At 43.3% G+C, this 270,678-nt stretch overlaps 2 protein-coding genes, 1 long non-coding RNA gene and 2 other non-coding genes across 11 annotated transcripts; 3 read left to right on the top strand and 2 right to left on the bottom strand.

The window, feature by feature from the left end:
• Positions 1 to 27,363: 27,363 nt before the first annotated feature.
• Positions 27,364 to 149,598, top strand: Mta3 (metastasis associated 1 family member 3). Of its 7 annotated transcripts, none has more exons than XM_090337057.1 (17): positions 27,364 to 27,454; positions 29,782 to 29,849; positions 34,027 to 34,120; positions 61,614 to 61,740; positions 68,120 to 68,183; positions 72,818 to 72,935; positions 76,592 to 76,694; positions 78,830 to 78,929; positions 99,695 to 99,883; positions 102,698 to 102,772; positions 105,054 to 105,112; positions 109,778 to 109,902; positions 114,929 to 115,080; positions 115,828 to 116,050; positions 126,520 to 126,606; positions 130,847 to 130,993; positions 149,130 to 149,598. In XM_090337057.1, exons 1-17 carry the CDS (start codon positions 27,427 to 27,429, stop codon positions 149,153 to 149,155), a joined length of 1,785 nt encoding a protein of 594 aa, XP_090193183.1. In that variant the 5' UTR covers positions 27,364 to 27,426; the 3' UTR covers positions 149,156 to 149,598. The 7 variants fall into 7 exon arrangements, with proteins under 7 accessions (XP_090193183.1, XP_090193176.1, XP_090193180.1 ...); XM_090337050.1 differs by having other exon boundaries at positions 27,365 to 27,454; positions 109,781 to 109,902; XM_090337052.1 differs by lacking the exon at positions 27,364 to 27,454 and adding an exon at positions 27,731 to 28,098.
• Positions 119,110 to 119,216, bottom strand: LOC150060825 (U6 spliceosomal RNA). Its single transcript, XR_016536316.1, has one exon. It is a non-coding gene; the product is annotated as a U6 spliceosomal RNA (small nuclear RNA).
• An 8,038-nt stretch (positions 149,599 to 157,636) lies between the features above and the next one.
• Positions 157,637 to 170,063, bottom strand: Haao (3-hydroxyanthranilate 3,4-dioxygenase). The gene is made up of 10 exons (XM_090337049.1): positions 169,981 to 170,063; positions 167,836 to 167,914; positions 164,267 to 164,350; positions 163,899 to 164,005; positions 160,186 to 160,275; positions 159,865 to 159,908; positions 159,467 to 159,612; positions 158,292 to 158,360; positions 158,060 to 158,142; positions 157,637 to 157,956 (listed from the first exon to the last, which is right to left on the bottom strand). Exons 1-10 carry the CDS (start codon positions 170,058 to 170,060, stop codon positions 157,878 to 157,880), a joined length of 861 nt encoding a protein of 286 aa, XP_090193175.1. The 5' UTR covers positions 170,061 to 170,063; the 3' UTR covers positions 157,637 to 157,877.
• Positions 170,064 to 183,509: 13,446 nt separating this feature from the next.
• LOC150060821 (uncharacterized) lies at positions 183,510 to 206,526 on the top strand. Its single transcript, XR_016536166.1, has 3 exons — positions 183,510 to 183,846; positions 187,769 to 187,950; positions 206,204 to 206,526. It is a non-coding gene; the product is annotated as an uncharacterized LOC150060821 (long non-coding RNA).
• On the top strand, positions 183,537 to 183,629 carry Trnai-uau (transfer RNA isoleucine (anticodon UAU)). Its single transcript is given in 2 exon segments — positions 183,537 to 183,574; positions 183,594 to 183,629. It is a non-coding gene; the product is annotated as a tRNA-Ile (tRNA).
• Positions 206,527 to 270,678: the final 64,152 nt, after the last annotated feature.

Here is a 270,678-nt window from a genome sequence, read left to right as displayed (position 1 = left end):
TGGCCCCTTTCTCTTTCTGGCCCCGCTCGCTCCGGCCCCGCCCGCTCCGGCCTGGCTAGGCCCCCTTTCTAGCTCAGGCCCCGCTCGCTCCGGCCGGGCTAGGCCCTCTTTCTAGCTCAGGCCCCGCTCGCTCTGGCCCCGCTTGCTCCGGCCCGGCCAGCTCTCGCTTGCTCCTGGCTCTGCTCGCTCTGGCCCCGCTCGCTCCGGCCACCACTCGGTTGGGCTCCGCTTGCTTGCTTTCGCTCTCTGTCGCTTGTTGCAGTCTCGTCTCTGCCACTTCCGGCTTGGTTGTGTCTCGTCTCTGCCACTTCCGGCTTGGTTGTGTATGTGGGATACCGAGGAATCGAACCCGGGTCTTTGTGAATGCTAGGCAAGCACTTTAACCGCTAGGCCAAACTCCCGGACCCCAGACCTGTAATTTTATTTACTGAAGAGGCTAAGATCTGAGGATTTCAGTTCAAAGCCAGCCTGGGCAGCCAAAAGCCAGGAGTGGAGGTATGATCCAAATGATAGAGTGCCAACCATGAGAGAAAAAGCTAAAAGAAAAGACAAGACCCTGAGTTCAAGCCCAATACTGACACCAAACCGAAAACTCAGAAACTGAAAAGAATATCCCTGATTCGTGATTGCCTACCATCTAATCAGATGCTGCCTTGTTTGCAGTATACATACTTCTAGAAGGATTAAAGTGCTAAATGCTTAAAACAGTGGAGGGAGGGGATATTGGGTCAGCAAATGGCCTGTAATGGCCAGTCCCCCCCCAGTTATCGAAGCTTGGACCTCATACAAAGTACATATTCTACAAGTGAATCTTTTGTTTTCCGACCTATTTTTATGATTGATTTCTTCTTTTGTTTTTGTTTAATTACTACAGGTTCTCTCTCACTAGGCAGTTCAGGCCAACTGTGTAGCCCAGGTTGGCCTCAAACTCAAACTCCTCCTGCCTCAGCCTCTGAAATACTGGGATTCTATGTATATACCACCACATCCAGCTATATTAATGGGTTTTTTGGGGGGGTTTGTTTGGTTATGGGGTGTGTGTGTGTGTGTGTGTTGGCACTTCAACTCAGGGCCTGGGCACTATCTGTTAAATTTTCTTCTAAAACTGGTGTTCTACTACTAGCTACCTTGAGCTACATTCCACTTCAGGCATCCTGGTTAATTGAAGATAAGAGTTTTACATTCTGCCCAGGCTGGCTTTAACTGTGATTCTCCTGTCTCAACCTCTTGGGTTGCTAGGCTTACAGATATGAGCCACCAGCCAGCACCCAGCTACAAATGAGGTTTTATGAATAAAGTTTTATTAGTATGTAGCTATGCCTATTCCTTTACAATTATCTAGGATGATGCACACTAAAAAAGCAAAAATGAATAGTTGCACCAGAAGCCATGATGGCCTTCAAATTCTAAGTCCTCTATGTATGGACAAAGGGAGGAGAGGTTGATCCCACCTCTGGAAGAAAACAAGGATGTACATAATTCAAAGATATTCCTGACAGAGGGGGAAAACATAGAGAAAGCACTTTCCTGAGAGGGCCACCAGGAGGCATAAGAAAAGCAATGACCACACCAGGAAGTTAAGACAGTGACTCCACAGAGGCCACCTGGCCAATGGCAAAGATACACCTAAACCTAGCCAGAAACCCAGTCCCCAGGAAGTGAATAGACAAGCTTATCAGGACCCTCAGATATATGCTTTTTACAGCCACATAGGACAAATGAGAGGGCAAGACTTTCAGAACAGAGAATGAAAACCTGTAGGAAAAATATTTGAGAAACTGGCCAATTTGAAGTCCAATTGATATGAGTGGAAGTGAAGACAAACTCAGGAGAACTCTGGAAGCTTCAAGTCTTCCGAACATTCAGGGCTCATCTGAGGGAGCAGATGGAGGTTCTAGGAAGGTCCCAGAAGGATCAGACTCCTAAGACACCTCACATGCTGTCTCTCTTTCACTTTAGGCTGAGAGACTGAAGTGAGAACTTAAGAAATCTCAGGCTTTGCTGAATGCTGGTGGCTTGTGCCTGTAATCCTAGCTAATGAGATCTGAGGATCATGCTTCAAACAGATTAGGCAGGAATGTCCGTATGAGACTCTTATCTCCAACAAAGTACTCAAAAAAGCCAGAAGTAGGGTTGTGGTAGAGTGCTAGCCTTGAGCACAAAGAGGCTCAAGGAGGCTCTGGGATGGTGCAAAGGTCCTGCAAGCCCCAGGGGGAAGGGGGAAACAACGAGAAGAAAGAAATCTCAGGTCTTGTCTAAGTCTTTCCGCTGGTTCCTTAATTAGAGGGTATTTAGCATTTATACCAGATTCATACTATATATCAATTACATACTATATATCAATTACATGATAAAGATGCTTAAGTTTGGGCCGGGAGTTTGGCCTAGTGGTTAAAGTGCTTGCCTAGCATGCATGAAGACCCGGGTTCGATTCCTCGGTACCACATACATAGAAAAAAGCCGGAAGTGGTGCTGAGGCTCAAGTGGTAGAGCTCTGGCCTTGAGAAAGTCCAAGGACAGTGCTCAGGCCCTGAGCTCAAGCCCAGGACTGGCAAAAAAAAAAAAAAGATGCTTAAGTTTGCAGTAAGAAAAAAATTTTAAGCTCAGGTCTGCAAAGTAGAAACTAGGCAAATCAAGGTTATCAGCTCCATTAACTCTCCATATATATGCTGTTTATTAAAAAATAAAATCTATACATTTACATTTTCCTTTGTTGTATGCATGTCTTTATGTTTAGTTTTTGCTCTACTAAGGGTGAAACCTAGGGCCTTTACACATGCTAAGCAAGCACTCTGCCACAGAGCTAAATGTCTGGCCCTCAAACCTTGCTTAGTTTAAAATCTCCTGGCCAGGCATCATTGGCTCAGTTTTGTATTCCTAGCTAGCCAGGAGGCTGAGACCTGAGGATTGAAGTTAGAAGCCAGCAGAGGCAGGAAAGTCCATGAGACTCTTAGTTCCAGCTAACCACCAAAAAACCAGGAGTAGAAGTATGGCCCAAGTGGTAGAGTGCCAGCCTTGTGTGAAAAGGGGAAAGGACAGCACCTAGAGTTCAAGTCTCAGTACTGGGACAAAACAACAACAAAAATCTCCTAGTAAAAGCTCAGCCTGTGTTTGTTAAACTAAAGAGAGAGGAATTTTTGGCCATACCTAGGTTTTAGGGTGGCAGCAGGAGATTATAAAAGGCATAAAAAATATTGCTGCTTTTTCATTTGATCTAGACCTTTATAAAACATAGAAAATGGGCTGAGAGTGTGGCCTAGAGGTATAGTGCTTGCCTAGCATTCATGAAGCCTTGAGTTTGATTCCTTAGTACCACATACTCAGAAAAAGCCAGAAGAGATGCTGTGGCTTAAGTGGTAGAATGCTAGCCTTGAGTACAAAGAGGCTCACGGACAGTGCCCAGGCCGAGAGTTCAAGCCTCAGGACTAGAAAAAAGTGCGAGGGGGGGGCAGGTGAAGGGAGGGAAGCCAGTGGCTCACACTTAACAACTCAGGAGGTTGAGATCTGAAGATTGGCCAGCTCAGGTAGGAAAGTCCATGAGACTTTTACTTCCAATTAATCACAGAAAAAGCTGAAAGTGGTGCTCAAGTGGTAGAGTGCTAGTCTTGAGCAAAAGGAGCCCAGGGACAGCACCCAGACCCAGAGTTCAAGCCCCAGGACTTACAGAGAGAAAAAGAGAAGGGGGAGGGAGGAGGGAAAAATCAAAGAAAGCAAAAGTTGTTAGAATCAAAATTGAGTTGTTTATGTCAACCAAACAAAAGCCAGAGAAACATGGGAGATTATGAAGGAGTTTTCATACAACATTTCTATTATAAATAGGACTGTCAGAGCCAGGCACTAATCTGAAAATTGCTGTTCTGAGCCACCTGGGCAGGAAAGTCACCATGGCTTGAGTTGTAGAGGACTATTACGTTTGAGCATAATATCGAGGGGACATCTGATTAAGTGGCAGCTTTCTCAAAATCCTTTTCAGTCCTATGGACATACTCTGCATCTTGATAGCATTAACATGTTGCCTGAGTCTTGTCAGTAAACCCATTTAAACTGCTTCTTCTCTTAATACATCACCCAAAAGGCTACTGTCCATCAGTGAGGTGCCTTGGCTACTAGGACCAGCTTAGGCAGAAACAAATATAGAATCCATAGGTTCAAATACAAGCCTTGGAAGAAATTGAAATCTAGAAATGGAGGTCTTTGAGGAGCTAAGGGAACCATTTGCTCAGTATTTCAGTGTGTGCTCTCTTTCTCTCTCTGGTTCTCTGACTTGCTCTTCTCTCTGTAGATGTGTTTAGACAATTGTTTTAGAGAAGTGCTTATTTTCCTGAAGGTCAAGTACAGGCTGGTAAGTACCTATCCCAAACTTTCTTCCTCCCCTCCATCTGTTCCTCCTCTTCTTTTGATGCTGGGATCAAACTGAGGGCCTTATGCATGCTAAGCATGCAACTACCACTAAGCTACATGTTCAGCCCCTGAAATAAAGATTGTTTTTGTTTTGTTTTGTTATTAGTTGTACTAGGGTTTGGACTCACAGCCTTGATCTTATTTGAGCCATGTCCCCAGCCCCTTTGACTTTAGTTACTTTCAGATAATTTCTTGATTTTTCCTATAAACCAGCCTGGATTACCATCCTTCTACCTAAACTTCCAGCAAAGCTGGAATCACTTCTTTTTTTTTTTTTTTCTTTTCTGGTTGAGATGGGGCCTCCCATCACAGTTACCTCCTGATCTGCCTCTGGAATACTTGGGAGTGCAAGTGTGTACCACAATGCTTGGCTTATTTGTTTTTGTTTTGTTTGTTTTGGTCCTGTAGCTTGAATTCATGGCCTATGTGCTGTCACTGAGCTTTTTTTGCTACAGACTAGCATTCTATCCTTTGAGTTACAGGTCCACTTCTGGCTTTTTGATGGTTAATTGGAGGTAAATGTCTTACAGACTTTCCTGTCTGGACCGGACTTTCCTGTCTGGACCCGACTTTCTTGGCTTGGCTTTTGGTTTTGTTTGTTTTTATTTTTTTAAGACAAGGTCTCATTTTATATCCCTGGCTAGTCTCAAAACTCACAACCTGGGGGGGAGGATAATGGGTACCAAGACATGTGAAAGGGTATCAATGTATGTGAATTAATGCACCTTCTATCTGGCAAATATCATGTAACCCTTTTATTAATTACAATTAAAAAAATAAAGACAAAAATATTCTTTAAAAAAAAACCCTCACAATCTGTCTGAGAGCTGAAATACACTTGAGTGAGTTGTGATTCTTTCTGAACACTGCTGTCTCATGACGATAATCTGAGCTAGTCAAGAAGCCAAGGTCTGAGAATACCAGTTTAAAACCAGCCCAGGAAGAAAGTCTGGAAAAGTCCCCCCTTCCCCCAATCCTGGGGCTTGAACTCTGAGCCTGGGCACAATCCTTGAGCTTCCTTATGCGCAAAGCTATCACTCTACCACTTGAGCCACAGAGCCACTTTCCAGCTTTTTCTATGTATGTGGTACTAAGGAATTGAACCCAGGGCTGCATGCATGCTAGGCAAGCACTCTACCACTAAGCAACATTTCCAGTCCTGTAAGACTTTTATCTTCAATTAACCAGGGGGAAAAATGGTGGACGTAGAGGTGTGGCTTAAGGGATAGAGAACCAGCCTTGAGGGAAGAAGCCCTGAATTCAAGCCTGGGTTACCAAAATAAATATATAATTAAAAATATATAAAAGGAGGGGCCGGGAGTTTGGCCTAGTGGCAGAGTGCTTGCCTAGCATGCACGAAAACCCGGGTTCAATTCCTCAGTACCACATACATAGAAAAAAGCCGGAAGTGGTGCTGAGGCTCAAGTGGTAGAGCTCTAGCCTTGAAAAAGTCCAAGGACAGTGCTCAGGCCCTGAGCTCAAGCCCAGGACTGGCAAAAAAAAAAAAAATTAAAAAAATATATAAAAGGGTTAGAAATTAGTGAGTAAATGACCTTCTTGAGTCAGGTGTTGTCCCCTATTCCACTTAGAGGAGCAGGGTCCTGAACAGTAGCCCCAGGGCCTACTCTGTATAGGAGCTGGGTGTGTAGGTAAGTTCTCAGTATAACTTCTGGGCTTTATGCTATATTCCTTGCTTTCAGAGACCATCCTGTATAATGGTCAAATGCCAAAAGTACAATGGGAAGGAACACAAAGAAATACTCTGTTACTTGCCTGATAAACAAGACAAGAGCTGTCAGTTAACCACCAACTATCTGACCTTAAATAAGCCCATGCTTTGACCAAGGGAATGGTTTAAGTCTCCCAGAGAGGTTGCACCTGGAAGATTCCATATCCTGCAGCAAACAGCTCAGTCCTGAGGCTAAGAGAAAAAAAAGAAGAGAGAAAAAAAAAAGAAAACAACAGCAAAATAAGAATTAAGAATGTTAAAAAAAAGTAAATGAAAATATGATGTAAAATCAATGTTAATAAATTCTTTAATTAAAAAATTTTAACCTTCAAAAACAAAAAAAGTAAATGAGGCTGTCAAGATTTTGAATCCCAAAAAAATCCCATCCTCAATTGAATTCTCAAGTGGATTCACTGAGGCCTCCTCATTTTTGAATTTGTAATGTTATTATAAGAAAAGAAAGAGATGGAAAAAGCCAGGGTCTTAACCCATTCATCTTTCCCTTCTGGGAGGTCTCCATGACTGTGATTTGAATTGTCATCACCATTAGCAAGACTCATAAATCTACATCCTTAGCCTTCCCCTGCATCCCCAACCACACTGGAATCACCACACCCCGAACTTATTAGGATGAAAATGAAACTCACCATCTTCCCCAGAAACTTGTTCTTTCCAGTTCCATACACAGGTGTTCCTATGATGACTACCAAACCTTCCTACATCCTGACTTCCTGTCTTTCATCTGTCTTCTTCCCCAGTCATGAAGCTCCACTTCCCTGAAGCACAGACTGTCCTGCCTTGACAATTACTGTAGCTTCCTCACTGAGTTTTTCTCTTTCCTCTCTCCTGGGCAAGACAACCATTTTTCATGCTCAGGCTAAACAACCTTATTAAAATCAGAAGCCCAAAAGGCATGTGGCATGCACACTATCATTTGCACTGTATATAATCTTAGTACTTGGTGGAAGTTGGAAGAGGAAGATTGAAGTTTGATGCCAGTCTGGCTACATAGTGAGTCCTGTCTGGGAGGAAGGAATGGGGAGAAAGGAGAGGAAGAAAAGGAGGCGGGAGGAAAGGAAGAAGAGGAGAAGGAGGAGGAAGAGGAGAGACAGAGATGTGCAGACAGAAAGAGAAAGACAGGGAAGAGAAAAGAAAAAGGAAGCCTAGTATTCTTTGTCCTGGCTAGTCATTTCCAGAGTAAAACCCAAAGCTTCTTAGCAATTAAGGCTCTTAAGATTTTCCAGCATTTGCTTGTCTGGCCTCATCTCATTTTGTGCCAAGCATTATACCTCACCTTCTCCTTACACCCTGTTAATGTCAATTTGTGAAGTATTTTCCTACCTACATATGAGAATTTACATTCCAGAACCATAACAAAAAGGTAATGTGCCATAATGGAGGTATACTATGGAGGCCAGAGGCAGGCGGGGTGCCCGTGTCCTTAGGGAAGAAATGCTATAAGCCCCCACTAAGAATTATCAGGTAGATAAAAAAATTGAAGACTAGTAGGCTTGAAGGCTGAAAGCCCAAGGATGGGTTGCTTTCAGGGTGTTTGGCAACCAGGAACTGGGGAAGATAAAAGGGAGAAAGGAGGCTTGGAACAGGCAGATATAGTAGGGACACCAGATAAACTAAAGAGGAGGCAGTGAAGCAGATTGGAGGAGTGGCCTCAGGAGATTTGTAGGACAAAGAGATCCTTCAGGAGTGCAAAGAGAATCCAAGAATATGCAGGCTATATCAGTAGTTACAGTGAGAAAGACTCTGAGCTTTTATTAAAATAATGCCAGACACGTTCCAAGTTCCAAGGACAGTGTAGGAAGCTCCCAGATAGAATCAATGAATTGCAGTTTGTAAAAAGTATCTGTGTGTGTGTGTGTGTGTGTGTGTGTGTGTGTGTGTGTGTGTGTGTGTGTTTCAGGAAAGGGAGGGTGTGTCAAGGAGGAGTGGGTTGTCTGAAGTATAAAATGGCTACCTCATTACATAAAATGTATAATGTTTCCTCTTTAATGCCTAGAACATACAAGTTGACAGTTGACACATCATTTTCAATAGATTGCATGGCATGGACTCCAGAAGTTTAAATTTGGATAGCTTACAATTGACCCCAGTTACCTGGGAGAATTGAGATTAAGGGTACAAGGCCAGCCCATCCTCTACCCACCATAAAAAAAGGAAAAGGGGGAGGGGAAGGAGGAAGTGGTGGTGGAGGAGGAGAAGCTGATGCAGGTCCAAGGGTTGAGATTAAGAGTCCAAGCCTGTGACCTCCATTTCTTCTATTATACTATGTTAAAACTAGAAGAAATCCCAAGTGGAAATTCTGGTTATTGAATCTGTAGGTGAAGTGGGATTGTTGGAGTCTGAACCCAGGGCCTCCTGAATGCTAAGCATATCAGCAACCAGTGGGCTACACTCACAACCCAACCCACTTACTTTATTTTTTGTTAACTTTGGTTATTGAATGATAATTACTATTTTGTTACTGGAGACTGAACCCAAAACCTCCTGCTTGGTGCCAATACTGAGGTTTGAAATCAAGGCTTCTCCTTTTTTTTTTTTTTGCCAGTCCTGGAGCTTGAAATCAGGGCCTGGGCACTGTCCCTGAGCTTCTGCCACTTGACCCATAGCACCACTTATGGCTTTTTCTGTTTATGTGCTACTGAGGACTTGATACTCCAGGGCTTCATGCATGTTAGGCAAGCAGTCTACCACTAAACCACATTCCCAGCCCAGTCCTGATATTCTTGTATGTCTTTTTTTTGCTGAAAGCTGGAGATCTACTGGTTGAGACATAGCTTCACTTTCTGCTTTTTCAATTTGAAATCAAGTCTCATGGACTTTCTTTCCTGGGCTGGCCTTAAAAAAAACAAACAAACTCAAATCTTGAATCTTGATCTTTAGCTCACAGCCTCCTGAACTGTTAGGTCACAGGCATGAGCCACAGAAGCCTGGCTCTTGAATCCTATTTATTTATTTATTGTCAGTTGTAGGGCTTGAACGCTGGGCCTGGGCACTGTCCTTGAGCTTTTTAGCTCAAGTCTAGTGCTATGTCACTTGAGCCACAGTGCCACTTCTGGTTTTCTGACAGCTAATTGGAGATAAGAGTCTCACACACTTTCGTGCTTGGGCTGGCTTTCCACCGCGATTCTCGGATCTCAGCTTCCTGAGTAGTTAGGATTGTAGGCATGAGTCTCTGGTGCCCAGCTCTTGAATCCTTTTAATGTGAGTATTTGAACTTGCTTTCCCAGAAAGAAGCTACGAAATGAAAGAACTCAAAATAACATGATCACAGTGATAATGGTGCTTCTTAAAAGGAGAATCTCAGAGTCACTCTGGAAAGGACTATTGGCTGGCTGATTCAGAATTTGCGTGGTGGGGAGAAAGGGAAGGAGGAGGACCTTTGGAGTTTTAATAAAACCATTAACTTGAACTAATAGCAAGAAGAATGGAATGCCTGGTGATGCCAACGCTTAAATTGTAAATGGGAAACAGGAGGGCACCTTGGATTTCTTTATTGTTACTTGCTAATTAAGTTGCTGTACTCAAACAAAAGCCACAGGGGAAATTAGCCCAGGACACAGATGAGGCCCATACTAGGTGAGAAGGGGGTATGGCATACAGATAGCCTTGGGCCCATAATTAAGATGTTCTCCTCTGCCCTACTTGGCTTTGTGGTTCTGCTTTTCCTTGGATCTGCTTTGCTATGTGCTTAAACAAGACCCGGGGTGCCACCCCAACCAGGTTTTTCTTTGAAACCAAAGAGAACTGAAAAAATAGTGTTGCTTCTCCCACATGCAGTATTTAGAGGCCTCCTGGTTTTGCTCTTTCAGTTGTGACAAGTCTTATCAAGGCTCTACATGCATGGGATCCATATCCAAACCTGATGAGATCTCTGCCGTCAATGGCTGGCACTAAGTAGGAGATAGGGCATGTGGGTGGACAAGTGTCAGTGTGATTAGACAAATAACTTTACAGCAAGGCGAAACCAGACACATTCTCATTGCAAGAGGTGGGACACAGGTGGGACAGAGCAAAGGGGCTTCACAAAGATGCGGTCCTCCTTCACAAAGATGCCAAGATCCTCCTCTGAAACCCTATTAATTGCTACAGTGAACGGAAGTAACTTTAGCAGGAGGTCTGGGATAATGGGCTAGGCTTCTAGTGAGAAAATCAGTAAGAAAACAGACTGCCGTGTGGTTCTGATGGTCTTTTAGCTTTGGAGCCCACCAGTACAGGGGAAGGACAGCCTGAATTACCTTTGATATATAATGTGGACGTATGATGGGGGTGACAGTACTCTGGGGAAGAGGTATATAAGCTGAAGGGTTCAAGCAGAAGAAGCAGAAGAGAAAGCTAAGTTCTTGAAATGAGGATGTAGAGACTCAGGACCAGGAAAGCCCAGGGCCTGCTCACATGTGGTAAAGAACATTGGAAAGAGAACAGGAGAAGCGGGGTGCTAGTGGCTCACACCTGTAATCTTAGCTATTCAGGAGGTTGAGATCTGAGGACCAATGTTCAAAGCAGCTTGGCAGGAAAGTCCATGAAATTCTTGTCTCCAGTTAACCCTCAGAAAACCAGAAATAATGTTGTACCTTCAAGTGGTAGAGTACTAACCTTAATTAGAAAAATATCACTCAGGGACAGTGCCTAGCTCAAGTGCCATGATGGGGGCACATATTCACTGCCCCCCCCCAAAAAAAAGGACAAGAGGAGATTGAGAGAGAGACAGGGACAGATTGTAAAAACCTAGTCTTGAATATTATGCTAAGGCATCTGAAATATCAGAAGCACTGATACAATAATGAAAGTTGTTTTGTTGGTTTTTTTTGGGGGGGGGTAGTGCAGGGATGTGGTTGCTTGTTTGTTTTAGCCAAGATGGGGAAGAAATTCAAAGTCTCTTGTATGCTAATATATACTGTACCACTAAGCTATGTTCCCAGCTCCAAGCATTTCTTAGGTAATTTCTACCAATCAGCTGCTGTCTTAGGCCTTGAGGGCACAGCCGTAAATTAAGCAGACGAGCATACTAATCCTTAAAGGGCTTATAGATAATAAGTTAGTGAAATATGTAGCATCACAGAATGATAAGGAGTTCTAGACCATTGAAACAAAGTTACAACTCTCCAGATTTGTAGGAAAGGCAGACTGGAGAGGTGATAGTTGACCTGTTAAGGAAGTGAGTGAGTGAGTTTGGGGCCCAAGACGAATTCAAAGGCTCCAGGTATGTGTCTATTCAGAGAAGAATCTAAGCTGGGGGCAGTGAGTCACACCTATAATCTAAGCTCTGAAAAGACTGAGGCCTGGTGGACCATGATTTGAAGCCAGCTTGGGCAGAAAAGTTTGAGAGACTCTATCTCCAAAATATCAGCAAAAACCTGACCTGGAGCCATAGCTCAAATGCTAAAGCTCTAGGATAAGCCCGAGTACCAAGAGAGGAGGTGAGGAGCGGGGAAGTATAAGGCTCTGAGTTCAAATTAGCAAAAATAAATAAATTGGGGCCGGGAGGTTGGCCTAGTGATAGAGTGCTTGCCTAGCATGCACGAAGACCTGGGTTCAATTCCTCGGTACCACATACATAGAAAAAAGCCGGAAGTGGTGCTGAGGCTCAAGTGGTAGAGCTCTAGCCTTGAGAAAGTCCAAGGACAGGGTTCATGCCCTGAGCTCAAGCCCAGGGCTGGCAAATAAATAAATAAATAAATAAAATAAAATAAAATAAATAAATAAGTAAATTGGCCTCTTTGCATCCATTTTCTTTGTTGCATTTGAGAGAGAGAGAGAGTGTGTGTGTGTGTGTGTGTGTGTGTGTCTTGAAATCAGGCTTCCGGGCATTGTCTTGGAGCTCTTTTGCTCAGGGCTAGCACTCTACCACTTTATTTTTTATTTTTTATTTTTTTTGGCCAGTCCTGGGCTTGAGGATTACAGGTGTAAGCCACCCTCACCTGGCTGATAATTATTTATAAAATGCTTGTCACCTACTTACTTAAAATCCTTCACTAATTCCCTGTGGTTTCTACGCAATAAAGTTGCATTTCAACACAGCACACACTGGCATTTTAGTTATATTAGTTAGGGATCTTTTTTGTTTATGTGAACTAACTTAAGCAAAAAAAGAAAAATTTATTATAAAGGAGAGAAGAGTGCCTCATGTGCCCAGGGGCAGAGTCAGGGCACACTAAAAGAATGTGAAAGCTTTCTGCCTTCCCTGCTGCTCAGCATCTTCTATTGCTTTCTGTTGCAAAGCAGACTTGTTGGCTCCTTTGCAGACAGGGTTATATAAGGGAAAAAAAGGTGCAGGCGCCTGAAAAACATGACAATCTCCAGGCTGACCAACTTGGCCTCAGAAAGTTCTACTAATCTTGGGTTTATGTTGTTGGTTTTTAAAGTGTTTTCCTAATTAAAAAATAAGTATAATACATTTTCTAAAAAATTCACTTAATAAGAATTTCAGGACTGGGATGTTGCTCAATGGAGGATGACAGTTTCCTTAGCATGCCCAAGGGTCTTGGATTAATCCCTAGCACCACACACACCCACTCCCCCCCCATGCACATACTATGTCAGTTCTTTCTTACCCAGTATTCCTTTTCTATTAATGTTATGTATTGAGTTGATTAATTTCTCAGCTGAAACATCAGCTGCCAAATATTGGATATGAAGCTGATTAAACAGCTCTAATTCTCATTTTCTCTCTTCTTCCTCTCTCTCTTCTTCAAATTGTTATAATTTGCCATCTGTATTTCTTCAATTAATTTTTCAAAGACTTGGGCAATCTCCTTCCTTAGATTTCTCAAGTTAATGAATTCCAGGTTTCAATTTCTTAGCTGGACAGAGTGACACACACCTGTGATCTTAGCACTAAGGAGGCCAAGCTGGAGGATCCCTGATCCAGGCCAGCTTGGGCTACATAAGGAGACTCTTATCTAAAAAGACTTCAAGCCCTCATAATTTAAAAATCTCTCAGGCTTGAATAACTATATTTCTCAAGTTTTTTTTCTACTAAATAATTGCTTCTTTAAATCTCTTAGGAGTCCCAAAGCTTTCCTCTACTTCATCCTGATTAGAATTCTCCAGGGGTTAAGTGACCTCATCTTCTGGGTAGCACTGATGAAATTTCTGGAGTACCATCTCCCCTGGTGGTGGTCACCACACAAGAGGCGTCTTAAGGCCATAACACTGCCCCTCCTTGGAATTGGCTTCCCAAACTAAAAGAACTCTAATTTACCCATCTGTTGATCTTTCTTTCCTTCCCTCTTTCTCTCCCTCCTTCCTCCTCCTTCCCTTCTATCCTTCCTTCCTTCCTTCCTTCCTTCCTTCCTTCCTTCCTTCCTTCCTTCTTCCATCCTTCCCTCTGTCCTTCCCTTTGTGCATGCAGGAGTGTGTGTGTGTGTGTGTGTGTGTGTGTGTGTGTGTGTGTGTGTGTGTGATGCTAGGGACTGAACCCAGGGCCTTGTTCTTGGTAGGCATGCTGTAACATTGAGTTGAACCCCCAGGCAATTCTGTGTTGAATTTAAATGCAATTCTAGAGCTGGAGATGTAACTTGAGGTATAATACTTGCCTAGCATGAGCTTGGAGGCCAGGGTTCCTTCCTTAACACCTCTGAAAAATAAAGATAAGCCTTGTACACAGTGTCTAACTTCTAAGTAGAGGGGTGAGCAGCATTTTATCCCATGTTCTGTTGTTAAGTTTGCAGGTCCAGAAGCCTGATATGTCTGATATGTTATGATAATCTAACGCACAGGTTGGTACATAAATCAAAACTGCCAGGAGCCAATCCTAGCACATGGGAGGCTAAAACAGAAGGATGGAAGTCAAAGGCCAACCTGGACTACATAATGGGTCTTAAGTCTAGCCTGGGCTGCAAAGTGAGACATAGACAAAAAAAAAAAAAAAGCCAACTTACAAATTATTAAAAACCTTTACTTTTCCTCTTTTTTTTTTTTTTTTTTTTTTTTTGCCAGTCCTGGGTTTGAGCTCAGGGCCTGAGCACTGTGCTTGGGCTTTCTCAAGGCTAGAGTTCTACCACTTGAACCTCAACACCACTTCTGGCTTTTTTTCTATATATGTGGTACCAAGGAATTGAACACAGGACTTTGTGCATGCTAGGCAAGCACTATCCCACTAGGCCAAACTCCCGGCCCCTCCTCTTTTTTTTTTTTAATAAGCATATATATTAGTTGTACAAGGGGGGAGGGATCACTGTGACATTTCTGCACTTGCAAATTATATATTCCAATCAGACTTACCCCATCTGTCATGCTCCTGTGTCCCACTCTTTTTTTTTTTTTCTTTTACTGTGTTCCACTCCTGCTTTTTTTTTTTTTGGCAGGGGGGGCTAGGGTTTGAACTCTGGACCTGGGCTCTATCCCTGGGCTCTACCACATGAGCCACAGAGCCTCTTCCAGCTTTTTCTGAGTAGTTTATTGGAGATAAGAGTCTCATGGACTTTCCCACCTGGGCTGGCTTCAAACCATGATCGTCAGATCTCAGCCATCTGAGTACCCTGGATTATAGGAATGAACCATTGGCGCCTTGCTCACCATGAGACTTTTTTTTTAGTGGGGGAGGGATACAATCCTGGGGCTCTAACTCAGGGCCCAAGCACTGTCCTTGGGCTTTTTCAAAGCTAGAGCTCTACCACTTGGGCCACAGCACCACTTCTGGCTTTCTACATATGTGGTACTGAGGATTCAAACCCAGGGCTTCATGCATGCTAGGCAAGCACTGTATGACTAGGCCACACTCCTGGCCCTCATTCTTAATTCTTCCTCTTTCTTTCTTCCTTTTTTTTTAAAAACCTTATTGTAAAGGTAATATACATAATGAAGTAATCAGTACATTTCTTGCTATTGTATTCTAGAATTTAATATATTGTCTGCCTGCTTGCCTGCCTGCCTTCCTTCCTGCCTGCCTGCCTGCCTGCCTGCCTGCCTGCCAGCCTGCCTGCCTTCCTTCTTTCCTTTTCTTTCTTTTTCCAGTCTTGGGACTTGAACTCAGGGCCTGGGCACTGTCCCTGAGCTTTTTTTGCTCAAGGCTAGCACTCTACCACTTGAGCCACAGCATCACTTCTGACTTTTTCTGTTTATGAGATACTGAGGAATAGAACCCAGGGCTTAATGCATGCTAGGCAACCAGTCTACCACTAAGCCATATTCCCAGCCCCTATATTATATTTCTTTCTTTCTTTCTTTCTCTTCTTCTTCTTCTTCTTCTTCTTCTTCTTCTTCTTCTTCTTCTCCTCCTCCTCCTCCTCCTCCTCCTCCTCCTCCTTCTCCTCCTCCTCCTCCTCTTCCTCCTCCTATTTTTTTAAAATAATGAAACCAACATTCATTTATTTGCATTTATTTTATGCTGAATTTATTCTCATGCCATAAGTTTTTGCTTTTTCAATTTCTTTTGGGATACCTTTTTCTTCTGTGCAACTTCCTCTTCTGGTTTAGGAACAATTTGCTCCTTCTCAGTAAGGATCATCTCAGTGTGGCACGGGGAGCTCATGTGTGGGTTAATCCTACCATGGGCTCTGTAGGTTCGGTGGCACATCTTGGGTGCTTTGTTCACCTGGATGTGTGTAATGATCAGGGAGTCTACATCTAAACCCTTCAGCTCAGCATTACTCTCTGCATTCTTAAGCATGTGCAGCAGAAACAGCCCTCTTTTTGGGCCACCAGCCCTGTGTCCAACCCCACTGTTTGGCCTGGGCACATCTGCCAACTCCACCATTGTGATGCTGAAATGGCTCAGATTGCTTCTTTAAAGTTACATCTTTCAGATACTTTGTAGCTTTTCAGATATGCATATCCTTGATGGCCTGGGCTGTTTCTCTGGTGTTCTTAAAGTGAACTCGAAGATTTGAGCCTCTTGACTTGCATGATTTTGTGGGGTTTTCTGGGTCTAGAGAGTAGCGAACCATTTTCACAGGTCACCTCAAGCCGCTTACAGGAAGAGCTCTCCTTCTATTTTTTATTTTTGGTTGGTTATGGGGCTTGAACTTTGGGTCTGGGCACGATCCCTGAGCTCTTCAGCTCAAGACTACTGCCCTACCTCTGGAGCCACAGTACCACTTCCAGTTTTCTAGTGGTTAACTGGAGATAAGAGTGTCACGGACTTTGAACTGCAGTCATTAGATCTCAGCCTCCTGAGTAGCCAGGATTATAGATGTAAGCCACCATGCCTGGCTATGTTTCTTAAATACTTATACAATCATGTTGCTTCTCCATTTCCTTTAGACCCTGTAGGATTAGGTCAAGGCTCCTTAGTCTGGCTGTAGGAAAACACTATTTTGTTGCACCATACTCTCACAACACAGATTCTCTATCACTTTTTTTTTTTCAAGCCCTTTCTGACCACCCTGGTCTCACTTCCCTGCACCATATTAAAGGTTGGTGTTGGGTTCCCTGAGTCTGGGAACTCTATTCTATCACAGTAATTTAGAGTGTGGCACTGAACACAAGAGTCTCCATAAACGTTGGACTGAATTGAACTTATGCACTTGTATTTTTCTGCAATTATTTCCTCTTCTTCCCTAAGTTCTTACAAAAGTTAATTTGGAAAATGTCAGCCTGTCTCAGCTGTCCTTAGAGGAATGGAAGAAAAGGGCACTTTGTTCACACAGGGACTGAGAAACAGGGCTGAGGAGAATGACTGTGGGGGAAATCCAAGTGAGAGATCATAAAAGAGGAAAACCAGACTCAGTAACATCTTGTCATCTCAGCCTGGAACTTTCCTTCTAAGATCTTGTATTTTTTTCACATTTGGAGAGCCTTTGACTTTCTGGATAGAGCATCTGGCTTCCAGGCATTTGGGCTCCCTGTGTAGTGTCTCATCTGGCTTGTGGACAGTGAGTAGAGGTCAGCTTCCTGGTTGAGACTTGGATCAGGTGGGGCAGGAAAAATTAAGACAAGGAAGTGGGTAAGTAGTTGTCCAGCATCCCATGATTCTACAATGACAAGTTTGACAACATGGGCAAATATAGTAGAACTCTGTGTGTGTGTGTGTGTGTGTGTGTGTGTGTGTGTGTGTGTGTGTGTGTGTGTGTGTGTATGTGTAGACTTGAACTCAAGTCACTGTGCTTTAGCTTTTATTGCTGAAGGTTGGTGTTCTATCAGTTTAGCCATCTCTACTTCCAGCTTTTTTTTTTTTTTTTTGCCAATCCTGGGCTTGAGCTCAGGGCCTGAGCACTGTCCTTGGACTTTCTCAAGGCTAGAGCTCTACCACGTGAGCCTCACCACCACTTCCGGCTTTTTTCTATGTATGTGGTTCCAAGGAATTGAACCCGGGTTTTCGTGCATGCTAGGCAAGCACTTGGAAATCAGACTTTCCTACCCGAGCTGGCCTCAAACTGTAGTCCTCAGATCTCAGCCTCCTGAGTAGCTTGGATTACAGGACACTGATGCCCGGGTAGAACTTGACCCTCCCGTCCCCTTCCCAGAACAGCTTTTGAGGAAAGGAAATGGAATTCCCTGAAGAATAGAGGAATAGGGGTTGAGTGGGGGAGATGACGGCCAGAGGAATGACAGGAGCCTACATTTGTTCTGATTTTTTTTAAAAAATCTCATTCCCATAGTGTCTCTCAAGCCTTTTCTTTGCCCCCTGAAGATCCCCCAACTCTGCTCACAGAGTCACTGGGAACTGACTGTGGAGGAGAGCTGGGGACCAGAAGCCCCCAGACTTAACATCAGATCTGAGTGATGTTTACCAGGTCGCCAGCCTTAAAGTCATTTGTGGCACTCTCTGTCTCACTGAAGAAAAATGGATTTTGCTTCAATTCGTGATTCCTGTTTAAATATTTAGTTTAATCAGCACAGGCCCAAGTGCCTTTTCCATTTCCTCTGGTGCCGGGGAGCCATGCTGACACCAGCATCATAAATAATGCATTGGATCCTACAACATGCCACTGGCTGCAAGTTTCTCCATCCCTCACTTTCTCTGGGCCTGCCCTCTGCTACAGACAATTCAGGGAAGCTGAGATATCATAGAAAAGTCACTTGAATCTGAAAGTTTGGTCCTTTAAGCTCCTCCTGGAAGGAATCAACTGTGGAACGATGCAGTGGAGACTGGCTGGAGAGCCAGATTTTTTTTGTGTGTGTGGGAGTGGGATGGGTGGGGGTGGGGGGGGAGGGGGAGGAGGCCCTGAGGTTTGAACCTTGAACTCAGGGCCTGGGCCTTGTCCCTAAGCTTTTTTGTAGAGGCTAGTGTGCTAGTACTTGAAGCACGGTTCCACTTTCAGCTTGTTGGAGGTAGGGGTCTCCGGCGGCTGGGCACTGATGGCTCATGCCTGTAATCCTAACTTCTCAGAAGGATCAGATCTAAGGATCACGATTCAAAAAGCCAGTCCTGTCAGGAAAGTCTCCTGAAACTCTTATCTCCAGTTAATCCCAGAAAACTGGAAGAGGTGCTGTGGCTCAAAGTGACAGAACACTAGCCTGGGCTGGGGGGGGGGGGGGGGGAGATGGCAGGTGAGAAAACAAACAAACAAAAAGCAGCTTAAGGACAGAGCTTTCAGTCTCTGAGTTCCAGCCCTCAGATAGCTTCGAACCCCAGTCCTCAGATCTCAGCCTCCTGAATAGCTAGGATTATAGGTGTGAGGTATTGGTACCAATTTCAGCCCAGATTTGAGGAGTGTGTGGGAAAATGAGGTGAGATGGGTATCATTGGTTGGAAAAGCTGCAAACACTAAGGCCCATAGAATGCTCAAAACTGATGGGAGATTTGAGGGCCACTTAGAAAAAGCCCTCCTGAGTAGCTAGAATATGGGAGAAGAGGACAAGGACAACATAATCAAAGGCAACAAAGTTCAAGGTCTATGGAATGTGAGAGTTTCTCTCTCCCTGACTTTAGAAATTGTAGCTACTGGGCTAGAGGCATGGCTCAAGTAGCAGAGTACCAGCCTAGTAAGCAGGAAGCCATGAGTTTAAAACCCAGCTCTCAGCCAAGTGCCAGTGGCTCAAGCCTGTAATCCTGCCTACTCTGGATTAAGATCGGAGGGTCAGTGCTCCAAGACAGACAGCTTGGGCAGAGAAAGTCCCTTCAGATTTCATTTCCAATTACCTGCCCAAAAAACTGGAAGTGTATGTATGGCTTGAGTGTAGAGCACTAGCTTTGAGGGAAAGCTCTCACTCAGTCTCTGAATTCAAATTTCAGTACTTGTACACACACACATACCCTAGCACTGCCAAAAAAAACCAAAGCAACAACCTCAGAATTCTAGCACTATCCTTTATTCTGAGATCCTAGTTCAGATTCATCCTATCATCCTGTAAGCTTCATAGGGTTAGTTGCAATGGATAGACATTTTGTCTCTTTCTCCACCCCTCCCCCACCCCATCCCCATCAGTCTTGAGCATGGGTGCTATCCCTGAGTTCTTTTGTTCAAATGTAGCTCTGTACAACTGAGCCACAGCCCCACTTCTGGTTTTTGAGTAGCTAATTGGAGATAAAAGTCTCATGAGGACTTTCCTCTCCCAGCTGGCTTTGAACCTCAGTCCTCAGATCTCAGCCGCCTGAGTAGCTAGGATTACAGGTATGAATGAGCCACTGGCTCATTTTGTCTCCTTCTAAAGGAAGGAACTGATGACAGAGATTTGGCTGGACAGATGCTAGGTACCTTCTTTGTCAAGACCTCAAAAAGGTTAAAGTTCCTCCAAGATCCCCATGTTTGGAGTTATTCTCTGATCTGGGCAATTAAATGTGAAATGTCCTGTTAGTTGCCACTAATGATATGATCCTGGCCTGGCTTTGTAAAAGCAACTTCTCAGGGCAGCCCTTTAATACTCTTTCTCTAAAACTTTGCAGAGATAAAAGGGAACTTAAACAATCATTTATTTACCCGTGAGTTCAAAGTTTAGCTTTGAGCTCTTCCACAATTTTGGTTCTTTTTGAAATAAAGAATAAAAATAAACTTCCCTCTTTCTTGTATACAAAGGGCAGTTACTACAAACCTACAGATAAATAAAACAAGACTTAATGAAAAGTAAAAATTCACCTCTTTCTCTCTTTGACAGAGGGTGAGGAATTGTGAGTCCCCCTCTTTTTCACTGGATTCAGGGCTAGAACCTGCCAGCTCAATTTGAGATGCTTAGGACCAGAAGTATAAGAACACAAAAGAAGAGATGGCATGAGGGGTGGAGAAGGCAGTTGGGGGGATAGGAGAGGGGTTGAGTCTCTGGAGACACTGCCTTGCCAAACCAGTGGTTGATTGATTAGCTGCAGTGGCATCCCTCCTTTCTTCACTTAGCTGCTGGGTCTTAGACATTGATTAATTGAGTGATTGATTGATTGATTGATTGCCAGTCCTGGGCACTCTCCCTATGCTTTTGTGCCAAAGGTTAGCACTTTTGCTTTTTTTTTTTTTTTTTTAACTTTTTGGCGGCTAATTGGAGATAAGAATCTCACAGACTTTCCTGCCTGGCCTGGCTTTCAACTCCAGTCCTCAAATCTCAGCCTCCTGAGCAGCTAGGATTACATTTCCTATCTCACTTCCCTGGCCCTGTTGTTTCTTCAGTCCTGGGTTGTTCTCCTGTCCTGATTATTGTATAAATAGTTCTTAATCTTGTCTGCACATTATAATCACCTGAGGATTCTTGCATTTTCACTGAAAACTAAGGGATACTTCAAACTAATTAAACCAGAACCCTTGGGGATGGAGGTTGGAATTTTCATGATGTTCTTCCTGGTGCAGCTGAAGAATAAGAACCAGGCTCTGCTCTCATTGTTGGCTTTTTTCCAGGCTCAGCTTTCTGCCCTTCTCTCCATGTACATTCCCTTTCAGGAGACCTCACAAGTCCCCAGCTTCAGAAAGTACCTTGTAGACAGAGATGACGCTCCCACAGAAAACAAAATCTCCATCATTTCTTATTTCTCATTATGCTTAGAATAAAATCCAAACTCCTTTTAAAAGTCACTAGGCCCTATGTGACCCAGGGCTTAGTCACCTACCTTATCTTACCTCCTACCTACCCACAATGGCTTTCCTGTCATGGTCAAGTCTAGCTGCTTATAGACTTTGGGATTTTGGAGGTTTGTTTTTTGTTTTTCTGCTTAGAATGCTGGGTCACTTACTCCAAGCCCTTACTTTGGTATCTTTTTTTACTTTTGCAATCACCAAGAGACCTTCCCTGATCTCCATTGGTTAATGTTTTCTTTCTTTCTTTTTTTTTTTTTTTTTGCCAGTCCTGGGCTTGAGCTCAGGGCCTGAGCACTATCCTTGGGCTTTCTCAAGGCTAGAGCCCTACCACTTGAACCACAGCACCATTTCTGGCTTTTTTTTCTATGTATGTGGTACCGAGGAATTGAACCTGGGTCTTCGTGCATGCTAGGCAAGCACTCTACCACTAGGCTAAACTTCCGGCCCTGGTTAATGTTTTCTAATCCTGATGTACTCTCTGTAACGTATATCATTCTATACTGATGCATATATTTATATGCTTACAGCCTGTCCTCCCCTCTGGAATGCCTCAGAAGGGCATTACTTAGTTTATCTTGTTCTTTAGTGAATCCCGGGTGCCTTTGAGCAATAGTCAATGCATATTTGTTGAGTAAATGGGCATTTTTTTGGTCAGGAGTTTATATTTTTAGTAGTCTCCATCTCACACAATGGACAGATGGATTGTCAACCAGTTAACAACAATAACAACAAAATCAAAATGCAGTTAAGATATCAATTGGATGAATGCCACATTGGTAAACCACTGTTTTTCATGGGAATGTGTGATGTAACTCAGCTATACTTTCAGAAAAATATTGAACTTCTGGTGGCCTTTAGCTGAGATGTATAGCACACAGGTTGTTTTCTGTTTGTGCTAAGCCAACTATGCCAACAAGAAGGACAGACGCTCAGGAAAGAGACAAATTGAGCTATTTCAACAGTTTGAGCAGGAGTTAGATGAAGTCCTCCCTCCCCATTTTGTGGTACTAGGACCTCAAGCATGCTGGGTAAGTACTCTATCCCTAGGGTACTTCCTGCTAGCTTCTCTCATTTGTTTTTATGTCCCTTAGTCTCTGTAGAGTGCTCTTAGTATTTTCTGGCTGAATCTGTTTACTTAGAAGGGTGGGCACCATCTGTATTTGTTCCCTTGGGCTGCCATAACAAATTTACATAGCTATTGGGTTCTTTCAAACAACTGACATTTATTATCTCTCAGTTCTGGAGGCTGGAAGCTTGAAATCAAGAGATCAGTAAGGTTGGTTCCTACTGCAAAGTAGGAACCTTTCCTCAATATCTGGTGCTGATTGTCAATCTGTGGCATTCCTTGGCTGTGGCTGCATAGAGTTAATCCTTACCACTCCCTTCACCCAACCTTCTTATCTATGTCTTCTCTTTTCTGTATTCTCTACAGGTACTTGTCTTTGAATCCAGTATAATCTCATCTGCAAAGACCTTTTTAACAAATGAAGTCAGTCATATTTAGTTCCCCCTCCCCATAGATATTTTTTCTTTGCCAGAGGTTATCAAAGGCTCATTCCTTTATACCATTTTGGAAGGGGGTGAGGTAGAAATTCATCAGATTTGCTTTTTCAAGCCTGTTCCTTCTCTCCTTCTGTACACTTGCTGTCCATAGGGATTGAGGATGGGGATCGAACTGTCAGTGTGTGCTAGAACTTTGCTCACTGGCCCTAGGGTGGTCAGCCCTGGATATTCCTTTTTGGTTTTACTATCTGCTGTGGGCAGTGGCTTGTGTGGCTCTGCCCATACCCTGCCTATTTGCACATTTGGACCTGGACTGTGATCCTTGGAATCCAACCTGTTTAACCTGTTTCTACTCCAAACTGGAGAGCTCAGGGAACTGGCTTTTTCCCCTAGGGCCAACGTTTGGCTTACTCAGACCAGGTAGGCTGGGCTTGTAGACTGATGGTGACAGAGAAGATGTTTCCAACGAAGATCTCACCCCTCAACTCCAGGCTTGTTCAGTCCTAAAGAGGAAAGAAATATCTACCTGATGTTTCAAAGCACAGCCTCACACTGAATGTGCTCATTATATTCCCTGTTCTTACCCACTTATCGCTGCTTACCTCTCCACACAGGACATACAAGCCTGTCACTTCAGGCTTCCCCAGTCACTAGATCCTACAACTCCCTCCTCCAAACTCCCAAGTAGTCTACGTGTACTTCTCTCGCTGCCTCTGCTCTTAGCCAGGCTCCCACTGCCTTTCACCAACCTACCATATGACCTCCTAGCCTGGACTCTCCTCCCCACCCTGACTCACCCTATGCTGCATCTGACTCATCCCTGCAAACATTCCCAGGTATGCTCCCTCAATACTTCCTACTGGGATTTTTTTTTCTCCTGACCTATAACCTGTACTTGTATAACCTTCCCTCATTCAAATCCACTGTGGGCTAAATAGGGAAGAATGGGGGACAATTAAATTAACCATCTGAGTACTCACCCCTGTCCCCATTCAATCCCTTTACTACAATATAGAGGCAGTCTTACAGGAGACCAAATGGCTGAGTGTGTTCCCCTCTGTGGGCTTGGGGAACTCTGGGATCTCAGAAGACATGTGTCCAAAAAACAAGGACCTTCTGGAATTGGTCTGTATATTGATAGCATAGAACCTGCATAACTAGAGAAAGGTTAAACTCCTTACTCTGGTTTCCTTTCCCTTAGGGGCTTTCTTGTTTTGATTGTTGCTGTCACATGTCTTCTTTTCTTCTGGGATTCATTTGTCCACCTTGAAAACCCAGGACCTCCCTAGAATATCTAAGATAGCACGGCTTGTTCTAAGAGAAATATTACTAAATACCAAAGTATGTTGATAAAAGAGGAAAGGAAAAAGGGAGAGGGAGGGAGGGAGGAAAGGAGACAGAGAGAGAGAGAGAGAGAGAGAGGTCGAGCATACAAACAACAAGATATGATGCTTTATCCAAAGGCTGGTTTCTGACTTCACATTAATTACATTCTAGACCCCCAGGCTCCTTTGCTAGATTCAATATCGCAAGCTCTGAGACTGTGGCTAGCACACTCTTATTTCTTTGCATGTGTAAAAATTCCATCCCTAAATTGAGATTGAAAAGAATACAAACAGCTGGGCCTGGTGGCTCATGACTGTAATCCTAGTTACTCAGGAGGCTGAGATTTGAGGATCATGGTTCAAAGCCAGCACGGACACTAAAGTCAGTGAGATTCTTATCTTCAATTAACCACCAGAAAGCTGGAAGAGGGGCTGTGGCTCAAGGGGCAGGGTGGTAGCCTTGAGCTGAAGAGCTCAGGGACAACCCCCAGGCCTCAGAGTTCAAGTCCTACGACTGACAAAAAAATAAACCCAAACAAAAAAACAGAAAACTCTAGAGCATTTTTGAAGCATCTACCTCCTTTCAGCTAACAAGCAGACTATCTGTAAAGTCATCCAGATGACTCTCTGGGCCCTCAGGAGATCTCTACCACATGCATGCTTTTATTTTAAGCATGCTCAGAAATGTTACCTATGGGATGGCTGAATTTGTCTTGGGATTTATTTATTTTGAATTTATTTTGAATTTTTTCGTATTTTTATTGTAGTTAGTAGAAGGATTATAGTTATATTCACCCAATAGAAGGTGCATTACTTCATACACACATTGTGATACCCCTTCTGGGACTGGTTTGTTTTTCTTTCTTTCTTTCCTTTTTTTTTTTTTGCCAGTTCTGGGGCTTGAACGCAGGGCCTGAACACTGTCCCTGAACCTCTTGGTGCTCAAGGCTGGGACTCTGCCACTTGAGCCACAGAACCACTTCCAGCTCTTTCTGTTTGTGTGGTACTGAATAATCAAACCCAGGACTTCATGCATGCAAGGCAAGCACTCTACCACTAAACCACATTCCTAGCCCTTGCCTTGGATTTCTTGACATTGAGAAGCAGAATAGCTCAAGAAAGAAGGGAACAAATTATGAAATTTTCGACATGTGGCAGAGACTTTACACGTTTAAAGTTTACCAAAAGCTTTGAGTATGATAGGTATCCATCACTAGTCATGTTTTGTACATTTGGGACTCAATATTAAGATATTGAGCAGACATCTAAGCAAAGGACAATGGCCTGATAGCTGTTAAGTGGAAGAGGCTAAATACAAAGGATTTAGGTGGGTATTGTGGTGGGTTGCTCACACCTAGAATCCCAGCTACTCAAGAGGCTGAGATCTGAGGACCCTGGTTTGAAATCAGCTGGGTAGACAAATCTGATTCTTACCTACAATTAAACAACAAAAAGCTGGAAGTGGAGTACCAGCTTTGAGTGAAAAAGCTAACTGAAAGCAAGTTCAAACCCAAGCATGGGGATAAAACAAAAACAAAAATAAATGAACAAATAAATAGCAATGGAGTCTGGTTCTGGCATGGACATTATTTCTTGCTAGTTGCCCCTGGCTCAAGACTCTGAAGCTGGTAATAAAGCCTTTTTGATTAAGCTGATCCCAAGGGGAGAAGGTGTGGGGGAACATGGGATATATGTATTCTTGACACCTTTTACACATTTGTGATGGCTAGTGTGGCGATCATAAACATCTGCACTGTAAAATTGAGGAAATGAGACAGGCAGATGAGGAGCTAACAAAAATATTTTGAAAGAGAAATTGTTTTATTAAATATGAAAGAAAACATTGGGAAACGGTGCTCCATTTCCTTGTAGTTTCTGGACAGCCCTTTTTTTTTTGCTAGGGAAAAGACTTAGGTTCATAGTATTCTAGGCCAGAAAAAAAGGCTGAATTATAATTCCACTACCATTGGCAGTGCTATAACTCTAGGTGACTTATTCAGCCTATTTGTGTGTCATCTCAGAAATGGAAGTGATGTTAGATATGTCATAATACATTTTTTGGTGGGATCTCCAGAAAGAGTTATGATAAACAACAGCTATGAAATATGTATCACAGGACATTTTTTTCTTTTTCTTTCTCTGGGCCAGGAGATCTGAGGCTCACAAAGCTTTCTGAAGTTAAAAAAAGAAAGCAACAGGCACCTGTTATTTGCATAGTGTTTTATGTAGTCTGGTCTACACAGCACTTTCAGATATCATAACTGATCCTTAGTGCATCTGTAAAGTATAATTACTGTCCCTATTACAGATGAGAAATCATGTCACAGAGTCAATCAGCTTAATTAATTAATTATTTTGGAGACACCTGCTACTCTGGCACAGACCTCAAACTCCTACTAGCACATAATTCTATTACCAGACACGCCCAACAACCCACAATAGTCAAGGATTATCTTCATTTTTATTATGCAACCATGTCTGGGTATAGTTTGTAAAGTTATTTGTGTTCATTTGTGGATTAATCAGACCAGTCATGGATTCAATTTTTCTCTTTCTTTTTTTGAATGGCTCACTATGTCGTCCAGGCTGGTCTTGAACTGGAGATCTTCCTCCATTCAGGACTACAGACGTGTTCTGCCACACAGAGTTCTAATCAACAACCCTCTGTGAAAACAGAGGTTTGTCTAGAGAATTAGCATGGGAGAAATTAACCATTTAAAAATTTTAACCACAATCAGCTGTTGATCAACAGGAAGCGGATTGGAATCTCTCTTTTTTGTTTCTTTTGGTGGTGGTGATGGATTGTAGAGGCCATATTCCCCTTTAGACCAAAGAACCTTGCTCTTACCAAAGTTCTCTCTTCCATTTTCAGCACTCTGCATCCAGGGCCTGTCCAGAGGCAGGGCCTCAGGGTGTCAGGCCCAGGTGTGGGTGAACTGCCATATGCACAGACCTGCCAAGGCGGTTAGGGTGGACTTGGGAGGGAGCCAGTTTTTCTCCTCTGGCCCCAGCTGGGTCTCTGCACTGGGGAAGCTGGGAAGCACGTGTGGTCTTCTTGGCCTCAGGGCCTGCAGGCCTTAAGCCTCCTCCTGGGTAACCTTGGCTCCCAGCTTCCCCAGTTCGGAGACCTTAGCACCGAGATGGGTGCTGGGGGGTAACTCGAGGTCACTGATCCTGAGGCTCCCCGGAGGTGGAAGCAGGTGGCGGTGGGGGGGTTCACCGAGTGGGTCGGGTCCGTGTGTGTCTGGGGGTGTCGGCCCCCGGGCCCTCCCCCGTGCTCCCCTCCCCCGCCCCGCCCCGCACTTCCCGCCCGCGGCCCCCGCGCGGCCCGCTCTCCGGCTCTCCGCCGGCGCTGGGGGCGGGCACAGCCCCCACCCTCGGCGTCCCCTCCCCCTCCCTGTCCCCTCCCCCCCTCTCCCCGTGGCGGCGGCGGCGGCGGCGGAGGCGGAGGCTGAGGCAGCTGAGGCGGCTGAGGCGACCCAAGCAGCGGCGGCGGCGGCGGCGGCGGCGGCGGCGGCGGCGGCGGCGGCGGGCGGGGCTCGGCTCGGGCTCCGCGGGCGGGCGGGCGGACATGGCGGCCAACATGTACCGGGTCGGAGGTAGGAAGGCTCGGCCCGACCCGGCTCGTCTCCGAGCGAGGCTGTGGGAGTCGGGGGTTCGGGCGAGCGCATGCCAACTGCCGGGAGCGTCGGGCGCCGGGCGGAGCGCGCCGGGAGGGCACGGGGCCCACGGGGGAGGGGGCCGGGGAGGGGGCTCCCCCCCACGGCGGCCCACCCGCCGCCCCTCTCCCCGCCCGGACCCTGGGGCCGGGCCTCTCCCCTGGGGGTGTGAATGACAGATGCCCCCTTCCTGAGCCCCCGTCAGAGTCGGGCCCGTCGAGGCCCCTGGCCGGGCGGCCTTTTCCTGGCGTGGCCTCTGGGGGAGCACGGAGGGGAAGAGCCCCCCCTCCTCTACGCGCCCCCCGTCAGCGGCGGTGTGGGGCGGGGGCGGGGACGTTGGGCCCAGCCTGGGACACAGCTGGACAAGGCCTGTTCCCGGGCCAGGGCCTTGCACCTTCCCTTCTTGGTCTCCCCCTTCGCCCCCTTGGGTTTCTTGCCCACCTCCTACCTTCCCCACCCCCCCTCCAAGAATGGGGTTGCCAGGGCTCAGGGAGCCCCGCAGCCGAAGGAGGGGGAGTTGAGCTTAGCCTGGACGTCGGCTCTGCTGTCTACCTTCCCTATCTTCTGCAGAAGAGAGAAATAAGGTCAAACAAACTTTCTCCCTGCTCACGACGCCCTCCCTCCCTCATTGCTGGTAAAATAATAATTCAGATGAGTGGCGTGTTGGTGAGTGAGACTTGCTCTTCCTCTGCCCATTAGCTGAGCTCCTGATGGATGACCATGGAAATGGCCTGGCTAAATGAGGCCACTCGGCAGAGCCACCAAGGTGGACATTAAGCAATGTAGTCCAGACTCACACACGGAGTGGGAAGTTTCCAGTAAATCTATGAGGGTAGAATATTTCCACCCTTTTGGTTGAAAGCTTGCAATGAATTTTTTTGGTAGCACAAATTTAGATGGATCTAAATTATATGTACTAAATGAGTGAAAATAGTCCAACATCATTCCTAAGAGCTCTGTCTATCTGCAAGTGACCCCATTCTCCCCACTTGTTCCTTCTTTTCTCAGGTAGAGCTTTAGAAAAGTTGGTCACTGAGCTTTTTCTTTTCCTACTCTGCTCACCTCATCTTTTAAAAGTTTTATTCAGTGATTGAAATATAAGTTGGGTTGCTGAAACTTCCTTGCTCTGAATTCTTAGATCAACAGTTTTACATAAGCAGGGCAAATTGGATTAGTGGGAAAGGATATGGAAGACCCCTAAAGGATGAGTGGAGGGAGCCCTAATCACTCAGAGATAAAAAGATCTCTGCCTGTTTACTTAAAGAAACGACACTCATCCTAGTTATGCCAGGCACCACTAATCCCTGCACTTGCAGAGGATAGCAAGTTCAAAGCCAGCTTAAACTCCATAGGAACAGCCTATTTAAAAAAAAAAAAAAAGCCAGGCACAGAGGCTTACACCTGCAATGCTAGTCATTCAAGAGGCTGAGAACAGTTCAAAGCCAGCCCATGCACTAAAGTCCTTGAGACTCTTATCTCCAATTAACTACCAGACAACCAGAGGCGGTGCTGTGGCTCAAGGGGTAGGGTGTAGCCTTGAGCTGAAGAGCTCAAGCACAATGCCCAGGCCCAGAGTCCCATGACTGAAAAAAAAAAAAAAAAGACAGAAAATATAGGTGCCTCTGGCTCAAGGCTGTAGTTCCAGCTAATAAGAAGGCTGAGATCTGAGGATCAAGGTTGGAAGCCTGTGAGGGGAAAGAAAGTCCATGAGACTCTTATTTCCAGTTAAATAGAGCTGTGGCTCAAGCAGTAGAGTGACACAGCCTTGAGTGGAAGAAACTTCAGGTCAGTGCCCAGGCTCTGAATTCAAGTCATAATATTTGCACAAAACAACAAAAAAGGGGCCAGGAGTTTGGCCTAGTGGTAGAGTGCTTGCCTAGCATGCATGAAGACCCGGGTTCGATTCCTCAGTACCACATACATAGAAAAAAGCCGGAAGTGGTGCTGAGGCTCAAGTGGTAGAGCTCTAGCCTTGAGAAAGTCCAAGGACAGTGCTCAGACCCTGAGCTTTAGCCCAGGACTGGAAACCAACAAAACAAAACAAAAAACAACAAAAAAACCCAAAAAATGTAGAACATTAATTGAAATGAACATACTGGAAAAAAGAAAGGTTTGTGAATAATAGGTACATGTGACACTATATTAAGGTTGCATTACCAACAAAAATTTGCTTACTAACTTGAATTGCCAAATATAGAAAATTATGGATTACCATATGTGAGCTTCCTGCTGAAAAGATTAAATTTTATAACTTCCTTTGATTACAGATTATGTGTACTTTGAGAATTCTTCCAGCAACCCATACCTAATCAGAAGAATAGAAGAACTTAACAAGGTATACATTAAGTGTTATTAAGTGTTATTCATCCTTATATTGAAAACTACATTCCATTTAATGTAATTGGGTAAAAAGTATAAGAAGTTTTGTGTATTATGCTGTTCTTGGCGTTTGAACCCAGGACCTGGGTGCTGTCTTTGAGCTTTTTTTACTCAAAGCTACTTGAACCACCACTCCACTTCTAGTATTTGGTGGTTAGAGATAAGAGGATCATAGACTTCGCTGCCCAATCTGGCTTTGAACTTGTTCCTCAGATCTCAGCCTCCTCAACAGTAAAGATTACAGGAGTACGTCACCTTGCCCAGCAATAAGTATTTTTTCTTTTAGTTCCATACTTTGAAAACAGTCCCCCCCACCCCCTGAGTCCTGGGGCTTGAACTCAGGGCCTGGACACTGTCTCTGAGCTTCTTCTGCTCAAGGCTAGCACTCTACCATATAAGCTACAGCACCACTTCCAGCCTTTTTTTTTTTTTTTTTTTTTTTTTTTTTTTTACCACTTCCAGCTTTTTCTGTTTATGTGGTACTGAGGAATTGAACCCAGGGCTTCATGCATGCTAGGCAAACTCTCTGCCACTAACCCACATTCCCAGTCCATGTTTAAGCAATGTATTTCTACCATAGTTTCTTCCTTCTCCCCCCTCTTTTCCCCCTCCCCCTCCTTTCCCCTCCTCCTCCTCCTCATCTTCCTCCTTCCCCCCTTCACTTTTAGATTTTTTTTTTGTAGTTTATTGGAGATATATTTTGGTGTCTCATAGATCTTCTAGAAGGGGTAGCTTCAAACCATGATCCTCATATCTCATCTCTGCCTCTTGAGTAGCTGGGATTACAGGCACAAGCCCCCACTGCCTAGTATTTTTTTTTTTTTGCTTCTTTTTATTGTAATTAGTAAAAGGGTTACATGATATTTGCCAGATAGAAGGTGCATTAATTCACGTACATTGATACCCTTTCACATGTCTTGGTACCCATTTCCCTCCCGTATTTTTTTTTTTTTAAAGAAAATGTCTCACTCTGAATGAGGTCTTAACTGCATTCAAATGCATCCTTCTGCTGGAATTATACCACTATATTCAGCTGAAAATTAACTTTTGTGTGTGTGTGTGTGTGTGTATGCCCATTATTGGACCTTGAACTTGTAGCACACTTGGAGCCACAGAACCACTTCTGGTTTTCTGGTAGTTAATGGGAAATAAGGAGTCTCAAGGACTTCCCTGCCCTGGCTGGCTATGGATCTTCATCCTCTGTCAGCCTCCTGAGTGGCTAGGTTTACAGGCTTGAGCCACTGGCACTCAGCTAACTCTTACTTTTAAATAATACACTCACCTATTCCTGTATACATTAAAAAAAATTATATCATGAACAGTTGTGGATTGGCAAACCAGGCAGGGTAATAATTTTGAATAGTTAAATTTTAGAAGAGGCCTCTGGCATAAATGTGTGCATTTTCTTTCTTTTTTTTTTTTTTTGCTGGTCATGGGGCTTGAACTCGGCCTGGGCACTGTCCCTGAGCTCTTAGCTCAAGGCTACTGCCCTACCCCTCGGCTCTTTAGCTCAAGGCCACCACCCTAGTCTTGAGCCAAGCCCCCCTTCCAGGGGTTAATTGGAGATAAGAATTTCAGGTCCTTTTGTGCCGGGGCTGGCTTTAAACCTTAATCTTTAGATCTTAGTCTCCTCAGTAGCTAGGATTACAGGCATGAGCCACGTGCCTGGCTAAATGTGTGTATTTTCTATACAAAAAAAAAGATAGTATTATAGTTGCAACAACTGTCCAATTGCCCTTGTATATATGGTCTAAATGTGTGTATTTTCTATACAAAAAAAAAGATAGTATTATAGTTGCAACAACTGTCCAATTGCCCTTGTATACATGGTCTAGAAGGTAATTTTTTTTAGTGTTGGGAATTGAATCCAAGGCCTCATGCATGCCAAGCATGCACTCCTTCACAGAAATTTATTTCGAAACATGTCTCCATCTCTCAAGCAAGCTTAAATCAGAATTTAAGAAAGCAATCTCCAAATTTTAAAAGCTACATACCCCTGTTTGGGGAACTACTAATAATGAGATAAAGTGATAAAATCTTTGTAGTTGGTCATAGAATTTATCTACCTAGAAATAATTGGCCTGTTCATTTAGCATATGACTGGATTGTTACTTATGAAGATCAGTATGATTAGCATATTATGAAGAATAGCAACATTTTCGTTAGAAACTTAATATGATTTCAGTTTTAAGGGAGCAGTGTTTCACGGTGCCATTTCTTACTCTGAAATACTGCTGCTGAACTTCATAAAATTGACAACTTTATTGCAGCACAGATACTTTTATTTCTTTTTGCTTTAATACACCTGTAAGCCTAGAGAAATTCTGAAAATGTACATTCAGGTTTGTTAGAAATTGAAAATTACAGTAGCATGTTATTGTCATCTATGTGTTTTTTTGAAGAATTTTGTAATAAATGATTGACCTTTTTGAAAGCTCGCAGAATTCATAGAGAATAGAATAAGAGGCTAAGACTCAGCTGCAGTAAATTATAACCTAACTGAATATCAATTGTATTCTAGATTATATTCAACAATGAATAATAGCTTTAGTATTAATAACTCAGCATTTTTAATACTTTCATATGAGAAGATACAGCAAGTATTACTAAGAATATTTTCTGTGTGCTCTCATATCTCCCTGTGTGCTCTCAATATCTCCCTGGGGTACAGGATAGGTGCCTTTTCAGGTCATCTGCTCCATTTTTTATGAAGGCTTTTTTTTTTTTTTTTTTGGCCAATTCTGGACTTGAGCTCAGGGCCTGAGCTCTGTCCTTGGACTGTCTCAAGGCTAGAGCTCTACCACTTGAGCCTCAGCACCACTTTCGGCTTTTTTCTGTGTATGGGGTACTAAGGAATCAAACTGGGTCTCCATGTGGGGCTAGGCAAGCACTCTACCACTAGGCCAAACTCCCGGCCTGAAGGCTTTTTTGAATGAGGTCTACCTTAAGTTGAATGTGGATGTTTAGGGGAGGGTCTGGATGATTTTGTAGTTATCTTTGGTTTTCTGGGGATTGATTTGGAAAAGGTAGGTTCAAATGTCATAAACAAATTATATGTGGCTTTTAATTTTTTTTTTTTTTTTTTTTTTTTGCCAGTCGTGGGTTTGAGCTTAGGGCCTGAGCACTGTCCGTGGACTTTCTCAAGGCTAGAGCTCTGCCACTTGAGCCTCAGAACCACTTCCAGCTTTTTTCTAAGTATGTGATACCAAGAAATTGAACCTGGGTCTTTGTGCACGCTAAGCAAGCACTCTACCACTAGGCCAAACTCCCGGCCCGGCTTTTAAAATTTTAAGACTGATCACAACTATCTCTGGCCTTAGTCATTGATGTGATCACATCACAGTGATAAAATTGATGCCAGTAAGTTTTTGTATATTTGACCTTGTAGTTTCTTGCTCAGAACCTATACAAATACTCCTCATACTTCTTTGAATATTTTAGCTCTCTGGTTATTTTGTAGTTGTGGTTGGAACAGTATTGAAACTGATCTTAAACATGGCACTGGTGACTCACATTTGGAAGCCTAACTAGCTAATCAGGAGGCTGAGAGCCATCCTGGGCAGGAAAGTCCATGAAACTCTTGTTTCCAGTTAACCACCAGAAAACTGGAAGTGACTCTGTGGCTCAAAAATGGTAGAATGCTAGCCTTGAGCAAAAAAGCTCAGGGACTTTGGGCCCAGGCATTTAGTTCAAGCCCCATAACTCCCCGTTCCCTCCCCCCCCCCAAAAAAAAAGAAAAGAAAGAAAACAGAAACCCTGAACTTCTGTAGTTCAATACACTATTTGAAGCCAGGTGAGGTGTCTCACACCTGTAATCCTAGCTACTCAGGAGGCTGATTGCTGAAGGTTGCGGTTCAAAGCCAGTCTGGGTATTAAAATCTGCGAGATTCTTATTTCCAATTAACTACTAGAAAACCAGAAGTGGTGATGTGGTTCAAGGGGTAGGGTGGTAACCTTGAGCTGAAGAACTCAGCGACAATGCCCAGGCCCAGAGTTCAAGTCCGACAAAAAATAAATAATTTGATTCTTTATATGAAGAATTGAACCCCATGGGTCTTATGAATGCTAAGGATATGCTTTGTCTTAGAGCCACACTTCCCAGCTCCTACATAACTTATTTTCTTATCTCTTAGACTGCAAGTGGCAACGTGGAAGCAAAAGTAGTATGCTTTTATAGACGGCGAGATATTTCCAACACGCTTATAATGCTTGCGGACAAGCATGCTAGTAAGTAAAAATCTTTCTCTTAGATCAAAATAATGTTTAAATATTGTATTTCTGATGTGAAAATTTTTAATATGAAATATTTTCCTTTTAAGTAAGTGTAATATTTGCTTTTAATTTTTTCTCTCTCTGAGTGTGTGTACATTGTGCCAGTAGTACTAGGGCATATACTCCATTTGGGCCTTGAGCTCTTACATTGTGTTTCCAGTGAACTCAGTACTCTACTTGAGCCATGGCTCCAGTTTTGGCTTTCTGATGGTTAATTGAAGATAAGAGTCTTGAAGATTTGGCCTGGAGCATGGCCTGGGATAGTGTGCTTGCTTAGCATGCATGAACACCTGAGTTCGATTCTTCAGTACCACCTACATAGAAAAAGCTGAAAGTGGTGCTGTGGCTCAAGTGGTAGAGCCTTGAAAAAGTCCAAGGATAATGCCCGGGCCCTGAGTTCAAGACCTAGGACTGATAAAAATAAAAAAAGTCTGGAAGATTTGTCTATTTGGGCTGACTCTTTGAACTGTAATCTTCAGAATTCCGCCTCCTGAGGATTAGAGGTCCTATGATTAGAGGTACCTGATTTCTTTCTGTAGAAACAATTTTTGGGGTGACATTAGGATATTTATTAGAGGTTGCTCAAGGCCTTTTGCCTGCTAGTCAAATGCTGTATCACTCAGCTACTACACTCCTAGCTTAAAGTGGTAGAGTGCTGCTCTTGAGCAAAAGAGTTCGGGGTTAGCACCTAGTCCCTGAATTCAAGCCCATGAACGATTGAAAAACAAAAAAAGCTGAAATACAAGTCTTTGTAAGAACACTTACAATCAGGATAGTGTCCTGTTCTCAGTGGTTTTCTGAGGATACAAATATGAGGAAATTTATACTTCATTGATATTTTGGAGGCATTTTCTTCCAACAACTGGGTATAAAATTCACTTTTTTGAAAAATTTCAATAAAGAGTTTTAAAAAGGAGGCAAGAGAGAACTGGGAGTGCTTGCCTAGTTCTTGATTCCCTCAGTACCGCATAGAAGAAGAACCTGTAAGTGAAGCTGTGGCTCAAATAGTAGTGCTAGCCTTAAGAAAGTTCAAGGGCAGTGCCCAGGCCCCGAGTTCAAGCCCCAGGACTAGCCAAAATATAAAAAAAGGAGGTAAGAGAATAGAGCTGGTGTATGGCTCAAGATCCTGCCTAGTAAACACGAGGTCTTAAGTTTAAACCTTACTACTGTAAAATATATAAATATTTGTGGTATTAGGTGTGACGGCACACTGCTAAGTTCCTAGTACTTTGGAATCTGAGGCAGGAAGATCATGAATTGAGGCTACCTATTTTGAGACACTATCTCAAAAAAAGAAAAAAAAATCCCCAAAATCCAAGAGAATAGCGGGAATGAATATGGCCAAAGTACCTAATATTCATGTAGTATAGAAATACTGCAATGAAATTCCTGATATTATACAGTTAATATGTACTAATAAAGATGTGGGAAAAAAGAACATAACTGGATAATGTTTTGATTTGTATTCCAAGTATTAATTATGATATATTTATAGTATTAGGTATATGTGCAAATAAATACCAGAAAATACAAAGTGGTATTTAGATACGAGAACTCTTTTTGTTGTTGTTGATTGTGAGGCTTGAACTCAGGGCTTGGGCACTGTCCCTGAGCTCTTGCTCAAGGCTAGTACTCTACTACTTTGGGCCACATTGCTACTTCTGCTTCTGGTTTTCTAGTGGTTAATAAGAGTCTCACCCGGGTGTGTGGGGGGACCCGGGTGTGTGTGGGTGGTGGGGGAATGTAGGGATGGGAGAAAATGAGGGACGGACTAACACTGAAAGAAATGTTCTTGGTACCTAACTTAAGTAACTATAACCTCTCTGTGCATAACCTCTACAATAAAACAAGGTTAAAGAAAGTCTCATGATAGCGCACAGTGGATCATGCCTGTAATCCTAGCTACTCTGGAGGCTGAGATCTGAGGATCGTGGTTCAAAGACAGCCCAGGCACTAAAGAATGTGTGACTCGTATCTCCAGTTAACCATTAAAAAAAAGGAAGTGGGACTGTGGTTCAAGAGGTAGGGCGGTAACCTTGAGTTGAAGAGCTCAGGGGCAGCATTCAGGCTCAGAGTTCAAGCCCCATGATTCACAAAAAGAAAAGGAAATCTCATGAACTTTAATGCCAGGGAGCTTTGAACCATTTCTCAGATCTCATTCTCTTGAGTAGTTAGGATTACAGGCATGAGCCACCAGCACCTGGCCTAGAATTCTTTTTTTTTTTTTTTGCCAGTTCTGAGGCTTGAACTCAGGGCCTGAGTATTGTCCTTGGCTTCTAGCTTTATTATGTATGAGTGGTACCTAGGAATCAAACCTGGGTCTTCCTGCATGGTAGGCAAGCACTTTACCTCTAGGCTTAACTTGTGGTTCCTAGAATTTTTTTTTTGGTGGGTCATGGTGCTGCTTGAACTTGGCCACTGTCCCTGAGCGCTTCAGCTCAAGGCTACTGCCCTACCCTTGAGCCAAGCCCCACTTCCCATTTTCAAGAGGTTAATTGGAGATAAGAGTCTCAGGTCCTTTTGTGCGTAGGATGGCTTTGAATCTTGATCCTCAGATCTTAGTCTCCTGAGTAGCTAGGATTATAGGTGTGAGCTACCACGTCGGTCCTAGAATCTTTATAGTTAAAACTAAGTGTTTTTTTTTCTTCTGCAGTTTGATTATAATTGTGTATTTCCTAGTCAATATTGATAAATTTTTAGCTCTTTGATTTTTCAAAAGAGCAATACACTGGAAAAAAAAGAGCTTTAGAGGCTGAATGTATAGCTTGCTGGTTGAATATGTGCCTAACTAGTGTCTAGGATTAATCCCCAGCACCAAAGTGAAAAAAGTGATGTTAATTTTAAGAAGCCAGGCATGATAGTGTATTTCTATAATTCCAGCTGTAGGGAAGCTGAGGCAGGAGGGTGGTTAGTTCCAATACCCAATGAGCTACATTGTGAGACCCTGTCTAGAATGTTTTCCTGCAGTGTTTCATTTGAAGGAAAACAAATGTATAATATTAGTATTATGTATGGTTTCTTTCTTTTCCTTTCTATTTTTTCTTTCTCTTTCCTTGCTCTTTCCCTCCCTCCCTCCCTTCCTGCTTTCTTTCCTTCCTTTCTTTCTTTTTTTCCCTTCTCTCTTCCTTCCTCCCCACCTCTCTCTTTTCCTTTCCTTTCTTGGGCTTGAAGTCAGGGCTAGGGCACTATCCCTGAACATTTGTGTTCAGGGTTAGCACTCTGCCATTTGAGCTACAGTTCCACTTCTGGCTTTTTTGGGTGGTTAATTAGAGATAAAAGAGTATCAGGTACTGTCTTGCCCTGTCTGTGATCCTCAGATCTCAGCTACCTCAGTAGTATTATAGATGTGAGGGATTATAGGTATGAGGTATCCTGCCTAGCTGGTGGCTTTTTCCCCCCAGCTCTTGGGATAGAACCTATGCTAGGTAAGCACTCTACTTCTTAGCTACATCTCCTAAAATACTTGAAATAATTTGAAAACCAGTTTCTTCCTATAGAATATATAATGAGACTATAGTATGTCATGTAAGTGTGCTTTTGCCGTTTGATTCTGTGATCTGTAGTACTATGATTGGGTAATGGAGTAAGCCAGGCTATTGTTTGAGATGTTGGCAGTTTAAGCACCCATATGGCTTGTTTGATAATTCATGCTGTACACTCTGCTATCATAGTGTTTGTTTTTAATTTTTTAAAATTTTAATTTATTTTATTTTTATTTTGCCAGGTCTGGGTCTTAAACTCAAGCCCTGAGTGCTGTCCTTGAGCTTCTTTATGCTCAAGGTAGGCGATTTACTACTTGAGGTACAGTGCCACTTCTGGCCTTTTTTGAGTAGTTTATTGGAGATAAGAGTTTCATGCCTGGGGCCAGGAGTTTGGCCTAGTGGTTAAAGTGCTTGCCTAGCATTCACGAAGACCCGGGTTCGATTCCTTGGTGCCACATACATAGAAAAAAGCTGGAAGTAGTGCTGAGGCTCAAGTGGTAGAGCTCTAGCCTTGAGAAAGTCCAAGGACAGTGCTCAGGCCCTGAGCTCAAGCCCAGGACTGGCAAAAAAAAAAAAAAAAAGAGTTTCATGCCTGAATTGGCTTCAGACCATGATCCTCATATTCTAGTCTCCTGAGTAGTCAGAATTACAGGCAGGAGTCACCAGTGCCAGGCTTATTTTCTTCTCCCCCCCCCCTTCCTTTTTTTTCTTTCTTTCTTTTTTTTTTTTTTTTGCCAATCCTGGGGCTTGAACTCAGGCCTTGCACACTGTTTTTGGGCTTTCTCAAGGTTAGCACTCTACCACTTGCACCACAGCTCCACTTCCAGCTTTTTCTGTGTATGTGGTACCAAGGAATCGAACCCAAGGCTTCATGCATGCTAGGTGAGCATTCTGCCACTAGACCATACTTCAGCCCTCCCCCATTTTTTGTTTTACCAGGCTTATTTTCTATTTTTTATACAAAGTACAATGTGTGTGTGTGTGTGCGTGCGTGCATGTGTGTTTGTGCACGTGCAGCAGTCCTAGAACTTGAACACAGGTCCTGGGCACTGTGCTCAAGTTTTTTTGCCCAGGGCTAGTGACCTGCCATTTGAGTCACAGCTTCACTTTTACTTTTTTCATGCTTAATTGAAGATAAGAGTCTCATGGACTTTCTTGCTCAGGCTCTGATCCTCAGATATCAGCCTCTTGAGTTAGAATTACAGACATTAGGGGCTGGGAGTTTGGCCTACTGGTAGAATGCTTGCCTTGCCTAGCGTGCATGAAGACCCACGTTCATTCATAGAAAAAGCCAGAAGAGCCGGGTGTATGGCCTCTAGTGGTAGAATGCTTTCCTAGCATGCACAAAACCTTGGGTTTGATTCCTCGATAACACATATACAGAAAAAGCCAGCAGTGGTGCTGTGGCTCAAGTGGTAGAATACCAGCCTTGAGAATGCCCAAGTTCAAGCCCCAAGAATGGCAAAAAGAAAGGAAAAGAAAAAGCCAAAAGTGTTAGTGTTGCTCAAGTGGTAGAGCTCTATCCTTGGGAAAACCCATGGACAGTGTTCAGACCCTGAGTTCAAACCCCAGGACTGGCAAAAAGAAAAAGCTGTAAGTGGTGGTGTGGCTCAAGTGGTAGAACTCTAGCCTTGAACTCATGCCCAAGGGCAGTGCTCAGGCCCTGTCAAGCCCCCTAGGACTAGCCAAAAAGATTGCTAACATGAGCCATGGACGCCTGACTCTGTGGCTTTTTTTTTTTTTTTTGCCAGTTGTGGGGCTTGAACTCAGGGCCTGAGAACTGCCCTTGGACTTTTCTCAGGTTTTTTTCTATGTATGTGATGCTGAGGAATCAAACTTGGGTCTTTGTGCATGCTAGGCAAGCACTCTACCACTAGGCCAAACTCCCAGCCCCTGACTCTTTTATATACAAAGGACTGTAATGCGAGTTGAATGATATTTTTAGATTATATATTGAAAAATGCAGACGGCTTAGGGTGTGGCTTAAGTGCTAGAATACTTGGCTCTGTGTTTATACCCCTGGACCAGCAATAAAAGAAAAATCCAGAGCATTCATTTTCCACTCACAAATGAGACCATGAAATGTTATGTATATTATTTATGAATTATTTATACTCTAGGATGCTCTGGGACTTGCTGCTCAGCCCAAGCTGACCCAGGGTCTGTTTGTCCTATGCGTATGTTCCATACTGAGCTATATCTCCATCACCCAAATCTCTATAAACACCCTATCAATATTTCTAAAGCTGGGCAGGTAGCACATACCTACAGTCCCATCACTTGGGAGGCTGGTGGACTATCACTCCAGTGATAGTGAGACCCTGTCTCAAAACAAACACAACATGCACACACGCGTGTACACACACACACATACACACACACACATGCATGCACATGCACATACATACACAGAGAACAAATGGGAGAAAAGGAGAAATTGCTGAAACAAAGAACATTTCCTAATAGATGAAGACTGAGAAACCTTATGGAATTAAAAAGACATAGCTGCATTGTTTCAGAGCACCAGAGGGAAAACAGGATCCTATAAAATTTTCAGCAAGAAAATTACCATTATGTTTATAGGAATAAGATCTTTTAAAATTAAAAGAGCAAGCTGAGATTTGAGGATCTCAATTCAAAGCCCGCATGGGCAAAAAGTCCTCCTGTGAGACTCTTTGTTTCTTTTTTTGCCAGTCCTGGTGCTTGAACTCGGCCTGAGAGCTGTCCTTGCCCTTTTCAAGGCTAGAACTCTACCATTTGAGTGATAGTTCCCTTTTCGGCTTTTTCTATGTATATGTAATATTGAGGAGTCGAACCTGGGTCTTCGGGTGAGCTAGACAAACATTCTACCACTAGTCCAAACTCCTGGCCACTCCCTTGAGACTTTTATCTTTTTTTTTTTTTGCCAGTCCTGGGCTTAAGCTCAGGGCTGGAGGACTGTCCTTGGATTTTTCCCAAGGCTGGAACTCTACCACTTGAGCCTCAGCACCACTTCTGGCTTTTTCTAAGTATGTGGTACCAAGGAATCAAACCCGGGTCTTCGTGCATGCTAGGTAAGCACTCTACCACTAGGCCAAACTCCCGGCCCGAAACTTTTATCTTCAATAAAAACTACTCAGAAAAAGTGAGCAATGGTGCTGTGGCTCAACTAGTAGAGTGCTAGCCTTTTACGCAGAGAGGCTTGTTCACCAAGCCTCAGGACCAGAAAAAACAAAAACCAGTACTATGTAATTCAATAATTAGGAATGAAGTTCCAAGTTATTGTAACAGAATATTAGATATAGGATGAGGAAGCAACAGATTTGCAAATGTTGGGGAAAGTTTAGGTTAGAGATACTGTTTTGTACCTGTAGCAAGAATTATATATTCTTGCTGTGTAGTTCATAGTATTCCTGCCTCAGCCTCCCTAGTATTGGAATTTGGGGCATGAGCTACCACATCTGGTTGTGGTTATATCTCCTAATAATTTAAGATTAACCAATGATGCAATAATTTAATACAATAATTTAAAATTAACCAAGTATACAAGTAAGTCATTTATATTCTAGGTCTCAATTTATTTCAATATTCTGGGTTACTAAATTAATAATAGATTAAAATGGATCCATATAATCCCCAATTCAACAAAAGGAAAATGGATAATAAATTATGATGTATTTAAGATGATGAAAAAGAATACAGACATCACTGACAAAAAATGTGGCTGACTACATTCTTTTGTTCATATATTTGCCTGTAAACAAGACCCAAACAAAGCCTTAACAAATATGAAAAAGCAGTAACTGCAGAGATAGCTTTCAGTTCACAAAATAGTAATAATAACAAAAGGAGGGTTGGGGATAAAGAGCATGGGATACTATCAGAAAAATAACCAAAGCAAAAAAAAAAAATGCCTAGCTAGATTGAACCCTGAGCCAACACTGGTGGTTCTTGCCTATAATTCTAGCTCCTCAGGTGCCTAAGATCTGAAGATGACAATTTAAAGTTAGCCTGGGCAGGAAAGTCCATAAGAACTCTTAATGTCCAGTTAGCTACCAAAAGTGGAACTGTGGCTCAAAAATGGTAGAGTGCTAGCTTTGAGGAAACACAATAAAACAAAACAAAACATCTCTTGAGTTCAAGCCCCAAGACCAACATACATATAAAAGACTGAACCTTGAGTTTATTCCTCTGTATTACCTAAGTACTGCCAAAAATAAATAAAAGGAAATCAACAGTATTACTATGCAATTTGAAATTTAAGAAATGCCTATAAAAGAAAAAACCAAAATGCTAAAGAAAAAAGTCCATGTGAATTATTCTAAAATAGATAATAATGAGAATACTGTCTTTTATCATGTGTATGATGTAGCATATTGACAGTTGTAAGAAAATACTCTCAAAATAAATCAGAAAAGATGAGTGGCTGGTATGTTGTTTAGTGGTAGAGGGCTTGCCTAGCATGCTTGAAACCCTGCTTCTATTCATCAGTATCACATAAACAAGAAGTGGCTCAAGTAGTAGAGCTTTAGCCTTGAACAAAAGCAGCTCAGGGACAGTGCCCAGACCCTGTGTTCAAGCCCCAGGACTGGGGGTGGAGGGGAAGATGAAAAATACAATTTTCTGGGATGTGGTTCTGTGGTAGAACACTTGCCTTAAGGCCCTAGATTTAATCCTGGCATGATACATGTGTATATGTGTACATATGTATAGTGAGTGTTAGAGTGCATATTCAGCATACATGAGCCTTTTGGTTCTCCTCACTCCCACCAATAAATAAATAAATAAAAAGTAAATGTCAGAAAACAAAACCAAAAAAATCTAGAAGCTGGTCCTTGAAAATATTACTCAGTTGATGTTCTAGATTGTCACTGAGTTATTCCCAAATTAGCCTGCAAGCTTAATGAAATGTCAATAAAAATCTATTGGGGTTTTATATGGATTTTGATAAAACAATTCTATAATTCACTAGGATGGAAAAATAAGGTAGATTTTTCTGGTTTTTACAGTAATTTCCTTGAGAGTATTTTAGCATGTGTAATAGTATAGCAATATAATGCTTTGCCATTCATCTAAGAATATTTTAAGTAGTCATAAAATTATATGCAGTATTTATTTTGTATAACATTATGTTTTGAAGTATATATATATTGAAGTGCTTAAGTCTAGCTAATTAATATGCACATTCTCTCCTCTCCCACCTCAGCATTTTTTTTGGGCCAGTTCTGGGGCATGAACTCAGGGACTGGGTACTGTCCTTTAGCTTTCTCAAGACTAGTTCTCTAGTTTTGAATCACAGTACCACTTCCAGCTTTCTCCTTGTATGTGGTACCTAAGAATTGAACTCAGGGCTTTGTGCATGCTAGGCAAGCACTTTACCTCTATACCACACTTGTGGCCTGTTTTTTTTTTTTTTTTGTTTTTTTTTGTGGGTCATGGGACTTGTACTTGACCTGGATGCTATCCCTGAGCTCTTCAGCTTAAGGGTACCACCTTACCCTTGAGCCAAGCCCCACTTCCCATTTTCGAGAGGTTAATTGGAGATAGGAGTCTCAGGTCCTTTTGTGACTGGCTGGCCTTTGAACCTTGATCCTCAGATCTCAGTCTCCTGAGTAGCTAGGATTACAGGCATGAGCCACTGTGCCAGCTTGTTTTCTTTTCTTTCTTTTTTTTTTTTTAAATGATGGTCCTGGGGCTTAAACTTAGGGTCTGACCATTGTCCCTGAAAGTTTTATGCTCAAGGCTAACATTATAATGCTACTTGAGTCACAGCTCCACTTGGGGCTTTTGGATAGTTAATTGGAGATAACCAGGACTTGTTAGGCTGACTTCAAGCCATGATTTCAGACTCCTGAATAGCCAAGGTTATAGATGTAATTGTTGGTGGCAGTGGATTTTTTTTTTCTTTTCTTTTTTGCTAGTCTAGGGCTTGATCTCAGGGCCTGAGCACTGTCCTTGGACTTTCCTCAAGGCTAGTGCTCTGCCACTTTGAGCTACAGCTTTTCTGTGTTTGTGGTACCAAGGAGTCAAACTCCGATCTTCCTGCATGCTAGGCAATCACTCTACTACTAGGTCAAACTCCCAGCCCAAGGCAGTGGGGTTTCTAGACAGGTACTTTGTCATTGAATCACACCTAAGCATTTAAAAAAAATATAGTGTCACTGGGAGTTTGGCCTAGTGGTAAAGTTCTTGGCTAGCATGCACGAAGACCTGGGTTCAATTCCTTGGTACCACATACATAGAAAAAAGCTGGAAGTGGTGCTGTGGCTCAAGCGGTAGAACTCTAGACTTGCCAAAAAAAAAAAAAAGTTCAAGGACTGTGCTCAGGTCCTGAATTCAAGCCCCACAACTGGCAAAAAAAAAAGAAAAGAAAAAGAGAAAAATTAAAAAAATATAGTGTGTATATTGTTATTAACCACAGTCAATATGTTATATTACAGATTTCACAAGAGGTCAAACAACAGAAATGTAGAATAGCATAAAAACTCTTCATGTAACCATCCCCTGGGTTACAAATGTCAACAGAAGGCCAGCTGACTTTTTCATTTGTACTTTGTTCCTGCTTCTGCCACCTTCTACCTTTCTTCAAATCTCAGTCAATGCATACTTGCCTCTGTAAATATTCCTTTCTAATTCATTCTCAATATTTATTTACACACAAGCTTTCTTTTATGTTGATTTTGGATCTTATGTGTTGATTATATTAAGTAGCACAGTTCATTTCCCTTTCTATTGCTAGTTCTAGATTTTGGTTTGAAATTGTAAGTGTATAAAAGTTTTCTCAACAAATAATTTATACTTGGTGCAGGCAGTTTACACTGTAATCCTAACTACTCAGAAGGCTGAGATATGAGGATCTCAGTTGGGAATGTATTCATAGTGGTAGAGTGCTTACCTAGTATGCATGAAGCCCTTAGTACCACATAAACAAAAAAGCCACAAGTGGTGCTATGCTCAAGTGGTAGGGTACTAGCCTTGAGTGAAAGAAGCTTAGAGACAGTGCCCAGGCCCAGAGTTCAAGCCTCAGGGCTGGTGAGAAACAAATAAGCAAACTTTCCACTGTGTAACATCTATCCTGTAATTTATTGAGTCTCTTTGTTAAAATTTTGATAATTTGAAGAGGAATATTAAAGAGAGATTAGAAAACTATAAAACAAAAACTCAATATTTGAATTTTTTTCCTTGATTCTAATTCTAGCAGGTCAACTACAAGTTTTTGTTTTGTTTTGTTTTGTTTTTTGCCAGTCCTGGGGCTTGAATTCAGGGACTGAACACTGTCCTTGTGCTTTCCTCAAGGCTAATGCTCTACTACTTCAGCCACAGCACCACTTCCAGCTTTTTCTATCTATGTGGTACCAAGGAATTGAATTCTGGTTTTCCTGCATGCTAGGCAAGAACTCTACCTCTAGGCCAAACTCCTGGCCCCAACTACAAGTTTTCTTAAGAAGGAATTAAGCTGAACATAGTAGATTTTAAGATGCCTGTTGTATTTACTTACAAAATTTTAACTCCCTTCCCCCTCTGCCTTAAGTTCAAGTTCCAGCTAAATTTTTGTGCTGTCTCTAAACTTTTGTGTTTAAGGCTAGTGCTTTACCACTTGAGCTATAGCTCTCCTTCTGTCATTTAAAAATTTTTTAAAATTGTTTTGGAGAGTCTCATGGGTTTTCCTGCCTGGCCTGGCTTAGAACCACATTCCTCAGACATCAGCCTCCTGAGTATGTAGGATTACAGATATAAGCCACTGGCACCTGGCTAAAATCTTACACCTTAATATTTCTCATAAGCACATTCTCCCCCCCCCTCTCTCCCATGTTCCCCCCTCCTTTTCTCCTTTCCTCCCTTCCTTCCTTTTTCTCCCTCCCCACCTTTTTTATTTTTGCAACATTTTGCCATGTAGCTTAGGCTGGCCTCAACCCTCCTCTTGAATGCTTATTTATCTTTATGATTGGCTACTATAAAATCTATTTCCTGTCACAGCAAGAAAGCAATAAACTTTCATTTACAAGAACATTTTATATTGCTCATTATTATTATATTTTTCAGTCCTGGCGCTTGCACTCTGGGCCTGGGCACTATCCAGGCTTCTTTGCTCAAGGCTAGTATTCTACCATTTGAACCACAGTGCCATGTCTAGCTTTTTTCTGTTTATACAGTACTCAAGACCAGGACTTCATATTTACAAGGCAAGCACTCTACCACTAAGCCACCTTCTCAGCTCACTTCTAGCTTTTTCTGAGTAGTCTATTGAAGATAGAGTCTCATGGACTTTGTTTTGAACCTTGGTCCTCAGATCTCAGCCTCCTGAGAGGTGAGGATTACAGGCATGAGCCATTGGTGCCCAGCATAATGTGGGCTTGAGCTTAGGGCCTGAGCACTGTCCTTGGACTTTCTCAAGGTTAGAACTCTACCACTTGAGCCTCAGCACCATTTCTGGCTTTTTTCTATGTATGTGGTACCGAAGAATTGAACCCGGGTCCTCGTGCATGCTAGGCAAGCACTCTACCACTAGGCCAAACTCCCGGCCCCCCAGCATAATGCTTTTATTTTTGGGAATGATATTTTATAATTAGCTGTCATGGCAAATTTATGTTTCATTAGTCAGATTATTATCACCTGTAAATATCACAAAGGTTTATTGCTGCATTAATTATGTTTTATGGTACACATTTTCTTATTGATTAGCTCTTTTGAGTGGTAATGGCTTCTATTTTATTAAACAAATACTGTGTTAATACATTAAAGTTTATGTCATGTTGCTTATTGATAATTAAATGAGGCATTTTAATAGGTTTTATAGTATTTTTAAAGGTATTAATTTAGCTATACTTTCATAATTGTATGTTTTAATTTGTGGCTTGGAAAACTACATATTCATGTTTTATATTTTCATATGACTAGTTGAATAACAATTTTTGTAGTTAGAGAAGCTAATCTAAAACTTCCCACAAGTTGTTCTTTTTCTATTTTGCTGAAGTATATGCATTGAATTTCAATCTATTTACAGTAATATGTGTACTAGTACACTATTTCCCCCTCGTGGCCAGGCTGGAGGTTAAGTCCAGAGTTTATGCATGCTAATGCTTCATTGCTGAAGGTACACTCCTTCCCCCACCTATTTCTAATTCTGCGAGTGCTTTTACTTTTATATATTACCTTTATATAGCCTAAAACATTTTCTTGTTTCTCACTTCAGACCATATAGTTTCAGACCTTAGAAGGACCTTGTATATTATCTCTTAAAATCTCTGTCTCTCCTTTTTTTTCTCTGGTGCAGTGTGAATAGGGTTGTGCCTGTGAACGGGTTCAGCCTTGTGCTTCAAGACCAGGAGATGAACTCTCCACATCATGCTAAGCCATTGGGACAATCTTACGCAGATTCCAGACTCTCCTGCTTTGTTCCCTCTCTAGAGTACTCTGTAGCTTCCTGCTGTACTGCTACAGACTTCTTCCCAGAGCCTACTACACCCATTTATTACCCTTCACTGTGCCTTGGCTGACTGGTTTCAAGACAGTTCTGGGTAACCTCATGCTTGTAGCTTTCTATGCCTTCTGCCTGTGAGGCTTTTTTCCTTGTTTTTTCTAGGCTGCCTGTTTCTCAGTGCCCAGAACAGGCAAAAAAAAAAAAAAAAGGAATGACCAGGTGGCTCATGCCTTGTAGTCCTAGCTAGATAGGAGGCTGAGAGCTGAGGATCATGGTTTGAAGCCAGCCAGAGAGACTCTTACTCAATTGATCACACAAAAAAATAGCTGGAAGTGCATTGTGGCTGTAGTGGTAAAGCGCTAGCCTTGAACAAAAAGGAGCTCAGGGATAGCACCCAGGCCCCAGAGCCCCAGGACAGGCTATAAAACAAAGGAGAGCACGGTGGCTCACGCCTGTAATCTGAACTACACCAGGGGATGAGATCTGATGATTGAGGTTCAAAGCCAGCCCAGGCACTAAAGAATGCAAGACACTCTTCTCTCCAGTTAACCACTAGAAAAACAAAAAGTGGCACTTGGCTCAAGGGATAGGGCTGTGGCCTTGGATTGAAGAGCTCAGGGACAACTCCCAGGCCCAGGGGGTAGCTGAAGAGATCAGGAACAGTGCCCAGGCCCAGAGTTCAAGCCCCATGAACACCACCATCACCACCACCACCACCAACAACAAAAAAGAGCAGGCTGGGAATGTGGCTTAGTGGTAGAGTGCTTGTCTGGCTGGCATTCATGAAGTTCTGAGTTCCTCAGTACAACATAAGCAGAAAAAGTGGGAAATGGCACTGTGGCTCAATTGGGAGAGTGCTAGCCTCGAGCAAAAGAAGCTCAGAACAGTGCCCAGGCCCTGAAAACATGCCACAGGACTGTGGCAGGGAAGGGGAGAAGAAGAAAGGAGAGAGTTGGGATAATTGTACATACTTGTATTTCCAGCATTCAGGACGTAGTTCAAGCATTCAAGGCCAACTTGGGCTATATAGTCAATACTCTGCAAAACAAAATTCCTCAAATCTCTTCACTAAATTATTTTTTGGCGGTAGGTATCCAACACAGGGTTACTTGTATATTAAGTATATATCCATATTACTGACTTAACAACCCCTGAAAACTGAATTTTCAGTTGAAAGTTCTACAGTTAACTCATAGCTAACAAAAGCTTTTTGTATGTGTGTGCTGTGTGCCTGGGCATAAGAATCAGGACCTTGTACTCTTGCTTGGCTTTTTCCACTCACAGCTTGTACTATACAACTTGAGCCATACTTCCTGTTTAGGGTTTTTTGTTTGTTTGTTTATTTTGTTTTGGTTGGTGAATTGGTAGAGTATCTGTCCAGGATAGCTTGAACTGTAATCTTCAGATCTCAGCCTTCTTAGTAGCCAGGTGTAAGCCTCTGTTATTTGTTTCTTTGTCAGTCATGGGGCTTGAATTCTGGGCCTGGGCACCATCCCTGAGCTCTTCAGCTTAACACTAGCACTCTACCACTTGAGCCATTACCTACTGTTTTCTGGTGGTTAATAGGAGACAATAATCTCATGGACTTTCATGCCTGGGCTGGCTTTGAACCACAATCTTCAGATCTCCAATCTTCAGATTTTGTCTCCTGAGTAGCTAGTATTATAGGTGTGAGCCTAAGGGAACTGTGCCCAATACTGACACAATGTATTCGACTATGAAGAGTTCAGCTACACTGGAATGTTTCTTCTTTCTCTCTTCTCAGGATCTCAAAGTATCAAGAGGGCTTTGAACCATTGGGTTCAGGTGATCCACTGCCTTATGGCCCACAAGGTAGCTGTGACTACAGGTGCATGCCATGGGGTGACACTTGGCTCTGGACATTTTTGTATACGTATACATTGTCTTGAACTGTGTTCAGGGATACAGAGATATTTGGAAACAGCCTGATGGTTCAGTTGTTGTATACATATTGTTGAGTAGGTCCTAAGCTTAATTATATTTCCCATTATTGGGGCATGATCTTGCTGTGTACTCAATGCATGTGTACTCATAGCCTGGTATGAGTACAGGCACATTCATATGATTTCATCTTTTAGGAGGTCTCCCTATAGGCTTTTAGGTTTCTTGTCCAACTTTTTCTTCTCTGCTACTCTGTCTTCTGAACTCTGGTTGTTTTCTTTATTTTTGGTCCCTTAGTTTGCTTTGTCAAGGCAGTGAATCTGAGAGGCTCTACCTTAGTTTACACTTCTGTCTACTTTGGAAAACTCAAAGGCAGTGAACAAGGGCCAGTATCAGGCTTACCTGTTTTATTTCCTATCTCTCAGAGATCACAGTCCTTCATGGCCCAGTGTTGAAAAACACTTGTTTTCTGTGTCTTGTGTTCATTGTTTTGTATTGGGGAGGGTTCTAATATGGGTTCCTGTTTAGGTAAAAGCAGGAATTCCACTCGTATGAAAATGTTTTAATACAGTGGATGGTAAAGCATACCTTTTTTTTTTTTTTTTTGCCAGTCCTGGGCTTGAGCTCAGGGCCTGAACACTGTCCTTGGACTTTCTCAAGGCTAGAGCTCTACCACTTGAGCCTCAGCACCACTTCTGGCTTTTTTTCTATGTATGTGGTACCGAGGAATTGAACCCGGGTCTTCATGCATGCTAGGCAAGCACTTTAACCACTAGGCCAAACTCCAGGCCCCTAAAGCATACCTTTTTATTTGTTTGTTCTGGGGCTTGAACTGAGGGCTTGGGAGCTGTCTCTGAGCTTTTTTGCTCAAAGCCATTTGAAATCATAGTGCCACTTCCAGTTTCCTAGTGGTTAATTGGAGATAAAAGTCTCAGGGACTTTCTTGCCCAGGGTGGCTTCAAACCATAATCCTTAGATCTCAGCCTCCTGAGTAGCTTGGATTACTTCGCTTATCATTTTTTTTATTTTTAGATTTATTTTCACCAATATTGCTTATCATTTTTTTATGCTTTTACACATTTGTTTACTGGATAGTCCTCTAAATGAGGACTTCTAGTTTCACTCTAGTGAGGATCTCAGCTGATCTACTTACCTGGATGTGGTGATGAAAGTAGGCATTGATAGGATAAGCTCAAGTTGAGAGTAAGTACATAAGCTATCCTCAGCCAGAGATAGTATTCTCCTGTTATAGGAGATGTGCCATCCTTTAACCCCTGTCTTCTTCACATCTTAATACAAACATGTATTACCTCTATACAGGTATAGAGGTCCCTGTTCATTCCTCAAGCAGTGTTGCTTCTTGCCATTTTTTTTTTTCCCTGTCGGTCATAGGGTTAGAACTCTTGGCCTGGCTCTATCCCTCCTCTCTTCAGCTCAAGGCTACCACCCTACCCCTTGAGCCACAGCTCCACTTCTGGTTATCTAGTGGTTAATTGGAGATAAGAGCCTTATGGACTTTAGTGCCCGGGCTGGCTTTCAACCTTGACCTTCAGATCTCAGCCTCTTGAGTAGCTAGGATTGCAGGTGTGAGCCACCATGCCTGGCTTGCTTTATTTATTAATTTATTACTGACTGTACTTGCAGGTGTGTGTGTGGTCCAGAACATATTAATCTTTATCTTCTTGGTATTCCCAGAACATGTTAAGAGACAAGGGCTATAAGTAAATTTCCCTTTTTCTTTTTTTTTGGCTTGGAATTAAGTTGAAGGGAGAAAATGGCTCTTGATCTTCAGATTTAAACCATAAAGTTCAGTTTTGTTTTGTTTTTTCCTGAATAATGTTTAGATGCTTGGGAGGAGTTTTTGTTTTCAATTGAAGTGTGGAAGGCGTTCAATTGTGCTTTAGGAAGATGGTGGCTGCTGAGTTGGTAATGAATTGGGGAAAATGACATGCTGGTGGTGGTGGATAATTTGAGGACTTCTAATTCTTTATTTTGTTTTCTGAGTTTTACAGTTGATAGCAAGTGAGAAATGCATGGTGACATGTTAAGGTTGTATAAAATTCCAGATGGACTTTGCATTTATTATAAGATTGAGCAGTCTCTACCAGATGCAGTGTTCTTTGAATAAATGTAAAGCAGAAATAGCTTAAATTTCTGATGGGATCCAAACTTTTGCTGATGAGTCATAGTATCTTACAATATGAAGATAAAATTTCTGTGACAGGCTTCTTAAAGCAAGTAAAGAAAAAAACAAAAGGACTTGTTCCAGGCAGATTTTTTTTTTTCCATTTCATGTTAGTCTTTCAGTAAAAAAAAAATTTGAATGCATTCTTTCCTGACTTCCCTTTTGGAGTCTATGAGGTTATGACATATGAAAAGACATGTGATGATATCACTCTTAGATAACAGAATGTGTGCTTCTGATATTTTTTTTTTTTTTTTTGGCCAGGCCTCCTGAGGCTTGAACTCAGGCTTGGGCAGTGTCCTTGGAAACTTTTTCCTCAAGACTAGTGCTTTGTCACTTGAGCCCCTAGCACCACTTCTGGCTTTTTCTGAGTATGTGGTACTGAGGTATCAAACCCAGGCTTCAAGTATGCTAGGCAAGCACTCTGCCACCAGGCTATGCTTTCGGCCCTTGTGATGCCTTTTTTATTTTAGCATTTTTTTGTAGAATAGGCAAGAAAGTATTGCCTATTCTTAAGTTAATGAAGATTTATTATCTTTTTTTTCTGAGACGTTTACAAGTTGTTTTTTTTTAGCTCTTGTAGATTTTTTGTCTATTTGATCTATTTTTAGTTCAATTTCGTGTACGGTGTGAGGGTCAGGCATCCATCCTCATTCTTGTGCATGTGAGTATCTAGCACCATTTGCTGAAAAGATTATTTTCTATTTTCTTTCTTACCAGTGAAAAGTCTACTGACACTCTTGTTTTAAAGCCAGGCGTGATAGCTCATGCCTGTAATCCTAGCTACTCAGGAGGATGAAATCTGAGGATCCTGGTTCAAAGCCAGCCCAGGCACTAAAGTCCTTAAGACTCTTATCTCCAATTAACCACCAAAAAACTGGAAGTGGCACTGTGGCTCAAGGGATAGGACAGTAGCCTTGAACTGAAGAGCTCAGGGACAATGCCCAGGCCTAGAGTTCAAGTCCCACAATGGACCCCCCCCCCCCCGAAAAAAATCAGTTAACCAGGGGCTGGTGGGGGCTGTGGCTTAGTGGTAGAGTGCTTGCCTAGCATGCATGAAGCCCTGGGTTTGATTGCTCAAACCACATAAACAGAAAAGGCCCAAAGTAGAGCTATGGCTCAAATGGTAGAGTGCTAGCTTTGAGCAAAAGCAGCTCAGGGACAGTGCCCATGCCCCGAGTTTAAGCCCCAGGACTGCCCCCCTCAAAAAAAAAAAAAGTCAGTTTAACCAGGAAGTGGAACTGTGGCCTACCTAGTAGAATGCTAATCTTGAGAGAAAAAAAGTCAAGGATAGTGTCCACACCCTGAGTTCAAGCTCCAAGATGAACACACACACACACACACACACACACACACACACACACACACCCCAGTTAACCATTTGTGCACAGGAGTGTTTCTGTACTGTCATCTGTTTACTTGTACTCTGTAGAGCTCGCTATCTATCCTATTACCAGTATGTTGTAGTTTTAAGATGTGATTGTTGGTTTTATCTAGATCTGTGAGCTTACACTGCCACTTAGCTATTCCTGGTCCTTAAATTTGTTCTAATTCAAGATTATTTTGGCTCTGCTTGGTCCTCTATGTGTCCATATGAATTTACATGTTAATATGTTAATTCTTGTGAATGAAATAGTTGAAATATTGCCAGATGTAACATTGGTCTGTAGACCAAAATAATATCAACTCTTCCATCCTGTTAACATGGGTTGTTTTTCATCTATTTGGTCTTTACGATGTTCTGTAATTTTAAGCACAAAAGTTTTTTTTTCTTTTTAAAAACATTACTAAGTGTTTTATTCTTTTTGGAGCTACCATAGTAGAATTGTTTTCTTAATTTCTACTTATGTATGTTTATTGCTAGCAGTAAAATTGTAATTGACTTTGATATGCTGATAACTTGGTCTTAAGCTGCCAAATTGTTTTCTGCATTCATTTTAGTTCCCTGAAATCTCATTTTTTAAATTCCTTTTAGCTGTAATTAAATTGCAAACTCTATTTTTGAGGATTTCTCTCTTTCCTTACCAAGGCAAAAATGAGTTACATCATCACTGAGCTATTTTCAGTATAATAAGTCTTAAAACTTAGGTAATCGTTAAATACAAGTACGGGCGTTCTTTTTTTTTTTAACTGCCTGCTTTTCTATATAATTTTTATCAGCTCACATCTCATTGCTGTGAGCACTATTTTATTTAAATATTAACCTGAATTTACCTAAGGGTACTTTACCCCCATCTTTTTTTTCTTCACTTATTTTTATTGTTACCTTTTTTTTTCTTCACTTATTTTTATTGTTACCTTTTTTTTTTTTTTTTTTTTTTTTTGCCAGTCCTGGGCTTGAGCTCAGGGCCTGAGCACTGTCCTTGGGTTTTTCTCAAGGCTAGAGCTCTACCACTTGAGCCTTAGCAACACTTCTGGCTTTTTTCTATGTATATGGTACCGAGGAATCGAACCCAGAGGAATCGAACCCAGGCCTCCGTGCATGCTAGGCAAGCACTCTACCACTAGGCCAAACTCCTGACCCCTGCCCCTCACCTTTTTTAAAATTAAAAAAAAATTATTGTAAAGTTGATTACAGAGGGGTTACAGTTAAATTAGTCAGGTAATCAGTACATTTCCTCTAAGGTACTTTTGAATAATTTATGGAAAACTCGCTTTTTTGCCTGAATTCCCCAAGTTAACATGTAAGAATTATAATTCTTACCTATCTGGAATGAAACTCAGTTTCTGGCTAAGATCCCAGAATCAGTCAGTAGTGGCTGTCCTGAACCTTACTGCTCACTGTATGTATGCATGTCTCTGTGTGTATGTACCACACACTGGTATTAAAGCTTGAATTCAGGACTTAGGTTTTCTGCTGATGGCTGTTGCCTTACCATTTGAGCTGCCTTTATTTTTCTGGCTTTTTGGTGGTTTAATGGATATGAGTCTCATGGATTTGTCTGTTCATCTGGCTTTGAACCTTGATCCTCAAATCTGTGTCTTGAGTAGCTGGGATGCCAGGTATGAGCCACTGATACCAGGACACTTAGTTGATTTCATTCATCAGCCACTTCTGGGTTACATACCCAGTCTCTATATTTTTTGGTCAGTTGTGGGGCTTAAACTCAGGGCCTGGATGATGTCCCTGCGCATGTCTGTGCTCATGGCTAGCACTCTACCACTTGAGCCAGTGCCACCTTGCATTTTGAGTGGTTTATTAGAGATAAGACTCTCATGGGGACTTTTCTACACTGGCTGACTTCGAACCACCATCCTCAGATCTTAGACTTCTGAGTGGCTAGGATTATAGGATTGAACCACCAGTGCCCAGCTTGCTAAAAGTTTGAATGAGTCCTTGAGTGTAACCTACTGTTGAAGTCCAATTCCTGTAGTAGGGTTCTCAGGCACTCTAAATGACTCAACAAGATGGATTTCTTTTCTGAGTCTAGTTTTCTAAGCCTACATGCAGCTTTGGGGACTTTTGACTGTGTGCGTGCGTGCGCGTGCGCGCGCGCGCGCCTTGGTGGATCACACATTAATTATATGGTACATACAGTGAAAACAGATCTTATAGGTACTGTTTGTCTGCAATCCTAACTACTCAGGATATTGAAATCTGAAGATCACAGTTTGAAGCCATTACAGGCAGGAAAGTCTGTGGGATGCTTAACTCAGTTAATCATCAGAAAGCTGGAGGTTGTACTGTGGCTCAAGTGGCACCAGCCTGGAGCATAAAAGCTGAAGGACAGCACTCAAGTCTTGAGTCAAGCCCCAGTACTGGTAAGGCACAGCCTGGCAGGCACACACACACAAGATCTAAAGAAATAACATTATTTCTGTCTGTCTGTCTATTGTTGGTCCTAGGACTTGAACTCACCTGGGGGTGCTGTCCCTGTCCCTGAGCTTTTTCTTTTCTTTTTTTTCCCCCCTCAAGGCTATGGCTCTATGACTTGGAGCCACAACTCCACTTACAATTTTTTTTTTTGTGGAGATAATTGGAGATATACATCTCACAAACTTTACTTCCTGGGCTACTTTGAACTGTGATTTTCAGATCTCAGCTTCTTGATTAGCTAGAGACTACAGGTGTGAGCCACCAGTGACTGGTCTTCATTTTTCTTCAAAACTTTAAACAATTCTTTCTTTCTTTCTTTCTTTCTTTCTTTCTTTCTTTCTTTCTTTCTTTCTTTCTTTCTTTCTTGCCAGTCCTGGCTTAGTCTCAGGACCTGAGCACTGTCCTTGGGTTTTTCTCAAGGTTAAAGCTCTACCACTTGAGCCACAGCACCACTTCTGGCTTTTTTCTATGTATGTGGTACCAAGGAATTGAACCCGGGTCCTTGTGCATGCTAGGCAAGCACTCTACCACTAGGACAAACTCCCGGCTCCTAAACAACACTTTTGTATAATTTCCATATACTATCTTTCTTCTCTCTACTTCCAGTGACTTATTGCTAGTCACTGAAATGCTTCTGAAAATGTTTCCTGTAAAGGAAATATGGTAAATTATTTGATAATTCATTGTCTCTATTTCTGTAGTATTTGAGAATAAATTTAGAATTCCATCAAGCTTGGTAAAATGATTTTTAAAATGATTTATATGAATTTAATTTAAAAAATTTTATGGTGTTGGAATCCACCCTGGGGCCTCCTGCATGCTAGCATGTGCTATACAATTGAGCCATATACCCAGCCCAATGCACATGATTTTTTACTGTGATGGTTATATTAGGTCTTTTAAAATGTTCCTTGTCTAAATGCTAATTTCTGCTATTGCTCAATGTTTCTAGAATGTTGTTATAATCATTCATTCCAGATTTTGAGCTAGAACAAATTTATAGAAATATGTAAATGAAAATTAAAAGTAAGTTTAAATAAATAGAATTCTTTAGGGACATTAATATCGAAAGACTTTTGTGGTCATTTCTGTCTCTGGTTAGGTTGGACTAAAGAATTTTTAGTCCTTTTCAGCTTGCACCACAGTGTTGTGTAAGAGAATAAGATTTGGGGCTGGAGGGCAGTTCAGTGGTAGAGCATTTGGCTAGATGTGCAGGTTCTGGTTTCAAGGAAAACTAAATGACCAAAAAGAAGGGAGGGAAGGAGAGAAGGAAAGAAGGGAGGGAGGGATTGAGGGAGAAAGGGAAGGAAGAAAGATTTTGCTGTTTTTTACTATTTGTAGCGCTTGATTGTATTTTAGCTCTGTAGGGTACCCATTAGAATTCAATTAGCTTTGTCTTCGATAACAACAGTACATCAAATCTAATTATATAAAAAGTATAATTTTGAACCATGTGTTGATGGCTTACATTTGTAGTCCTAGCTACTCAGGAGTTGAGATTTGAGGATTGTGGTTTGGAGCCAACCCTCACAGGAAAGTCTGTGATAGTCTTATCTCCAATAAACGACTCAGGAAACACCAGAAGCAGCACTGTGACTCAGGTGGTAGAATGCAGGCCTTGAGCACAAAGAAACTCAGGGACAGAGCCCAGGACCTGGGTTCTAGACCCAGGACTGGCAAAATCAAAAGTAATTTTAAAAAATATATAATTTTGCAGGGTGCTGGTGGCTCATGCTTGTAATCCTAGCTACTCAGGAGGCTGAGATCTGAGGGTCAGTTCAAAGCCAGCCTGGACATGAAAGTCTATGAGACTCTCCAATTAATCACCAGAAAACCAGAACTGGTTTTGTGGCTCAAGTGGTAGAGCATTTGCCTTGAGCTGATGAGCTCAGGGACAGTGCTCAGGTCCAGAGTTCAAGCCCCATGACTGACAAAAATAATTTTGTATATATTTGATGGTACTGTACTGATAGTACCAGTGCAAATGACTTCATTGATCTCTGCTGGTGAAATGTTATTAACCTGCAAGTAAATGGTTCCTTTAGTGCTGTATTTCCCTTTTGAGTAGTTCATTAAAAAGAACATTCAAATAGTCTTAAATTGCCTTGTTCTTTCTTTGCACTAACTGAGGCTTTTAGATCAGTTTTTCAGGTTTGTTTTGAAAATTTAAAAGTAGGAAAGATCTGACAAAACCTATTTGTTAGAATATGCAGTTAAAAAGAATTGCTAGAAAGGATTGCTACTGGAGGCCGGGAGTTTGGCCTAGCGGTAAGAGTGCTTGCCTAGCATGCATGAAGACCTGGATTCGATTCCTCAGTACCATATACATAGGAAAAGCCGGAAATGGTGTTATGGCTTACGTGATAGAGCTCTAGGCTTGAGAAAGTCCAAGGACAGTGCTCAGACCCTGAGTTCAAGGCCCTGGACTGGCAAAAAAAAAAAAAAGAATTGCTAGTGGACTATTTTTGATTTTTTTTTTTTAAATCTCTTTGGGGCTGGAAGTTTGGCCTAGTGATAGAATGCTTGCCTAGCATGCAGGAAGACCTGGTTACCACATACATATTAAAAAAGGTGGAAGTGATGATATGATTCAAGTGGTAGAGTTCTAACCTTGAGAAAGGCCAAGGACACTGCTCAGGCTCTGACTTCAAGCCAGAACTGGTTAAAAAAAAAATCTCTTTTATCTTGGGTTCTAAAATAAGAATTGTGAAAACCAGATGTGTTGCTGTATATGTGCCACCCGTTGGTGTCTCAAAGTTAAGGTCTTTAGGCATGTTCAAAGCTTACCTTAGTGGTTCTGCTTCTTTGTGAAAAACCAGCCCATCCCCTCCTAATTCAGAGTAGACTCACTCTCTTGAGTCCTCAGTGCTCACTATTATATCCACATAGTATATTCCAGGTGTAGCTTAAATTAAATGAAATTGTGAGTGATATTAGTGATGCTTTTTTTCTGTAAAGAGATTATAAAATATAGTGTTAACAATAGTATGTAGCTGTGTGGAAATGTAACAACAAAATCCTCTTCAGTATAACTAATACAAGCTAATAAAAATGAAAAGAAAAATAGAAATGAACATAAGTGAACATAAAAAAGAAATGCAGCATGTACAGTAGCTAGACTTGATGAGGGCTGTTGCCTATATTCCTAGACAGTGGGAAGTAGGAGGTAGAGACAGGACAGTCTTGAATTTAGACTGCCCGAGTTTGCTATATACTGAAATACTGTCTCAGAAAAGACTCTCTCACCTCTTCCAAAAAAAAAAAAAACCCACACATACACACAACACTTTTTTTCTTGTTTTCCCATCCCTTTTTTGCTGATCCAAGTATCCTTAACACATTGAACAGTACTTGATGAAGTACTTGATAAATGCTGGTGGAATGAGTGAAAAGATGTAGTAAATTGACTGCTATACAATTCTACTTGAATATAGTTTTTTTCTTCGAATAGTGTTGTACTACCATCTTAGCATAGTGTTGTTATTCACAAGTAGATTCCATTCTGATTACAGTTTCTTTGTAGGTGAATTGTTTTTCTTACCAAAAATTTTTATGATCTTAAATTCTTAATTTTTCTTCATTAAAGAATTAAGTATGTGAGGGCTTTGTGAAGGCCAGTCTTGTTCAGAAAGGACAAGTTTCTTCCCTTTCTTCTCTCATACTACTGCAGTCTTTAAGCTTGCTGAGCAGTCACTGTCCTAACCAGCTCTCTACCCCCTTTTTTTGTTGTTTGTAGGGCTTGAAATCAGGGCCTGAGCCTCTTGGTGCTCAAGGCTAGCACCCTGCCACTTGAACCACAGTGCCACTTCCAGTTTTTGAGTGGTTACTTGGAGATAAGAGTTTCATGGGGACTTTTCTGCCTGGGGTGGCTTCAAACCACGATCCTTAGATTTCAGCCTCATGAGTAACTAGAACTACCAATGTAAGCCACTGGTGCCCAGCTTTTATTTCCTTCTTTATGAAGTTATGTTCATTGAGCCACTGGTCTTGTGCTTTTGCTCAGGTTGACATCTCTCACAAGGGATTCACTGTCTCAACTGCCTTGTTTGTGGAAGTGGGTTCTATCTAATGTTTTGTCTGGGACTGGTCACTAATCTGATTTTTCTAACATTGACATCCCCCCCCCCAAGTATCTGGAATTACAGATAGAAACCATGCTCTCTGCTGGGAAATTTTTTTGAATGACTTCTTTGTTTGCTTTCTTTTTCTGTTTTTCTCTCTGCAAAGAAAAGGCATGGTCTTTCAAAGATTTTTTTTTTTGTGTGTGTGTGTATGTGTGTATGTGGGTCATGGGGCTTGAACTCGGGCCTGGGCGCTGTCCCTGAGCTCTTCAGCTCACGGGTACCACCCTACTCCTTGAGCCACAGCCCTACTTCCCATTTTCTAGAGATTAATTGGAGATTAGAATCTCACATTCTTTAGTGCCCCAGTTGACTTTGAATGGTAATCCTCACATCTCAACCTCCTGAGTAGCTAAGATTGTAGGTATGAGCCACTAGCTCCCAGCTTTGTTTTTTGTTCTTTAACTTTTTGTTACTTAGTTTTTGTGTTGTTGCTGGTTGTGCTCCTCCTTGGCTTTTTTCATTCTGGCTAGCACTACCACTTAATCTATGCCTCCAGCTTGGCCTCTCCTCCCCCTCTCTCTCCCTTCTATTTGTTTGTTTGTTTTGTTTATTGATTTATTTATGCATGCCATAGTCCTGGGGCTTGAACTCAGGGTCTGGGCACTGTCCTCAAGCTTTTTCCAGGCTAGCACTCTACCATTTGAGCCACAGCACCACTTCTGGCTTTTTCTGTGTTATGTGGTACTGTCTTTGTGCATGCTAAGCAAGCGCTCTACCTCTAGACCACACTCCCGGCCCACCCTCCCTCCGTCTCTTCCTTCCCTCCGTCTCTTCCTTCCCTCCATCTCTTCCTTCCCTCCGTCTCTTCCTTCCCTTCCTCCGTCCCTTCCTTCCTTCCTTCCTTCCTGTTTTCCTTTCCCCTTTTTCCTCTCTTCTTTCTTTTCTTTTCTTGTTTTGTTAATTGGAGTTCAGAGTTTGTCAGACTTTTCTACTTAGGTTGGCTTTGACCTGTAGTCCTTAGATTTCAGCCTTTTGAGTAATTAGGATTATAGAATGAGCTACCAATACCCAATTTATGTTTTTGTTTGTTTGTTTGTTTTTGTGGGTCATGGGGCCGGATCCCTGTCCCTGAGCTCTTTAGCTCATGGCTACTGCCCTACCCTTGAGTCAAGCCCCACTTTCTGTTTTATAGAGGTTAATTGGAGGTCAGAGTCTCAGGTCCTTTTGTGCCCTGGCTGGCCTTGAACCTTGATCCTCAAGATCTCAGTCTCCTGAGTAGCTAGGATTACAAGCATGAGTCACCTTGCTCAGCTTATTTTTGATTTTTGGGACAGGATTTTTATAGCCCATACTGGCCTCAAACTTGTGATTCTCCTATCTTAGTCTCTAACGTGTTGGAGGCATGTATTGTAGCCTTATACTATCACTAATGGCTTAGCCCCTTTTTTGTTTTTTGTTTTTTTCCTTCTCTCTGTATTGAGGTTTGAACACAGGGTCTCATGCTTGTTAGGCAGACACTCTACCACATGAGCTATGTGTCCAATGCGTCTTGCCTTGGTTGTTTAGAGATGGGCCTCACATTTTGCCCAGGCTGGCCTGGGCTACAGTCATGTTTATACTTCCTGCTGTAGCTGGAATGATAGATGCATGCTACCAAATCTAGCTTTTTCTGTTAAGATGTAGTCTTGCAGACATTTTCCCAGTCTGGTCTTCAGCCACAATCCTCTTAAATCACTATCCTGAGTAGCTAGGATTACAGGCATAAACTACTGTGCCTGCTCAGCTATCTCCTCCCCCAATCCCCTTGCTGAAATAGTGTTTGAAGGCTTGAGGGTGACGCAGTACTGCTGAGCCTCATGTCCATCTCTCTCTTTTCAGCAGTTATTTTTAGGATAGAGTCTTGCTTTCTTCGTAGTCTAAGCTGTGATCTGCTTCCTCCTTTAGGCTTCCCATCACCACTGGGTCATTTTGTCATTTCCATCCTAGATAATCAAGACTTTTCTTTTTGGGGTAACCTCAAACTTTGAGCTCCTAGTTCTCAGCCTCCCAAGTAGCTAAGAATACACCTGGCTTTGGCTGCCTTTTTGTATGTGTTTGTTACTCCTGGGACTTGAACTCAGTGCCTGGACTCTGTTCTTGAGCTTTTTTGCTCAAGGCAAGCACTCTACTATGTGAGCAGAGTGCCACTTTCAGCATATATTCTTAGTTAACTGGAGATAAGAGTTTCACAGCACCTTGCTGGTGGCTCACACCTATAATCCACATGACTGACCAAAAAAAAAAAAAAGTCTCACAGACGGGACTGGCTTCAAATCATGATCCTCAGATCTCATCTCAGCCTCTTGAGTAACTAGGATGATAGATGTGAGCCTCTAGCCCCCAACATAAGTTGGCTGCCATTTTTAAATTGGAATTTTCTTCTTTCGGGTCCAAATGACTTAGTTTTATAGTTGTAATTAAAAAGACAAATTTAATGTATAGTTTTATAGTTGATTATTATGAAGCAAATGAAAATTTGAGCTTTTTAAAATTCTGATTCAATAACCAAATAGCCAGTATGCTTTATATTAATAAATTCTTTGCATTTCATTTGTGTAGAAGAAATTGAGGAAGAATCTGAAACAACAGTTGAGACTGACTTAACTGATAAGCAGAAACATCAGTTAAAACATAGGGAACTCTTTTTGTCACGCCAGTATGAATCTCTCCCTGCAACACATATCAGGTAAGAACTCTTTAGAAGAACTCTTTATTCTATTGTATTTGTTAATATTGTGAACAAAACCGAAAGCATGTTCAGCTTTTTTTTTTCTTCTTCTTTTTCTTTTCTTTTCTTCTTTTTTTTTTTTTCCATTACTATAACGGTGACGTACAGAGGGGAAAAGGCTATTTTTGAAGCATGTTCCAAACTCCTCTAACTCAACTTAGGATACTAATGGTATCATACTAGAATTTTATCTTGGAATTTGTAAATATTCACATATTAAAGTCTTGCAAAAGTTCTGCACATTATCATTATTATTATTATTATTATTATTATTATCATTATTTTGCCAGTCCCGGGGGTTGAACTCAGCCTGAGCACTGTCTTTGGGCTTTCTTCAAGGCTAGCACTCTTACCACTTGAGCCACAGCACCTTTTCTGACTTTTTCTGGTTACGTAGTACTAAGGAATTGAACCCAGGACTTCATGCATGCTAGGCAAGCACTCTACCACTAGACCACACTTCTAGCCCATTATTTTCACTTTTATTCCTGACTTTTACAGTTTGATTATCTTTAGTATCATGCTAGGCAAATGTCTAGCTGATACTGTGTTGGGAAATGCTGGCAATCTACTTCAGATTCCTCAATAATTATAAAGTATGAGAATGCTATGGCTGGAATTCAGGATCTGATTTACAGATACGTTACTTGTATGACATGTGACTTTTTATTGTCTGTAGGATATGTGACCTTGCAGGATATATGGCTTTAAATATTCTTTTGAAGCTGTCTGAGATGAAAACTTATATATATTTTTGTTACTCATTTACTGGCGTCAGCTCCGTGCAATCACTCATTCATTCACTCATTCATTTTTACAGGACTTGAGATTGAAACCAGATTATTTTAAAGGTGTGTGTGTACGCGCGCGCGCACGCGCGTGTGTGTGCTTGAGTGCATGTATGTGCATGTGTGCAAAAGCCATGTGCAAAAGCTGGTAGAGGAGCTGTGGCTTGAGTGGTAAAGTACTAGCCCTGTGCACAGAAGTTCAAGGTCAGTGCCCAGGCCCTGGGTTCAAGCCCGAGGTCTGGCATACACATGCAACAAAAAAAATTAAAATTAAAAAATATTAATATATATAGCTTGATATATTATAGTTTATCTTTCTATTATATATCTGTCTATATTACAGATCTCTAATAAGTATGGAATATATATAATTTTGGCTTACATATGATTTATACAATTTTATAAGAACTATATATAATTATATATTATATGTATATAATATGTATTTTTCATATATATGTTATAAATGCTAAAAACCTACATTCATTTATTATTTAATTGGAAGAAGCTAGGGTATAAAGATGCTTTTTAAGCTCAAAGAGTTATGTGGCCAGTTATAAGAATCTTAACAGAATGAAAATCTGACAAATAGTTTAAAGAACATACGCATAAAGGATATATTTTTTTATTATCCTTTCAATAGTATGGAATCTGTTTACAACAGATAATGTTGGTTTCCTTTCACAGATTGCCTGAAACAGAAAAACTAGTAATGTGAATTTGATCTGTCATAAGGCCTGAGAGAGTATATTAGAGGATATTGAGTTCTCAAGACAGTCTTCTATGGAATATAGAATGTATTGAGTGTGTGTGATCTTTCAGTCACTGCTTTCTAAGTATTTTCCATGTTAGAGAACTTGTTTAGTGCTTGATAAGTAATAAGTAAACTCGAGTCTAGTAAATTTGAAGTGTTTTCTGAGAAGGTTATGATGAAGATACAGGCTCTGGATTGAGGATACAGACATGCTTTTATTTTTTCCACTTGATAGGGAGTAGTGGAGAGTCACACTTTCTCATCTGTAGCTCTCATTTGAAACAGCTGAAGGGGGTTAGGGCGAGTCTCTGGCTAAGGCATGGGTTTGTGCTCACTAGCCTACATGCTGATGCAGAACAAGTGCACATTGGAATGGTCTTGATATTTTGCTAATGTTGAAGTCATGTACTATCTATTTCTGCTTTAAAAGGAGAAAATTACTAAAGCCCCACTGTTCTTTGGCTGCAAAGATCAGTAGTCTGGTGAATGCTAACTTTTATTTTTAGGGACATTCTTAAGTGCCAGAATTTTCTTGGTTCTATATGAAACATAGAAGCAGGTCTTACTGAGGCATTCTTGAGGTTCTTTGTAGTTTGTGAATTTTAATAGTCACTATGCTTGCTATAAGCCTCCCGCTATGACAGAGAGAGAACTTGTTCCTTCTGATTCCAGTGGAAGTGAGAGAGAAAAATCAAGACTTGGACATGTTTCTGGGTAGAGTTAGTGATTTGCCTATGTTGTTTCTGAGACCAGATCTGAACAGTGAGAATCCCTTTAGAGTATGTTTAGAGTTGAAGGAAGACGAGAGAAGCAGCATACTTTACTCAAGCACAGTAACTTAGGTAATTTAATAATAGATGATAAGCATATAATATAAAGCACTGTAAACATTATTGTTATGCCAACTGCTGTACCTATTAGCAGTCTATATTTTTGTAGTCAATCTTCTGTACATGCATGACTAATTACTAACATATTCTTAAAGCAGATACTCAGTGCTCTTTAATGTCATGGGATTCACAGATACATTTTCATCCTATAATTCATCTATCTTTTATTCTGTACTTTACCTATAAGTAGACTGAACATTTGAGAAAGGCAGCTCAGCGACTTAGAAGTGGCGAAGGTTGATGTACTGGTTAATTCAGTTGTTGCCTTTTATTTCTAAACATAGCTGTGCATTGTTTGCTCTGTGAAACTGAGATACTTTATTCAGTTTCATACATAGCTCAGGTTTATATATAGCTCATACATATTGAATTTGGCTTTAAAAAGTTGTAATGTTTATTGAGTTTTTAATGATAGGTACTATTCTAGTTGCTTTGTATGTATACTAATCCTTTCAATAACTTCTTAAGGTGATCTGTTGTTATCTCCATTTTATAAATGAGACTGAAGCACAAATGCTTAAATAACTTGTAAAGTATCCTACCTCATAAATTGTTTATTCAGAAATTATATACCTGTATATATGACTGCCCAGTTTCAGATATAATCTGTTATTTTGAGTGTATAAGAAAACCTTAATCTGGCATGGCTTATGCCTGTAACCCTAGCTACTCTGGAGGCTGAGATCTGAGGATTAAAGTTCAAAGCTTATGCCTGTAACCCTAGCTACTCAGGAGACTGAGATCTGAGAATCAAGGTTCAAAGCCAGCCTAGGCACAAAAGGACCTGAGACTCTTATCTCCAATTAACCTCTAGAAAAGGGGAAGTGGGGCTTGGCTCAAGGGTTGGGCAGTAGCCTTGAGCTGAAGAGCTCAGGGACAACACCCAGGCCCAGAGTTCAAGCCCTGTGACCCCCCCCCCCAAAAAAAGAAACCTTAGATTCTTTTAAACAGTTGTCAGTTTGGCCCCAGAATACAGTCATATAGCTGTCATCACTATCATAATCTTAAAGATTCCAGACTGCTTCTAAATTGTTCTTTTATAATGAGTTGCTTTTCTTTTTCCCTCCCTCTTTTTTCCCCCCCTTTGGTGGGTCATGGGGCTTGAACTTGGCCTGGTTGCTGTCCTTGAGCTCTTCACATCAGTTCAAAGTGGTCTAACAACAGAAAATAAATCTGAATAAAAATGTTTAAAAACCTGCAGATTTTTTTTCTGTTCCTTGTTATTTTATGATCTAAAGATCCATAAGATCATATTCTTTTGTTATTGTTGATATGGTTTGTGCTCAAGGCTAGTGTTCTATCACTTGAGCCACAGTGCCACTTTTGAATTTTGACTGGTTAATTGGAGATTAAAATTTCATGCCTGGACTGGCTTTGAACCACATCATCAGATCTCAACCTCCTGAATAGTTAGTATTATAGATGCCCAGCTATACTTGTAGTTTCTTCTGAGCTTACTAGAGATAAGACTCTCATGGTATTGAGTACTCAATATCTGACATATAATTGTAATGCCCCTATATATCACCTTTAGAATAAATTTTTTTTAAGAGTCGAATGGACTTTTCTGCCTGCACTGGCATCAAATAGAGATTCTTAAGTCTTATCTTCATGAGCAGGTAGGATTACAGGCATGAGTCTCCAGCACCCAGCTTATATTAGTTATTATAGCAGGAGATTTCATTGTTAAAATTATGTTTTTATAATTATATTTAAATGATATTAAAATAAATATTAATAAATAATATAGTTAAATAGAATTAAAACATAGTTAAGTAATACATCATACTCTTTAGTTACATATTTGTCCCTAAGCTACAGTTAAGGAAAAAGTGCTTGTCAACCTTATGTAGAATAGTGGTTGTTCCCCAAGGATGATGCATGCTTAAGCAATACCTATAGCCCTTTTTACTTTATTTTTGGATAGGGTCTCATGATTTTTGCTCAGGACTGGCTTTGGACCGTCTTCCCATTCTTCTCTTCCCATGTATGTATCACTATACTGGCTTACATCCTGTTCTAAATGCTATTATTTTTTTTTATTTTAGGCATTTCATTTCTCTTTTTTCCTGTTATTTTCATCATTTGCATAATGTTTATTTAGCTTAATACATCTTTTTGATTTATGAACATGTAAATATTCTTCCCATATTCTTTCTCCTTCCCACTTTTGTTTTTCCTTCACCTACCCCCTTTCCTCTCTTCTTCTGCCCCTCCCCCTCCCTCTGTATTACTTCAGTGGGCTAGGTGTAAGCACATGGCAACTTCTGTGAGCGCTGTGGATGTGCTTGCTGACGTGCAGTGTAGATATCTGTGCTGATGTGATTTGTTTCTGCTTCAGTAGTATGCCTGAGTAAACATAAAAACTCTTCCAGTAAACAAATCGGGGATTGGACAGAATAATATGGAAATACTGTATGTTTTCAGGGAAGTTTTTCTAAGTGGCTTTAGCCTAAGATGAATACCAAGGAAAATGTTTTTATGACAGGAACTTTCTTAAATTTAGAGAGTATGAAGTTGTAGGACTAGGGCATAGTTGTTTTAGAACATCTAACTTAGCAAATCTGAGGCTCAGAGTTCAAAATCCCAGTACCACAAACAAAAAAATAAGAAGAGGAAGAAAAAGAAAGACTTGTACACTTTTTAGAAAATAGTAATTTCTTCTTTTGGGTACCAGTACTAGGGCTTGAACTCAGCACCTGGGCACTATCCCTTATAATTTTTTGTTGTTGTTGTTCAAGGCTGGCATTCTTCCATTTGAGCCACAGCTCAATTTCTAGCTTTTATGGCTAATTGGAGATAAATGTCTCATGGACTATTCTACCTGGATTGGGGCTTAAACTTGGGACTTGGGCACAATCTTTGGGCTTTCTCAAGGCTAGTGCTTTACCCTTGAGCCATATCACCACTTCCAGCTTTTTCTATGTATATGGTACTGTGGAGTTGAACCCAGGGCTTCATGCATGCTAGGCAAGCATTCTACTAGGCCACATTCCAGGCCCTGATTCTCAGATCTTAGCCTTCTGAGTAGCTAGGATTACAGTAACTTTTGATCAATGTGTTAGTATTTGAATTTTACTATTTTATATTCCTTTCAGTTATGTTTTTTTTCTTTGAGTTGTAGTTTACTTTGGTAATCAAAGAGCATGCTCTTCTCATTTACTGTCTAATATACATATGGAGTATTTTTGCCTTTTGACATTCTTTTTTTTTTTGCCAGTCCCAGGGCTTGAACTCAGGGTCTAAGTACTGTTCAAGGCTAGAGCTCTACCACTTGAACCACAGCACCATTTCCAGCTTTTTTCTATGTATGTGGTACTGAGGAATTGAACCCAGATCTTAGTACATGTTAGGCAAGCACGCTACCACTAGGCCAAACTCCTGGCTCCACCTTTTGACATTTTTGTGATCTGTTTAGAAAAATAAAATGATACCTTCTATTTTAAAACTTATTTTGTAAGTTCCCTCCAGTACTTATAGCTTAAATAATCAATCAAAATTCTCCTGCCACATTTGGAGCTCTAGTGAAAATTTCAAGTTGGCAAGAGTAAATTTAAAAGGGCTAGTAATATGCCTTTCTGCCATAGTTTTCTCCAGTCGAGTGTTTTTAGAAATCAATTTTCCAAATAAAAATAGATTTCTAAAGTTAACTCAAAGATTTGACCAAAGGTAAAATTTAGCATATCTCAAGTCCATAGATTTGTAGATCTTTATTTTGCTTCTTCTTCCATAGAAGTTCCTTGTTTTTAAATTTTAGATAGACTTTAGAGCAGTTTCAATAGGAAGTTGTTAATCACATTCTGCAATAAATAAGTAGTATTTTTAGGTTCTCACTTGCAGTGATTGCTTTGGTGCTAAGTGATGGCTTACATTTATTCTTTTTTTTTTTTTTTGTCTTTCAACAGGGGAAAATGCAGTGTTGCTCTACTGAATGAGACAGAATCAGTACTGTCATATCTTGAAAAAGAGGTAATCATAGCCATTCATGTTTTGTGTTTTTTTCCACATATTTGAATTTCTATTTTTTTGCCTTATTTATAGCAGTGCTGTAGTAGAAGTGTAATGGGTTAGATGCATTTAGGTAACTATTCAAATGGGTGAGGTAAGAGTTACCAAAAACGATCTGTTTTTAAATGATCAGTGTAAGGCTTTATAAAATATTACACATGGGGCCAGGAGTTTGGCCTAGTGGTTAAAGTGCTTGCCTAGCATGCATGAAGACCCGGGTTCAATTCCTCGGTACCACATACATAGAAAAAAGCCAGAAGTGGTGCTGAGGCTCAAGTGGTAGAGCTCTAGCCTTGAGAAAGTCCAAGGGCAGTGCTCAGGCCCTGAGCTCAAGCCCAGGACTGGAAAAAAAAAAAAGGAAATAAAATATTACACATTACTTAGGTAAATATTTTTGTATTTTTATTTTTAATATTAAATAGCTTTTCTGTAAGGGTCATGCCAAAGAAACTTTTTTTGCCATTTTTGATTTTTATCAGTTAAAAGTAATTCTTTCACAAAATCTCAACAAAAATATATTGAGTAGCCAACCTATAATCTCATCACTCCTAAGGCAGAAGCAGTTGATTTTTGAGTTTGAGGCTAAACCAGTATTACATAGCAAGTTCCAGGCTAGCTTAGGGAATGTCTGACAAGAGCCCATCTTACAGAAACACACACACACACACACACACACACACACACACACACACACACACACACACACACACACACACACCCGTGAAAAACATATTTAACAAGAGAGTATCTCATTGGAGGGAGGTAATTCTTAAAAACAATAGGCATAATTTCAGATAACCTTAAAAATTTTGTCAAGAAGCTGGGAGTTGATGGCTCTTGCCATCTAGCAGCTGAGGAAACTGAGGTCAGAGGATTGAGGGTCAAAGCCAACTTGGGTAGAAAAGTCTGTGAGACTCTTTTATCTCCACTAAACTACCCCAAAAGACTGGAAGTAGTGCTGTGACTCAAGTGGTAGAGCAGTAACCTTGAGCAAAAGAAGCTCAGGGACAGTGCCAGGCCCTGAGTTCAAGCCCCCAGTGCTAGCCCCCCCTTAAATATATGTATATGTATATATAGAGAGACACATAAATATGTTATATATGTAAAATATACATTCAAATATATCAATCAAGAGGAAGCTATTTTACTGTCAGTGATGTTTCCATATTTAATTTTTATTGTTCTGTGGTTTTACCTCCAACTTTTTTTCCTGTTTTTGGTTCTAGAGTTTGAACTCAGGTCCTCTCCTGCTCTAGGTCACATCTACTACCACTTTGAGCCATACCTCGAGTCTGACATTTTGTTGGTTGAATCTAGACTTACAGATTTCTGAGCTGAACTGCCTTCCCACTTCTCAGACTTCTGTGTAGCTAGGGATAGGCATGAGCAACTCTTTTCAGCCCCCGTAGCCTCTTTTTTTTTTTCAAGGTGGGAGGGGTGTAGTGGTGGAGAGAATTTAAAAGTCTTGCTTTGTCGTTCAAGTTGGCCTTGAACTTGTAGAGGAGGAAGTGGAGGAGAAAGGTTTTTGTCATTATGCATAACAGAATGATGGATAATGTTAATACTTGAAATTAGCATAAGTTTTTTCCCCAGCAATACTGGGTTTTGGACTTCAACATATATGACTGCTAGACATACACTCTACCACTACACAGAAATGTGTGCATGTGGACACATATACACACGCACGCATGCACGCACGCATTCCTTTTTGCATTTTCCCCCACATATTGCATTATTACTTAGGCTAGCCTGGACTGAGATCCTCCTGTTAGGCTTCCTGTGTATCTGGGATGACAAGTGTAGGTCAGTATGTCCAGCTTTTTAAGATGGTTTTTCACAAGTTTATGTGCCTGGATTTTGATCCTCCTTTGCCTCTCAAGAAGCGAAGATTATAAGCATGAACTACCAAGCCTGGTAATTTGCAGAAACATAAACAAAGTGGCCAGATACTCAATGTATTTCATTTTATTGGTCTTTGGCAAAGAGCAATAGGTTTTGTTTTTGTTTTTGTTTTCTTTGCCAGTCCTGGGCTTGAACTCAGGGCCTGAGCACTGTCCTTGGACTTTCTCAAGGCTAGAGCTCAACCACTTGAGCCTCAGCACCTCTTCCAGCTTTTTTCTATGTATGTGGTACTGAGGAATTGAACCCGGGTCTTTGTGCATGCTAGGCAAGCACTCTACCACTAAGCCAAACTCCCGGCCCCTAAGAGCAATAGTTTTAAAAATTGATAGTATTTTCCTTCTAGCTTTGCTTAGTTCTTACAAACTTTTGAGCTAGGTTCTGACATCTGCCAGTAAATTTAAGGAATCTCATTTGTGCTCACTCTTGAGAATTTTCCTTCTCTTTAATAGGAGAAAATTAGGAAAAATAAAACTATTTGCATCATATACTTTGCTCAATTTCAGAAACATTTTTATGGTATGATTTAGATTTGCTACCCTATTTAATATTAGAACATCCTTGACACCTATCCTATCTTTTTTAATAATGTTAAAATCCAGAGATTGGCATATCTGAAATTGGTAACACAAAACAACTTTGTTTATCATCATCATTTACTTTCAATTCTGTTCATAAAATTGATTCACTTATTTACTTTTAAACCTTTTGGCATTTCTGTTGGGAACTATAAGATTTTTAATATTTTCCTATGTTAGTACACATGGATCTAAGGATTCTAAGCAACTGTATAGCCCTAAGTAATCATATTTCTTCATTTTTTTGTATAGATTATGGGAAAACCTCTTTTAAATTATAGTAGTATGTTAGTATGTCTTAAAGATAAAGTAACCCGAAAATGCGGGCCTGAGACTATCATATCTAGAAAGGAAAAAAATACAACATAGGAATCATTATCTCTAATTCTGTAAAGGAGGATGCTATCCATATTCCTAAAGTATTTTTCTTTAGATTTTTCTCATAATAGTGATCAATGCTTAAAATACAGCACAGAATTTCTCAATTGATATAGTAACCTCGTTTTCTCACGCTTTTCCATATCACAGTATGTAAGAACCCAAAAAATCTAACAGACAGCTCTTATTTGCAACTTGCTTGGCTGGTCTTGGTAACATAACCAATTATAGGACAGGCCCTTTTAGGATAAAACAACAACAGCAGCAATAACAACAACAAAAAAAAGGTGCATAAATGATCTCTGGATCCAGATGGGAAGCACCTCTGCAGAATTCAGCAGGACTAGTGTCCAGATCATTTTATCTGCTAGGCTCAGAAACTGTAGGGCATTTAAAGTATTTTTGTTCATTTTGTGCCAGTCCTGGGGCTTGAACTGAGGGCCATGGCACTACCTGAGGGGAGTGTGTATGTGCCAGTCAGTGTGTGTCAGTGTCAGTCATAGGGTTTGAACTCTGGGCCTGGGCACTGTCCCTGAGCTCTTCAGCTCAAGGCTACTTACTGCTCTACTGCATTGAACCATAGCACCGTCACTTCTGGTTTTCTGGTGGTTAATTGGAGATAAGAGTCTCATGGACTTTTTTTTTTGTCGGTCTGAGGACTTGAACTCTGTGCCTGGGTGCTGTTCCTGAGCGCTTCAGCTCAAGGCTACCACCCTACTCCTTGAACCATAGCCCCACTTCCCGTTTTCTAGTGGTTAATCAGAGATGAGAGTCTCATGCATGGTCTTTAGTGCCCAGGCTGGTTTGGAACCACAATCCTCAGATCTCAGCCTCCTGAGTAGCTGGGATTATAGGCATGAGCCACCACACCCAGCTTTCTCATGGACTTCTGTGCATGAGGCTGGCTTTGAATGCTGGTCCTCAGATCTCAGCCTCCTGAGTTAGCTAGGATTACAGGTGTGAGCCACTGGCAGTCCCAGCTGTACCTGATCTTCTTGCTCAAGGCTAGTGCTCTACCACTTGAGCCATAGCTCCACTTCTGTCTTTTTTTGGTGGTTAGTTGGAGATAAAAGGCTAGTTTTGAGCCAAGATTCTCTCCATTGTGCCTAAGAGACATTGTGGAATGTTTAATTATGCTTATTTGCCCCCCTCTTTCTGTTCCTTCCTTCCTTCCTCCCTCCCCCTCTCTGTCATATTATTATATTATGTATGAATCCCTCAAGATAGAAAGTACTGCTGAATTATAAACAGTTAACTAGTCTTCTGTAGTAATATTAACAAACCATATGTAAATTCAACTCTCATATAGTTGTCAGTGTGAGATGAATGTGCCTTTTAATACTTTGAATAAAATGTGAGTGGATAGTTCAAAAATAAGGATGGTATACATGTAGACATTCTGCTGTTTGGGATAGACTTTTGTGGTTAGAAATACTTGGTTTTAGTTGTCTTTAAGTTAGAATTTAATTTTGCTAGCTTTTCAAAACTGTTTTAGGACAATTAGTTTCCTTTTAGGCTAAAACAAATAATAAAACTATAGTTTACTTAAAGCTATTTCTTCTATTTCATTCAGTTCTCCATTGTGATACATGATGACAATAATACCACGTTCTTCTTAAAGATTATGAATTTATTTACCAAAATTAATTTTTTTCATTATTATGACATTGATTTTATTGCTTTGTGAAAAATAGAAGGAATTAAGTTTATCTGGATTTTTTTTGTCATTTGTTTCAGGATACCTTTTTCTACTCACTGGTCTATGACCCCTCAGTGAAAACATTGTTAGCTGACAAAGGTGAAATCAGAGTGGGTCCCAGATATCAAGCAGATATTCCAGAAATGCTCTTAGAAGGTATGTTTTCCAGTCCTATGAAAATAGCTATCTGATAATATTCAAGTATTATCCTCATAAAGAAGAAAGGATAGTGTTTTAAAACAGCCCTTTCAGTGTTATGATCACAGTAAGTAGAGGGTAATTAGAAGGTAATGGGCAATTATTCATTGATGACTTCACATTATATGAGTTTTACGGCTATGTTTTAAAGTATAATTTTAAGATTGTTAGTGTTGTTGAACTTGTGCTTTAATGTAATATGTTCATTTGTTGAGATTTTTGAATGCTTTTAAGTCATCTAGCCCGAGTGGCCATGGAATCTAGTAAACGGTTATATTTTGGTGGGAATTTGGCTTTGCATTTTAAAAACGGATCTTCCTCTTGAAGCTTAAGACGTCTTTCCATTTTCATGACCATACATTAAAATCTTCATTTCCTAACTTTAAAAGTAAAGCATTTTTACATTAAAAAACAAGACGGACCGGGTGCCACTGGCTCACTTCTGTAACCTTAGCTACTTAGGAGACTGAGAACTGAGGATCATGGTTCAAAGCCAGCCTCAGTATGAAAGTCTGTGAGACTCTTTTTTTTTTTTTTTTTTGCCAGTCCTGGGCTTGAGCTCAGGGCCTGAGCACTGTCCTTGGACTTTCTCAAAGCTAGAGCTCTACCACTCGAGCCTCAGCACCATTTCCAGCTTTTTTCTATGTATGTGGTATTGAGGAATCGAACCCAGGTCTTCGTGCATGCCAGGCAAGCACTCTACCACTAGGCCAAACTCCCAGCCCATGTGAGACTCTTATCTCAAGTTAACCACCAGAAAACCAGAAATGGCACTGTGGCTCAGCATGATAGATCTGTAGCCTTGAGCTGAATAGCTCAGGAACAGCACCCAGGCCCAGAGTTTAAGCCCTATTGATCAACAACAACAATAAAAAGAGGGACCAGGAGTGGGGCCTAGAGTGCTCATCTAGCATGCATAAAGCCCTGGGTTCTATTCCTTGGTACCACATACACAGAAAAAACAAGTGCCAGAAATGGTGTTGTGACTTAAGTAGAAGAGTGATAGTCTTGAGGAGGCTCAAGGACAGTGCCTAGGCCCTCAGTTCAAGCTTCAGAACTGGCAAAAAAAAAAGAGCCAGGTGCCAATGCCTGAATTCCTAGCTACTCAGAAAACGGAGACCTGAGGATTATGGTTGGAAGACAGCCCAGGCAGACCCTTATTTCTAATAAACTACTCAAAAAAAAAACACACCTGTAAGTGGCTCTGTGGCTCCGGTGGTATAGAGCCTTAAGCACAAAGGAGCTAAGGGACAGTTACCAGGCCCTGAGTTCAAGCCCCAGGAAAGGCAAAAAACAGCAACAACACCAAAACAAAAACAACAAGATCCCCCAAAACATTAGCTCAGTTATTTGGATTATGTTTGTAATCTCAGTACTGAGAAAAGGGGATTGTAAATTTTAGGCAGATTTGAGCAACGTAACAATACCCTGTCTCTTTCCTTTCCCCTTCCCTGTTTTTTAAAGTTATTTTCTTCATTTGAGACTCATTATGTATCTTAGGCTATGCTGTCATTACTAGCTATTTTCTTTTCTCAGCCCTCTGAATGCTGGGATGATAGACATATGCACCATAGTGGGGTCCAGGGTGTGCAGTGGTAAACTGTGCACGTTATTCTGCAGCTATTTAAGTAGAGTGACTCATCTCTGTTCAGTGACAGTATATATAGTTGTTATATTTACGTACATGACAGGCATGCATCACTGTTATCAACTTCCACTTGTTAAGATTCAGTCTTAAGTATTTTCTGCCCAGGCTGGCCTGGAAATGCCAGCCTTTTGTCTCTCAATCTTAGCTTTGAACTTCAGTGGCTTAGTATAAGTGTGCCATCACTGTACCCAACAATGGGCTGAGACCGACACACACACACCACCACCATCACCACCATCACCACCACCACCACCACCACCACCACCACCACCACCAACAACAACAACACAAAACCTGGTCTTTAAAAATGTTGCTACTGTGAAATATCTGGGCTTAGCATGCTAAGAATCATAAGCAAAAGCTGCGAAAAATGAAATTCTTGGGGGCCTGGAGTGTGGCTCTGTGGTAGAGTGCTTGCCTATCATGCATGAAGCCCTGTGTTCGGTTCCTCAGTATCACATACACAGAAAAAAACAGAAGTGGTGTTGTGGCTCAAGAGGTAGACCGCTAACCTTTTGAAAGCTCAAGAACAGTGCCCAGGCCCTGAGTTCAAGACTGGCAAAAAAGAAAAAATAAGAAGGAAAATTCATTTTTTGGGGGGGAGGGTCTTGGGGCTTGAATTCTGGCCTACCCTACCCATGAGCCATAGTCCCACTTCCCAAGAAGGAAAATTCTTTTGCTCACTTTAGTGAACCTTTAACTCTGCTTTGCTTGTGCTATTTTGTGTTGGGAGTGGCAGCCCTCTTGTTATGTGCCTCTGAACCAGTCTCCAAACGCCTGACTGGGCTGACTTAGAAGACTGCTGACAGAGCAGTACTTTATTGATTGATTGATTGCCGGCTGTGAGGCTCAAACTCTGGACCTGGGTGCTTTCCCTGAGCTATTCAGCTCAAGGCTAGTGCTCCACTACTTGAATGACAGCACCATTTCCAGTTTTCTGGTGGTTAATTGGAGATAGATTCTTGTAGACTTTCATGCCTGATCTGGGCCTTGAACCATGATCCTCAGATCTCAGCCTCCTGAGTAGCTAGGATTACAGGTGAAAGCCACCAGCGCCCTGCCTAGTACCTGATTCTTTTCCTATCCATTGATGTCTGTTTGTTCCTGTATTCTGAGTCTCATTGCTAGGTATCAGTTATCAGAGAATTTTTGGTTTCAGAGTATGATACCAGTAAGTATAAGGCATGCTGCCTGATATTTACAGATGCAGGGGTCAGAATCAGTCTTTGTCATCAAAAACATATTCTACATAAGGTATCCTTTTAGTGAGTCTTTGCCTTAGCCTTTACCTCCTTTTATTGCCTGCCTTCCTGCTTGCTTGCCTGCTTGCCTGCTTTCCTCCTTCCCTCCTTCCCTCCTTCCCTCCAGCTCCCTTCCTTTGTCATATATTTTCATTGCCTCTAATATAGCCTCTAGACAAAATGAGTTTTTCTCTTCAGTACTCCTTGACATTTTCATGTTATTTTTTGAATTCTCCCTTCCATTAGTATTGTACCCTTGTGTATTTGTGCCTTTCAGTTCTCAGTAGAAATACTAACTCTTCCTTGACTTTGTTTCCTAAATAGCCTGAAAAGATGCGTTTTCAGATTGTTAGAGCCATATTTATATCTCACGAATCTTTGCTTTGCTTGTAGTATAGATATTTATACATATGGTTTATCATAGTTGATGCATATTGTGGTATAGAGGTTCCTGTTTCATGGCTATATTCCTTTGTATGAAGTTTAGTGCCTCATACATGCAGGTATTCAGGAAGTAGAACTTAATGCTGATGTTGTATGGTTGGCTTGGTATAATATTCACTTTACAAGGTGTTGCATCTGTCATCTGAAATAATGTACTAAAACTGAGCAATCATTTTACATGTAAATACTCCTAACATTGTAATCTGTAGTATCATAATGGTACAGTGGGTTTTGGGTGGTTTTGGGTGTAACAGCATTCCATTTTCTTTGTTCTTGTGCAGGAGACTCAGATGAGAGGGAACAGTCAAAGTTGGAAGTTAAAGTATGGGATCCCAATAGTCCACTCACAGATCGGCAGATTGATCAGTTTTTAGTTGTCGCTCGGTGAGTATGGCATTACTGAAGCAAGAAATACTTTTTCTCCTCAAAATAATTTATAGGTCAGATACTTTCCTTCCTTGGCATTCTATACTTTTTCCTGTTATAATATTATTTTTCTAGTTATAGAAGAAAGCTTAATATATGCCACTATTTCGTTCTCTTTTTTTTTTTTTTCCCCAGTCCTGGGCTTGAGCTCAGGGCCTGAGCACTGTCCTTGGACTTTCTCAAGGCTAGAGCACTACCACTTGAGCCTCAGCACCATTTCCGGCTTTTTTCTATGTATGTGGTGCCGAGGAATCGAACCCGGGTCTTCATGCATGCTAGGCAAGCACTTTAACCACTAGGCCAAACTCCCGGCCCCTATTTCTTAAATAGTATGATTACTATCATTAGTTTCTGTATTAAATGAAAATAAACATTAATTTTCACTTGTTAAGAAAATAGTAGTGTAAAGAAGAAATCTAACAACTGAATTTCACATGTTTAATGAAAACAACCATTTTACTTTATATGGCTTTCGTCTAGACTGGATTATTCAGGTATCAGTTAGAAGTATGTCTCTCAGATTCCTCATAGAGCATCTGGGTATGAGGAGGGTCTTTGTGCACACAGGGCTTTCCTGTGAGAGCTCTCAGTCTGACTGTATCAGAGATAAGTCTCAAAGACAATGTTGAATAAAGGACATACAGTATGATCATTCATATGTATACAGTTTGATCCTTTATTAAAAGTTGTATAATGTACAAAATATTACATTTCACAAATAGTTTACATATATTCCACATTATTAGATATAAATATACCTATTGGATCTGAGGGTAGGTATAGATGACTTTAAATTCATAATATTTATTTCATTAAAGGAATCAGACATGGAAAAAGACTAGGGTCAGGTCTGCACAGTAGATAGTATAAGGGTCTTCATTATAATATTTTCTGTTGAACTTTTTTCATGATAGAAAAGAAAAACAGTCTTAACTCATCCTTTGGCAGCACTGTTCTTAGAGATAGTCATCAAGGACAGTAACACAGCATTTGGAGTCCAGAACTCTTGTGCCTTTAAGTTATTAGATTAAAGCATTTAATGTACATTATTAGGAAACAAAGTCAGTGCTAATGTTCCAGAAAATATATCTGAGAAGACACTCTACTTTCTTTATTAAAAAATTTATTAACATTGATTTTTACAACATATTTCAAATGACATGTTTAACAAACAAGTGTCTAGGAAGGGAATCTGTATATACAATCACTGGCACTTGGTTTTTAGAACATAATCAAAAGTAGGCTAAGGGTTTGTATATCATAGATACATATTAATTTATGGAATAAAACATGTCTATAGAGCCATAGGTTTTTATGTCTATGTAGTTAAGTTTATATTTTCAATACCATGTCCATACCATTGGGTATGCAAATATTGAGTCCTCTCTCTTGTACTGTTTGGATGTAATAGCCACATATTGAGGATACCATGCGCCTTTTGTTCCTTTGGTCTTGACTTGTCTCACTCAACATGATTTGCTCTAGATTCATCCACTTCCCTGCAAATGCCATTATTTTATCTTGTCTGTTGGTTTTGTAGAATTCCATTGTATATATATACATTTTCTGTATCCATTCATCTGCAGTAGGGCATCTGGATTGTTTCCATCACCTGGCTATCGACACTGCACTTTTTTATTTGATTCGCATTTTATTTTACTTCTTTCATAATTCCCATGAGCAGGACAATATTTCTTTTTCTTCAGAGTCAGAAAAAGGGTCACTAAGAAACAATCCCTACTATCTTTTTTTTTTCCTACTATCTTTTTGTGTGTGTGCCAGTCTTGGGTTTGAACTCTGGGCCTGAGCACTATCCTTGAGCTCTTGTACTCAAAGATAGCACTCTACCATTTGTGTCACAGCTCCACTTCTGGCTTTTTGTGCTTAATTGGAGATGAGAGATCTATAGACTTTTCTAAGATGACTGGCTTCAAACCATGATTCTCAGAATTCTGCTTCTTGAGTAGTAAGATTACAGATGTGAGCCACCAGCACGTGACATAAAAAGTAATCTTCTGAGTGCAAACTAAGGCTTAATTTTTTAAGACTTAAAAATGACAGACTAATTTTTTGTGTATGTTTCATTTATTCAGTGCTGTTGGGACATTTGCCCGAGCCCTTGACTGCAGCAGTTCAGTAAGACAGCCTAGCTTGCACATGAGTGCAGCTGCAGCTTCCCGAGACATCACCCTGGTAAGATGCTCCTGAAATTTTGTGCTCATTTTATAGTTTAGGAATAAGGTTTAGTAAGTTATACTATGCAATGATCAAAATTCATTATATGTAACAAAAGTCTCAACTATTTTCTGATTGGATAGAATACAGTGATATGCTTTGGTAATTTCTGATTATTTGCTAATTTGAGATGGGTTTCACAAAATATTACTATAATGACAAAATCTCATACTGAGAAACCTATCAACTTTATTTCTGACATTTTTCTGTGTATTTTCTGTGTATTACTGTATATTTTAGGTTATGATGAAAGTGCGTATTTCTGTATATTATAGCTTGTGGTGAAAGTATCAGTAGTCTATAGCCTTTATGTTTTTGTTTATTTTTTTTTACCAATCCTGGGGCTTGAACTTAGGGCTGAGTGCTGTCCTTTGGCTTTCCTCAAGGCTAGCGCTCTACCACTTGAACCACAGTGTTACTTCCGGCCTTTTCTGTGTATGTGGTACCAAGAAATTGAACCCAGGGCTTCATGCATGCTAGGCAAGCACTCTACCACTAGGTCATGCTCCCAGCCCTTAGTCTATAGCTTGTATGAAGCCTTTTTCTTTATCCCTTGTTAAAGGTTGTAATGTTTATAGAAGAAATTTTGTTCTGTCCATTGGTATGTTAATATTTTATGCAAAAGTTTAGGAGTTCCAAAAATAAGTTTGTGTTTTGGTTGTTTAGAAATTAAGAAGTATTTTTTAACACAGAAGCAAGAGTGCCGGTTATCTTGTTTTTATGAACCTTCCAAGTCACATTTTTATTAACCAGAACTACATGAAATCTTATTCCACTTACATATTTTTCCCTAATCAGAACTATTATTTGTCCAATGTTAAAATTAATGTATGCTTATTATGAAAAATTGAAAAACAGTGTAACAGCACCCAAAGTTTTATTCTCATTACCAGAGTAGAATATTCTTACATCCCCTTTTTGTGTATCATAAACAGTAATAATTGTAAATTAAAGAATAATACCGTGAATGTTTCAGTAGAATATCACACAGTGCTACCTCAAGGAGATGTTAATATTTTAGTGCTTCAGATATTAATGTAGTTAATGTTGAAGTCTCTAATACTGTGTTTGAATCCTCAGCCTTTTCCATCTGTTCCTCCTACCTTTATTACCTCTGCATCCTATCATGAGGTAGCTGCAACAACAAATCTGCTAGTTTCATTATGTGCTTATATGCCTCAAACACTTTTACACATGCTTACATTGACTCTTAATGTGTTGTTCTTTGCTTTTACAAGACCTAGCCATGCTAATAACATATGTAGTTAGTTTATTTTGGTAGATTGGTGACATTTGCATATTCCTTCATATAATTCTGTTTTATATGTATCATCATTATCACGGTCATCATGACCTTTATGATGAGATGGGACTGGCTGCATTGCCTCCAGTCAGGCTGGTCTTACATTCTTGGGTTTAATCCATTCTCCAGTCTCAGCCTCCTGTGTAGATTGATTTATAGAGGACTACTCCAATTCCTGGTCTACGTTATTTATATATCTTATACTCCTGCTGCTGCATCTGGTGCGCTTTATGTACATTTTTCTTCTACTATTACTCAATACTGTATTGAATCTTCCACCACATCCCTTTGTGTATAATTTATTCTAGTATATAACTGGAAATAGAATACTGGATCAGAGAATAATGCTCATTTAGAATTTGACCAAATCATTTGGCACACAGGGTAGAAATGTATAGTTGCAAATGCAGTTACTAGGTGATCTTCTGGGATTTTGTGTGCGCGCGCGTGCATGTAGGTGTGTGTGTCTCAGAAATGGAACCCAGGCATTTCCCATAACGGCAATGTGTTCTACCACTAAGCCCTATGTTCGGCAATCTTTGTCAGTTTCCTTATATCATCTCCAACATTTCGTTGGGTTTGCTTGTTTTTCTAGGTTTATGTTTTGTTTTGTTTTGGTGGTTGGGCTTGAACACTGGGCTTGGGCCTTGTTTCTTTTTTTAGGGGGGGGGGGGGGACGGGGCAGGCAGCAGGCTCGGCAGAGGCGCCGGGGCCTTGTTTCTTTAGTTCAACATTAGCACTCTACCACTTGAGTCACAGCACCACTTCTGGCTTTTTGATAGTTAATTGAAATAAGAGCCTGACAGTCTTTTGTGCCCAGTGCCTGGCTTGGTTCAGCTTTTTAATATTTAAAATCCCAGTGCTTTCTCATTTTTATTTCCCCAATTACTTAATGAGATATAGCTTATTTTCAGGGTTTTTCTTTGTTGTATTTTAGATTTTTCATACATTCTTTACTTGTAACATCATTCTATTTTTATAGTGTATTTTCTCAAATGCAATTGCATTGTTTCAGTTCTGGAGGCTAGCAGTCTAAATTCAGGCTATTCTTAATGAATGGGTCAAGAAGATGTGGTACTTACACACAATGGAATTCTATGCTGCCATCAGAAAGAGTGACATTTCACCATTCGTCAGGAAATGGAAGGACTTGGAAAAAAACAAGTGAAGTAAGCCAGTCCCAAAGGAGCATAGGCTCCATGGTTTCCCTCATTTGTAATAATTAATACACATCTAGTATTCTCCTAGCAGATGATCACAATAGCTCAAAAGCTATGTACATATGGCCATACACGATGAGACTAAATGAAATGAACTCTAGGTTATGGAAACAAGAGTTTTATCTTTGTGATTGTTGTTCTTAATGTACTAATTGAAGTTATTTTCTTTTCTCTTTTTTCCACTGAGGGTTGATTTCATGTGGTTACCATATCTGACTTTGTTGCCTGCTATACTGTATATACACTTATTTGTTTATTTGAAGTAGGGAAGGAAAGGGGGAAAACAGGATTATTGGGAAGGGGTAGGGAAAGGAGGACAAAAACATGAGAAGGGGTATCAAGGTTCGAGAAGTAATGTACCCACTACCTGACAAATGTAACTGTAACCCCTCTATACATTATCCCGACAATAAAATACAGTTTTAAAAAAAGAGAGAGTAGCCTTCTTGCCTCTTTCTAGTTTCTGATACTTGGCTAACAGCTGTATAACCCTATCGCTGTGGAATTCTGCTACTGTCTCATTTTAGTTATTTTTATTTTATTGTTGGGGTGATGTACAGAGGAGTTACAGTTACATTTATCAGTGGATATATTACTTCTTGAACATTGTTACTCCTTACCATGTTTTTCTCCCACTTTCCCTTCCCCCACCCCTTCTGTCTCATATATACTATTCATTTGTTAAATGTTTTTGAAGTTTATTAGTATAGTGAGGATCTAATTTTTCTCATTTGTTAAATTTATCAGCCCAACACCTTGTATTGAGTTTATCATTTTTACTCCCCTATAAAACATATTTCAAAGTCCTAGGTATTCTTAGAGCTGTTTCTAGATTCTTAATCTCTTCTACTTTATTGATCTTTTTGTCTTACATAAACACCGTATTGTAATGAGTTTTTTCTTCACTATAGAGAATATCTTATTATCAAATTTATGTAGATAAGACCTTACATAGTTAATGCAATGCATTTACCTCCTGGAAAAAATTTAAGTTCAACATTACTAGACCAATATAGCTATTAATTTCTGTACAATGCCAGTGCAACATGGGATATGTTTTCCATATTTGGCAGCACAGCTAAGATTTCCAAAAATTCAAGATATATATATATATATATATGTATGTGTGTGTGTACATATTTATATAAAAGTCTAATAATAGCACAGTATGTATCAATAACAGCAACAGCTTTTCCAAGTTCTGTAGTCATTTGAACAAAATTAGAGACATTCACATACTTCATTAATAAAAACAAAAGGTAAAAAGCAAAACCCAGAAAAAATGTGAAGTTCTGTTCCTGTTTTAGTACCTGGCAACATTTTTGAAAAATTAGCTTCTCAGTCATCTGTAAAGAAAACATTCTCATTGTGTGAATGTTTAGAGTCCTATTTAATTTGTCATGTCCATGCATCACTTTTTTTTTTTGGTGGGTCTTGGGGCTTGCACTCTGAGCCTGGGCCCTGTCCCTGAGCTCTTCAGCTCAAGGGTACCACCCTACCTCTTGAGCCACAGCACCACTTCTGGCTTTCTAGAAGTTAATTGGAGATAATAATTTTGCCTTCTTTAGTGCTTGGGATGGCTTTGAACCTCAATCCTCAGATCTCAGCCTCCTGAGTAGCTAGAATTACAGGCATGAACCACCCCGCCTGACACAAGCATCATTTTTTTTTGTCTTTTACTATCCATTGTGTTTACTTGTAGATTTATAGGCACATTCTAATGATTACAAATGAAGATAATTATGCAACCTATGCTTCTTTAGATCTACTTAACAATATAATTGTTTTCAGAACTTACATTTTCTTATGAACAGGGCAACATCATTCTTGCTGATAGAATTCCATTGTGGATATATACCGAATTTTCTTGATCTGTTCATCTCCTGAGGGGCATCTGAGTTGGCCACATCCCTACCAGAACCTGTTATTGTTAGTTTCCTTGAAAATGGCTATTCTATCTGGAGTGAAGTGGAATCTCAATATTTTGATTTGCATTCCTATTGTTGCCAAAGATGTTGAACATCTCTTCATGTGTCTTTTGGCTATTCTTATGTATTCTGAGAAGTCTTTAAGTCTTTAGCCTATTTACTAATTGGGTTGTTGGTTTTTTGAGGAATTGTTTTTGGGGGGATTAAATTTTTGAGCTTTAAGTGTATTTTAGATATGAGGCCTTTGATGTATAGTTAGTAAAGACTTTCTTCCATTCTGTGGGCTTTTTATTTATCTTGCTAGCTCCTTTGCAGTGCAATCCCAGTCTTTCTTTGATTTGTTGTGATCCTGGATCTTTACTTAGGAGGTTTCAACCTGTGTCTAAGAGCTCTAATGTTTCCTCTCTCTTGTAATATTTTCAAGGTCTTTTGAGGTCTTTGTTCCATTTGGAATTGATTCTGGTGCAGGTGATATATACAAATCTAACTTCAGTTTTCTGCGTATGTATATTCAAGTACCTTTTGTTGAAGAGGTTGTTGTCCATCCTGTTTTTTGGTTTTTGGGGGGCTTTTTTGTTTGCTTGTTTTTGGTGTTCTTATCAAATATTAGATGGCTAGAGGTCTGTGGGTTCATTTCTGGGTCTTTTATTCCATTGGTCCTCAGGAAGATATTATTAGAAGAGTATCACAGGGGCTCAATAGGTATGGGCATATGAGATCACATAAAATGATGCTTATTGAAATGAATTCCAAGAAATGGAAACAAGAGTTTTTCTATTTTACTTTTTGTGGACTTTTTTTTTTAAAACTGTTTTCTTGTTTTGTTTTTTGCCAGTCGTGGGCTTGAGCTCAGGGTCTGAGCACTGTCCTTGGATTTTCTCAAGGATAGAGCTCTTCCACTTGAGCCTCAGCACCATTTCTGGCTTTTTTCTATGTATGTGGTACCGAGGAATCGAACCCGGGTCTTCGTGCATGCTAGGCAAGTACTCTACCACTAGGCCAAACTCCCGGCCCGACTTTTTTCTTCTATTTTTTTCCCCTTTTGTCACTGTTTTTTTATTTCTGTACCCTTTATCTTATATATAAAATTTTCTGATTTGGGAAAGGTAAGGAGAAACACAAAATGGTAGGACAAAGTATGAACTAATCCAACAGTGATACTCCGTACAACTTGTGGGGGATTGGGGCTGGTAATTTTTTTTTTTTTTTTTGCCAGTCCTGAGCTTGAGCTCAGGGCCTGAGCACTGTCCTTGGACTTTCTCAAGGCTAGAGCTCTACCACTTGAGCCTCAGCACCACTTCTGGCTTTTTTCTATGTATGTGGTACTGAAGAATCGAACCCTGGTCTTTGTGCATGCTAGGCAAGCACTCTACCACTAGGCCAAACTCCTGCCCCTGGAGATCGTAATTTTAAAACAGTAGGAGAAAATGAGGGAAGAGGTGACATTATTCAAAAACAAATGTACTTAAATAACTGTAAATAACTTAAATAACTGACTTAAATAACTGTATCCTTCTATACATCACCCTTAAAATGAACTTTAAAAAAGAAAATATTCTTGAGTAATATCATTAAAAGTATAGTAAAGTTTTGATAGCAGTTAAGACAAGTCTAGTAGATTTTGTTTTTAGAACAATTGAGATCATGTAACACATGAGTTTTGTATGCCTCTTCCCCCATATTTCCCCTAACCATATTTTAGTGGGTGGGTAGGGGATTTAACTGAGGGCCTCCCGTATATTAAGCATGGGTTGTACCACACTCCAGCCAAAGAATACTTTTTCTTACCATTGTAAAAAAATAAGAAAAATTTCCCCTTGCCTTGCATATATTGTTAATTATGTAACCAGATTCATATAGTTTAATACTCGTAGAAGATAATGCTTCTCAAGTTACAACTTGTGATGTAGCACCTGTTTTAGCCCAGCCAGTTCTTATGCCCTGTGCTGTGGGAGCTGATTTGAGCCTTTGCTGGAGTTCCTGTGGCAATTCTCACTTAGGACTGATTTTCCTGATAGTTCGAGGAACACAAAGTACACTTCTAGTTCACTATTGCTAAGCTACTCTCTGCTTCCCACTGCTGGTGAGTGTGTAGGACAGCAAGCGGATTTCTGCAGTACAGGGCAATTTTGAAACTTCAATATTTGTTTCTGTCAGTGAAGGCTCTTTATGTACACACACACACACACACACACACACACACACACACGCACACACGCACGCACGCACGCATATGTATATATACATGTTCTTATACAAGCACACATACCCCTTACATATACATTTAATTCTTTGTCCTTGTTTGTGCCAGTCCCAGGGTATGAACTCAGGGCATGAATGCTGTCCCTAAGCATTTATGCTCAAGACTCTACCACTTGAGCCACAGTTCCACTTCCAGATTTTTTGGTAGTAAATTGGAGATAAGAGGTCCACAGATATTTTTTTGACCAGGCTGGACATTATATTGCCTTGGTTGCCTAGAACAATAACAACTACGACTATGACTACAACTACAACTACTACTACTATTGCTACTACTTCTTTTCCTCCTCCCCCTCCTCTTCCTTCCCTTTTTCTCCCCCTCCTCCTCCTCCTCATTTTCCTCCTTCCCTATCTCCTGCTTCTCCTCTTCCTCCTCTTTCATGCCTCTCTCCTCCTTTCTTCTTCCCTCTCCTTCAATCCTCCCCCTCCTCCACTTTCCTTCTCTTTCATCTCCCTTCCTTCCTTCCTTCCTTCCTTCCTTCCTTCCTTCCTTCCTTCCTTCCTTCCTTCCTTCTTGTTCCTCCTCTTCCTCTCTCCCACCTTCTTCCTTTTCCTCCTCTTCCTCTCTCCCTCCCTCCTTCGCCCCTTCTTTTCTTCTTTCTTGAATTCAGGGCCTGGGCACTGTCCCTGAGCACTCTAGCCCTTGAGCCACACCTGCACTTTTGGCTTTCTAGTGGTTAATTGGAGATAATAGTCTTGGGGGCTTTCCTGCCTGGGCTGGTTTCAAACTGATCATATTCAGAGTTTAACCTCCTGAATGGCTCAAGCCGTCCTTCTGGTTGAATCTCTTTAGTAATTGGAACTCTTAAGTGCCTACAATCATACCAGGTTGAAGGCTGTTTATAAAGGAAGACTTTAAAAGAGGGTACAATATAAAATACCTTAGTTAAAATTCATCTTGTATGTTTTCTTTAATACTTCCCTTTTTATGTGCCTTCTCGGAAGGTACCTTCCTATTTTTCAGTGTTATTGTTTTGTTTCTTCAGTGTTAAGTAATATGGAGATCATTTTTGTATTGTCCACATTATCATAATTATTACTTCTGTAATAGTGAAGCTGAAGAAGACATAGAGACACAAGCAGTTGTGTGATGTCACTTCCATATGCACCTATGTATATATTTTTTGAGTTGTCACTTTGAATAGCTGGTCATAGATGTGTTGGATTTGTTTTGTTTTGGAGCTTATATGTGTGTCCACAGGCATGTGCATGCCTAGGAGTGCACATAGAATGCACATGCAGTGCAGTGCAGTGCAGTGCAGTGCAGTGCAGGAGTTGAACCCAGGATGTTGCACATAATTGGCAAATAATCCATCAGTGAGCTACATCCCCATCTTGGATCCATTCTTGATTCCTGATAGGTATTGTATTTACTCCACTAGATTTCTTTTTTACACCCACATGGTGATTTACACTAAAAGGACGTGAGTTTGAATATGACCATTGTCTTTCAGTAATAGGGCAATACTAAAGAGGTGGAGTCTATTTCCTTTTGTCTGCTCCGTATGTCTTTGCTTCCTGTTTGAACTGTTCTCTGTTCAGCTTTACTTGAACTCTAAAGATCATGGGCATTTCTATAAAAACGAGTGGATGTGGTTGAAAATTGATTAAACTGTGATAATGAGTTCAGTAGATTGCTTACCAGAAAGAACTTGTGAAAGATTGAAAGGTTATTTTGTACCATTAAATGGAAATAGTTTTATCATGTAGAGAGCCAGTTTTGTTTTCTTTCTGTGCTTACAGTTCTATTCTGATGGTTTTAGCACCTATCTGGCTCTAAGGGCCTCCTGCAGCAATGGTTGAGGCACTGCTGTAAGACTTTCACTGGTGATGTTCCATTGGCTTTTACTAAAAGAACTCTAGCATCCTTTTAGCATTTTGATTCTAACATTTATTGGTCCCAAACACCTTATTGCCTTTTGTTATATCACCAATAATAATATTTTAGAAGCATGTAATTTGCATATCATTAATTCCAACTTCATTTTGAGGTCTATTATGAGTATAGCTGAGCTGCAGATGTCCAATACTACTAATATAAGATTTATAATTGTTAAAAAATATTAGCCAGGCACAATGGCTCACACCTGTAATCCTACCTACTCAGGAGGCTGAGATCTGGAGATCATGCTTCAAAGCCAGCTCGAGCATGAGCACTAAAGTCCGTGAGACTGTTATCTTCAATTAACCACCAGAAAACTGGAAGTGGTGCTGTGGCTCAAGGAATAGGGCGGTAGCCTTGAGCCACGACCTATCCCCCCCCCCAAAATATACTTTGAAAGTTTCATAGAGTTCAACCTTTTTAAATTAAAATATGAGGTATATCTGTATGAGTGCAAATAGAAAAAAACTTATTTGTTTATGCCAGTCCTGGAGCTTGAACTCAGGGCCTAAGCACTGTCCTTGTGCTTTCTCAAGGCTAGTGCTCTACCACTTGAGCCACAGCACCACTTCTGGCTTTTTTTTATGTATGTGGTACTGAGGAATCGAACCCAGGTCTTTATGTATGCTAAGCAAGCACTCTACCATTAGTCCAAACTTCCATCCCCCCCAAAATCATTTTTTTTCTTTTCTTTTCTTTTCTTTTTTTTTGCCAGTCCTGGGCCTTGAGCTCAGGGCCTGAACACTATCCTTGGGCTTTCTCAAGGCTAAAACTCTACCACTTGAACCACAGCACCACTTCTGGCTTTTTTCTATGAATGTGGTACTGAGAAATCAAACCTGGGTCTTCATGCATGGTAGGCAAGCACTCTACCAGTAGGCCAAATCCCGCCTCCCCCAAAAATCAATTTTTAATATCATATTAACTCTCTATCCTCAACCTGCAGTATCAAGATTCAAGGGAAGAGAATCCTGAAGAAATTAGTAAGTAGTACAATCATGCCTTTCTTAGTGAGAGGAATAGGACCTGGGAAATATGGTGTTGCGCCATTTTCTCATTGTGTGGACATCATTAATGGTACTTAGACAAGAAGTCTTTGATTTTATTGAGAAATACATAATCTTGGAACCACTATTATCCGTATGGCATAAGTGTACTGGCTGAAACATTGTGTTCATTGGCTGAAGCAATGTGCTGTGTCTGATTGGAGTTGGAATAGTTACTGCTGATTCCTCCCTGCTTGTGGTGTTGACTAAAACAAAGCCTGTCCCCAGTTCCCGAAGAGGTTATCAGAGTATATAATGACCTGTTGCTGCAGCAAACTCCAGGCCTGGAAAAGTAATGGTACTTTATTTTCTCTTCTGCCTGCACTCTTGAGAACTAAATCACTTAGAACAGAAATTAAGTGGGGTTTTTTTTGGGGGGTTTTGTTTTGTTTTGTTGTTTTTAGTTGTTTGGAGCCTTAGAAATCTAGGATAGAGTATTTTACAGATGTTGAGCCCAAAGCACAGAATAGTGAATAAATTGCATAAGTACCCACTTTTAATTAGTGACAGTCAGGACTAGAAATCTGGGTTTCTTAATGGCAAGTCTGGTTCTGAGAAAGGTCAGACTGTTGATTTAATATTCTGGAAATCACATCCTGGAACATCTTTAATTCCTATATTCACTATTTTTAAAATATAGCTCTAATTTTGCTGTCTCCTTACTTATGTTCTTTTAGTGGCTTTTAATTGCATTTAAGATAAAAACCCAGATCCTTACTACAGTTCACAGGTCTACAGTGGTCTCTCTCCACCCCTTGGCTCACACACTATACTCTAGACTCAAGCTAGGCTCTCTCTTGATTTCATCTGCATCATCTTAGAAGACCTTTGCATGCTTTTGAGTGATTATCTCTTAGCCCCTAATAGTAATTCTATTTTTCCAAGTCTTCATAATCCACCTGTGTATGACAGGTCATTCTGTGATGTGCTTAAGTAAAGAACCATATACTTTCCTACATGCTACCATTTTTTGTGGTTCTCTGGTCCATGTCTTTCTTTTGTTACCCACTTCTTACATAACAGCTTGTGACATCATTAGTTTAGTGACTGTATCTGCTTTATGTTATTGAAACCTTCAGTATCAAACATAGTATATGGCACATGTAAGTGTTCACTAAAATACTTAGGAATAAATTAGTTTATTTCTGAGACACAGATTCTTCTTTCTCTTTTGTTATTGTTACTGTTTTTGTTGTTGTACAAGTGGTATTTAGGCTTTGTGGCTGGGCAGGTCCTCCACTGCTAAGCCATACTTGCAGCTCCTTTAGGTACTGGTTATTTTTTTTTTTTTTGCCAGTCCTGTGCTTGAGCTCAGGGCCTGAGCACTGTCCTTGGACTTTCTCAAGGCTAGAGTTCTACCACTTGAGCCTCAGCGTCACTTCTGGCTTTTTTCTATGTATGTGATACAGAGGAATCGAACCTGGGTCTTCATGCATGCAAGGCAAGCACTTTAACCACTAGGCCAAACTCCTGGCGGTACTGGTTATTTTTGAGAGAGGGTATTACTTCTTGTCTTGGCACCAGCACAGTCTACCTATTTATGCTTCCTATCAAACAGATATGTGCCACTGTGTCACACCAATAGTCAAGAAGGAGTCTTACGAATTTTTTTTGCTGTTATTTTGGCTTAGGCTGGCCCAAAACTATAATCTTCTGATCTCATCCTTCCAAGTAGTTACTGTTTCTGTGTCCACCTCCCACCTTTCCTTAGCTGTGCACATGAATACACCATATATGAGCTAAAGAATACAGAGCCATCTAAAAACAATAAGACAAATTAAGAAATCCTTTGTTTACTTATCTTTGGGATTCTTTTCACTCTGTATATTATTTTATGTACATATGAAGAGGTGCTTGTTATTACAGTTTGGTGCTTTTCTTCTGAGACCGTCCTCTTTTGATCTCAATGTGTATAATATCTTGAGCCCTGGAGTTTTTTGTTGTTGTTGTTTTTGAACTCAGGGGCTTGAACTCAGAAGTCTTTACTATTAGGTAGATTATGTTGTTGTGTAATCATCATAGTCATTCATATCTAGAACTTCATCTTCATAAACTGAACTCTGATTAAACTTTAATTAACTGTCCCCCTTTCCCATTTCTGTTCCCAAACTCAGCAGTTGCCATTCTACTGTTTCTACAGTTTTAATGTTTTCTAGTATCTCTTTTTTGGTGTTGGGGGGGGGGGGTCATGGGGCTTGAACTCTGGGTGCTGACCCTGAACTCTTCAGCTCAAGGCTACTGCCCTACCTCTTGAGCCACAGCACCACTTTTGGTTTTTCTGGTGGTTAACTGGTGATAAGAGTCTTACATTGGCTTTGAATAGTGATCTTCAGATCTTAGCCTCCTGAGTAGCTAGGATTACAGACAGGCGTGAGCCACCATGCCTGGTTCTAGTATCTTACTTAAGTGGATCCACTTAGCATTTATCCTTCTATCATTGGCTTTGTTAAAATTCATCCCTGTCATACCATATATCAGAATTTCCTCCTTTCCTTTTTAATGCAGAATAATGGTCCATTGTATGCATGTGACATCCATCAGTGAGCAATTGCAGTTATTTCTGTCTTTGGCTATAATTTGTAATACTGCTATGAACAAAGATGTACAAATGGATATAATTTTGTGATTATATAATTTTTATTTTCCTGTATATCTGTAGCTTACAATTAATATATCCATGTGCAGTTTACTTAGTCTATGAGTGTCTAATTTCTGCATCTACTGTGGCTTAGTGGCACAGAGTTCTCAGACAATGCTGTCCAGGTCGGTTGGGAAACAACTGATTTACTTGACAATTTATACGTCTTCATTTAAGGTAGTATTCACAAACATCATCCAATAAAAAGGCTATTGAGACCTCTTAACTAAGAGGAAAAAGCAGGTAGTAACCCCAATCACTGAATAAGAAAGACCTCAGCAACCTATTTTCCAGGCTCTGTACAACGAGGCCTCTGAGTTCCTGTATGACATGAAATTGAGAATGAGATGAAATAACACTTGCAAGCATTTAGAGCAGTGCGTGGCACAGCCTCAGTCAATGAATGTAGTTGTTATTGTTAAAGTTGATAACAATGATGCACTTACCTTTTTTTAACCTAATCTATGTGGAATCTTTGTTATTGCTAGTCTAAAATGACTTTAGTTAATACCAGAATTAGTGTCTTTATATTACTAAATTTGAATACACTCATTAGGTTATGATTATGCTTTTTTTTTTTTTTTTTGCCAGTCCTGGAGCTTGAATTCGGGGCCTGGGCTGTTCTTGAGGGTCTTTTGCACAAGACTAGTACTCTATCATTTGAGTTACAGCACTACTTCCAGCATTTTCTGTTTATGTGGTACGCAGGCAGGGCTTCATGCATGCTAGGCAAGCACAGTAAGTCACATTCCCAGCTGATCATGCCTTTTAATGGTTATGAGGAAGTTACTGTAGGATTTAGGGTGATTAAATAAAGGTATTTCCTCTAAGATGATAATTTTTTCCCTTGAAATAAGCCATTTTTAGTACAAAATAATTTTTCCATTAAGAGTAAGTAACTTATGGCAGAGTGCTTATCTAAATTGTGCAAGGTCTTAAGGTTCAATTCTAAGTACTCAAAGAAAAGAGATTCCAGAAAAGTTTTTCTAAGAAATTGTTTATATCATCAATATTAGTTAGCTATGGACTCTTTGTAGAAAGTTAGCCATTAATCATGCACTCTTTATTTGTGAGTCTTGCTGAAAGTACACGTTTCATTTAAGTTCTTAGGAATACTTGGAATTTGAGGACAGCTTAGAAATTGTACCAGAAGATAGTTGTGGGGCTTGAACTCTGAGTCTGGATGCTGTTTCTGAGCTCTTCAGCTCAAGACTAGTGCTCTACCACTTGAGCCACAGTACCACTTCCTGTTTTCTGGTAGTTAATTGGAGATAAGAGTCGCATGGTCTTTAGTGCCATGGCTGGTTTGAACTGCAGTCCTCAGATCTCAGCCTCCTGAGTAGCTAGGATTACAGACGTTTGCTGCTGCACCTAGCTATAAATAAGTTTTGATTAACATTTTTCTATATATGTGGTACCAAGGAATCGAACCCGGGTCTTCGTGCATGCTAGGCAAGCACTTTAACCACTAGGCCAAACTCCCAGCCCGATAAATAGAATTCTTAAAATTTTTCTAAAACCTAAATACTAATCATGTTTCCAAATTGTAGATTAGGATTATTAGTACTAGTGGATTACTACTTGAGTAATTAATATGGAATAGGAAGTTTTTCCTCTGCTAAATGCACCTTTAAAGCAATGCTATTCTATGCTATGCACACGTCTTGTCTGCTGACCCATTACTAATGACCACTCTAGGTTTCCTAGGAGAATTGTTTGGTGTATGACAGTCTGTCCATTTTTCAGAAGAATATAAGGGAGTAACAGTGTGAAAAAAAAAATGTAGTCATCACCCTAAACCTCACCCTAACCCTAACCCTCACCCTAACCCTAACCCTCACCCTAACCCTTTCCCTAACCCTCTCCCTCACCCTCACCTTCACCCTAAATCTAACCCTAACCCTAACCCAAAACTTAACCCTCACCCTAATCCTAAACCTAATCCTAAGCCTCACTCATCCTCACCCTTACCCTAAACCTAACCCTATCCCTAACCCCACCCTAACCCTCACCCTCACCTTAACCCTCACCTTCACTCTCACCCTAAACCTAACCCTCACCCTAAAAAAAAGAGAAAAAAAAAACAATAAATAAAAAAAATGTAGTCATTACCCAATTTATATAACCGTATCCTCTCTACCCCACTATATACATCACCTTTACAATATTCTTTGGGGGGTGGTGGTGGTGGTGGTCAGTTGTGGGGCTTGAACTCTTGTCCCCGAGTTCTTCATCTCAAGGCTACTACTCTACCACTTTGAGCTACAGCGCCACTTCCAGTTTTCTGGTGGTTAATTGGAAATAAGAGTCTCACTGGCTTTTGTGCCCAGGCTGGCTTTGAACTACAATCCTCAGATCTCAGCCTCCTGAATAGGATTACAGACATGAGCCACTGGCGCCGGCCTACAATAAAATTTTTAAAAATTTAAATAACTTGAAAAAAATTAAATGTAAGTTATTATCTGTTTGGGGGCAAAAACTGCCCCTTCTTTTTTTTAATGCTACTTTTTCTTCCATGAATTCAACACTAGTATAGATAGGAATCCTTAGAAAGTCACTGTATTTGAACTTGGGAAGAATATAATGAAAATTATTTTAAAAACTTTGTCTAGAGTTCCTAAAGAGACCCCACATTAGGATATACAAATGAAAGCTGAAGAAAGCTTGTGACAAGCCAGGTGCTGGTGCTCACACCTATAATCCTAGCAACTCAGGAAGCTGACATCTGAGAATCTTAGTTTGAAGACAACTAGGGCAGGAAAGTCCACAAGACTCTTATCTCCAATTAAGCACCAAAAAAGCTGGAAATAGCTGGGCACTGGTGGCTTATACCTATAATCCTAGCTACTCAGGCTAGGATCTGGGGTTGTGGTTCAAATCCAGCCCAGGCAGGAAAGTCCATGACACTCTTATTTCCAATTAATCACAGACAAAACCAAATGTGGCACTGTGACTCAAAGTGGTAGAATATTAGCCTTGAGCAAAACGAGCTTAGGGTCAGTGCTGGGTCTAGAGTTCAAGCCCCACAACTGACCCCACACCACCCCCCAGAAAAGCTAGAAACAGAGCTATGTGATTCAAGTGGTGGTAGAGTGTTAGCCTTGAAAAAGCTCAGGAGTAGCAACCAAAGCCGAGTTAAAGTTCCAGGATTGGCACAAAAAAGAAAAGAAAAGAAATGAAGAAAGAAAAAGGAAGTTGGGGGAGGAGGAGGAAGAAAAAGGAAGAGGAAGGAAGGAAGGAAGGTAGGTTGGTTGGTTGGTTATGCCTGAGTGCCAGTGGCTCACGTCTATAATTCTACCTACTGAGGAAACTGAAATTGGAGGATTGCAATTTGAAGCCAGCTTAGGCAGCTTGTCTCCTATATATACTATTCAGGAAAAGCAAGAAGTGGTGCCCATGACTTAAGTACTGGAGTGCTAGCCTTGAGCACAAAAAGGCCCAGCAACAATGTCCAAGCCCTAAATTCAAGTTTGGGGGGGGGGAAGCTTATGATTATAATTTCTGAAAACATTAATTTTTTTATTCTGAAGTAATACAGAAATAGTACAAAGGCTTCCTGTATATCCATCAGCTAAATTCCAGTTGTTAGCTTTGTACCACATTTTGGTTTATTTTTTCCTCTATTGTTTAGGAATTAAAGAGACAAAACTGAATGTAAAGGTCAAATTGTTTTTTATTGCATTTCTAGACTCAAGTGACAAATTGTTATATAAAACAGAATCAGTGTTTAGTAGATGAGTAGAGGAAATTGTCTTTCTCAGTAGTAAAGGTAAGATGAAGAAGATTTAAGTAGGCATGAGATATTATACAGAAAGGGATTTCATTTGGTGCATTTCTATACACGTTTACAATGTATTCCAAACAATCTTCCTCTATCATTCCTCTTTCCTTCTTCCCCAAAACAATTGGAATAGGTTTCATTATTCTGTTTTCATAATACAACCTATATCAACCCTATTTAACCACTTTTATCCTCTTGTTATTCAACCCCCTTCACTAGTCCTGAGCAGCAGACTGATCCTTTTTCTCCTTCCTTACTCTCATGTACCTTGCAATTGATTTTGATATATAGTATTTTCACAATCATTTCTAAGTATCTCCTAGTTAACTCTGTATTTTTTTCTTTGAACTGTGAGTTTATTTCCAAAGCAATAAATTTCATAAATGTGAGTTGTGGGGATAGGTTGTATTTAGAGATATATATGCTCTGATTCTTTTAGTACATTACAATATCTTTTAGGACTTGAAACATGATCATTCTCAGTGTTTTGCTCTCAATGAAGCAAAAATTAAAGTAAAGGGTATATTTCTTTTTTAAATCTAAGATATTTGCTTTGATCATAGTTTGAGGTTTATTTATGATTTTATATTCACCTACTGCCTTGAAAAATGTTTACAATCAGTACTTTTAAGAGAGATTCAGTATTTCAAATGCTTTCATTTGTGCTAGAGTTACAAATATGATGTTTTTATAAAAATTGTCTTTGAGTAAATCAGTTTTGAATGTATGTATGTATTAGCTGTTAACACAGTAGTACTCTGTAAGACAAATTGGGTTCCCTGAAAAACAAATCACACAAGAATTTTAGGATGTTTCTTTGGGATCAAGGTGCTTGAAAGGAAGCCCTTAAGGTTGGAGGCATAGCTCAGGTGGTAGAGCACTATCTAGTGAGGGAAAGCCTCAGCTATCAAGTTGTAGTCCTGATCTTGGATTTCCTGCCTCCCCCTCCCCCCCAAATGCATGGTGCTAGGCTCTGGTGGCTCATACCTGTAATCCTAGCTACTCAAGAGACTGAGATTTGAGGATCATGGTTTAAAGCCAGCCCGGGCACTACAGACCATGAGACTTTTATTTCCAAAACCAGAAATGGCACTGTGGCTTAAGTGATAGAGTGCTAGCGTTGAACTGAAGAGCTCAGGACAGCGCCCAGAGTTCAAGCCCTATGACCAACAAAAAAGCTGCATGGAAGAAAAGGGGCAGGAATGGATAGCAGAGGAAGCAAATTGGGATGCAAGCTGAATAAAAACCTCAGCTGATTTCATGTATGTGCAAAGAATTGCTCAAATCCGGACCTTTACACCCCTACCACATTGAGTGTAAGCTGCTCCAGAAGTAAATATGACCTTGGGTGATGAATCTTTCTTAAATTGAGATAATTACATAGGAAACCAATAGGTGAGGGCCATCTGCTCATAGCACTTCTAGAAACTGGCTGAATACATTTTTTATTCTCAGAAGGGAAAGAAAAGCATACTTCCCCCAAGTGCAGTGGCTTATAACAATAAACGTTAATTTCACGACTCATCTGTAGCTTGTCAACAATTCAGATAAACTAGACTGGTCCAAGGTAGGTGCCAAATGGTCAGTGGGGCAGATCTGCCTCATGTATTTCTCGTCCTGGGTGGGTAAAAGTCAGCGCAGGAGAGGGCAAGGCACAAGCACATGTCAGGCTTTTGTTATGTCACATATATTAACACGCTCAAGTCCAACATGAGTGGAGCAGAAGAATAGCTCCTATAGACCTCCCAGGGGAGGGAGGGAATAGTTGCTGAGCAACAATCTAATTTATCATACTGTGATTCTAGTTAATGAACAAAAGATGAGAATTCCATTGCCAAGTTTTCCTTGTCATTCTTCCTCCTAAAATACTTTTATTTGTCATCTCCATCTGTTATGAATGAGATGAAATATGACAACACCTTCACCACTTTCTGGCAGAAAGAACAGCTTGTGCTGAGTTATGTTTTGGATTTTTTTTTGTTTTAATTTAGATTTGAATGGATCTTGCAATGTGTATATGAATCTTTATTGAAAAGATGGTATTTTTTGCTGAGTATTATCTGAAGGGTAGGCTTTGAGTTACACCTTTAAATTTATTATTGTTATTATTACTATTATTTGCTATTACTGGAGCTTGAACTCAGGGCCAGGACACAGTCCCTGAGCTTTTTCTGTTCAAGGTTAGTGCTCTACTACTTAAGCCACACTTCTACTTCTGTTTTTTTGCTGGCTAGTTGGAGATAAGAGTTACATACTTTCCAACCCCATCTGGCTTCAAACCACTGTCCTCAGATCATGAACCACTGGCACCTGATTAAAATTTATTTTCTTTTGGAGTGTTATACTTTGATGCATACTGGATAAATCTTTACATATACATTCATGTAACCATAACAAGGTTGAGCTAAAGATTCCTTTCATGCCTTTTCTAGGTAGTATTTTGACTTTGTATGAAATTACTTGTTTATTTTTTAAATTTACCTAGCTTTTTACATTTTTATTCTCTTGGTAATAAATTGTGTCATTGGTTATATGACGACCTTTATGCCCTTTCATAGCTTATTTTCTTCATTTAGCTTTATTTTCTTTATTTGCTATCTCTTCTGTATTAGAAATTGTTCAAGTTTTGCTTAAAGTTTTGAAGAATGGACTATATGTAAAAGTCTATTCACAAGAACTTCTGTGTTATCAGAAAGATAATGGTAATATGCATTTCTACCAAAACAATGTGTTTTTTTTGTGAAACTGATTTTTTAACAGTTACCCCCTAGAAATAACTGCACATGGACTGTATTGTTAATTGAAGGGAACTCTAAATGCTATTGATCTTTTCATTTGACTAGGTCAGTTATTCAGATACAGTAATTATTTAGTTTCAAAGATAATGTAAAACTTAGAGAAGTATATACTATAGCTAGACTACAGAATCTATTTAGTGAGGTTAGCTAGAGAAGCAGTTGAGTTGATCCTAAAGTTTTGTAGTATTAGCAAGGAGTCAAGATCAGTTATAATGTCTTTGCAACCCTTCTACTTAGATTAAGAAATTAATTTGAATTTACTCCTCCATGTTTTTGACACATACATCAAAATACAATATTGGGCAATGGCCATAACTGTGATTAAAACTAGAAAATTGAGGCTACTAGACTACTGAGGCATTTCAAAATTAAGAAATTAATAATGGAAGCCCTATTTGGCTTGTTTTGTGGAATCCAATACTTTAAGTGAGGTATCAATCCTTGTTAATTACTATATACCAAATAGTATTCTAAATATCATTTTCACATCTGTCAACAAATTCATTTTTATACCCTCATTCAATGTTTTGATTAATAGATAACAGCACAGATATATACTTTTAACCTGCCAGTAACTTTTTCTTATTAGATATTAGTTGATATTTGATTTTATGTTACACTCTTGTACCAAAAGAGAATTTTCCAGTCTCCTGCCATTATATGGAATGTTTTAAGAGGCTTTACTAAGTGAAGTATCCTTACCTGTGATGCTTTTTTTATAAAAGATGCAAGCCTTGGTGCTCAGATGTTAGAAAGTCAAAGTGGAGGAGAAAATGCAAGGAGAACTAGTTCTCATTTGAACAAGGTTTGAATCACCTTGCCAACCCATCTTTGTCAAGCCATTATGCTTATCCATACACATGTGGAACTGATTGTCTTTTTTTCTGCAAGCATAAATGTGTATGTATATACATGTTAAGAAAGAATCACTCTCTGGTGTAAAAAGCATTAAAAGTTATTCAAAACTTGCAAGTTTTCTATTCATCATGTGTTCTGATTAGAGAAAAGTATCCCTTTTTAGTGGTGCTGGGAATCAAACCCAAAGCCTCAAACAAGCCCAAGTCCTTTACCACTCAATCTTGAAAAATGTTTAAACTATCTCTGATGTACTAATTGTATTTTCTAATTTGTCTTTCCTCCTCAGAGACATTCTTCCTTGAAATAAATAGTAACCCACACTGGTCTAGCTGTTTGAAACAAACCTGGTCATCTGTTTTTAGTCTACCAGAATCTCAAGCATTTTAGCATTTTAACATGATTTTATCATGTTTGTTTTATCTGTTAAACACAAAGATGTTAATTTTGTTTTCTCTTAACCACCATACTCCATTCCATTGTTTTCTGTCCACACCTTGTTCTAAGTACATTATTCTCTTAATCTAATTCTAGTGTAATTTCTCCTAATTGATGTAAAATCTTATTTTTTTCTGGTTAAGGAAGCCTGTGCCAACTTGATGCAATAACTGAAGTAACTTTGGTATTTTTAATCAGATTAGTGAGATTAATTTTGTTCTCAGTTTAATACTTTTGAGTGTCATAAACTGGGTATAGTGCCTTCCATCCCAGCTATGCAGCAAGCATAAATAGGATCAGGGTGCAGATCAGTCCAAGTATAAACAAAAAGACCCTATTCCAAAAGTAAAGCGGAAAGGGCTACAGATGTGGCTTATGTATAGGATATCTCCTAGCAGGACAGGCCTTGAATTCAAACTATAGTAAATATATACAGACACAGATATGTGCATACGTACATATGTGTACTGTTAATTAAAATGTGTCTCTGCATTTTAGTGCTTTTATTCCTAATGATCTAGCATGAGCGCACATTCAGTTGATGTTTTTTTGTCTGCTTTGTTTTTCTCTAGTTTCATGCAATGGATACATTATATAAACATAGCTACGATCTGAGTCGTGCAATTAGTGTCTTAGTCCCACTTGGAGGACCGGTTTTATGCAGAGATGAAATGGAAGAATGGTCAGCCTCTGAAGCTAGTTTATTTGAAGAAGCACTGGAAAAGTATGGCAAAGACTTCAATGACATACGTCAAGACTTTGTAAGTAGAAAGTTGTAAATAAACTTAAATGTAGCAATGTACTTTACCTGTTTTAGAAATCTGATAAACCTCATAGTATACATTTAGCCAAGCCTATGACATTGTGTGTGTGTATGTGTGTGTGTGTGTGTGTGTCTTGAATATGTGCTCTACTGAGCTTTACTACCAGTATAGATATAGTAAGTTTTATCTCCTCTCAGTAGAATAGAGGCCAGTTTGTTGTTTTTGTTTTTGTTTTGATGCCAATCCTGGATCTTGAACTCAGGGCCTGAGCATTATCCCTGAGCTTTTCTGCGTGAGGCTAACACTCTGTTGTTGGATCCATAGCTCCACTTCTAGCTTTTTGGTAGTTTATTAGAGATCAGAGTCTCAGCCTGGCGGTAGCTTATGTCTGTAATCCTAGCTACTCTGTTGGTTGAAAAGAACCTGAGACTCTTATCTCCAATTAACCTCTAGAAAAACCGGGAAGTAGGACTTGGCTCAAGGGTACGGCAGTTGCCTTGAGCTAAAGAGCTCAGGGACAACACCCAGGCCAGGCCCAGAGATATGGTGATAGCCTTGAGCTGAAGAGCTCAGTGACAGTGCCCAGGCTGAGTTCAAGCCCCAAGACCTACCACACACACACATACACAAAAAAAAGAATCTCATAGGCTTTCCTGCCTAGGCAGGACTTTGAACTACAATCCACAGATCTCAGCCTCCTGAGTTAGCTAGAACTATGGCATAAGCCACTAGTGTTCAGCAGAAGGGCAGTTTCATAAAGTTAAATAACTGGCATATGCTCTGAGTAGTAATCGTAAAATCCGGTCATTCTAATCTATTTGGTCTATTACCATGTGTTATATGATATATATTCTGCCTGTACCATTTGTACTATTTTGAGCACTGGTGAATAAGAGGTGATACAAACAACTACAGATTTTGGAGACTTCACTTCTACTTTCTCTCTTTTTACCTTTCTCCTAGAATTCTGTTTAGTGTAACAGGTCTCACTCCAGCAATGAGGTCATGATGCCTAGCCTCCTGAAAGCTAGGACTTCAGACCCTTACCTGTACTTAATAGGGAGTCTAGAATATGAAGATTTCTCCCTGTGTCTCTCCCATTTTCTCTGTCCTTGCCCCTTCAGGCCCTGCAGTGCCTTCCACCTTTATTCCAGCAAAGGGGGTGTCTATTGTACCCTCCCTCTTCAGTATATCTTCTTAGTTTAGTTCTGAATTTTGGTCTTTTCCACATATATTTGATTGGCAAAAATGAGTTACAAGTGCTTTTTAGGCACTGTAGTTTAGGAAAGCGAACTAAATGTAAATGGGAAGATAGGCAGGCCATAATTTAAAACAGCAGAATACATTTAAGCTAATTTAGTAATATACCATATATTACTTCCTGTTAGATGACTAACCTCTTAGAGAGCCAGTTTCCACGATGAGATGTGCCATAGCAGAAGCAGTAAAGCCAGGGTTTTAGCCTAGCCCTGTAGTGGTACCACTATAACAGAAACCCCACCATAGCATCTGCTGCCTCTACCATCAGTGAGTTAATCAGCACCACAGACCTAGGTCTATTCATAGGGTTCTCTGCTTCTTGCCAGTTATGCATTGGCAAGTTGTACTTCTGATGATAATTGAAAGAGCTCATCTTTTTTCAACTCAAAGTAGTAAATCAGATGTTTGTCTTAATAATGTCCTACCTTCTAAAAGTATATCCTTCTTCATTAGGTTTCAGAATTGCTACTATATCATGCTGAAACACTACAGTATAATTATGGTAGATCCTAGTGTAGCAAGACCACAGCAACACTCAGATTTCCCCCAGAAAGCTGTGATAGTTGAGGCAGAAGTGGTAATGAATCAGGAGTAGACACACTGAGATACTCCAGTGTGGTAGCCTTCATCACCTACCACTTTATACTTGGGTCTATACAGCTCATGATAAGTTCAGTTTACATGGTCAGTTGGTTTGCGACTTCAGATTTTCAGGTAAATTCATACCAAGTTCTATTTCTTAAGAATAGAAGATGGTAAGAGCTCTTGGCTTGCTTAAAACACTTAATGGGCTATGCTATGATGACCCTATTATGTCTTAAGGAGTCTTTAGCAAGACTCTTTAAACACCACTTTTCAGTTAACCCCATCTGATGAACACACTGGATTAAAAAAAAAAAAAAAACAATTAGAATAGTGAAGTGTGGTAGTGCATGCTGGTACTTTCAGCTACTCTGGAGGATCAAGGGTTAGAGGCTATCCTGGGCAAGGTTAGTGAGGTACTGTCTCAAAAACAGTTTACAAACAAAAAGCCAAGTGCTAGTCTTGTAATCAGTTTCCAGTACCACTACAACAACAGCGCAACAAAAAACAAATGTATTTTCTTGATCTACTATTCAAAGCTGTTTCTGCTGATCTTGTCCTATAAGGAGATCATGTTTGTAAACACTTTTTAAATTACCACACAGCTGAGCATAAGGTAATGTCCTTGCTCTAAAGATCCATCTGTTTTTTTGTTAAATGTGGAAGTATTAACAACCATGGATTGTTGTCCAGGTGGGTCACAAGCATTCCTCAACTATAAGAGGTCTAGAAAATGCTGCATAGGGCTGAGACTGTTCCTGAGTAAACCTGAAAATGTATCAATCATAAAGTGTTGTATTTGAATCTCTTAATATAACATTTAGGACATCTTTAAGAATTTCAGTTTCTTTAAAATGTTTTTTCTAGAATGACTCTTCCTTATGAACATGTGCTTCATTATTTAGAAAGTAGCTTTGAAGGCAAACCTTTCCTACAGTAGGTTGTTTTTATTGGTGTTAATTTTTTCAGCTCCCTTGGAAGTCATTGACCAGCATCATTGAGTATTACTACATGTGGAAAACTACTGACAGATATGTACAGCAGGTAATTTTTTGTATTGCTACCAACATGATTGCATTAAAGTGTAGTTGATTTAAGTATTTTTAGAAAGGTCTTTAAATTTGCTTTATACCTTTCCTCCCTCACGTGCTCTCTCTCTCTCTTTCTCTCTCCCTCCCCTCTCTCCCCCCTCTCTTCCCTTTCTCCCCTCTCTCCCACCAGTCCTGGAGCTTGAATTCAGGGCCTGGCACTGTCCTTGGGCTTTCTCTTTTCTTTTTGCCAGTTCTGGGCTTAAGCTCAAGGCCTGAGTACTGTCCTTAGATTTTGTCAAGGCTAGAACTCTACCACTTGAGCCTCAGCACCAGTATTTGGTACTGAGGAATCAAACCTGGGTCTTCCTGTATGCTAGGCAAGCATTCTACCACTAGGCCAAGCTCCCAGCCCTGTTCTTGGGCTTTTTCAAGGCTAGAGCTTTACCACTTAAGCCACAGCACTACTTCTGGCATTGTCTGTTTACATGGTACCAAGGAATTGAACCCAGGCCTCATGCATGCTAGGCAAACACTCCACCACTCGGCCAACTCCCCACCCAAAACTAAGTGTGGTGATTCCTTCTTTCTTTTTTTTCTTTTTTTGCCAGTCCTGAGTCTTGAACTCAGGGTCTGAGCACTGGCTTAAAATGTATGTGTATTTTGTATACAATACCTGTTATAAATATATAAATTATATATAGTGTCAAGAATTGTGTATAATACACATACATTTTATGAATTACTCTAAAAAGTACCACAATAGGTAGCTAAGGTCACAAATAGCTAACATTTAATTCTGATAATGTTTTCAGTGTCAGCAACATATATAATGTAGAAAGTGCTTATTTAAAACAAGTCGGATAGGGGCTGGGAGTTTGGCCAAGTGGTTAAAGTACTTGCCTAGCATGCATGAAGTCCCGGGTTCGATTCCTCGGTACCACATATAGAAAAAAGCCGGAAGTGGTGCTGAGGCTCAAGTGGTAGAACTCTAGCCTTGAGAAAGTCCAAAGACAGTGCTCAGGCCCTGAGCTTAGCCCAGGACTGGCAAAAAAACAAAAACAAAAAACAAGTTGGATAGCAATAAAGGCCGTGTAGTATGGAAACCTGTGCTGTTGAATTCAAGAAATCATTAAAGATAATAGAGACAGTGGTATCTAACATTATTGAAAGTATTTGGATAAAATATTGCCAAAGACTTCAGCTCTGTTCTGAAAGTTTCAGCTTGTCCCCATATTATTTTTCTTTCACTTGGGAAAACAGAGGATAGCTTTATATTCTAGTTTGTCTTGTTTGATATTGACTGTGTATTATTTTCCTTCTAGTTCATTATTGTGCTGTTCCATGTCTACATTTGAGTATATAATCTACAATACTTTTCCCAGCACTTGGATACTGATTGGTTTTAGTAAATCCTAGAGTTAAGCCAAGATTTAAAGTTACTGTATGTCTTCTAATATTTCTACTTGCATGTATTTTTAAAACTAAGCACCCTGAATATTTTTCTAAAAGCAAAGATTGTGTGTTTGTATGTGATTCTCCCCAAAAGGTAAGTAAGAAATTAAGTAGAGCTAGGATGTAGTTCAGTAGTAGAATGTTTACTTGACATGCCCAGTCCCTAGATTTGGTCCTTTGCTTTCTCCCCTCCCCACCCCCCCAGGAAAGAAATAAAATAGAAATGCATTTCTAAAAGGAATAAGGGCTAATTTTTAATGTCCTTTTGGGGCTGAGAGTATACTTCATTGGTAGATTACATGCTTAGCATATGTGAGGCCCTTTTGTGGCCCTTTGGTGCTGTAATTCTAGCTACTCAGGTAAAGAGGATACGATCATGCTTCCAAACCAGCCTGGGTAGAAAAGTCCATGAGACACTATCTCCCCAGCCTCAGTCTCTAGCCCTCCCTCACGCTACCCTACCCCCTTTAAAAAAAAAAAAAAAAAAGAGCAAAAAGCTAGACTAAAGTATGTCTGAAGAAGTGAGAGTACCAACAGAGCAAGCAAGCCAAGCAAGAATATGGGGCCCCGAGTTCAAACACCAGTGCCACCAAAAAAGAAAAGAAATCTATGTTTAAATATTGTTCATACTCATATTTCTGAAGATCAGAATTGGATGACTTTTTTGCATGTTACTGCAAAAAAGAATATACATTTAAGAATACACATATAAAAGAAAAACTTTAAAATAGCAATTTTTGAGTCATGCTTTAGTATTTATTTTCTTGTGAATTTTTAAGACAATGGTGTGGTATTAATTAGTAGGCATTGTATATAAAATATTTTATCCATCTTTTGATTAGAAACGCCTAAAAGCAGCTGAAGCTGAGAGTAAGCTGAAACAAGTATATATACCAACTTAGTAAGTAATTGAAATCTTTTGAAGTATTTGTTCAGATCTTAATTTTGTTGTTATAAAATGTGTCATTTTGTTTAGTTTCAGAAAAAAAGTTAAATTCTTTGTGAATCTTGCTTTTTTTTTTCTTCTTCAAAGCACAAGACTGGGAGTGGGGGTGCTTAGAAAGAAAAAGAGTAAGAGAAACCCTAAGTAGTCTAATACAAGGATTAGAATAAAGAATGCCATGCACTTCTGTGAAAGCTACTCTATTCTATGAAAGCTGCAGGAAAAGTGTCAGAAAATTCATGACCAGCTATTATTTGAAGCTAATGTGTTTTATGGAGCTAACAACTTTTGAAATTTTGTATTACAGAATAGGTTTTAGAGGGGATTTAAACTATTGGTAAATATTCAATGGGTTCAATTTTTTTGTCTGACATTCTATTATTAGGGCTTATAAAGCCACACTATAGTGAATGCCAGTATTATTTTCATTTGCTATGTTTTAAATGGATTGTATCCTTTTGTTGAGTTCTTGGGGTTTGATCATTTGTTTAGCAAAATAAAGTTTATTGGGCAGCATTTATTTAGTACTATGCTAGATTCTTTGGGCATTAAATGAAGTATATTATAGATTTCTATGTCCCTTCAAGAGTTTTCTTATTTTTTGTACTAAGTATAATTGTTTTATATTTAGTCTTGTATTTACTGTTTTAATATATAGAGAACCTCATGGAAAGCAGTTGTCAGATTGACAATATGAATCTTGCATATTTGTCTCTGATTTTCACAGATAACTAGTTTCACTTTTAAAACATGGTTTTCAGGATCTGTAATTATAGTATATCTTTTGCAGAATGAATATGCCTTCTAAGTTATATATATTATTTAAGTCATAAAACATCACTACTTTAAAAATCCTACTGTTGTGACTCATGTATTAGATTTTCAAAAGCAAACAGCAGCTTTCTTCTGCAGAGTGGGTAGTATACTTAACTAGTTTTGACCAAGTAACCCAGATCAAGTTGTATTCTGTGTTACATTGACTTTGGTATTTTGATCGATATCAGGGATCTGCAAACTAAACTAGTCTGCGAATCAAATCTGACATATCACCTGTTTTTGTGAATTAAAAAAAATACTTATTCATTTATGTGTTGTGTAAGGCTACTCAGATAGGCTACAAGGGCAGAATCTAGTGATTGTGACCAAAAATTAGCTACAAAATACTTAACAATGCCTGGATGCTGGTTGCGCAGCTGCTCGGGAGGCTAACTGAGGATTGCACTTTGAAGCCAGCCCACGCAGGAAAGTCTATGAGACTCTTTCCTTCAATTAACCACCAGAAAACTGAAAGTGGAGCTGTGACTCAAAGCAATAGAGTGCTAGTCTTGAACAAAAACTCAGGGACAGTGCCCAGGCCCTGAGTTCAAGCTCCACAACCAGTGGGAGGAAGGGGAAGAGGTAGAGGGGAGGGGAACAACAAATAAAAAACGCAAAATAATGTGGCTGTCTACCAAAAAAGCTTTATAATCTATGATCCAAGTGAATGATCAGTCTCCTTCCTCCCCATCTCTTCCTTTTCCTTTTTCCCGTCCCCCTCTCCCCCCATTGTCTTAGGGTTTGAATTCAGGGCCATGACCTTTCCTAGACAGATACGTTGCCATGTGAGCCCAGTCCTAAGCGATTTTTGGAGATCAAGACAGTTTCTAAGGCTAGGAGTTTGGCTCAAGTAGTAGATCACTTTCCTTGCAAACCTGAGATTTAAACCCCAGTTCCACCAAAGGTAAGGGTGGAGATGCACAAAGAAACATCATTGTCAGATTTGTACTTAAAATTCACCGGCTATATATAATTTGGTTTGGAAAAGATGAGAAGCAGATTCAAGGAGACCAATTAGGAGATGTTCGGGATGATTCTCATTCCACCTACAACAGTGGCCCTGAAAATGATGTAGTATTTAGAGGTGATTGACTTTGGCCTGTCTAGTTTGAAGTGCCAATTTCTGGCTCACAGTGTTAGGGAGATTTTCTGATACCAAGCTTAGAAACAGTGCCATAGCATCAGGTTAAGTCATTTTGAGTTTGTTTTGTCAAAAAGAGGAGAAGTATTGGATCTTTGTTGTCAACAAGATATACATACATATATGTATATATATGTATATATATATTGGTTTTATACTGAGATGAAAAGTTCTCCACTTGAAATACAAAAAATATTTGAGTCAGCATACAATGGTGTGTTTCAGACTATAGGTTGAAATATTCGAGATGTAGCAACAATAAAAGGGCCTGAGTAAATCCAGTATTAGAGTATAATAGCTAATTTTGGAAAGCCAGGTAAGGGTGTCAGAAACTGAGAAGAAATTTTTAAAAAACCATTCTTGGATTTGAACTCAGGGCCTGGGTGCTGTCTCTAAGCTTTTTTTGCTCAAGGCTAGTGCTCTACTATTTGAGTCACAGCACCACTTCCACCCTTTTCTGAGTTCTTTATTGGAGATAAGACTTTGCTCCCTGGGCTGGCTTTGAATCATGATATTCAGATCTCAGCCTCTTGAGTAGCTAGGATTATAGGTATGTGCCAGCAGTACCCTGCAAGAAGAATGTGGGAAAGATAGAAATTAGCATTGTCATGTGGTAATGAAAAGTAGTCAGGGAATTTGGCAATGTAGAGGACTCTGCATGTGCACTCTACCACTAGGCCAAACTCCCAGCCCTGACACTTTATTTTTTTAGGAGATATTTTGTCTTTTTTTTTTTTTTTTTTTTTTTTTGAGGGGAGATTGTGTGGAACTGGGCTTTTAACTTGGCCTTCCTCTTGGTAGGTAGGTACTCTACCACCTGAGTCATGCCTCCAACACTAAAAAATACTTTCATTGACTCACTTGCCAGCATGTTGTCTGGGCATACTTACTTTGCATTTATGATCATTGTAAGATTATTATTGTTACAAGGTTATTATTATAAAATCAGTGGATTATTCAACTAATAGTCTAGATTCATTTGCCAAGTAAATTTGAATTTACTGTCATTTGGTTTGAGGCAGCTCACCTAAAAATTTGACTTTTTTTAAATCAACATATATATATATATATATATATTTCTATGTTAAAAATGTCAGAAATCTTTATATCTGAGAAATTTGTAGCCAGTTATTTTCCTTAAGGAAGCTGTATCATTTCTATCTTTATATGGAATTCTCTGTGAATTTTTTTAAAAATTGGAAGTACTATATATTCTTAGAAACCTTGGTTATTCCACACCATTTCTTTTTATTTTTGTACACTTGCTGCTGACCACTATAAGAAAACATCATTGGCTTAACATATGTTTTTGAAACTAGTTTATCAGTGCTTGAGATGTAGTTCAGTGGTTAAGCAGCACAAAAAACAAAAATCAATTTGCCTCTGAAGTACATTGCTGACATTAGTTAGAAGTATAAAGAATAGTGTGCTTGACAGAATAGCAACCTGACCTTGGTACAGACAGAGATGAATGTTTTCTTCTGAAGGTAGTGTGGGAGTATCAGCAAACCTTAATGATAACAATGCTGGAAAGAAAAGGAAGTTCTTTGTTCTCAGGCCAGACCAAGTTTGCCCATGAGCCAACTTGGAGGCCTCCAGGGTTTGACCTTCTTCAGCCATGGGAAGGAAGGCAGTCTCCATCTAGTCATTCCATATTCATTTCTAAATTGTCTAATTAATTTTGCTTATTTTCTGACAAGTAGACATGAAAGGACCTCTAGAATAAAAAAAATTCCTTGAAGTCCAAGAGTTTTGTGTACCAGCTACTGAATAAATATGGTTAATGAATCACTGTGCGTATTATCTGCACAGTGTCCTAGGACTTGGCGTATGAGCAAGAGAGCCTATTGTAGATAGATAACATAGAGATTATTGGTAGTCTTACTGGTAGGTATATTTGCATAGCAAGCACCAAGATATATCTTGGCCACAAGTTTGTTTTTTGTTTTTTTTTTAAAATTGTGCTTGTGTTGATCTGTCCTCTGGGAAATTTGCATGTAGATATCTGGCAGTGTCTCCTTTTTCTTCTTAAAATGCAAAATCTTAAAATTCAAAGCTACTACTTTTTCTAGTTTTAAATACTATTTTATATGCCCCATAAAAATCCAAACAATAATATTGTTATCGTGAGAATAGGACTAACTCCCAAATGCTCCTCAGCTGGAGAGCCAAATCGTGCGGAGCCCTGCATCATCTTTGCTTTGTGCCACCGCTCTACTCTCTGGAGAGCTGGTGTGAGAGTCAGCAGCTTTCACCTCAGCAGTAGGGGCAGGTAGTGGCCTTCTGATTATGCAACACTGCCTTTCGCTTAATTTTTTCAATAGTAAGCTATATTATTTTCAGACATTATTTTCTCAGGGTAATTTATGCTAAGAGCTAAAAAAGCTTAATCACATGTATCTTTCCAAAGCATCAGAGGATGATGCTCAAAGGAGTTTGCATTTGGATGGGCAAGGGAGAAATTGCTCATTCCATAGCCTTACTTTGTAGATTTAAGTAGTTTGGATTCATCTTAACACCTTGTTCTTACCAGTTCATTTTTTCTTTGCTAAATAGTTTATTTATATAATTTATATACATTATTTTATTGTTAATTTATATAAAGTAAATCTTTTTGCCTTGTTACATGAATTATTTTTATCACCTCACTTACTTTTCATTGAAAGCAGCAAACCAAATCCTAACCAAATATCTACTACCAATGGCAAATTTGGTGCTGTGAATGGAGCTGTGGGGACCACATTCCAGCCCCAGAATCCCCTCTTAGGGCGAGCCTGTGAGAGCTGCTATGGTAAGTTTGCTCCAGTGACTGTATTTTTGAAACCTGTCCTTTGTTAACTGTAGGGATGGGTCTAGATTGTGGGGTGGATTGGCTGCAAAACAGTGTCTTCTCAGGCTTTCTGCCAGACACAGGCATGTGTATATTGAAGGTGGAGACTGTGGGGGACAATTGCTAAGGATTTGCAGCACACTGCAAGGATGGGCATGGTGTTTCCTTTGATTTTCTTCTCTGAGTTCTCTGTGTATTGACTGGTTGCAGTGTTTGCTTAACTGTGGGCAGAATTGTATTAGCTTTGTCCAAACCATGGTCCTATCATACACACCAAATCCCCTTCTGGGTTCCTTGGTATCCTTTAGCAAATTAAAGGTGCCCAATAATTCTGTAGGAAAGGTCTGTGTGTTGATAAAATGCTACTTGTAATCCTCAGATAGTTTCCCCCAGGAAACAAGTTTGGGAGATACTGTTCTGTGATATTTGCTTTTGGCCCTAGATCCTACTGTATCTATCCATGCCAGCAGGATTATATGTGTCCTGTGTATTAAGTGAGGCTGGTGAGATGATCTGAACACTTCATGGATTTATTTAAACTATCAAGCCAACAGTACGATCCTTTTATAGGGCATTGGTATCATCAACTATTTTTCTTCCTATTGGAATGATGTGGGAGAGAGAAGGAAGCCAATGTTACTTGAACGTGTTCAGTGTTTGCCTCTCAACAGAAGTTTGGGGATAAGTGAACCTTCCTTACTACATTAAGGAGATGGAAGTGAGGGCCTTCATGACTTCTATGTATTCTATACCAGCCATAAGCATTGGAAAAGACATTTAAAACGAAGTCAGTATTCTCTCTTGAAATCAAGGGAGATGGAATCAGGCATATTGTTGACTTTATAGTAATATAATGTGGAAGTATGTCTAAAAGTTTTTCCGTACCAAATGAGCACAAAGGGATACAATTGGAAATTCTTGACTTTTTGAAGATTGAATATATTTAAATGAAAATATGATTCTTTTTTCAGTTAAGTGTCAGTGGCTTAATTATTTTTTAGATAGTTTCACTGGGATCCTAGACTGGCCTTAAATTCCTAGGCTCAAGTGATCTTCCTGTCTCAGTCCCTGTAGTAGCTGGGATTATAGGCATGTACCACTGTACCTGGTGTTCTGTCAATCTTTTGATTTTCAAATGCTTTTCATAAGCATACATGTGAATATATTGCTTTAAATAATTGTCATTGTAGCTGGGCGTGATGGCTCACTCCTGTAATCCTAGCTAATCAGGAAGCTGAAATCTGAGGATCTCAATTCAAAGTCAGCCCAGGCACTAGAGACTGTGAGACTCTTATCTCCAATTAATCACCAGAAAATCGGAAGTGGTGCTGTGGCTCAAAGGGTAGGGCAGTAGCCTTGAGACCTCAGGGACAATGCCCAGGCCCAGAGTTCAAGTCCCACAGTCAACCAAAAAAGAAAAACAAAACACCTGTCATTGTAATGTGTCTGATAAATAAAATGTTTAATCCCCCCTCTTAGAGCTTTGTACTCTAGCTCAACCTTTTCTGCTCACAGCTAGCACTCTACCACTTGAGCCATACCTCCACTTTCAGCTTTTTGCTAGTTAATTGTACATAATAGTCTCATAGATTTGTCTGTTTAAACTGATTCCTAAGAAGCTAAGTATGTGCTACTACTGCCCAGCTTTAATTATATTTTTTGGTCCATAGATTATTAAAGTTATCTTAGTGTACATATAAGATTTGTGTTTATACAGCCATAGACTTTTATGTTTCTGTTGCTAATCACTTATAAGTTAATTAATAAAGTGAAGTTTTATATTTGGAATGCAAAATAGATCTTATAGATCTTTGACTTGATGTTTAGAATTATTAAAATTTTGTGTCTCAACAGCTAATTTTAAATTATTATAGTAAGATGGGCTGGGAATGTAGCTTAGTGGTAGAGTGCTTACCTAGCATGCATGAAGCCCTAGGTTTGATTCTTCAGAACCACATAATTAGGAAAAGCCAAAAGTGGCACTGTGGATCAAGTGGTAGAGTGGTAGCTTTGAGCAAAAGAATTTCAGGAACAGCCAGGCATGGTGGCTCACATCTGTAATCCTAACTACTCAGGAGGCTGAGATCTAAGGCTCAAGATTCAAAGCCAGCCCAGACACAAAAGAACCTGAGACTCTTATCTCCAATTAACCTCTAGAAAAACTGGGAAGTGGGGCTTGGCTCAAGGGTAGGGCAGTAGCCTTGAGCTGAAGGGTTCAGGGACAACACCCAGGCCCAGAGGTAGGGTGGTAGCCTTGAGCCGAAAAGCTCAGGGACAACACCCAGGCCTAGAGGTAGGGTAGTAGACTTGAGCTGAAGAGCTCAGGGACACAGCACCCAGGCTGTGTTCCAACCCCATGACCCACCAAAAAAAAAAAAAAAAAAAAAAAAAACAGTGCTGAGGCCCTGAGTTCATGTCCCAGGACTGATAAATACTTTTTTTTTTTTTTTTTTTTTTTTTGCCTGTCCTGGGCTTGAGCTCAGGGCCTGAGCACTGTCCTTGGACTTTCTCAAGGCTAGAGCTCTACCACTTGAGCCTCAGTACCACTTCTGACTTTTTTCTTTTTTTTTTTTATGAATTGTATTTTATTATCAAGGTGATATATAGAGGGGTTACAGTTACATTTGTCAGGTAGTAGGTATAATACTTCTTGAACATTGATACCTCTTCCCATGTTTTTCTCCCACTTTCCCTCCCTCCACATCCCCAAATCATCTTATTTTTCCATTTCCTTACAAATTTTTTCCTTTTTTTCATATTTTTATTGTAATTAATAGAAGGGTTACATTATATTTGCCAGATAGAAGGTGCATTACTTCACATACATTGATACCCTTTCTCATGTCTTGGTCCCCATTTCCCTCCCCCCTACCTCCACCCCTCATCTTGTTTTCCCCCCTTCCCATATGCAATTTCAAATAACCAAATACGCATATATCCAGTATATCAGATAACAAAGTAAAATATTGTAACAATATGATATAACCAAGTGACAGCAAAAGAGATGAGAGATAACATAGTACATTAAGGACATCACTCATTATATGGCTTCTGCCTTTTTTCTATGAATGTAGTACTGAGGAATCAAACCTGGGTCTTCATGCATGCTAGGCAAGCACTCTACCAACTAGGCCAAACTCCCGGCCCCCGATAAATACATTTTAAAAAATTATTACAATAAGAAATCCTTCTAGTTGCAAGAAATCTTCCAAAAATAACAATTGATTAGTTCATGTGTTATTCCTGAAAAGTATAATAGTCACTTTATTCATTTATTTATTTACTTATTTTTTGGTGCCAGTCCTAGGGCTTGAACTTTGGGCCTGGGTGCTGTTCCTGAGCTTATTTGCTCAAGGCTAATGTGCTACCACTTGAGGCGCTGTACTTCTGGCTTTCTGGTAGTTACTTGGAGATAAGTGTCTCTCCAAGGTACTTTGCCAGGCTGGTTTCAAACTACCATCTTCTGATCCTAGTCTCCTCAGTAGCTAGGATTACAAATGGGAGCTCTTGGCACCCAGCTCTATAACCTCCCACAGCCACACACACACACACACACCTTAAATTTTTTTTTAATTTTTTTTTAGAGGAAGAGATGAGTTGAAACCAGCATGTGAAGCGCATCCTACTACTGAGCTATCTTCCCGCCCCAACACATAATCACACCAGCACTACTTTCTTTTTCTTATAATAGTTTATGAAGTTGTTTCAGTGTCCTATTTGGGTCTAATGAAAATAATTTAGCAATCAGACTATTGAAAGACAAAGCTACAGAGTTTTAATATTTTTCAACAATGGTTTTCTGTTTTAAGTTTGGATCCATCATGGATATGCTTTTAATGGCAGGAATTTAAATTGTAAGACAGACCTAACATAGGTATGATTGAACATGTTGTGGTATCAGCTACATATTGCTTTGTTAGTAAGGATTCATTGTATTGAAATGCATTGTGTTTCAAAGGAGAAATACTACAGTGTGTATTATGTCTATTGATAAAAATTATTGGGTGCTCGTGGTTGACATCTGTAATCCCAGGCCTCAGGAGGCTGAGATCTGAGGATCATGGTTCAAAGCCAGCTAAGGTTTAAAAAAAAAAAAGTCTGTGAGACTCTTATCTCAAATAACACTACTCAAAAAAGCCAAAAGTGCTGGGTGCCCATAGCTCACGCCTATAATCTTAGGCTGAGATCTGAGGATAATAGTGATTCAAAGCCATCCAGGGCACGAAATTTGTGAGACTCTTACCTCCAATTAACCACCAGGAAACTGGAAGTGGTGTTGCAACTCAAGTGGTAGAGCACTAGCCTTGAACTGAATTGCTCAGAGCAGCGCCCAAGCCCAGAATTCAAGCCTCACAACCGACCAAAACAAAGAAAAAAAGAAAAAAGAGAAAAAGGCAGAAATGGTTTGGTAGTAGAGCTAACCTTGAGTAAAAGAAGTTCAGGGACAGTACCTGGGCCCAAAGTTCAAGTCCCAGGACTGGAAATAAAATGAAATAAATAAAATTAAGGAATTGGCAAATAGATTTCTGTTTCTATGAGATTTCTGACTTATCAGTGGAGCACATGTTGAGTACTTTAAACAAAGCCTAGCATAGGTTTTGAATCATGAACTTGGAAACTTGGATTTCAACTTTAAACACTGACAACAGTCATAGTGCTACCTTTCTGAAGACTTACTTCCAGAAATGTACAGAAGAGCAATTTTAATTATCAAAGCAAAAATTCCCTAGCAGTAAAGTATATAATATAGAATGTTTTACCTAATCGCTTCTTTTAATATAGTTCCACAGGCACTTGGTGTGTGTAATGAATTCTAAGTACTAAAATGTATACACATATACCATACTTTTGTATTTGACTTATAAACTAGGGAAGGAAAATTACACTGAGAATTACAAGTGATTTTGGTATAACTTGGAGATACTGAATTATCTGTATTGATGTCATATTTTCTAGCACTGGTTTTCCTTTTTTTCTTCAACTTTAGCTACACAGTCTCACCAGTGGTATTCTTGGGGGCCACCTAACATGCAGTGTAGATTATGTGCATCTTGTTGGCTGTATTGGAAAAAATATGGAGGCCTGAAAATGCCCACCCAGTCAGAAGAAGAAAAGTTATCTCCTAGCCCAACTACAGAGGTACATGAACAGTAGTAGTCTAAATTTTAGTGTTGAAAATAGTTTTTTAATTGTTTCTCACTCCTTGAAAACAGAAGTACATGTAAGACTATTTAAAAGTGAATAAAGCTGTTTTCATAGTTAAACAGTTAAACGTAGCATTCTAAAACTTGAGATGGGTGTGGACTTACGACCTAGGGGCAAGCCAAACTTTTTCAGGTATTCAAAATACTAGTCTTGTTTGATTACTTAGAAGTGTGGGGGGATGGGTGGTTGTGAGTTTTAACATAAGTAGAGTTACAAATGTTCTAATTGCTTTTCAAACCATTTATAACCTATAGATTTTGTAGAAAGCACCTGTACCTTATCTTTCTCCATGGCTATTGTAGAGGGACAAGAAGAAATCAAGCTCAAACTTACTTGAAAAATAATTTTGGTAGAGTCCTTTAGATTGAGGATGTCAATTCTCTGTTTCTTCCAGAAGGAGACTGTTATGCTTTGGTACTGATGTTATCTTAGGACCCCTTAATATTATTCATTAGTTAGTTATAAAACAAATATAAGTAAGTCCTAGACAGTTTCTTACTAGTTTGGGTGTAATTGTATTATGTTCCCTTCTTCCAAAAAGGGTGTACGCTTTCTAATTCTCTTTTCAGGATAATTTCTTAAGTCACAGATATATCGGGATGATTTTAAAAGTAGATTCTTATTTAAACATGAGGCAAGTGGTAATGTATTTTGACAAAGTCTATTCTTCAATGTTCGCAGGACTCCCGTGTCAGAAGTCACCTGTCCCGGCAGGCCATGCAAGGGATGCCAGTCCGAAACACTGGGAGTCCCAAGTCTTCAGTGAAGACACGCCAGGCTTTCTTCCTTCATACTACATATTTCACAAAATTTGCTCGTCAGGTCTGCAAAAATACCCTACGGTTGAGGCAGGCAGCAAGACGGCCATTTGTTGCTATTAATTATGCTGCCATTAGGGCAGAATGTAAGACGTTTTTAAATTCTTAACCTTATATGTTGTGCTTTCCTGACCATTTTCTCTTTTCTATCTCTGTCCCTTTTTTGTTTGTTTGCAATAAACATAAGTTCTTGTGTACAGAGTTTTGGTTTTTTTGTTGTTTTGTTTTTTTTTTTTTTCATTTTTCAAAAAGGCATTGTTTTTGTCTGCTCCCATTTGTATCATATTAGCCTGAAAACAACATTGAAATCTGTAAATTTCCCTCCAAATAGTGCTCAGGAAGAGATGGCAGGAAGTGCCCCTGTCTAGTTGTTACATTACTGAAACAGTTGACAAAAGAGCCCTTATTGAAGCACTTGTACCAATTGGGTAGTTCTACACTACAACTCCCAAGGACACTGATTAGTGAGACTGCCTGAGACAGCATAGGCCATTCCTATTTGGATTAATTAGGTATAAATAAAATTTATACTAATTAGGAATTGTATGCCTTTATAAGACTCTCTTCTGCCCTAGAGCCTTTGACAACCATCATACAACATAATAGAAATTCACAGTACTTCATAACAAATGCTGTATGTATTCGAAGGTTTAGAAAATTAAAAATAAATTTAAAAATCATTTTGCGGTTAGAAGCTACTGTCTGTATTTGTTGTTGAACAGTCTATTTTTGTCCAATCTGGTTCCCATTTCATAATCATCCATTGTCATATAACATTTACTCATCCATTTCCAAAACAATCTTGCTTGTGTTTCATTTTCTTTGTTAGAATAAGGATCATACGTCAATGAATTGTGGATTTCTCTGTTTATTACTATGAATTTGAAAACGTTCATAATTTGTGTGTTAGCTCTGGAGTTATATCCTTGGCTACCATGGCCATATAACTTTTTCTCTCTAAGGGATAAAAAATTACCGCCTAATTTAACAGGAACTCTTTTAAAGACATTCAAGGGCTTTATCTGTGAGATTTTTTTAAAAAATGATTATCAGATGTTCCACTTGGATTTAAGGAAGGTATCCATAAAGAGAATGATAAAAAAAATAACTTTTCAGTTCTTAAAGATAATTTTCAGCAGAAAATTGAAAATTGAAAGACTTTAAAGCTTAAAGGTAAAAGCTCTGTAAGAACAGGAGCATTTCTGTGTAGAGAATAGAGATAGGCAGCGAGTCATTGTCCTCTGAGAGGAGTCAGCCATGTCACATCATGTGGATTTAAGAATCTGTCCTGGCATTATATTTGTCCTGGCTTTTGTGAGCTCATGGACTTAAAGCTATTACTTTCCTACTATCTTAAGGAATTAGAAAATAATATATATTCATTTGAACAGTTTAGGTAATTTAAACACACATTTACTTATATATTCTTTAAAAGAACAAAAACATTTGAAAAGTGAATGAAACACTTCTGTTAAAATTGTCTCTGATGGGCCAGGAGTTTGGCCTAGTAAGTGCTTGCCTAGCATGCACGAAGACCCGGGTTCAATTCCTCAGTACCACATACATAGAAAAAAGCTGGAAACGGTGCTGAGGCTCAAGTGGTAGAGCTCTAGCCTTGAGAAAACCCAAGGACAACGCTCAGGTCCTGAGTTAAAGCCCCAGGACTGGCTAAAAAACAGTTGTCTAGGATCCAGTGTCATCTTTGTTCCCATGAATGAAAAAGAAAGCATCACTGATTTAATTGCTGCTATGGAAGTTTTTTCCTTTGGTTCTCTGTTGATTTTTCAATTAATTTGCACCTTGTATTTATTCTGATTCTTGTGCATGAAATGTTATTATCACTTCTAATATTTTCATCATTGCTGGGCCATGCTGTTACAAAAAGGATCCAGATGCAATTACTTTATATTTTATTTTTACATGTATAAGAAAAATTGGTTGTGAAGAGATTCAGCGAGCATATAATCTATTTTCATTGGTTGGCAATGCACATTTGGAGCCAGAGTCTTAGAATGATTAAGTTTACCATAAGATTTTAAATTATAGTAATTGAGCAACTATTTTGCTGAAATTTCTTTCAGACAAGCAGCTAGTGAGCTCTTCCTACCATCTAGTTGATTATCCTTATGTCCCCTTCTAATTGGACTAACCTTGTCATAACTTCTTCAGCAGATCCTTCATCTTAGCTTTGTCATGAGATTTGGTGTTAACCTTATGTACACAGAGAACTAAGCCTCTCTTCTCCTGAAAGTGAATGGGTGGTTGTTATGGTTTGGTTTAAATCAACAACCTTTCCTTAAGGCTTTTTACCTTCAAGGATTCTTTTTTTTTTTTTTTTTTAAATCAGCCCCAGGGCTTAAACTCAGGGCTTGGGTACTGTCCCTGAATCTCTTTGTGCTTAAGGTTAGCACTCTACCACTTGAGTCATAGCTCTACTTCCAGCTTTTAATGAATAGTTTATTGGAGATAAGAGTCTTACAGACTTTTCCGCCTGGGCTGGCTTTGAACCCACAGTCCTTAGCTAGGATTACAGGCGTGAGCCAATGGCACCAGGATCCTCCAAGATTCTTAACCCTTTTCCTTTAAAAAGTATTTAATAATTACCATATACAATTTGAATATACTTTTCAGTCAGGTGGAGCTTCATAATTTAAAAAAATACTGATGAATATGGAAAAAAAATTTAATCTTTTTACATTTTTCAGACAAAAATTAACCTGGACTATGTAGCCCAGGTTGGCCTGGAACTTAAGGTTCTCCTGCCTTAGCTGCCCAAATGCTGGGATTATAAGCATTTATTACCATGCCCAGCGTAAGTATTGTATGTATTAAATTTTGATCATCATGTTGAGAGAGGAAGCTCTCTGAATTTGAGGTTCTTCATATTTTTTTTGTACATTCTCATTTTATTTGACTTTGATTTTATATGTGATACTTGCATTTAAGTGATTTGAGACATGATAGTATGGAATGAATATAGTGAAACATTGCATTAGATCTTCTTATCAGACCCCATCATAAACAATTCTTCCCATTACTTGTTTGAATAGGAATATTAACACGCAAAGGTCATGCCAAATATGATAGAAATGATCATTTATGTCTAAAACATGTGGCTTGTTCCAGAAATACCATATAGTATAAAAAAAATATGGAACGCTTCACGAATTTGCGTGTCATCCTTGCATAGGGGCCATGCTAATCTTCTCTGTATCATTCCAATTTTAGTATATGTGCTGCCAAAGCGAGCACTTGAGGTTTTTTTTAAAGCATGTAAAAACTGATCCCCTCCATGGCTTTCTGGTCTTAAAAGCAACATCTCAACCAATGTCATAGTTAAGAGTTTATGCAGCTGGCTCAAGTTGAAGTATGGAAATATGTTTTTTATTAAATAATTTGAAAACTGGAATCATCAACCTGTGAATACATATACCAAGTGATATGTATATGCAAATGTGAAAATGCTTTAAATACCAGTTTCCCCAAATACCTATTTTTCTTTAATAACATACCTTTATGTGAAAATAAATCCCTGCGAAAAGTCCTAGCAAAGTACCTAAGCCATTTCTACCACAGATAGTTCTTGACTAGGAGCCAGGTACTGGTAGTTCACACCTGTAATCCTGGGTACAGGTCAGGAGGATCATTGTGAGATGATTCAGGCATGTATTCATGAATCTGTCTTTGCCAACAGCTGAGTGTAATAATATGTACCACCCCTACATTCGAAGCTAAGATTGGGTAGATCGTGGTTCTGAGTCAGCCTGAGCAATAAAGTCCTAGGTGATGATACAAACCTATCTTCTCGGCCATGGCAGGAAGCTTAAATAGGAAAGTCCATTGTCTTAAGTCATGGGCCAATCTCAAAAGGTTAAAGACATTGCTTTGGTGGTCAGACTAGCAGGACCACCAAAAAAAAGGCGGCAGGTGTGTGTGTGTGTGTGTGTGTGTGTGTGTGTGTGTGTGTGTGTGTGTGTGTGTGTGGTTCCAGCACACAAGAAACTGAGACAGGAGGATCACAAGTTCGAGGCCATCCTGGTTTACATATATTCTCAAAAAAAATAAAGATTAGTGACTGAAGCCTAAATATAGCATAAATGGTTACATTTCAAGGGCACAGGTGAAAATGCAGTGTCAGATTTAGACATCCTGTTTCTTCCCTCTTGATCTTCCATCCCCTCCAGTGAATGGTACTTGTGCTTTGTAATTGCCATTAGACATTAGTAGAAGACTGTCCTCAATATACAGAAACCCAATGAGAATGGGATAGTCACATTGAGATTCAGGACAATCAGACTGGCTAAGTAGTAGATGTGTTAACAGCATTCCCTAGAGAGATTAAGGTTCCTGGTAGCAGGTCCAGATGATTTACCTGGCACTTGGTAGTTTATAGAATAATTAAATGGATCTGCATTAATAGCAGCTTTGCATGGCATCAGTATCCCTCCAGTGTAGTCATTTGGAGTTACCTGGAAAAAAGTTTTCTGTATGAAGATATGAACTGAACTTTGGGAATACCCTAAAATCCATTTCTTCAGAAATGGATTAGATTCAAGTTTTTCTAACCATTTTTCAGGAAGAGTTATTACTAGTAGTTGTATAAACTTTCCAGAAAATTTAAGCACTAATACACTGGGAGAAAACAGTTTGGGATTGTTTATTTTGCTATTTTGGAAAGTTGATTTTTAATAAGTATTTGGTTTTGAATTTTGAATGGGCACTTTTAGTTTGTGGCTTTTAAGGCCAGAAAGCCATGGAGGGGATCAGTTTTTACATGCTGATCCTAGGGCTTGAACTCAGGGCCTGGGCTCTGTTGCTGAGCTTTTTTGCTTAAGGCTAACAGTCTGCCACTTGAAATAGCTCCACTTCCAGTGATGGTGGTGGTAGTAGTTGTTATGTGTGTTGTAGATTGGAGGTAACAGTAGCATTGACTTTTTTTTTTTTTTTAACCTAATCTGGCTTTGAACCCTGATCCTCAGATCCTAGTCTCCCTAGTAATTTAGGGTTAAAGGCATGAGCCACCAATGCCTAGTTTTAGTACAGAAATAGTATAAACCATCATTTCTCATTCCTGATTTTCCTTTCACAGATAGCTATTGTCATCAAGAATCCACAGGTAGGGGCTGGGAGCTTGGCCTAGTGGTAAGAGTACTTGCCTAACATGCATGAAGACCCAGGTTTGATTCCTTAGTACCACATAACATAGAAAAAGCTGCAAGTGGTGCTTGTGGCTCAAGTGGTATAGCCCAAAAGAATCCACAGGTATTCTATGCATAGGTAAGAATCAAAACTTTGGTTTTATAATAAAGTTTTTTTTTTTTTGCCAGACCTGGGACTTGAACTCAGGTCATGGCACTATCTCTTAGCTTCTTTTGCTCAAGGCTAGTACTCTGCCACATGAGCCACAGCATCACTTCCAGTTTTTTCTGTGTATGTGGTACTAAGGAATTGAACCCAGAGCTTCATGCATGCTAGGCAAACACTATCACTAAGCCACATTTACACTCCAAAGCTAATATACTTAATGTTCTTCATTTTGCTTTTTTTCCCTTAATGAATCACACCAGTACATTGCATTGAGAGTAACTTCTCTTTTTTCTCTCTGATGAATATTTTATTTTGTATATTGTAATTTAATCAGTTCCTTCTTAAACTTGTTTCCTATATATTCTATTATAATATTGCAACCAGGACCTTCTACAGAAGTACCATTTCATAGTGTTATTTAAAGTGAGAGTGTATTGGGACTGAGGCTATAGCTTTGTGGTAGACATGCTCTAGGATCTCTGGGTTCAATCCACAGCATTAAAAGAAATCAATAAAAAAAAAAAGAAGAAAAAGAAGAAAAGGAAGCATTTTCAAGCCGGGAGTGTGGCCTAGTGGTAGCATGCTTGCCTAGCATGCACAAAGACCCAGGTTTGAGTCTTTGGTACCACATATATAGAAAAAAGCCAGAAGTGTTACTATGGCTCAAGTGGCAGAGCTCTAGCCTTGAGAAAGTCCAAGGACAGTGCTCAGGCCCTGAGCTCAAGCCCAGGACTGGCAAAAAAAAGAAAAAGAAAAGAAAGCATTTTCATAAGATAGTTTCCTAAATGGGAAAGCCTGGTTCATGGAACATGCAGTTTGAAATTTTGGTATTCCATATCCAGTTGCTCTCAGATGAACTGTAGTTTGTATTCCTACCTACCATGACTAGCATATGTCTGTTTCTCGAGTCTTACTACTAAAATTATCCATCTTAAACCTTTGACTACATGATGGCTGAGACATAACAATTTAGAATAAATTTACAATAAAGTAGAAATAAATGCATATATTTGAAAACAATTGGTATTTCATTTATGTTTTTCTAAACCACTAGATATAAACCAGTTTTGGTTGGATGTTTAATCTAGTCTTCCTGTCCTGTGGAAATTTTTTTTTTTTTTTTTTTTTTTTTTTTTGCCAGTCCTGTTCTTGAGCTCAGGGCCTGAGCACTGTCCTTGGACTTTCTCAAGGCTAGAGCTCTACTACTTGAGCCTCAGCACCATTTCCGGCTTTTTTCTATGTATGTGGTACCGAGGAATCGAGCCCGGGTCTTGGGGTGCATGCTAGGCAAGCACGCTACCGAGGAATCGAGCCCGGGTCTTCGTGCATGCTAGGCAAGCACGCTACCACTAGGCCAAACTCCCGGCCCCGAATTTTTTTTTTTTAACACCAGTTATGAGTCTTGAATGTGTATATGGTACCGAGGAATTGAACCTAGGACTTCATGCATGCTAAGCGAGCACTCTACCACATGACCAAACTTGGCCCTGTGGAAACTCCTTCCCCCCCCCTCCCCCCCCCCCCGCCCCGTGGAAACTGTTTATGGCTAAACAAAGTTATCTTTTGATCTATGCTGTGTAATATAAGTATTTTCCCCATTCTTGTCTTTTGACTATAACACTTTATGAAATTAATTTGTTTTAAAAATTCAGCTAGTACCTAGGGGTTTTGTTTTCAAATGCCTTTATAATTCTATATGCAGTTTTTGCTGATGGTTTTATTTTATTTAATTTTTTATTTTTTTTTTGCCAGTCCTGGGCTTGAGGTCAGGGCCTGAGCACTGTCCTTGGACTTTCTCAAGGCTAGAGCTCTACCACTTGAGCCTCAGCACCACTTCTGGCTTTTTTCTATGTATGTGGTACCGAGGAATCGAACCTGGGTCTTCATGCATGCTAGGCAAGCACTTTAACCACTAGGCCAAACTCCCGGCCTGCTGATGGTTTTATTTTGACAGAAATCTTGAAAGTCAATGTGTATATTTTGCAGATTTTTCTATCTCATAACATAGCCTCCAACATTTCCAAAACATTGCAGAAAAATAGTTTGTGATAAAAGTGACAGCATTCTTTGACAGTTACCTCTAGGAAATGCAGATCATTGTATAGGAAGCTAAAGGAATGTGCTTATGCTCAGTGACTTGAGTGAGATGCAGCTGCTTTCCCTCTCTCTGGGTATATTTTGGTTCTGTCTGGGGTCTTCTCAGGTTGCCTTCTGTATCTGTACACTTGTGTTTTATTTTGTTTTTCCCAGTCCTGGGGCTTAAACTCAGGGCCAGGATACTCTCCCTGAGCTTCTTTACACTCTACCACTTGAGCCATAGCACTACTTCTGGCTTTTTCTAAGTAGTTTATTGGAGATAAGAGTCTCATGGGCATTTTTGCTTGTGCTGGCTTCAAACTGTAATCCTCAGATCTCAGCCTCCAGAGTAGCTAGGATTACAGGAGTGAGCCACTAGCTCCTGACTTTCTATACATTTGTAGGAAAGTTTTTGGGGGGAATAAGTACTAACTGATAAACAGTGGTAAGTCTGGCCTGGATATTAACATGGGCCAGGACATACCAGTTTGAACTAGATAACCCAGTTTGGAGATATTTCTTTCAAGTAGAATGGATTTTCTTATTTTTTCTTACTATGAAATAATGGCTAGGTCTTCTTAGCACTTTCCTTCTGATTTTTTCATAATTGGTGCTAATTGTTAGCACCAACTTCCTATAAGATAAAATGAAGATTAATGAAATATCTAATCTCATTTTAAAGAGCTTTGATTACTGTATCAGGGGTGCCCTATAATGTAAGTTGTCACTGAGAATCTCACATAATAATAGTAATAAGGAGAAATTAGAAGCACACTAGTATAGTATAAAATGAAGTATTTGCATACGTTGATTAATCTTTTGGTGGATTTGTTGATTCTTGTCAAAGTGATGATGGTATCCTAGCATCCATTAGTTGTAACCATGTTAGAAATTTTTTCTTAGATCTTATGGATTGGAATAAATAACAAAATTAATGTGTTGGGGAATTTTATTTGGTAGTACAGAAGATCGAACTCATTAGGCCTTGTGCTTGCTAGGCAAGAGCTCTGTGATTTGAGGCACATCTCTATAGTTATTTTTCCCCTAGTGTATTTTTCAGATTATGTTTCAGGTCCCCCGCCCCTTCAACGGCCAACTGTTCTTGTTCCCGGTCCCAGTAGCTGGGACCATAATTGTACATCACCACACCTGGCTTATTTCTGAAAGAGGTTCTCACTGTTACCCTGGCTGGCTCCAAAGTGCAGTCCTATATCCTCCGCCCTAGAAGATGGGAAATTACAGGCATGTGCCACCATAACCAGGCCACAAAGTTAATCTTGCCTTTGCCTAAGATATGGAGGAAATAGGTTGAATTACTCAAGCTTTTAAAATTACTTTTTTATGTAATTGGGGGGGGTGTTTGGTTTGGTTTGGTTAGTCCTGAGGCTTCAACTCTGGGCCTGGGTGCTGTCCCTGAGCTCCTATTGCTCAAAGGTAACACTTGAGCCACAGCACGACTTCTGGCTTTTTATATGATTTAATTGGAGACAAGAGTCTTTCTACAGAATGTCTTACCCAGGCTGGCTTTGAACCACATTCCTCAGATCTCAACCTCCTGAGTAGCTAGCATTACAGGTGTGGGCCACTGACACCAGCTTTAGAATTGCTTTTAAAAGGAAAGAAAGGACATTTTCTCTTGGCTTTTTGTCAAACATGACTTTAATTTTAGAGCAAGTAGTGAACTACTTGTGAACACCCTTTAACAAGTAATGATGTTAAGTGTGATGTTCATACTCTGATTTGACAGGTCTTTGGTCCTTTTAGTCACTTGGGGTCACTTCTTGATTTTTATTTAGATTACATTTCCATGTGTACTTATTGTATTCAACAACAAATGAAAAGCTCCAGATCATGATCATTTTTATCCATTTTTTTACAAAGGAAATCAATTTAATAGAAGGAAAAGGATCATTTATTTCCAGGGGTTGCATAATAATTAACCATATGGAGTACACTACGTATTCAAATTTCTGGTGTTTGAGGCTCTCTGCTTTGTCTATCACAATGCTACTTCTCACCTTCTCTTTAACCAGTTTTCCAAAAGCATTTCCTTAGTGAACCAGAGCTCATGACAAAGTCATTATTTGTTTTTAATTATTAGAGGCTCCAGGTTGAATTATACACTTTTAACAGTAATAGTGGAAAGAATTCCTGTGGATAACAAAAGATACTTCCTGTATTATTCCTAGAAAAGTGGTCTTGGCTTGCAAAAGAAAAGATTCTCTAGTAGAATCAGAAAACCATGAGAACAGTTTTGTCAAATATTTGAAGATAGGGAAAGGGATAAACATAGTAGATCAATACCGGCTGAAGCAAACATTTTCAGCTTTATGACATCTGTGTATATGAAAAAGTTTCAATACAAATTTTGTTTTGTCCCTTCGAACTATTGCATATCAACTCTTCAATATGAGTTTTTCCACATCTATACTTCTGTCACAATGACAGCTGATTAAAAGCATAGAGATTGTCTTATATGCCTTATTTTTCTCTGAAATGTGTTATGGTAGGACATTGGTGAAAACTTACAAGCTAATATCACATCTACACAGTATATTACTATGTGCTTTTGCATGAAATATTGTCTACATACAGGTAACTTTAAAAATCTTAGCACACATAAAATAGGTTATGAAGAACAGAAACTGAGTAATAAAATAGCTTATTTAATGGACTTAGGCTTTCATCTAAAGGACTTCAGTTTTGTCAAGACAAAAGACTTCTCCAGGAAGATCCATCTAAATCAAGAATAGTTCAGTATGTTCTTTTGGCAGCTATAATTATCCAAAGTCAGATTGATCTTATATCAGGATTGGTTCTACCTTGTGCTATGGGTACTTTTCTGATATAACTACGAAGTACATAGCTAGAAATGCAGCAGATTTCCATCACTTTTCAGGTGGTAACATGATATGGAAGCAGGTGTGTATGTAAGATATATTAGCTCCACTCAACTTACATGGGCTGTAAAGGGAATGTTCTCCAGTAAATCCCTCATTAATTATTGGGATTCAGAGCTAGAACTTTTTTTGTCAAACCCACAAGGAAATTGTTCAGGATCTGGTGGATATTTTGCATTATGTTCCATTTGTACCTTTTATTTCTGCGGTATGTGTGGCAGAGGAATCTACCACATTGGTTGTCTCCATGTGGTTTTCTTTTCTCTCCTCAGATGCAGACAGGCATGCTGAACTATCTGGAAGCCCACTGAGAAGCAAGAGCACCAGGAAACCATTGGCATGTATCATTGGGTATTTAGGTGGGTATTTTATAACCTAGGAGACACTCAGAAAACAATTTTTGTATGCTGCAGACATCGGATTGTTCTTAATGTGTTCTTAAACTAAATTCAAGTCCTGAAAATAAATGAAATAACATATAGTTAATTTTTGTTTAGGAATTTATTATTACCAATACATTCAAACAGGGATATATGTTTACTTAAAAAACATTTGAATAAAAATATTCCTGACACAGGCCGGGAGTTTGGCCTAGTGGTTAAAGTGCTTGCCTAGCATGCATGAAGACCCGGGTTCGATTCCTCGGTGCCACATACATAGAAAAAAGCCAGAAGTGGTGCTGAGGCTCAAGTGGTAGAGCTCTAGCCTTGAGAAAGTCCAAGGTCAGGGCTCAGGCCCTGAGCTCAAGCCCAGGACTGGCAAAAAAATAAATAAATAAAAATAAAAATAAAAATATTCCTGACAGGCCGGGAGTTTGGCCTAGTGGTAGAGCGCTTGCCTAGCATGCACGAAGACCCTAGTTCGATTCTCGGCACCACATACATAGAAAAAAGCTGAAAGTGGTACTGTGGGTCAAGGGTAGAGCTCTAGCCTTGAGAAAAGTCCAAGGACAGTGCTCAGGCCCTGAGTTCAAGCCCCACAACTGGCAAAAAAAAAAAAATATATATATATATATATATATATTCCTGAAATGAAGCACAGATTAAACAAAAAGAAGAAAATTAAAAATTCAGTAATAACTAAGGATGATTATTTTTGAGATTTTTATTTACATCCTTACACTATCTCTAATTCACCTTAAGCTTCTCTTTAAGGAGAGGGGGATTAGTTTGTATGTTTTGGTTTTTTTGTTTGTTTGTTTGGTTGGTTGGTTTTGCCAATCAGGGGGCATGAACTCAGGGCCTGAGCACTGTCCTGGGGTTTTTTCAGAGCTAGCACTCTACCACTTGAGCCACAGTACCACTTCCAGCTTTTTCTATATGCGGTACCAAGGAATTGAACTCTGGTCTTCATTCATGCATACTAGGCAAGCACTCTACCTCTAGGCCAAACACCCGGCCCAGTTTGTGGGGTTTTTTTTTTTCTTTTCTTTTTTTTTTTTTTTTTTTTTTTTTTTGCCAGTCCTGGGCTTGAGCTCAGGGCCTGAGCACTGTCCTTGGACTTTCTCAAGGCTAGAGCTCTACCACTTGAGCCTCAGCACCACTTCCAGCTTTTTTTTCTATGCATGTGGTACTAAGGAATTGAACCCGGGTCTTCGTGCATGCTAGGCAAGCACTCTACCACTAGGCCAAACTCCCGGCCCCACCCAGTTTGTGGTTTTTACAAATTTAATTTTTTTTTGTCTGTCGTAGGGCTTGATCTCTAGGCCTAGACACTGTCCCTGAGCTCTTGAAGTCAAGGCTACTGCTCTACCACTTGATCCACAGTGACACTTCCTGTTTTCTGGTGATTAATTGGAGATAAGTGTCTCACATACTTTAGTGCCCCGGGCTGGTTTTGACCCAAGATCCTCAGATGTCAGCCTCCTGAGTAGCTGGGATTACAGGCATGAGCCACCAAGCCTGGCTAAAAAATTAATTTTTATCCCACATTAAAAAAAATTCTTAGTTCAGGTGTCAGTGGCTCAGGTCTGTAATCCTAGCTACTCAAAGGGCTAAGATCTGAGGATCAAAGTTCAAAGCCAGCCTGGGCACAAGAGTCCTTGAGACTATTATCACAACCACAAAAAAACCAGAAGTGATGCTGTGGCTCAGTGGTAGAGCACTAGCCTTGAGTTGAACTCAGGGGCAGTGCCCAGGCCCAGTGTTCAAGCCCCACAAATGACAAAGGCGAAAGAAAGAAACAAAGAAAAGAAAAAGACTGGGGCCGGGAGTTTGGCCTAGTGGTTAAAGTGCTTGCCTAGCATGCATGAAGACCCAGGTTCGATTCCTTGGTACCACATATAGGAAAAAGCCGGAAGTGGTGCTGAGGCTCAAGTGGTAGAGCTCTAGCCTTAAGAAAGTCCAAGGACAGTACTCAGGCCCTGAGCTCAAGCCCAGGACTGGCAAAAAAAGAAAAAGACTTAGCCAAGTATAGTGGCACATATCTAATCTTAGTACTCCATTAGAGAAACTCCATAGAGAAACTCCATTAGAGGATGGCAACTTCCAGGCCAGTCCGTGCTACATAGTAAGACTGTCAAAAACAAAAATCTCGAACTCACTGGCCTGGTAGACATGCATAAGGCCCTCCAGTACCACCAGAACACACACACACACACACACACACACACACACACACACACACACACACAGAGTTATAGCTTATATGCCAAGTCAGGTTACTTTGAAAGGAAAGCATTTTTAAAAGCATGCCTTCTAACTCAGAAATATCCAAAGATGAAGGCTCTAGCTACATACTACATTATCATAATTGAGATTACTAAGAAATACTTTTCTTTGCAAATTTAGAAAAAATGGATTCTCATATACCTGGAAGAAAAGAATGTTTTTGTACTGCTTTTTCATGTTCTCAGTAAAGCTGAAATGTATACTCAGAGTGCATTAAACCTTCTTGCTCTACTTGGAGATTTATACTTATGAAACGTTCAGACTTGAGCTGTCCAATTTTTTCAGAATCAAAGTGCGTCCTTGAACTTGGTATATTATCTTGTCCTCACCAGGTATATTATCTTGTCCTCACCAGTATCCCTTGGTTCAGAAGACTACAGCTTTGATGCCAGTTTGTCTCACTGCTTCTTATTTTGAAAGAGTAAAGTTACTTTCACAGCATCACATAGTTGCTATGGACATGACCTGATACTGATGATAATGCTCTGGAAAATGGCTGGTGCCTGTTATCGTGCAGGAGAAAGTTTCTGATCATGAAAAAGAAAAGAAATAATATAGCATTGCCTAGTAGTCAACCTTTTTGGGTATAACTATGTATTTCACAAATTGATCTCTAGCCCTACCACAAAAGCCAAAGCTATTTTGTTCTTACTTGGTAAACTTAGAGTGATTTGGAAAATACCTACCTAACATGTTGCTGATATGTTACCTTGAAGACAGAAGTACATGCTTCAGAGAACACCAAAGTAAGAAGAATGTTGCCCTCAAAACTTAGGTAAAAACCAATAATGGCTGACCCCAGCCTTTAGGATTTGAATGGATAGAAAAATAAGAAAAGAATACTCTCTTTTTTCATTCTGTATTCAAGAGAACAGTTGGACAAAGGCTTCAGTGAGTCCAAGAACCTGAAATGTTCAGGGAAATAATTATGTGAATGGATCACAGGGTATGGGATTGTAATGAAAAATGAAGTTAGCAAACCTTCAATGTTATGTTGAAAAGAATATATTTAATAGTACTTAAGCTATAGCTAAATTTGGACAAATGTAAGATTTTGATCAGACCATGATGCAGTCATTTTAACAGCCTGAATGGCTTTTCCTAAATTTCACTAAATTGCGCTATGTGGACCTTCTCCTCACATTGAGTTGAGATCAAGTTATTTACCCATAGTTCAGTGAGGGTCCGTGAGCAGAGTAGGATTTGGAGCAAAAATATTAGCATGAGTAATAGACAGATGTTCTTAAATTCAAATCCTAGAGCATTGCAATGTTTGTCTATCTACAGAAAGTAAATGTAGTTCTGGACTTTAGCTCACAGCAATATATACTTCACCTAAAGTGCATGTGCCACATTTACATGTTAGTTTTGTGATATGTCCTTTGTCAGTGTTGATTATTGTATCTGGACTTTGTTTTCCTACTTCACCTATTATCAAAATGTTTTGGGCTGGAAGTGGTTGACTCTAGTAGTGTACCCTGACTGCACAGCCAGAGCAGGAATCTGGTTTTTCAGAAACCTCACACTCAAGGCATGCTGTATGCTCCTTATTGCAGCATAGAAGTGTTGCTTCTCTGAAGTGACCTCTACAGATAATCTTTTGATTTCTAATATCTTGAAGAGTCAGATGCTTTATTCTCTTAGTAAATCTCATGTTGTAAGTGACCTTCTGAAGTGGCTTTTTGGGTACGTGTTTGTATTCACCACCTGAGGCTCAGAGCTCAGGGGTAGAACTGGCTCACTTGATAAGCAAAGCCATGGCAACAACACTTGAAGCTACTTCATTATGCATGTCAGTGACTGGCTCATAAGGAACTGACTCTCAGCTCATTAAGAAATAAGATGCGTGGCTCTTAACTGGTATAAATGTACCCAGGGATTTTTTAAACTCACATTCTGGGTTGACAAACTTTTTTTTTCTTCCTGCCAGAAATTCATCCTGCAAAGAAGCCTAATATAATTCGATCTACACCAAGCCTGCAAGCCCCAGCTACCAAAAGGATGCTAACCACTCCAAATCACACATCCTTGAGCATTCTTGGGAAAAGAAACTACAGTCATCACAATGGCCTGGATGGTATGTAAGCCCAGGAATTCTGGAGACTGCAATGGTTGTCCAGGGCCCCACTCCCTTGCCTGCCTGGGTATATCTTCTGATAAGTTAAAGAACATATTACAAATAGAATCTGCCCCATTATATTGATCTGAAGGAGAGGGCTCAGAGGATAGACTGCTAGATGTCACAAAGAAGGATTATGTTAAGTGAAATTTCTCCATTTCATTAGGAGATACCTTTAGCTTACATTTCCTCAAGGAGCCATGTTTTGAGATGAAATTTGTATTTAGTAGTTGTTTCTGCAGGATAATAATGTTCTTGCTGTGCTGCACACTCACTGCTCATTTTAACTTTTCTTGAGCAGAAGGGATTGTTTGCCTTCCATCTAAGACAGCAGTGCTCTCTAGGGGGCTGTTCAGTAGTCTGCAGATCATTTTGAATTTGGCATTTATTCCTGACTTCTTTTACCTCATAATTTTTTTAATTGCTTAAGAGTGCTACAAGTCATGAAAGGAATTGCCTGGATGATGTCCTAAATACAGAAATAATAATTTGTCTGAGATGGAATAACTGTGAAATGTCGCTTCTTTTCTAAACTGCTTCTCTTAGTCTTGGACGTATAATGACTCTTGAGTGGAATTGAAATATCTCACATTTAGACTATAAACATCAATGTAATAAATCATCCAGACAGTATATTTTTGTTCATCAGTAATCCTGGAGTTTGAAGCTGTCTTTATTGTTTAAGGGTTGACATTTATTTATGAATAAAACTTTCTCCAGGCTCTTCATGCCTTATGGAACTCTAAATTTCTTCAGTGAATTTCTTCTTATAACAAGGACCTAAGCAAGGATGTAGAATAGACCTTCTAATAATGTTTCCTTCAGTATGATTTTTTATGGCCATAATTATGCCAAAAATTATTTTTTAAAACCTGAGGGTGTGAGGCAGGGTGGGAGTGGTCGAGTCCTTAGGAAATATATTCAGGCACAGTGAAAGCTGGTCTTCTGAGGAGATGTGCATGCATCTGCTCTCACCATGGCTAGAGCTGGCGTCTGGTGGTGTTGTGGGGGACTTTTGCTTGAGACTTTTCTAGTCAGGTGGAACTGAAACTGTACTTTGATTCAATTGGCTATCACTTTCAGACTGGCATTTCAAAAACCAAATCCTCCTCAACAATCAACAAAAACAGGACCTTAATGCCTGTGAATCACTCGACCTCCAGATTTACCTTGATGTCATTAGGGTCCAACAAGGAGTTCCTGATAAACCTAAGGTCAGGAAAAATTAAGTCCTTCTAGTAAGGTGGCATCGGAAAATTAGGTGCCTCCTAATATTATTATAGCATAAAAAAGGGGGATATATGTCCTAATTAGGGAGACAAACGTTATACATTTATCCTCAAAATTCAGCCTCAGATGGAACCATCAACTGAAAATTCAGAGGTAAATGGTTCCCTTGCTATGGCCGGGAGTGTTGCCTTCTACTCTTATGTCCCTCGTTGTTGTACTTGGGACAGTGGGTTTAATTGGATGTTGTAGGATGAGTTCATATGGAGACTAATGTTAAAAGAGTTTGAAGAAAAGAATAGAAACTAAAGGAGAGGGGAATCATTGGGGAAAAATTGAGGGTAAAGAGTTTAGTTTGCATTTATAAGGCATCAATGTGTTGCATATGTAACTTTCAATAATTAGGCCACACAGCAGTTTTACAGAAACACTTTCATTTTATTTTATTTTATTTATTTATTTTTTGCCAGTCCTGGGCTTGAGCTCAGGGCCTGAGCACTGTCCTTGGACTTTCTCAAGGCTAGAGCTCTACCACTTGAGCCTCAGCACCACTTCCGGCTTTTTTCTATGTACATGGTACCGAGGAATCGAACCCGGGTCTTCATGCATGCTAGGCAAGCACTTTGACCACTAGGCCAAACTCTCGGCCCAACACTTTCATTTTAATGAGAACATTGGCCTTCCTTGCCCTAAGATTTCTGATGTCTAGACAATAGAAGACCAAGGGACAATAATGTCAAAATATGGAGAATGTATTTCCAGCTTTTCCTTGACTGTTGCCTAGGACCTTTGCATTCATGCTTAAATAGAATCCGGAATCTTTCTTTTTTATCTTATCGCCTCTTTGGCTTCTCTAAGTATACTGCCATAAGGGTAAAGTATGTTGTGATTCATTTGATATATATACTAGGGTTTGAAATCAGGGTCTTGTTCTTGCTTGCTTGCTTGCTTGCTTGCTTGCTTTCTTGTGGGTCGTGGGGCTTAACTCTGGGCCTGAGTTCTTCAGCTCAAGGCTATCGCTCTACCACTTGAGCCACAATGTCACTTCCAGTTTTCTAATGGTTAATTGAAGCTAAGTCTCATGGACTTTTGTGCCCAGGCTGGCTTTGAACCTTGATCCTCAGATCTCAGCCTCCTGAGTAGCTAGGATTACAGGCATGAGCCACGAGCGAGGGTCTTATACTTTCTAAGCAAGTGCTCTCTATCATTTGAGCCATGCCTCTAATCCTTGTTGCTTTGGTTTTGTTTTGGTTTGTGTCTTTTAGATAGAGTCACATATTTTTGCCTGGGGCTGACCTGGACCACAGCCCTCCTTTCCTATGGCCCCTATGTAGTTAGCATCACAGGAACCCAGCCAGCTAATTTGTTTAGATAGGACTTTGCTAATATTTTTTCCAGAATGGCTCAAACTTCTATCCTCCTCCTTCCCCATTTCTGGAATTAGAGACATGAGCCACTATACTTGACGTGCATGTGATATGCTTGGGCTTGAACTTAGGACCTGGGCACTGTCCTTGGACACTTTCTGTTCAAGGCTAGCATCCTGCCACTTGTGCCACAGTGCTACTTTCAGCTTTTTCTGTGTATGTGGTACTGAGGAATTGAACTCAGGGCTTCGTGCATGCTAGGCAAACACTCTACCACTAGGCCAAACTCCAGGCTCATGTGACTGATGGAAAATAGCTTCCTAGTACCCACTCCCACCCCATGGCCTTTCTATGGCCTTTCAACACCTGAGGCTCCATTTGGTGATTATCTATCTACATGGAATTTCTTCAAAATGCCACTCTATTAGTTAGCTTTCCTGTTGCTGTGACCACAGTATCCGAGGAAACAACTTAAAGCAGGATTTATTTTGGCTAACAGTTTCAGAGGGTTCAGTTGGTTGGCCTTGTGCACTGGGGCAGAACATCATGGCAGTGGGAGTGTGTGAAGGAGGCTGTATATCTCATGGCAGACAAGCAGAAAGAGTGGAGAAGACTACAGAGCAGCTCAATCTTTAAAGGCATACTCCAAGTGAATTACTTCCTTTACACTGTACCTAAATAGCATCACCAGCAGGAGACTATGCATTGAAATAGAATCTGTGGAGGGCATTTTGAATACAACCTCTATAGTATTTCCTTTGTAGTGTCAGTTTGTCCCATGTACATCTGGATGAGCGCTACTGCGAGGTCATTGCTTCTCTGTTCAGACAAGAACAATAGACGGAACACAACCAGTCCCTGATCTTATTAATTCAGGTCTTTACCCTTGTTGGAGAGACACCTGTCTCGTTTTCCAAAGAAACTTGGATGTTGTTTCTTCAAGACCTATATGTCTGTGCTTTGCTGTCTGGTATGGAGTTCACTCTGCAGTGTGCTAACTTTCTCACCTGTGTTTTAATTCATATAACAACAAAATCTGAAACTTGAAATGTGACTTAATGATAGAGTGCTTGCCTAGCATGCATGAAGCTCTGGGTTTGATTCCTCAGTAGCACATAAACAGCAAAAATTAGAAGTGGTGCTGTCGCTCAAGTGGTAGAGTGCTAGCCTCGAGCAAAAAGAAGCTTAGGGACAGTGCCTAGGCCCAGAGTTCAGGCCCCAGGACTGGCAAAAAAAAAAAAGAGGGAGGAGGAGAAGGAAGAAGAGAAAGAGGAGAAGGAGAAGAAGGAGGAGAAGGAAGAGGAAGTGGAGAAGGGGGAGGGGAGGGCTGGGAGTTTGGCCTAGTGGTAGAACGCTTGCCTAGCTTGCACAAAGACCAGGGTTCGATTCATCGGTACCACATACATAGAAAAAAGCTGGAAGTGGTGCCTAGAGAAAGCCCAAGGACAATACTCAGGCCCTGAGTTCAAGCCCCAGGACTAGCAGAAGAAGAAGTAGGAGGAAGAAGAGGAGGAGGAGGAGGAGGAGGTCTAGAACTATATACAAACATATATATACATGTATACTACATACGTATTTATATACACAGAGAGAGATTGGGATTCTAGCTTAGATGGGACTAATTGTTATCATTAGATGAGCACTCAAGAAGATTTTCTTAGTTTCTGCAACAAAGTAGAAGCCACATACATTACTTAACAGGTAATTAAATATAAGAAATTAATGTGGCTAACTAAATAAACAGCACCAGGATGTGTGAGTTATTATAATCTAGAAGTTTAAGGAAGCGGCCCAGGGGAGCTGGAGCCCAATCCCTAAGAAGACATGCAGCCTCAACTCATGTAGGCATCTCTTGGGAGATGCAATAAGTCTGGTTCTGAAACACACTGCTAGTGCTACATGGAGTGTCATTGACAGGAACTGGAAAGAGCAGGTCCTCTGCTTCTCCAGCCTTCCAGGTTCTCTGTACCTCCTTTTGGGATAACAGAGATCCAGGCCTCAGAGGAAAATTGGAATTTCAAAGTCCTAACGACAGCAGCATGAGGCTGGTTAAAATGGATGATATAGAGTTGAAAGATCAGAATACAATAAAAAAAAAAGTACATTCAGAGAGTTCCTACATTTGTGTGTCCCCAATGAACCTTTTTTTGGGGAGGGGGGGTCATGGGGCTTGAACTCGGCCTGGCTGCTGTCCCTGAGCGCTTCAGCTCAAGGCTACTGCCCTACCCTTGAGCCAAGCCCCACTTCCCTTTATTTAGAGGTTACTTGGAGATAAGAGCCTCAGGTCCTTTTGTGTCTGGGCTGGCTTTGAACCTTGATCCTCATATCTCAGCCTCCTGAGTAGTTAGGATTACAGGCGTGAGCCATTTGCCTGTTTAGGACCCTTAAGATAATCTTTCCCCCTCCAGATATAGGATTCTGAGCAGCCTGAATTTCCTATGTCAATTTAAAGTGCTGGAAAAAAAACATTTGGCTAGTAGTGAGCTTTCATGAGGTAGTTTATACCATGAAATACTGAAATAAGATACAGGCTTAGGGAAAAGCTTTCCCTGTGAGGTACAATAATGAAAGCAATTAGCACCGCTACTTAATTATCAGCATGTCTGACAGATGGGCATGCAAACAGGATGTGTACAGGCAGACTAATTTAGCTGAACATCAAAATTGCTTCTTCTAAAACATTCAGCTCACTTAGCATTAGAGCTTCCTGCTTCCTCCCCAGTGGCTTGTCTTCTCCACTGGCCTTCTACCTTAACATTTCACATTCTTTTTGTTTGTTTATTTTTTTTTGCCAGTCCTGGGCTTGAACTCAGGGCCTGAGCACTGTCCTTGGACTTTCTCAAGGCTAGAGCTCTACTACTTGAGCCTCAGCACCACTTCCAGCTTTTTTTCTATGTATATGGTACTAAGGAATTGAACCCAGGTCTTCATGCATGCTAGGCAAGCACTCTACCACTAGGGCAAACTCCTGGCCATTTCAGATTCTTGATGGTCGAGTTTTTTTAAGTTCAGCCTTTAAAAATGATTTTCCCAGGCATTTTTTTAAATGGTGGGAAATTTCTAATTTCCTCCTATTACACGGTCCTGGTGTTGACTGGAAGTTGTGAGTCTATGCTCCATCAGCTACGTAATGTCACTGAATCCCACCCTTGTGGGATTTTAACCTTGAAGGTGAAGACCCACACACATAAGAAACTCAGTGCAAGGAATTAGTAATCATAGAATGGATTTCAAAATTAAAGAGCTGCAGGGTGCCTTAACAGTACATTTTTCCTTCAGACTGTTGATCTAGTGCTATACCTATACCACCAAGTGAATTTCTAAATCCTTTGCACCCATTCTTCTGTTCAGGTGCTTTAATGCCATTTGTGTTGCCAGCAAACTGAGACCCTACTCATTGAATTCAAGTGGCTGTGGGTAGTCATCAGGGATTGGCAGGCACCATTAGAGAAAGGTTTACCTGGCTGAGAGCATGAAAGGGAAGAAAGAAGAGGAGATAGAATTCATGTGTGTGGAGCTGGGAGTTTGGCCTAGTGGTAGAGTGCTCGCCCAGCATGCACGAAGATCCAGGTTTGATTCCTTGGTATTATATACGTAGAAAAAGTCAGAAGTGATACTATGGCTCAAGTGGTAGAACTCTAGCCTTGAGAAAGCCCAAGGACAGTGGCTCAGGCCCTGAGCTCAAGCCCAGGACTGGCAAAGAAGATGAAGAAGTTGTGTGTGTGTGTGTGTGTGTGTGTGTGTGTGTGTGTGTGTGTGTGTGTGTGTGTGTGTCAGGGAGGGGGAAGCATCTTCATGTTTGGAGTCAGATGGGACTAATTAGACTTCTTTTGATTATTTTTGTGTGTATCACTTGGTTTTGTTGCACCTGTTCTCTCTTCTGTAACTCTGTGAAGTGCAGCTGATAGAAGTATTCTTCTGATGGAAGTTTTGTGTGCTTTATACTACTTCATCTTCCTAACACTTTATGAAGCAGGTATTAAAACCTGTATCTTAGTAATAAGGAAAATGAAAAATCAGAGACGTTAAGGAATTTGTCCAGAGTCATGCTTCTAACAAGTAGCAACAATACAATTCCACTTTAAATCAAGGGCTTTTCCACCACGTGAAGAAGCATATATGTGAAAGATAGGCATATATTTTCAAATGAATAAAAACATAGTAGATATCTCCCTTTGCTCATGTTACATAGTATAAGCTAGCAGTGCCTTCACAAAAGCTGTTTTTCTGAGCGCTGTCCCTGAGTTCTTCAGCTCAAGGCTACTGCTCTACCCCTGGGCCTGGGTGATGTCCCTGAGCTCTTCAGTTCAAGGCTACTACCGTACCCCTTGAGCCACAGCACCACTTCCAGTGTCTCATGGAATTTGGTCCCATTTCATGAACAAAATTAAGCAAAAAGATTTGTGTATTTGATTGAAGGTAAATGAATATGTCCCAGTGTATGTTTATACATTAGAAAGGCCCAATGTGGGCCTGGGAGTTTGGCCTAGTGGTAGAATGCTTGCCTAGAATGCACGAAGACCTGGGTTTCATTCCTTGATACCACATACATAGAAAAAGCTGGAAGCGGTGCTGAGACTGAAGTGGTAGAGTCCTGTCCTTGAGAAAGCCCAAGGACAGTGCCCAGGTCCTAAGTTCAAGCCCCAGAACTGGCAAAAGAAAAGCCCAATGTCTATAAAGAGAAATGTCCCTTGATTAAGTAATTCTGAGGAGCATTTGAGCGGAAATTTGGTTTATAGAGAAGGATTACTCAGTTACCTGTACACTCTTGTAGCTAGAAACCCTACTGTGGGAGGATTGAATATCATCATTTTGATACCAGAATATTTATTTTTCATAGAGAAGGCTTTATCAGAAAATTTTACTGAGAGAAAATGTAGGCTGAGAAGACCACCCATCCTCCCCTGACCTACAAAGAAGACACTGTTGCCTCCTACTCCAGTATCTGCTGTTTAAGCCTTGTTCCATCCATGGGCCTTTTGTTCTACGCACAGGCACCAGGTGATTGTCTGCAATAGCTCAGGTTTTATCTGCTTCTGGAGTGATACAGAGCAGTGATAAAGACCACAGGAGTAGCTAGAGGTGTTCTTAACCTTGTCCAGGATGGCATAGCTTTTATCCCAGGGGACAAATGAATTGAGACTCAGTGTGTTAGGACAAACAAAACAACAGCCCTAGAAAAGAAAAAGAGTTTTCAATGGACTAGAGTCAGGATTTGTGGGCCAGAACTGTTGACTAATTATATAATAAACTCCTTTTTTAATCTACTGTCCTCTGGTTTATTTCCCCTGAGACACATGAGTACACTGTAGATTTTTCTTCTTCATCTTCTGCATCGAGTAATATCATTTCTGTAACTCCCCATGAAGAGGGTATCTACTGTGGATACCTCTGTAAGTACAATATTATGATCTGGGGTGTGAAGATTTTCCTTTTGATGACTTGTTTCTGAAATCAGTGATTCAACAATCCCAACTGTTGGCCTCCCAATCCCGGAACATGGGTAGTGATGAGGGCCATTGTACTAGTGAACAAGCTCTGGGAATGCATCTGCTGCCTTCACAGATCCCAATAAAAATAGATTGCCAGGGACAGCTGATGGCACTTCCAGGCTTACTTGGGCCCAGGCTGCCTTCTGTTAAAAATTGCATGCCATTTTCAAGAGACCAGGTTTTTTGAATGTTCTAAAATACTATGTATAGAAGAATATTGTGTGACCTTCTTGGCTCCTTGACTCCATTGTAGTATAATAGTTAGAATAATTTTTTAAATATTCTTTAAAAATATTTAAAAGCCAGGCATAGTGGCTCACGCCTGTAATCCTAGCTATTCAGGAGGCTGAGATCTGAGGATTGAGGTTCAAAGCCAGCCTGGGCACTAAAGACCATGAGACTCTTTATCTCCAATTAATCACTAGGAAATGGGAAGCAGGGCTGTGGCTAAGGAGTAGGGATGTAACCTTGAGCTGAAGAGCTCAGGGACAGTGCCCAGGTCCAAAGTTCAAGCCCCACTATCCCCCCCCAAAAATAAATAAATAAATAAAATATTTTAGGAGTGGGGGCAGACAAGGAGATAGGGAGGGTGAGTAGATACAATCATTATATTCTATGTATATTATATGAAAGTAGAACTTTGTAATTTAAGAGTATGGATGGATTAGAAAAGATGAGGGGAAAGGATGGAAAAGGTAGCATTGATTATGATTCATTGTATTAATCATCTGTCTTCTTTGTACAACTACTTAAAAAATAAATTATTTTAGAGGCTGAATTTGTAACTCAGTGATACATACTTGCCTAGCATTCCAAGGCTCTGGGTCCCATCCCATCCTACTCTGGGTCCCATCCCACTTCCAGCTTTTTCTGAGTAGTTTATTGGAAATAGTCTCATGGACTTTCTTGCCCAGGCTAGCTTTGAACTGGGATCCTCAGATATCAGCATTCTGAGTAAGCTAAGATTAAAGGTGTGAGCCCTCAGTGTCTGGTAAATATTTTTTATCAGCAACTATTTACATGCAGTTTTTACAAAGAGTTAATGTAAAACCGAGGTGCAAACCAGAAGATGGCTGTTAGTTGGAGGGTCCCAAAGAAGATACCTGAGCAAACCCTGTTTGTATAAGTCAACTGAGACAGGAAGTTCACAGAAGAAGAACGGACAGGACATTTGGACTGTCAGGCCTTGGGACTGGCCCTCTGGTTATCTTCTTGTTCCTCTCAAGTTTTCTGACGCACGTGTGTGTGTTTGTGTGTGTGTGTGTGTGTGTGTGTGTGTGTGTGTGTGTGTGTGTTCTGTTCACTAGGGAGCTTTGATCATTTTTTTGGTGGTTAGTTGACGATAAAGAGTCCATGATCCACTCATCAACTGAGGGACATCTAGGTTGGTTCCATATCTTTGCTATGGTGAATAGTGCTGCAATGAACATTGTTGTGCTAGTGGGTTTAGTATGTCCTTGTTTCTGGGTGGTTGGGTAAATGCCAAGTAGTGGAATTGCTGGGTCATAGGGGAGTTCTATGTTTAGCCTTTTGAGGCACTGCCACACTGCTTTCCATAGTGGTTGAACGAGTTTGCACTCCCACCAACAGTGTAGTAGTGATCCCTCCTGGCCACATCCCCTCCAGCATCTGTTGTCATTCATTTTCCTGATCCTGGCCATTCTAGCTGGAGTGAGGTGGAATCTTAGAGTTGTTTTGATTTGCATTTCTTTTATGACCAGAGATGTTGAGCATTTCTTCATGTGTCTATAGGCCACATAAGTCTTTGGCCCATTTTTTAATGGGATGGTTGTTACTTTGGAGGTTAGTTTTGGAGTGATTCAATTTTTTGAGTTGTTGATATATTTTAGATATGAGGCCTTTGTCCGTTGTTTGGTTGGTGAAGATCTTCTCCCACTCTATAGGCTTCCTGATTAGTTTACTAGCTATGTCCTTTGCCATACAAAAGCTCTGCAGTTTAATGCAGTCCCACTTATCCAGCCTTTCTCTGATTTGTTGTGATTCTTGGTCCTTATTAAGAAAGTTTCGACCTGAGAGGTGTTAAAAAATACCATGTTTCTATTTACCATGCAAACTTGGAAATAACTTGTTATAAAAGATAATTCAGACGAGATTGGGCGTGTTCAGGGTTGTATGGCCGTAGAAACAAAAGCCATATGTTCCTTTGAGTCTGGCTTACTTCACTTACTCATATAATGAGTGATTGTTGTCCTTAATGTACTATGATATCTCTCATCTCTTTTGCTGTCCCTTGGTTATCTCATATTGTTACAGCATTTCACTTTGTTATCTGATATATTGGATATATGCATATTTGGTTATTTGAAATTGGATAGGGAAGAGGGGAAAACAAGATGAGGGGTGGGGGTGAGGGGGAGGAAAATGGAGACCAAGACATGAGAAAGGGTATCAATGTATGTAAAGTAATGCACCTTCTATCTGGTGAATATAATGTAACCCTTCTATTAATTACAATAAAAATATATGAAAAAAAGATTAAAAAAAAGAGTCCATGAACTTTTCTGCCCAGGTTGGTTTCAATCTCAGCCTCCTGAATAGCTAGGACTACAGGCTATCGTTTAACTCTGCTTTCACTTCAGTTTCCAACTAGATTTGTATGTTCCTGGAGTCTAAAACCTCTATTTTCATATATACACTAAATAACATAATTAAAATTACAGAAAGAACTTGAAGGGAGCAGAAACAAGCCAGCCATTGTTGCCTGATGGGCATCCTTGCTGTCCTGAGAGCTCTTGGCTGTTTTCCTTTGGGGGAGGTTATTTTTTTCCTTTTTCCACAGGATCATAAGAAGATATTACCTATCTGAGGGTCAGTTTGCTTTGTGTCACAACATGCTTATTGGTAAATCCTGTCCTTTCTAGACTCCAAGATGATTGCAAAGTAAATATAGGGAGAAGGTCTCAGACCTAAGGACACGGATACAAAAGTTGGGAGCCGGGTACCTAGCAGATAGATAGATCTCTATATATAGTTAACCTTCTCAGTATGAAGTAGCCATCTTTATCTCTGTTAATACTCTATCTGGAAGTCTACTTTGATGTTAGTATGGCCATATCAATTGTGCGCTCTCTCTCTCTCTCTCTCTCTCTCTCTCTCTCTCTCTCTCTCTCTCTCTCTCTCTCTCTCTCTCTTCTCTCTCTCCCTCTCTCTCTCACATACACACACACACACACACACACACACACAGAGGATCAAACTCAGGGGCCTCACACATGCTAGGCAAGTTGGCTACCACTAAACTTCACCCACAGCCTATTTTTAGGTTTTGTTTTGTTTATTGGTTAGTTTGGTTTGATTTGGGCAATATAGTAGGACTTGTGCCTGCTATACAAGCATTTTTTCCTCTTCCTCCTCCTCTTTCTCCTCCTCCTCATCCTCTTCCTCCTCCTCCTCTTCCTCCTCTTCCTCCTTCTCCTCTTCCTCCTCCTCCTTTTCCTCTTCCTCCTCTTCCTCCTCCTCTTCCTCCTCCTCCTCCTTTTTTTCCTTCTTTTTGACAGAATTTTGCTATGTATCCTAGGCTGGTCTGATGATTGTCCTTGCTCAGCTTCCTGAGCACTGAAATTACAGTTATAAATGAGCATACCTGGCTTAGGTTTTCTTGGGAACAGAAAGTAATATTGGTATTTGAACTTAGAACTGTGTATTTTCTAAGCAGGCTCTCTTCTGCTGAGCCATTCCTCATTTCTTTTCTGTACTGGTTCTTTTTTCTTTTTTCTTTTTCTTTTTTTTTTTTTTTTGCCAGTCGTGGGCTTGAGCTCAGGGCCTGAGCACTGTCCTTGGACTTTCTCAAGGTTAGAGCTCTACCACTTGAGCCTCAGCACCACTTCTGGCTTTTTTTCTATGTATGTGGTACCGAGGAATCGAACCTGGGTCTTCGTGCATGCTAGGCAAGCACTCAACCACTAGGCCAAACTCCTGGCCCACTGGTTCTTTTTTTTTTTTTGGCCAGTCCTAGGGTTGAGCTCAGGGCTTCAGCACCGTCCTTGGACCTTCTCAAAACTAGAGCTCTACCACTTGAGCCTCAGCACCACTTCTGGCTTTTTCTGTGTATGTGGTACTGAGGAATTGAACCCAGGTCTTTGTGCATGCTAGGTAAGCACTCTACCACTAGGCCAAACTCCTGGCCTTACACAACTATTTAATATGGATGGGAGGGAAAAACTGAGATTGAGGGAAGAAATGATATTGTTCAAAAATAAATGCCTGACTTATGTAAGTGTAACATCTCTGTATATAACCTTTATAATAACAATTAATTTTTTAAACCCAAGAACTAATTGGAGACCACACACTAGAAGCTCACATTTGTAATCCCAGCTACCCAGGAGGCTGAGCTCTAGAGGATCACTGAAACCAGCCCAGGCAGTAAAGTCGTTAGAATCCATCTATAATTAACCAGCAAAAAGTCAAGCTGGAGATGTGACACAAGTGGTACAGAGTGACAGACAGTTGTGAGGAAGGGAGCCAAGTACGTACAAGGTCTTGGGCTCAAACCCTTGTACCAGAAAAAGGGAAAATTCGGTTGACTCCTTATCTCTCTTGAAACCTGCACCTTGAACTCGTGCTTCTTCTACTGAGATGTATACCCTTGACAACACCTTCAATGAAATTAAAGACTGAACCCAGGATGCAGATATTCAAATCTCTTCCTATTACAGTATGACATGTATCTGTCATTCCAGCTTCACTGGGAAATGCAAAATGAGAAAGCCCAAGGACAGTGCTCAGCCCCTGAGTTCAAGCCCAGGACTGGCAAAAAAAAAAAGAAAAAACAAGTTGTGTAGTTCATTTTCAATGGTCCAGTGAGTAACATTGCTTCATTTTTTGTTGTTGTTGTTGTTTTTAAATTCATTTTATCATCAGGATAATATATAGAGGGGTTACAGCTATATTCATCAGGTAGTAGGTGCATTACTTCTCATACATTGATATTCCTTCTCATGTTTTTGTCTCCGTGTCCCCCCCTTATTGCTTCATTTGTTTACCCTTTGTCCTTCCATTTCTGTACCTCTCCTTTGACTCCCAAAGACATATAAATGAACAAACAGAACAAAAAGAAAACAAAACAGAAAAAAAATGTTGGAAGCCCCTCTTGTTTTCACTTCCTGGAGTTCATTTTAATAAATACTATCTTGTATGATCAGGTACACATAGGCATTGTGTCTTTCTCTTCCTCTCCTAAGAGTGTCCTCCTTTGGCCTGTGTGTGATTTAGTTCTTTTAAAGTCCTAAATTTGTACCCATTTTAGTTACCTTCAAAAAATTTTTTGCACCCCTAACACTTGAAGTCAGAGTTTCCCTGTTACTAGGCAGATCCTCTACCTCTTGCTGTACTCCTCCAGTCTTTCTTGCTTGCTTTGATTGGTTAGTTGATTGAGTGGGTCTTGACTTTTTGTTTAAGGTCAGCCTCCAATCTTGATTCGCTTACTTGTCATCGATGGGATTACAGGGCTGAACCACCATCTGTCTTTCTATCTTGTCTTGCTGTACATTTTTCAACCAACTTAAAGGAAATACTTTAATTCCATGTCTGCTAATTCTAGAACATGAATCAATCCATTTATCTCCTTCTGACTTATTATAGGTTCTAGTTTCTTGATTCTCATGTGGAATATTTTGTAAATAAATATTGGTTATTATGAACTGTAGATTCTATTTTCTTCTGTAGTGTTTTGTTCTTACATAGACAGATTATTTTGATTCTATGGAGGTTTGGTTTAAGATTTTATTGAGAGTTATCTCCTTCAAACTAGATGTTACTATCATGGAATTTCAATGGAAAGATTAACTTAATCTAAGTCCCTCTAACTTTGGCAGAACTTAACCTCTGTTAACTCTGTTTTGCCAGCACAATATAACTACTAAAATCACTACTTGGCTATTTGAGCCCCGTCCCTAATATTTCCTACTGGTCTTATAACCTCATACTCACCAAGATCAAAAATCAGCCAATGAAGCTGGGCGTGGTGACTCACACCTGTAATCCTAGCTACTCAGGAGGCTCATATCTGAGGATCAAGGTTCAAAGGAGCCCAGGCATACAAAGCTGTGAGACTCTTATCTCCAATTAATCACTAGAAAATGGGAAGTGGGGTTGTGGCTCAAGGGTTGTGAAATACCCCTGAGCTTAAGAGCTCACGGATAGCACTCAGGCCCAGGGGAAGGGTGGTAGCCTTGAGCTGAAGAGCTCAGGGACAGTGCCCAGGCCAAGCCCCAGGACAATATATATATATATATATATATATATATATATATATATATATATATATATATATAATCAGCCAATGATTTGAGAGAGTTTATGTAGAATTCAGGGTTCCTCCTTTTCCACTACAGACCTACTTCATCAATTTCCACATGCATTGAAATCCTACCTCTGATTTCTTCAGCCTAGTTAGGCAACCACTTTTTTACCTGAGTGATATTTTTATGCTACATGAAACTACTCAAAGGGAAAGCCAGGTTACAGCATATCTAATGTTTGCCTGGTTTTAGTTGTTTCCTACTATCTTGAGGTAGGTTTACATTTTGTCCAGCCTTTACTAGCTAGAAGGTTACTTCAGTATAAATTAGCTTACCATTGTATAAAGTAGAACTCAATCATTCTATGAGCTTTTCCTTTTTTAGTTTTAGTTTTGTTTTTTTGGTTTATTTTTCTTATTTTGTTTTGTTTTGCTTTGTGCTTTTTTGCCAGGCTTGAACTCAGGACCTGAGCACTGCCCTTGGGCTTTTTCAAGGCTAGAGCTCTACCACTTGACCCACAGCACTACCTCTGGCTTTTTCTATGTATGTGGTACTGAGGAATCAAACCCAGATCTTTGTGCATACTAGGCAAGCACTCTACTACTAGGTCAAACTTATGGCGCCTTACTTTTATTAACTAAGTCTTATGTATTTATTTGTTTAGATACATACACTGGTTATGTTTCATGGAAACTATCTTTTTCTCACTTCTCTAACTCTTGTTTTTGAAATTTTCTCCATGTATAGTCCAGTTTATATCCTATTTTTTTGCTTTGGTCTCTAACATTTGTGTTGTTTGCTTTTCCTGGTGACTTTCATTATATAACAATGTTTATATAGACTGAAAATGAGATTGAAGGCTCCAGGCTGGAGCCTGTATTACACTTCAGAGTATTGGTGTGGGCTAGTTGTTGGGTAACCCCAAATGCCTTTGCCTCTTCTCATGAGCTGCACAATTCCCCTGAGTAGCTTCTTCCTGTTTCTTCCTAAGGGTAGAGGTTTGTCGACCTGCCTTCTGGGAACTTGATGAGAAGAAAGCTGGAGGCTTAGCATTTGATAGACATACTCTCACTTGATCTCTCTTGTGGGAACTGGGGACTCTGCCAGAAATGTGCTTGCTCTCGTGAGGCCCTCCGTTTCATCTTCTTTTGGGAGTAACCATCCAGACGGGTAGGAAGTGGACAGTTCCCAGGAGTTTGCAGTTAGAAGAATTCTAGGGCTATTTCTCAAACAGACTTTTACTCATCTTTTTTTTTTTTTCTGGCCCGTCCTGGGCTTGGGCTCAGGGCCTGAGCACTGTCCCTGGATTTTCTCAAGGCTAGGGTTCTACCACTTGAGCCACAGCACCACTTCTGGCTTTTTGCTATGTATGTGGTACTGAGGAATCAAACCCGGATCTTCGTGCATGCTAGGCAAGCACTCTACCACTAGGCCAAACTCCCGGCCCCCCTACTCATCTTTTTGTTTTAGCCCTTCTTGCCCATTGCCAGAGGTACCTGATGTCATTTCCTGATACCTTTGCGAGTTCTTTGAACAAATGGGGCTCTCAGCTTTCCATACTGCCAGCCTCAAGCTTTCTTAGGTGTAATCTGCCATCACTCATCATCTTCTTTCTCGCCTCCAGGATTCTGGTAATAGTTTCTTCTCTGATTTTTCAGAAGAGAAGGAAATGAACATGGATGCCAGTAGCTAGAAACCTTGAAAGAATTGCTTTCAGTTCAGTGGATGATTAGAGTGCAGAATCTCCAAGTCCTTGGACTTTGAATACTTCTGAGTAGTCAAAATCCAATAGGGAACATTTCGCAAAAAAACTTAAGTGCTTAAGAATTGAAGTTATACAGATGAAGTGGCAAATATGGACCAATGCATTGGAGAATTAACAAAAAGGGAAATTTTACTTGGGCTCTCTCATTAGGAAGGATACTGACAGTTGGGAGATAACTTTTCCTAGAGGTGTCAGCACTACACTAAATGGAGGGTCCTGCAGGTGGTTCTTGTCCCTTGCTTCCAGGCAGTATAAGTAGGGGCTGAGAACGCGTAAAGCACAGAGAGAGAGAGAGAGAGAGAGAGAGAGAGAGCGAGAGAGAGAGAGAGAGAGAGAGAGAGAGAGATGATAGGACTTGTGAGGACAGATGGCAAATATGAGAATTGTTTAGCTGGGATACAGAGAGATGGCATAGCTCAGCTGTAGCCAGTGTGGAGAAGGTGGTATGTGCCCAGATGCCAGTTCCTGAACTGGGAGGAAAGGATTGCTTTTGAAAATAAGCAGGTAAGTTTAGCACAAATTTATCATGGCAGATCAGAGGTTTGGTCATCTATTATAAGTGGTTCTTCTAGTAGGTTTAATTGTGTGGGGATTTGGACAGAATCCCCTACATCCTACACACACACACACACACGCACGGTAGAGAAGAGAGGTGCTTCTTACAGATGCAGGCACATATGTTGCTTTAATCTAGACACTGACGAGGACCATATGCACATTCAGAACTGTTAGCAGAACATTGGGCTGGATGGAGAATGAGCAGGTTGGTGTAGTACATAAGATGATCTGAATTAAGAAGATGGAGTTCAAATCCTGACTCTTTGGCTTTCTTACTGAACTTGAGCAGGTCCTAACTTTCCTGATACTCACAAGGTTCAGATAAATACTCAAAAGACACTTTGTAAGGTACAGCAGATCCAATAAAGCAAAGGCTTATTGATTCCTAAGTCAAATTTATCTGAGTATTTAACACACACTTACTGAATTAGATTGTGTGCATAGTGCCATCAATATTCCTAGAAAGGCTCATGAAATGATGGCATGGCTTGCTCCATCCTGCAAACCTCCTTCCCTGGTAAAATGAGGCTGTGAAAGTGATCATCTTGCTACTTTGTGGCTGCAGAATGCATGACAGGAAAGAATCTGTGAGCATTTTCTTCTACCTCAGCCACTCCAGCCTCCTCACACCCTGCTGAGTAGAATGAGATGTGATAATATGGTTCACAGGCCAGGTCTGCTGTTCATTTTTCATTTCCATTGCCAGTCTCTTGATATCCAGTTGAGGACAAGGAAGTTGAAGTTTGGAGGTAGATGGGATGGTAAAAGAATAGCTCTTAACTCTTGACATTGGTGAGGGGGCTGAGGCTTATTCTTATCCTATAAGAAAGGGTGTTCATGGCTTGGGTGCCAATCCTGGTGATAGGTTGTTATTGCTGAAGAAGAGATGGGGCCTCCTCCTAGCCGTTGTGCTCCCCATTATTCCTCTATCACTGGAGGAGTGTTACAAGGTCTGGTCTGAGGTATTGTATTTATTTATTTATTTTTGCCAGTCCTGGGCTTGATCTCAGGACCTATGCACTGTCCTTGGGCTTTTCTCAAGGCTACAGCTCTACCACTGGAGCCACAGCACCATTTCCTGCTTTTTTTCTATGTATGTGGTACCGAGGAATCAAACTCCGGTCTTCATGCATGCTAGGCAAGCACTCTACCACAAGGCCACACTCCCAGCCCCATGAGGTATTGTATTTTAGTATAGCCTTTGTACTTGAAAACCTGGCTTTGAAGATGCTTCACTGTCACTTGGATTTTTTTCTTGACCCAGGTGAACTTTGACTTTGGTCCCCCAGCCTTAAACTCTATGGTTAGATTTTATTTGAATTAGTGCCTGACCTCCTTTCACTGAAGGCAATTTCTATCTTCTCATTCATCTTGCCTTCATCAGCACTCATTTAACCTTACTCTGTTTCTTCTCTTTTCCAGAACTCACGTGTTGCGTGTCAGACTGAGTTATCCCTGTTCCATGCTACAATCCAAGACTCTACTGTCTTGCTGGTGGTCACCTGGGAAGGAGGCAGCTCTTTCAGTGAGAGCCTCTCTGTGCACCTTGTGGAGACCCAAAGGGGCAGGAAAGAAACTGTAGGAGTGCATGTTCCAAATCTGCATCTCCGTGGGACCCAGGGGTACCTCGCTTCCTTCTCAGAGACCTTGCTGTCCTAGAGTGGACCTTCCTGAGAACTGAGGGCAGAGGGGGCCACTTAACCTCCTCATTTCTTGGTGTCCACTTCCCAGCGTGCAGGGCTGGGTGATGGAGGCTGCTGAGCGCTCAGAGCTCTACTGGCCTGCATATGCCAGCCCTGCTGTTTGATGCTGTGTACTACTTATGTACAGGAGGGATGTGGCATCTTTCTGAGTGGATTTTCTTAAGAAATGCGTCAGTGTTTACATTGTTCATCGTGTTCCCCTGTCCTTGCTGGTATTTGTTGCTTGGCTTTTTTAGGCTGCTTCCTTCTCCCTGACCCCTTCCCCTAATCCTCTATCCCTCCTCCCCTGCTGCTTCTCACTCATCTGCTCCCATTCCTCAGTGGTGTGGTTACCCCTGAGTCTGACAGAAGAGAAGGTTCTCACCTTGGCCAACCTACACATGACTCTCAGCATCTCTGTTTTGTTGTGGAGGAGAGGCTGGTGTTCTACTTGGTTCTGCTTGGTCCTGGAGAACTCCAGTGAGAGCGGGTGTTAAACATGCCAAGTGTGTATATCACTGTGATAAGCTATTTTCTTACTGCCTGTTCCCCCCTGCAACCAAGCCAGCCTAATAAGGAACTGTGCCAAGGGTTCCAACCATGGCTCACTAATCACCCTATTTTATTTTAAACCTTAGAAGGGTGGAAGGGAGAACCACGTGTGCAAATATAAGTCTACATAGTCTGCTCCAAAACCTCTCTACCCTGCTATCCCAGTATGCTGTGAGCATTATGTTCTGGGGCCTTGGAAGACCTTCCTGCTTTACTGGCTTGGATTCTTCCTGTCTGCCTTGGTAACATCCCACTTGACTATTTACTGCAGGCAAGGAATAACTCAATGCTTAGTTGGTTTCTGAGCATCTCCCTGCATAGCAAAGATAGGTTGCAGGGCTGAGGGTCATAACACTGTGTCAGACAACGGGCATCTGACCTTTCAGCTGCCCCAGGAATAATAGCTGGAAGATGATATGAGATACTGAAACAGGTTGTTGCAGGAAAGAATGGCCTCCCTGGAATTGGCCCCCCAGAAAGAATGAGGCATCACAGAAATAAGGAGGACATCTGAAAGTCCATCTCCTCCCAGGCTCAGCAGAGAATGAGGCAGTGTGGATAGTTCCGGGTGGTATAGAAGGGGTCAGGGTACTTCAGTCTTGCCCAATTTGAAGCATGCTGACTTCTCTGACGAGGGGCTGCTTCTCACCTTAGGCCTCTACTCATGTGACCAGAACAGGTTTCCCAGTTCTGTCTCTGGAGCTGTCCTGTACCTTATCTTGGCCCTGAAGGCAGGGCCTATATCAGAGGCACTTCAAGTGCAGATGGCACATGTTTCCTCCAACAGAAGGCCCCTTCAGCAAAGACCTGGAAAAGAAGGACAGCTGGCCTTTCTGGTGTTTCTTCTCTAAAGAAAAAGGAACTTCAGGCCAGGAGTTTGGCCTAGTGCACGAAGACCCAGCTTCAACATCTTGGTACCACATACATAGAAAAAAAATGCTGGAAGTGATGCTATGGCTCAAGTGGTAGCACTAAGAAAGTCCCAGGACAGTGCTCAGGCCCTGACTTCAAGCCCCAGGACTGGGGGGGGGAGGGGGACGGGGAGGAAAGAGGGACCACAGCTCAGCTGTCTGTCTGCGGCCTTGTCCCTGGGCTTATGTACCACATGGACATCGGGACATGCTGTCCCTCCCTCTCCCTTCTACATCACATGGTGATTGTTTATCGTGCGACTAGTTGCTGGCTTCATTCTCTCTGACTGTTGGGAGAGGCCTCCTACCAGGCCCAAGAGAAGGGCCTTGCCAGTACTGATGGAGAAGCAGGAGGCTCAAAGTTAGCTGTGAGTACTGTGTGTCCAGAGGATCTTCCTCAGCTTGTTAATAAGAGCTGGTTCTGTAGTCCCATCCTTCCCTGGAGATGAAATAGACTATGCTTTTATGCCCCTGCTTCATCCCTTGAAAACCCCTTGGCATTTCGATGGAATATTCTATTCCAAAGAACAGAGGGTAGTGCCAAGGAGCCTCTGTTCCTTGTCTTTGCTGATCAGAACATTTGGTGCTGAGATGTTTCTTCGCTGGCCATGATGCTGCCATAGTGCATGTCAGTAGAGTCACCACTGTTCAGTGGCCATATAAGCAGACATACTGAGACTTCAGTCTCAAGCAGATGAACTATACTGAAAAGCTCTCTGAGTGAGGACACAGACACTCTTCAAGGCATCCCCTATGTCCTCGGTCACTTCTGCCACCTCTGATGTCCTACCGGTGTGCAGAAGAGGAGGATGGACAGGAGTTTGTCACAAGAATCTCTTAGGCGTCTACCTTGTCCACTAAGTACAACTTTACTCTGAATAAAAGCAATTTTAAGCTAGGCAGTGCTGATCAGGAGAGCAGAAAGATGAAACAAGTATTAGAAATACCTTAGATGCTAGCTGTATACAATCAGGAGGCCATGTTACCATACCCAATGGCCAAGGCCACTAGGGAAACTTGACACCAGGAAGTGACTGGTAGAGGCTGAAGTCACCAAGGGTTAGAGGGGAGAAAGAGCTTGGTTGGTCATGCCCACCAGGTTTTTGTGGTTTCTTCTTATTAGCTGACTCTAGCTGGAAGTCAGCTGCCCTGGAAGTCAGCATGCAGCCCAGTGCAGGAGTGGAAGGGAAGACAAGGAGCAAGTCTGAGGGCAGGCAGTCCATGCGGGGGACCTCTGTGAGCTCTGGGTCATGTCTGAGCCTGTGCCTATGTGCAGTCCTGGGCCCCTGGTGAGGGAGATGGGGAGCATCCCCCTTAGGTCTTTGTAGATTCTCTTTTGCTCTGCCTAGAAGGAAAAGTGCTTTTGAGGGGCAGAGGGAGCCTTTGTTCCTCACCCGTTCTCCTGTTTTCCTCTGGGGGAATTCGCCCACCTCAGCGCCGCCTTCAGGAAAGCCATGTCCCAGTTTTCTGTGTGCCTCTCCTGCACCTCTGCACCCTGTCTCTGGTTCTCCCTTCCACAGAGCACTCACCAGAGCATGCCTCTGCTCACTCCCGCTGCCCAGGAGAGCGCTTTCCCACGGTACCAGTGTGCACCAGTGTCTGTGAGGAGACGCCATCTACTAGGTTCGTATCGTGTTTCCAATAAATTTCTGGAACTCATGTCTTGATTTACGCTGCTGTCCTTCACTGGGATCGAGGTCAGCTATGAGGTTCTACATGCACAGCTCAACTCAAGTGCTCTTTGCCCCTGTCTGCTTCCAGGACCAGCCTGTCTCCTGGGCTCCATCTCATATGTCACGTCCTGAAGAGCTGGAAGTTTTGAGAAACTATATCACCCAGATAGGTGGTCTTTCACACACACACACACACACACACACACACACACACACACACACACACACACAATACCCCCCTAGGTCTGAGGGTGTGAGCAACAGGCAACGAACCTTTTCCACTATTCTACCTCCAAGGTCATTGGTGCATAGCTGTGGCCAGTACAGTCCCCCATGACACCTGCTAGGGAGCTGGAGATGGTACAGTGGGAGGTGCTGTGCCCTCACGTGGGGCTTCCTGTCACATACCTTTCTAGAGGGCTCTGCTGGGCTCTGTGATAGAAGAAAACAAACAAGAAGACAATAAATTTCAAGAGTTCCCATGGAAAAGCGAGGTCTAGACTCGAGGATGTTACGGGAGAAGAGCAAATGTGATTGAGGCTGTAGGCCCTGTTAGTAAGTACAGGAGTAGTGGGATTCAACACCTGGACTTCCCACAGTCAGGAGCATGGGACCCTAGCGTGGGTCCTAAGTAGGATCCCTACAATGCTGTGTAGCTCCTGTGTCCTTCACCCTAACTCCATGATCCCACCGTCTTTCTGGAAACTCCTCTTAACTCAGTGTCACATTAAACCTTGCATTTGGAGCCAGGACTTTGTCTTTTTATGGCTTTCTATGTCTCTCACTTACAAACCTTTACTCCTTCCACTCACAAGCCAAACCTTCTAAGAACTCCATCAGCTTTCCTCACTCTGCCCTAGACCTGCCAGGATAATAATGGGATTCCCCAGCTCAGGGGTATAAGAGGAGTCCTTACACTCCTCAAGGACAGACCCACCTGCCACCCACAAGTGGCATCCAACATCCCTGGGGTGTGGCTCCAGCTGCTACTCATTGTTTTCATCAGTAACATGGTGCCTACATATAGGACTAAAGGAATTAGTGTGTGTAAGAAGCTTCGAACAGGTCCTGGGACACACACTCTTTATTGCCCACTTTTACTTCCCACCACAGTCATCTCCTCTCCTGCCACTGTATTTAAATGTCTCCATTGCATCCATGAGACAACAGAACAGTCAACCACCAAATCTCTCTCTTCTCCTTAGCTTCACCTCTCTCCTTTTTACTGGCAAGAATTGTTTCCATTACTTCCAATTGCATCAATTCTTCAACCCATTAGAAAGCTTGATGGTTCCCTTCTGCCCCTGCCCAGCCACTCACAGAAATTGCTGCCAATAAGGTCACTAATGACCTGCTAATTGCCAGATCCAGCCCTGTTCTCATTTTCCCATAGAGCTGCTTCAGGGCCTGAAGCTGCAGTCACACACTATATTCCTTCTCTACACTCACCCCTTTGCAATTTCTTCAGAGCAAGAAAAAGTAGAATTCAGGGTGTTTTGGGGGGGGGGGTTGTTTTGTTTTTTGAGACAGAGTCTCACTGTGTGCCCCAGACTGATCTTGAACCCACAGGCCATCCTCAGCTTCCTGGGGTTATAAGTGTACACTACCATGCATGTTCAGATATTACTCCAAGGGTTTGTTTTTTTCCAGATTATTTTAATAATATGCTTTTTTTGCCAGTCCTGGGATTGAACTCAGGGCCTGAATACTATCTTTGGGCTTTCTTAAGGCTAGAGCTCTACCACTTGAGCCACAGCACCACTTCTGGCTTTTTTCTATGTATGTGGTACTGAGGAATCGAACCTGGGTCTTTGTGCACGCTAGGCAACCACTCTAGCACTAGGCCAAACTCCCAACCATTAATATGCTTTTTTAAAAATTATATTTTATTGTCAGGATAATGTATAGAAGGGTTACAGTTACATTTGTTAGGTGGTGGGTACATTATTTCTCTAACCTTGATACTCAATTTTTTACAAGATAATTTCAGATATTAATAGTTACCCAGTAACTCTTTCAATGTCCATTTTCTCCATCACTCTAACATGAAATTTTAAACTATCAATGCATCTGTATGAATCCAGACAATACAAACTATATTTTGTGTATTATTTTACACAAATGATAACCTATCACTTTTTGAAAGGGTTGTTTGTTTGTTTAAAATAGTACTGGACAGTGTGTTGTTAATCCAGGGTGTGGACTGAGCACTTTGCTTTCAGACTAGCCTTTTCAGAGCACTTCCAGACTAACCTTACAGCATGCAATTAGGAAACACTTTTGAAAATGCTCTATTCTTTCAAGGGGCAATGTGCAGACTGGGTATTTTATGTTTGGCTTTTTCTTTCGTGAAAGATGGTTTTATTCTATTCCTTTTAATGGGCATTTCTTTACTTGGGCAAAGAGAAGGCCTTGACTTCTTTTATCGTCTTTGTTTCTTTGCTAAGCCCTAGTTTTCTTCCAACTTAAAAGTTTCTTTTCAGCTTTTCCCTAGCTCTTCCTTTTGGCACCTACTCTTTGAAGAGACTTTAGAAGGACAGATCTGGGGCCTCTTTCCTGTCTCCCCAAATGACTATCACTTCAGCTCCCAATAACAGTAGAAGACAAATCCCCTCTCTCAGGATGCTCCTTCCCCTCACACCTTTACCAGACTTAGAACCTCGGTCTTCTGTGCACCTCTTCTTCTACCAGCATCTTCAGTGTCACCATCCACCAGTCACCACTCTTGCTTGACACAACCCTGTTTCCCCATCCTGACCCTCATTCTCTGTGTGGCTTCCTGATAGCAGGCAGAGCAAGACTCTTGGCCTTTGTAGTTCAATGTGGCCCATGGGGTTGGTGGGGATGGAGTGTCAGTAAATACTTTATCAGAATTAGTTCCTGTTGACCTGTGAGCCAGCCTGACCTGTCCAACCCCTTAACCGGAATTCCTGGAGGAAAGTAATGGGTGCTATTAGATCTTCCCTGGGCAGGGAGGAGGGGCATCAGGTTGTATTAAGAGAAAGAATGAAAAGGTGGAAAACATACTATCTCAAATCCACACCCAATTGTGCATTTGGAAATGCAGATTAGGAAATGAGGGTTTCTGTAGCTGTCTCCAGCTCACATTGTACTTGCATTGCTCTCCTACCTCTAACACGTGGCATGTGGATATAGGGATCTGTCTCTCTTTTTTTCCTCTTTCTTTCTTCTATCTTCCTCCCTCCTCACTGGGCTGGCAAATTTATGTCCATTTCTCACCCATGCAGTTGGTAAGGGCAAGGTCATATCCTATTATATTGGTCGATAACCAAGTCCAAGAAGGGTACAACAGACAAGAGCCAAGGCCAAGGCCAGGGAGTCCTAATTCCACATGTGGGGTGAGGCAAGGGGTGGGTGGAGAAGCAGTCCAAATTCCTGCTTCAGGGGGCACCAGAGCCCTTCAGAGCAGCAAGGCCTTGTGGAGTAGGAAGGATGAGGAAGAGAAAGCAGCCCATGGAGGGTGAGAAGCATCGTCTCCTTCCATAAGAACAATAATGAGGCTCCAGAGCAGGTTAGGAACCCAGGCCCTGCCTCACAGCCATCACCTTTCCAGTAGTTCCTGAGGGGTGGCCCTGCTTCCCCTGTGGGAACTGAGAGCCATGAGAACATCTAGTATTTCTGTTGCATTCATGTAGGGAGGGTAGCCATGGTGGAGAGGGGTTGAGACAACCAGGTGGACATGTTAATGGGGGAAGGCCAGGAAGAGAAAATAGAGGAAATGGCACATGGCCTCCTCTGCCATTGCCACTTCTCTGAGCCAGCAGTCACACATAGGCAGAGCCTACTAGATGAAAGGTACCTTGATGAGCCAGCCTATGACAAGAACCCGCTTAGTCCTCAGTCCTCAGCTGTTTTTACAAAGCATTTGACTTCGAAGTCAGATGGAGGAGGGGGGACCGTAGTAACGGTGAGGTAGACAGTAGCCTCCTGAAGACCGCCCAGGTGCACAGGCTTCCCACTGCCTGGCTGGCTTTCTCTGTGTTCTCAGGATAGCTGTGGGTTTCTGGGAGCAGCTGGTGAGTTTTCAGAAAAGGGAAGTGGGTGGAGACACTGTGCAAATTGGTCTCAGAATTCACACATCCTGGCCTCCCCCAGGCCTGCCTCCTCTGCCCAAAGCATTTTCTCCATTTTGCACTCCACCATACATCCAGTCATTTAGTACTTAAGTTTTCTTATTTCTTTTTGTTCATTTTGGGACTTGAATGCTGGGCTTGGGTGCTGTCCCTGAGCTCTTCAGCTCAAGGCTATCGCCCTACCCCTTGAGCCTCTGCGCCACTGCCAGTTTTCTGGTGGTTAATTGGAGATAAGAGTCTCAGGGGCTGGTTTGAACCACAATCCTCAGATCTCAGTCTCCTGAGAAGCTAGGATTACAGTTTTTCTTTCCTCTTCCTCTCTCTCCCCCCTCCCCTTTTGAGGCTGGCACCCTACGACTACTTGAGCCACAACTCTACTTTGGCTTTTTGCTAGTTAATTGGGAATTTTGACAGGCTGACCTTGAATAGTAATCCTCAGATCTCAGCCTCCTGACTAAGCTAGTATTACAGGAATGAGCTACCAGTGCCTGGCTTTCTATACTTGCTGTAGTTAGCACATGTCACTTTTTTTTTTTTTTTTTTGCCAGTCGTGGGCTTGAGCTCAGGGCCTGAGCACTGTCCTTGGACTTTCTCAAGGCTAGAGCTCTAGCCCTTGAGCCTCAGCACCATTTCCGGCTTTTTTCTATGTATGTGGTATCGAGGAATCAAACCCGGGTCTTCATGCATGCTAGGCAAGCACTTTAACCACTAGGCCAAACTCCCAGCCCCAGCACATGTCACTTCTGTTACTGATAAATTCAACAGAAGTTACTTCTTTAAAGTTGCATAAAACAAATGGGAACAGAAAAAGAGGCAGATAGATGCATTTTAAGATGCATTTTACCATGCCCCTAGGACCAGACCTGAGTTGTGGATGGATCAGGAAACACAGGAATGCCTACCCACGGATCCTTCACCAAACCCATAGTCACCAAGTACCCCAGCACCCCAGACACAACCTATCATGGGAGATAGGGCCAGCTTCCCTGAACAGCCTGTGGGTGGAGCCAATGGCACTTGTTCATCAGAAAGCCTTTATTGAGGGCCTTTTTGGTGACAAGCAGGTGGGCCTTATGGGAGACCCAAGGCTAGATGGCACACCACTTGACAAAATGGCATGGGCCTATGGCTATTTTAGAAGGCAGGCTACTGTTACCCCTTGAGCCTGGCACAGTAAACTACACAGAAATTGTGGGACTGGGAAAGTTGATTGGCAGGAGCAGCCCACGATGGCTGCTTTGGTCTCACAGCAAGGCGATCACTCCAGGGGCCTCTTGCGGGCAGGGTCCTGAGTCACAGATAGAGCCACACAGCCTGGTGCTCGCTCCCAAACATATCTGTGGATATACAGATGGGCAAGGGCAGATAAGAAGGGACCCTGAAGAGTCCAGGGAAAGAAGGGTGGTCCTCCTGCTGGGAGAAGTCTTGCCATGTACTTACGAGCTCCTTGCTGGCACCAGGAGGCTGTCATCTGCACCCATCTGCAGGTGCTTTCCCCCCAGAGTCACCACTGAGGAGCCCTCCTGGAAAAGAAAAACAGGGGAACGAAGTGGAGGATGCCAGTCTCCACACCTGCCTGCTTTTCCTTGCGTCCCCCTTGCAAGGAAGCCCAGGAGCACTCAGACCCCCGTGAGCAGGAGGTTGTGCCACCCTCTCCCCAGGCCCCACTTGCCAGCTGCCACAGCCACATGTCCACGTCCTGTTCCAGGCCTTTGCTGCTGCCTTGCCCATGGGCGATCACCTGTTGGGAGAAGAAACAACTCCCAGTGTCGGTGCCCCGCTCACAACCCTCCATAAGCTCTCGGTGTCCCTGGTCCATCAGGCTTATACCCAGCTAGACTTCCTTCCTGGGGTGACGAGTTCTAGATACAGGGGCTGTGCCAGTGGCATGTCATAAAGTACAAGGGAGTACTAGGCTCCCACAGGCCTCCCTATTGCTCCTCTGACCTGCCCTGTCCCCAGGATGGGTGGGCAACTTTCAGAAGCACTACTCTGGCCTGTTGTGCAGCCCTTGTGTGAAGGCCTGCTATCTCTAGGACAAGTGCTCCCGCTCAGCTCAGTTCAGCAGACCCTCACCAGGGGCAGGCCCAGCTGGCTGCTCCACCAACCCCACCTTCCTCACCAACCCTAGCTGTATGAGGTGGCAGGCTGTCTCCAGCCTCCATACCGCCAACTCTTCTTCCTTGTCTCAAATATTCTCTCCGTCTCCCCTCCTTTTTGGAAGCCCTTCCACTAGCTTTAAAATTCTCTTTGCACACCACCTCCTTCAGGAAGCCTTCCTGACTCCCCTTCCTGTCAGGACTCCACTGTGATCCTCCTGTAGCTTTTTAGCAAATGACACATCACATGACTCTGACAATTATGGATTAACTTGTCTGCCACCTTGGCCAGACCATCCATTTTGGGAGACAGATAGTCCTGTTCCTACCAAAGTCTGAGACAATGAGCAGTCAATAAATGTTGAGTGAAAGGTCAGCTTGTTCCAGTCTCTCCACAACACCATCTAACCCGCTCCTCAAAACACTTCTCTCCTTTCCAGGCTGCAAACAAAACCTCAAGGATTTCTAGCAAGAGGTAAATTGTAGACACTGGGGGAGCTGCCAGCGATGGGTGGCTTGCTATTCTGAGAGCGAAGAAAGATTGCTTGGGACCATAAAGCCTCCACAGACTTCTGGTCACAGTGAAACCATTGTTCTCTGAAGTGGGGAGGCCTATGCTCATGCGCATACCTCTGATGTGTGTGTGTGTGTGTGTGTGTGTGTGTGTGTGTGTGTGTGTGTGTGTGTGTGTGATGGGTTCCCAGTTCCCATGATTGGTGGACACCTTGGTGGCCCAGGGCTCCATTACCTGTGTCTCATAGTTGTCCCCAAACAGGCTAAGAGATGTGCCTGCCTGCAGCTCCTGACAGTGGCCATCCAGCCAGGCCTTCAAGGACATGGGCTCCATGACGGATTGTGTGCTCAGTGGGAATGGTGGCTCCTTAAGCAGCTGATCTGCACTCACAGCAGGGCCATGGTCAGTGTTCCCCAGGCTCAGACCACCCAGCCCCAGCAACCCCAGAATCCCATGCCCCCAACTCCCAAGTGCAGGAATGAGCTCCAGGTCTAGTGGGGTGACCAAGCAGTCACATAGGGTGCTAGCTGGTTCCAACTTCCCTGTCCCTTGAGTACTGGGCAGAGTATTCAGGAATCCATCCCCCTGTGAAATGGGAGGGCGGGACGGAAAAAAAGGAAGGGTGAACTCACCAGGGATGGGCTTTCCTGTTCTACATTGCTCAGAGCGGAAGAATCTGCAGGGACAGCAGGGGAGAAAGAAAAACAGTGCCACTGAGCGGTCAGTAGATATACACCTGGACATGGTCAGGTGCAGGAGTTCCCACACACTTGTGGGTCCCTCACACAACCTGTCTGCCCATCATCTTTTCCCTCACCATGCTGTGGTTAAGCCCCTGTGCTCTCACCCAAAGGGACTCTCTCCTAACTTCTAAGTGTGATGGATTTCCAGGCCAGAGGGTACTGACTTAGAGTTCCAGGACAGCAAGGGGCAGGCCCAGGGTGGGGGCTCACTCTTGGATGATGGGGGCTAACTGCGTGCCAAGGTCCTTGCAGTAGAACCACTTCTCAAACAGGACGTCCACGGTGTCCCCCACGTAGTACCTACCAAGACAAAGGTCAAGGTAACCCAGATCCCTATAAAAGCAGCTTTCTGTGCCACTCCCTCATGCCAGGCTTCCCTTGCAGTTCTCTAGGCCCAGACCCTGCAAGGCTGGACTCTACTTTGCCTCTGTTTGCACAACCGCATGTCTAATATTTGTAAGCACCATTAACTTGTTTCTTCCAAATGCAGGCTGGACTCAAGACAGGTTTAGACAGCATCTCATCCAAGTGTGTTTGTTTTCCCCAAAAGGAAGCTGCGGCTGAACCTGAATCCAGAGCCAGCAGCCTGCCTATGGAGCTGGGTCATAGAAACATAGTAGCCATCTGGGTACACACAGGTCCATCATAGGGGACCTGTGGCCATGGCTGCTTTGGAGAGCCAGAGGAAAGATGTGTATGTCTCCTCCAGGGAAGACCCCTGTGCATGCATGCATAGCCTTAATTCCCCCCTGCAGACACCCAGGACCTCATCTGGGCAGTGAGCCCTTCCAATGGCGTGAGGGAGCCTGGCAGGCAGGGCTAAGCCTCAGGTCCCTGTGCTTAGAGCACAAAGCAGATGCCAGAAGCAGCTGTCAACCAAGTATCTAGTACCCTAGCCCAGTTGTGGGCCAGGCCAGCTCTATCTGCTTTTCGACTCTCACTAAAACAAAGGAGTACTGCGCTGAGGGCGTAGGTTTTATAGATACACAGTGCATCTCCCCACCCAGCCCTGGAATCCCTACCCTGGGATGGAGCTGGCCGTCAGAAAGCTTCATAACAGGACTTCATTGTCCTCTAGGAATCACCTTCAGAGTGGCATTTTAATGTTGAGTCCCTGGTTTTTATTAAAGGTCAAAAGCAGCCAGATGAAATCCCTTATTGAATTTGCTGTAAAATGTTATTGAAGATACCTATAACTCACTAAAGACTCCTCTATAAAACCTCTCTGGAGAAGCTTCTTAAGAATTTAAAGTCAGGGATGCCTGTAGAATATACTATAGGCAGCCATTAACATTGTCATTTTTGTGTGAGTGTGAGTGTGTGTGAGTGTGAGTGTGTGAGTGTGTGTGTGTGTGTGTGTGTGTGTGATGGGGCTTGAACTTGGCCTGGGCGCTGTTCCTGAGCTCTACAGCTCAAGGCTACCACTCTACCCCTGGGCCTGCGCATTGTTCTTGAGCTCTGCAGCTCAAGGCTACAGCCCTATCCTTGAGCCAAGCCCCACTTTCCTTTTTCTAAAGGTTAATTGGAGATAAGAGTCTCAAGTCCTTTTGTGCCCTGGCTGGCTTTGAACCTTGATCCTCAGATCTCAGTCTCCCATGCAGCTAAGATTACAGGCGTGAGCCACTGCGCCCAACTAACATTGTGATATTTAACAGACTTAAGAGCCTGAGAAATACTTATGAGCTTAAGGAAGCAAAGCAGAACTGAAATTCATGCAACAGGATTCAGGGTTTTCAGGTGCCTAGGAACCAGAAAGATAGAAATCTAAGCTCTGCTTTAGACTTTACTGAGGGGAGGAGTTTCCAAAAAACATTGTCCCCTTTTTTCTTATTGTTTGCTTTCTTGAAAGCAACAAGACAAATTCATATACCATAAAATAGACTATTTTAGTGGCAGGTAATTTTTTGTTGTTGTTGTTCTAGGGCTTGAACTCAGTGCCTTTGATTCTCTGCTTTCCACTCAGAGCTGGTGTTCTACCATTTCAGCCATGGCCCCACTTGAGATTTTTTTCTGAAGAGAAGAGCCTTACAGATTGGTCTGCCTGGCCTGGCTCTGAATTGTAATTCTCAGATCTAAGAGTCCTGAGTAACTAAGATTATATAGATCCAAACCACTAGAACCTAGCCTGAGTATTTTTAATTTTTTTCATTTTGCATTCTTCTATGTTTCCACAATTTGAGGGAAATATGTAAGACTTTGGTAATTTGGGAAAAAAGCATTTCAAAATGTCCAATATAAACTAGGAATTTTATATATACCCTTCTTGTAATCCCAGCCATTGGAAGGCTTAGATGTGGATTGCATAGCAAGATCCTGTCTTAGAATCACCAAACTGGATGCCAGGAGTTTGGCCTAGTGGTAGAGTGCTTGCCTAGCATGCACACAGACCTGGGTTTGATTCCTCGGTACCACATACACAGAAAAGGCCAGAAGTGGTGCTGTGGCTCAAGTGGTAGAGCTCTAGCCTTTAGAAGGTTCAAGGACAGTGCTCAGGTCCTGAGTTCAAGCCCCAGGACTGGCCCCCAAAAAAGGATCACCAAACCAAACAAAAGCCAGTAAAGATGTAGGCCAAATAAGTTTTATTCCAAAAATCTTGGGGAGGAATTTAAATTTCCTTACTTTAAAAAATAAATTCAAGCTGGGTGCAGTGGTTCACGCCTGTAATCCTAGCTACTCAGGAGACTGAGATCTGAGGATCAAGGTTCAAAGCCAGCCCAGGCACAAAAGAACCTGAGACTCTTACCTCCAAGTAACCTCTAGAAAATGGGAAGTGGGGCTTGGTTCAAGGGTAGGGCAGTAGCCTTGAGCTACAGAGTGCAGGGACAATGCCCAGGCCCAGAGGTAGAGTGATAGCCTTGAGCTGAAGAGCTCAGGAACAGCGCCCATCCAGAGTTCAAGCCCGATGATCCACAAAATTAATTAATTGATTAATTAATTAATTTATAAAATTCAAAGTACAATTTAGGCCTTCAGGGAAACCTTTGGTCCCTGACTTTTTTTTTTTTCTGTCGGTTGTGGGGCTTGAACTCTGGGCCTGGGTGTTGTCCCTGTGCTCTTCAGCTCAAGCCTACTGCCCTACCCCTGGAGCCACAGCACCACTTTCCATTTACTAGTAGTTAATTGGAGATAAGAGTCTCACGTTCGTTAGTGCCCGGGCTGGCTTTGAACCACAATCCTCAGATTTCAGCCTACTGAATAGCAAGGATTACAGGTGTGAGCCACCGTGCCTGGCTGGTCCCTGACTTTTAAGGGACATTCAGAGGTTAACTATCCAGCAGCTGGTCAGACCCAGCAGGAAATGGGAGATGGACCAAGTATCCCTGGCTTAGTGTGTTCTCCTAGGCGGAGGTGTTGACACCCACTCATGACTCAGCTGTCATGACCCCGACTTTATTTCTCTACAATGCTGCTTCTATCTAGCAAGTCGAGCACCAGAATAATGACCTTCTCCAAACCTAGTTTCCCCTTGGGTTAAGTAGGGCTGAGAGCAATAGCTATACCAAGCATCAGCAGCAATATCACTGAATAAATGCACACGGAGTCCCGGCTGGGGTCCAGCATGGAGCCAGTGTCAGCCAGGTGTTTCAGTTTGTGGACTGGGCTAGGGTAGCAACTACACCCTGAAGGCCCAAGGCTGCTCAAGGCACAGCCGTTCTAGGATAAGTGGATCCTTCTCAAATCCCCTCCTACCTCTGCCTCCCTCATCTCTAGCCAGAAGGCCGAGCTGGGCAGGTTCCCTAGCAGGCAGAGACAGTACCCTCCTCCCCTCGCCCCCCCCCCCAACCCACTTAACCCGGCCAGCAAATCCAGCATCTCTATCACCTCCTGCTGTCAAGCTCTCTACTCTAGCTGGCCAGGAAGTGCACACCTCTGCTTCTAGCCCTCTGTCTGCTCTAGCCTTTCTGGACAGGAGTGTAGTTTACCTGAGCCCATCAAGCTCGGATTCCAGCCGCCTTCGCTCAACCACCAGCCCCATAGTGTTGGCAAACCTCTGCGGGGAGTGAGGCACCCTGGCAGGCAGGAGAAATATCTGCAGGGGTGGAGACCAAATGCCCAGCAAGTCTGTGATCCCTCCTAGAGCCCTCAGCCGGCCAGAGTTCCTGTCTACGGCTGGCCCTGTTCTCTGCTCAGCCTCTACCCAGACTGAGGGAGTGTAATAGGCTCTGCTCAGGACAGAGCAGCCTAGAAGAAGGATGGGACCAATCAGGTGGGGAGGAGGACAGGAGGAGTGGGCAAGGCAGGTTCCTGTGCTGGCACCCTTGGTCTCCCTGCCCTCTGGGGTCCACCTCACCTCTCCCTGATGAATGGTCACATCCCGGTGCTTCCCTTGCTCCAGGACCCGGAGAACCATGTCTCCCTTCAGTTGGTAAAACACCTGCAGGATAACAAAGAATCTTGCTCCTTCTTCTTGGTGGTTGGCTAGTACTCAGGCCAAGTTCTAACCAGGAAATCTGAGAAACTTTCCAAAGGCTTTGCAGTTAATTATGAGCAACTCCATTACTCCTGCTCTGACTCATATCCCTCGACCCAGATCACAGACTGGGGCTGGGGACACAAAGAAATAAAATCTCATGAGCACAGCATGCAAGATGCAAAGGCAGGCACGTGGGCAGCAGGCAGGAGTCTGGGTAAGAGGATGGATGGCTGGAAAATTCAGAGACAGTCAGGTGAGGGCCCACCATTCAGTGTCGGCCAGTGCACTTTCATACACTCTGCTAGAAATCTTTGCAACTACCCCCAAAGGCATCGATCATTATCTCTGATCTTCAGAACAGAAAATCAAGAATTTGGAGGCTCCGAGCTGTGTATGGCTCTGGGACCTGTGTTAGCTCCTCTGGCTAGTGAGAAGTCCTGACATAGGGTTTGTGGAGGTGGAAGCCTCGGTGTGGGCAGAAGCAGTGTTCTCTCCAGAGAGTTGCTTGCATTTTCCCAATTCCATGTTGAACCTCAACATGTTCATTTCTCTCCAGTGGTAACACATTGCATGGGTGTTAAAAGCCCCAGCCAAGCCAAGTATAGCAGTATACACTTGTCATCTCAGCCCTCAGGAGGCAGGGCAGGAGGATTACAAGTTCAAGGTCAGCATGATACCTTTTAGACAAATCTTGTCCAGCTATAAAAATCAGATGTTGTAGAAATTGCAAAAATAATATTTATAACAATGGTAGAAGTAGTATAAATATTTGAAAGTAGATTAGAAATATGGAACATTTTCAGGTAATAGAACCATGGAATATTTTCCCCTATACAAGTATAAGAGCTTGAACTCTAACCCTCACTTGGCCTTTTCACTCAAGGTTAGCTTTACTACTTGAGACATACTTCTTTTCCAGGCATTTTCTGTGATATTTAATTGGAGATAAAAAATCTCACAGATTTTTCTGCCCTGGCTACTTTCAAACTGTGATTCTCAGATCTCAGCCTCCAGAGTGGTTAGGATTACAGGCTTGAGCCATCATTTCCCAGTTTACAACAGTGCTTTTCAATAACAATAAAAAAAAATTTAAAAAGGCAGAATGATCTAGGCATTGGTGGCTCAGGCCTATAATCCTAGCTACTCAGGAGGCTGAAATCTCAGGATTACCGCTTGAAGCCAGCCTGGGCAGGAAAGTCCATGAGACTCTTATCTCCAATAAACTACTCAGAAAAAGCTGGAAGTGACTCAGTGGCTCAAGCGATAGAGCATTACCCTTGAGCAAAAAGTTCAGGGCCAGGGCCCAGAGTTCAAATCCCAGGACAAGCCAAAAAAATGGCAGAATGAACAAGACTAAAGTTATGGTATTTTGGCTGAAAGTGTGGGTCAAGTGGTAGAGTGCTTGCAAGTACTAGCTAGTAGAGTACTAGCAAGCTTGAAGCCACATCTCAAAGTTACAATGTTAAGAAACATTCAAAATTATGTCCATTGGGGTTCTATTCCAATGGCACTCATTGGAATATATATATCATTCTAATGACACACACACACACACACACACACACACACACACACACACACACACACATATATATATATATATATATATATATATATATATATATATATATACCATAGCCAATAACTCGTGGGGTTTCCCAAGCAGAAGGATTATGGATAAGGTAAGCATTTTTCTTTCTACATCTCTCATTTCCTACAATAAACAGTCGTTACTTTCATTATTAAAAACTGAAGGTGTAGTTCAGCGGTAAGTGCCTGCGTAGAAGTCGGATTCCTAGCACTGGAGACAAACCAAACAAGTGCTCCTGAATTGTTCCTACAGAGAGGAATTCAGCCTGTCTTCTCCCAACCCTTGCCCCAACTCAAACTGGAAGAAAATGGTGTGTGTGTAGGGGGTGGGGGGAGGAGTGCTATTATTATGTATCTTAGGTCTTTTCATGGCACAGGAGGGAAGGGAGAATGACTGAATTCTAGGGGAGCAGGCTGTAGGCCTGCATACATCAGGGAAAGTTGGGAGAGGAAGTCTGGAGTAAAGCCTGAGCCAGGTACAATGTGTTAGCCATTACAAAATGAAACATAAGGACTGTCCCTGTATTGTTCCCTCTCTGGTGACTTCCCTGCAAACAGACAGATCACAGAGAGTAGAAAATCCTGAAGAGCAATCCAAAAGGAATTATTCTCAGTAGGAAGCAAATGATGTTTGGGACCTGGGGCTAGCTGAAAGATTAAGTGTACCGGCTCAGGCAGATATTAAATTGAGTCCAGCTTCAGTGACCTAGAGAGCCCTCATAGGCAAGGTGAGATGGAGAGAGATGAGGCGTGGAGAACCCACAGCTGTTAAGCCTCTGCTCTGTCCAATTGAATCCTTACAGGGCTATCATCCCTGTGCCCCAAGGCTTGGGAAGACACTAGGCAATGGTTCAACCTGCCTTGCAGCTGGGCCCCCTCACACCCACCTGCCCAGGGGAAGGAAAGGGGGAAGTAGAGACTGGGTAGTGGGTAGTACTGAGCCCAGTTGTCACAGAGTTAAGAGCTCACATAGAAGGGGAGAAAATGGTCTAGTCAGTAGAGGTGTGATTCCAACCCAGGTCTGAGGGGCTGGCTCAGGTGCTAGCTGTATAACAATACGCAGGGACAGAGAAGTTGCTAAACTTCTGTCCTGATAATCAAGGGGTAGGACCATCAGAAACCAACATCCAGCCAGACTCCTCAGCTACCGAGTGTCCCTCTAGAGTGACAAGCCAGCCCCACCATTGCAGCTGCCAGGTGAGCCCAGGCAAGGGCTGCTCGGGCCCTCATGGACACCTATCCATGTTTGAAAAGTTGAATAGACCCTGAGATGGGCATGGGGTAGAAGGGATAGTGGGTAAGAGGGAAAGGAGGGAGAGAGGGGAGAAGACAGGATGGAGGGGGGTAGAGGGGGACACTGACACGAGGCCTGACTGAGGTGATCAGGAAAGCCCCGTGGTGCCTTCCTCACATGGGCAGTCAGATCTGACTCCACCTCCTTTCTGTTGTTTTGGATTTTCTTGGCCATTTTTCCACAAAGGAAAACAGTCTCAGGGAGGTGTGCTGGGAGAGGGGGAAAGCCTGTGAAAGTAGGTGGAGCAAGGGGTGGGGTTGGCCGTTCTGCTCAGTCCAGGCTTTCTGGGGCCAGCCTGTGGCTCCATGGCCCCCTCTGCTGGCCATCTAGGGCCCCTTACACACCCTCTACTCTACTGTACTTGTCTCTCATAGGAGCGCCCCTAGACTTCCCTGGCTCAGCTCTGAGCATGGGGCTGTCAAAGGGGTCCCTGCAGGCCCACTAACTTTTAAGGCAGCAGCCTGGCCTCCCCAGGCAGTCTTATGTCCCCTCTCCAGTCCACATGCTCTGGCCTGGCTCAGAAAGTGTCTGCTCCAGCAGGGGTGGGGCAATCAAAACCTACCTCCTCACCCTCCTCGATGTGATAATCCTTCCTGGTATTGGGGCCCCCGACAAACATGATCTTGAGCTGCTCCTGGTGCCTGTAGTAGAGGAAAATGAGGGTGAACTGGTCCCGCTCCTGAGAGGAAGGAGGAGGACTGTAGGGGTTCTTGTTGGGGCCTCTGCTCCTTCCCTCAGCCCTAGTTTGTCATGTACATCTAAGTGTCCATGTGTCTGTATTTGTGTGTGTACCTCTGTGTATCCACCTATAACCTCTGACTGGCAGAGGAATAGCGTTGCCATGGAGGCACTGTTTCTTCATCACTTAAGATCTCTAGCTGTAGGAAAGTGAGCTGGAGCCCCTCCACTCGCTGGAGACATGGCTCAGGGAACATCACATATAATTTGAGAACATAGGAAAAGATTTTTTTCTGAGACAGTCATTTCTTTTGTTTCTTAAAATATATTGTTATTACCTTTAAGTAGTTGTTTAACAAATCAATTAATAAGCACAATACATATCAATTGATATCATCTCCTTTCATCTTTCTTCCCATCCCACCCCTTCCTCAATTTTCCTAGTTTCATAAGATGTGTATTGAATATTATGACTGCATTCTCCCCTTCACCCCTCCCCCACTTCATTGGTAGAGACAAGGTCTTGCTATATAGCTAGGCTACACTCAAACTCAAAATCCTTCCTCCTCAGCCTTCCAAGTGGTAAGATTATAAATGTGCACCAACACACCCTGCAGGCCATATGGAAAGTTCTTGAGCAAATTCACTGGAGAATTAGCTCATTTCACCAGTCAGAATGCAGAAATGAGATCATGTCTCTCCTGGACTCAGAACCTTCCAGCAGCTCTGCATCTCTCTCTGGGTATATCACAGGTCACAGGCCTGCCTTTGCCCCCGTCCTTGTTTTGTTCATATTATATTAGCCGCCCTTTACCAACAGAATTTCAGCTCCACAAGAAAAGGGCATTTTCCTCCATTTGTTTTCTGGTGTATCCACTGTGCAGTTCACTTGGGAAGTAGCAGATGCCCAGCAAACATCTGCTGAATAAGATGAGGACCTATATTTGCAGTCATTAAGACCAGGGCGACACTACAGGGCTGCATGGGGGTCTGGAAGCAGGGCAGCCCTGGGCTGGAGGTGACCGGGATAGAATACAAGAAGTAGCCATGAGCCTTAAGGAGAAATAGGAAGCGTGAGAATGACAGACTGAAGACAGGGATGAAGTTGGGGAATGGGGAGAGGCAAAGACAACCATGAAGCTTCTAGTTGGGGTTTGGCAGTGGTAGAAGAGCTGAAGCCTCATCTCACCTTGAGGCAAGTGGTATTGTGCAGTGACCAAAACTATGCTTGGACTTCGGATCCCATGTGTTTGTCCCCCTAGTTGGGAAAGTTACTTATTAAATCGCATCTTCAGCCACTCCTGGGAAAAGTCAATGCCGTGATCTAAGGCCCTGGCATCATCCCTGCCTGTTTAAATATTAGTGACCAGAGCTGTCTGGATGCCACCCCACACAAATGTGGCGAGTGTGGGGGAGCCCTGGATCTGAGGACACAGGAGGTTCAATCATGGAGCCGGGAGGAGGGGAGGGAAGGGACCATGGGCAGTCTGAGATAGAAGTGATAGTGGACAGGTCAACTCTGCGTACTGCAGGCAGTGACCTAGAAGGGATGGTGCGTGTGTGTGTGTGTGTGTGTGTGTGTGTGTGTGTGTGTGTGTGTGTGTAAGAAGGGACTCTCGGAATGGCAATAAACCAGGATTTCCCCAGACCCCCCGCTTTGTCACGGTTGGTGATGTGTTTCAGTGGGCTTAGGCGCAACATATCTGATTCTGAGGCGTCCATACCCCCCTCGCCCAATTTTTAACTTTTCCCAAAGTCCATGGTGTTCATTTGAGAGTGGAGAAGGACGGAGGGCTCGGGGGCTAGGGTGCCCTCCTCCACCGCACAGACGCCAGGGCCACGGCCGTCCAGGCAGAGTCCCCAGAAAGAGGAAGCAAGAGAGGTGGCGGAACCCGGAACTGCGAACCCCCACCCTGCGAAGGCGCCCCCATCCCCTCACCTCCACCCTCGCAGGCTTCTGAAGGACCTGGGAGCTGATGCAGGAGGAGGAGGAGGAGGGAGGACGGAGGGCTCGGGTGCGAGGACTCACATGAGCTTGTTGCAGACCGGGGGCTGGAAGGAGGCCCGGTTCTGTTCCACCCAGCTCTTCACTCTCACGCAGTGCTCCATGGCTGCAGCTCCTGGCGACCCCGTCTCAGCGTCAGCTCCGCCCGGACGCGGGGTAGACCCTGCACCCCGAGGTCAAAGGGCGGAGCAATCGCGAGTGACCCCGGGTGAGTCCCCAGCCGGCTGTCCTGAGCGCCGCCCTTGCCCTTGTGGGGAGCGGCTGTCGGGGGAGCAGGCAGGCGCCCCACCCCCGGCCGGGTTTCTCCACAGTGCAGTGATCAGCCTCCCACCTTCCCTTCCCAGCCCTGCCTAGGTCCTGGGGTGCCCCCACCCAAGCCACGCGGAAGGTGGAGCCGGCTTCCTAACCTGCCCGCGTAAGACCTTGCGCAGGACCCCGTTTGCTGGACCCAGACTTCCCATCCGGGCCCCAGCAGGTCCCCAGAGAGGTCTCCAAAACAAACAAACAAACAACAAACAAACAAACAAACAAACAAGCGCCTAGCTAGGGTGAAGAACGCCGTCGGCGGGTGCAAGTCCTGGGGTCTGATGGCGCCGGCCAACGCCGGCTTTAGGGCTCGGGAGCCGGGGCGCCGCCGCTGAGGCCGGAGCGCACAGAAGGAAGGCGTGGAGGTCCCGCGGCCACGCGGGCCCGAGGAATGCCGGCGTCCCGGGTCCGCACCAGGACCCCAGCCGTTGTCACTGAGCACGAGGGGACTGGCTGACTGGGCAGCTGAGGTCCAGAGGACGTTCAGTTCCGAGCCAGCCCAGGCAGAAAGGCCATCTTCCAAACTCCACTCCTTACAAGCTCTCCTCCCCGAGTTCGAGCCTTGCCAGGCAGGCGCTCTAGCCCTTCCGATGTCTTAAGCCACACCCATGTGAGGCGATTTACAAGAACCTGCACCCTAGATGGCCTAGCCCTGTGGGGAGCAGGGCACGGCCCTGGAAGAGGTGTTGCCACTTTGTCCTTGGGGCATACCTGCACCTGCGCAGTCGGAGAGAAGGCACCACCACCCCACCTGCTTTTCCTTCTCCGGAATTCGTGGGGGAACTGGAGAAGGGTGGCACGGGGATGTGAGAGGTGGAGGAGAAGGAAAAGGACTGAGGCCTCTGACCCCAGAGTGCAGACTGTAGAACTGAAACTGTAGGCCCTCGAAGCCTGTCCCCACCTACTACCCCCCTATCCTGCTCTGCACGCATCTGCCAGCTGCCTGGCTGGCCTCTGCTGCTGCCTTTCTTGCTTTTTAGACCTAAAGGCTTCCTGGGTGTTAGTGAAAGCCAGACAGATAAGAAGCAGGAGTCCCACATACCTGGCTTGGACTCTCCCATTTCAGCTACTCAGGTCCCCTTCTCCCCCCTCTTTTCGTCACCTATTTAGTACATTTGAGCTCCATGTTTGTTTCTAGAATCTTTCTTGGCATCCAAAGACTCCAAGCCATCTTCTTTATTTTTCTCATCTACAAGTAGTCAGAAGAGATGTCACTAGTACCACTGATTGCGTATGTTTGCTTTGGATGTCTGTAAAATGGATGGGTGGGAGTGGGTGGGGTAGATTAAGGCCTGAATGAATTCATACAAAAGGAAAGAAAAAAATATTTTTAAACCAACAGATGTTCTGTTACATAGTTCAAAGGACAGAATGATAGTTACCCTGTACTTTAATTAGTCATATAACATGAATAATTGGGGCCACCAGTAGAATTTTGGGGATCTGAATTATCTAGATGAATCCTAAACACAGACTAAACTGCTGCCATGTAATCTCTGTCAAATACGCCCTCTGGTTTGTGTTTTGCAGATTAAACGACAAGGCTAGTTGGCTTAGTTGGCAAGCCTTCTAGCTCTCTGATTTTGGCCACTGTCTCTGAAGTGTCAGAAAACTGACAGTTCCCCTTTTGCTCTGGCGTTGATTAGTTACAGCCATCTGGAGTCTTTCTAGACACTGACCTATGGCCTTGTGGAGTTTCTGGACCTTACCTGATCCCAGAAGCCACCTCTCTCCTCTGCACACAGGAGCTCATTTGCAACAAAGCAAACTGCATCTATCTTGGGATCAGACGCCACCAGGCTGTTCCTTGCTTGCTGGGATCTTGCTTGGTATCATCCTTGGTGTAGCTGCTCAGCTTGTGGAAAGAAAAAGATGCTTCTGAGTTTTGCTGACCATGACTGGTGGTAACTGTCTGATCCTTCAGTCCTTTGATAGATTGAACTAGTTGCTCTAATCCATCCCTTTCCCAGTCCACCCTCAATCTAACTCCGTCTCCCTTTCCTACCTTTTATCTAGCTCAACACATATTTTAAAACAAATGGCTCTATGTAAACAAGAGGACTTGGTCTGCCAGGCACTGGTCACTCACACCTGTAATCCTAGCTCCTCAGGAGGCTGATATCTGAGGATTCAGGTTCAAAGTCTGCCTGGGTACACAAAAATCCAAAGAATTTTATCTCCAATTAACCAGCAAAAACCTGGAAATGGAAGTGTGGCTCAAGTTGTAGAATGCTGGCTTTGAGCACAAAAGAAAGACAGAAGCTCAAGGCCTTGAGTTCAAGCCCCAGTACTTGCACAAACAAACGAAGAATACCACCACCATCACCACCCCCCACACACAAAAAAGGGGATACTCAATTCAGCTGAATAGGAAAAAAAACAATTTGGTTTCTCTTACTCTAATCTCACAACACAGATAACTTCTGTGCAGATATCACAACATTTTCCTGTACTGGTTTGATAGAAAGGATTTATTTCTTAATTTTATTTTATATTTTTGTGCTGCTCCTGGAGCTTGAACTCAGTGCTGCCTAAGTGCTGTCCCTGTGCTTTTTTTTTTCCCCAGCCCTAGGGCTTGAACTCAGGGCCTGGACACTGTCCTTGGACACCTTTTACTCAAGATTAGCACCCTGCCACTTGAGCCACAGCACCACTCTGGCTTTTGCTGTGTATATGGTACCAAGGAATTGAATCCAGAGCTTCATGAATGCTAGGTGAGCACTCTACCACTAGGCAGTCCCTGTGCTTTTATGCTGAAGGTTAATGCTCTACCACTTGAGCCACAGTTCTGCTTCTGCCTTTTTGTGCATGTGTATGGATGTGTGTGCATAATTGGAGATAAGAATCTCATGGATTAATCCATCCTTGCTAGCTTTGAATCATGATCCTCAGATATCAGCCTCCTGAGTAATTAGGATTAAAGTAGTTAGGATTAAAGCCATTGGCACCCAGCTACAAAGAATACCTTTTTTAACATTAAAAGATTGCATTAACATACAAAGAATATCTTAAAGGATAAAAATAAGCAAGTGGATGAAAAGACACACAGAGTAAGGTCAGGAAGTCCATGAGCCTAGAAGCTTTTATCAGGGTGGTGTTGAGATGTCCACTTTCCTAGCATGTGGATAAATTCTTTGGGTTTCTATGGAGACTTCATAACATAGGCAAGGCAGAAGCATGGAAAGCTACGCAGAAATGTGACTGGATGGAAAGATTTGGCCTAGGACTTTTCTGCCTGGACTGTTTTCAAATCAAGATCTTCCAGATCTCAGCCTCCTAAGTCACTAGCATCCTGCTAATCTTTGTAAAATTATCATTTACTTCTACTGTAATTTTACATATTCCTATTAGGTAAATACATTGTGCTAAAATAAATAAATAAATAAGGACCAAGGCAGAATGTGATGGCTCGTGCCTATAATAAACCCATCTACTTGGGAAGTGAATAGAAAGCCAGGGGAATCTCAGTTCTAGACCCACCTGGACAAAAAGCTGGGCATGGGAGCAAGGCTATTATCCCAGCTATGAGGGTATAAATGGGAGAATCAAAGTTCAGGCCAGCCTGCACATAAATTGTCACCTTGTGCAGAAAGTAAAAGCAAAAATCATCACGGGCAAAGTGGCTGCATAACAAACATAAGTACAACGTTCCAAAACTGCTAAAAAATGTTTCTTTAATAAAGATCAACACTATTTTAATAACTACCTAATTTTTTGAGAGATATGTTAAAGTTGTCTCACTGATTTTTGGTCAGTTTTTTCTTAGACTTTAAGAGACTTTGCTTTAAATATTTTGAGTCTCCGATATTAGATGAACAAAATCCCACAACTATTCTATTCTTGTCAACGTCCTCTCTTCTCACTAAAACATATTTCCTTTTAGTTTCTTGCCTTCTTGACTTCCACTTTGGCTGCTGGTAATGTTGCTGCACCTAGAGTATGATGCCTTGATCACTAAGTTGCCCCATTCACTGCCTCTCTTCTTGAATCCATACCCTTGCCACCGGACGTGGCCGTTTTTCCATAGAGAAATAGCGTGAACCTCTCTGCTGCTGAATCATGGCTGCCATCGGCGACATGCTTTGAAAGCAGAAGGCTGCAGAATGGATGCTGCTATCTCGGTTGAAGGGTGGACCTCAGTTCTCCAGCTGCTAAATTGTCTGGTACGCTGCTGCCACCATGTGCAAGAAGCCTGGACTAGCTTCCTGAAACTGAGTGGCCATGGGGAGAAGATGGTTAAGAGCCACGGACTGCAAAGTCATGTTCGCTGACTGCAGGCGGGGGCAGCCTAGGGGAAATGGAAGACCTGCCCAACTGAATGGCAGCGGCATCACAATCCTCTGCATTAGGAACAGGTTGCTGCCCAAAGGCAGCCAACATGGTGAATCCGTTGGTTTCACTGCAATGAGTAACTGAGAAAAACAAGTGTCAAATTTCTCACAGTCCTTTGATGCTATGTTGCTTTAGATATACGTCTTATGAATGGTGCAGAGCTGGAGTTTTAAAAATCCAGTCAATTGTTGATATAGATTTGCCATTAAAGAGCATTCCTTAGGTTTATCGTATCAAGGAGAGTTTATATGAGCAACAACAAAAAAGGCAAATAAAAATAAAAATAAACCACCCACTGATGAATGTAATGCCTCCCAGGATAAGAGCAAGCTCTGGAAACTCCAACCAACAGTCCAGTCTTACAATTTTTATAGAAAGCTGGGCATGACCCTGGGAAAAATGAGCCTGCTTGGTGGCTCATATCTATAATCCCTGCACTCAGGAGGTGGAGGCAGGGGAATCCTGAGGGTTTTTTGTTTGTTTGTTTTCGTTCTTGTCTTTTTTTGTGGATCATGGGGCTTGAACTGGGCCTGGGCGCTGTCCTGGAGCTCTTCAGCTCAAGGCTACCACTCTATCTCTGAGCCAAACCCCACTTCCCATTTTCTAGAGGTTAATTGGAGATAAGAGCCTCAGGTCCTTTTGTGCCCGGGCTGGCTTTGAACCTTGATTCTCGGATCTCAGCCTCCTGAGTAGCTAGGATGACAGGCGTGAGCTATTGTGTTTGGCTTAAATCCTGAGTTTGAGGCCAACCTGAGCTACCTAATGAGAATCTGTCTCAATATGTAAAAAATGGAACTTGACTACAGTTTAGTTAGCCAGCAAGTCTTTTGGTTAGGTTTTAACTAGTTAGAGTTTAACCGTTTAATGATATAAGGCCATGAACTGCCTGCTTGATCATGGCCGGTGCCCTATCATTTGAGCGATGACTTTAGTCAGACCTTTTTGTTGTTGGTGGTGGTTATGGGGTTTGAACTTGAGGCCTGGGCACTGTCTCTCAGCTCTTTTGCTCGCACCTCATGCTGTGATACTTTGAGACATAATGCCACTTTCAGTTTTCTGGTGGGTAACTGGAGATAAGAGTCTCACAACTTTCCTGCTTGGTCTTGCTTTGAACCATGGTCCACAAAAAGAAAAACATACATACATATTGTCAAATTTACTCTTTTAATGCGTACAATTCAGCAGCATGTAATTATTCACATTGTTGTGCCATCATCTCCACATTTTCATTATCCCAAACTGAAATGGAGTTACTCTTTAATGAATAGAACTTTTGAGATTATGTCTCCCTACACAGCCCAGGTTGTCCTCGAACTTGTGATCCTATTGATGTAGTCTCCTGAATACTAGTGCTGAGATTATAGGTGTGTGTCACCATGCTGGCTCTAAAAAACTGAACTTTAGGATTATGGAATAAGCAGTTTATATTTATTTTTTCCCAGTGCTAGGAATCAAACCCAGGTCCTTGCACATGCTAAACTGAGTTCCATATCCAACTTACATTGTATATATATATTTACCATATTAAAAAAAAGACAGTGTTAGTGGTTCTACCACATTGTGAATGTGCCAAATGTCACTGAGTGGAACAGTTTTAAAATGGTTAAGATACCAAGTTTTACGTTATGTGTAATTTACCACCATAAAAAGGTCAAAAGTAATGTATGCATAAACCTATTTACGAATTTACATGAAAGACATACGAGCATAAAGGAAGTGTTTAAGAATGTTTTGAGCAGCTTTATTCTTAGTAGCCAAATAGGAAATAGACCAAGACATTCATCCATAGAATGGGTAAGCACCCCTCCCCACACACCCCTAAGAGATACAAGCAAGTAATAACTGTGATACGTAAGTATAACAGAAAATTATTGAACTTACTCAACCAGTTGTTGCCGAACAGTTCATGTACATAGGCTGTGTTAGCCCAGTGTCTTGTGTTTCTTTGGCCCCACATGGGCTTTCTTACTCAACCCAGCTTTCCATGTCAGGAGTAATATTACTACCGAAATCCTGGAGCTCCATGGCTGATTCTGGTAAGACTCTTGTTTTCCTCCTCCCAGGGACAGCCTCCATGACTTCCCATTCTGTATCCTGTACCCCATCAGATGGGAGTCCAACCATTGCGAGGTAGACAGAAGAGTCCCCAGCCCTCAGCAGGAGGTTCTGTAGGCATCCGGATGCTCCAGTGGATCTGGGTCCTACTTTTCATTTTTATCCATGTTATAGCTGTTGGTCTAACCAGGCTTCCTGGATTTCAAGGTAGGATTCTTTTGGCTACCATTGTGCAACGCCTCCACTGCCCTAATTAGCCCTTTCTTGAGTGGCACAGTTTCCCTGTGGCAAACATCAGTCTCCACTAGGTGGCAACATGGACCATCAGTTCTGTGTAGTGTTGAGGTGGATGATGCTTCAGCCACACAATCTGGTTCTGAATCTCAGCTTTACAAAGTTCTTGTAAATTGCACGACTTTATTATGCCTTGGTTACTTGGTGTCTATAAAAGGGATGGTGATGCTGCTTACTATGTAGCAGGAGCGGTAAGAACTGTGAGGATTCAAAATGGAGTAACATGGAAAGTTCTTGGAGTAGCACCTGATACATGGGAAAGGCTGAAAAGTCTGCACTGTCAAGCTCTGCAATGACACCTCACACTACCATGTTCTCCACATTCCTTGGAGGAATTTGCTCCCAAATGACAAGTGAAGTAGCAAAATGCATGCTAGATCAGGATCTCCTGGCTTGAATAGTTGTTAGGACACCACATTATTTATTTCAACAGAGAAGATCTAGGGTAAAGAGTTATTAACTGGTGGATAGAGATAAAGAATACAGGAATTGCCAGGTACTGATGGCTCACCCCTGAAAGCCAACCCAGGCAGAAAAGACTATGAGACTCCATCTCTAAAATAACTAGCAAAATATAGTATTGGAGGCATGGTTTAAGAAATGAGAGGACTAGCCTTGAGTGATGAAGCTCAGTGGGAGCTCAAGGCCCTAAGTTCAACTCAGGCCTCTTATTGCCCTCTCTCTACCACACACACAAAATAATACAGCTGCAAGCTCCAGAGCCTTAGCTGAAATCTAGAGTTCCGGGGTGCAGGCACAGAACTGACTTTCTGGGTGGCAGAGAAGTTGGCTGAGAGGCTGATTCTGGTTGACAAGAGGCAAACTATCTGCTGGGTACTCTCAGAATCTCAGCAGGAAGCCAGAAAAACAGTACTGGCCAAGGAAGAGAAGCCTCTCAGTGTCCTTCCAGTACCTTGACTGACAAGGTCTGATGGCCTGTTGGTAGACCAGCTAACAAAGGACATTGGCGGCATATCCAGATTCAGGATTTCAGAGTAGGCAAAGAATGGTGTCTTCGGAGCAGATGTCTTTTCTAAAGCAATTTTTAAAATTGTTATGATAAAGGTGATGTACTGGGGTTACAATTATATTGGTCAGGTAATGAGTACATTTCTTTTTGGGCAACGTCAGCCCTTCCTCACTCTCTCCCAGTTTTTCCTTTCCATCCACACCCATAAGTAATACATAGTGTTCAGTGAGTACCATCGCTGCATTTGTTTGTCTTCTGTCCCTCCATTTCTGTGCTCCCCTTACCCTCCAAAACGTGGATGAATGCATTAATAAGACAAAAAGAAAATAAAACAAAAAAAGGAAAAAAAATCTCGTTTCCATTTCCTGGAGTTCATTTTGCTTTGTTTATTTATTTGTGTTTGCCAGTCCTGGAGCTTGAACTCAGGGCATGAGTACTGTCCTTGGGCTTTCTCAAGGCTAGTGCTCTACCACTTGAACAGCACCCCACTTTCAGCTTTTGTCTATGTATGTGGTACCGAGGAATCGAACCCAGGTCTTCATACATGCCAGGCAAGCACTTTATTAGTAGGCCAAACTCTCAGCCCTGGGGTTCATTTTGATAAATATTATTTTGTATGATCAGACGCATATAGACTTTGTGCCTTTGTGTTCCTCTCCTAAGATAGAGCAGAGTCTTAGTTGACTGATTCATACTACTCTGTGTTCTATCATTTTAAAAATATGACTACACAAAACACAGTAAGACACTTGCACATCCATGTTTATTCTTGTAGTCAAGTTTTGGAAACAGTCCTATAATGGGCGAGCGAATTATGAAGGTGGCAGAAGCTAGATGCTGGCGGCTCATGTCTGTAATCCTAGCTACTCGGGAGGCTTAGAGCTGAGAATCATGGTTCAGATCCAGCTCAGGCAGGAAAGTCTGTGTGGCTCAAGTGGAAGAGCACTAGCTTTGAGCACAAAGGCTCAGGGACCAGAGAGAATATTATATCATCTGCAGAGAAATAGATGGACTTAGAAAATCTGTTAAGTGAAGTTTGTCAGGCTCTGAGAGGTAAAGGCATTCGTTTTCTTTCATAGGTGGTCTAAATTATAAACATACATAGAAACATAACCGGGTTATCTGCATATGTACACAAACCAATTAAAGGGTGGTCTATGCAGGGGAGGATTCCAAAGGTATAACTCTTCTGAACAACTAAGCAGCAGTTTGACAGATAAGTGGCAGGAGGCTGAGACATGTTTTGTCAGGGGAGCGGGGAGAAGGAGAGCAGATGAAGAGAGGGAGGGAAGGGAAATACAGTCATATCCAAAACACATGTGTAAAAATGGTACTATGTGATTTGAAGGTGTGAATGGGGCTGGAAACAATGGATGATGATGATCAAGATGCACCGGACTCATATTCTGACTTGCTGAAATTCCTTTGACAACTACTTAAAATACTATGAGTGTGTGTGTATGACCAAAACAACAACAACAACAACAGCAAACTCTTCACTGTTTGAAGGCAACAATGAGTACTAAGATTGTCCAGGAATGGGGGGAAAAGTGGGGGAATTACAGGACAAGTGACCTGAGATGAGTTTCACATCCTGAATTGCTTTCTTCCTGAAGCGTCTGCAGCTTTACACATGGAAGAAACCAAGAAGTAGAAGAGCTGAGCCGAAGCAGAAGCCATCCACAGAGATGTCATGATAAAAGAAATGTGCATGTGAGTTCATCTTAAAAAGAGTTGTTTTAAAAAGTATAAAAGGTCAAAGTGATATGAAAGTGCTGCTATTAAAAATGCTAATGTTTTTCCACAGTGAAACATACAATAAGATATTATATTGGAAGTCATCTTAGGGTAGATAGAATATGGCTTAGTTGTTTACAACTAGAGATGTGTTCATAGGGGAGAATCCTACACGTTCTGCTGGGTCAAAGGAAGTATTTAAAACTTGGATTGACTGTTACACTGTCTTAAAAACAAAATCAAACTGAATTACTAGCTTTTGTTCTGTGTGTGTGTGTGTGTGTATGTGTGTGTGTACCAGTCCTGGGGCTTGAACTCAGGACCTGAGTGCTATCCTGAGAGCTTTTTGTTTGTTTGTTTGCTTGTTTTGTTTTATGCTGCCAATCTACTACATGGCCAATTCTCATTTTCTGGTGGTTAATTGAAAATAAGAGTCTCATGGAATTTTCTGCTTGGGCTGCCTTTGAACCATGATTTTTTCTCTTAGGCTCCTGAATTGAGAGGATTAAAAGTTTGAGCCACCAGCACCTGTCTTTTTTTTTGCCAGTCCTAGGAACTGAACTCAGGGCCTAAGCACTGTCCTTGGGCTTTTTTCCTCAGGGTTAGTGCTCTTCCAATTGAGCCACAGCACCACTTCCGGCTTTTCTATGTATGTGGTACCACGGAATTGAACCCGGGTCTCCATGCATGCTAGGCAAGCACTCTAACCACTAGGCAAAACTCCCGGCCCCCTGTCTTTTTTTTTTTTAAATCAATATTTTACTGTTTTCTTTTTTTCCATTTTTTATTGTAATTAATAGAAGGGTTACATTATATTCACCAGATAGGAGGTGCATTACTTCACATACATTGATACCCTTTCTCATGTGATGGTCCCCATTTCCCTCCCCTCTCCCCCGCTATTTTACTGTTTTCTTATCATATTTTTTTCCTTTGGCTTCAACACAATGAGGGGGTTGGGGAGAGAGGGAGAGAGAGGCAGAGATCTGAGTTCAGTTCGCATCAAGCTGCACTTGGATCCACTCATGTCTGCAGGGCACTTTCTTTAGCTTGTGCCTCAGGATCCTGACATTTCCTTCTCCCAGAAGATGGGGGCTCATTTCCCTGCAGGGACACAGGTTCTGCGTGGCACTGCCAACTTGGAGTATTCTCAAAGGCATTTGCCCATTGCATCTTTTAAATTTCTATTTTAAATAAGCAAGAATTAATAATCTCTAATTAAATTGGAATCACCTAGGATCCTGTGGAGGTAGGCTGACCAGTACACATAGAAGCTTCTGGAAACTAGAAATCCAGCCATGACAGTTGCTTCTCGGGGCTTCTTGTGTGGGTTTTAACTTCTCTACAACAATGCTGAAGCCCGGCACTGCCCCAAGAGTAACCATCATGAAGAGAAAAGAAAAAAAGAAGTTTGCTAAAATAAACAAGGCTCATAAGATTGGTCATTCTGTAAATCACCAAAATGTTCCCAAGCTCGCTGTGCAAGAAAATACAGTGACTGCTGAATCCGATTTGGCTTTTCATGATCAGGAATAAAGACTGGTCACACCTACTTCTTGCTATTTGCGGAATGGTATTTGCAGATGGTGATAGGAACCCCTGTCTTATCTCATCATTTAGACATTAAAACATGGAAGTAATAAAAATAAACCATTTTTTTAACAAGAGAAAAAGGTATAAACTCCAAACATTTATTTAGGAAAGTAGTTTTTGTCTATTTTTGATGCTCCAGTGACTCATTAAATTTTATACATTTTAATATACAGCACATTTGTCCCTCTACCAAATATGGCATGCTATTTTTGTTGTTGTTGTCCGTCATGGAGCTTGGACTCTGGGCCTGGGCATTGTTTCTTCAGTTCAAGGCTACCACTTATCCCTAGGTCTGAGCGTTGTTCCTGAGCTCTTCAGCTCAAGGCTACCGCCCTACCCCTTGAGGCTCAGCCCCACTTCCCGCTTTCTAGTAGATAATTGGAGGTAAGAGTCTCACATTCTCTAGTGCTAGGGCTGGCTTTGAACTGTGATCCTCAGATCTCAGCCTCCTGAGTAGCTAGGATTACAGGCATGAGCCATCATGCCTAGCTATGGCATGCTATTTTAAAAGTTATTTGTTAGCCAAGCATGGTGGCTTATGCCTGCAATCTTAGCTACTCAGGAGTCTGAGATCTGAGGATCACAGTTCAAAGCCAGCCCTTGCACTAGAGAATGTGAGACTCTTATCTCCAATTATCCACTAGAAAGCAGGAAGTGGGGCTGAGCCTCAAGGGGTAGGGCAGTAGCCTTGAGCTGAAGAGCTCAGGAACAGTGCCCAGGCCTCGAGTTCAAGTCCTATGACCCACAAAAAAATAAAGTTATTTGTTAGCAAAACATGCTTTTTCTCTTACATAATTATATTAAAAGATTGCATTACTTGGCAAATGGAAAAGGTTGTATTATAAACATATCTTGGATCTAAAGCAAATTTTATTTTTAAAAATCACTTCTTTATTTCATATCTTATGCAATCTATTAAATGATTTAAGCAATTGCAAGGTAGTCAGGTATGGTGACACAGACTTGTGATCTGAACATTTGGGAGATTTAGGTAGGAGTATCTCCATTTCCACTCCAGCCTGGCTCTATAGTGAGGCACTGTTTCAAAGAAAAGAAAAAAAAAAAAAGATCATTTCAAGGTGTTAGTAAGAATTACATGGTCAGGATCACTTCTAATTTAAGAAAGGCTAGAATAATCTCCTATAGCTTGGGAAACTGAGACCCAGAGGGAGTAAGAGAACTATGTGAGGTTTCAGAAGATTGGAAAGGACCAATGACAGAAAACCAGGCGCAGAGGCTTATTCATGGCAGTCTTGTAGGATAAAGGTTCTGATTCCCCCACCCCCACCCCAAGTTCAGGGCTACCTTCTCCAGATCTCTGCCCAGAACCTCAATGTCCTTGGGGTTGGAAAGTCATTGAAGTTCCTTTCATGAGGTGCTGGCTTCCCCTTGCACAGATAGATCACCTTAGGGGATCTCCCGCACCAGTAGAGTGGGCAGGGGAATGGGGGAGTGGAGAATCCGCGGCTCAAGGTGGACACAGCCGATGTAATATTAAATATAATGTATATATACATGTATTCACACATATTCATGCATAAAGTGCACATACCATTAATTATCACATACATGTGCATTATATAAGACGAATATCTATTATATACATTAACATATATCTCTATCGTTCTATAGGTGTGTGTGTATTCTGGGCTGGATTTCACGATGTACTTGTAGTAGAGTATAATTTTTTTACGAAGTCAGAAGTGCTGTGGAACAGTCCCAACTCACCCGTGTTCACATTCCCTGGTATTGAAACAGGATTTCTACGAAATCTTTTGATTTTAGGCGTTGAAAGTCAGTTTTAAAATTAAAACACATCTTGTCGCCCAACCAAAACACAACAAAAATCAAGGCAGGGCTGGGGCGACAGCCTCTCCGGGACGCCGGTAGCCGGCTTTGACTTTGGGGGCCGGCCCTCGGCACCCCCGGGACGCCCGCGCGGGGACCGGCGGCTGCCGTAAGCCGTCGAGGGTGGGCAGGCCCCACCCGCGCCGCGCCGCGCGGCTCCGCCCCCTGCTACGTCACCGCCGCCGCCAGGCCCGCCCCGCCTCCCGCCCGCTCCCCGGAGCCCCAGCCCCGCGGAGGACGCGGGCCTCCGCTTCGGCCTCGCTGCCCGGCCCCGCCACCCCCGAGAGGACCTCCCCGCTCCTCGGCTGCGGCCGTGCGCTCCGCCGGGAGTCCCAAGAAGCCGGGATTCAGATGGTGACTGCAAGCGGCAGCCGCGCATGCTCGGCGGAGGCCGCCTGGGGCCGGGTGAACCCTGATAGAGCCTTCGCCGGGCCTGCACAGCGGAGCTCCAGTGGCGCAATCGGTTAGCGCGCGGTACTTATACAGCAGTACATGCAGAGCGATGCCGAGGTTGTGAGTTCGAGCCTCACCTGGAGCACGAAGCTTTTGGAAGGCTCACACGCCTCAGTCCTGTTTTATCCCTTTGCAGAAGGAAAGAGAGAGACTTTAGAGTCTTCGGAGCTGCAAGAAGCAGCTCGCCATGGCGCCTCCGACCTGTTTTTTTTCTGCTCCGGCTTGTACCGGCGCGCCGCGTCCAGCGCTCGAGCCTGGGCTCGCACCCACCGCGCTCCCAATGTCTCTGGAGGGGAATCCAGGTCTCTTGGGGGGTCCCGCGGCCCTCCGCACGCGGGCTCAGGTTCCGGGGCGCTCCCTGGCGGCGGTGACCCAGACCCGGGGGGCGTGGCTACCGAAGGTCCGGCCCGGGGAGCCTCGGTTCGGGGGAGCCTCGGCCCGGGGGAGCCTCGGTCCGGGGGAGCCTCGGCCCGGGGCTGGCCGCCGTCCCGGCCCGGGCCGCGTCTGCACCAGCGCAGCCGGGCGCGGTGGGATTTGCTCCCCTCGCCCTTACCAAGTACTGGCTACGCAGCGACGCCCCCCGCCCCGCTCCCCCAGCACCCACCCTCGGGGCACCCCCGCTCCGGGGTGGGCTCACCCTCGACCGACGGCGGTAGCGAGTGGATCAGAGGGGAGACCTCTCCCGGACCTGTTGTGCGCGCTCTGATCCCCAGCTGAAGTGGGAAGGCAGGCCTCTCCCCACCGAGGCCAGCCTGGCTGGGCTCCTCCGAGGTGCTGGGCCACTTGTCAACAGGTGCTGCACCCTGACACCCCCCCCACACATACACACATACATACACATACACACATACACACACATACACACATACACACATATACACACATACACATACACACATATACACACATATACACACATACACACATATACACACATACACATACACACACATACACATACATATACACATACACGCATACACATACACACATATACACACATACACGCATACACACATACACGCATACACACATACACGCATACACACGCATACACACATACACACATACACGTACACACATACACACACATACACGTACACACATATACACACATACACGCATACACACATCCACACATACATACACATACACATACACACATATACACACACATACACGCATACACACATACACATACACACTCCCCACCAGGAGATGTGGGGGCATAGCGGCAAGGTTACCAAGTTAGGGTACCTCTCTCTAAAGGGCGGTCCAGTTGGGGTTTGCCTGTTTTGTTTTGTTTTCTTGCCTGTTCAGGGCTTGAACTCAGAGGCACCTCCTCTGCCCCCCCCCCCCTACACACACAGTGAGCCAGAAGGGTGGTGAGACTCCTTTTAAAAATCCAGCTCAGACCTGGGAATGAATATAATATCTATCCATTTTTTAAAGTTTCCTCCTCTCCTCCTCCTCCTCCTTCCCCTCATCCTCCTTGTAGTTGTGGCTGGGCAGCCAAATCTAGCTACTCAGGAGGCTAAGATCTGAGGACCATTGTTCAAAGACAACCCAGGCAAGAAAGCTGTGAGACTCCTGTCTCCAATTAATCACCAGAAAACAGATGTGGAGCCTCGAGCAAAAGAGCTCAGGTTCAAATTGTCTCAACTGATTTTTAAAAAATCTATTTGTGTACAACTAACGTATCATATAACTCATCCATTTTAAGTGTACAGCTCAATAGATTTTAGGGTATTCATAGCTCTGTGTGACCATCACACTCAGTTTCTGAGTCAATTTCCCCCACTTCCAAAAACAAAACAAAACAAAACAGATTATACTTAAGTTATTCTCTTCCTTGACTTTTCCCCATCCTCTCGCCACATTATCTTCCCACCAATCTATGTCCTATCTCAATGGCGTTCCCAATTTTGGGCTTTCATAAGAATAGACTTAAACAGCTGTGATCTTTTGTGACTGATTCTCTCTTCCCTCACCACAAAGTGTCCAAGACTCCTCCATGTAGACAATATATCACTACCTCATTCTGTAGTGTGGAGCATTTTCATTTTTGAATGAAAGATAAAAGGTTGACATTTTCAAGAAATTCACTGGGAACATTTTTGAAGGGATTAAGCTTAAAATGTAAAAGACAAGAGGAGGCAGGTATGGTGGGGAGGGCTTTTCTGTGTGCGTGCGTGTGTGTGTGTGTGTGTGTGTGTGTGTGTGTGTGTGTGTGTGTGCTAGTCCTGGGGCTTGAACTCAGGGCCTGAGTGCTATCCCTGAGCTTCTTAACTCTAAAGCTAGCATTCTGCCACTTGAGCTCTGTATCCATCTTCTTGGAGGTTAATTGTAGACAAACGTCTCATGGATTTCCCTTTTCTGGACTGGCTTCAAATCACAATCCTAGCATCTCAGCCTCCTGAGTAGCGAAGATTATAGTTGTGAGCCACTTGTGCCTGGCCACAATGTGCTTTTCATAAAACAAAGGGCAGAGAAACACTCAGCAGATTTCAGCAGAACCGATGCCAACTGGGGACAGACTGAACTGGGTCATGAATGTACAGGAATTTCATTGCTTAGGTTTTGAACTTTCTCTGATTTTTAAAAAAGGTTATTTTTCAGCTGTGCTTGGTCAGAGCTGTGTGCAATAAATCTACGACTGGGTGAATTACTGTATAAGAACAAAATAGAAAGCTCAAGCAAACTCATTTGCTTTAAACTTTATGAGGTAATTCTAAGAAGTATAACCAAACTTACTAGGGTCCTTCCTTGGGATCTGGCAATTTTTTTCCTCTGCCTCTTCTTTTCCTTTCCCTTTCTTCCTTCCTTTCTCACTTTCTCTCTTCCTCTCTCTCTCTTTCTTTCTTTTGGTTGGTCATAGGACTTGAACTCTGGGCCTGGGCGTTGTCCCTGAGCTCTTCAGCTCAAGGCTACTGCCCTATCCCTTGAGCTACAACGGCACTTCTCGTTTTCTGGTGGTTAATTGGAGGTAAGAGTCTCATGGACTTTAGTGCTCTGGCTGGCTTTGAACCTTAATCCTCAGATCTCAGCTCCTGAGTAGCTAGGATTACAGGTGTGAGCCACTACGCCAGGTTCTTCCTTTCCTTTTCTGTCATTTTAGTTAGTTACTTTAATTTGATTTCTTTGGCACTAAACTTCTTTAAAGTTTGATTTCTTCCTATGCTGTCAGTTTAGTGCTGCCTCTCAACCTGGACCCCTTCTAGCAAAGGTCTTATTGCTCATTGGGTAGTTTCCCTGACGTTCACTACAGTTATCTTCTCTAATTCATTTCCAGAAATTCTGGAACGATTCTAGGCCATTAGCTTATTGCAATTGCTTTCCAAGCATGATGAATCTGTCTAATACAATCTTTGGGATATCATCATCATCATCAAAATGTACAAAAAAGGCAGAAATACCAAAAAGTACCTATGCATTTCTCTGGAGGGAACTATTCAGTTTAAAGTTGCTGTGAATCGAGTTATGTATCCAGTGATGGGTTCTCAGCTATAAGCTCTCTCATTCTTCCTGAGCTCTGTGTATTACTGCTGTAGCATAAGCAGTCAATCCTGCAATAGCCATGTAGAACCTAGTGTAGCTGCACTAATCTGTAATCCCAGCTACTTAGAGGTGGAATCAAAAAGATCATGAAGGCTGGCCATGTGACTTAGTGGTAGAGTGCTTGCCTAACATGCATGAAGCCCTAGGTTCGATTCCTTAGTACCACATACTGGGGGAAAAAATCACAAGTTCAAAGCCAGCCTGGATAAAAAGGAGTAAAATCCTGTCTCCAAACCAAACTATAATGTTGGTGAGTCATGCCTGCAGTCCTAGCTACTAGGCAGGCTGAGATTTGAGGGTCATGATTTGAAGCTGGCCTAGACAGGAAAGTCCTTCAGACTCTCATCTCCAATGGCAGAGCTCTAGCCTTGAGCAAAATAGCACAGGGACAGTGCCCAGGCACGTAGGTTCAAGCTCCATGACAGCAACAAAAATAAAAACAACCACAAACCAAAGCATGGGGTGGGGTGTGGCTCAGTGATACACCGCTTGCTTCGCATACACTAGACCCTGGGAAAGAAAAGAAAAATCCATATAGATGTGGTTATCGAGGGCACACATTTTCCTCACAGTTCTTTCATATCAAAGCCTGGAAATGTTTCCATTCTACCCCCAGCAACTACACTGAAGCTCATATTCCCATCTCCGTCGGTCCTTTCTCCACAGATTCCACTTAGGAAAGTGACCTCTTGGGGAGCAGGTGGTGACTGTCCTGTCACACCAAAGGCCATCACGCAGAGCACCAAGGACTCCACCAAACCTCATACTACCCATGCAGAAGCTTGTGGGGAGTTGCTCTGGCCCCCCATCTCATCACAGGAGCTGTCCATGTGGCTGCCATCGAAACAGTAAGGACTATGAACCCAGGCGAAGAGAGGACTGGGAGAACAAGAAGCAGGAAGAGACAGATCTGACAGTGTGTGATGGTTTGCTTCCTTTCCACCATCGGGTTATCCCCATAGCCTGTGAGTGATTCCAAACACCAGCTTCGCCAGGTATCTAGACGTACCCTCTGTGGTTGGATTGTGTGAGCCAGAAACATTTCCCGTTTGTCTCAGCTGGTTAGTACGGAGGTCTGTCACTCATAACCAAAGGGAGCTTGATGAATGCTGTTGTTGTTGTGTAACATGACGCTTTACTTGATGAGTGATATTCCAAATTTCTTCATGAGAGACCAGGATTGTGGTTTGAGGTCAGCCTGCGCAACAAAAGTTATTAAGACCTTCATCTCAGTCAAACCAGTTGGGTGGGGAGGGGAGTGGGTAAACACCTCTGATCGCAAGTATGCGTGAGGCTGCAAGGTAGTTAGAGGATCTTAGTTCAAGGCTGGCTGAGGCAAAAGTGTGAGACTCGGGAAAATAAAGCAAAAAAAAAAAAAGAGGGGTGGGTGGTGTAGCACCTGCCTAGCAAGTTGGAGGCTGAGTTCAACACCGCCCCCCGCAAAAAAAGCTACAACTTTTTCTTTTCCTCAGAAGGAAAAGACAGCATCCTTTCTGCCTAAACAAAAGTTATACTCTGCCCAGCTGTTAGAATGTCCTGGGGAGGAAGTGGCACCGTGGCTCAGTGTGGTAGAGCAGAAGAGCTCAGAACAGTGCCCAGGCCCCACAACTGACCAAGAAAAAATAATGTCCCGGGGATGGGCCAGTGTCCTCTCCTTGTGCCTCTATACTCCGTAGCCCTCTGGGGACACACTTGACGCGTCACCTAAGGAAGCCAGACGTGCCCACCTGAACAGCACACTTGCTTCTTCTCCTTCACCAGCCCTGCTCTGGTCCTTCATGTCCCACAGAATGAAGGGCCCTTCATCCAGTACCCAGACTGTGATGACATTCTCACATCTTCCCCGTCCCTCTTCCCACACAGAAGCTCCAGTGCACCTTTACTTATACAACTCACATCTTGTCCTTTCACGACTTTCCCTTGCATGCAGAATGAAATGCAAAGGCCTTCAGTTGTCTCAAAGTCCCCAGAGGTTTAAACTTAACCTTGCCCGTCTCTCCAACCTCAGCTCCCATCACCATGTCCTGGCTGCCTCCTGTGCTCTAGACACTCTTGTTTCTGTTCCTTGTTTCTACCCCAGGGCCTTTGCAATGGCTATTCATTCTCTTGGAACATCTTCCCCCAATCTTAGGGTGGCTGCTCAATCTTTGGGACTCACTGAACTCCCCAGAGATGCCGTTAAGCAGAGTCCCTCCCAAACCCACCACCCTGCTGGCTGCTCCCACTGTGTGTAGACATATCTGAAATTGTTGTGTTGGTATCAGTGATGGTGGTTTGTGTGCCATCACTAAAGTGAAAGCTTGCTCTCTTGAGGAGCCTTGCCCTGGGCACCCAGCATGCTTGAGGGCGTGGGTGAAGGGGCCCAGCATACTACAGGGAGTGAAGAGCAAGCCATTTAGCCACTAGCCAATCCTGCATGTCAGATCTGGAGGCTGGGGTTGAGAAAGTATTTGGGGATGCTTTCCAGATCTTGTCCCTGAGGTTTGCTGTGTCATCCCCGGGTGGCTTTCTGTCTACTTGTGTTGGGCTCACACGGGACCCAGCGAGAAACTGTCAATGGAAAGTGTCAGAGTTGTGGCTGGCAAAGCCTGGTATTTCCTGAGAACCATTGGTGGCCCTGCTGCTTGGCAGATTCCTGTGCCACTTCCCCGTGTGTTTGCTGACTGCATTTAGGAAGGCCTAGAGCTGGACACCAGGAGAGCTAAGAACCGCGCTGATCAAAGCCAGTAACCATTTTAAAAAGTTTTATTATATGGCCGTCAGGCTTCGGTTTGGCCTGGGCACTGTCCCTGAGCTTTTATTTTGCCCAAGGCTAGCGCTCTACCACTTGAGTCACAGCTTATGGTTGAGCCTCCTTTCGTTGAAGATAAGAGTCTCATGGACTTTGAACGTTGCTGCCAGGCTGGCTCTGAACCACAATCCTCAGATCTTAGCTGCCTGAGAAGCTGGGATGATGGGTACAAATTACTGGCACCCATCTCTACTCCCCAGCTTTAGCATTGGATCTCAGGGTCCAGTAACCTTGACACCATTGGCCATTATCTTAACCCAGTGTGGCTCCTGGCTAGTAATGCGGAAGCAGCTAGGATGGATTCTTGCATGAGCCAAGGTTAGAAGGGTTTCTCTAAGCTTGGGTTCTTGGGTTTTATCCCCCTACCTTTGAGCAGTCTGGATTCCTCAGCTACCCAGCCTAGACAGAGGGAGAAGACACCAGTTTTCTGCAATGAATCTGCTGCAGCCACTGCTCTGGTCTTTATCTCCTGATGTCTTCCTCAATAAGGTTATGGAAATGTCTAATTTGAAAAATAGAGGAGAGAGGAGTGAGAGGAGTGGCACAGGAGCCAGGGCCTCTCTAGGTGTTTGACTGTGACCTCAGCTTGACAATGGTCCCTGGGATGTAGGAAGGACCTTTGGAGGGGCTGTGCCTGTCTGCACAGACAGCCTTCTACCACATGGTGGCGCCATGGTCCCACCCCAGAACAGAAGGTTCTCAGACTGGAGCTTGGGCAGGGCAAACTGCAAGACCACTAAATGGGGTTTCATCCTCAGTTTGCAGGGGGATGGGGTGGGGGGGTCACTGTAGTTTTAGCTCTGGCCCAAGTCCTCTCAGCCTGTGCACAAAACACAGCACGGTGGGGAGAGAGGAAGGGGTGTGAGTGGGAAGGGTCTAGGCAGAGAAGTAGCATCATTCCTGTCCTGCAGACTGTTTTAGACAGGCAAAGGCCTGAGCTAGAAGAACTAGAAGGCAAAAGGGAGAGTCCTGAGTTCTAAGTGCCTCAGAAAGAGAAGAGCTGGCCCTATTCGTCCTCTGGACCCCAGGACATCACCCCGAAGGGTTATAGAAACAGTACCCATGGGTGCACGTTTTCCAGCCACATCTTACATTTGGGAGATGGCTCCTTTGGGAGCTGGGTCTGTCACCCATCCATGGGCGAAGGCTAGGACTCAGCCCTTCTAGATTCTCACCAGAAAGCAGCAGCACCATCGAGGAGCCACTCTACCTCCTTTGGCCCAGGGCCATGTTGTGGGCAGAATAGTAAAGTAAGGGCTGCCCATCCACATGCCAGAGTGGGCAACTCCTCTGGGCATCCTCAGCCCTTCGCGGAGCCCCCCGGGGGCAGGAAGGGAAAGGGAAGAGTGTGGGGCTCTGGAGGGGTCAGTGAGGCAGAGGAGGACAGGGGAGGGTGGCTGTTGAAGACACTTGATTAACATTATGTACTGCCTTTTCCTGATCTCCGTGGAGGGTGCAGGCAGACATTTCCTTTACTGATTTTTTTTTCTGGCATTAAATCTCCATTTATTAACTTTATTTGATTTAGATTTAAAATGCCGTTTCCCCCTTTTCTATTTAATAGGAAATGCGCTGAGGAGTTAAAAATTCAAAAGTCGCAAATAAGTAGCCATGTGGCATATAATATGCAGTCAAGCATGGGCAAGGACGTGAAAGACACTGGACAATTCATGGAGGCAATATGCCATGCCGACTGTCTTCCCAGGCTGTCCTCTAAACAGTTTCTCCTGCTTCAGCCTCCTGGGTGCTGGGATTACAGCTGGGTAATGTCAGGGACCCCCCCCCCCACCACACACACATTATTATTGGCCCTGTGTTCTCATCTGGCTCTAGCACGTGAGCTATTACATTCCCTACTTCTCACTTTTTACCTTCCTCAGGCTGGCTCTGAACCCTGATTCTCAGCTCTCAGCCTCCTGAATAGCCAGGGCTATAGCCATGAGCCACCAGAATCTGGCTTTTGTTGGGACATTTGTGATGTACAGAATTGCAGGGTTTTGTTAAGCTGTGTACTTCGTCGTGTGATCTCATTTTAGCCTGGAGCATCACTGCTCATCCTGGGATCAGCTGGGCTTTGTTGTCCATTTTTTTTTCATAGCTTCATGGTTTGCTCTCTCATCCCTCTCACAGATGCTTTTACTAGTGGTATGATTTAAAGATGGACCCAAAGGCGGGGTGGCTTCTGAAGACGGTGCCTTTGGAAGACAGGGCTCAGAGCCTAGTCCTGGCTCCGCCTGCTCTCCATCTCTTAGCAGTCAGCAGGAATGTGAGGCTGGACAAGCAGGCTTCTAGGGCTCAGCCTGTGCACATGGAGCCTTCCTGCTGGGAAGGGTTCTGATGAGCTGACGTGGGACCCAGGACAAAGATGGAAGTATAGATGGAATTTTCTGCTGGCCCATGGTCCAGGAGCTGCAGGGAATTGGGGGAATATGGGCCACCTGGTTTGGTAAATCCTTCCCATGACATGCTAAGAATCACATCCTGGAGACTCAGGAGCTAAGTGTCTTAAGGCTGGGAACTGCACAAGACCCATGGTGGGTCCCGGTGGGGTGTGTCTCTAGGCTGTGGAGGACAGATGTTGCCCAGGATATCTCTAGCAGACAGCCTGCCCCAGTTGCATTTTAGAACATAGTGCTAGAGCAACTGCAATAACCTACACGAATCCTTGGGAAATCGTCACTGTGAACATAGGATCATTAGTATTTGCTAGGGCCTGGATTCCAATAAGAGGTGGGGGCATAGCCTCTTGTCCCCTTTGCCTTCTTGAATATTGGGGATAGCCACCTATCCTGTTCTAAGCACTGAAGAGGAGCCAGGGCTCTTGCTAAGGAGGTAGGAGATAAGCCCTGCTTCTAAGCTATCCCATCCTGTGATCTCACAGTGCGTGCTGCTACTTCTCGGGGATCACTTTCTTCATCCATGAAACAGGATGAGACTTTTCCAGTCTAACCAGGCAGAATGGCTCCTGGCACGGAGGGCATTTGCAGTGCATTAGGGTTCAAGAAGCTGCCCCTCAAATTTGGGGAATTTTCCATGAGAGAGATGGGCTCCAGATGGGCACATTTGTCTGGGCCAAAGAATGAAGGGCTTGTCCCATCCTACACCCATGTATGGTTCACCAAGAAATAGAATGAGGACAAAGCTTCACTAAGCAAATGTTCTACTTCAGTGATGGATGTCTGTTACCATTTTCAAAAATGGACTGTCAATGGTAATTAGAACTAAATGATGATGGTCAGATACAGTTGTTTGTTTTTTTTTCGGGGGGGGGGAGGGTAGTGGTCCTGGTCAATCAGGACCTGGGAGCTGTCACAGTTGGTTTTTTTTTCCCCTCAAGGCTAGTGCTTTACCACTTTGAACCACAGCTCCACTTCTAGTTTTCTGGTTAATTGGTAAGAGTCTTGTGGACTTTCCTGCCAGAGGTTGGGTTCAAACGGATCCTCAGATCTCGGCTTCCTGAGTAGCTAGGATTATTATAAGCCTGAGTCACTAGATACAGTTTTAACTTTGCCAAAGGATGGGTTGATCTTGTTCCAACCTGCATACCAGATGAGCAGGTTAGGGAATAGGCAAAGCTGCTTTAGAAAAGCGACAGTGAATCATTCTAGCTCAAGATAACAAGATGCAGGGTAAGGCTCCAAGACCAGTGGAACTTGGTTGAGGAACTGGACGGTTTCTCTGCATGATACCAGCAGGGGGCAGCATTGCTCTCTGCATGTGTCTATGTCTACCAGGCCCCTCTAGCCAGACACCTTATGTCCAGCTTCTGAATAGCTGTTCACTCTGTTTACATTCACTTTTCCCTGCCCCTGTGTGGGAAAAGTCCAGGAAAAGGAGGAATTAAAAATGCTCAGGACAAGAAGGGCTTGGAAAGAGAATGAAAGCTATGTTTCTCCCCTTAAAACAACAGTAAACCGAAAATAACACAAAAAGCTCTACAGTTCAGCTAGAACGCAGGAGTGGGGACTGGGCTGGTGTAAGAACTTGGGCTGAAGGATGACCACATCTGTCTCTGTTACTGGTATGTCCCACCCCTCCTGGAGAAGGTAGTTTGGCACTGTTCTCTGTTGGGGTTATTGTCTTTAGCAGGAGAGACTGGCTAGAATTTCAGAAGGGCAGTGGTGGGCCCTTAATTTTTGTATGTGCAACAGGGCTGGACATTTCATCGGTGCCTCCACAGGACTTTCCTCATTTATTTATAACTAATCTGGCTTCGCTCCCAACCCTACATGATTAGTGAGGGAAAAAAAAAAGCTATCAAAATGCCCAATTTGATTTGAATGTCATAGGACAGATGGTTTAGCCTGTCTTGATTTCTCTTGCATAAAAGTACTCAGGTCTCAGATTACTTTGTGCAGCTTTTCCCACTAAGATGATATGAGTGTGTATGGACAGACAAAGGCAGCTGTGTGACATCTGGACAGAGGAAGGATCTGAGATCTTGGGATGTGGTGTTTGCCTGTTTCCCAGCAAAGGCTACTCCCCCAACTCTTAGGTTCACTCCTCTCCCCCCCCCGCCCCCCCACTGCCGCTGATTAAATTTGAAGCTGAGTTTATGTAACTCCTCGTCCAGTCCAGTCCCTCCTAAGCTGACCTAAGCCCCTGGATTCTGTGTTCCTGTGGAGTCCCTTGCCTTACTGCTGTGACCCTGGCAGTCCTGTAGGCCCACAGCTCTGTGGCCAGGCACCAGTGGAGCTGAGGCTAGATTGTGAAAACTGAGTTTCAGGACTCTTATGCCTTTCTGTTGGAATCACTGGTGTCACAGGCAGTGGCTGGGGCAGTTCAGAGCAGCTGAGGAAGCTCCATCTTCCCAGAGTCCCAAAGAAGTCAGGCACAAAGGCCCCTTCTCTTGGGAGAGGAGATCAGGCTAGATGTAATTGTTTGGCTTCCCTTATTTGCTTTTCTTCCAGTCCCTTTCTCATCACCTCCTTGGATGCTAGGAGAGGATAAGAACCTCTCCTCTTCTGGCCTGGGTGTCTATTTCATAAAATTTCACGGTCCCACCCAAGAGACATGCGTGACTTCAGCAAATATGCTCTCAAGAGAGCAGCAGGGTCGAGCAGATTTCTGACTTGAACATAATCCTATTTTTCAAGTCAGATGCCAAATATTACAACATTCTTTTTCTGTCTGTCTTAAATCCTAGCCTTTTGATGCAGGGATGGAGACCTCAGGCCAAGGGATGTGATGTCATTGGGTGCTTATCAAAGCAAAAGAGAAAAGCTCAGGCATAAAATTATAAATAGTATTCTTTTGTGTTTAAAATGTTACTATATATTAGAATAATGAAACCAAAGGAAACACAACAGGTAGAGGAGGTAGAGGCTCCATCTCGGGGGAAACAACCCCTTGGTGGCTTAGACTCTTAGGTTGGGTTGGTGGTTCTGGAGGTTGGAAGTAAGTGAGATGTGGATCAGAAGAAAAGGATGGCTTATAAGAGGCACATAGCCCAAGGTCAAGGCAAAGACCAAGTATTTATGGGATGAAAACAAAGCCATGATCAGTGGGCTGTGGTCACCCAGGGAAAATCATTCCCCCGCTTTCCCTCTGGGCTGAGGGGCTGGAAGCGCAGTTCGCAATTCACATGCAGGGAAGAGAGTCACTCTGGGTAGAGTTGAAGCAAATGGTCACACATTTGTGTATTCACTGGCCCTTGCAGCTGGACACAGACTCAGTCATTCACAGTATGTGTGTGTGTGTGTGTGTGTGTGTGTGTGTGTGTGTGTGTGTGTGTATTGTAGAACTCTCAGAGTGTTGCCTGATGCTTGAAGCTTACAATAAAAATGCCAGCAGCTCTTGTTATCATTGAATCCACAGTGAAACAAACACCCAGATGTGTTTGTTCATTCTCATAGTCAGAGGCGTACAGACACCCATTCCTTTACATGGATGCATTTAACAACCTGCGATGGGTCACAACTAACACAACTAACAATTATGTCTAACACTTCCCTGGAAGTTGACTCCACTGCCCCTTTCCCACTCCATTTCCTCTATAAGTGCTGGATACTGCCTGGCCAGCGATGATTGTCTTATTTCTCTCTGTGTTTTCCTAGTTCGATGTCTTGCTTCTCACCTTCACCCTAGAGCCAGGTGTCCTGTACTGCCCAGAAGGGGTATCCAAGAGGCACGGCCAGCCTCTGCTATGTTATTGTGACCCTGGCTGAATGGACATGGTACTTCCCAGTGCCGAAGTCATCCTCAGCATTTCACTGTCTCCTGACAACATGGCTGGGCAGGTACAACTGTAATCATCACCCTCATAAAAAATAATTTTATTGTTATTATTAATGCATTGAACAGAGAAGTTACCATTTCATAAATTAGGTAAAGAGTACATTTCTTTTTTGATTTGGGGGAGACAATATCACCCTTTCCTTCCTGTCCCCCCAGTTTCTTGCTTCCATCCCTGCCCATAAGTTACATAGGTCATTTTCCATGTAGTGTATACTGAGTAGCATGATTGCATTTATTTGCTCTCCTCCCTCCCTTTCTGCCTCCCCCTTGACATGTTCCCAAAGGAGGTGGGGGGAACCAAAGCAAAAACAAACACCACCACCACCACCACCACCACCACCACTATCAGCAACAACAGAAACCATGTATCCATTTCCTGGAGTTTGTTTTGATAAGCAGTAGTTTAAGTATTCCTCCTTAGGGGAGGAGCACAAAGGTGTAACTGTGTTCCTTCAGTCTGTGTGTGATGCCCAGCGTGCTGCACAGACTATCACATCCAGTTATGTTTCCATGCACGAGAGAAAACATGCATGGCCTCACTTCATCCCGGGCCCAAAGGGCGGCCCCTAGGTAGTGGAAACAGAGCCTGGATTCATTCTTGCTGGTAGCCTGATAAAGTGTCTGAAGATCTCACCTCCCGTGGCCTCCGAGACTGGAAGAAGAACCTGCCTTGAGTTCCTTGACCTCTCACCTGGGGCTGAGACTCATGTGACCTGAGCTTTTCTGTCCTCTGAGGAACAGTGGTTGCTGCCACTTCTCTACTCAACTGCCCCATTCTGTTTCTCCTCTTCCTCATTTATTGCAGCATCAACAGATGCTTTCACCTTCAGTTCTGTTAAGAAAAAAAAAAGAAACCTTTTTCTTTTGGGGGGGGGTTGGAGTGTGTGTGTGTGTGTGTGTGTGTGTTTGTGTGTGTGTGTGTGTGTATGTGTGTGTGTTGTGCATGCTGCTCTGCAGCTTGATCTCAGGCTGGATGCTGTCCCTGAGCCTTTTGTGTTCCAGGCTGATGCTCTACCACATACACCTCAGTTTTCTCATAAATGTTCTTGCCGGGGCTGGATTTGAACTGCATGCTTCAGATCTCAGCCTTTTATGTAGCTAAGAATACAGACATAAGCTGGGCACTGTGGCTTACATTTGTAATCCTAGCCACTCAGGAGGCTGAGATCCTGATTCAAAGCCAGCAGGGGCACTAAAGAACGTGAGAACATGGGGCTCTTATCTCCAATTACTCACCAGAAAATGGGAAGTTGCTCAAGGGGTAGGGCAGTAGGGACAACACCCAGGCCCAGGGGTAGGGTGGTAACCTCAGGGACAGTGCCCAGGCCCAGAGTCCAAGCCCCAAGGCAGACACACACACACACACACACACACACACACACACACACACACACACACACAGACATACACAGACACACACACACACATAGATATATGGCATGAGCCACTGTCACCTAGCATTAGGATTAATTCAGAAGGTGGGTATACAGGAAGGAGCCACAGTCCAGACTGTAACAACAGATGCATGCACAAAACATAGATCTTAAGTCGTGTCTGGGTTTGCTGGGGTGGGAACCGGCCTAGTTTATCAGCAGCACTAGCTCGGCTTGGAGTCTTGGGGAAGCCAGGTATGCTCCAGTCCACACCAGGCTTAGGGACGGCTCTGGGGGTGGGCCTACCTCGGCTGGGTTCCCTGCTGGTCTTCAGCCAGCTCAGCTATTGGTGGAGCAGTGGCTGGATTTGCCCCTCCTACTCTTCTCTGGTTGGTGAATGTTCCTTCTGGCCCTGCTCTTCTGACTTCTTTAGCCATGTAGACATACAGGTCATGAGTTTGAATTCATGAGATTTAGTCCTGAGAAGAGGATGAAGGGAGGTCATTCATTAGGCAGTGTATCTCAATAATTACATTATAAATCAAGCTAATTAACTTGTATAAAATATCCATTATCCTTCAACCCTGATGGCTTTCCCTTCGAAATGCTAAAATGTATGAAATTAATGAATTTTCAGCTGCATAGAAGTATGCAAACGATGGAATACAGCTGCATTTCATTTTTATTAAGCACATCAGGATTCCATTGATGAGCTAATGAGGTTTGGATGAGTGATACAATAAAAGCAGAATTCATAGGTGGACATCAATCCATTCTCTAAAATGAATGCTCATGCCTCAATCTCCGCAAAATTAGTAACCACTTTTTATAATTGAGAACTTAACAACTTGTGTTCTAGCTAGGGGAAGGATAGAATAACTAAAAATAAAACTGCCTTAGAGTCATCTCAGGTATCCGTGGAGGTATAGCAATCTGCCCCCCAAAACTTAGTGACTCATCGTGTGTAGCCACTATTTTATTGTGTCTCGTGGTTGTGTAGCGGAGGGGGCTGGGCTTTGACATCGTCTGCTGCACATGTGTTGGGAATCTTATGCAGCTGTGGTTAGGTGATGGACAGGCCGGACTGACTCATCAGGAGGCTGCACTGAGGTGGGAGAATGCTGGTCCTCGTCTCTCTATGTAGTCTCTGGGCCTCTTTCGGCAGTAGAGCCGCTCTTCTCTCTGCAGTGGGGTAGCTAGACTTCGAATGAGGTGCTCAGAACTCCTGGAAGTGACTATTTTAGGAGGAAGCTGCCATTTATGGAAGGGTACATGGGAGCCTTTCCCAAGGTACTTGCACAGAATTTCGCCTGAGCTGGAGTCACAGGTCAGCGCAGGTTCACTGGGGAAGGACCGCCTGAGGCTTGCCTTCCCAAGCCTCTTGTTCACTGGGGCCCTTTTGCAGGGTCATGCTGCAAGTGGTATGTTGGGTGAAAAAACGTTAAGATCTGTGGCCTTTACCTTGGGGCAGTGGAGGGCAAAAGCTGGGGAACTTTGCAGAGGAAGGTATTAAAGTCTCTGAAGCACAGTGTGGAGACTCATTGAATTCTAGAAAAAGGAGGCCTGAGATCACTGGTGAAATAATTGAGACTCTCAGAATAATGAAGGGACACCCTCTCCTTCAGGGGTGTGGACAGGCCTGTGAGTGAACTGTGGCTCTAGCTAAGGCGATTTCTAGGCAGAAGACTGAACATGCTTCTTACAGCTGTCTCTAATAAGACAGAAAAGGATGGACCTAACGAAGGAACTGTTTGGGAGCAGAACTTAGGAACTACAAGGAGGCTTAGACAGTTCTAGTAAAAGGCTCTCAATGTTAGAAACGGCTTCAGGGCAAAGGAAAATTCCCAGGTACTGCCAGTAAACTTATGGTGTCATGTGTAGAGGAAGCCAAGGGCGTGGCTGTAAAAGCCTTTGTTAATAGCTAAGGCAAAAAGATGGGCATGTCTAGTAGGCCCTTTGGGTAGACAGTAGAGATTCTGATGATGTTAGGGGTGTACCTGTTAAGTCTTCTCTGCTAGACAAAACAGCTTCTAAGAAGCCCGTAATATCTCCCTGGTAGAGGTGTCAGAGAAAGGCTTTATTGGAACAAATGGAAATATGAGTTTGTTTAAGGGAGGTGGTTCTAATTCGATAGAAAAAATTCCACAAAGATAGAGAGCAAGGAAAGGAGTGGCATTATTCAGAGAGAAATGTACTCTTTATCAGACTCCTCTGTATAGTGCCTTTATAGTATTAACAACAACTGTAACAGCAACAGAAGCAGCAGCAGCAGCAAAATAACCTACAAAAAGATTGAAATAATTGTACTGTTAGATTGAAAGCCACATGGTCTAGAGCAAGTCTCTCTCTTTCCTGAGAGCAGGCAGGTAATTGGCTGCTAACATTGGTCATTTCTTAGGGGAAAGGAATAGTAATTAAGAGTCTAAAGCCAAGGACAATCCCTTCCAGAGATCAGAGCCAGGTCCTCGAGAAACTGGGGCTGCATGCTTGGCATGATTTCAGAATTGCCCTGTGCAGATTTTTCTCCTCTTAGTAGAATACCCATTGCAGTAATTTTGTGTCTGCATCCTGAGCACTCTCATCTGCATCTGCCTCTCATGTAGATGTTCAAGTCTTAGGTTTGGAGCCTGAGCCTGATCACTTCATGGCTGTGGCCTTGGGCGACCTGGAAGGTGAGTGTGCATGACATATTAGAAGTATGACCAGATCTTTTGATAGCTAGTTTCCAAAAGCAAGTAAACCACACTTTCCGGAAGTCATGACCTTGCATGGTTCCTTCCTTTAAATCTGCATTGCATCAACAGTGATGCTGCTTAAATTATGAGCCCAGGTTGTAGGAAACTTCTGCTTTCTTCCTGGATCTCTTAGAATGGTCACTTTGGGGCAGGCCAGCCGTCATATTAGAAGTTTGATTCTTCTGCAACTGCCCTACTGGGAGGAAGCCAAAAGCAAGGCCAAAAAGCAAGGAACAAACAATATGATTAGCCAGATTCTATTTCTTTCAGCCATCCCAATGGAGGCACAGATGTGTGTGGGAGTGAATGTGTGTGTCCAGAGTGTGCACTGTAGCAGGGGCCTCTCTTGCCTCTCTCTATGGGCAGTACTCTAGCTGTCCTGAGCTGGTCTCTGCAGAGGTCAGTGGATTCATTCTCCCTCTGATTTAGTTCTGTGCATATTTCATCCTCAGCTATTTGCCTGGTATAGTAGCTGCATCCTTTTCAACTACAAGTAACAGAGATTTGAGCAAAAAGGGAATATTAATATTTTGGCTGGAGTTGTAGCTCAAGGGGTAGAAGTGGAAGGCCCTGATTTTAAACCCCAAAATTGAAATCAATAGATAAATAGACAGACAGACAGACAGACAGAGACAGTGAATATTGACTTTCACTGGGAAGTCAAGGGCAATGATCCAGGGTTCAAATTTGCATTTAGGGGTGGAGTCTGAGGAGCCCTGTGATTGGCAGAGGGCCCACCAGGAGTCCTAGGGAGCCATGATCCAGACAACAGCATGTCTTCCACATCTTGGTTCTAATCTTTCCTTCAGTGTGGCTTCTGTAGTCTCCTGGGTCAGGCTCCTGGGCCAGGTTTCTTGAAGAGCTCACGTGGTGGCGACTGGCTTCCTGAGGCCATCTGCAGCCTGAAGCAGATCCCTAGCTACTCTGGTTTGAATATGAAATGCCCCTCTTATGTGTTGAACACTTGGTCTTTGGCAGTTAGCTCTATGGGGCGGCTCTTTTGGGAGATGGTGCAAATTCTAGAGCAGGACCTTGCTGGAGGAAGTTGGGCATGTCTTTGAAGCTTCTGCCTAGTCTCTAGCTCTTTCTCTAGTCTCTCCTCGTCTACCCTGAGCGGAGGAGCCTCCTTCAGTCACATGCTCTAGCTGATATTCTCCCTAAGGGTTTGGGGGCCTTGCAGCCTTGGTGGTGGAGAGGCCCGTGCTTAAAGAACTGTCTTGTAGATAGCTCACTTCACACTGAAGTTCCTCCAAAAGTGGGGACTGCTCCCCAGCTACCCCCTCCCTCCATTCACTCTTCATCGCCCCACCCAGCCGGCAGAAGCTGCAGCTCCTCCTTCCCTACCCCTTCCCCCCACTCACTGGCAGTCCCAGTGTTTCTTGACACCCACTCCTTAGCGGCTGCTGAAAATGAGCCCCAGAGGAGTAAAAGAAGGATGCTAAGGCATGTCTTAGAGGCTTCCTGTGCAGGCTCCATTGGGCATGCTGCCCGCCAACAGTGAAGTTGGCATCTGCTCTGGGCCCTGGAAATCTGCAGATGTGTGGGGGGGGGGTCACAGGAAAATGGACTAAGACACTCCTGATGGATGGGTATTTCTGGTGGGGTTCAACATGTAGCTCCAGTCTTAGCAAGGCTTTCTTTACCCTCCTCTCTTTTCCCCCTCCATGTCTCCCTGTCTCTTCCACCCCATGTTCTCTTTCTTCCTGACCTAAAGGAAATTGGTTCACGAAATCTTGGTGCACGCTGGGTGTTGTGGGTGTCTCATGCCTGTAATCCCAGCCCCTCAGGAGGCTGCAATGTGGGGATCATAGTTTGAAACCAGCTCAGACTTTGAAAGTCCGTGAGACTGTTATCTTTGATTAATCATGGAAAAAGCCAGATGTGGTGCTGTGGCTCCAGTGGTAGAGTGCTTACCTTGAGCAAACAGAGCGCAGGGACAGTGCCTAGGCCCAGAGTTCAAGCCCCAGGAACGGGGGAGGAGGGGATGGGGAGAAGAAAAAAGAAAAAGAAAAAAAAAGAGAGAAATTTTGGTGTGCCAGGTTCTGAAGACTATATATATTGGTCAGTCGTGCTTTAAAGGTTGTGTACTGACTTGTCATGCCTGTGGAGGGGAGACTAGCTCAATTAAGGCACTGGGAGTTAACTCCAGCTAGTGCTTTCCCCCAAAGGCAATGCAAATCACATGTGATGGAGTCATATAGCTAACAACACAGTGTCCCTCCCATTCAATTACACCCATTGGGGGTCTGAGCCCAAGTCCCTGAGTGGAGGCCCTTTGAAGCCCCAAGGAATGGCTGGTTGATCCAGTTTGAGCCAGGAATGCATTTCAAAGGCTAGCCTGTCCCTCCATCCCCTGGCCCACCTTGGTATTTGTCACTTCCTCCCCTGAGAGTATATAGAGGTCCTGGCCATGGGGGAAGATAAAGGTAGAATAGTGGGATCAAAGTGCACATGCATAATAAAGGCATCATCTCCCAGCCCCACCTCAGGACACGATAATGCGCATTTACTCACCCACAGACACCCCAGCAGCCTGCAGGCCCACCAGAAACCATCTCTTGTTACAAAGCTAGAATCGTTTCCATCTGTGTTTAAGCTGCAGCCTATGAAATAATGTCTATAAAACTAAAATTGGAAGTGAAAATATTGAATGCAATAAATTATGGCTGCATTGTGTTCTCTCCTGAGATGCCCTGGCCAAAGAGCCTTCAAAGCCTCTCATCTAGCTCTGCATTTTGGGTTGCTCCATAAAGCACTCCATTTTCTCCATGGAAGAAAAGGCCTCCATGGTAGCTTATTCAACAGAGCTGTAGTGCTTGGCTGTACCTGCCTGGCATTTTAATTTGTCTTCCACAGCGGAGCTGTTCAGCTTCAGCATGAAAGCCAAAAGGGAGAGGCTGCCAAGGGAAGAACTGTGGGCCAGCTTCCATCGCTACCACCATCCATCTCCCTCCCCACTGCTCACCCCACATCCCACTGGGGTTGGGACCACGAGTCCAGATACTACCACCCTCTCCCCTTTGTCCATTCATCATACATGCCATTGCCCAAGCTTTGGATAAGGGTCTGAGAGGAAGGGAAACTTGAACAGGTAAAGTGATATGTATCTGGGAGCTTAAACACTTGAGCTACACAAACAACCAGAACAAGAAGGGAAATTATTAACAAGGTGCTGAAGCTCCCCAGGGCTCAGCGAGGGAGAACTGAGGCTCTAGGGGAAACCGATGGGCTGGATGTGGGCCTAAAGAAAGAAAAGTCTTGAGAGGCATGAATAAAAGGAGAACCTAAAACTGTAACACATGAGGACTGAATTCAATTTGGATAGACCATCAGGTCTATCCAAGGGGGACAGAGAGAGAAGTGAAGTTGAAGAAATATTATAGACAAAAAAGAACAACTTGGTCTAAAGATTCTGGTGTGTGTGTGTGTGTGAGTGTGTGTGTGTGTTTGCACGCGTGCTAGCAGTAGGGCTTAAACGCAAGGTCTTCTGTGCTCATTTGCTCTTTTTTCTCTTCATTTCTTGTCTTTTTTGGTTGTTACTTGGAGATAAAATTCTTACGGAGCTGGGCACTGGTGGCTCATGCCTATAACAGGAGTCTGAAACCTGAGGATTGCTGTTCAAAGCTAGCTAGAGCAAAAAAAAAAAGTCCTTGTGAGACTCTTATCTCCAATTAACCACTCAACCACTAGAAGTAGAGCTGTGGCTCAAAGTGGTGTAGAGAGCTAGCCTTGAGCAAAAGAGCTCTGAACAGTGGCCAGGTCCTGAGTTCAAGCCCTACAACAACAACAAAAAAGTCTTATGGAATTTTCTGTTTGAGCTGGTTTTGAATTGTGATCCTCAGACCTCAGCCTCACTGGGCAAAGATTCTGGCTTTTTATATGGTAGGAAGTGGTAACCAATGGAAAAGATCACTGAATTGTGGGAGGGTGGAGCTGATATTGGAGCGGGTCATTGTCGTGAGACCCTAGGGTCCATCAACCATCTCCTTTCTCTTCCAACTTTTTTTTTTCTAAAGATCCCAACCTCCTTCTCCTCATTAGATGATTCAAAAAGAGTTCGAGTGCTACCATTTCCTATTTTGTCTATTTGTGAGAAAGACAGGGAAGGGATTAAATAAAACCCATATAAACCTGTAACTGTGACCATAGGTCAGTGCAGTAAGGGCCTGAGAACATTTCCAGAGAGTGAGAGGGAGAGTAGGGTGCTTTTCTGGTTTTGGTTTTGTGCTTGTACTGGGTCTTGAACTTAGGGCCTCTCATTCTCAGTTGGCCTTTTCTGCTCGAAGCTGGCAACCCACCACTTGAGCCATACTCTCACATCTGGCTTTTTGCTGGCTAACTGGAGATAAGAGTCTCACTGAGAATTTGCGTAGGCTTTGAACCAAGGTCCTCAGATCTCAGCCTCCGGAGTAACTAGGATTATAAGCGTGGGCCCTCATACTCAGCTAGGAAGCGTTCGAGGTTGGCAGCTGCTACAGGAGGAAGAATAGTGAGGGCAGATTCAGGGCCAGCGCAGTGGCCCACTGTATCTTCTTTGTGAGATTAGCCTGATGCAGTCTGAAGTGTTGGACTCAGGCAAGGGCATTGTCAAGAGCCAATGGAAGGAAGCCTGGGCTCCCTGTGTGCTGGGGTGGGACAAGGCTGGTACCACCTTCTGTACCCTTTGTCCTTGGTGCTGTGGGGGATAACTGGTCTCCTCCCATGTTGCCAGCGATTCCGATGGGAACCACTGGAGTTGAATTGAGGAGGATTTCCAAGCTCTTTTCAAATCCCTTACTTGCCTTTGTTAATAGGCCAGCTCTCAACACAATGACATACCCCTTCTCTCCTTCCTGGGCAAGCTGGTAGTGGGTTCTCTAGAGGGGAGAAAATGGCCCAGTTGTCCCACTGGAATTGGGCACTTACTCTCTTTCTTTGGCAAATGTTTAGAATTTAGAAGTTGGATCTTTCTCTCTCTCCCAGCCCTGCAGAGCACAGAGTGCGGAGTCCAAGGAGTTGAGAACTATGGGAGAGAAGGGGCTAGTGACCCTTCCCCACCTCCCTGCCTGGCTGTTATTCTCTGAGGACAGGCGGAAAGGACTCATCCAAGCCCTGCTGGCAGCCAGGCCACGTTTGTGGTAGGCGGTGTTTATGTGAACGCACAAATGTTTATATGAGATTGCCAACCCGTTATTTATGAGTCTCTCAGCCCTTCCCCAATAAAAGCTGTTCCCTTAGCGTTCTGACAGGCCCTGCATCTGTAACTAATGTGTCACTCTCTCGGCTAATGCAGTTCACTTGTGTTTATTTTTGCACAAAAGCAATTTATCCAGCCACTCTGGAACAAAAAAAAAAAAAAAAAAGAAAAGAAAGAAAGAAAAGAAAAGAAAAGAAAGAAAGAAAAAGAAAAAAAGAAAAAGCTAGCCCTGTCAGGAACCTTCTTGGGGCAGAGTGTTTTTCCTCAAAAGAAGGCCCAAATGGCCTGCAAAGTTGGGCAAGCGGTGGGGGGGTTGTGTAGCACAGATACATCTAAACTTCGGTTCCTCACTGTGATCTCTGTGTATGCGGGTGTGTGTCTTTGTGTGTCTGTTTGCGATTGTGTGGGTTTGAGTAGTATTTTCCTTGAATCTAAGCATTCTAGCCAGTGTGTCAGATGATTTGAAAACAGGGTTGGGTGGGGAAAGGATGGTTCTAACTTTGCCTTCCCTTGGGTGGCCATAAATCAAAGTTGGGAAAGGGGTGACTGGAAGTTAAAGGGCCTGAAGAAAGAAGCCGTAGGGGGAGGAGAAGTAGGAGGAGAAAGAGGAGGAAGAGGAGGATGAGGGTGGAGGCTAGAGGGGAAGATGCTTGGCTTCGGGGCAAAAGGAGCATTAAGTCTGGCTGGCCAGGGACCGTAACTATAAAAACCATAAAACGCAGTGGCAGCTTGCCCGCACACACCGCTCCCTTCCGCGGCAGTCATCTGATCACTCCTCTCTCGCCTTAGGACTGGCGAGAGACCTTGAAGGGGAAAGTATGGTCTGTGGAGCAGTGGAAATGGAAAAGTCATCTCCTTCTGCACCACCAGATTTGGGGGGAAAAGAAAACAAGAAGTGATGGTTGTCGGTTATATTCACCCTCATCTGGTCCTCAGCCATTCCCCCTGCCTTCCCCCAGGGAACTCTTGTACCTTGGAGCGGGGCCGACCAACCTGCTTCCTCCACCCATCTGGTCTCTCCTCCTACCTGGCTTCCTCCACTCACTATATCCTAGCTACCTGGCGGCATGGCCGCCATCCCTTTCTGTCCCCTCTCCCTCTTTCGGGAAACATGGTCCCCCTAATAAACTCCTTTAATCTCCTCCTGGCCTGCCTCTTCATGGTCTTGTGTGATGTATAGCTAACAGAGGGGAGAGAGGGGTATGGTAAGAGTGAAGCTGCGTGACTTTTAGGCTAGCCAGAGGGCAGAGGAAGACTCTGGGCTCCTCTGAGGTTTTCATTCCTGGCCCACTTACTGTCACTTTGACTGTGGCCTGCGAGTGAAGCAACCTGGGCTGGATAGCAGTGGCAGAGGGCACTGTGTAGAAAGATCCTGCCCATTGGTGGAGAAGCTTCCAGGTGCCCGAGGCCCCCTGACATGATGGGGCTGGCCCTAATAGGAGATGATTTCTTATCCTACCTCACTGAGCCGGCAACCATAACAGCACAGTGCTTATTTGCTGAAATGAGGTGTTTTCTCTTGAGGCTAGGTACCTGTGGCTCATGCCTGTAATCTTTGCTACTCAGGAAGCTGAGATCTAAGTACCATAGCTGGAAGCTAGCCCAAGCAGGAAAGTCCATGAGACTCATCTCCATTAACTAGCAAAAATCCGGAAGGAGAGCTGTGGCTCAAGTGGTAGAGTGCCAGCCCTGAGTAAAAACTCTAAAGGATAGCACTCAAGCCCTGAGTTCAAGTCCCAGTGCTGGCAGGAGGAAAAATAATTCTCCCTGGACAGACCAAATCATTACTGCATTGTCCCAGTGGGCAGGAAAGTCTCCTGTCCTAGCTTGCACTTTTTCCTCCTATGATACTTCATTAAATCTATGCTGACTGCCAATTGATAACTCAATATATACTTGTATAAGTACTGAGAAAGAGTCACTTGTGCCCTGCCTGAGTATGCTGTGAGGACTGAGCTTCTGGATCCTTCTGTCTTGAAGTCTTTTTTTTTTTCTCTTTCTGTGCTGTGTGTGTGTGTGTGTGTGTGTGTGTGTGTGTGTGTGTGAGAGAGAGAGAGAGAGAGAGAGAGAGAGAGAGAGAGAGAGAGAGAGAGAGAGAGAGAGAGAGAGAGGGAGAAAGAGAGAGAGAGGTGGGGGGCAGAGAGTTGGGGCTTGAACTCAGGGCCTATGCACTTTTTCTGAGCTTTTAAAACTTCTCTTCTCAGTTTATTGTTGTTTCAGATGTGATATACGGTGAGGTTACCTTTACATACATGTGATATACGGTGAGGTTACCTTTACATACATGCAGAGACAAGTACATTTCTTTTCATACAGTGTCATCCATTCCCTCATTCCTTCCTATTCCCCCCTCTCATTTCTACCCACAAATTACATAGATCACTTTCATCAATTTTTTTTTAAATTCAAGGCTAAGGCTCTACCACTTGAGCCACAGCTCTATTTTTCCTGCTTTTTTTGGTGCTTAAGTGGAGCTGAGTCTGGCTTTGAACGCTGATCTTTAGATCTCATACTCATTCATAACTAGGGTTACAGGCATGAGCCACCAGCACCTGGTTTGAAGAGTGTGTGTGTGTGTGTGTGTGTGTGTGTGTGTGTGTTGGGGCTTAAACCCAGGGCCTGAGCACTGTGCCTTAGCTTTTTCATTCAATGCTGGCATTCTACCACTTGAACTACAGGCAGCTTTTAGGGATTACTGGGTGTCTTGTGGACTTCTCTGCCCTGGCTGGCTTCGAATCTTGATCCTCAAATCTCAGCTTCCTAAGAAGTTAGGATTAGAAGGCTAAGCCGCCAATGCCTGGCTTTGTCTTGAAGTCTTTAGGACAGGACCAAGCCCTTGAAAAGCCATGCTATTTCTTCCCTCTTCTGTGACGCTGGGAGAAGGGCAAGCTGTGAGTTGGGTGGGGGAAAGAAGGACTGAGAGGGTGATCTTGTACTCTAGGAATGAGCCTACATTAGAATCTAAAGAGGAAAAAAAAAGAGGCTACCTCACCACTGCAGGGATTAAACCTCACATTGCGGTTAAACCCATACCCATCCACAGCTCAACCCGAGTTTCCCATCAGAGCCAGCCCTCCCCTTTCTCACTCTTGGGCATTCAGGAGCTGAGTTACATACGGCACAGAGTGCTCTTCCCTCACCCACAGCCTCATCTGATTTGTCTCCCTTCATCCTAGTCTGCTGTAGGCTAGAGAGTGCAGGCTCTGTACTGAATATACAGAGCATGGAGTCGTGTTTTCCACTAGCAAAATCATTCTCAAACCCTAAATAGACAATTCACAAACTCCAAAGGCCCAGGCGGTAACATGCTGAGAAGAGAGGCAGGCCTGGGGACGATAAGAAAAGGCTCTAAGTGTCCAGGTGGGCTACAGGGGGAGTGGTAGGTACTGAGGCTTCCCCTTTCTTGGCAGAAGGAAGACACAGCTGAGGGCAGTTATTCTCTACTTTCAAACGTCTCTTCGTGTGACTTGTTGGCAACTGATTCTAACGTCAAGCCTGCTGTGTGCCAAGCAAAACACATCTCTGGCTGGTTGGGGCTGGTTTATCGTTGTGCTGTTGTGCAGTGTAGCAGAGCTGTCACTTGTGACAGGGTCTCAGCCATGCCCTCAGACCAGGGGCATGGGTGTCTGAGGTTCTTAACTGAGGTGGGTGATGGGTCTGATTGTGGGGGTGAGGAAAGGGGCAGGGAAAGTCAGAATCACCAGGAGGGGCAGGGAGAGGACTTGGCCTCTCCCACCAAAAGACTACTAGAGAAAGCGTCCTGAAGGCTCTGGATTTTACTGCATTTTCCCAAGCTGGGAGGAAGGTGAGTGCAGATTTTGGCCTGAGATTTAGCATTGTGTGACTTCAGCTTGTGCAGCCTCTCGGGGGAGCAGAGGACACACAGCACAGAAGCTCAAACTTGCCATGGAGCAGATGTTCTGAGGCTCAGCCTGGCCCTCCAAGGCCGGCCTGGCCACGACTGTGAAGTTCAGAAGAGACAATCACCTCGGTCTCAGGTCCCTGTGACTTCTGGAATCATCTGTCATCTAAAGAGCTCGTGGAGGTCACAGCCCTACACTTTATTAAGCTTATGCCCTTGGACAGTGATGTCAGCCCGGCTTATCAGTCCCCTTGTGAATCAAAGGGTCTGGCTAATTGATCTGTGTCCTTTGGCTAGCCTCCATGTTCCCTGCCAATAACTGCGGCCTGCTGCCACCATAGCTTGATAACTTGATTTGATGCATCTTTCAAGTAAGGACTAGATTGCTGCTTCACCATTAAATGCCAGTGTTCAGCATCGAAGAGCAGATATTTGTGACCATGCTGGAAGAGTAGCAGAAAACAGCCACACCCTGAGGGACATTGAGCTATAGGACCATAGCTGTGGTCTGTCTCTGAATCAGACCAGCTATGTAAGGGCTGCTGGGTTTTCTGTGAGTTGATGTGGGAGCAGAAAGTTCAAGGACATGTGAGGGTTGGGTGCTATAGAGAAAAGGACCACAGGGAGACAACAGGGTTTGGGGACCCTAGACAAGAGTTCTAGGTCTATTTCCTTGCCTAGCCTCAAGCACAGGAAGGGGCTTCTGGTCCCTGGCTCTTGGTCTACTGTGAGGGCCACAAGAGAGCAGTTCTGAACACTGGGTGTCTCCCTATCCTGTGGGGACGATTCTTTTGTGCAAACACTCCCCCTCATCTCTTTCATTGCTGAGAGTAGTTAGATCTTCTTTCCTCCTCCTCTTCCTCCTCCTCTCCCTCCCTCCCCTCCTCCTCCTCCTCCTCCTCCCTCTTCCTCATCCTCTCTTCTCCTCCTCCCTCTTCCTCCACTGGGTGCCAGTGGCTCTTCTTCTCCTCCCTCCACTTCCTCCTCTTCTTCCCCCCCCCTCCTCCTCCTCCAGCTACAGTACCATTTCTGGCTTTTTCTGTGTATGTGGTACCAAGGAATTGAACCCAGGGCTTCATGCATGCTAAGTGAGCACTCTACCACTAGACTTCATTTCGGGCCTATTTCTCCCTTCTAGAACACTATGAAGTTCGAGTCCCTTCTGGGACTACCAGGTCTCCCCAGGATCCCCTCCTCTCTGACCCCTTGATGCCTTAGCAGTGACGTGGGGTAACCAGTCTAGGCTAGGGGCATTTTCTCTACTCATAACTGTCGCCCCAGAGGTACTGAGCCACCAGTGTGGGCTGCCAATCTGGTGAGTACAGGATATGAAGCTGGTACATTTTCTTCTTCCTCCCCTCCCTTCAGGCCCCATTTTTCTAACAATACCAGCATCACAAAGCAAGTCAGATATGCCACAACAAAAGCATGAAGAAAAACCAAGAGGCTGGGTGCCAGTGGCTCATGCCTGTTAATCCTAGCTACTCAGGAGGCAATCTGAGGATCCTGGTTCAAAGCCAGTTGGGGCAGAAAAGTCCCCATGAGACTCTTATCTCCAGTTAACCACTTAAAATCCAGAAGTGGTGCTAGGCTGAAGTGGCAGAGGGCTAGCCTTGAGCACAATGAGGCTCAAGGACAGTGCCCAGGCCCTTTGTTCAAGCCCCCAACATGACCAAGAAGGAAAAGAGGAAAGGAAAAGAAAAACAAAAAGAGAAGTAAAAGAAAAAACAATAACACAAAAAGTAAATAAAGAACAGATATATCAAAACAAATAGTGGTGTGCTACACACCCATGGAACCACACACAGGTCACAAACCTCACTAATTGCCCCCAGCCCCTGTGTGGAACTCCCAAAATATACCTGCTCCCTCTTGCAACAAAAATCCCATCTTCCTCTCCCTCTCCCTCCTCCTCCCCCTCCCCCTTCTTCCCCCCCTCTACTCCTAAACATGCAAGGTCTAAAAAAAACAAACAAACCGGTATTGGCATATTTTGAAATCCCCCGTATATTGTGACATTCTACGACGTGTTCTTTTGCCATTAGCTCTTTCTTTCAACATGCGGGTGAGATGCATGCCTGCTGACATGTGTAACTCTGGCTCATTTATTTTCAATGTCGCATCGAATTCCATTGCACGAATATATCATTTCTCTGAGGAGAGCTCCTGGTGGCCCCTGAGGGGGTGCAGTGGGGGAGCAGCTCTGAACACTGGGAGCTCCCCCCCTCTATGGGGACATCTATCCCACCCCTGTGGGATGCCAGGCCCCAGCCCTCCCTCCCAGAAGCATTGCTTCACTGAGGAGGAATTCAAGTGGATTTCAAGCAGCCTTGTGTTTCCCATAAATCAGAATTGAGAGTGAAACCCTAGCACGAGGGGCTGCAATTGTAACCAGCTGGGTACAGACAGACTGGCTAATTGGAACCTGGCCTGGATGGCAGGATTTGCATGCCCCAAATGGACACAGGTTTCTGATGAGGAGGCCATGCAAAACCCTTCTCCAGCACAAGGAGGAGATGTTGAGCTCAGTGCCAGCCCCTCTGCTGACCCCGCTCAAGGAGCCCGCTCTCCTCTCAGCTCTCATTGCCTCATTGCTCTTCCCTTGCTCAGCCATCTCGTCTGAGTTGGGTTTTTTTTTTTTTTAAGTAGCGTCTTGCTACATTGTCCTAGCTGGTTTTGAACTTCCCAGACTCAAGGAAGCCTCCTGCACCAAGCCCTACCACCTTACAGCAGTTTTCAGTCTGAGTTCTACTACATGGATGGAAGGTGTCTGCACTAGCTCTATGGGGATCTACTGGGGGTAGCCTGACCTGAGGTTGGAGGGGGAGGGATTATAGCCTAATGCCCTCTTCTCCTTTCCCAAAAGGAGAAAGGCAGGGAACCCAGGTGCTAGCCCAGGTTCTGGGCCTAAAAGCAGCATTTCTGGGCCTGGTTACTTTTCCCTTTAGGAGTCCCTTTCTTAATAATCCATGTGAGTTCCTCACTAGACATCCACATCATCATCATTACTATTGTTGTTGTAATTATACTTGTTTAGATTTTTTTGTGTGTGTTGGTACTGGGGCTTGGACTCGGGGTCTTGGGGGCTTGGCCTCGGGGTCTTGCATCGTTACCTGGCTTTTTTCACTCAAGGCTGGAACTCTGCTAAGCTGAGTCAGAGCTCCACTTCTGGATTTTGGATGGTTAATTGTAGATACAAGCCTTATAGACTTTTCTGCACAGACTGGCTTTAAACTTTGATTCACAGATCTCCACTCCTACATAGCTAGACTTACAAGCATGAGCCATCATCAGTGCCTGGCTAGATATTCCTTATAATTTCAGTTTTCCTTCTGATTTTCAGGGACTCCTAAAAGAGCTATGGGGTCAAGCACTGTGCCTGTTAGAGCTAAAGAAGAAACTAACCTTAGAGCCTCAGATATTTGCCTTTCTGGAAACTTCCAAACCTTTGGTTGTGGAAGTCAGCCCTGCTCGAATGGATATGGAGGTGAGGGCTTCCTTCAGTCCAGGTGTGTTCTTCTGCCAGAGGACTTTATGTGTGCCTTGTGACTGTCCCACACAGGCTCAGCTGAGGGCCACACAGCAGCTCCTGTGGGACTTGTATGGTGTTGTGTGGGTGAAGGATTGTCACCAGGAGGGACCTGCCTCAGGCTCAGAGGACTGAAGTCCACTTGTGGTGCAGTCGACTCTAAAGTTTATCCAAGTTGAAGACATAATAAATTCTATGCCTGGCAGGGCTTAGGTGGTCTAAGTTTTTGGGGCTCTCTGAAGGCCCCTCATTCCCTGGAGCTTCAAGAAAGGCCTTGGTCTGTGTTGGGAATGGAGAGAACAAGACTCTTTCCATACCTGGAAGAGATAGCTAAAATTAGTCAGCTTTGACAGATTAGTCGAAGGACCTAGAATTATGTCAGGCCATCATAAAAATATTCCACAAACTCCAGGCATGTATTTTCTCACAGTTTTCTGGGGTCTATAAGTCTAAGACCAAGGTGCTGGCAGGGCCCACTTCTGCTAAGGTTTCTTTCCTTGGTTTTCCAGGAGCTGCCCTTGTTGCCTTTGTACAGGGCTGGACTTCTCTGCATAGTATTCTGGGGTGGGTGTGTGTGTGTGTGTGTGTGTGTGTGTGTGTGTGTGTGTGTGTGTCTGTGTGTCTGTGTTATCCCTGCAGCTTGAGTGCAGGGCCTGGGTACTGTCACTGAGTGTTTATGTTCAAGGCTATTGCTCATTCCATGTCTGGCTTTTTATTGGCAAGTTGGAGATAAGATTCCTGTAAGCTCTCCTTTCTTCCCTAGGCTGTCTTTGAACCCCAATCCTCAGATCTCAGCCTCCTGAGTAACTAGGATTACAGGTGTGACCTACCTAGAATTCTCATTTTAGTTTACTTATCTCCTTCAAGTGCTGGGGTTAGAACTTCGGCAAGGAATATGGGGTAGGGAGGGGGAGCACAATTCAGCCCACAGTGGGAGTCACCAAGGCCCCATGCAGGGTAGCCACAGGAATGTACAGCACAGCTAAAGAGCTGCTGTACATTGGAAATCTATTTTTATGTCATTTCATTGGTTTCCAAAATGAGCAATTTTTTGTCTCATATGGCAGATGATCACAAATCATTCACTCTACCTCTCCGATATATTATGATAATTATCTGACCAATGGAAAGAAAATACACTGAAAAACAACATCTTTTCCTACATGGGGCCATTTTGGTCTTAGACTGACAAAGACTAGGTCACATGACTGACAGGCCCTGGGCTAGTTTGGAGTAAACCATCTGACGGGTTAGTGAGAGCCACTGGTGTGAGCAGGGTCACATGACTGTTTCAGCTTCAGGAAGAGTGTCATGTGACTCCAGTGGTGATGAAAGACCTTTACCGTCCTTGTAATGAGCATGTTCTTTCAACCATTCTGGAGTCTACACTTAGAGGAAATATGAGGTGTGGGATGGTATGTGCATGTGTACAAGTCTGTGTGCTTTCTGTATGTACATGGGTGTTTATGTCTACGTGCTTCCATGTGTGTGTACATTTTTGTGTGGGGGGATGTCTTCATGTGTTTATGAGTGTATCTATCTCATGAGCATACATGCACACAATGCATTTGTGTGGTTGTGTCTTCACATGGGTGCTCACAACTGTACAATTGTGTATGTGTATGTGTGTACGGGTCAGATGTATGTCAGGATGAACACTGGCTGTGAGGAGGCTGGGGGCAGAGTGCAAGGCCTTGACCCAGCCTTTGAAATGACCACAGATGTGACCTTCCACCTCTCCCTGTGGCTGTTGAGGTCATAGCCCTCTGAGGCCAGAGAACCCTCCTTTTGGAATGAAATGGGTCTCTGCCTTGGGAGGGAGAAAAGCTGCTTCCAAAAGCAAACCGGATGATCTTCATCCTGGGGAGCACAGAGCCAGCGGGACCTTGTTTAATTCTGAAGGAATGTGTGGTTCCCGCCCATCGGAGCAGGCCCCAGCCTGACAGAGGGCCTCAGAGCCACTCAACCAGTGGTGGCTGCCTGGAAACGGCCAGGGGATGGGGCTGGTGAGGACACACCGTGCCGGGGAGATACAACACACAATCTTGTGTGGCCGGCATGGGCTTGAATGAGAGGCCTTTCTCAAGGGTGTTTGGGCCAGGGAGCCCCAAAAGAGAAGATGGCCTAGTTTCTACCCCCAAGAAATCTGGGCTCTAGTAGGGGAGAACAAATTTCCCAGCAGAGGATAATAGAGCATGGCAGAAAAACAGACAGCCTAGAGGGGAAGCAGAAGGGAGCCGTGCCTGGCTGGAGCCATCAGGAAAGGCTTCTTGGAGGAGCTTTTGTCTCTCTCCCCTACTGCTGGTACTGAGTACAGAGGATGGAACCCAGGGCCAGGCACCTTCAAGGCAAGTGTTCTACCACTTGAGCTATACCCTCAGCCTTTTTGGTTTATTGCTTGTGACCACAAGTATGAGTTCCATCCAGTTGTGGCATGAGGGTGGGGGCACAACTCGGCTGGAGTGTATATACAGTGTGGTTTCTACCCAGCATGAGGACACCCACAGCCTGGCCTCAGTAAACCCTTGCCTGCATACAGCAGGGGATGCATGTTTGTTAAGTGAATAAATGGGAACACAGGCACAGCTCAGGTCCCCTAAAGCCTAAAGGATTCCTGGGTGACCATACAGCTTATTGAAACTATCTTGCCAGTGGCTTGTATCCATGGGGATAGGGCCGTCTGGTTGTCTTCAGTGGGTGAGTTCTGGCTGGACCTGTCCTCATCTCTTTACATTTTGCACATGCACACGTGTGTAAACACACCCATGTATACATACACACAGTACAGGCTAGTGCTGGAGCCGTGATCTCACCTGCCCCCTCCCCACTATGGCCCTGACCTTTGCAGTGCTCAGCACATATCCACACTCGCTCAGAGCCCCCTGCTTCCTGTCCTGGGAGGACAGGTGAGAGAGTCTCCCTGGAGATGGTCTTGGCTTGGGGCTGAGGCTCAGCTGCTGTCCAGTGGCAAAGACAGACAGGAAAAGCACAGATGTGATGGGAAAGGCAGGGGCCTGTGTCTGCATCTCCATCTTGTCAGTGTGAGGGGTCCTGGGGTTTGGGTGGTGACTCACTTCCTGAGATCTTTGGACATTTCTCCCTCCCCCCTCCCCCCAGGTTCCTTTTCCAGAGGCTGCATGGAAATGCCTGGGGCTGCCATATGCTGAGTAGTTAGAACAGAACTGTGCTACTTGGCAACAGCCACTACTGCCTCATTGGGACCAACACCTGCTGGGCCCAGGCTGTGCTTTAGGCACAAGGCCTTCCGAGGCTGCGCCAAGATAGAATCCCCCACCTTGAAGCTTGTTCTTTCTCCTTGGCTTGCCATCCATGCTCAAGCTTCCATCCTCGAAAGAATCTACTCACTTTGGAGTGGACTCAGGAGATTGGAACTACCAAGTATAGTCTGGGGCATGTTGCCAAATAGAGGTCTCCTGTGCTGACCTTTGAGGGCTAAAGGTCAGGAAGGGCATCATCTTGGGTTAATGGCTGAGGTGTGTGTCGGGGGAAGGGGGTCTGATTTATGCTTGGTTTATGGCATTTTCAGCTGAGTTACCAACTCTTCCGCGTTCCCTTAGGTCTCCCTGTGTCCTTGCCTGTGGGTGTTCCTTCTAGGCCTATGACTGGAGTGGGTAAAACACCCCTTCCTCCCTCTACTCTGTAACTGCTCTGCACATTCATATGTGACACCAAGCCTGGTCTCCTTCAGGATGTAAGTTCAAACATGTGCTCTATCTCTGGTCTCAACTGCCCATCCTTGCTATATTTTCCTGGCTATAAAACCCATTTATGAATGGCTCATACCTGTCCTAGCTGCTTAGGGGGCTGACAGCTGAGGATTGCAGCTTGAAGCCAACCTGAGCAAGAAAGTCCATGAGACTTATCACCAAAAAAGAAAATCAGAAGTGGTGCTGTGGCTTAAAGCGGTAGAGCACTAACCCTGAGCAAAAACCTTGCCAAGGACCTGAGTTCAAGCCCTACAACTGACCAAAACAAAAATAAAAGCAAACAAACAACAAACAAACACCCCCCCCCCTGCATTTATGCTCATTGTATGAAAGGTAGACATTTGGAAAGCATAAAGCAAGGAACGAAGTTATGAGCTAATTCTGGCACTTTGAGATAAACACTTAGAATTTGAGACATCTCACATCTGGGGCCAGACAACTAGACTGCATTGTTCTTCCCTAGCCAGAGTGCTCCTACCCGAATCCCATTTCTTGTTCTCACAGCCTCCGCAATGGCATTGGCAGTTACTATTTTTTTCTGTCTGTGGCTGAGGACTGGTCCTGAGTTCCACCCGGATCAACACGAGCAGACCCAGGCCTCCTGAACACATGCACACAGCAGCCTTAAAACCCCTTAACTGGGCCAGGAGTGTGGCCTAGTGGTAGAGTGCTCGCCTAGCATGCATGATGTCCTGGGTTCAATTCCTCAATACTGCATACATAGAAAAAGCCAGAAGTGGCACAGTGGCTCAAGTGAGAGGATGCTAGCCTTGAGCAAAACGTGTCCAAGGACAGTGCCCAGGTCCCGAGTTCAACAAAACAAAACAAAACAAAACAAAAAAACCCCCAAATCAGCCAAAAATAACAATAAAAAAACTCCTTCACTCTGCCACGAACCTACCTTCCCACAGGCTCTGCCTGCCCGGCCAGTGCCCTTTCTAGTCCTGGCCTGAACTGCGTATTTCGGGGGCGGGGGGACGAGAGGGGCTAAGCTCCGAGCTCAACCCACCTCCCTTGCGTCCATGGCAGCCTAGGGTGGGGGTAGGTGGGGAAAGGCGCTGGTGTGCCTCCTAGAAACCACATCAAATGGTGCAGCTAGGAATAAATAAATAAATAAACTTGGGAGACAAGTCAATCACCTTCCCCCAGTGTCCTTGTCCTGGGGGCAAACAGCGGCATGCTCCCAGCCTGAGCTCGTCTTCCCTGCTTCCCAGGGGCAGGCCATGCTGCAGCTGCCTTTCCGTCAGATTAGCTGGGCAAGAAGCAACAGGCCTCTGTCCCCTGGGGAAATGGCTCCCTTCCTGGGAGGTGGCAGGACATTCCCAGGTTGCTCTGTTCCTACCTTTTTCCCTGTGGGCCTCCTCCCCTTCCCCAGCTTGACTCCATTACCAAAGTCTAACCAGCCTCGGGAAGCTGCTTATGAACTGCACTGAACGGGTTACCATGTTGATGGCTTTAGGAGCTCCTGGCACAACTAAAAAGCTGGCTGCTCGTTGCCCTAGAAGACGCTCATTCACTCAGCAAATACTCAATGTCTGCATTGTGGCCAGGTTTTGCGAGGTTGTGGGGTTAGGGGGATGGTTGCAGCCCTGACATGGAAGGATGTACAGTCACGGGAGGTCAGGTGCCTAGCTCAGCCTAGAGGCCTTCCCATGGGGGTTCCTGAGCAAGTGGCCTGTGCACATTTTTGAGGGACAAGCTGTTATTAGGGGGTGGGGACAGCTGTGCCAGGTGGACAGGACAGTTTGTAAAGGCACAGAGACATGGGAGAGAGGTGAAGGGGGAAGCATGGATCAGATCTAGGTGGGCAGGGGCATGCTGGGTGTGGGGGCTTTCATGTCCATGGAGTATACGTGCCACAGTCTGCCTCTTGCCAGTCCTGGGCTTGGGCTCAGTAAGCTAGCACTCTACTACTTGAGCCACAGCACCATTCCTGGCTTTTTTCTACGTATGTGGTACTGAGGAATTGAACCTGGGTCTTTGTGCATACTAGGCAAGCACTCTACCATTAGGCCAAATTCCCGGTCCTTCCTTTGCGTCTTTTAAAAGTGATTGGGTTTTGGTGAATTCTTTGTGTGTATTGTGATGGGGTAGTTTCCTCTGTTTAGAAACAGCACCAGATCAGCAGCAAGGAAAAAGGAGCTGCCACTCAATTTTCTATGCTTTCATTATCCAGAATGCTATTTACACCAACAATTCTCAAATTTTAGTGCAGAGGAAGGATTTATTAAAAATGTATGTTTGGAGGGTATGTTCTGGAGATTCTGATTCTGTGGGGCCCAGAAATATGGATTTTTTTTTTAACAAGCTCCCCCAAACAAACCAGATTAGAAGAGCAAGCCTTGAAAAGCTCATTCCTAAAAGCCATTTTTTTCCTTGGGGAAATTTAGCAATTCTCAAGATGGCCACAGGATGGCAGTAATGCTCTGTGATGGTGTAATTGCAGTGCCCTCTCTTCCAACTTGCTGGAGTGACCAGAGACAGTTCTGGTTTATTGCAGGAATGTGTAAAAAGAACTATTTTAGATAGTTTCTAAAATAAGTTGGTTATTATATCTTAAATTTCAAAGTTTAACCTTTCAAATTTAACTTTCAAACATTAGAACTAGTTTTTCTTTTTTTGGAGCTAGTTTTTAAGTATGTTGATATTAGCCATTTGCAGCTCCCCATCACCCTGTCACCCCCCCCCTTTTTTTTCTGTTGGGATTAGAAGTCAAGGCCTTACACTTGTTTAGGTGGCTCTCTACTACTTTACTTCTAGTCCAGCATTTGACTTGTTAGAGATGAAATCTCATGGGCTTGTCTACATGGGCTGGTAGATCTTGGTCCTTCAGATCTCAGCCTCCTGAGTAACTAGAAATACAGACGTGAGCCACTGGCTCCTAGCTTTGCTTTTTAAAAATCGATAGAATCTCATTATATAGCCTAAGCTGGAAATCCTCCTGCCTCAGCCTCTTGAGTGCGCCGATTCTAAGCATGTACCACTATTTCTGGCAGAAACCCATCAGCTCCAACAGATGGGAATACAAAAGAGTGTAGATTCTCTTAATATTTTTTCCACAATTACATGTTGCAATTACAGTGTGCATTGCATAAAAGCCTATTGTTGGTGTTAATTTCATTTCTGCTTCTGTTTTTTGCTTTTCAAATGTGACTGCTAAACAATTTTGAGTTACCAATGTGCCTCACATCCTATTTTTGACAGAAAATACAGTGTTGTGTTAGAAATCATCTAAATTCATTTCTTTAGGTTAAAAGAGGATCAAGTCTGATGGCCAAGCACCAGACTTAAAGTCAATAGTGTTCGCATGTAAGTTCAAGCTCAAAGTCATCACCTCAAGAGTTAATGATATCTCTTCTTTCAGACAGTCTTCCATTCATTTTACAAGTGGCTCATTCCTGTATTCCTAGCTACTCAGGAGGCTGAGATCTGAGGATCAAAGTGTGACGCTAACCCAGGCAAGAAAGTCCATAAAATTCATCTTCAATTAACCTGCAAAAAACCAGAAGTAGAGTAATGGCTCAAGTGATAGAGTACCAGCCTTGAGTGGTAAAGTAAGGTACAGTGCCCAGGCTCTGTGTTCAAACTATCTCTATTTCTACATATTTATAGATATATATGTATACAGATAGATATGTATACAGGTGTATACATATTTATGTATTGTATATATATGTATACACAAATATACACATACACAAAAGGAGGGGAGAATTATAGATGTCCTACTTAAAAGAGCTACTTAAAAGACAGGTGAGATCAACTGAATAAAGGGACACCACAAAGCAATCAAATGACTATTGTGGCTGCTGATAATGCCTAAAACCCAGGCTGGGAAAAATAAACAACAGTTCCCTGACATGCCCATGGCATGAAAGGTCCTGGCCCTGACCCTGGCCCTTGCAGCTTCTTGGGAGTTTACAGTCCAGTTTGGGAGTTACTGCCTGTGCTCACGAATGTGAAACGATGACGTGTGATTATGGAAAACTCATCTCAAGGCCAGTGGGGAGAGCCATGGCTTCTCCTCTTGGCTCTTGCACCAAGCACTCATTGATCTGGGACAGTAGGATTGGAAGGTTGGCGGGGGGAGGAAGATGGAGGCAGTAACCAAAGGGATTCATGTTGTTTCTGTCACTGGAGTGGGGAACAGATAACAGAAGAGCGGTGTGGAGGCTGTGGGGGCCACCCACCCACGGACCGAGATGAGGAGGGCAAAAGGTCTGACAGTTCCCAGGCAGCTCTCCATTCTCTGCTTCTTCCTTACCATGGTGAATCTCTGCTGCCACATTTGATACTTGGCCCGGTGTATTTCATTTTCCCACTTCATTTTGAAACTAGGGGCAGGCGCATAATGCAGTCGATGTGAGTTAGTGAAGGTTGTTGGATTAGACTAACAGGGAAGCTCTTTACAAGAGGAGAGGACATGGGGCTGGGAGTGTGGCCTAGTGGTAGAGTGCTTGCCTAGCATGCACAAAGACCCGGGTTTAATTCCTCATTACCACATGCATAGAAAAAGCTGGAAGTGGCACTGTGGCACAAGTGGTAGAGCTCTGGCCCTCTGGCCTTCCCACTTGACTGTGATGGAATGGCTTTGGCAGCTCCTTTATGAGCATGTGTTCAGAGTTAGCAGAGGAGAGAGCCAGAGGAAGTCAGGGAGCTGCACCATACTGTAGAGAGGCTGGGCTTACCCAAATCTCTCAACTTCCATTTTTTCATTACATGAGAGAAAAATGGATTCGGATCTTGGTTTCTGCCATTACTAGTTGGGTTTTCTGTTTGAGGAAGTCATTCCAATACTAGGATTCCATGAACAGATTTGTGCTTATGCTTGAATTCTGTGGGCTTGTGGCAGGGAGAGTGGTGGAGGGTTTTATTAGGAACAGAACAGAGGGCCACAGGAGAAGGGTATGACAATGCTTCTGCCCTGTTCCAGCAGGCTGGGTGGTAGTAAAACAAACACCTCTGCTCTTCAGGAGAACATGGCCACTAATGGATACAAGAATCCCAAAGAAGGTGTAGGCAGAAATTCCATAGCAGCAAGGTAAGAAGGAAGGCCTGGTACTTCATATCTCTTCAGTGCCCAATGATAGGAGAGCAAATTAATTGGAAAACAACAACTTTGAAGTGATTTTTTTGAAAAAAATTAATTATTCATTTTAAGAATGTGAATGAAAAGCACATAACATTAACATTACTATCTCAGCCATGTGAACATTTTTCTTTTAGTTGTTTTTGTTTTGTTTCTGGTGCTGGTCCTGGGACTTGAACTTGGGGCCTAGGTACTGTTCCTGAGCTTTTTAGTCTAAGGCTAGTGCTCTACCACTTGAGTAAAAGTTCTACTTTGGACTTTTTAGTGATTAATAGAGATAAGAGTCTCACAGACTTTCCTACCCGGGCTGGCTTTGAATTGCAGCCTCAGATCTCCGCCTCCTGAGTAGCTAGAATTACAGGCATGAGCCAATGGTGCCAGGCACTTTTTGTTTTGTGGTTGCTGCTATTTGTTTTTTTGTTGTTTATTTTCTCCTCCTACTGGTGGGGATCAAATCCAGGCCTCAGACATGTTGGCATGTGCTATACCACTGAGCTCTATCCCAAGCCCCAGACTTCTTCATTTCTTTTCTTTCCCTCCCTCCCTCTCTTTCTTTTTTCTTTCTTTCTCTCCTTCCTTCCTTCCCTCCTCCCTTCCTCCCTTTTCTTTCTTTCCTGGTGGTATTGGTATTTGAACACAGTGCCTTGTACTTGCTAAATGGGTACTCCATCACTTGAGCCATGCCTCCAGCTCTTTTTGCTTTATTTTTCAGATAGGGTCTCAAGACTTTTTCCAAGGTTAGTCTCTTATCATAATCCTCCTACATCTGTCTGTTGTATAGCTGAGTGCACAGGTGTGTGCTACCACCGTTGGCTCTGTGTTTTCATTTTAATATCATTTTTTAAATCATGTTTTCCTGAATCCTTGCACACAGAGCAGGAGCTTGCAGATGAAGTGTGCAGGGAAGAGAAGAAGGCAGCATCTTTTCAAAGTTATTAATGAGACAATGGTATGGAAAGCCAGACTGTGTGGGGAGAGGAATGAAGTCAGAACATGGGTTAGCCCGCTCTAGAGTGTAGGGGGGACTGGGCAGTGACAAAAAGAGAGGGAGATAGCAGAGCTGAGAGGGCAGGCCCATGTCCTGGTGGCAGGAGGCGTGTGTGGGGATGGTGAAGGGGGTTTGTTTTATGAGGGTTGAGAAGTCACCTTGAGTTCGTCTTGAGCGCCTTGTCTGTCCCCATGAGATTTAGATGTTCATGTGAATCCAGGAATGTATGGCTTATTACCAAAAATGTGGCTAGGAAATTTCCCACAGGGATTGTAGCAGTGGGGATGGGGTGACCAATAAAGAGCTGAGAGTCCTAGGGAGGAAGGACTGTGCTGGGCATTAAATGGGATTCACAGCTGGCTCTGAGAGCGTGCGTGGGGGTGATGAGTTCCAGACTTCTTTGTGCATGGACTACAGGCAAGTGGACAAGAGCCATAGCTCTAGAGACTGGAAGACTGGAGACTAGAGACTGGAGGAGCCAGCATGAGCCAGGTGGGCTGCAGTAACAAGAACGATTGAGTCTTTAAAGGTTTGTTTCTAGTCAGGGACAGAAAGTGCAGAGTCAAGAACTGCCTCTACCCCTAGCAGGGTGTCAGCCTGCAAGGTCGCCCTCTGCAGTGAAGGTGGACAGCAGCCCGGGGCTTCCCAGGCACTGGGAGAGTTCCCTCAGCTGATGGAGTCAACCTGTTCTCTACCTTGAGCTGTTTGCCAAGGGCTTTCCTGTTTCTTTCTTTCTTTAATTGCACAACATTCTTATATTATACGTTGACCAGAATAAACAGAACTGAGCAAAACCCGAGGTCTTTTAAAAAGCTGTAAAACGATTTCCTCCCATTTGCCCTCATTTACTTGTCCTCATTATGGAAATGGGTAGTGCGGGGCTGGTCAGAGTGGGGAGAGGGGTCTGCAGCCTGAGCCCAGTGAAGGAGGGGTGTGTGTGAGAGGCCGTGGGACCATGTGTCCTGCAGCTGGCCTGTCCCTTGTCCAGAGGAGCCAGTTCTCCTCAGCCACATTTGGCTCATTTCTAGACTGAAGGAAGAGCTCTCAGGATATGGGGATCTGAGGCTGATTCTGGGAATAGGGATCTGACAGGGATCCACTCCTCTTTCAAGAGTCCCCAATTCCGCTATTAAAGTCAGGCTTCCCCCTGGGAAGGTCCCACCCTGACCCATGAAAACTCTGGTGTGAGTCCTTGGTGACCACCACAGGTGGGAGAGGGGTTCTCAGATGTGGAGAGGGGCACAGCAAGGGGCATAGGGAGAGATGTGGGGACAGATCCATTTGTTATCTTCTGCTTTTGTGTCCAGCAGGCCTCAGCCTGCCCATTCTACCCCAGCTACAGCAGAAGAGGGCACGGCCGGGTTGGTCACCTGAGTGACTCCATTTTGCTTGTATTACTGTAAGTGGGATGGCAGGTGTGGGGATATGCAGGCAGTGAGCCATCCCTTCCTCTATGGAAAGCTGAGCTCAGAGTGCTCGCACTCTCCCAGCTCCCATTCTTAGAACCTCAGAGCAGGGAGCACAATCTTGAAAGGAAGCCTCCCAGGGCCTAGAGACACCATGAAAATCAAACCAAACCCAAACAAACAAGAAAACATGTTCTGTGTGATATACTGCAGCTTTTTTTAAAAAATGGTTTTGCTGATCCTACAGCCTGAACTCTGGGCTCGGATACTGTGTCTTTTTGTTCAAGGCTAGAACTCTACCATCGGAGCCACACTCCACTTCCAACTTTTTGCTGGGATTGTTGGAGATAAGAGTCTCCTGGAGCTGGATGAGGTGGCTCATGCTTGTAATCCAAGCTGCTAAGGAGGCTGAGATCTGCGGATCATGGTTCAAAGCCAGCCTAGGCACTAAAGCCCGTGAGACTTTTATCTCCAAGTAACCACTAGAAAAGGGGGAAGGGGGTTATGGTTCAAGGTGGTAGTCTTGAGCTGAAGAGCTCAGGGACAGCACCCAGGCACATAGTTGAAGCCCCATGACCCACAAAAACAAACAAACAAAAAGTCTTATGGACTTTCCTGCCCAGGCTGGCTTCTAACCGTGATATAGACCTCAGCCTCCTGAGTAGCTAGGATGATAGGCTAGGTTTTTGTGTTTGTCAATCTGCTCCCTATTGCAGCTCCCCTCCTGCTGCTTTCCCTGGATGAAGGATACACTCATTTGCTCTGAGGAATGCACTGCTGATCACATTTAGCAATCTATCCTACTCAGGAGAGTCTGCCTTTTAAGAAAAAGAAAAGACCTCTGAGAAGCCAATTTGCCAATGGCTGGAAGAAGGCAGCTAGTTTTGAGGCAAAGAAGTCTTTCTGCTCACTCTCATCATGCAGATAATATACAGCACGGCTCCATGTTGATAAAGTCTGTTGGAATTTGCAAAGCGCTATCACATGAAGCACCTTACTTGATCTCTTCATCCATTGATAGGAGTAGGTAGGGTAAGTAATAGTGTGATCCCTTGCTGTGAAGAAGCAGAGGCCCAGGGAGAGCAAGCACTGTTGCTAAGGCCAATAGATAGCTCTTGGTACAGAAGCTGAGTCCTTCCAGCTCCAGTCTCTCCTTTCTCTACGTCTAGAGACAGCCCAAACCTAAAGATGTGCAAAGAGCAAAACCCAAAGAAGCACATGAAGGTGGTAGGGAGAGCTAGAGACTTGGAATCTGAGGGCTTTTCTTAAGATCCTCTCCTTTTCACTCTCATGAGCTAATGGATACCTCAGAGCCTCTGTTTCCTCACTAGTAAAACCATGGGGTGAAATTTGATGTGTACCACAAGTTTCTAGACTGAGATCCTAACCCCCAGTGGGATGGTGTTATCACCTCCCCTGGGGAGGTGATGAGGTCATAAGGGGCCCTCAAGAATGGGGTCAGTGCCCTTGTAAAAAAGACTCAAGAGACTGTCTACCATAAAGCAGGCAACAGTCTTCCAGTCAGTAGAGGGCTCTCACCGAAGTCTGGCCTTGGGGACCTCCAAGCTCTCACGTCCAGCTCCAGGACTAAGCATAGATGTTCTCAGGATATGGTATTTTTAGTATCGTAGCCTGAACTAAGGCAGTTCTTTCTACCTCTCTTTAACAGGGTTATCATGTGGATCAATGCTGAGATACTGTGTTGTTTGAAAAATAGTTGCAGAATGCAAAAGGCCTCACTGACCAGCTCCGTTCCCGGAAGTGAGGGCAGGTCTCTCTCTCTTCCCACTGTGCACTCACTCCCTTCCTTTGGGGAGGCAGCAGCCTCAGAATAGCCTTCACGTCTCTTCCCTACTTCCTTTGGGGTCAGGGTTGAGTACTTTCTTCTGCAGAAGAAAAAAAAAAAAAGCAGAGTAGTTGCCCCAAAACTCAGTACTTGTTTCTGCTTCTCCTTCCCTTTGCTCTTGACCACCCTTCTGCTTCACAAGGCCAGGAGGGTGGGACAAGGCTGGAGGCTGGGTTCAACTGGTGGTGTTTAAGATCCTCATACACTGCAGGAGCTCTCAGGAGAAGCCTGGAGGGTGTGTGTCATTTGGTGCCCTCAAAGAGCGGGCACCATGGTTGGTTGTCTTCTGAAGGAAGCCTCTGCCTTTCCCTGGAAGGTGGGGTGAGGAGGAGAGGGAATCCAGCACTGTCAGATATGACAGCACCAAGGGACCACCTACAACACATCCAGAGGACTACATCCTTGTCCTGTGCCAGGCATATTATTCACCACAATTGACACCTTTCTGGCTCTTGGCAAAACAGTTTAAAATCCCACGAGTCTCTTTTCTCTCTTCTAATGATCAGCAGATGAGTTTTCAGGGTGTGTTTATCTTTACTCAGAAACAGGGAGAGACTAGTTTGGGAGGAAAAACAAGTCACAATGTTCATGTCATGTGGCACACCCGGGCCACTCTAGATGCGAGCAGACCCAGTTTTTCCCCAGCCAGCCCAGGGGTGGCTGTGGAGCCCTGATCCCCTCTTGAAACAGGCAGGCACCACTGTGTCATCTTTTTTCTTTTCTTTTTTTCAGTTGGATTGGAAGGGAATTTTTTTTTTTTTTTTTTTTTTTTGCCAGTCCTGGGCTTGAGCTCAGGGCCTGAGCACTGTCCTTGGACTTTCTCAAGGCTAGAGCTCTACCACTTGAGCCTCAGCACCACTTCTGGCTTTTTTCTATGTATGTGGTACTAAGGAATCGAACCCGGGTCTTCATGCATGCTAGGCAAGCACTTTAACCACTAGGCCAAACTCCCTGCCCCTGGAAGGGAATTTTTATATTCAGAGTTTAGCAATAGCGTCAAAATGGATTTACTGAGTAGAATATCACCTGTATTACTCTCACTTGGCTTTTTGGGTCAAGCTGTGCTCTACTGCTTGAGCTATACCTCTGCTTCAGCTTTGTGCTGGTTAGAAGGAGACGTCTCACTGACTTTTCTGCCAAGCCTCATTCTCATATACCAAGTCCTTTCGGCTCTCATGCGCTTCCAGCTCAGCAGTGTCCCTTCTTCTTCAGGCCGGAGTTCTCAGATTCTGTTGGCAATGTCCCAAGGGTAGGCTTTACAGACAGATTTCAGCAGGCATGTCTTCACAGCTTTATTTCTTTGCTGTTTGCTACGCCCCAGCCTTGTCTATTGCAGGAAGGAAGTGGGTGTGGTTCCCAGCCAGTGTCCATTCTGCTGTGCCTGCCAGGACAGATGCAGCTCTACTGGCAGACTTGGGTTTTGGGATAGGTAAGGTATAACTTCTGAGGTTATTCCATTAAAGGATTTTCCTTTATTTTACAATGAAACATTTTCAGAACCAATTACGATCTAGCTGTTTATTAGCTATATGTCTACTCATGTGTGTTATTGAAGCATCTCAAATGAAGGCTAAGTACAAAGTAAAGCTAAAAGCTCTGGAGTTATATCTTTCCATGTGTTATAAGGGCTAAGCAGGGGATTGCCAGGAAGATCCAGAAAGGCTTAGCATGTCGTTAGAGGGATTTGAGAATTTAATTACTCAGGGATAGAAAAGAGTTTCTGGCTGCATAAAAACACCACTTGCCTGGTGGAGTTGGGTGAGAAAAACACATCAAGTTGAGGACCCAGGATTCATTCTAATTGCTTAATTTGATTTTAAAAAAAGTATTGGGCCTTGCTACATGCCAGCCTCTCTTCTAGGAGCCAGACAGAAGGCACTGCCCCACAAGGCTGAAATTTTAGTGCTGTCTTGTGGCACCACTCATTTGGCTGCAAGGATTCGGTTTCAGGATTCTGGCCACATCATTTTTCTTAGATGAAAAGTGCTCTGGCCGGGAATTTGGCCTAGTGGTTAAAGTGCTTGCCTAGCATGCATGAAGACCCGGGTTCGATTCCTCGGTACCACATACATAGAAAAAAGCCGGAAGTGGTGCTGAGGCTCAAGTGGTAGAGCTCTAGCCTTGAGAAAGTCCAAGGACAGTGCTCAGGCCCTGAGCTCAAGCCCAGGACTGGCAAAAAAAAAAAAAAAAAAAAAAAGTGCTCTGGTAGGATCTCTCTACTTGCTCACTTCTGGGGTTACTATCTTGCTTTTCACTAGTTTGATCTAAGACCTTCTTTGATATGACTTCAAATTCTGATGGCTACAGCTCTAGGGTTCCAGTATTCGATGGTCATCTCTCAGGAGTTCCTCTGAGTTTTATGAAGAGGGGACCTTTGCTTGGACTGAGATCACAGAAGCAAACTTGCATCTCCATTTCCCTTCTTTGTTTCTTTTCTTTCTTTCTTTCCTTCCTTCCTTTTTTTTCTTTCTTTCCTTCTTTTTCCTTTTTTTGGTCTCTTGCAGGGAGATAGATTACATGCTAACAATAAACACAGGATAATTTAAGAGCAGGCAAGAGGATGATGTAAGAGATGGACAGCAGAGTTATTTAGTGAAACAATGGAAACCAGAGGATAATGAAAGCGCTGAGAGTAACTTCTAACTAGGATTTGGTAGAAGAAAAACAAGTCCTTTAACACACACACACACACACACACACACACACACACAGAAATGAAGGTACTTCTAGAAAAAAATAGATAATTTTCATCACCAACTGACTCATGGCAAAGGATATAGTAGCAGGGTTAGGGAGATCTCATCAGGCAGGATAACACTGAACTCAAATGTAATTTCAGAGATGCAAAAGGACTGAAGAGCAATAGAGAAGGCAAATGTGAGTAAATCAAGAAACGCTGATGACATATACAATAACAACAAAAGAGATCTTGTAAGGTTTGAAATACTGAGAGAATTAATTAAAATGTCTGAAAATAATGGTATTTGTTGAAGGAGAGCCATAAGTAGCTTTCAAATAATCTAAGGTCTTGCTATGGAAGGAAGTGGGTATAGCTCTCAGACAGTGTGCGTTCTGATGAAAAAGTCTGCTGTGCCTGGAGTCCTCTTCTGCCACTGCTGTGTAAGCGTAGTTATATTCGCAGCTCAGGTATTGATAGGGAAGACAACCATCTAGGAAGTGGAAATAGTACTTACTTGTGTGTAGACTTTGAAAAGTCAAAGACAAATTCTTCAACTATTAGTAACACCCAAATGGATTGCTCTAAAGAGAATGTGCCATATGATACTCTAAACCCAGGAGGCAAGAAAGAGTTATAAAACTATAGGACAAATATATAAAAAAAAACATAGCATGCTAGCTGGGTCACCACTTATAGTCCTTACTCAGGAGACTGGGATCTGAGGATGGTTGTTTAAAGTCAGCATTGGCAGGAGAGTGTGAAACGCTTATCTCCAATTAATCAGCAAAAAGTCAGAGGTGGGGTGGTGGCTTAAGTTTTACAGTGCTAGTTTTGAATACAAAAGGTAAATGACAGCACCCAGGCCCCGAGTTCAAGTTCCAGTACTGGCAAAAAGAAAAAAAAATACAATTGCAATTGCATTACATACAGAAGGATTATCACTCCACTGGAAATAAAAGCTGTCAGAATAAATTTCAAAACCAAACCTAACCTAACTGTATCTTGCTTATAAGAGAACTGCCTAAATATTTGTAAGTAGAAAAACTGGAAAAAACAATGATAAAAATTAAAATACAAAGGAAGTGTTGGGGTAGCTGTATTAACATCAGATGAAACAAATTTTAAGACAAAAAAAGCTCTTTCCCAGTATTTTTTTTGTAGAGAGTAGAAAAAGAGAACATTTCTTAATATGCTTATTAAACCAATAAAGTCTTGATACCTGACAAGAATGTTACAAGAAGGGAAAGTTACAGGTCAATTTCTCTCACAAATATACAAGTAAAATTCTCTAATAAAATATTAACAAACCAAATCCAATTAAATCATGACCAAATTGGGCTTATTATAGAAATACAAGTTTGTTTTACTACTTGAAAACCAACTAATTTAGTTCATTATGTTTAATCAGTGAAGGAAAATTATTTGATAAAATTTAACATGTGAACTGAAAACAGCAAAAGTTTTTCTTAGTCTAACAAAGAGAATAATATTAGGGCTCTCCAGAGAAGCAGAAACAATGGAATGGATAGTTGGCATATTTGAGCATGTGTGAATTATATCTACATATGTATAGTATTAGCAAGCCGGATGTATATATAAGTTTATGTGATTGCCAAAGTTGGGAAGTAAAGATCTGCAGGATAGGCGGGCTGAGTGGAGATCAGGGCAGAGCTGATATATGCGCCTGGTAATGTCAAGTACTGTCAAGATGGATGTGACTAGATGGTGCTGCTACTTTATGAGGTCCGGTTTTCCTACATTTAAGAAATTAAGAAGAAAGGACAAGGAAAGGGGGATTTCAAATAGGGAATATAGAAAGAGTTTTCTCTCAAAAGAATTAAGTGGAGAATGGTCAAGAGTATTTCTTTCCTGTTTAATTCTTTTCGTGGGGGATGATGGGAAGTCTTAAGACATGTTTGTATGCTGGGGGGGATTGAGGAAGAGCTTCTGCAGAGGTATTTTGAGAGGTGAGGAGAGGGTTCAGTGCAAGAATGGGAGCAGGGCCTGTGTTTATTCTCGAAGGAGACAGACAGAGCAGACAGAACAGGGACAGGTGGACATCTGTATCTCATTCTAGGTCTAGCCCAGGAATTCAATGGCCTCTCTGCTTTCTAAAAGGAAGACAGGATGAGGAAGATGGAAGCTAGTGGGAGATGTGGCCTGAGGCAAAGGGAGGAGGTATGGTCAGGCACAGATGGAGGTTCCTGCCTAGAATAGGCTTGCTGCTCCTGTTCTGACTGGTTGATCCTGGGTGGATCCAGGGATAGTGACTATCACTAGCTCCTTACTACTCCCTGCCCAACTTTGGGCTGTTCAACACTCCCATAAGACCTCAGGGTTCTTCCTGTGCGCAGAGGGAAGGAATCTCAGCCTCAGGAAGGGCTGGAAGTCTGCTTTGAAAAAAGCACATTCCTTGGTGAGTTAAAAATATATTTTCCTAAAGTGTAAAGACTTAACCTTGGGTAGGAAATGGTTGTGGTATTTTTCTTTAAATGAAAAGAGACCATTGTGATCTGAACTGTGGAAAATCTACACATCCTGGTGTGGGGCCAGTCTCTTCTGGCCTTTACTCCCATTGGTCTCTTCCTTACTCTGCTTCAGGGGGCAAAGGGCTGATTTTTGCAAGACGAAACTCAGCCTTGCCCTAGCAGGGTCCTGGGCAGGAAGGGTTTGTTGGTGTTCGCAGCAGCCTTCACTCACAGCTGACTCCACAATTTTGAGGTGGGGGGGAGCCCTACCCAAGTGCAAAAATGGAAATGCAGGTCTGTGGTCCAAAACTCTTAAGAATTTCAAGATGGTGCTCCAGAATATTAAACTGTTAGACCTTGCTAAGTAAGGGGGTCTTGTGAGGCCCCTCAGGTGACATACACAGGACGATGACCTGGCATCCTGTAGGTTCAGGCCTACACACAGACCCCAGATAACACAAGGCAAGACTCAGGGCTCCTTTCTGAGGTCCCACCCCTATCTCTAGCTCTCAAACACCACAGCTGGCGGCAATTTCTCAACCTGGCTCTCTGTTCAGATTCTTCCCCCTCACATGTTCACAGGCCCTGCTCCTGGGTCATGCAAACATGCTGGTTTAATCTGGGCTTGCTTGTAACCTGAGGGTCTGGGGTAATCGAGAACCACAGTACAGCTGTGTGCAGCGCTGGGCTACTTGGCGCTCCTTCAGCTGTTTACAAGCCTCCTAGCAGGGCCTACTGTAAATAGAAAAGTACAAGCACATGCCGATTTTGCAGTAGATTGAAACCATGTGCTGCTTTCCCTGAATCTTAGCATACAGGGGTCTGTATTTATGCAGCATTCATTTCCTTGTGTGCTACTGACAAACTTGCGAACTTGACTAAGGAGGCCTGAGCACTTGGGCCTTCCAGGGCTTGGGAGGCCTTTTGTTAAGAGTCCTTGAGCCAATTCTCAGGGTCAGCTTGACCTCACATGTTCAGGCCAGAGCTGTGCTGTGCAATACAGCAGCCACGGACCACCTGTGACTCTTGAGCACTTGAAATGTGGTTGGCCTGAGTTATGACGGTTGCTTGTGGAGAGTGTACATCAGACTGTGGGCTCAGTACAAAAAAGAAAAGGCTGTTAGATAGCTCATTTCTAGTTGTTTGGTTTAGCCTTGGTGAAAATAACTGTTTTTATAGAAGACGCTGGTTTCTTGTGTGTTGTATTTTTCTTGTTTTTGTTTTCATCTTTAAATGTAGCTACTAGACAATGTAAAATTATATATGTATATGTCTTACATGTATGGTTTGGCTCACATTTCTATTGGATAGCTATGCTTTAAATGTCTACATAGTTCTCATGTCCAGTCCAGTTCTCTCTCTCCCTCACCCTCCCTCCTCCCCCACCCCCAGTGAGATCATGTGACTTGACTCCAAACATTCTTCTGAGGAACCCTTCAGAATATACCAGGGCTGCCTAATCCTGGCAAGCCATGGGCCTGTGCTTGGCCAGTGGTTCACCATCTCACCTTCCCCCTAACACTTTCACTGAGCACCTCAGTTTTTGAGGCAATGTAACAAGGTGACTCTAGATACAGGGCTTAGAGTCTACTATGACTTGGATTGTAGGCCTGATCCTAGCACTTATGAGTTGTGCAACCCTGGGGAAGTGACATGCCCTCTTCATGCCTTGATCTTTTCACCTGTGCAACAGGAATCATAACATTCAGGTACAGAACGAGGTTTGTAAACCAGTGGTTTCCTCACAGCTCCACCGAGAGCTCCATCCTCCGTAGTGAGTCTGCTGTAGGCAGGCCTATTCTGGCCTCTGCTTTCCCAGAGCTCAGTAGCCTCCAAAGAAGGCAGAGACAGGCTGGAAAGGTAAGGGGAGGAACTGTGATCATGGGGTGTTTCAAGACAGGGTGGAGAGGGTCAAGGACATGCCAACATCTGGCACCCAGAAAGATGAATGGGTCATCATGGGGCCTGAGATGAACACTGGCGACTGGGAAGATGAGTGAGGCAGTTCTGCTCTGAGTTGTTTGAATTCAGATCCCCCCCCACCCTATACTGTGGTCCACCAAGGCTGAGTAAATGGGCATAACCACAGTCCAAATCCTTCATGGAAGTGAGGCTGGCTGATGTGGAATGTTTGCCCCGCTTTCTCCTTCCAGTCTTGCCCTTATTGCCGCAGGGTAATATGTACTGCTGAAACAACAGCAACAAGAATCCCCAAATTTCTATTGGCTAAACACGAGGCTAACTCTTACTCACAGGACAGTCTATTGAAGACGTCTGGTCCGCGCGAGGCCATTCATATGGCGACTCAGGCATCCAGGATCCTTGCTCGTCACGGCTCTGCCCTCATGGCTTCAGAGTCCTGGATATCTAGTGGGCAGACAGGAGTGGGTAGAGTGACAAGCATGGGAACTGAGGACTGCACCTCAAAAAGGTGCACGGGCTGAAGCAGCTCCCAAGTGGCAGACTGAGTTGAGTCCCCAGCCGGGTCTTCTTTCTCACCACTATGGCTCCTAACCCTTCTCTAAACTGCCCGCTGGTCCCCATACCCAGACCAGGTTCTGAGGAGACTCCACAGAGGAACAGAGGAAAGAAGCAAGGATATTCCCTAGGGGAAACCTGTACCACCAGGGGACACTGTCAAAGGGGTGGCACATCCACCAAGGTTTCAGTACTTCAGGCATCCTGCACACTCCCAGGCCCATTCCTCACTGGAGTCCTTAGACTCTATCCAGACACCATCCCGTAGAGACCCAGAGCTCAGGGAGCTTAATTAAGTCAGGCCTGTAGTTTGGCTCTGCAGGAATAAGGCAGCTGATGGAAAGACCAGCAAAGCTATCCTGAACCTGCTTTGTCCAAGCTAAAGGCAGCTCACTGGGACCCCAGCATGTCTTCCTCGGCTGCTTTTCCCAAGTGCCCCACAGTGCTGGACAAATCCCAAGCTCCCAGAACTGGGTCATGGCAGAGGCATAGGTGGAGTGGAGGCATTTGATGACTCTGTTCTGGAACTTGCACTTCCAGCTAGTTCTTCTTAAGACAAAGAATAAGATTTTGTGGCTGGGGTGACTACTGGGCACAAAGAACTTGTGTCTATCTGGTTTGGAGGAGGTGTCAGGTCCTCTGAGAGGACATTCACAGCAAGCAGTGAATGGCAGGCAAACTCTTAGGAGACGGTCAACTCCTATCTAAGGCAATCAGAGAATTTCCTGGAGGTTGAGGTTTGAAGGATAGGGAGGAGAGACTCTGGCATTCCAACTTGTGTTTCTAGGTATGTGGTGTTTTATGATTCCTGTGAGATAGGCTAGACAGAGAAGAGGCAGGGGCAGTCATCTCCAGCTCTCAATAGAAGCTAGAGAGGCAGAGCTCCTTGCCAATGTTGTGTAGAATTTGTAAGGACACAGATATGTAGCCTACAAGGGCATGGGTGTCTGCATACCCTTGATAAGAGCATCTCTCCCTCCAAGCTGGTCGGGGCACATCCCCAGGTACGGTGGGAAACTCCCTTGCAGCGAGCAGGCCCTCTCTGGGGGTTTCTTGGAGTTGGGTGCTCAGCCCCCCTCCCACAGCACAACATGTGTTTCCTGTTTTCCTTCTCCCTCTGGCTCAGCATAGAGAACAGGGTTTTCCTGAACGGAAGAGCCTCAAAGCCCTGGCTTAGTCCCAGCCAGCTCTGGCGGGTCTGTAGGCTCCCGGGCTCTGCTTTACTCAGTAGATTGAGCCCCTCATGCAGCCAGCCAAGGATGCTTGCAGCCGTCATCTCACCTTGTTCTCCTTCAGATCTCTTAGGCCCAGGACATAGATGCCCACTTGGTTTTGTTTTGGCATCTTCAGTTTGTTTGTTGCCGCCCTGGGGACACAGAAGCCAGCACAGAGGGGCATTTCTGTATTCAGAGGCCCTGAGAGAGACCTGCCAAGACTGCAGTGAACACTATGGGCACTGGTGGGGTCTTTATACTTCCCTAGTCCCACCCTCCTGATTTCCATTCATCCTGAGGTGAAGACTGGGGGCAGGATAGCATCATCCCAGCCTTATTACCAGCGTCCTGTAGAACAGGCATAGTGAAAGCTCAGACTATGATTGTTCTGACAACAGGGTTCCTACATGTGAACTGAACATCTTTTCCTTCTGTCTGGCCCGGGAGATATATGTCTATATATTAGAATATTGAATATTGAATATTGCTATCACACAGTACCTGAGGCAGGATGAGTTATAAAGAGAAGAAGCTAATTTGAACTTACAGTTTTGAAGGTCAAAATCAGCTAACCCAACCTTTCTGATCTTTGGGGAGGGGCTTCTAGTGTATTAAAAAAATGCAGATGGCATCATACAGGAACATGGGGAAGGGGGTGGTAACTGGAACACATAGAAGAGGTCCAAACACGTTACTAATCTGGTCCCATGAAGCCTAATCCTCTCTATTCAGATAGGCTTGAATCCCTTCTGGAGTACCCATTTCTAATTCTCTCACACTAGCCCTCACCTTCCAACCTACTTACATTAGAGACCATGCCTCCAGCATGGGAACCATGTCTCCATCAACCATATCGATGGAGCAGGCATCCCAAATCTGCAGAACTCTGAGTCCTCGTGAGCTTAAAGGAGAAACCATGGCTGGCTCCCCACCATGGCTCCCAGCCTGTGCCTTGGGAGGTAGATAGAGAAATGCGCCCAATTTTCTCACCTGTCCCACCTCTTCCCTTCAAAGAAGGGTCTAGCTAGTGCATGTGGTGTGTGTGTGTGTGTGTGTGTGTGTGTGTGTTCTCACACATACTCTGTCTGATGGGGTGCTGGGAATCTATGAAGGACTTTGAGGTGGGCAAAGGGCACAGGCATCCATGTGGATGTCCCTGTGTGAATCTGGTGTTAGGGTTTGGGAGAGGTGAGATTCGGGTTTAGCCTACAGCCCATGCCTGGGGAGGAGGGGCATTGAAGGGAGATAACCACCTCTGAGGACCGGCCTTGGGCTTTGAAGTCCTGTTTCCCCAGGAGGGCTCCAGGCATAAGCAGCCCAGGTTTATTAGGTACAGGTTTATCTGGGGCTAATTTAACTTGTTAAGATAATTGTGCCAGAGGCTGTAGCTCTGAGGCCCCTGCCTTAGTAATTACCCTTCTTCTGGCCTCTTTAATCTCCAAGGACTGTGTCCCTGCACAAAACCAGGGCCTCTCATTTACTCTTTCCAAGGCCTCACGAGGGACCTTGGCTACACTTTCTCATGGTCTTAGTGATTTTTTTTTTGGTAAAATTTGCAAGAATATTTTATTCTAACCACAATCATTGAAAGTTTCTGTTTCTTTTCACTCCATTTTCCCTCTTACCAGGTGGTTCTGGAATAAGTAGGTCTTTTGAGTTGAAGAAGCATTTACTGTAGGCAGCGAGGTTGCGTCGACGCGGGGTGCACTGTGTGCATACACGGCTTCATGAATGTAGCTCCTGGGTCCCTCTGTGCTTATGATAGTCATGAAGGAAAAATGGTTTCCAGGAAAACTTCCTTGCATGGTGTTGACTCATGGGAGTGAGACTCTTTGCTGGCTCTCAGTCCAGGGAACATGTGGGAAAAGACAGAGGAGCAAGGTCTGAAGTATACAGAGCCAGCAGCGGCTCCGTGGAAAGTTCTCTCAGTCTTACAGCTCATATATGAAACTGGTTGGAGGTTTACCTCCAACTGTCAGTTCTACTAGTGAATTTTGTGCATCAGCTTAGCTAAGCTAAACTTCCAACTGTCAATTCTACTACTAAATTTTGCGCGTCAGCTTAGCTAGGCTAAGAGATGCCCAGTTATTGAATAAACTGTTGCTTTTGAGTGTATCAAAAGGCCATTTCCAGGAGAAAGAAGTTTATCCTCCCTAATGCATGTCATAATGAGGGTTGAGGAACTGAGTGGAACAAGAGCAGAGAGAAGTTGGATTTGCTCTCTCTCTACCTGAACAGAAACAGTCATGTTCTCTTCACCTGCCCTGGCACATCAGTGTCCTCATCTCTAGCATTTGGATACAGACAAAATTAAACTAACCAGCTTTGCTAATTCTCTAGCATGGCAGATGAAGGGACTTCTGAATATCCATCATTTCATGAGTCAATTCCTACAATCTCTCCCTCCCCCTTCCCCCCTCCTTCTCCCTCTCTCTCCCTTCCTCCTCCTCCCTCCCACCCTCCCTCTTCCTCCTCCTCCCTCTCTCCCTCCCTCCCTCCTTCCTCTCTCTTCTACTGGTTCTATTTATCTGGAAAATCATGACTAATTAGCAGATTGGGGTACTAAGAATTGTTCTAGAAGAACATAGTTTTAAGGATAACATTTCTGAATGGGTTCTGTGGTTTCTAGAATTGACTCTCTAACCGGATTAGTTTTTAAGATGCTAATGACTCCATTACAGAGAAATACCAAAAAATGTACAACATTTCCACTTATAAAAAAAATGTAGCTGGTTTTGATGGTGCATGTTTGTAATTCCAGTACTCTGTAGGCCGAGGCAGGAGGATTATGAGTTTCAAGCTAATCTAGACTACATGTGACATCCTGTCTCATGAAGAAGGAGGAAGAGAAAGAGGAGGAAAGAAAGAAGGGGAAAAAAGGAAGGAGAAGAAAGAAGAAAATGAGGAGGGAGAGAGTGAGAAGTACAATAGGAACGGAGCAAAGTGACTCGTGAAAAGTCTTCTAGACATTTTTTGAAAGCTAAAGAATGGCATTGGTTGATTGCTTCTAACACCCCTGGACAAAGGCTGAACTAGGAGTTCTAACTCTCAGCACAAACACTGCAAAAGTCACCTGTTCACCAGTTTACCTTCTAGGTCCACAGAGCTGGGATGGCTGAAAAGCAAAAGCAAAACCTCCTTCCATTAATTAATTCCCCAATTAAAACTCAAGTTGGAGCCCCAGACTTACAAATAGCTGTTTAAAGTTACAGCAGTGACTGAGAAAGAACATTGTCCTTTCAGTTGGGCTGAGGATATGTGGGAAGATATTGATGAAGCTGGAATGTTGAGCTCCTAAATTCTGATGGGCTCTTTGCCAATAGAAGTGGTCTCGTATGTTCAGTAGTAGTCTTTCCACCCCAACAGAAGGGGTCTCCTGAGCCACAGTGTGGTGATGAGACTTCCTTTCTTAGGGAATAGTAGTGGCCCTTCTGAAGGAGTTGCTTGATACGAGTGTGCTGATTTTCCTCTGTGCTGCCCCCCCCCCCAAGTCTATAAGCAGATTTAAGTCCTAGTGATGTGTAAAGGCACAATATACTAATGAGGCAAAATTCACTGATGTGAGCACACTAACCATAGTTGCTGCATTCCATGTTGCATCATGGGGAATCAGAAAACCTTCTAAATGTTTGGTTGATTGGCTGAAACGTGGATCAAAAAGTGGACTACTATGAGAGAAGTGAAAATACCCAACCTTCCTAGGTTCAATATTTAGGGCCTTAGAAAGGCTGCAGTGTTGGTGTGGATTTGCCCATAAAATCTGCTCACCAATACTGTTTTAACAAAGAGCTCCCTTTCATCAGTATGTTGAGAAATAAATTCGTGAGGGGAGCCCCAGCTCCACATCCTAGAAGAGCTATGTGGTCATTCTTCTCTGTAGCTCTGAATTTTCAGAGGGAGCCACATGGCTTAGTTGAAACCCAAATTCAGTAGTATCCAGTGACAGGAGCAGAGTGGCATTCAGCTACTGGAGATGAGGTAGGTGTGGCTTCTGCAGTGGACATCATCACATACAAACCCAGAAATAATGTCCTAGCTATCTGGGTTTTCCTAAGCCCAATCAAGTTTACCTAAAACTAACCACTACAATCCTTTCCTTGTCAAGTCAGTACCTATATGTATCTTTTAAAACCATACTTTATCTTTAGGTGCATCATTTCAGCTAACAGGGTTCAGTTATCCCTATAAAGCTAAACTGCAATTGTCTCTTCACCGGAGGTAAAGTCCTGGAGTAATGGCTTCCCTTCTCTCGATTTCCCACAACTCAAATACGATGTAAAATCAACACTACTTAATTACTGACATCCAGTCAATACATCTTATATTTCATTGGGGTCCCTCTGGAGGAAGCAAGCATTTGAGGTAAGCTGGCCAAAGCTTGGCTCTTATCTGTATGACTCGGCACTATTCAGCCATTGAGGGCTGAAGAGAATGAAAAGTACTAGTTGAAAAGTATCTGATGGGAAGCTCAAATAGACTTTTCTAAGCTTCCAATAAGAAAGTACCAGTTTTGACCAGCTATGTGGGAGGAAAGATCAACTTTATTCTTCATATAGAAAAGGATTCTTGGAAATCACTCACAGATCATAGGACAATCAAAGAGGGTAGAAAGTAAAAATGCAGACTCTTGAGGATTATAAGTATTCTTTTGAATACTTGCATGTCAGCAAGTTGATTTATTCAAGTATTTTTCTGGTTTCTATATACATGTCAGCTTTTAAAAATGATGTGATGATGTAATTTCTAGAAAAGAAAATAAGGGCCTTTTAAGGAGGCAGTCTTTTTTTTTTTTCTTTTTCTGAGTACTGGGGCTTAAACTTAGGGCCCCTTGCTGGCAAGGCAGATGTTCTATCAGCTGAACCAGAGAAGGAGGGGGTACTGGGGTTTTAAGTCAGGGTTGCTTGTTAGGCAGGTGCTCTACCATCTGAACCATCCCTGACACACATAATACTTTTAAGGCAGGGTCTCCTATGTACCTAATCTGGCAGCTCTACAACTGGCAACGTGTCTGCCTTGGCCTTGCAAACTTTGGTATTTTGGTGACTGTCACCATACACAAGATAGTCAATTTTGATCTAGTTTTTTAGTTGTAATTTTGTGTTCTGCTCCTAGGTTGTATTAGTTTCAGGCCTCACAAAACTTGGATCTATTTGATGCTGTTCAGGTATGTCTTTGGGGATGAATGGGGAAGAAGAAGTTGCTTTGAGACTTTTCCCATTGAAAATTTTAATATATAATATTTAGTCTTCATGTTTCTCTAAATGTATACTTAATGTTTTAGGATATTTTCATTAATTTTATGTGTTTGTGTGCAGGTACTGGGACTTAAATGCTCTTGCTTGGCTTTTTTTTTTTTGCTCAAGGCTGATGCTCTATCCCTTGAGTCGTATCTCCAGTTATAGCTTTTGGTGGTTAATTAGAAATAAGAGTCTCACAGACTTTTCCTGCTTGGCCTACTTTTAAACTATGTTCCTCAAATCTCAGCTTCCTGAGCAGCTGGGATTACAGTTGTGAGCCACCAGCACCTGGTTTTCTTTTCATTAAATTTTGAAGTTAAGTTATATCAAGTTAAAGTTGAGTTATATGAAATGTTTAATTTCACTGGTTTTAACATGTGTTGATAACTGTCTCTGAATTTTGTTGCTACATAAAAACTAAGTTGGGCCTGCATAGAGATGTCCATGTAGAAAACAACCCCCTCCTTCTGCAGAGGACAAAACTACTGTCAGAGGTCACACAGCTTACGCCAAGGTCATATGGCTATTTTGTGTGTTACAGGATGGTATTAGTGCATGGCTTCCAGTGTTGAGTCCACTCCCATAGACTCGAGACCTTCTCACTCAGGAACACCTACCTGCCCAGAATCTACTCACCTGTCTCCCTGCTACATCCTTATGGAAGCCTTACCACTAATGCAGGACTTCAAGGTTGGGCCCATTGCTTCTAGGGTGGTGAAACTACAGGGCCTAGTATTGGCTCTCTATGCTCCTAGGATCCCACAAGGCCATATGGAAGGATGCAAGGGGCCTAAAGGGAGCTGAGAGCCATAAATAGAGGCAAAGTACCTCCCTGCTTCTGCCATGCAGTGTTTACGGGTGTCCCACATTGTGTGACAGGCATCGGGTCATGGTGGTGCTCTCATTATGAATTATGTGTTGCAAGGGGTAGGGATTTTCACTCATTGCCCAGTCCCTGGGTGGCATCAGGGTCACATGGGTCATGTGAAGGCCCAGTTTAGAGTATTTTCCCAGAGCAACCCTAGGGCTGCTCCTAGGGCTGACCCTGATATAGCCCATAGCTTTGCTCTGGGTCTGATTCACTCATAAACATCTCCTCCGAGTCCCAATTCACAAGCAGTGGTCCCCCAGAAGACCACACTGCTGCCTTTTCTACTAATTAATGACTCCCGATTGGCCGGAAAGTAGCGCTCATTATGCCCAGTGGAGATCAAAGCCAGGCCCAATAATCTGCTAAACGAGTTGTCAGATTAGGGCATTCTTCAGGGCTATTAGGAAGATTTTTCTCCCTGGGTTAAGGCCTGTCAGGGCATATGACCCATTACCTACCATGAGCAGAGGGGGCTCTGCAGCCCTTCTGCTCCTCTAACTTTGCATGTGGCCATTTAATGGGATGATTCCCCAACAGGGGCCCAGGCCCAATCTCTGGGGAGTAGAGAGTCCTCTGGGAAAGTCATGTTTGGTCAGTCACCTCTGCCTTTTTATTTGGAGCTGGTAGGTGGTTAGAGAGAACTTTAGACCTTTTGAGTCCCTATACCTTCAGCTGCATTACAGACATACTGCCTCAGAATACTCCCGAAGGCTAGGGATCAGTTTTATATTAATCTCACTCTCTTCTCAAAAGAACTACATTCAAACTAACATTCATGTCATACCAGGAACCCCAGGCAACTTTCCACCCCAGGGCTGTTTCAGTGTTAGTACTGACAGCTATTTTGTTTACTTGGCTTGATTATCTTTACTTGAGACAGGGGTCTAGGTATGTAACCCAGGTGGGTCTGAAACTCCTGATCTTCTTGACTCCTAAGTTCAGGGATTACAGGAGTATGCCATCACCCCCAGGTTAACAGCTATTAATGACTGCTTGGGTCAAAAGCAGAGTGTGCCAGGCCCTGTGTGTGCTAAAATGCTAAATGCCAATCTATTTGTATTATCTGGAAAGATTATAAATTAGATATTTAGCAATATTTTCTCTACTTCATTAGGAGAATGAGGCTTAGTAATTTGACCAAGGCACCCAAATTATCAGTAGCTCCAGGGATGGGTGGTGATTGGCTAAAACCCGTCAGCTTGTTGGCTGTTTACATACAGGCACATGACCCAGTTTTGGCTAATTAGAGAGCACTGGTCACAGGGCGTGAAACTAAGGCACTGGAAAAAGAGCTGTTTCTCTTTGGATTGGGTAATGTGAGGTTGAGAAATTGAACCTGCTGAGGCCATTTTCCTCTTATCAGAAAAGAGTGGAGCTTCTGGGGTGTGGGGACACCATTGTGGGGGTGACCTAAATGAACAAATACATTGCCTGTGTTTGAGCTTGTGCCAGTCGGGCTTTTGGGGACCTTTCAGATGAAAGACTAGCACACAAACTGGAGACCATAGCCCCCATCCAAGAGGATCCAGACCCCCCCCATGGTTCTGGTCCCCAAGAGGGAGGTCTGACACATGTTCACCTGGGAAGCCAGGAGATCATTAGAAGCTAGCACTGCTAGCTCTGCTGGCTACTACCCCAGCTTTGGCCTGGCCTAACCTGGCTTTGGTCTCACCTACATTTGAGATACAGAAGTATCTTTCTTTACCTGATTGTTTACTCATGATACAGGCTTTGTTCACTATCCACCATTGTCCTTTATCCTTCGTAGCTTGGCTGGAATGTATATACTAAGTCTAAGCCTGACCTAGCCCTCTGTCGGGATTAAGATGACTGCAACAAACAGACATCCAAAGCAACAATGGTATGCACATAGAAGAAGGACAATCTTGCTGGGTATAGAATTTTTGACTGATAATCTCTTGTATATGATGATTTGTTTTCTTCTTGCTGCTTTCAAGATTCTGACCTTTTTACTACAACATGTCTAGATAAAGAATATACAATGCAGTGACTCTGGAACTAAGTCTCTTCTACCTGAAGAGTTTGTTGCTGGGCTATTTTGCTATTGCTGCCGTTAGTTGATGGAGTGGCTTTGTTGAACTTGGTATATAAATTCTGTGTTCTCTTTAGTATGCAGCCATGGAAATCTCTTGGCCAAAGATCTCTTTAAATACTTTGAACAAGCCAGTTTTCTCTATTAGTCAAGGCATTGTGTGTATTCAATCACACTTGAGTGCTTAGACTGTCCATGACTCTGCTTCAGCTTTCAGTTCCTACTTGCACAAGACCTCAAGGCCTTTCGGTGAGACATGGGGTATTTTTCAGGACTTTTGTTGGCATGCTTTTAAGCCTGCATGTATTTGTGCTTATAACCAAGCCTATCAGAGTTCCGGAAATGTGTCTGAGCTTTACAAAGGCCTCTGGATATCTCATTCCCTTGATCATTCTTCTCTTTCAAGTTCTTTAGGCTCAGCTTAGTTCACTGAGCATTTTTGAGTGCTTGTGTCTGGAGACAAGAACTTGGAGATGAGTTAGGTCTGAGATCAAGTGTATCTCCGTCTGAAAATCTTGGTTCAATTTGCTTACAGTGAAACACAAAGCTTCTATACAGCCTGCCAAGTCAGGCAAGGATCTGTGGCTGTGGGGAAGTGGTCATCCGAGATTTGTGATAACCTGAATAGAGATAACAGGGCTAAGTCAGTACATAGTTAGTCATCCCTTCTGTGTAGAAGCACACAAAGATAGAGGATAGTGTTAGGAGAGACTCAAACCAGACGTTAAAAACACTTAAGCATGCCTATTAGATCAGCAACTGCCTTGCTGGTTCCAGCTCATTTGTAGCTAGTCCTTGAGGCAGTTTTCCCAGAACCTTTCCTGGTCACACCTGGTCCCCATTACCATATCTGCTCAAAAGTAGTAAAGCTGCCTTTGTCTAAAAATGCTGTATAGTGCAATAATTCACCCTGCCTTGCTCCTCACTTGTCTGATCAGCTTGCCTGACAGTTTCATGGATCACTGTTCCCCATATCCCTTCAAGAAGGCACATTCTGTCCAGTCTGGAACCATCCATTGGCTTCCAGTGTAAGAGTGCTGACAGGACTCAATGCATTTCTCTCTGGGCGGGTTCATCTGCCCTGCGCACTTCTAGGTTAGCCTGCACCAGCCCTTGAATGCAACTACATTTATATTGAGTACAAACAAAACTGCCATGAACGCGTGATTTCCTAGACGATCCTCTATCAATAAGAGATTGAGGAGCCAGGTACCAGTGGCTGTAATCCTAGCTACTCAGAAGGCTGAGCTCTGATGCTCATGATTTGAAACCAGCCCAGATAGGAAAGTCCCCGAGACTCTTATCTCTGATTAATCACAGAAAAAGCCAGAAATAGTGCTGTGGTTCAAGTGGTAGAGCACTGGTCTCGAGCAAAAGGAGCTCAAGGACAGTGCCCAGGAGCAGAGTTCAAGCCCCAGGACACAGAGAGGAGGGGGGGAGGGAGGGAAAGAGAGGCAGAGAGAGAAAGGGAGGGAGAGAGAGAGGGAGAGGGAGAGGAAAGCAGAGAGTATGAGGCTCTCATAAAGAGGGTGTGTGCCTCCCCATCCAGAGAACAAGAACAGGGAGCCCTTTCACTTCTTTAAAGTCAAAGGAAATGGAGACACAGGAGGACATGGAGATTCATTCTTAACGGTCACATTATCCACACATTTCCTGGAGCAAAAATCACTTGTACCCATATATGTAAATATCTTTCAGATAGTTGTGTTTTAAAGGGATTATAAAAATGATTTTTGAGATACTTTGAAGATGCCTAAAAATGTGAGAATGGGATTCCTGGTCTGCTTCTGGGTGAGCTGAACAGGAGAGAGGATGATGAGAGGACAGGCAGCACAGAGGACTGCAGGACCACTCTAACTGGGCAAGCCTGGGCTCCATGCTACTCTGAGCTGGCTGCTATAACAAAATACTGCAGATTGGGTGCAATGTAAATGCAGATATTTATTTGTCATAGTTCTAGAGGCTAGAAATGCAAGATGAGGGTGCCAGCGGATTCCATTTCTGGCGCGGGCCTGCTTCATGGTACACAGATGGTGGCCTGCTGTGGGTCCCCTCACACTGGAAGGGCCAAGCGGCTCTACAAGCCTCCCAGGGCACAGTTCTTTCTCTCCTCCCTATAGCTCCACCCCAAAGCCAGTCCCAGCATGAAGCCATTGCCTCTCTCATCTTCCTCCTTTGTTTCCAACTCTGCACTTGAAGGTCACAAAGAACACCTTTTAGTCCAAGGCTCTCTATAAGGGTTGGAGATGAAGTGAGGGAAGGCATGGACTAGTCCAGTCCTCTGAGCAGGAAGGGGCGCCTTGAGGCTGGAACAATCACTGGTTGATGACTTTTATCCCATCAAACTGTAACCACATCGGCATTTTGCAACCTAATGACTTTGGCAAGGTTACTGTGTAACCAAGAGTCAGTTATGTAACCTCTCTGAGCTTCAGATTCATACATTTCACTGGCTATGCTGTCTCTAGCCTTGTGGGTGGCCCATGAGAAGCATAATGTCTACTTGATCTGATGGCTCTGGGGACACTCTAGAGCAACTGAAGGCTGCCCACAGCCCAGGAGATTCAATTCCTTTAACACTTCCAGGAATGAAGACTTCTTGTTGGTCTCTGAATCTAGCTCCTGTGGGGCAGGAATGACTTTCTCTGTGGTGATGTGGGCTCCTGATCCTCCTCCTGACCCACACTCCATCCTTACACTACTCCCAGCTGTGTGTGTGTGTGTGTGTGTGTGTGTGTGTGTGTGTGTGTGTGTGAGAGAGAGAGAGAGACAGAGACAGAGACAGAGACAGAGACAGAGACAGAGAAACAGTGGGGTCTCCCACCACCATCCTCAGGGGCTAGGGAAAGCTATTGTTTCAGCTTAGTCTTATTTGCTACATTTTGACTGAGGCCTGTGGTGGCCCAGCCCTACCAGGGCTGTTTCTAAAGGTGTTTAGGGGTAGCTGGTTAGATAATGTTCTTTTAAGTCTGAGTCTGGGACTGGAGCTCAGTACCCAACAATTGGCTCATTAACTAGCACTCTACCAACTAAGCCATGCTTGCCTCCAACCCCAGAATGTTCCTTTTTCAGAAGGGTCTTGCTGCTCGGGCCAGTACCCCATGATGGGCCACCATTCTCCCTGGGCCTGATTGCCTGCTTTCCTCTTGCTACTCTGCCACCACCAATTCTCTGGATCTTCCTAGATAGCTTGGCCATGCTCCTGCTTGGACAGTCCCCCCAGAAATGTACTGCACTGCGATTATCATTTAGGATCAAAGATGAAAAGGGAAGGGAAGGGAAGGAAGTCAGGAGAGAGGAGAGGGAGAGCCGGGGAGGGAGACAGGGAAGGTACCCGCCTTCCCAGGGCTGCATTGTGAGACTCCAAGATTCCAGGCACAAGAGCAAGCACGGGCCCTGGCATATGGTAAGGACACACAGGGTGGCTGGCGCGTGGTTTGCTTCTTCATGAGAGTAGGGAGTGGACCCTGCCTGCAACACCAGCTTTCCTCTTCTGGGTGAGAGCTGCTGGCTTGGCGTTCCTCTAGCACAAGAAGTAAAGAGCTGGCACAACCCAGTGATGTTGTAGTACTCACTAGGATGTGGACTGATTTGACAGATTCACTTTCAGTCTGTGAACAGGCAAGACTTGAGATCCAAGCTTAGCCTACTCAAGGAGTGAGAAGAAGCAAGACCGCTGCTTAGAAACACTAATCCAATAACATGTGTACTAATTATTAGTGCTAACAAGGTTTACCGTTTTCAGCCTGCATCATCAGTCATTTGAATTTCCCCAGCCTGTGAGATAAGACAAACGAAATTATGGAGGCCGGTTAGGAAACTTGGCCAGTTTACACAACCCCGTTCAGACTCGGATACGGGCACCTCTTCGGAACTAAGTTGCCTTTGTTCACCATTTTGCCTCTCATCCAGGTGGCCCTGGGCCAGCAAGGAAGCTAGTCACAGTCCAGCCTGCCACTCCACTCTCACCAAGCCCAGGAAAGGGTGGCAGCCTTTGAACTATTCTCAGAAGGTTCCCCTTGCTCTCCCTAGACAGGCTGTTAGGCCTTAATTCATTCTTCTGGTGATTGGAAGGGGATGGGGGAAGGGGCAGGAACAAGGGCCTTGGAGTAAACAAACCCAGCACTGATAAACGGACTCCATATGAGTCACTTTCTGTGTCCCAACTGCCTTTTCCTCTGCTGTCAGAGAGGAGGGTGAGGGAGAGGTCTGATTATTCCTGTTTCTTAGACTTGCTCTGCACAGATCTTCACAGTATACTTTCCTCTCTGTAGCCACCCAGGAAGAGGCTGTGTAGGTGAGGGAGGCTGTGAGAAAGCTGAGGATATAGGGGATTGGAAAGGGAGTGATTTCTAAAATGTTCTCCAGCCAAAGACCGCCCCCCAATATATACCTGCAGTGCTTAGCAGAATTCCATATATATATATATATACATATATATATATACATGTATATATATATGTATATATATATATATATCATACACTTAGCCAACATACACGGTGACCAGCCCATTTTCCAGGTGGAGAAGATGAGGTCTAGGGAAGGAATGGGTGCAGTGAGCTTTTTCTACTAAGTATCCAGGTTGCTCTGGGTATCTGTATTGAGATCTGGCAGGATAGAGGCTGTTATACCCCTTACTGCTTGCGAGGACAGAGGCTTGGGACAGTCACAAGCTCTCAGATGGGGGAGGGAGCTAGGATTACCCAGAAGAAATCTGATCACAAAACCTACATTAATTCTGCCCTACCTGGGGATAGGACAAGTACCTGGCTTACTTCTGGACTCCTGATCTAGTGCTCTTTCTTTGGTCCATGTCCCCCTCATTTGGCTCAGGCTCCAGGGGACACAAAGAGGCAATGGCTGTGCTTTTACCTTCTCAGGGCCACCCCATTTCCATTGGGCTCCCACTTGGCATGGCTGGGTTTGAAAAGACAGTACTTGGAGAGCTATCTGAGGAAGTGGAATACAACATTCCTTATGTCACTGCATGTCATTTGAAAGAGCTGGCTTGGGTCTGCACATTAACTGCTTCCCGTGGGACCAGGGCCACGTGGTCAGGGTGTCTGGCCTGGTGGTCTTCTTCACCAGCACCCTAGCCTATTTCTTTGCAGGATGAGGCTAGGGCCCCCTGGCTAGCTGTTCTCCTATGAGGGTACTGTGTCTCCCTGCTGGGGGAGGCAAGAGGGAGACAGGGTGTGAAAGGGTTAACTTCATTTGGGGGGGGGCTGTTGTTCCTTTTTGACATCTGCAAGTGTGCTTAATAGGTTCTTAGCTTTCCTGTGGCCTCACCAATGAAACAGAAACGAGAGCAGAAGGGGGTCTGGAGCTGGTTAGCTGGTCATGCCTCCTGACAGCGGGCCTTCTCCCAGATAGCACCTGGGAAGGGTTGGAAACCGCCATGCTGGGTTCTCCTGTCACCAGGGCTAGAGAAGGGGCAGGGAACTAACTGGAGTTTTCCAGAAAGTGTCTCCAAAATGAAGAGAAAGATGGTTGGTGTGGAGGCCATAGGTTGGTACTGGGCGCCTGGCCACCCAACTTTGTATTTTGGAGTTTCAGCCTGCAGGCTTCATGTCTCTCAGGACTCACTGGTAAGAAAAGGCCACACTTGGCACAGAGTATGACCTCCTCAGTCCTTGTGTGTCCTGTGAACTCGTTTTCTTTGTTGGTTGGTTTTCTTGAGTCAGGGCCTTGCTGCTATGTAGTCCAGGCTAACTGGAAATCTCTATCCTCCTGCCTCAGCCTCCTGTGCATCTCAGTTGGCTTTAAAACTTCCTTCCTTCCTTCCTTCCTTCCTTCCTTCCTTCCTTCCTTCCTTCCTTCCTTCCCTCCTTCCTTTTCTTTTCTTTTTGCCAGTCCTTAGTCTTGAACTCAGGGCCTGGGCGCTGTCCCTGAGCTTCTTTTTGCTCAAAGCTAGCATGCTACCATTTGAGCCATACCACCACTTCTGGCTTTTTCTGTTTATGTGGTACTGAGGAATTGAACCCAGGGCTTCATGCATGCTAGGCAAGCACTCTACCACTAAGCCACATTCCCAGCCCTCCTTTCCTTTTCCTTCCTTCCTTCCTTCCTTCCTTCCTTCCTTCCTTCCTTCTTTTCTTCCTTCCTTCCTTCCCTTTCTCTTTCCTTTCCTTTTTTCTTTGGTTTTCTTTCCCTTACTCTGTAAGTCTCCGCCAGTTCCACTGCCTCATCTTGGAGCAGGCCTTGGACGTTGCCCTATACCAGCCCTGCTTAGTGTTCAGACCTCAGCCTGAAGGTCATTTCCTGCAGGAAACTCTCCACAACTGAATTAGGGCTGGCATGGTTTCATGGTGTCCTGAATTTCCTGTTTCAGTCACAACCCGACCCCTTCTCTATTTGTGGGGCACAGGTCCAGTGTGGGGCCTTTACTTTGGAGCCCTGGCAGAAGACCCTACAAAGGGCTGCATCATTCGCAGGATGGAAGGGAAAGAGAGTGGGTGGGGACAGGTCACCAGGTCACCAGGTGTCCTCTGAGACGGGTGAGCAGGCGGATTTAGCCAATTCTGAGGTTGAGTCTCTCCTGCCAGTGCTGCTTTTCTCTCCATGGTGGTTTTCATTATTTTTCATTCCCAGACTATTTTGGAAGCTGGCTGCCATGGGAACTGAGTCTTTGGAAAGCCCCAGCCTCTTTTTTTCTTCCTGCCTCCCCTGCTACTCGGCCACCCCACCCCCCAATCTCCATTCCCTCTTAATTGGTTTTTAGTTCCCTGGCTTTCAGGCTAGTCTGTTTATTTTGATTGCAACTCAACAGAACAAATCTTTAATGAACCAGCTTGTGGAGAGAGCCATTAGCAGCCGCCTGCCTCAAGGGAGAGTGGGAGGTGCCTGGCCTGGGTTACAGCCTCTGCTGCCACCCCAGGGAGGAGGCGGTGGCCAGGCACCCCTAATCTGTGACAGCCAATGTGTACAGCTCAGTCTTCTTTCAGGAACAGTGTGCAGCTCAGTCTTCCTTCAGGAACAATCTGGAGATGGGGACCACAGCTGGCCCTCCCTGAGCAGTATGCAGCCCCATCTGAGATGACCTCACCAGGGGCTCAGTTCTCCCAGTGTCTCTAGTGCAGGAACCATCTTGCTATAAAGATGAGAAATGCACAAGGCTCAAAGAAACTGCAAAACCTAAGTTATCAGGTCAGAAATCCATTCCTCAATAAACCCTGATGTGGGCCTCATCATCACACTTGTGTCTTTGTCCATAGAAGAAGGCCCCTACAATATCCCTGGATTATCACTTGTCCTTGGGTCAAATTGGTAGAGATGTTCCAAACTGGGCCCTGGCTTTCTGGAGCAAATTTCTCTTTGTTTTATGTCTTGGTTTCCTGTGTCTAAAATAGAGTCATCTGGGCCTTGCATTGTTTATGGGGCTTCTTCCCGGACTGGATGAAATCACATGTGCCAAAAAACCTTGCAAACAAGAAAGGTTGTAGTATGAATGACTGTAGAATGAATGGCTTAGAAGACCTCTCCCTTTCTATTCAGACTCAGGTTGGTTTTATAACATTTGTTCACCCTTATATAGTTCTAGTGATGCTCTTTGTGACTCTGACTGGCTTTAGGAAGAGCCATCTCTGGCCACTGAAGGCAAAACATGGCTGCAATAGCTCTATCCAGGCAGTACAGCCGAGTTCCAAGCTAGGATAAAGTGATAAGGAAAGAAGTTTGCGATAGTTGAATCTGTGTTTTATTTCCGTTTTTGTTTTATTTAGGTGCCTGTATTGGGACTTGAACCTAGGACCTAAATGCTATCCTGTAGCTCTTTTTGCTCAAGGCTGGCACTCTATCATTAAGTCATAGCTCCACTTCTAGCTTTTTGGTGGTTAATAGGAGATAATAGTCTCATGGACTTTTCTGCTTGGCTGGATTCAAACCATGATCCTCAAATCTTAGCTTCCTGAGTAACTAGGATTACAGGTTGTGAGCCACTGGTGCCTGGCCAAATCTATGTTTGTTTGTTTTTTTAAAATTAATAACACAATATCTTTCCAGAAGTCCTTCCAAAAAAATTTTTATATACTTCATTGGTTACAGACAGCTATTGCTGGAGTTGGGGAGAATCTTGTTAGAGCATTTTATTGCCACAGACCAACTCAGGATTCTGTTAGAAAGGAAAGAGGAAAAATAGATATTGGGAGGCAGAGTGGACTTTCCATGGTACCAAGAATACATCTAGAGAATGCAACCCCTTTCTGAATGCTCCAGAGCTGCTGGAGTCTATTTGCTGCACAAGACCTTTGAAAATAACTTTGACATCAGTGTCAAAGATAACTTTGACAATCTTTGAAGATATCCTTGACAGCTACCACTAAGGCAGTGCCTTCCTTTCTTTAGTTGGTCATAGGGCTTGAACTCAGGGCTTGGATATTATCCCTTAGCATTTTTACTCAAGGCTAGCTCTACCACTTTGAGCCACAGCTCCACTTCTAGTTTTCTGGTAGTTAATTGGAAATAAGAGTCTCTTCTAGGAGAGAAACATAAAAGTTCAATGCCCAAGTGCCTCTTCATATACATACTGAAATGGAAACAAGAGACTTCTCTTTTAAAAGTTTTTAGTGTTTGATAATCCTATCTTTTTTACTTTATGTATACTGTATTAAAGAGTACATCTTTGGAAGGGTTGAGGGGCAGTTGAAGGGAAAAGGGGTGAAAAGTGTGGCAGTGGAGATCACTGGACATTGAAGAAAATGAACTCTACAACTCGTGGGTGGAGACAGGAGGGAGGGAATGGGAGAGAGGGAGGGAACAGAAGACACTGCATAAAAGGAAATGCACTCATCACCTGACTCATGTAATTGTAATCCTTCCGTATATTGCCTCTATAATAACAATAAAGTAACTAACAAAAAAGTGTCACAGAGCCTGGGAATGTGGCCTCGTGGGTACAGTACTTGCTTAGCACTCTGAGGTCCTGGGTTCAATTCCTTGGTACCACTTGAACAAAAATAAATAAATAAAACAATTGTTTGAAAAAAATTTAAAAAGAAGGTCATGGAAACTGTGACTGAGCTGAGTTCAAGCCCCAGGACAGGTCATAAAGAATATTAAAGTGTATGTTTGCATGTCCCACCATTAAAAAAAATGGCTCACAATCTTTCTTGCTCAGACTGGCTTTAAACTGTGATCCTTAGATCTCAGCCTCCTGAGTAGCTAGGGTTATGGGCCTCAGCCACCAGCACTCAACTCAATGCCCTCTTCTACTGAACGCAATCGGCCACCCTTATCATCACCTTTGTCCCTAAAGCTGACACACCTGCCCCAGACCTTCTCTGTGCTTCCGTAGGAATAAAAAAACTTATTCTACTCAAAATGAACATTTTTGCCCAATATCAGCAAACCTCACTCTGAAAACTCCATGTTGAAGACACTGGTATGACTGCAGCCCAGTCTTCCATGTAGGATGTAAACAAAGTGCTCCATTCATTCCAAACCACTCAATTCAGAAAGCTTTAGCGGAGTTCAGGGACCACTAGAATCCCAATGATAAAAAGTTCAATGTCAGTAATGAAGTACTATAGTTGTTCAATGATCAGCCCTATCAACAAAGGGACCCCAATACTGTGAGGTTCCTGGTACCTGTAAACCCTTAGAAAACACTTGTTGAAAATGAATTATAAACAGCCCAAATAGCTCGCTATTGAACCCAAAGTACCTGATTTCTGTCCTTCCCAGGACCTGCCCTGCAGCCTGTCCTCCCAGGGGAGAAGGGGAAGAGCCACCCGCTCACCCAAGGGTCGGGAGTTTGGCCTAGTGGTAGAGTGCTTGCCTAGCATGCACTTAGACCCAGATTAGATTCCTTGGTACCACATACATAGAAGAAAGCTGGAAGTGGTACTGAGGCACAAGCGGTAGAGCTCTAGCCTTGAGAAAATCCAAGGACAGTGCTCAGGCCCTGATCTCAAGCTCAGGACTGGCAAAAAGAAGAAGAAGAAGAAGAAGAAGAAGAAGAAGAAGAAGAAGAAGAAGAAGAAGAAGAAGAAGAAGAAGAAGAAGAAGAAGAAGAAGAAGAAGAAGAAAAAGAAGAAGAGGAGGAGGAGGAGGAGGAGGAGGAGGAGGAAGAAGAAGAAGAAGAAGAAGAAGAAGAAGAAGAAGAAGAAGAAGAAGAAGAAGAAGAAGAGAAGAGAAGAAGAGGAGGAGGAGGAGGAGGAGAAAAGAAAAGGAAAGGAAAGGAAAGGAAAGGAAAGGAAAGGAAAGGAAAGGGAAGGAAAGGAAAGGAAAGGAAAGGGAAGGAAAGGAAAGGAAAGGAAAGGAAAGGAAAGGAAAGGAAAGGAAAGGAAAGGAAAGGAAAGAGAGATCACCCAAGGTGTTCTTCACTCTCCAGCTGGCCAGAGGTTGGGTTTCAGGCTTTGCATGACAGTGTCACCAAGAACACTAATACCCTCTTCTGCTTCTGCCCACCCCACTGCAGTGTTTGGAACAGTCCCACACCATGATCTGCAGGGAGGCTGGGCTGGTGCCACCATTGGATGCTCAGCCACAGTGGACATGCAGACAGCGAGGCCATCATTTTGTTTGAAGACAGGGGAGAACTTAAGGGGCTTGCCCAATGTCCCACGGTGCTGGAACGGCTGATCAAACAAGCAGAGAACTCTTTTAACCAATTACTAGTGACTGACATGGCTTTCTCATTCTGACTTGTCCAAAGGAATAGAGATGGGTAGAAACTTCTGTGGGGGTGGGTGGCTCCTGGATGTGAGGATGTTGGGGAGATACTGTGCCTTGGAGGTTAAGCAGAAGGGAAGCAACTGGACTAGAAGCTCTAATGCCATGATTTGGGCAGGTACCCTAGTTTCCATGTCTGTCAAATGGAAAGAATAATGCCGTGAAATTTAAATGATAGGGGATATGAACAGTGTCTGGCATACAGGTAGACAGATCAGTCACCTACTCTACTCGGTCCAATGAGTGAAAGTTGTTATTACTGTCTAGAACCATGGGAAGAGGAGAACTGGAACTAGGCAACTAGGCCATCAGTTATGTGGTCACAACAGATATTCTGTGACTTGCACAAGATTTCCTTTTTTGTTGAATACCTGGCTTCTTTAAGGAATTACCAATCTCAGGCTCATCCTGCTTCTGTGGAAATGAAATCAACAGCATTTCTCCTAATAAGGTGCTATATAAGAGTTATGGGCTGGGGCTGGAGGTGTGGCTCAAGTGACAGAGCATCTGCTGAGCAAACATGAGGCCCTGAGTTCAAATCCCGAACATTCCCTTTGACATCTACCACAGCATCTCTCTCTAATTGGGGTGTGTGTGTGTGTGTGTGTGTGTGTGTGTGTGTGTTCAATACCATCCTTTTTTTTTTTCTTCCTGTTGTTTTGTTTTTGAGATAGTCCTGCTATGTAGCCATGTGGCCTCGAACTTAAGTACCTCCTGCTTTTGATTCTCAAGTACTGGGATTCTGGTATGCACCGCCATGCCAACTGTGTGTTTTGTTTTGTTTTCTGGTATGTGTGTGTGTGTGTGTGTGTGTGTGTTGTTTGTTTAGTCGAAATAGGCCTAGCACATTTGATCATCCTTCTTCTCTTAAGTACTTTCAGATGTGCGCCACCATGATGGCTTCTCTTGTTTTGTCACGAACTCAATTTGTCCATGGGGAGAAGGGATGATTACAGAATTGTCAATAGATTAACACTAATGAGTCCATGGTGGAAGTCAGTCCCAAGGACTGACAAAATTAAGATCTGGCTGGGCTAGTAGCTTCAGAAGATGCCCTTTGTCTTGCTTAATCATCTAAAATTGTCTCAAACTTGGCTTGCCTTCCATCTTCTTGTGACCCCGAGTGTTGATTTGGAAGGCAAAAACATCCCAACAGCATTTTGTTATAGACAACAGTTGGAGATAGCCAAGAGAGAGGAGGCACAGCGCCACATTGTTGATTTCACTTATCAGTTTCATAGGGGCAACTCAGCCCAAGTCCATTCCTCCACCAGGCTGGCTGCCAACTCTGTGCGGCTCTCTCTGTAGCACAGGTTTTGTGTGTATATCATAACATAACACAGCTCTATGGAGAATAATCTGGAATTACAGTGGTCACTTTGGGGGACATTTAGCATGACCACATTATCCATCTTGAAGGTGCCTTAGACCAGGGATTCTGTGACGGGCTAGATAGTCAATATTTGAGGTGTATGTCACCCAGTCTTTGCTGGTGCTTTTTTTTTTTTTTTTTTTGCCAGTCCTGGGGCTTGAACTCAGGGCCTTGTCACCCATTCTTTATCACAAATACTGAACTCTGCTATCATAGGGTAAAGCAAGCAGAGACAGAATAGAAACAAACAGGCACGAATGACTGCAGCCCAGTGAGCTCTACTTACCAAAGAAGTTCCCAAGCCAGGATTAGCCCACGGGCTGTAATTGATGGAACCCTGCACTGGTACAGACCTCACCCGCCAACAACATCAGTCTTGGCAATGCAGTAAAGGTGGGGTGTGGACGGGAGTCCAGGCAAAACCTCCAAATGCATTTTATGCAGTTATTCTGTGTGATGGAACACCAATGGTTCCTCTTGTTTTTGTTTTTGTTTGCATGCTTATTTTCAGATTTTTCTGAAGATGTTCTTTGTTGAACACCATTAAAAAATTAAATTTGTGGGGGTGTGGGGGGGAGGGAAACGGGTACCAAGACATGTGAAAGGGTATCAATGTATGTGAATTAATGCACCTTCTATCTGGCAAATATCATGTAACCCTTTTACTAATTACAATAAAAAAAAGTTTGTACCCATAAAAAAAAATTAAATTTGTGTTTCCTATTAGGGAATTTCCACTGTGTTACCATAGTGATAGACTGAGATGGTCACTGACGAGCTCTGCATGGTCTTGCTGCTTACTCAAAATGTCTTCTGTAAAGCTGGGAATAGTCGATCCTCCCCTGAAATTGTAGTATTTGACGGGCTGAGGCAGGGGAATGACGAGAAGTCTTGACAGAGGAGTCAAGGCTAACCTGGCTTACATAGGAAGACTCAAAAATAAGTCTTCTGTCCACACTACCTTACAATCTGAGGCAATAAAAAAAAAACTAATGAAATTTCCAAATTAAAGTTAGAGAAACTTTCAGAAGCAGTTGAATTTCACAGGTTAAATGACCTGCTTTTGGTCTTAGTAACAATAAAACTTATTCCTGTTGGCCTCTGATGGCTCTTGTGTATAACCCTAGTGCGGTAGGTAGGCTGAGATCTGAGGAGTGTAATTTGAAGCCAACCAGGGAAGAAAAGTCCTCTCCAATGAACCAGTAAAAAGTTGGAAGTCAAGCTGGGGCTCAAGTGACAGAGCACCAATCTTGAGTGAAAAAGCTGAGAGGGAGTCCTTGAGTTTGAGCCCCAGTCCTGGCATACACATCATGTATGTATGCATGCATGTGCATACACACACACCAACTCCTTTGAAATTTTATGAGTTCTCCCCTTATGAGTGGGTAATGGGCTTACATAAGGATTTAGGGCTATTGTCTCTGATCTTAGACTGTGCTCTATTAGAGGCAGATACAGAGAAAACGTACAAGGCCAATATTGTTAACTATCCCTGAAGAACTGCAAATATCCAATGGGTTGTAAACTTCAATGATTCTTTCCTCTGTAAATAAAAGTTTCTGTTTGAACATAAATGTTTCTCTTATTCCAGAACAGTGAGATCAGTGACAGAGGTCTTGTGATGTGTGTGTGTGTGTGTGTGTGTGTGTGTGTGTGTGCATGTGTGTGCTCGCACAGGCACGTAAGTCCTAGGGCTTGAACTCAGGTCTTGGGCACCATTTCCCTGGACTTTTTGTACTCAAGGCTAGAACTCTACCACTTGAGCTGCAGCTCCAGTTTTGGCATTTTTATGGTTAATTGGAAATAAGAGTGTCACAGACTTTCCTGCATGGGCTGGCTTTGAACTGTGATCCTCAGATCTTAGCCTTCTAAATAGCTAAGAATACAGGCATGAGCCATTGGTACCTGGTGTAAAAATTCAGGGTTTTAATAACTTGGGTTTAAAAAATTATATAAATTACTGGAGAGCATCGTTCACTGTCTACACAAGGCTCACATCCCTGTGATTGCAGTACTTAAAAAGAACTGACAGCCTAGAGCCCAAGGCAGATTTCTTCTTGGGTTGAGAAAGACACTGTTAGAGGCATCAGACTTCTTTTCCTAGGCAAACAAGCAAGATGTCACTTGGAGACAGAGAACCCTGTGCCTACCTCTTCTGTATGGATTTAAGCTTGTTCCTTCCATTCTTGTTGACCCCCAAGTGACCCTTCTAAATCCAGATAATCCTCTGAAGATCGATCCACACACCCATCACCATCAGCTCATGAGCCTGCAAATCTCCAAGGCTCGGAGGAAAGGAATCTGGGGCCCGTTGAGTTTGTCTCTCATCCCTCATACACTCCCCACTGGTAGTAATAATCATTGAGTTCTTGCAGAGGTACTCAGGCCTGGAAGTTTCCCTCTTGTGTGGGAACTGTTAGAGAGAAAGAAAGTTCACTTAGAATCAGTCTAGACCCATATTTGCTTTGTTTGGGATTTATTCTGCTATGCAAAGGCACTGCAAAGGAAATGCTAAAAAACAAATGGTGCAAGGGTAATACAAAGGTAATGGAAACACAGGACAGAGGATCAACCCCAGAAAATCCAAAGCTGGTTCCCAGACAGCCTTGACCGGAGGGGAGATCAACAGAGACAAACTTAATCCCCCCGTCCTCACAGAGACCTGCCTACTAGGCTTTATTGAAAGCTGCTGTGCTTTTTAGTCTGTTCCTGGAGAATATTGACAAAATAGCCTTGAGTCCTATGTGGTAGGGGATCAGAGAGACCCCAGCTGGATTGGTGCCTTTGTAAGTTTGATGAACTCTGTGTCTGGAGGGGCGGAGTAGGTCTGGCAATGAGAAGCAGGCCTTGTAGAAGGGGGGAGGCCACTCTGTCCCCAGTGTCACCCAACTCACACCTTTGTTGTGGTGATGAACACTGAGAGACAGGGGGTAATCCCCATTTCAAATGCACAGCTCCTGACTTCCAGCCTAACCGTTTTCTAAGAGCACAGCTCAGCCTGTGAGGATGGGGAGTTGAGAGTTTGTTGTTCTTTCATTCATTCATCTACTTGTGAAATAGTAGCTGTGTGCCTGGTCCTGCAAAAAGTTTAAAAGAAACAAGAGAAATGCACTATATGGTCTTTGTGCTCCAGAGCCTGAAATTCTGTTTGTTTTTTATTCCCTTCTTTGGGTTGTAGAGCTTGAACTCGAGATCTGGGCACCGTCCCTGAATGCTTTTTGCTCAAGTCTAGTCTCTACTACTTTGAGCCCACCTTGAGCTAGTCTCTACCACTTTGGCACCATTGCCTGTTTTCTGGTGGTTAAATGGAGAGAGAAGTCTCACAGACTTTCCTGCCTAGGCTGGCTTCAAACTGCTATCCTCAGATCTCAGTCTCCTGAATAGCTATGATTACAGGTGTGAGAATTTGAAATTCTAAGCACTAAATATATACATTTATGTATGCACACGTACAAGTACACAGGACTTACACTTGTGTGCACACAGACCAAGAACAATCAGGTTGTGATAGACAAGGACAGAAAGCATCAGAGGCAAACAGTACATGAGGAATGCGTGTGTACTGAGTATGTTTGTGTGGGGAGTATTACTCTGTGATTCTCTTACTTCTTACCATGAATCTCCGTGACGGTCTATTTAAGGGCCCATCTGCCCAACTTCCAGGCTTACACAGTGCTTTGAGCATGCTAAATTCTATTACTCTGAATGGAAGTAAGACTTTGCGGCTCAGTACTGGGTTCTCCTATAAGTATGGGACTGAGGCAATGGAGGCCCTCTTTGTCTGGTCTTTGGGGTTCAACTGTTCCTTCTTCCAGAGGAAGGAAGTCTTGGGCAACTTTTAGAGAAATCCAAACCAAAGAACACTTCTGATTTCTGGACTGCCCTGGGGTGATGGGGTGTCCATGATGGGTTTCTCCAGGGCAGAGCAGTAAGGTGACAGGAGGCTACTTGTAGTCCCCTACAGAAGCTTGACTGTCCTCCTCAGTTCCCACAAGAAAAGGAGGACGGTGGCTCTGCCTTCCAGCACAGGCTCCAGCACAGAGCCCGAGAAGCAGGGACACAGTCTCTCCTGACTGGAAAAAAAAGGAAAATAGATCTGAAAGTGAAAGAACAAAGATCTTGAAATGAGCTTTGGCTAGTAGGAGCAGAAAGCTACATTCATGGTGAGTGACAAGCTTCGTCACCCAGACTGGCCATGGAAGTGTCCCCACGCTGTCACCATCTTTAAATTTCAGAGCTCATCCTGGGGATTTTGAGTCTCAGGACACTCTTTTGCTTATCCTCAGGGAAAAATCTCTACCCTTTGTAGCAGAATAGAAACACGGGAAATGATAGGTCAAAGGTCATCACTAGCCAGTGCAGGCCTCTGTGTTACACTCTGCTCTCTTCAACAGGGAGGCATTGTGGGAGGCTCTGGGAGTCAGATAAACCCCAACTCTGCCTTTATGGAGTTGACATCTGAGAGGGAAAGACAGACATTCATGTAAGGGTAGGAATGGCATATGTGGGATGCATATGGAAGAGATGGTGCCCTTGCAAGTAAAAGTGGGACTAGACATTTGAGTGAAGCCCAAGGTAGGAGGGGAAGAGAAGAAGGAAGCACATTCTGGACTGAAAGAAAAGCATGGAAGAAAATAATGCTAGTTATCATTTATTGAACACAAGACTCTATCAGCTGTTATTCCAAATAGTTTATGTGGATGATTTAATCTGCAAGAGAAACTGAGGCAGTAGGTACAATTATCCTCAAATAATAGATGGGAGAACAAATAGAGTAAGAAATGTTCCCCATTGGTAAGGAGCAAAGCTAGAGTTCAAGGCCAGGTATTCTGCTGCCAAGGGCTCTTAATCATCTATGCTAAAAGGCATCTATGTGTACCACAGGAAAGATCTCATGTGACAGCCACTAAGAGAAGAGGGACAGAGAAACCTGTGGAGGTTTAAAAGTTGGTATAGATTCTCAGAAAAATTGTGTGGCCCCTTTAACCCAGTATTTTCCTACCTAGAATTGTATCCAAAGGAAATGATGAGAAATGTGTGTGGCTGGGCATCGTCGTACACATCTGTAATCCCAACACTGGGAGAATGGTACAGGAAGATCTCAAATCTGAAGCTGGCCCGGGCCTGACTCAACAAAAGCCAAAGCAAAAAGAAAAGAAAAAAGAAAACTGTGGGTAAAGATGTGCAGTGGGAGATGACCTAACTCCTTTTTCAGTTGGGGTTAATTAAATTGATTATAGCATATTTCTATGATTAAATATTATACAGTCTTTAAGAGTAAACATCATGGTTGTTCCTTTTGCTTTATGTCTCAAGGGTGCCTTGGAAAAGCCTGAGAGCTCTGAGAGGAGACAGAGGAGGTGGGCCCCTCTGCCAAAACAGCAGAAGGTATCATTGGGACCTCTGAGTAGTTGGGGTGGGGGGAGAAGGAGGGAAACAGGGAGGCTAGACAGAGGTGGAGCCTAACAGAGGGGAAGGGAGACTCAGCTCCAAATAGTCCTGGCCCGAGGGAGTGGGTGGTGGACAGCCCAGTCTCTGGCATAGGCTCTAGGCTCTGGGTTTAAACAGCTTTAAAAGCTTATTAAAAAGGTTTCTTCGACATCAAATAGCTCTTAAAAATCAATATTTTGATGATTTAAGTGCAAGGGAATCAGAAACATATGGATCAAATTGCCCTCGAATTATACACACTTTAAAAAAAAAATGTGTTGGTCTTTAGTAGGCCCCAAATATTTGAAAAACAGATCAAATCATTGTCCTCATCTCCCAGACAAAGCTCTGCAAGGTCACTTTGAAGAGCCCACAGAGGAGGCTTGTGGGGAGAGGAGTGGTGGTGCCTCTAAGTGAACCTCCTGCAAAGGCAAGGCTTGGAGATAGAGGTGTGGGGCTGTGCAAGCGCCTGTATGTGCACAGAGATACTATGGCTCTGGCTTCCCCATAAAATGCTTGGGCTTTGAAAGCAGAGTTATAAATCTATAGATCTCACCCCAAACCCTCTTCCTATAGAAGTCCAAAGCAGGAAGATCAAAGGCCCCTTGGGGCCACAGCAAAAGCTGCCATGCATCCCATTTCAGCTTAGTTCAGGCTAACCCATTCCTGTTTACGGCATCCACTCCTGTCCTAGCACTTGGCCCTGATCAGAGGAGGCAGCAGAACCCATCCAAGCAGGTGGAGGATGCAGAGATGGAGGCATTGTGGTGAGGATTTCCTGCTCTTTCTGGAAGGAGGCGGTTGGGTTGCAAACAGGGAGAGTCCAAGCTATTGACTACTGTCTCCAGAGCCTTCAAGAAGGAGAGAACCAGCCCTCCCTGGAAGTCTGGGCTGAAGATAGAGCAGCTCCAGAAAAATAGGGAGGGAGCCAGCTGGTTCTCTCCAACACCCTTCAGGGAGCCCCTCTTTGGCCTAGGCCCTTTAAGGGCTCCCTTCCCTGTTGGGCCAAGTTCTAAGTGAGTTGCATGTAGGGAAGGGGAGGGGAGAGATTGGCATTCTGGAAGGGAGGGTTGTGACTCAGCAGGCCCCTGGCCATGTCCACAGGTCCTATATAGGTGCTTAGTGCTCTGTCCTTTATACCTCCTTCCAGAAATTCTGGGGTCAGGATTGAGGCCAGGAAGAAGTAGGGAAATGACCTGGAGTTTGGATAGGTATAAGAAGGACTCAATAACTTCTGGCCTGCCTCCTGAAGTCCTGACTTCTTCCTTGGGTCAGCAGACTTTGGCCTCTCTGACATAGCTCAATGCATCCCTTCTCTGGGCCCTCCCCTGCCCAAATGGACAGATGTAGACTCAGTGAATTCCTTGTGAGACTCAGGCTCTCTCTTATCTCTATGCTTCTGTGCATGCTGTTTCCTGTGCCTGATACTCCCTTCCTGGCCTGGCCTCCTTCTGAGGCTCTCTCACATCTACTACTCTTTCTGCTCTCTCCTCTAAGTCAAGACACTGTGAGAGCAGTGTCTGGGGAATTGAGAAGATGAATGTAGCACACCTTGTCACTAATCATCTGGCATGTCATAATCACCATATAGCCCAATAGGAAATCCAATATTGCTAGAGTTTAGACTTCTTCAGGCACCCATGGCCAGGGCTAGAACGAGGAGGCTCTGTTGTGGGTTTATTTCAGAAGAGTGAGGGAAATCACAGTTGTAAGTGAGCATCTGGATGTTGAGAGGTTCAAAGCCTAATTTGTTTTGTGTTTTTTTCTTTTTCCATTTAAAAATAATTCACTGAATGCTTGTGGCACTATGTCAGGTGTGAGAATATACTGCAGACAAGAGTCTGCCCTTCCCTCCAGGGCCTTCCAGTCTGGTGAGGAAGATAGACAATAAGCAAAACCATACAAGATCAGAGGGGAGGAATGGAGAGGCAGAGGAGCGGTCTGCTTAGGTGGTCAGGAAGAGGCAGTGTTCAAGGGAGACCTAAAGGAGATTTCTAGGGAAGAGACAGCTCGTGCAATGGCTGAGAAAGGTCTTAAACTTTCTCTAAGCCTCAGTTTCCCCATTTATGATAGGTCCATTATGCTTCTTCTGGTCACAGGCTTTGTAGGGGACATGGTGTCCAAGGAGTCCATGCTCATGAGAAGGGCTTGTCTGCTCAGACTCAGAGGCCATTCCTTTTTGTTCCAATGATTATAACAAGATGGCTGTTCTCTACTCCTCTTCCACAGGGAGGCATCACTGTTATCATCCTGGTTAAAAAGTTAATCACCCTAGGAGGGTCTTTCTTTAATCTTTCAGCCCTCCTGGAGGCATTTTTTTGCAGAAAGACAAGCGTGTTTGGACCTTGAGAAAAAGATGGGTAGAAGACCTCACCCAGGAGAAAGTGGGGAGACCCGGCCTCCCCTCAAAACCCAGCCTTGGTCCTGCCTGATTAGGTGCTAAGAACAGAGCAGGGGCACCACAAACAAACATCTCTCCAGCAGAAGAGTCCATCCAGACCCCACGAGTGCTCCAGTCTCTCCTCATTCTTTCCTTAGTTCTCCACTCCTGCCTCTATGTTGCTCGCAGGCTTTTTGAGATATTAATGTTCTCACTTTCCCAGTGGCTGTTTGGCGCAGCCAGTGGGACTGTGTATGCGTGTGAGTGGACACGCCGGGCTCTGAGGGGGCTGGAGACAAAAGCCCAGAGTGAGATTCAGGGCACAGCTGAACTGCCCTGAACTCTCCTTTTTGTTTTCAAGGAAATGCATAATCCAAGAACCACCCACGGCCCTGGCGGCCCAGCTAAGCAGGGCTGGAATGTGCTGCCTTTCCCGTTAGTAATTGTTTTTTCTTGTTAGCCTGTAACCCTTCCCCTGCTGGTCCCCTGCTGCTGGGACCTGGCCCTCTTTAGCCACTAGCAGAGATGAACAGGCAGGGACACCTAGGCTGTTCCAGTACATGTCCCTGATTTTTTTTTAAATTTTTTTATTTTAATGTATAGAGGGGTTACAATTACATTCGCCAGATTAAGAAGGTGCATTACTTCTCACCATGTCCCTGATTCTTGCCTGTCTGTTAGGGGGTTAGAAGCAGCCAGGTGGAGCCAGGGAACCCCCAAAGGCAACATAGTCCTGCCCCTCGGCCTTTGTGGCAGGGTTTGGTCCTATTGGAGGAATGCGAATGTGTGTGGATGGCTGTGACTGGGACACAGAGGTGGATTCTGTGTGTAAGAGAACGTGTGTGTGTGTGTGTGTGTGTGTGTGTGTATAGACCTTGTGAACCTGGGTATGTGTCTGTGTGACTCAGTGATGGTGCTTGCCAAAGCATGTGTGTATGTGTGTACTTGTGTGGACATGCACGTGGCCTGGGAGGGAAATGACCACCCGTTAACCGATTCAGAACTGTGTCTACCCACCCCAGTAGAGTACCTGCTTGAGCCTTTGTTCTTGTCAGGGGAAAGGAAAGCACCTTTTGTCTATGTCGGTCTTGAGTTGTCTCGAACCCACCAGCAACAGGGAAGAACTCAGACTTGACTTGTTAGCTGAGCTGTGCTCTTCAACCTGCATAGGGGGTACAGTGCTTTATACAGCTCCTGACCCTTCCCAGCCAGGCTGTATAATCTGGGGTCTGGATCCCTCTAGTTGCATTTCCTGAGGTATCTGGAGTTCCAGGTAGGCCTCTGCACGAAAGGGAACCAGGCTACTGCTTACTGCGACCCCACTGTCCTCCCAGTGCCAGATATAGCCTTCTCTTCCTTGAATAGGCCTGAGCTTCAGCCTTGACCTCTACTAGACCTGGAGAGAGGTGCTAGGGATGAACTTGGTCCCTGTCCCTAGGGGAGTATAGCACTATGCCCCCTTCCAAAGCAGAGCTGACTTCTAGAGGGGCTACAAAGTCAGGAGGTAGAGAGTAGTGGTAGAGAGGAGGTAGAGAGCCAGGTTCATACTCACAAAACCCACCTCTTGGTTTTGGTCAAAGGCCTTGGGGCCAAAGCTGGCCTGTGTCCTTAGCAGCTGGCAGGCCAGGCAGTGCCAGGGCACAGTCCAGCGTGGCCACTGAACATTTGGTACAAATCAAAGGCCTTTTCCAGCCAGGGCAGGAGTGCTGCCGAGCAGGATCGGGGACGAGGCCTGGCAGGGTGAACACTGCTCTAATTGAGGCCCTCTAGACTTTTAATTACGAGCAATATTTTCCCAGGCTTTCTAAATTGACCATGGAGATCCGCTAGTGTTAGTACCTGTGCCAGCGACAGGAGAAAAAAAGTGTTAGAGCTTTTTGAGCAGATATATTTCAGCAAATGTTTGGAGACAAGAGCAGCAACACAGAGTGGAGCTGAAATTTTTTTTTCAGAGGTATGCATACACACACACACACACACACACACACACACACACACAGATGGATGCCAGCAGGCGTGAACAGACACATGGGTAGAGCATGTGTACAGACACCTGTAGAGACACATGTACAGACAGACCGTTTGTGAATATGGCTGCAAATGCCATAAACACCAGGTTGGAGGTCTTGCCCAAGCACCTGGAGGCTTCACAAAGGAAAACAGAGCTGTGCCACTCCCCCGTGCCCTGCCCTTCCAGGCTGGCAGGGCTGGGCCTGCTTGTGAGCCCTTGTACCCTACACCAGGCCTGTTCACAGGACAGCCTCAGACTCCCAGCTAGATGTTTCTGCTCTCATTCAAGTCTCTCAGGGGAGTACAACTGTCCCCGGGAAGGAAGGCCAGGCCTTTATTTGTAGAAAGAGGAGGCAGGGTTCAGCCTTCCAGCTGACCCCTTGGGAGCCTTCCAAGAGAAACATCCATAGTGTCCTGGGAAGGAGGGAGAGGTCTGTCTGCTATACACAGCTCACCTGTTCTATCTCCATCACTGGAAACATGCTTGCTGTGACAGTAGATAATCAATACTGGGCTCTGAAGGCTCTCTACCTAGAAAGACAGAGCAGGTCCCTGAGACACGAGGGAACACCTTCTACTTCTTCTCTGTCTTTGTTTGCAGGTCTGTATGCACAAGTGAACTTTGGAATCCCTTCCCAGGGTTGTTATATAATAGAAATGGTCACAGATAGAATCCCATCTAGCCAAGGATGCCTGTGGGCCTGGGCCATGCTGAGACACAGGAAGACTTGAAGTCAGGAGCAAAGGAAGATGGTTTCCCAGGCCTGCCAGCTAGGGTTGAGTAGGCTGAACCTTGGTGGCCGTTAGAGGCTGTTGCTATCACCCTTATCTGGGGCTCCTGGTTCTTACACCACGTCCTCAACGGTCCCCAGGAATCAGGGGCCTTGCTGCTCCCACCCCAAACAGACTGTTATGGTTTCCGTTGTTTGGGGAGGGAGGTGGGAGGCCGTCTGCTTAATTAATCATTTTAGGCCACCCTGGGAAACTCATTAAGCCACCTCCCAGGTTGGGAACAGGGGCATTGCTATCTAAGCTACAAATTTCTGATTTGTCCTATGAAGGTCCATGTTTTCTTCTATTCGTGTACATGTGTGCAAGAGAGGGTGCCTCTGTGCGTGCACACATATGTGTATATGTGCACATACATGTATGTGTGTGCAGAGCACAAGAGGGCCCTTGTGTCTCCGATTCCCTGTGTGTTTATGTTTCCTAGATTCTGCAAAGAACTTCCCCTGATTCTTCTTAATTACCAGCAGAGAAGAAATTCAAGATGCTCAGAGCAAAGGTCAAACTCCACCTGTTTTCCTAGCACTTCATTTTCTGGCAGTTCCCACAATAGTACAGATAAGTAAAAGATTAAGGCAATCTTTTCTAATTAAAGTAATTAAAAAACGGTGATGATTGCACCTTTCATCTGAAAGAGAAAATATTTACTCATCCAACTGCAGGCCCTTAAAAGCATTCAGGAGGTCTATTTCGACAAACGGATCCTTCTTCCCCTCCCCCAGCCCATTCTCCTCCTCCGGATGCACACACAAAGGCTGGTTTATGGAGCAAGAGCAGACTGGACCTGGACACCCTGGAAGTGTGGGAGGGAGCCTGGGAGCCCCGAACACTTTAAACCCAAGTCCTGCCCGATGCTGTGGAGAGTTTTCTGGGGTGTGTGGAACTCTGATTTGACCCATGGTGTTTTACTGTTGCTCCTTCTTCTCTATGAAGTAGAAGGGGTGGAGAGCTCAGACAGGAAGACAGTATTGCAGTATTGCATCTACCCATCTTCTTAACCTTAAGCCCAGCTTTTGTGTCTTAGGTTGCTGCTTTACACAAGTCTGTGTGGTTGGCATGTAAGGACTTGGTCAGTACTGTTAGAAGTGCTTAAAAGTATGAGGCAGGGGGCCTTGCAGCAAGAAGGGCCAAGTCTGGCAATGTCTCTCTGGCAGAAAGAAAGGTACATCTAGGCTATGATTTACCTTTGAGTTTCTGAGGCAAACATGATCAGCCAGTTTGCTGATATGTGGGGTTAGGTGGCATAGATGGCAACTTTCTCTAAGTAGGGAACTCTTCTGTGAGGATTGTAGCAGCCTACTACACAGGCTGGGGCTTTTGCAGAGGCTATGGGCCTGGTCCTAAGGCCTTGGAGGTGACCTATTTCTGCCCGGTACCTGGTCCTGGCCACTAGGAGATGCTGTAGAGCTGGTCACCTGGAATTTAAGACAGCCTGGATGGGACTCTCAATTTTAGAGGCTGTTCCTCAAGTCCTCAGGACAGGACATGAAAGGACATTCTGGGAACCAGCTGTCCCCTGAAAAGGGTTGCCTCAGTCTATTGCAGGACAGGCTAGACAGTGTCCTCAGCCTGACCCCCACCCCCTGGCTACCCATGCAGAGATACAGCCACACAGAGCCAGCGTGGGCAGAGCCTTGTCCCAGTGGAGCTGCCATCGGGGTGGGCAGCAGTGTCACCCTGCCAGAAGCTCACTAAGAGTAATGGTACTGTCTTTAGGCTCTGGACCCTGGAAAAGTCACTCCAAATCTCCCTCTTCTTAAACCTGGCTTTTCCATTCATGGCCTCTAGAGTAACAGATGGCATTGTGCCACCTCTCAACCTGGTATGGCCGTGGCACCCCAGATCCCATGCTGGCAGTACATTTAAAGCTAAGGGTCCCTGTGGCCTACCCCATATGTTAGGGGCTTTGAGTTAGGGCCTGACCTTAACTAGAATCTTCCTGCTGGCGCCCCCATCATCTTTCAAATCCCATGCCAGGGCTCCTATAGACCTGTGTGGACAGGTATCCACCACACCAAAAAAAAGGGGGTGGAGGGGAGGGATTGTGGGGTCCTGGACACTCTGATACACTGGAGCTGGTCTACAGGTTTGTCTCCTAAACATCAATACCTGGGTTTGTCTCTTGGCTATGAGGGGCTACCCAACCCTGTTTTCCTTCCAGCCCCCACCCCTGCCCTCAGACCTCTCTGTGCCAGGCTTCCCACCCTGATGCTAGTTTTGCCAGAAGTGGGCAGAGCCCCCACCCAGTTTTCCCTCAGTTGGGGGAATTGTGTCTGACTCAACCTACCTACTCATGTGGCACATTAGGTGATTAACTTGCTCAGTGGAAACTGGCCCCTGGGGGGGACTGGAATCCTTGTTGCAAAAATAAATCTTCTTTCTGCACTGGTTTTTCCAGTCATGCCTTCTGGCCTTTTCTTTTTGGTTTCCTTCTTTCTTTCCTTTTTTTTTTTTTTCTTTTCTGCTATCCTAACCAGCTTTTATCTTCTTCCTTTCCTCCCACTGTGACCCAAACAAATCTCCCAGTAAACAAGCTCTCAGGCCACTTTCTTAAAGGAACAGCACATGCTGGTCTCCAGCTGGATGTTCCTGTCTTGCTTGGTGGCTGCAAGAGGCTTATGGGAGATTGGCTAGGAGGTGTTTGCTCCATCACTCAGGAGAGAGATGCATAAGAAGTGAGCCTAAAGCAGACTGCCCAGAAAAGTGTCTCTCCTTGGATATACTTCACTAGAACTTAGGGACCCGTTTTGAGGTTTCACTATAGTAGAACACTGAATAGAGCTGCTCAAGTTTGACTTTGAGGCTACTGATTTTCTTTCATCATTAGGATCTTTAGACAGAATTCCTTCCTTGTGAAGAATGATTATTAAAACATATTTTTATGCCCACCTCCTCTTCCTCTGCCAAGTGAACACATCTCAGAATTGAGAAAATTAGCTTTGAAGGGACAAACCTGGTGTCCCATGGAGTCCCTCTAACTTGGCTGCTTCATGACTGAGAGAGGCTCTGTCTTCATTTGTAATGGTGTGTGTATAATTGTGTGTTTTGGTGAGTTGAAGTCACAGTGGGGATAAGAATGTGGGCTTGTATATGTACATGTGTGTGCGCCTGCACGTGCGCAAGATGCTGCATTGAAGGGTCTCTGCGCCAAACAGTGATCCTCCGTAGTCTGAGTATGTGCACATTCTAAAGGCCTTCGTCACTCTTGTTTGAGCCGACTGAATTGAAGCCCAGGCCTCTGGGAGGGCAGGCTCTATTCATTTCATCCCCCAGTGGCAGAGCAGGAACAGGGACTGAAGCATCAGGCAGGGTGTAGAATCACCTGGAGATCCTTCCATCAGGGGAGGCTGAGGATAGCCCGTGTGTAGCCAGCTCTTCATTGACAATGCATGATCTCTGCTTCCTTGTGGTGTAACTTAGGCCTAAGCAAGGTGGCCTGCCTCCCCCGCTGCCCCTTCCTTATCCCTTTCACCAATTCCCTACAAGTTCTGAACTGAAATAATCTGTCTGTGGGATAAGTAAAACTGAACTAAGGTGGCTTGTCCCCTTTAAGAGAATACATTCCACAGCTCGACAGTTGTCCCGGGCCCTCTCCCACTCCCACTTGGAAGCCAGGCAGAAAAATTGCCTGGTGGGTAGGATTACAGGATTAGTCAATTTTCCCAAAACAGACCCACAGGCTCAGGTCCGAAATGAATTTTGGTCTGAGCCTTTCCCAGTGATTTGTGACAGATGTGTTAGACTGACCCTCCTCTCTGTGTGTTAGCTAGTCTTACTGTGTTACTAGGGACTGCCTGGCCTGTCTCCTCTGGGCTGTTAGGGCCCTGAGCCCAGAGCAGATTCCAGAGCATAACAAGCCCCCAAACCAGAGTCTAACCTAACCTCAGCTCTAACCTCAGAGCACAAGGCAATCCAGGATAGGGCTTGGCTTTCTCTAATGGAAAGGGCTGGGACTTCTTTCAAGGGTACAAAGTCAGCAGTGAGTAAATAGTTCTCATGGGCAAAAGAAATAGGTTCATTACATATCAAAGCTGGACAAAAAGTACAGATCTTGCTAAGCACTGTGGCTCATGCCTGTAATCCTAGTTACTCAGGAAACTGAGATCTGAGGTCAAGGTTTGAAGTCACCCCAGACAGGAAAAATCTGTGAGTCTCTTATCTCCAATTAAACACTAACGTGGAAGTGGAACTATGGCTCAAGTGGTAGAGCACTCGTCTTGAACACAGAAATTCAGGGGCAGTGCCTAGGTCTGGTAGCATGCATTTGCATTTGAAGAGCTTGGCGAGCTTGTGAAAACACATAACTAGGCCCTCACAGAGTAGGTCTAAGTCCTTAGGGAGGGGGCCTGAGAACTGGAGATTTTCAAATGACACTGATGCTGTCAGGGACAACCTTGAAGAACCATGTTCAGTATTTGATCACCAGTCCCATTGTAGAAATTAAGGCTGCGTGTGTGTGTGTGTGTGTGTGTGTGTGTGTGTGTGTGTGTGTGTTATGGGGGAGAAGCAGCTCAAGCAAGGAGGAAATGATACAATTACAAGCAAAAGTCTCTTGCTCAATGGGTTGGTAAAGTTTCACTATAGCCATTCCTCCAGGCTGCCAGGGCCCACTGGACATTTTTAGAGCAGACTAGGACTTGGGAAACGAGTTCATGCCCGTAGCACCCAGTTGGTGCCGGGAAGTGAAAGTGGCATGTTTTGGCATGTCCTAGCCTCCAGGTTAAAAACTGTTTATTTGGACAATTAAGAACACGACGTCAGCTGAACCACAAAATCAGACGGAAGCCTTTATCTTGGGTGGCATGTTCTTGGTTTCTGCCCATGTCTTGGCAGGGCTATGAAGTGGGGCTGTGACGGTCAGGGTGATTCTGGGAATGGTTCCACCAGCCCTGACCTCCTCCTCTGTTCTAGGGAGGTCAGTCCCGTGTGTGGGGCAAGCCTTCTAGGCTGTCTTTTGTGTGAGTGATAGCCCACGGAGGGGATGGTGGAAGAGGAACTGAAGGTGAAGTCCCTCCATGTGAAGGCAGGGCCCTTCTGCAATTGGCTATATGATTTAGTATCTGCTGCATTATCTTTTCCTGCCGCAGAGATCATTGTCTCAGATTAGCTTCCTTCCATCCTCCAGCCAAGGAAACAGACCGCTCACATCAACCTCCACTCCTC

Source organism: Megascapheus bottae, chromosome 7, assembly GCF_031878675.1.
Source record: "Megascapheus bottae isolate mThoBot1 chromosome 7, mThoBot2.hap1, whole genome shotgun sequence".
NCBI classification, from domain to species: Eukaryota; Metazoa; Chordata; class Mammalia; order Rodentia; family Geomyidae; genus Megascapheus; species Megascapheus bottae.
Note: the sequence above shows the minus strand (reverse complement) of the source record. Positions and strands in the feature narration are given on the sequence as shown.

Bases quoted from the DNA above. Each gene is read 5' to 3' on its own strand.
- Mta3 (XM_090337057.1), top strand. From the start codon at position 27,427: ATGGCGGCCAACATGTACCGGGTCGGAG. The intron at 34,121-61,613 runs GTAAGTAAAAAT...TCATTTGTGTAG, and splicing joins GCTTGCGGACAAGCATGCTA to AAGAAATTGAGGAAGAATCT. The intron at 105,113-109,777 runs GTAAGTAATTGA...TTTCATTGAAAG, and splicing joins CAAGTATATATACCAACTTA to CAGCAAACCAAATCCTAACC.
- Haao (XM_090337049.1), bottom strand. From the start codon at position 170,060: ATGGAGCACTGCGTGAGAGTGAAGAGCTGGGTGGAACAGAACCGGGCC. The intron at 160,276-163,898 runs GTAAACTACACT...TTGTCTTGGTAG, and splicing joins TCCGAGCTTGATGGGCTCAG to GTACTACGTGGGGGACACCG. The intron at 158,143-158,291 runs GCAAGTGGGGCC...TTTCTTTTCCAG, and splicing joins ACATGTGGCTGTGGCAGCTG to GAGGGCTCCTCAGTGGTGAC.